General features: G+C 45.9%; 4 protein-coding genes and 1 non-coding gene across 12 annotated transcripts; 2 read left to right on the top strand and 3 right to left on the bottom strand.

The window, feature by feature from the left end:
- Positions 1-547: 547 nt before the first annotated feature.
- LOC119952863 (actin-like) lies at positions 548-28,858 on the top strand. Of its 3 annotated transcripts, XM_038776433.1 has the most exons (9): positions 548-983; positions 4,824-5,075; positions 7,286-7,533; positions 8,195-8,353; positions 10,243-10,345; positions 18,292-18,438; positions 22,938-23,132; positions 23,469-23,644; positions 27,179-28,855. In XM_038776433.1, the coding sequence occupies exons 1-9, from the start codon at positions 737-739 to the stop codon at positions 27,326-27,328; spliced, it is 1,677 nt and encodes a 558-aa protein (XP_038632361.1). In that variant the 5' UTR covers positions 548-736; the 3' UTR covers positions 27,329-28,855. The 3 variants fall into 3 exon arrangements, with proteins under 3 accessions (XP_038632361.1, XP_038632362.1, XP_038632363.1); XM_038776434.1 differs by lacking the exon at positions 22,938-23,132 and having other exon boundaries at positions 27,179-28,858; XM_038776435.1 differs by lacking the exon at positions 4,824-5,075 and having other exon boundaries at positions 27,179-28,857.
- Positions 17,538-74,704, bottom strand: med16 (mediator complex subunit 16). Of its 4 annotated transcripts, none has more exons than XM_038776432.1 (15): positions 74,569-74,704; positions 70,251-70,358; positions 68,488-68,657; positions 67,158-67,589; positions 65,231-65,336; positions 63,204-63,356; positions 60,983-61,194; positions 53,549-53,755; positions 47,008-47,218; positions 40,973-41,106; positions 34,395-34,587; positions 31,583-31,799; positions 31,331-31,414; positions 29,847-29,952; positions 17,538-17,561 (listed from the first exon to the last, which is right to left on the bottom strand). In XM_038776432.1, the coding sequence occupies exons 1-15, from the start codon at positions 74,702-74,704 to the stop codon at positions 17,553-17,555; spliced, it is 2,478 nt and encodes an 825-aa protein (XP_038632360.1). In that variant the 3' UTR covers positions 17,538-17,552. The 4 variants fall into 4 exon arrangements, with proteins under 4 accessions (XP_038632360.1, XP_038632359.1, XP_038632358.1 ...); XM_038776431.1 differs by lacking the exon at positions 17,538-17,561 and adding an exon at positions 17,998-18,024; XM_038776430.1 differs by lacking the exon at positions 17,538-17,561 and adding an exon at positions 21,677-21,703.
- An 11,544-nt stretch (positions 74,705-86,248) lies between these two features.
- On the bottom strand, positions 86,249-86,412 carry LOC119953811. Its single transcript, XR_005458123.1, has one exon. It is a non-coding gene; the product is annotated as a U1 spliceosomal RNA (small nuclear RNA).
- A 12,424-nt stretch (positions 86,413-98,836) lies between these two features.
- Positions 98,837-109,611, top strand: LOC119952841 (iron-sulfur cluster assembly 1 homolog, mitochondrial-like). Of its 2 annotated transcripts, XM_038776367.1 has the most exons (4): positions 98,837-98,982; positions 101,875-101,928; positions 107,027-107,132; positions 109,160-109,611. In XM_038776367.1, exons 1-4 carry the CDS (start codon positions 98,860-98,862, stop codon positions 109,306-109,308), a joined length of 432 nt encoding a protein of 143 aa, XP_038632295.1. In that variant the 5' UTR covers positions 98,837-98,859; the 3' UTR covers positions 109,309-109,611. The 2 variants fall into 2 exon arrangements, with proteins under 2 accessions (XP_038632295.1, XP_038632296.1); XM_038776368.1 differs by lacking the exon at positions 101,875-101,928 and having other exon boundaries at positions 98,838-98,982.
- Positions 109,612-111,715: 2,104 nt separating this feature from the next.
- Positions 111,716-151,911, bottom strand: r3hdm4 (R3H domain containing 4). 2 transcript variants are annotated; one of them, XM_038776365.1, is made up of 8 exons: positions 151,731-151,911; positions 139,195-139,349; positions 125,818-125,936; positions 117,611-117,734; positions 116,219-116,304; positions 114,541-114,626; positions 112,973-113,028; positions 111,716-112,887 (listed from the first exon to the last, which is right to left on the bottom strand). In XM_038776365.1, exons 1-8 carry the CDS (start codon positions 151,784-151,786, stop codon positions 112,784-112,786), a joined length of 786 nt encoding a protein of 261 aa, XP_038632293.1. In that variant the 5' UTR covers positions 151,787-151,911; the 3' UTR covers positions 111,716-112,783. The 2 variants fall into 2 exon arrangements, with proteins under 2 accessions (XP_038632293.1, XP_038632294.1); XM_038776366.1 differs by lacking the exon at positions 112,973-113,028.
- Positions 151,912-235,989: the final 84,078 nt, after the last annotated feature.

Here is a 235,989-nt window from a genome sequence, read left to right as displayed (position 1 = left end):
TGAGTGGGAGGAGAGATATTGGATGAGATATAAATAAGCATAAAGGAGGTGCTAAAAGGGTTGGCTTCATTTGCAAGTCAACAAGTGGACCAGTCCAGATGGGATTGGAGAGATGCTGAACTGGAGATAACAGAAGTTCTGACCACAATATTTCATTCCTCCTCCTATTTTGGAATGGTGTGAGAAGACGGGAGCATTTCAAATGCTTCACATCCACATATGCGATAACTACAGTCTAATGTAATGGGAGGAAAGCCTACTGGACATAATTGTCGAAGACTAAATTTATCTTTCCATGCAGAAGCACAGTTTAATAAGAGGACAGCCAGCATGGAGAAATAGTTACAGCAGTGCCAATTTAATATTTGGAGTTTAAAATCCAGTTTGTTGCTAAAAAATAAATAAATGTAGCACCATAATTATTTCGCTACACTATTTTCCTCCGTGAATGTGGTCCTTCTGCAAAATGGCACAGCTACAAACTATTAATGAGTACTGTCCCTTTAAATGGTTCTTGGCTTGAATATAATGCTCCAACAAACGTGTAGCTTAGCAACGCCGAGGCCTCCCCTCCTGCCGTACAAACTGAAACTCTTTTCACCTTGTTGGAGATGTGCGTTTGTGGAATTGGCAGCGCATTCATGCTTCAACTCAGGGCCCCGGGATTGGGAAACTAAAACTTTTGATCGGACAAACGCGCGTGAATCCCGGGAAAGGGCGGAGGCGCGCGGTCGCCATGGGCTGTGCCTCCAGTGTAAAGACAACTCAACCAGCTTCGTCCGTGGGAGTCATTCAGCCCCAGTCATTCATCCAGGAAACGTTCACTGTTACCGACCGCTTGGGTCCTTCCGACCACAGCCGTCCCCCGAAAGGAGACCTCAGCTTGGTCGCAGACTGCGAGAAAGCAGACCAGGAGACCGGAGAACTGTTGTGCCAATCCAGGGCACACTTCTACCAGAGAGTTGCTGATCCTAGTCCTCCTGGCAAGTACCTGCAGTTAAAAAAATACCGTTTATTTAGGATGTGAAGTCGTTCTGTAAAAAAAAGTTCCAGAGTTTGTGAAACAACTGATTTATAATCAAGGCAAAAAGGCGTTTTATCCACCGAGAGAACCCCAATCTGAAAATAGCAAACGTGCTACTATGAGTAGTTAGAATTCAGGAGTCCTGCATAGTTTTTAGATTTTTTGAACTGTTGTGGAATGAATACATCAGGAAATCCGTTTTTAAAAATGACTATAACCTCTTCTGTTCGGAGGGGGACCCCCCCGTTGGGTTTGTCCCAGTCCACTGTTTGAGACTGGCTACCAAGGTTGGGGATGGAACTCAGGATCTTCCTATTATGTAGGACTCCGTCTCAGACGAGATGGCCATTCACTCACAAAATCTAATTAACTGAAGCACTCAGGCGCTGTGTTCTGGGACATGGGATAGATTCAGCCATTCTAAAAAACACCTAACTTTTCGAGATAGAACTGAGGAAATGTTGCATTATTCAGAGTACCATCTTTTAGATGAAACAGCAAAGGCACTATTCAAATAGCATTCTTCCTGCAATCCATACCACCCAAAATAGGCTCTTGAATCATTTGCACTTTGTGGGACCTAACCTTTTGCATACTAACAAGTGACTTCACTTTAAATCACAGTATCCCTACAGTGCAGAAGGAGGCCATTTGGCCCATCAACTCTGCACTGACCCCCGAAAGAGCACCCCACCCACTTCCCCCGTAACCCGACCTAACCTTTGGACACTTAAGGGGCAATTTTGCATGGCTAATCCACCTAACCTGCACATCTTTGGTCCGTGGGAGGAAACCGGAGTATCCGAAGGAAACACATGCAGACAAGGGGAGAATATGCAAACTCCACACACTCACACAAGTTGAACCTGGGTCCCTGGCGCTGTGAGGCAGTAGTGCTAACCACTGTGCTTTTGTTGTTCTGAAATGTTGTGGGAACACGATAAGGCACCATTTAAATACTAGTACTGACTTTGGGAAAGCAATGTGGCGATAACCTAACTGGAGTTTTCAATTTTATGAAATAAATTATTAATGTCCAACTTATTTTAAACTGATCACTAACCCCAAGCATATCAAAAGGTCTTGGGATAAAAATTGGGAAACTAGATGAAAGATGAGGTAAAGTGAAACATATTCCCCCAGTGGAAATAGAGTTTCAACCAAGTGGTAATAGTTGTCACCCAAGTTACCAGTCATAAGCATTTTTAGAAGGGATCTGAGGGGCATGTTATAAATGTGCATTTATATCACATTTTACAAAGTGTTTCAAAACACAAGATTTACTTTGAAGTACTCATTTTTGAAGGCAAAGGGGTAAGATGAAAAGGAATAGATCAATATTTAGGCTTATTTGTCAATTACTGCAAATACTGCTCTCAAAGAAACACAATTTTAAAAATGGAAACAATGGCGATACTGAAGAATAAATATGATTTAAGTAATTTCTTCCTATGAATCATTCTGTTTCTACGGTATGAATGAGGTATAAAATTTAACACTTTTGATAATGATGCACATTGGGTCCAATCACTGATTATATAGTCTGTAATTCTGTGTTTGAAGTACTTTGATTTGCTTTTTTTATATCCATCTTGTTGGTGTTAATGTTAATCTCCAAAGTAATCTGCATCCATAATCTCAAAAGTCAAAGGTTACATCTGCAGCAAAGTGGCAAAATCAAGTGACAACTAAAGTCGAGGATATCGAGTCAGGTAGAAGGAAATTAGCTGGGACTGTCAAAGCTAAATATGGATGTGACCTTATTCATGGGCAATAATGGGATCCACTGTATTCATGTATCTTGAATGATGTAGATCAGTGCATCTCAAACTATCTGATGTGGAGTACCGGCAGTTTTTTTTTTCAATGTGCCAGGGACCGGTAAGCGAAACAAGCCAATCCAGGATTACTGTCTCTTTCTTTTCTGGAAACACTCCAAGTACCGGCAGACGATGGCTCAAGTACCGGCACCGGTACGCGTACCACACTTTGAGAAGCACTGATGTAGATTATCCATTACTATCCATACAAGACCAGAGAATTCTACTACACAGGAAGGTTTAGAAGTCAAGTTGGACGTCAGTTTAAAATAAATCCCTTTTCCACTTCATTTTTATGATGTTGATTCATCACTTATTAACGTTCCAATGAATATTCATCACCTGCAGTGACGAAAACATTGGAATTGAAGCACATGATCAAACATCACACATCCCTTCTCTCCTTTCAGTTTTGGTCCTGACAAAAGCTATTTATCTATTTAAATCCAACTGCCTTGTCGTGCTGCAGAATTGCAGACACAATTCTTTCGTTAGGAAAATGAAGCTGGATTTAGTAGCGTAATTATAGATTTGGCTCACAGACTTTGGTTTCTAAGAATCTGAACAAAACAAGAATTGATGCAATGGTGCTCAGAGGACTATTTGTGACTGTTAGATTGAAATGCAAAGTATAGAAAAAGGTAAAATTTACATTAAAATGTCACAATTTTATTTTTCATTTGCCTCCTCTTTCTGGTATAGATGTCAACCCAACAATTGCCAAGTAGCCATCTTCATGTATGAACCAGCACAATATGTGTTCACAAGATATTCTTGAAAAGTTGAGTTTGATACTGTGCACACCTGATGTTCACATGTACACTTCAGAAGGGGTCACCAGATGGTGATTCAGAGGGAAAGCCCTGACAGCACTGGTAAATAATTCAACAGCTTGTCCAAACTGAAAATGCATTGTAGATAATTTGGAAAAAATTGTTAGTGAAAGAAAGTGTGCACCTGTGGTTCCCCCCACGCTCCGCCCCCACACAAGACTAATAAAATGACAATGGGCAACCAGAACAACTACAAATAATCCCAAGAAGGAGAGCACTATTTCATGAAAAAAAAGAGACAGTCTGTTCAAATTAAAACATGTAATTATCTGGAAAACAATATATCTGATATCACTCCACATTGTATGCTGATGTACTGGCATCTCAGGATCTACACAGGAATGGTGACAGAGAAATCTGGGACTGTGGTTAATATGTATGATTTTGTGAGTATGGTCATGTCAAGCTGCTGTTTGACTAACCTTTACGAATATTCTCCCAATATTGGCATAGGTTCCCACATGTAAATGAAAAGTTAGGTCAAGAGTTATTGGGTTAAAGGTAGAGTTGAGACCATAACTTGATCAGCCATGATCTTACCGAATGACGGAGCAGGCTCGGATGGCTGAATAGCCAACTCCTACTCCTAATTCCAATATTTCAATGTTCCTATCCTGTGATACTCACCACTTACATAAATACAACAGTATCTTTTTATCCTCTTAGCATGTAGCATGCATTGGCCGAACCAAAATAACTGCAACTGTTCATTTGAGAATTTGGGAGAGGCACAATTGAATGTCAGAATTTATTTTCAATCTAAATATGTAGTTCCAAGCTATTTCTTTAACAATCAATTAAGTGAAATCTGAGGAATGTCCCGAAGTGTGGTTGTGACCATGAGTCCCAGACTTTAGAGCCCATCACATCAATCTGCACCTCAAGAGGCTGTTGGAAGGATAGACAAACTAGAATCTCGTTATAAGCTATGCCTATTATAAGAATTACTATGTGGCAATGCATCAATTTAAGCAACCGAGTTGAGGTAGAAAACTCTGTCCAGGGAACGCTGAAAATGAGACTTCAGTTGGCATAGGTTGAGCTTCTGATCCATTTTGGGTCACAAAGAATCTGAATCAAGGGGTCTGCTATTTGCATCTCTCGGGTTCCTTTTGTTGACAGTCATGTAAAATTCTTTAATTTTAGATTTGAACGGTTCTATTACTGTGGAGAGAATCAGCAAGAGTAATGAAAGGAATCTAGGACAGCAGCAGTGTGATTTGAAAGATGTTATCAATTCAGTTTCTGAGGATCAGGGCCAGACTGTGAGCAAGGTCAGTGTGTGTATTCAGGGTGATGTAAATGACCCAACACAATCAGAAACTGCCAAGACCCCAGGTGTTGGTTTCCATAACCTGATGCTACAATGCGATGGGGACCTGCTGATGAGACATGATGGTAAGGAACATGTTCATTATTTTGTCACATCATAGACATGCCAAGTACCACTGTCTGTAGTTTCCTTTTTCCAATTTCCTTCATCCTCTGCTGAAAGTGCTAACTCCTGCTGGATTCTGTTTCAGTTAACTGGTGTACTCCAGTACCTCACTTAAGTGGCTAATATTTCCACATGAGCACAATGTGTGTTGCTAGAATATTCATGGGAACAACATAATCAAGTCTAATGTGGTTCTCAGTTGCTGTCCACAAAAACCTGCGTTACAATTGTGAGGTATATAAGATTATTATATTTTGGGATTGTAGCTTTAAATTTAGGGTAAAATAAGGTGATCATGTGACCTGTTCTGCAGTCTGCCAGACCATAAGCCTGGGTCATTTAATTGTTACATATCAAAGGAAGGCTTGAATTGTTTTATTGAAGAGAGTGCAACATATTTCTGCTGACATGCAATGGCCACGGTCTCTGAATATACTATGAACAGACCCTGAGTCTCCCAATTCCCAAAAAGGCTTATAGGTATTGGGTTGTACGGTCTTGCTATACTTTTAACACAAAAGTTGGGATCAAAGATAGCTAATTAGCAGCTCTACCTAGATACAATGCTAGACTTTCATGTTCCCATGGGGAAGAGAGCAGAGGAAGCCATTTTTGACATCAGGTTGCAGGCTTCCCTTTAATTCATCAATATCATGGACCGGAAACATTTTTCTGATGTGGTCTGCAGCCGTCTGAGAGTTAGAAAGCAAGTCCTGCACCGGAAGCAGAGAAAATGTTGGTCCTATTATGTTCACCACAGAGAATGTGAGTGGAAGATTGCACTCAGATAGAGGTGCCTGCGTTTGTGAGGATTAAAAGGTAGAAGATTTGCCTCGCTTGGTTTGAGGGAAAGAATCTACAGTGTAACTCTCACAGTGAAAGTCACTTCTGAGATTAAGAGTTTCCTGGTTGGGGGAAGTAAAAAGGAAGCAGGCCATCAGGAGCTGAGAATAATTTTAGACTGATTCCTGGACGATGAAGTTTCCACTTAAGGGGCTGAGTAATGTATTACTGCAGTGGGAAATTAATAGGGAATCTCTTTTTGATAGTTTCAAGTAAAGTTGCCAACAAAAAGATAATATTTAGTCATTTTTTTTACTCAGTTGTCCAGTGTAAGTTTTAAAATGTGAAATCTTGATGTGTCATTCTTTCAGCTGTTAACCGGAAGTTCAAAGGCGGGATTCTCTCAGGCCACGCCGAGCCGGAGAATCGCCTGGCTGGACCGGATTCGTGCGACACTGCCCCAACACCGGTCCACCAATGGAGAATCGGCATTGGTGCTGGCGCAGTCGGTGAGGCGCGGTTGGGGGCCACTCTACGCGGCCCCCCCCCGGCGATTCTCCGCCCGACATGGGCCGAGTGGCTGCAAGAAAAATCAGAGTCCCGCCGGCGCCTTCCACGTGTGGTCTTACCCGACGGGACCTCGGTGTGCATCCTTTTGTGGGCGGCCTGGTAGGGGGAAGGGGGGTCCAATCCCAGGGGGGGCTCCATTGTGCCCTGGCCCACGATTGGGGCCTACCAATCGGCGGGCCAGCCTCTCGGGCTGGGGGCCTCCTTTGTTCCGCGCTGGCCCCAGTAGCTCTACGCCACGTTGCGTCGGGGCCGGTGTGGAGAAGGAAGCCACTGCGCATGCGCGCAATCGCAGTGCGCATTCGCGCCGGTCGCACCGCACATGCACAGACCCGCGGCGCCCATTTGACGCCGGTATTGGCAGCTGGAGTGGCATGGGTCGCTCCAGTACCGTGCTGGCCTCCTGAAGGGCTCAGAATCGCTGCTTCTGGTGGCCTGTTGACGCAATCGTAAAACGCAACTGCGTTTACGACGGCGTCAACACTTGGCCTCAGGATCAGAGAATCCCGCCCCAAATGTTACGAAGTTAGCAGTTTCTCAGGAGATCGTAACACTTGCCGATATGGTAACCTGAAACTTGCTGCTTATTTTTTCCCCTATTTAGCCAAAGGCAATCACTTTTACATATGTCTTTTTATTTGGAAATATCTTTCTATTATCTAGGCCTATTGGAATTAGCTTATTGGAATGTTAAACTTTAGATGAGTTCTGGTTGGATTAAGTCTGCGGTTATCCAGATCTTCCTCTTTTTTTTTTCAATGAACAGTCATAACTACTTTTTACTTCAATTATTCTTTCATCAATCTAATCTCTTTGCCAGATAGCTCATTTTCCAGGGTGACCGACTCTTCTTCCAGCTTACCCAGTGACCTGTGTCCTCCAGTTATAATTGATAACGGCAGCGGACTAATAAAGGCCGGACTCTCAGGAAATCATTCTCCAACATACGTTTTTCCAAGTGTGGTTGGAAGACCAAAGAACTCAACATTGAATGTTTTTGGATTATCAGAAAGTTGCACTTATGTTGGAGAGGAAGCCCAAAGGAAACGCAGCATTCTTCACTTGATTGTAAGTAAAATGCAAATGTACCAAAATTAACATAACGCTTTTAACCATTTGGCATCAATCTGCCCATTTCCATGCTGCGGAGTGTGCTGTATCCTCAAACAACTCTCCTGCCATCTTAATTTGGCACATTTGTAGTTTCACTCAACCAGGATACTTTGACTGGGAAACAAAAGTGTGATATGAGGGCAGCGTGGGTGCAGACTTATGGTGAGGTTTCCATAAAACATGGAGAAAGATTAGGGGCTGGATTCTACCGTCCCCCAGCCCCGTGTTTCTGGGTGGCGCGCCATTCCCTGGTGGTGGGATTCACTACTCCCGCTGTTTGTCAATGGGATTTCACATCGAAGCCACCCCATGCCACCAGGAAACCCACAGACGGGGATGCTCTGCTGTAACAGTGAATCGCGATGGCTGGAGAATTAGAAATAACTATTTTATCCATGGTGATGGGAAAATTTGTTGCTGGATGAAATTATTAAGAAGGTTTGATTTCCCAGACCTGATATTTACTTACCAAACATTCAGCAAAAATGTTGAGATCTCACTTCAAAAAAAATCAAGTTAATGCAAGGACTGACTTCAGCTGCTCTGGGGAATTGTGTCCCTGTGCTGATTAGCAAGTACCTATTCGGATATTTGATTGAGTTGTGTTTGATCACAGTATCCAATTCAACATGGACTGATTGCAAACTGGACGGAAATGGAAGTGCTCTGGAGACATACATTTGAAAATGAATTACGTGTTGACATTCAGGACCACCCAATTGTTCTCACGGAACCGCCAAACAACCCCCAGCAGAACAGGGAGAAAACAACTGAGGTAACAAACTAGGAACCATTCATAAGAGCAGATTCTCTCTAAACCAAACACATTTAAATTACTGTCCCCTGTTTATGCCAAAGTAATTAATTGGTTGAATATTAGAGGAGAATTTGTTTCACCAAGTGCATGGTGGGGATGTGGAACTCATTGCCTGAGTGATAGAAGCTGAAACCCTCGTCACGACTAAAAAGTATTTGGATATACGTTTGAAATGTCGTAACCTAGAGGGCTATGGACCAAGAGCTAGAAAATGTGATAAGGGTGGCAACATTTTTTAGCCTGCCCAAAGAGGATGCCATGTGCCATAAATTTCCATGATTTTTCTGCATTCACCATTTTAAAAAAAAGTCAAAAATAGATGATCTCATATTCCCTCATTTCAAATATTATCTATCATATTTTTTTCCCACTCATTTAGTCAATGTTCCTTTGCATCTTCTTGCTCTGATCCTCATATCCCACTGTGTCTCCTTAATTAATTTTTATCCACTCCTGGGATGTGGGCATCACTGTTACGGCCAGCATTTATTACCTATCTTTAATTTTAATTGAGGTGATGATGAGCCTGGTAGGCCATTTCAGAGGTCAACCATATTGCTAAGGACTGCTGTAACATATAGGCCAGACTGGGTAAGGATGGCAAATTCCATTCTGTCAAACGCAAATGTGAACAACATGGGCTGGATTCTCCCAAATAGCAGGGACCCGGTGTGCTTCACACAACTTTAGCTGCAGATACGGGCCCCCGCACTTCCGGTTCTGAGGCCGCGCATGGAGGCCATGCCATGTTAGTTCCACGCTGTCGGGAACTTGGCTGGTCGGGAGCAGAGGATCGGTGGGCGGGCCTATGGCAATGGCCCCCAGCCGCACAACGTAATTCGCGAACACGCGGATATTCGGGGCCCGGAGAATCGCTGGAGTGGCGCAAGGTCCGATTCCGTCGGGAAATTTGATTCTCCTCCACCGACAAACGCAATTTTGGCGCGGGGTTGCGGAGAATCCAGCCCCATGTATTTTGCAAAAATATGATAGCTGCATAATCATCATTACTGATACAAACTTCTTATTTTGGATTTATTTATTTAACTGAGTTTAAATTTCCCACACTGCTGAAGTGGAATTTGAACTTGTGTCTCTGATCACTAGTTCAGTTCCTTCTCTGTTATGCTGCCATACCCTATCTGCAAGCTTCATATGTAATTTTCTATTTCTGCAAACAACATTACTGAATGTGGAGATGCCGGCGTTGGACTGGGGTGAGCACAGTAAGAAGTCTTACAACACCAGGTTAAAGTCCAACAGGTTTGTTTCAAACACGAGCTTTCGGAGCACGGCTCCTTCTTCAGGTGAATGGAAAGGCTTGTTCCAGAAATGTTTATATAGACACAGTCAGAGATGCCCCGGAATGCGAGCACCTGCAGGCAATCAAATCATCAAAGATGCAGAGAGAGAGGTAACTCCAGGTTAAAGAGGTGTGAATTGTCCCAAGCCAGTTCCGTCGGTAAGCCTCTGCAAGTCCAGGCTTGTTGGTGGGGGCCGAATGTAATGCGACATGAATCCCAGATCCCGGTTGAGTCCGCATTCATGCGTGCGGAACTTAGCTATAAGTAACATTACTGAATATATATCAGAAAATAGCAACAGAAAGGGACTTGTTGGTTCTTGGCTTTGTGCATGAAGGTTTGCCTCTCCTCCCCAAAGCCACAGGCAAGATTATCCACCTATTCCAGGGCTATTTCACATCTGAACCCAAATCCTATTTCAGATAGACTTGATAATATATCCATATGAAAATCCTAAACTGATAAGTTATAAACACTGCAGTCATTTTGTGTTCATTTCATCCAAATTTTGTAACATACACCCATTTGCTTTGTCCAATGTAGATTCTTTTTGAAACATTCCAAGTTCCTTCTCTATTTCTGGGGATACAGGCAGTGCTGGCACTACATTCCACTGGTAAAGTTACAGGAACTGTCATTGATTCAGGTAACATCATTTTCTCCACAAATGATCTCAGAACCATTTGAGTAAATGCACATTACATTCAAAGATTGGTGGACTAGGTACTACAGGTGACGGTATTTCAATATTTTGTAGAAATTATTTTGAATTGAACACAAAATTGAACTGATCAAAATTTAAAAGCTCACATTTCATCAATGCGTTTAGAACAAAGAAAAGTACAGCACAGGACCAGGTCCTTTGGTCCTCCAAGCCTGTGCTGATCGTGATGCCCAAACTAAAAAAAAACCTTCTGCCTTACTCGTTTAATTCTCCTGTTGCTGATTCACTCCTAGATTTCATCATAAACCATCAATACAATATAAAGATACTTTGCATTGAGAGCGGATTACTTGAAACAATGCAGCTGGTCAGTAAACTGTTACCATCTGTGTGGTATTTTTAAAGGATAGGCTTTCAGACCATGAAGGTACAAACAAAAGCTTTATTGGAAAGGTGTTTACTCAACAGACTGTAAAGACCGTATTTGCCTGCGCATACGCCCAAAGACGTCATCAAGACATTACGTGATCAGTCTCTTGGTGACCTTGTTCCAACTAGGAACAAACGTGAATTCACAACACTTTCCTCACCCTTTATATTAGAAGTTAGGGCAGCACGGTAGCATTGTGGATAGCACAAATGCTTCACAGCTCCAGTGTCCCAGGTTCGATTCCGGCTTGGGTCACTGTCTGTGCGGAGTCTGCACATCCTCCCCGTATGGGCGTGGGTTTCCCCCGGGTGCTCCGGTTTCCTCCCACAGTCCAAAGATGTGCAGGTTAGGTGGATTGGCCATGATAAATTGCCCTTAGTATCCAAAATTGCCATCAGTGTTGGGTGGCGTTACTGGGTTATGGGGATAGGATGGAGGTGTTGACCTTGGGTAGGGTGCTCTTTCCAAGAGCCGGTGCAGACTCGATGGGCCGAATGGCCTTCTGCACTGTAAATTGTGTGTGTAATTGTGTGTGTAAGTTCCTGAAATGAAATACAATATAATGTTAACAATCAAAATTTATAATATGAACAATTAATAAACACAAGTCAATAAGTTAGATGTTTCAGAAGACGTTGATTTCTGTGTGGTTGTCAGCGAATCTCCGGCATCTGCGTTTTCGTGTAATTTGGACATTGCCTGCAGTTGTTTCAACCGAAGACAACGTCATGTTTTCAGGTTGACTCAGTGTTGAAGTGTCCTCAACTGGGGTACTGTATTCCACAGTTGTTTCTGGTATTGTCAGGTTCTCAGAATGTCTAGGTCTTCACTTGGCACAGTTTGGTGTGGACCCTCGGGTGATTCTGTCTCTGGCAAACTAGTTCTGGTTGCTAAAAGTTGATCAGCATGTCTCCTACACATTACATCATCCCGGGTTTGAACAGTGTAGGAAACTAGTCATGTCTCTGCTAAGATGTCTGGCAAGTTTCCACTTCTTACTGGTGGTATGATTCCTTGCCAATACGTTCTGACCTTTCTGAAAAACATGGCGTTTAGCCCTGTTCTCACATTGCAAAATCTGACTTTGTTGTTTCCTGTCAACAATTTCTCGTCTTAAGCAGCTTCAGCAAATCAAACACTGTGTGCAACAAACATTTTGCCATGAGTAATGCTAGAGAACTTTAAGTTGTTGAATGTGTGTCATCAGCAATTGTCATAGTCGTTTTGACAATGATACCTTCAATGAATGTTTAATTGTCTGAACAAACCTTCCAGCCAGCGCATTTGTGGTAGGATAATCGGGTGCCTTAGTTTCCGTTCACCTTTAGATAATTTGTGAATTCTCGCGAAATCAACTGTGGCCCGTTGTCACTAACAAATTTTTCAGGGTAACTGAATCTTGCAAAAATCTTAACCCAGTCTTTCCATTGTCCTCTCTGAAGATGTAGTCTTCAATATGGCGACTTAAGGCCTTTTCAAGAGCAGGTCTACCACTATGATAACCATTCGTACTTTGAATGGTCTGGCATAATCTATATGCACTCTTTGCCATGGCCCTTCTGGTCATTTCCATGGATATAATAACACTAGAGGCGGCAAGTTTCATACCTTTGCACAAGCCTAACACATGCCCTCCTTCTCTTCAATTTCGCTATTGAGCATTGGCCACCAAAAGTAGCTACAGGCTATCTCCTTCATCCTTACTATCCCATAATGACATTCATGAAGTTGGTTAAGGACTTGTTCCCTTAATAATGGTGGAATGATGACCCTCATTCCCCAGAGGAGACAACCAGTTTGTACGGATAGTTTGAGTCTTGTGATAACATGTGGCTTCAATGCTGGGCTTGCCCCTGTAGTCTTGCCACAAAGTACCGTGTCCATAACTTCTGACAGTAGTGGATTACTTCTGGTATACATCTTAACTTGCCCTATGGTTACATTAGTATTATCAACTTTTTCAAAATAGAAAATATTACCACTTGAATGACTTGTTAGGTAAAGGTAATCTAGAGTCCACCATTGTTTCCATGGAGTTTAGATTTTTAGCGTATGAGTTGACAACAATAACACCCATTTCTGCATCTAACCCGCTACTAGAGATGGCATACCGGTGTGCTGCTCAAGTATTGTTGTCAGTGGCTGATAATCTGTTGGTAAAGTAAATTTCCATCCATATAGGTATTGATAAAAATGTTTGATTCCAAAATTATGCCTAGAGCTTCCTTCTCCATCTGTGCATAGCTCATTTCTGTTTTGTTCAAGGCTCTTGATGCAAATGCTATTGGCTTCTCTTCACCATTGGGCATTGTGATAAACCACTGCTCTCATCCCATACAGCGATGTATCACAAGCCAGTTGCAAGGGAAATTTTGGATCAGTGTGTACCAGGACTTCTGACTTTAATTGTGCCTCCTTCGCTTGCACAAAGGCCTTCTCGCATTGATCCACCCATTTCCATTTCCTGTTAATAAATTGTGTAAAGGCTTAAGAATAGTTGCTAGATTAGGGACAAGCCTTCCATAATAGTTAAATCAATTTCATTAGTTTTTGAGTTTATTAATGTTTTGAGATGCAGGTGCCTCACTTATGGCTTTTAATTTTAGAAGGCAATTTGTGCACTCCCTTTGCATCTATGACGTGCCCCAATATGCATATTTGATGTGCCCCTTTTACCCACCACTCCTGCATTTTGCATCTTTCTACCACCGGTCTGCTATTGGGTGACCAGCTTTTGCACATGGGTGGCAATTCCGAACCTGTGTCTGTATTCAGATCACAGCTGACATTTTATGGATTTTAATGCTTAACTTAAATTGTTGGGCTTTCTTAGCTGCTAATTCCATAGAAATTGTGATTTCTAAAGTCTTCTTTAGGTTTAAGTTGCTTTCTGTTAATAGCCTTTTTTTTTTGTTTAGCTTCACTTCTTAACCCATACTCTATCTCTAATGGTGTCATTCAAAACATCTCCAAATTCACAGTATTCAGCTACTTTCATCAAAGTAGCTATGAACTGTGTGATTGATTCACCATCCTGCAGGGGAAGCACGGTAGCACTGTGGTTAGCACAGTTGCTTCACAGCTCCAGGTTCAATTCCTGGCTTGGGTCACTGTCTGAGCGGAGTCTGCACGTTTCCTCCCACAGTCCAAAGATGTGCAGGTTAGGTGGATTGGCCATACTACATTGCCCCTTAGTGTCCAAAAATGGTTAGGTGGGGTTACGGGGATGGGGTGGAGGTGTGGGCTTAAGTAGGGTGCTCTTTCCAAGGGCCGGTGTAGACTCGATGGGCCGATTGGCCTCCTACTGCACTGTAAATTATATGATCCCTGTTGGTTACATTCATGGAACCTGATCCTCTTGGCAATGACCAAAGGTTTATTTTTATAGAAAATAAACCTTTGGTTTATTTGATAAGTGGCCCTGCAAATCTCCATAATCTCATCATAGGTTTTCAAGTCTGTTTTTTCTGGCTGCACCAGACTTCCCAGGAGGTTGAAGGTCGACCCCCACCCCCCCTGAAACCCCCCCCCCATTTTACTCAGGAAAGTTGGGACTACAATATCGGAATTTGGTTAGCTTAGACAATATAATTGAATCTTTCAGTGTTCTCAATCTTCGGTCTCATGGCACCAAACATTCCCACCATTATGGTGGAAGGGGCTTGCATAAGCACAATGTGCCACAAGATCTTTAGCACGACCTCACTTATTTCTTTTCAAACAAAGTATCCCCGAGTTCAGCCGGTTTCCTTCTGAGTTATGGAACATCCCACCTCTGAACTAATATTGCAGAGCCGATATTAGTCCTGATCATGCCTTGCTCACACAAACAGTTTCCCAGCTTCATGTTGCAGAGTTGTGACCAACAGGACATTTTCACCGGGTCTATTGGTTGACATGAGTGATGGTGGGAACACATTGCTCTCTGCTCCGTCAGGAATATTGCTTCTCCAGGTAAGGAGAATCGGAATGGACCCACCACATATCAGAAAAGCTGATTCCCTCCCTTGTTTCATTGGGCTCCTGGGATCAGTTATCAAATATTTCACTTTGCTCAACAGAATGATGTTTCTGTGAAGAAAACAAGAATCCTGGATTTTATGCTGTTCCAACAACACCATTCTCTCAGACAGGGCGCTGGAGGGATACAAGATAGCCAGGAGGGAACTGAAGAAAGGGATTAGGAGAACTAAGAGAGGTCATGAAAAATCTTTGGCAGGTAGAATCAAGGAAAACCCCAAGGCCTTTTACACCAATGTGAGAAATATGAGAATGACTAGAGCGAGGGTGGGTCCGATCAAGGACAGTAGCGGGAGATTGTGTATTGCGTCTGAAGAGATAGGAGAGGTCTTGAACGAGTACTTTTCTTCAGTATTTCCAAATGAGAGGGGCCATATTGTTGGAGATGACAGTGTGAAACAGACTGGTAAGCTTGAGGAGATACTTGTTAGGAAGGATGATGTGTTGGGCATTTTGAAAAATGTGAGGATAGACAAGTCCCCCGGGCCTGACGGGATATATCCAAGGATTCTATGGGAAGCAAGAGATGAAATTGCAAAGCCGTTGGTAATGATCTTCTCGTCCTCACTGTCAACAGGGGTGGTACCAGGGGATTGGAGAGTGGTGAATGTCGTGCCCCTGTTCAAAAAAGGGAATAGGGATAACCCTGGGAATTACAGGCCAGTTAATCTTACTTCGGTGGTAGGCAAAGTAATGGAAAGGGTACTGAGGGATAGGATTTCTCAGCATCTGGAAAGACACTGCTTGATTAGGGATAGTCAGCACGTATTTGTGAGGGGTAGGTCTTGCCTCATAAGTCTTATTAAATTCTTTGAGGAGGTGACCAAGCACGTGAATGAAGGTAAAGCAGTGGATGTGGTGTACATGGATTTTAGTAAGGCATTTGATAAGGTTCCCCATGGTCGGCTTATGCAGAAAATAAGGAGGCATGGGATAGTGGGAAATTTGGCCAGTTGGATAACGAGCTGGCTAACCGATAGAGAGCTGGCTAACCGATAGAAGTCAGAGTGGTGGTGGATGGCAAATATTCAGCCTGGAGCCCAGTTACCAGTGGCGTACCACAGGGATTCGTTCTGGGTCCTCTGCTGTTTGTGATTTTCATTAATGACTTGGATGAGGGGGTTGAAGGGTGGGTCAGTAAATTTGCAGACAATACGAAGATTGGTGGAGTTGCGGAGAGTGAGGAGGGCTGTTGTCAGCTGCAAAGAGACATAGATAGGATGCAGAGCTGGGCTGAGAAGTGGCAGATGGAGTTTAACCCTGAAAAGTGTGAGGTTGTCCATTTTGGAAGGACAAATATGAATGCGGAATACAGTGTGAACGGTAGGATTCTTGGCAATGTGGAGGAGCAGAGAGATCTTGGGGTCTATGTTCATAGATCTTTGAAAGTTGCCACTCAAGTGGATAGAGCTGTGAAGAAGGCCTATGGTGTGCTAGCGTTCATTAGCAGAGGGATTGAATTTAAGTGCCGTGAGGTGATGATGCAGCTGTACAAAATCTTGGTCAGGCCACATTTGGAGTACTGTGTGCAGTTCTGGTCACCTCATTTTAGGAAGGATGTGGAAGCTTTGGAAAAGGTGCAAAGGAGATTTACTAGGATGTTGCCTGGAATGGAGAGTAGGTCATACGAGGAAAGGTTGAGGGTGCTAGGCCTTTTCTCATTAGAACGGAGAAGGATGAGGGGCGACTTGATAGAGGTTTATAAGATGATCAGGGGAATAGATAGAGTAGACAGTCAGAGACTTTTCCCCCGGGTGGAACAAACCATTACAAGGGGACATAAATTTAAGGTAAATGGTGGAAGATATAGGGGGGATGTCAGAGGTAGGTTCTTTACCCAGAGAGTAGTGGGGGCATGGAATGCACTGCCTGTGGAAGTAGTTGAGTCGGAAACGTTAGGGACCTTCAAGCGGCTATTGGATAGGTACATGGATTAGTGTAGAATAATGGAGTGTAGATTAATTTCTTCTTAAGGGCAGCACGGTAGCATTGTGGATAGCACAATTGCTTCACAGCTCCAGGGTCCTAGGTTCGATTTCGACTTGGGTCACTGTCTGTGTGGAGTCTGCACATCCTCCCCGTGTGTGCGTGTACTCCGGTTTCCTCCCACAGTCCAAAGATGTGCAGGTTGGGTGGATTGGCCATGATAAATTGCCCTTAGTGTCCAAAATTCTATGATAAACCTAGGACAAAAGTTCGGCACAACATTGTGGGCCGAAGGGCCTGTTCTGTGCTGTAGTTCTATGTTCTAGTACTTACTGCTTACAGTGTTCTTGATAGGATACCAGACCAGACCACAACTTTTGTTAGGATACTGGATGAGAGACCGCAAACAATTTTCAATTTGTAAAACTGAGAGGAAAGGATACTTCACCCCAAGGAGAGATGAAGCTGGCCAATATGTATCTTTCCTGTTAAAACAATCTTTAATTTGAACACAATTAACCACATTAACATCAAAGAAATAGCTTTACCATTATCAGTTAGACAGTTCTTAAATAAAAGGAAAAACTTAAACTTACTATCTACTCCTGCCACGATATTCCAATTAAGCAACCCAATACAGTTCAAACGCCACTTAAGAGTGACTTGCTTATCTGCGCTGACCTTTGGAGAGGCCCTTTCAGAAACATCCTGAAAATCCGTCTGTCTTGTCAGTCTCAAATCCTCGGACAAACTGCTGTTCAACTTAAAATCTTCTAGCAGACTGCAAAACTACTTCCATTCATTTTGCTCCATTCACCATCTCTATTTAAACAAGTAAATGGTTAAAAATCATTGATTACTTCACCTTTTACGGCACCTTAATTACAGGTTTAGGAGACATGGTGCCTGAATGTTTTTTCTAAACCCAGGGTTTTTAATAACAATACTGCCACAAATATGAAACATCATATATATCAATTTCTACATTCATCACAGCACCTTGTACTGTTACAGATCTTTCCAGGCAGAGCACGTGCTGAGCTACTTTTCCATGTTGTTTCCTCTGAAATCTATAGTTAAATTTTGGTTCCTCCAAAGGTGGCTACCAATATTTGGCACCCCTCTGACGCCAGCTTTAGTGTAGGGATGTTTTTAGCTTCTTAATTCTTTTTGGATGTCTGCTCACGGATTGATGATTTTTCTATATATTTTCAGCCGTGAGTCTGCATATGTAGTTCCGACATCCTTGTCGTCAGTGTTCTTTCTGGTATTTTTAAAGTATAGGCTTGAAGACCACAAAGGTACAAACAAACAAGAGCTTTATTGGAAAGGTGTTTACTCAACAGACTGTAAAGATAGACAGCCCATTAGCCCGTGCAAAAAGCCAATGACATCGTCCATACATCACGGGATCATACTCTTAAAGTGACCTTGTTCTAACTAAGAACAAACTTGAATATACATTTCCTAGCTTATGCAAGTACCTGCTCCTACACCAAAGTAATCAATTATTTTATAAAATAATTTATTTCCTTCATCTTGCTGCTTGCAGGATCAGCTGTGACACATGTGGTTCCCGTTTTTGAAGGACATGCTTTGGAGAATATTACCCAGCGTGTGTACCTGGGAGGACAGGACCTGACAGAGTACATGATGAGATCTTTGACTGAAAACAATAGCTGGTCCTTCACTTCTAAAGGTAATATTCATAATACACCACCATGTAACACAACCTATCCACTTAAGGCATCACTCTGCGGGACCTTAAACTATGGAAATACTGGGCTGGTGCCAATGTTAAAATCGTGAAACACGATTGGGCAGAGAATAGCTTCCGACGAAGAAATTGCGGTAGATGCCAGTTTGACACCAAATCGGGGTGCTCCGGCACCCCCAAAATGGTGTAAATGTGGCACTCGCTGCGCGAGTACAGTACAGTAGGCACATCATTAGCAGGCCTGACGCCCGATGCTCTGGGGCCTCCGGGATTTGCCGCCTCCGATGGGCCGAGTTCCCGAAGGCGTGGTTCACTTGTGGTTATAAAAATCCTGGCGTCCTGGCTGCTGAGCGAGAAAGAGGAGGTATGAAATGGCAGAATGTGCATGACGTATTCATGTTGCCACACTCAGTGATCCCCGACAGGTTTGAGGGGCACCCTATCACCCCGGCTGCGGGGCCGGCTGCGGGGCAATAGAGGGTTACCCACTGATGGGTCGTGGCTGATAACACCTATCCGGAGGCCACAGACTGATGCGGAGACCTGCTTTAAGTGCCTGAACCACGCAGGAGGGGCCGTCCAGTACGAGGCTAGGAGGGTCACCCGCATTGTGGTGGCCTGCTGCGTCCTCCACAGCATCGCGCAGCAGAGGGGTAATGTGCTTGAGGATGAGCAGCAAGGGCAGGTCTCGTTGGACGAGGAGGATGAGGGGGAGGGGGACAATGAGCGGGACATGGAGCCTGGGCAGGCATTGGAGGCCACAACGCCTTCACCAGGGCCACAGCGCATGGGACGTCCTCATCTCTCACATTTCACCGATTGGGGGGAGGGTTACTGACCAGGGGCACGGACCCCACCAACCCAGACCCACACACCCTCACCTCCCACATCACCAAACCACCCCATGCACACCCCCTCCACGACAACTTGCAGCGCGACAAGCTGGGGGCACTGGGTTGGCAGTGACAGGGGGGTCTGGTCCATGGGATGGAGGATGATGACAACCCGCTCTGTGATGAGCTCCGTGCTCCGCATCGTATGACAATGTCTGACTCATGCCCACTGTATGACCTTCCACCTGGGTGATCCCTGCATGCGAGCTGGTGAGTCCATCATACGGTCCTGTCCGGGGGGGGGGCGTCTGAGGTGCTGCGCTGTCCTGGCACCTCCCTTGCGGGAATCACCGGCACAGGCCCTGGCACCTCCTCCCTGGGGGTGCCCGATGGCCCCCAGGCTACTCCATGGGACAGGGGTGCGGGCGAGACCCCCTCCTGAGGACCCCACCACCTGGCATTGCCAGTCCTGGAGGCCTGCTCTGATCTTGACCAGGGTCTGCAGATTCACAGCCACGGAGCACAGGGATTGGCCCATTTCCGTCTGGGACTGTGCCACCACACTAAGGGTCCGTGCCACATCAGCCAGTGACTGCGCCGCGTCCCTCTGGGTGTGGGCCACATCCCTCTGTGTCTGCATCACATCCCCGCCTGCACATAATGCCCCAGGCCTTGCACACGCTGACCCATATGCAACACCGTCGCCCCCATTGCTTCCACCGTGGATACCACCATGTGGTATCGGCCTGAGTGGCATGCATGACCAGCACCACCCCCTGATCCTGCACATGGATGGACTCCTCCACTTGTACCTTCAGCTGCTGGAGGCTGGCCGTCATCCCCTTTTTTAGTACCTGGTTCTGACTGCACCTCCACTGTGAGTGGGACTGGATGTTCCAGGAGCCCATGACCCGTCTGAGCAGCAGCTGGTTCCTGGGGCAGGCCCGCCCTCTGACCAGCCAGCCCCTCGGCTGCTCCTACCTCCACCTGCTATACCGGACCGACTATGTGGTGCACACCAGATAATGACCCAGGACCTCTTCACTAAAGTGCCCAACCGAGGTGATAGTCTCTGAGATGGTGGAGGGTGTAGGAGACAGCTGTGACGGAAAGACCGTGTCTTCCTCCGACCTGGAATCTCTCCTGAGTCTCCAGAAGAGGGCTGATGTTCAGGCTGCTCACCCGTCAGTGTTCGGCCGCCTGGGGGGCAATGGCTCTGGCAGGGGTGTCCGGATGGACCGTATCCCATCTCTGGCAGGTCCTTTAAGACGCAAGACAACGTGTATGGTTAGACAGCAGGACAGGGGTGTGGGAGGGAGAGGGGTGTGGGAGGGAGAGGGGTGTGGGAGGGAGAGGGGTGTGGGAGGGAGAGGGGTGTGGGAGGGTGAGTGTTGGCCACATATGTGTCATGGGGATGTGCAACTATGCAGGGTCTCACTTGCCCGCCCGCCCTCCCTTTCCTCCGGGCCGCTGAACATGTCCAGTGCCTCTGTTCAGGCATGGTGAGGGGCCGCAGGTCTGGCGGTCCCCCTCCGATCTTCTCCCACTCCCGGCAGTTGTGCGCGTCAGCACTTCATCTCAAAATTGGAGAATCCAGCCCACTTATTCGGTTTTCTTATTCTTGGGATGTGAGCTTTATTGTTAAGGTCAGCATTAATTCTACAACCCTAATTTGCCATGAGTAGATAGTGATGAACCATTTTCCCCAGTCATAGTCCATGTAGTGTAAGTACATCCAACATGTTTGACTTTTCTGGTTTAGTACCACTGAGTGGCTTGTTAGACCATTTCAGAGTGAAGTTGAGTCAACCACATTGTTTTGGGTCTGGAGTCACATATAGGCCAGATCAGGGAGGTGTAGCAGATTTCCTTTCCCGAAGGACATTAATAATTAGATAAGTTTTTATAATGACCCAATAGTTTTATCATTATGAATTAGTTGGACTTGTATTTCCCCAACTGCCATGGTAACATTTGAACTCGCGCCTCCAGAGTATTAGTCTAAGCCTGTACATTTCTAGAGTGCTAACATGACCGTTATGCTAATATTCCTCCATCCTACAAACTTTAGAATGGAGGGCAGAGGATATCTAGGTAAACTTAAAAGAAGCAAAAGAGAAAGTAGTAACATAGGGTTTTAAAAAAACGTAAGATCAATCTAGCTACATTTTTCATTGTCCTTCTACATTACATAAGGATTAATTGTCTATTCTTTAGACTGCCACAATATTTATATATACAACTGTTGACCAGTTAAGGCCAAATATCACTGAAGCATTGGTCAATTTGTATGCCAAGTCTGTTCAAACATCAAGCCAAAAAATGACAGCCATACTGTAATGTACAAATATTTATGTAATAGTATTTCATGATATAATAGATGTTCTCCTCATGTTCAATTGTTATTCTGCCTCCTAAAACACAAACAGAAACAGAAATAAGAGATATAACAAATAATTAATTGATGAGGCATGGGCAGCACTGTTGCTTCAGAGCACCAGGGACCCAGGTTCGATTCCTGGCTTGGGTCACTGTCTGTGCGGAGTTTGCACGTTCTTCCTGTCTTGGGTCACTGTCTGTAAGAAGTCTGCACGTTCTCCCCATGTCTGTGTGGGTTTCCTCCCATAAGTCCCGAAAGATGTGTTGTTAGGTGAATTGGACATGCTGGATTCTCCCTCCGTGTACCCGAACAGGTGCCATAGTGTGGCGATTAGGGGAGTTTCACAGTAACCTCATTGCAGTGTTAATGTAAGCCTACTTGTGACACTAAGATTATATATGGTAAATAAGTTCATTCAGCACAGGACAGCTTGTTCTATTTGGAGTTTCTTGCATTGTAATATTTTATTTCATTTGTAAATTTGGGCCGCACAGTGGTTAGCACAGTTGCTTCACAGCTCCAGGGTCCCAGGTTCAATTCCCACCTTGGGTCACTGTGCAGAGTCTGCACGTTGTCCCTGTGTCTGCGTGGGTTTCCTCCCACAGTCCAAAGACGTGCGGGTTAGATAGATTGGCTATGCTAAATTGCCCTCAAGTGTCTTAAAAGGGGTGGAGTCACTGGGTTAGAGATAGGGTGGAGGTGTCAGCTTAGGTACAGTTCTCTTTCCAGGGGCTGGTGCAAACTCAATGGGCCAAATGGCCACCTTCTGCACTGTAGATTATGATAACCAATCTGTGCTTGAGATTTTTCCTGACAAGCCTCCTCCCACTACTTTATCTAGTCCTATTGGCTATTAACTAATAGGGATCAATTGCTGACTGTACACCTAAACTCAACTACTAAGACTCACAAAGAGCACTGTCCCAACAACTAAAATGTAAATGTCGCCACGGCCTCAGAGGACCCATGGGCTGCTTTCCACTTTGAGCTGACTGGTGGTGATTTAACCTGAAGGTCACCACACCTCAGGCGAAGGGCATGGTTGAGAATGTGGGGCCTTCATGAATAACCTCAGTCAGTACACAGATTGAACTCGTACTGTTGGTGTTGAACCAGCCATCCAGGCAACTGAGCTAACTGACCCCCACCCCCATCAACCAGACTCCAAATGTAACTTAAAGAATCTGGGAAACCTCAAAATGCACTTTTTATGGTGTCTAAATAACCTACTCCTCACATTTTGAATAGTATTTTATGTAATTTTCTAGCTGGGCTAGATATCATCAGAAACATCAAGGAGAAATTTTGCTACATTGCCCTTAATTTTGAAGCAGAACTTGAGAACTTCAAGAACAACCCAGAAGAAATAAAGGAAGAGTATGAGCTTCCAGATGGACAAAAAATGATCATCACAAACCAGAAATTCATCTGCCCTGAAGTCATCTTTAAGCCATTTATATTAGGTAACTAGTCAAGAAATGTTTTGACCACAATTTATCCTCTTTCCCTGCTCATGGATTATTGACAGTAGAACAATGTTTCAGTGCAAGATGTCTCCTTCATGATATGTCTCCTGACTGTATCCTTGTTCAGTTGATACATAGCTTTCTTGTTGTACATGTTGCTCATGTGTTTCATTTCCAGTTGTATTTCATCACTAAACATCATTCTTCAGAATCATCTTATCTACTCACAACAGTCATCACAATGGATGTGCAGGGGAGGAGTAGCACTTTTCAAAAGCATTTTGCATCGGCACATGAACTGCATGTTGTTGAACCAGATCACTTGTATTTCAGGCAAAGACATACAGAACCTGCCTGCCTTGGGACATTCAGTGATTGAGAGATGCAGTGAGGAAACTCGCAATGACATGTACGCCAACATTGTACTGGCTGGTGGTAATAGTATGTTTAGAAACATGGAAGAACGATTACAGCAGGAGATGACAAACCTTGCAAAGCCAGGGACAAAGGTATTTTCCCTATACTTCTAACTTCCTCACTGGAAGGCGTGTTCTCTTTTTGGCACATGATTCTTTGGTTGAAAATGCCCCTCTATAATCTTATCTACATTATCATTTGTTCAGTGTGTGCCAGGACAGCAAGTGACTGCAGGCTACTTGGTTACAGCCTAGCCATTTCCTATCATCATCTGATATTCAGTGGAAGTCACTTGCTTTTAAAATTTATATTATGGAGTTAGAAGAGATGTTAACATAAAAAAGGCCACATGACTTGAACAAACCCTTTCTTTTATATTTGTTGTAGCGCTGGCAAGATGGCAGCCTCACCAACTGAGGTTTCCACATGCTCCCCATCCTTTCTCTCTCCAGGCATGCATTAAACTATTTCCTGATTTCTTGGCTCAACATAAATGGTATGGGCCTTTAATTTAATTGAATTGAATGTGTTTTTTGATTACTCAATTACAAATGGTATGGGCCAGTTGTTACAAGCTAGTGTCTTTGTGTAAATTGGAACTGTCAATTCCTGCTTGGAAAATTCCAGCCAATCCTGGTTTAGGGACTATAGCTGAGCAAAGTGAGCTTAAAACAGAGCATGAGAAAAGGCCATCCACATTCTATTGAGCTAGTGCCTTCTACAAAGCAGGCATAATCTATTCTCTGATAACTCTTAGATAATGTTCATTATGACACCGAAGGATTGGATTCTTTTGAAGCTAAGTAGAGCAATTTAGTCAGGCCAATTGCTCAATCTATTCCATGTATGTTTATTTACCTCAAGGGTTTGTCCAATTTCCTTTTGAAACCATTGATGATCCATGCTTCCATTATCCTGATTTTTCACTACATAGAAAAAGTTCATCCTCACATCTACCTTGCAGATCTTGTCCAAAAACTTACATTTGCATTCCCTAGTTTCTACTGAGCAGCCAACACCATCAACATAGCAATGGGGCCTCACGGTAGCATGGTGGTTAGCATCAATGCTTCACAGCTCCAGGGTCCCAGGTTCGATTCCTGGCTGGGTCACTGTCTGTGTGGAGTCTGCACGTCCTCCCCGTGTGTGCGTGGGTTTCCTCCGGGTGCTCCGGTTTCCTCCCACAGTCCAAAGATGTGCGGGTTAGGTGGATTGGCCATGCTAAATTGCCCGTAGTGTAAGGTTAATGGGGGGATTGTTGGGTTACGGGGTTACGTGGGTTTAAGTGGGGTGATCATGGCTCGGCACAACATTGAGGGCCGAAGGGCCTGTTCTGTGCTGTACTGTTCTATGTTCTAAGCTGTGACCCTGCATGTCTATGGTGGTACCAACTGCAATCTGTGCCAGCAAGATAGGGAGACAACGGTGTCACATAAATTGGGCATCTTTTATCAATATTACCTACATAAGATCCAGGGCAACATATGAAACGACAACACCACCAGTGAAGAACTGCAGCAGATAAGTGGTTACAAATACATGCAGGATATCATGATGAAGAGCGGACTGAGATTGACAGGACACATATTAAGCCTCCCAGCTTTACGTCCTGTCAGAGTTGCAGTAGAATTTATGCCATCTAATGGAAAAAGACTGAAGTACGTTTAAGGAGAACAGGATATCACCGGACTGCAGCAAAAGATACTGTGGTGCATCAGGGCCAAGGAGGAGTCTTGCTGTCCATAGTTCTTCTGGTCCCATGCAGGACAAAGTCTAAGTCCTTGTATATTAGCTAAATGGAACAGTTTCTTTGGTGTGCCTTATCTAAACCCGATAATCTTGCACAATTATCAAATCTTCCCTCCAACTCCTTTCCTTCCAGGAGCACAACCTTGACTTCTCTAACCTAACTTTATAGCTAAAATTCTTCATTACTGGAACCATTCCAGTAAATATTTACTGCACTCTTACTGCCTTTTTAAAGCATACCCCTGTATTTGTATTCAATATCTCTATTCATAAAGCCCAAGATCCCATATGCTTTAAGTGCCCTCATAATATGTGCTGCAGCCTTCAAAGATCTATGCACATGAGCCAATATCCCTTTGTCCCTGAACAATCTCTATATCAGAAGCTATTAAGTCTATATTACCTCTCCCCAACCCTTCTGCTAAAATGCATCACCTCATGTCTCTGTAATTAAAGTTCATCTGCCAATTGTGTTAACTTGTCAATGCCCTTTTGCAGTCAATTGTGTCATCCTTGCTATATGCTGTGCCTCCAAGATTGGTATCATCAGACAATTTTGAAATTTCACTTTATTCCAATACACAAATTTAAAAAGTACTCATCCTAGCCAGTTATTCTTTTAAATCTAAGCTGACACTGACTCTGCCATTCAGTGAACCTAAATTTTGTTTACCAGCTTTTAAATTTTTTTTAGTGGATCCAATTATTTTTTTCAATTAAGGGGCAATTTAGCTGCCCAATCCACCTACCTTGCACATCTTTGGGTTGTGAGGACAATACACTCGCAGACACAGGGAGAATGTGCAAACTCTACACTGACAGTGACCCAGGGCCAGGATTGAATCTGGGACCTTGGTGCATGAGGCAGCAGTGCTAACCACTGCAACACCGGGCCACCTGTTAACCAGCTTTTATGTGGTCCCTTGTCCTTCTTAAAATCCATACAGACAACATCTATTGTTTATCCTTCAATGTTACTTCATTAACAAGTTAAATTAGTCAAGACTCTATCTGTCTTACACAAAAGCCTGCTAGTTCGGCTTAATTAACTGAAACCTCAGCAAAAGCCCGTTTATTTTTTCCAAGAATATTAAAATGACTGACTGGTAGTTACCAGGAATGCCCTTGCACCCTTTCTTGAATAGGACAGTCTCCAATCTCTGGCATCTCTCTTGTATCTAGGAAGATTGGAAAATTATGATAAGCCCTTCCACTATTGCCACTCCTACTTTCTTTAGTAAACTTGGAACCAAGCCATTCAGACTAGCGACTTATCCACTCTAAGCATAGCCGGCCTTTCCAGCACATCCCACCAATCAATTTTGCCATCATCTCTTAGTGTTTGTTCCTACCAATATTTTGTCAGCTTCCTCTTTGTTAGTAAATGAATCGCCACACAGCATTTTATCATCTCTAATTGTATTTCCAATACTAATTCTAACCAGAAAACACATTTAGCAAAACAAGTTAAAAACTATCTAATTAACCCTGAAATAACTGTTTATGCTGGCAGCTCATTCCACATATGACTCCCTTGAAGTTTCTAACCTTAATAAGACAACAAAACTAGGCTGTTGTTATTTGCACACTTGTCAGATTCCTTTGCATTCTAGTGGTTCCAAGCCTGCTAAAGTGAACTTTCGAGACACCTTACAAAAGAATATTCCCTCATGTAGTCCTGAGAGCCCACTGCTAGTCACGGGGACAGATGGTACTCATTTAGAAAAATTTGCACAAGTCAGATTAAAATATGGGCGCAAAGAGACAAAATCGGGAAGTTATTTTTAAAGTCAATGATTCAGTCAAACTCCTTTCTGGTTCAATGAGATAAAAGGAATTATTTTCCTTTTATCTGATTTTTTTTTCTCATTCAATAGGTGAAGGTTCATGCACCTCCCAACAGGAACTACCTTTCATGGAAAGGAGCAGCCATTTTGTCTGGACTTTCTAACTTCCACCAGATGTGTGTGACTCGCCAAGACTTTGAAGAATTCGGAACCACAGTTTTACACAGAAAACTAATTTAGTGAGAAAGAAAAACAAATCCAGAAATCCATAGAAAAATGAATGAATATAACAGAGCAAACACAAACAGAATCAATGTTTGTTATAAGCCATTTGTTCATTGCTAAAGATATTGCTCTTACTCAACATCACAGAAACAATGGGCTGATCGGACTACAACTTTATAGAGTGTGTGCGGTGAGCAGATAGGTGATGTGTAGACAGGTCACTAGCTGCGACTGAGCTGACAACTAGGTCTGGACTGTGTATCATTTTAGCTTACACAAGTAAACTTCATTGGTAACACCTCAACAACTTTTAACACTTAAGCCCGAAAGCCATGGTGCCAGACTACGGCTAGGTTTTCAATCTTGCCAGTAGGCAAATTGTTTATCCCATTATACCCTTTAGACATTTACATCTTCACAATAAAAATGGTTTCAAACAGCTTGTTTACTGTCAAGAATGTATTCCTGAGGCCACAAATGATAACATTCACACTGAAATGATGGTAGAAAATTCCCACCATACATTTGAAGATTGTTGAGCGACGAGACAGATAGAAAATTTGAGTTTATTTATAGCTGTTTTGAAGCAGTTTCTCAGTCTTTGAAACAACTGGAGTTTTGAAGCCTCTGCAAAATGCAAATCCAAAACACCTGTAAATTTCTGAATGTAAACTGAAAACACATCGAATTTGTGGTTTTGTATAACTTTTTGGTAGGAGAAAGAACTGGGTTTGAAAATAAAATTCTTGTATAACTGCATTGAACAATGGAACACTGCAATGTGTAGGTTTTCTATGTGTGCAGAAATGCTATCTAAAACTCGCTTTAAATGTTTACTGCCAAATATTATTCTCAAGCGCTTATTTTGTCCTTTAACAAAAGAGATGTTTCATGAATAGATAGGAGTGAGAGAAACAGAACTGGTGGTGCAATTGCCAGTTGATTCTCAGAGGAAAAAACTGCACATGACTGGACATAAATATCAAATCAATCAAGACTTGTTGCTGTGATTTTTTAAAAAATGTGTTGGACAGATTGGTGCAAAATCATGGAAATTAACTGAATGATTTTATCATTGCAAGGCTGTATCATGGCTTAAAAAAGGCATCTTATAAGAAGAATTTTTATCCTTTCCTAATAACAGGTACCAATTAGCATTCAATGAATGGCCCGTTGTCCAACTGGAAACTAATGATGCGACAGTTCTGTGTCAGTTCAGGGCCAGGTTGCTGGGAATAGCAGCTCAGCTGCGGGACCGTAAACCAGCACAGATCAACAAAACACAGTGATAGCAATCATTAACCTGGGTTCCCATATCAGACACGTGGCATCTGCAAAATTGGGGCGTGGAAACAGATTATAATCCTTATGCTTTCCAAGAATAACTAAAATAAATTACAGAAATGCCAGGGATTTTTCTCCAAAGATTCGTTGAGAGGTACGAGGGAATTTTAATTCCTTTGAGACTTTAAAGTTTTACAAACAAAGTTGGAGCCCCAACTTCAAAATCTCAAATGTTTTATCACCTAGTTGGAATCTACTTTTCTTTAAAAATGGTCCCAAGATGTAATGCTGCGCTTTCACATACTTCATTAGAAACACAAAGGTATTTACTATTAAGAGCTGTACAACAGCCAGCATGGCTGCACTTAGTCCCCTACACGTCTCCTGCCAAAGAGGGAACTCCACCGCCTGGGGTGATTACCCACCGAGTATCATTTGGTCATCCAAGCCATGTGACCCTTACTCTTCTGTGTTGCCCTTAAAGGGACAATCACCACACACACCACATTAGAAAAGGAAAAGCGGGCAGCACGGTGGTGCAGTGGGTTAGCCCTGTAACCTCACGGCGCCGAGGTCCCAGGTTCGATCCCGGCTCTGGGTCACTGTCCATGTGGAGTTTGCACATTCTCCCCGTGTTTGCGTGGGTTTCACCCCCACAACCCAAAGATGTGCAGAGTAGGTGGATTGGCCACACTATAAATTGCCCCTTAATTGGAAAAAATTAATTGGGTATTCTAAATTTTTAAAAAAAAGAAAAGAAAAGGAAAAGCTGCCTGTATGGCAATCACGATTTGTCCCCTTACAGCGCTCCCCAACCTGGAAGTATGAGTGCAGGCGACCTGACTGCAATGTCACCACAAGAAAATTAGGCATCATCAGGCATTTATCAATAATGGAGACCTAGGCGTAATACCAAAAGCAACTTTAAACCAGTCAGGTTGGCAATCTCGTTGGGGGTGGGGGGGGGGGGGGGGGTGTTGGAGGAAAAGAAAAGTTAAGCAGAAACCAGAATAATAGCCAACAAAAAGTCTAAGTCCTCAATGAATTCAATGAAAAAAAGTCAATTTATTATAATAGAAATCCTATTAAAATTCTTACAAAATGTTCGACCGAGAGAATTACAGCAATGTACAAAACTGGTCTTTTGATTCCTTGACCGTTGATAATTTTCCAAAAGATAGCTCCAAATGAGTATTTCTTCTTTATTTATCCCAGTAACAAAAATTATTTAGAATAGACTAATGGGTACCTTGCGCCATAGGCCCCCACACAGACAGTTCTTAATCCATCGCTGCTCCCATTGTTTAACTGCAGTTGACTTGTTTGGTGATTTCAGCATGGTGTTGCACCCACATCTGTTTAAAAGGAAGTAAGTTTAAATTTTCACAATCTAACCCTGAGACACCAAAATCCAGGATAAGCATTCATGGTTAGAGCAATGTGATGAATAAATAACTGGCTGGGCAACAGGATACAGAGAGTAGTAGTGGAAGGGAGTTTCTCAAAATGGAGAACTGTGACCAGTGGTGTTCCACAGGGATCCGTGCTGGGACCACTGTTGTTTGTGATATACATAAATGATCCGGAGGTGGTCTAATTAGCAAGTTTGCAGATGACACTAAGATTGGTGGAGTAGCAGATAATGAAGGGGACTGTCAGAGAATACAGCAGAATATAGATAGATTGAAGAGTTGGGCGGAGAAATGGCAGATGGAGTTCAATCCGGGCAAATGCAAGGTGATGCATTTTGGAAGATGCAATTCAAGACCGAACTATACGGTAAATGAAAAAGCCCTGGGGAAAATTGATGTATAGAGAGATCTGGGTGTTCAGATCCATTGTACCCTGAAGGTGGCTGCGCAGGTCGATAGAGTGGTCAAGAAGGCATACGGCATGCTTTCCTTCATTGGAAGGGGTATTGAATACAAGAGTTGGCAGGTCATGTTACAGTTGTGTAAGACTTTGGTTCGGCCACATTTGGAATACTGCGTACAGGTCTGGTCGCCACATTACCAAAAGGATGTGAATGCTTTGGAGAAGGTGCAGAGGAGGTTCACCAGGATGTTGCCTGGTATGGAGGGCACTAGCTATGAAGAGAGGTTGAGTAGATTAGGATTATTTTCATTAGAAAGACAGAGGTTGAAGGGGGGACCTCATTGAGGGTAACAAAATCATGCGAGGTATAGACAGGGTTGATAGCAAGAAGTTTTTTCCCCCAGAGTGGAGGACTCAATTACTAGGGGTCACGAGTTCAAGGTGAGAGGGGAAAAGTTTAAGGGAGATATGCGTGGAAAGCTCTTTACGCAATGCCGGCGGAGGTGGTAGAAGCGGTCACGATAGCGTCTTTTAAGATGTATCTAGACAGATACATGAATGGGAAGGGAGCAGAGGGATACAGATCCTTAGAAAATAGGCGACAGTTTTAGATAGAGAATCTGGATTGGTGTAGGCGTGGAGGGCCGAAGGGCCTGTTCCTGTGCTGTAATTTTTCTGTTCTCTTTGTTCTATTGGGCTATGCAACATGAGATAATTCTACTTCATTACAATGTTCATTACAGAGTGACATGTCACAAAAGGATGACTGAATCTACCATCCTGTAGCAATAAAAGTGCATCAAGCACAGTGATGTACCCATTAAAGGGTGCTCAGTTGTACAGGTACCTCACAATTGGATGGATGATCAAATTGAATTCTTACATAAATTGTTATTTCCACATTTATTTGTTGCTTACCTGGTACATGATTTTGTTTCTTCTGTTGGGCATACTCCTAAATTAAGTCTCCTTAAGTTGTCCATTTTCTGGTAACCTGGCGATCTGCACATAATGTGATGTTGAGAGTATAATAAAGTAGTCACACAAAGTACTTATGGCGCTTATTAAGGCTTATAAACATGCATCATAATATAGTTCCATTGTGAAGGACAGTAAAATAAATGGTCAGAAGAACTAGGAATACTTTAACAAGCAAGACACGATAATTACCTTGCAAAAATATCAAGCTGAGATGTTGCAAAGTGACTGGGTACACTAACTGGCTTTCCAAACTGCAGTTTTAGTAGCTGTTTGCTCTGTAACTTGCCAATAATTCCATCATTCACTGGTAGCCAGTCCATGCTGGGAACAAGCAGTTGGCTGGGAAGCAGACAACATTCATCAATCAGATTGTCATCAGGTTCAGTTATATGGTTTTCATCTCTACCTGGAAAAAAGTGTTAATGAGAAGTGTTAAACTTTGCAAAACTTGGCAACTTTGTATGAATTTCTTAAGCCACAAATGGAGTCCTTCTGACTGGTGAAAATACAAATCTCTGTAGTAAACAAAGGTGCAAGAACTAGGATTATTGATCACCATTTCTACTCCACGTGTCAGATCAGAGAGTGTATCCTTGACACCTTTGTTCACTCCAGAGATTCGTATTTTCACTAGTTAAAAGGTCAATTATCTTGCCTGGTAGCTTATGTTGCCTTCCAGCCAGTTGGCTACAGCTTTGAATCCCAGTATTGTATATCAATCAGACCTAAATGTCACTGTTTATAGATTCTTGGAGAATTTTTCACATAACTGGTTAATGTTCAATCTTTTGCAAAGGAAGGTCAGGAGGGGTTTGCATGCCATTCACATGTATCCAATTGAGAAGTTAAAATTATCACAAAGTTCCAAAATAGCTAACCTGTGTGTGTTTAAAGGAATACTTCAAACTTCACTATATCATGGCGAGAGGCTTCTTATTGTACCCAATCGGCCCTCCAAGCCTTTGTCGACCATGCTGCCCAACTAAATTAAAATCTTCTACACTTCCGAGGTCCGTATCCCTCTATTCCCATCCTATTCATGTTTTTGTCAAGATGTCCCTTAAACGTCACCATCGTCCCTGTCTCCACCACCTCTTCCGGCAGCGGGTTTCAGGCACCCACTACCCTGTGTGTAAAATACTTGCCTCGTACATAGAACAATACAGCGCAGCACAGGCCCTTCGGCCCACGATGTTGCACCGACATGGGAAGTCAAAAACTAAAGGCCATCTAACCTACACTATGCCATTATCATCCATATGCTTATCCAATAAACTTTTAAATGCCCTCAATGTTGGCGAGTTCACTACTGTTGCAGGTAGGGCATTCCACGGCCTCACCACTCTTTGCGTAAAAAACCTACCTCTGACATCTGTCCTATATCTATTACCCCTCAATTTAAGGCTATGTCCCCTCGTGCTAGCCACCTCCATCCGCGGGAGAAGGCTCCTCTAAACCTCTAAATGTCCTCTAAACCTTGCCCCTCGCACCTTAAACCTATGCCCCCTAGTAATTGACCCCTCTACCCTGGGAAAAAGTCTCTGACTATCCACTCTGTCTATGCCCCTCATAATTTTGTAGACGTCTATCAGGTCACCCCTCAACTTTTTTTGTTCCAGTGAGAACAAACCAAGTTTACTCAACCTCTCCTCATAGCTAATGCCCTCCATACCAGGCAACATCCTGGTAAATCTCTTCTGCACCCTCTCTAAAGCCTCCACATCCTTCTGGTAGTGTGGCAGCAAGATTTGAACACTATCCTCCAAGTGTGGCCTAACTAAGGTTCTATACGGTTGCAACATGACTTGCCAATTTTTATACAATGCCCCAGCCAATGAAGGCAAGCATGCCGTATGCCTTCTTGACTACCTTCTCCACCTGTGTTGCCCCTTTCAGTGACCTGTGGACCTGTACACCTAGATCTCTCTGACTGTCAATACTCTTGAGGGTTCTACCATTCACTGTATATTCCCTACCTGTATTAGGCCTTCCAAAATGCATTACCTCACATTTGTCCGGATTAAACTCCATCTGCCATCTCTCCGCCCAAGTCTCCAAACAATCTAAATCCTGCTGTATCCTCTGACAGTCCTCATCGCTATCCGCAATTCCACCAACCTTTGTGTCGTCCGCAAACTTACTAATCAGACCAGTTACATTTTCCTCCAAATCATTTATATACACTACGACCAGCAAAGGTCCCAGCACTGAACCCTGCGGAACACCACTAGTCACAGCCCTCCAATCAGAAAAGCACCCTTTCATTGCTATTCTCTGCCTTCTATGACCTAGCCAGTGCTGTATCCATCTTGCCCATCCATTTGGCCCATACCAACTTTCTTTCTGCTGTCTCTTGAGCTGTCATGAAAGGTACTGATCCAGCTCACATTGCACCCTTACAGCTTTTCATCACATCAGTCTGATGCCAAATTACGGATGTACAATCGATAACCCCAAACTACAACACCAAATCGCTCCAAATTCACTGTGGTGTAGCACTCAAACTTCAGAACTGTACTTTTTTTTAGCTGCAGGTCATATTTCACAAAACACTCAATTGGTAAAGCCATTGTAAGACATTAAGATGAAGCAGTCCTTTATTCTTGAATGAGATCTTATTTCAGCATTAAGTTACATTCTCAATTATTTCAATAGACAGGACTGCAAATTAATATCCACTTGAGGAAACACAATATACCACAATTGAGTTTATGGTTTTCCATGAGGCAAGTGGGAGAGCATTCAGATTGTAATTAGAACTAATATTCCGGTTTTTTAAATTTGGCTAACTCTGTTGTAATTGATTGGATTCCCTTCCTTTAGTCCAATACTAATTTTTATCTAACATAAGATATCCCACTCCATCTAATATTTACACATGATCACCCTCTAACCCCAGCACAAACTCCTACTAATACCTACATATAACTTGGTTCTACCGCAGTCAGAAACAGATTGAATAAAGTTGGAAGAGCTTGCCAGTCAAAGGATTTGAACTTACAGCAGAGCCAGAGCTTGGTGAGCAGTCGGAAGAGCAAGGACATGCTATCCTGGGTGTCTGATGTAGCGGTGTATATTGGCAGGCAGCCAGGTTTAAGGAGACCCCATATTCGGATCACCACCATTAGCTCTCTGAGCATGCCAAGTGAGGTACCATCTCTGAGGAAACTAAAGCCTGGGCGAACTGGAGAACCCTGAAAATACAGATTCAGACATCAGTAACACGCTAACCCACATGTGTTAAAAGGCATTGCACGGATATAGATTTTGTTTGTTCAAAATATATTCTTGCCAGGTATCTTGTTGCTACAGTATATTTCTGTTGAGTAAATTTAATGTTGCTTTGGTGATCGTTGAGTATTTATTTAATTCTTCCCTGCTGGACTGCTATGATGACATTGTACGGGAAACAACCAATGCAACCCCAGATTCCCAGTGATTCCACTGGAAATAGGGAATTGTGACTTCAGACAACCTCAAAAATTGCTCCAGAGCCACTTGACCTCAGGATGCTATCATCTTGAAAATCTTAATTCTCAATTCTCAGGGTTTCTGGAAGGTTGCATGTGTCCTCTATAACTGAAGTCACTGTAACAGTTCAAAGGGAACACTTAACTCAAAAGCCTCCAGGCGATTGCTAAAATTGATGGTCAACGAATAAGGGAAGGAAGAAATATTCAGTAAGTGTATAATTTTCCATGTATAACAAGTGGGAGTGGTTTGAACAAAATGTACATGCATTTAAAAATGGGAACGATGGGAAAAAGCTATTTGGTCAATCAAATCCATCCTATTTAGACATGGTCAGCGACATACACCTTCAAGAAAGAGTAGTTGAGGCAAATCTGATAGATGCATTTAAGGGGAAGCGAGATAACTCCAAGGGAGAAAGGAATCGTGCATTACACATAAGATTAGGAGACAGCTCGTGTGCAGAGTAAAAAGCAGCATGGATCAGCTGGGCCGAATGGTTTCTTTGATGCACATTCCATGCAAGTCTGTGTAACCGGCTCTCCCCAGTCATGGGAACTCCTGGACTGAGGGATAAATGTAGGAAAAACGGACAAATTTGTTCCTAAGTATCCAGGGAAATGTAGTAAAGCTGAAGCAGACTACAATAATTTACCAATGTAACTTACTCCAGATATCCATCTACTTGCTTTCCATATACTTTCCTTTCCATTAAAAGTATGTATATCAAACCATAATATAAATGTTATACAATTCCAAATGTCCAAGAAGTATTTGTTCACAGATCAATATTTTTCAAGTTTAATGCTTTGGACGTAATGGTTAAATAAGACCATAAGACATAGGAGCAGAATTAGGCCACTTGGCCCATTGAGTCTGCTCCGCCATTCAATCATGGCTGATATTTTCTCATCCCCATTCTCCTGCCTTCTCCCCATAACCCCTGATCGCCTTATTAATCAAGAACCTATCTATCTCTGTCTTAAAGACACTCTGTGAATTGGTGTCCACAGCCTTCTGTGGCAAAGAGTTCCAGATTCACCACTCTCTGGCTGAAGAAATTCCTCCACATCTCTGTTTTAAAGGATCATCCCTTTAATCTGAGATGGTGTCCTCTGGTTCCAGTTTTTTCTACAAGTGGAAACATACTCTCCACATCCTCTCTATCCAGGCCTCGCAGTATCCTGTACGTTTCAATAAGATCACCTCTCATCCTTCTAAACTCCAACGAGTACAGACCCAAAGTTCTCACACGTTCCTCATACGACAAGTTCTTCATGCTAGGGATCATTCTTGCAAATTTCCTCTGGACCCTTCCTTAGATATGGGGCCCAAAACTGCCTACAATACTTCAAATGGGGTCTGACCAGAGCCTTATACAGCCTCAGAAGTACATCCCTGGTCTTGTATTCTAATCCTCTTGACATGAATGCTAACATTGCATTTGCCTTCTTAACTGCCAACTGAACCTGCACATTAACCTCAAGAAAATCATGAATAAGGACTCCCAAGTCTCTTTGTGCTTCTGCTTTCCGAAGTGTTTCCCCATTTAGAAAAATGAAATGAAATGAAAATTGCTTATTGTCACAAGTAGGCTTCAAATTAAGTTACTGTGAAACACCCCTAGTCGCCACATTCCGGTGTCTGTTCAGGAAGGCTGGTACGGGAATTGAACCATGCTGCTGGCCTGCCTTGGTCTGCTTTCAAAGCCAGCGATTTAGCCCTGTGCTAAACCAGCACATAGAAAATAGTCTATGTCTAAATTCCTCCTTCGAAAGTGTGAAAATCTCACACTTTTCCACATTGTATTTCATTTGCCACTTCATTGCCCACTCTCCTAGCTAGTCCAAGTCCTTCTGCAGCCCCCTTACTTCCTCTACAGGTCTTTGTATCATCTGCAAACTTAGCAACAGTGCCTTCAGTACCGTCTTCCAGATCATTAATGTATATTGTAAAATGTTGTGGTCCCAGCACAGACCCGAGGCACCGACTGCCATCCTGAAAAAGACCCCTTTATCCTCACTCTCTGCCTTCTGCAAATCCAGCCTGACTAGATATATGTGCATGCCACACAACCATCAGCCATTATTTTCAGGCACATTCTGATTGGAGGTAATGTATTCTGTTTTGTGTACATTTTTGGCACTCAAATATTCGATGAGGTTTTGGGTAAGAATTCAAGAAGTACAGGAGCTATCGATCCAGGTCTAGGACGGGTAGGAGGCTAAGGTGTTGAGGGGGTTTATGGATCAGATGGGAGGGGTGGATCCTTGGAGGTTTGCGAGGGTGAGGGCCAGGGAGTTTTCATTCTTCTCCCATGTGCATAAGGCCTATTCCCGGATCGACTTTTTAAATTATGAGCAGGGGGCTGATTTCGAGGGTGGAGGATGCCGAATATTCGGCGATAGTCATTTCGGATCATGCCCTACAGTGGGTGGACCTCGAGCTGGGGGAGGAGAGAGACCAGTGGCCGCTCTGGCGCTTGGAGGTGGAGCTGCTGGCAGACGAGGAGGTGGGTGTGCGGCTCCGAGGCTGTATCGAGAGGTACCTGGAGGCCAATGATAATGGGGAGGTCCGAGTGGGGACGGTCTGGGAGGCATTGAAGGTGGTGATTAGAGGGGAGTTGATCTCCATCAGAGCCCATAGGGAGAGGAAAGAGCAGAGAGAGAGGGAGAGGCTGGTGGGGGAGTTGGTGAGGGTGGATAGGAGATACGCGGAGGCTCCGGAGGAGGGATTGCTGGGGGAGCGGCGTAGTCTTCAGGCCAAGTTCGACTTACTGACCACCAGAAAGGCGGAAGCTCAGTGGAGGAAGGCACAGGGAACAGTCTATGAATATGGGGAGAAGGCGAGTAGGATGCTGGCGCATCAGCTCCGTAAGCGGGATGCGGCCAGGGAGATTGGTGGAGTTAAGGATAGGGGAGGGAATGTGGTGCGAAGGGAGGTAGATATCAATGGGGTCTTCAGGGACTTCAATGGGGAATTGTATCGGTCTGAACCCCCAGCGGAGGGGGGAGGAATGGGGCGCTTCTTGGACCGGCTGAGATTCCCGAAGGTGGAGGAGGGGCAGGGGGCGCCGATTGAGCTGGAGGAGATGGTCAAGGGGATAGGGAGCATGCAGTCAGGGAAGGCGCCGGGACCGGATAGGTTCCCGGTCGAATTCTATAAAATGTATGCAGACCTGCTGGGCCCCCTTTTGGTTAGGACCTTTAACGAGGCAAGGGAGGGGGGGGGGGGGGGGGGGGGGGGGCTTTGCCCCCGACTTTGTCCCGGGCGCTAATTTCCTTGATCCTTAAGCGGGACAAGGACCCCCTGCAGTGTGGGTCATACAGGCCGATCTCGCTGTTAAATGTAGACGCCAAGCTGTTGGCGAAGATCTTGGCCACAGGAATAGAGGACTGTGTGCCGTGGGTCATCCACGAGGACCAGACGGGGTTTGTGAAGGGAAGGCAGCTGAACACCAACATACGGAGGCTCTTGAACGTTATAATGATGCCGGCGGTAGCGGGGGAAGCGAAGATAGTGGTGGCGGAGAAGGTTTGGGTTTGGGGAGGGGTTTGTCAGATGGGTGAGGTTATATGAGGCCCCGATGGCGAGTGTGGCCACGAATAGGAGAAAATCGGAGTACTTTTGGTTATACCGTGGGACGAGACAGGGGTGTCCCGTGTCCCCCTTGCTCTTTGCGTTGGCAATCGAACCCCTGGCCATGGCGTTGAGGAACTGGAGGGGACTGGTGCCGGGGGGGGGGGGGGGGGGGGAGAGGAGCACCGAGTGTTGCTTTATGCGGATGATTTATTGCTTTATGTGGCGGACCCAGTGGGGGGGAATGCCGGAGGTGATGAAGGTTCTCAGGGAATTTGGGGACTTCTCGTGCACCCGGGGGATCAGGAAGAGGGGATTGGTAGGCTCCCACTAAAAAGGGCGGAGAGGAGCTTTAGGTACCTGGGAGTCCAGGTGGCCAGGAGCTGGGGGCCCCTATACAAACTTAACCTTACTAGGCTGGTGGAGCAAATGGAGGAGGAGTTTAAAAGATGGGACATGTTGTCGCTGGCGGGCAGGGTGCAGTCAGTCAAGATGACGGTGCTCCCGAGGTTTTTGTTCCTGTTCCAGTGCCTCTCCATCCTTATCCCGAAGGCCTTTTTTAGGAGGGTCAACAGGAGTATTACGAGATTTGTATGGGCGCATGGGACTCCGAGGGTGAGAAGGGTGTTTTTGGAGCGGGGTAGTGATGGGGGGGGGGGGGGGGGGGGGGGGGGGGGGGGCTGGCGCTGCCCAACCTCTGTGGGTACTATTGGGCTGCCAACGCAGCGATTGTGCGTAAGTGGGTACTGGACGGGGTAGGGGCAGTATGGAAGAGGATGGAGGTGGCGTCCTGTGTGGACACGAGCCTGGAGGCACTGGTAACGGCGGCGTTGCCGCTCCCTCCAACGAGCTATACCATGAGCCCGGTGGTGGCGGCTACCCTCAAAATTGAGGGGCAATGGAGAGGGCACAGGGGGGAGGTGGGGGCCTCGATGGGGTCCCCGATACGGGGGAACCACCAGTTTGTTCCAGGGAGAATCGATGGCGGGTTCCTGAGTTGGCACAGGGCGGGTGGTAGGAGGTTGAGGGACCTGTTTGTAGACGGGAAGTTTGCGAGCCTGGGTGAGTTAGAGGGGAAATACGGGCTCCCCCCGGGGAACATTTTTAGGTATATGCAGGTAAGGGCATTTGCCAGGCAGCAGGTGACGGGGTTCCATCTGTTGCTCCCACGTGGGGTCCAGGACAGGCTACTCTCGGGGGTGTGGGTTGGAGGGGGAAGGATTTCGGACATATACCAAGTGATGCAGGAGGTAGACGAGGCCTCGGTGGAGGAGCTGAAGGGTAAATGGGAAGAGGAGCTGGGTGAGGAGATTGAGGAGGGGATGTGGGCAGATGCTCTGGAAAGAGTGAACTCCTCCTCCTCTTGTGCGAGACTTAGCCTCATACAGTTCAAGGTGCTACATAGGGCTCATATGACCGGGACGAGGATGAGTAGGTTCTTTGGGGGTGAAGACAGGTGTACTAGGTGCTCGGGGAGCCCAGCGAACCATGCCCATATGTTCTGGGCATGCCCAGCGCTGGGGGAATTTTGGAAGGGCGTAGCAAGGACGGTGTCGAGGGTGGTAGGATCCAGAGTCAAGCCAGGCTGGGGACCCGTAATTTTTGGAGTTGCGGTGGAGCTGGGAGTGCAGGAGGCGAAAGAGGCCGGTGTTCTGGCCTTTGCATCCCTAGTAGCCCAGCGGAGGATTCTTCTTCAGTGGAAGGATGCGAGGCCCCCAAGTGTGGAGGCCTGGATCAATGATATGGCGGGGTTCATCAAATTGGAGAGGGTGAAATTTGCCCTGAGGGGATCAGTACAGGGGTTTTTCAGACGGTGGCAACCTTTCCTAGATTTCCTGGCAGAACGGTAGGGAAAAAGGCCAGCAGCAGCAGCTGCTGTACAGGGGCGGGGGGGGGGGGTTGTTTTGGTGGGTTGGTTTGAAGGGACGTGTACATGTGTACCTTGTCTATGATGGGTGTTAATCTATTTCTTATTTTTTTGTATTTACCGGGGGGGGGGGGGGTTTGTTCTTTCTTGTTTTTATTAGCTGTTCATATTATTCTCTGTTAATATTTTCTGTTATTGATATTTTGTGAAAATCTGAATAAAAATTATTTTTTTTTAAAAAGCACAGGAGCTAAAAATGTGCTGTAAACAGTTAAAACTGCAGAAGAGTATAAAGTGAATAAAAGTAATGCTGCATCCATTATAGAATAATCTTTATCCAATGTAGCAAAATAAATCATTTGTTTGCCCCTGTCATGACTTTGATTGGTGTTTAATTTGGTTACTGCTCATTGTTGACAGTGCTATACTGAGGGAATGTCCATTTAGAACAAAACATTTTCAAACATGTAGAAAAAGATAATAAAATTTAAAGGCTGAAGATTGTGTTTCATGAAATGAAATAATTCTGCAAAATTGTCGGCAATTGATTGAATGTACCTGTTCATCTTTAAAAAGGAAGACTGCTGAAAAATGTGGATAACATTTCTCTTGACACAAATTTTGATTAAAAAACATTTTGAGATGCACAGCTGTATACTCACCTGATTGGGCAAACTAGCCAGAAGGTATAGCACAAAGTCTCCAACCCATTGTATGAGTTGCTGAAGTGACTGTAACACCCAAGCATCTAGGACAAACTCTTCAGTTTTCAGATTTATCATAACTTTATCAATATCTGAAAAAAACGCATCAGTTAGGCCCTTGAAACAACTGGTCCCTTACAGAACAGAATTATTAAGTATTGGCATGGGAGTGTCCCTTTAAGAAATGTTTTTGTCTTATCACATGGCTTCAGTGTTGTCATTGTGTGGGTGGAGCTGGACTGTGGGAGTTAGTTTAACTTTCCCTTTGGTTTTGAACTGTTTTGTTCTGCACAGGTTGAAAAAAGAAGTGTCTATCTATCTTTATTTTAAAAGCTGATTCCAGACTGCTTGATAACTTGAAAATAAATAACTGTTTTCTGGAAGGAATTCAAACCTACTGTTTTGGAAAGGAAACAGGGTATCCATACCAGATTTTGAGTGCTATGTGCTGGGCCACCCCTTTGAAAAGAGATTTCTGGTTTATGGGATCTTGCTCTTAAATTGGAACAGCTAAAGGGGGAAATGTATTAAGGGTGATACATAGATTACTGTAGCTGTGTGGGGCATTTATGTTTGTAGTTAATAAAAATGCTTACTGTGTGTTTATAAAAATGTTAACTAAACTCATAGAATAAAGATTGTTTTTGATTAAAAGAGCTTAAGGCCTCTGTTGAATAACATCTGAAAACCAGGCCCTTGTGTTCACCGTAACCAAAATTGATAAACAGTTGTCCATCAGGTGAACATGATATACTTTGGAGTTTTCTAAACCCTGGCCCACAACACTATATTTATTATTTATGTATACAATGTAGACGTCGCTGGCAAGGCCAATATGTATTGCCCATCTCCAATAGCGCTGAAGTAGTATATGCCCGCTGGACTTGTTCTTCTAGGTAAAGGGCACAGGTTTGGAGGGTGCTATCAGAAAAGCCTTAGTGAGTTGCTACATTGAGTCCAGTAGATGATACACACTGCCACCAGTGGAGGAAGGAGCAAATGCTTGAATATAATTGCATGAATAAGCCATTCGGCTCGTCAAACCTGATCAGTTAGATCATGGTTGATCATTTACCTCAACGGTACTTTCCCGCACTAACTCCAGATCCCTTCATGTTACGAGTATCCAGAAATCTATCAATTTCTGTCTTGAACATGCTGAAGTAGGTGATAGATGGGCTATGAATCAAGTAAGTTGCTTTGCTCCTTAACCATCTAAATTCCAAGGAATACAACCCCAGTTTGTATAATCTCACCTTCTAATTTAACCTTTGGAGTCCAGATATCATCTGATAAAGCTATATACGCCATTCTCTCCAAGGTCAATATATCCTTCTTAAGATGTGATGCCCAGAACTGCTGATAGTACTCGAGGTGTGATACATACAATCAAGGCTTTTTTATAGCTGGAGCATGACTTCTAAGCCTTTGTATTCTGTCCTCTAGATAAGACCACCAGCATTGGGGCTGGTTTAGCACTGGGCTAAATAGCTGGCTTTTAAAGCAGTCCGAGGAAGGCCAGCAGTGTAGTTTCAATTCCCTTACCAGCCTCCCCAAACAGGCGCTGGAATGTGGCAACTAGGGATTTTCATAGTCACTTCATTTGAAGCCTACTTGTGACAATAAGCAATTTTCATTTTCATTGCACTAGATTATTTTTTGTAGTTCATGAAACTTTTAACGATCTACAGACGTGGACCGCCCTACACATTCCAGACAGTTGCTTTAGATTGCCGCTGTTTCTAGATTTTGTCCAATTAGAAAGTGTTCTGTTTTATCTTTTTGTTTTAAAATTTAGAGTGCCCAATTAATTTTTTCCAATTAAGGGCAATTTAGTGTGGTCAATTACCTAGCCTGCACATCTTTGGGTTGTGAGGGCGAAACCCATGCAAACATGGGGAGAATGTGCAAACTCCACACGGACAGTAACCCAGAGCCGGGATCAAACCTGGGACCTTGGCGCCGTGAGGCACCAGTGCGAACCACTGCGCCACCATGCTGCCTCTGTTTTATCTTTCTCAAGTCCAAAATGGATGACTTCACATGTCCCCATCGAAGTTTATTTGCTAGTTTTGCTCAATTAATTTATCAATACACTTCCATCGATATTGCTTACAGTGCTGCCTACCTTTGTGTTATCAGCAAATTTGGATATGTGACTTTCTAGTCCATCATCTAAGTTGTTAAGTTGGTTTCTGCCAATTATCATAGAATCAGAGAATTTACAGATTACAATTTACCATTCGGTCCATCGTGTCTGCACCAGCCCTTTGAAAGAGCACTCCACTTAAGGCCACACCTCCACCCTATTCCCGTAATCCAGTACATAGTGCACAGGTACATAGAACATACAGTGCAGAAGGAGGCCATTCGGCCCATCGAGTCTGCACCGAACCACTTAAGCCCTCATTTCCACCCTATCCCCGTAACCCAATAACCCCTCATAACCTTTTTGGTCACAAAGGGCAATTTAATATTGGCCAATCCACCTAACCTGCACGTCTTTGGACTGTGGGAGGAAACCGGAGCACCCGGAGGAAACCCACGCAGACACGGGGAGAACGTGCAGACTCCGCACAGACAGTGATCTAGCAGGTAATCGAACCTGGGACCCTGGCGCTGTGAAGCCACAGTGTTATCCACTTGTGCTAACGTGCAGCACACAACCTATGCCAAAACCCTCAGCACTTCCTTGTTCCATATGCCTCTATACCCATCTTATCCACATGTTTGTTGAGATGCCTTTTGAACACCGTTAATGTATCTGCTTCCCACAACCTCACCTGGCAACGTGTTCCACGCACTCACTACGCTCTGTAAAAAAACCTGCCTCGCACATCTCCTCTAAACTTCGCCCCACGGATCTTAAACCTATGCCCCCTTGTGACTGACCCCTTCACCCTGGGAAAGAGTGCCTGCCCATCCACTCTATCCATGCCCCTCATAATCTTGTAGACATCTATCAGGTCACCCCTCAACCTCCGTCTTTCTAATGATAATAGTCCGAGTCTATACAGCCTCCCCACAGAGTTAACATCCTCCATACCAGGCAACATCCTGGTAAACCTCCTCTGCACCCTCTCCAAAGCCTCCACATCCTTCTGGTAGTGTGGCGACCAGAATTGTGCACAATATTCCAAGTGCGGCCTTACCAAGGTTCGATATAACTGTAGAATGGCTTGCCAGTTTTTATACTCTATGCCCAGTCCAATGAAGGCCCTATGCTTTCTTGACTACCTTGTCCACTTGTGTCGCCACCTTCAAAGATCTGTAGACTTTCACGCCTAGATCTCTCTGACTTTCTATATTACCAAGTTTTGCCATTTACGGTACATTTCCCCTCTATGTTAGACCTACCAAAATATATTACCTCACATTTGTCCAGATTAAACTCCATTTGCCATTTCTCTGCCCAAGTCTTCAACCTATCTATGTCTGCTGTATCTTCTGACAATCCTCAACACTATCTGCCACTCCACCAGCCTTGGTGTCATCCGCAAACTTACTAATCAGACCGGCTACATTTTCCTCCAAGTCCTTTATGTACACTACAAACAACAGAGGGTCAAGCACAGATCTCTGTGGAACACCACGAGTCACAACCTTCCATTCAGAAAAAACCTTCTACTGTTACCCTTTGCCTTCTGTGACTGAGCCAGTTCTGTAGCCATCTTACCACCTCACCTCTGATCCCATGTGACTTCACCTTTTGTATTAGTCTGCCATGAGGCACCTTGTCAAAGGCTTTACTGAAGTCCATGTAAACAACATCCACCTTCCTCCCCTCATCAATCATCTTTGTCACCTCCTCAAAAAACTCGATCAAGTTAGTAAGGCACGACTTCCCCTTCACAAAACCATTTTGTTTATCGCTTAATGAGTCCATTTGTTTCCAAATGGGTACAAATCCTGTCCCTGAGAAATCTCTCCAATAATTTACTTACTACCGACGTGAGGCTCACCGGCCTATAGTTTCCAGGATTACCCCTGCTACCTTTCTTAAGATTATTAAAAAGCGGTACCACATTAGCTATTCTCCAGTCCTCTGGGATTTCACCTGTAGCCAATGAAGATACAAAGATGTCTGTCAAGGCCCCAGCAATGTCTTCCTTTGCTTCTCTCAGTATTCGGGGGTAAATCCCATCCGGCGCAGGAGACTTCATGTCTTTTAAAAGACTCAATACCTCCTCCTTTTCGATGTCAACATGATGTTATTTTGACAGTGACCTCAAAACTTGTGTCCCAAAAAGAAAATGCTGGAAAAGGGTCATCTGGACTCAAAACGTTAGCTGTTTCCTCTCCCTACAGATGCTGCCAGACCCGCTCAGATTTTCCACTCCCTACAGATGCTGCCAGACCCGCTCAGATTTTCCAGCATTTGGTTTCAGATTCCAGCATCCTCTGTAATTCATTTTTATCAAAATTTGTGTCCTCCGATTATCAACCCTGATGCCACTGGAATTTATTGGTTCTAGCTAAACTTCATGAATTTCAACGTTTTTTTCAAATCTCATTGCTCTAGAACAACAATTCCAGCTTTTGCAATCCCTCCACATATCTGAAGTCCCTCACTCTTAGTAAAATCCTAGCATTAAGTTGCGTGCTCTTTCCAAGGGCCGGTGCAGACTCAATAGGCCGAATGGCCTCCTGTACTGTAAATTCTATGATTCTGTTCTGGTTAATGGTAATCCTCCCCAGGATGTTGATAGTGAAGGATTCAACAATGATAAATACTAATGAATGTCAAGGAGAGATGGTTAGATTCTCTCTTGTTGAAGATGATCATTGCCTGCCACTTGGAATCATGAATGTCATTTGCCACCTATCACCTCAAGCCTGAAAGTCTTGCCACATGGGCTGTTTCAGTATCTGAGGAGTTGTGAATGGTACTGAACATCCCCATTTCTAACCATTTGATGACAGGAGGTTCACTGATAAAACTGGTGAAGATAACTAGGCCTAGGACACTACCTGATGAACTCCTGCAGTAATGGGAATGCAACAATACCACTCTAACTTGTCTACAAACTGTTCAGTGCTATCTTATGATCGGGAAATTAGTTAAGATATTCAGCAGCAATGAAGAATAAACAGGATTTAAGCAATGATTCCTGTTCTGCCTTATCTGGATTTTACATAGACATGGTAATTTGGGATTTGGGAAATAAAAGATGACATTTGCACTTTGAAAATAGCTGGAACAATGAAAGTCAGAATTTGAGAACTATTCTTGCATTTAAAAACATCTGCAATCTATAGTTGAAACTTGAACACATTTGCAGCAATGAAGAATTCTGTTAGCGGAAGAAATTGCTATACGTGTGTCAGAATTGATATAAGTAATAATAAAGATGCCTCAAGTATTATAACAGCACAGGTCAAGGGAAAAATCAGCAGGCAAGGGGTTAAATTGTTGGACCTTAAAGAAAAGTCACCTGAACTGGAGATAATTCAATCATCTCACAGGGCATTAGGATAAGAAAGAGGACCCATGTCACCGAAATCATGGCTCCAGCCTGTCTGTAGGAGATTCATTGTCCAGCCCAGTGCAGGGGATAAAAACACATCAACACCCCATCAGAAGTTCAGGGTAAAGGAAATATGTTGAACAGAATCGAGGAGATTGTAAAGAAGGATTGTATTAGCTGATGGTTTTCCCATTAAAGGGACCCGAAAATATGCATACGGATCACTTTGTATTGTTCCAACTGAATTAAGACCTCAATGCCTACTTGCAAATCTGAAAGGACCTTAAATATATATGCATGTAATTCTGATTATGATCAGAGTTGACTTTTGCGAGCTAAGGCTAACAGCAGAACTTGCCTCTCCTGTGTGCACACATCAATTCCGAATAAATGCAACTTTTGCAACTCTACACGGTCGAGAACAGACTCGGGTATTTCTTCCCTCCAACAAATCCGAAGGCTTTAATACGAGCTATTTTATTGTGTTTTCGTTACTAGGACCACATACACAAATCAGTCACATACCAGTGTCGGTGTTTTTACAACAGATCTCAGTTAGTCGCTCTCCAGGGCTCTTGTCTGGTGTGTTGAGCAGGTGTGGTCGAAGGAGGGATTTAAGTGTAGAACCAATTGCTATCAACAGCAGTTTTGCATGGAAATCACAAGCTCTTGCCAATGTGTTGGTTGACAGCTTACACAAAGATGCTTTCATGGCAACAATTCGTGTAGACAGAACCTTAAATCAATGGAAACAAAGTAATTTAAATTTGCACTGAAAGAATACCTTCAAGTCGTCAAGAAAGGAAACAGGGTAATAAATCGGGCAAAACTAACTGCTCTCCCAAGACATAATTTAAGGAAAGTTGGATGACAAAGGTCTATGAACAGAATGTTGCAGAAAATCGTGCAAAACAATTGATCTTCAGCAACCAGGGTGCAGCTGTACTCTCTAACAATGCCACTACTTAGTGTATGATGTGCAAAAAAGCATTTGGCATATACAAAGAATTTCAGGCATTCATTTCTCAGCTCAACCAGAAAACCTGCAGCAGCTAAGTATTTTGATACGCTCTGAACCCCAAACCGAAATGACTGAACAACTTGTAATATACACACGCACACACACATAGTCCCTTCCACAAACTAATCCCAAAATGCTTTATAGCCAATGAAGTATTTTTGAAATATAGTAATTGCTGTAATGGAGGAAACATGACAGCCAATTTGTAAAGGGAGACAGTGACGTAGTGGTATTGTCACTGAACTAGCCAAGAGATCAGGGTTAATGCTCTGGGGTCATGGGTTCTAATCCCACCGAGGTAGCAGTGGAATTTAAATTCAGCTACTAAAATCTGAAATTGAAAGCTGTAAAACTGTAAAAACCCATCTGGTTCCCTCCTTCGACCACACCTTCAGGGAAAGAAATCTGCCATCTTTACCTGGTCTGGCGTCTGGCCTCTATGTGATTCCATACCCTCAATAATGTGATTGACTCTTAACTGTCCTCTGAAATGGCCGAGGGAACCACTCAGATCAAGGACAATTAGGGACAGGCAACAAATTTAAACTTTGCCAGTAATGCCAAAAAAGAATAAATTTAAAAATAACTTCTGAGTAGCAATGAAATAAATTACCAGAAAATCAATTTAAATATAAAAGTGGAAAATGCTGGAAATGTTCCAGCATCTGTGGAGAAATAAATTAGTTCACGTTTCAGAACAAGATTTTATCAGGACTGGGAAGAGTTAGAGATGCCATTGGTTTTGAGCAAATGACAAGGGATTACATAGAACATACAGTGCAGAAGGAGGCCATTCGGCCCATCGAGTCTGCACTGACCCACTTAAGCCTTCACTTCCACCCTATCCCCATAACCCAATAACCCCTCCTAAACGTTTTGGATACTAAGGGCAATTTACCATGGCCAAACCACCTAACCTGCACGTCTTTGGACTGTGGGAGGAAACCGGAGCACCCGGAGGAAACCGACGCAGACACGGGGAGAACATGCAGACTCCGCACAGACAGTGACCCAGCGGGGAATTGAACCTGGGACTCTGGCGCTGTGAAGTCACAATGCTATCCACTGTGCTACCGTGCTGCCCATGGGGTAGGAAAAACAACAAAAAGGTCTGCGAGATGGTGGAGGGCAGAAGTGATTAAATGACAAAATGGTTCAAGAGAACAAAATACAAACCAGCAAGGAGAATGACAACAGCATGGCGGCAAAGGTTATGACCTAAAATTGCTGAACTCAATGTTGAGTCCAGAAAAGTGTAAATTATGTAAGCTTATGTTGAGCTTCACTGGAAAACTGCAAGAGCCCAAGGGCAGAGTGGGAGGTAAGATGGAGAATTAAATTGACAGATGACCAGAAATTTCGGTTACATTTTCAGGCTGAACAGAGATTTTCCACAAAGTGGTATTTTAGATTGAAAAAAGTACACCCAATTCATTTCAGTAAGGAGATAAAAGGGCAATGTTGCATTTCCTGCATTTGTATGGAGAGCATGTTAGGGGCATGGTGTGCACCAGGGTGTCACGGAGGGAATGATCGCTTTGTAAAACTGAAAGAGGGATAGGAAGATGCATTTTGTGGTGACATCACACTGGTGACGAAAAAAAGAATGATTTAGAGGCTGGTGGGGTGGAAGTGGAGCCCTTCGAATGAAGGGTAGCCCCCACATTAGCTGTCAAGGCCCTGGGTCATGCCTGTTCCATTTCACATACATACTGTCACAGCCCTTTCCCTGCCTCCCTGAACCATGATACGGTTCACTTTGTTCAAGGCCCCATGCACTCCTTCCAGGTGAAACAGTGGTTTACTGGTCCTTCAATTTTGTATACAGTATTAATCTCCTCTACACTGGGATGAGCAAACACAGGTGAGTAATTGCTTTGTGCAACACTGGCGTTGCAAAGAAGGATTCGAGACAAGGAAGAGATCAGCCGTGATCTGACTGAACGGCAGAGCAGGCTCGAGGCGCTGAATTGCCTACTTCTGCTCTTTATTCTTATGTTCCTATGTTTCAGTCTGCAAACATGGCTCAGTTTTTGGTTGCCTGTCATTTTAATTCTCCACCTTGTATCCTATTCTCGTCTCCGTCAACATTCCAAGAGAGTGCAATTTAAGCTCAGGGAACAGCACCCGAGCAGTCGATCAGGTACTTAGATCATAGAATATACAGTGCAGAAGGAGGCCATTCGGTCTATCGAGTCTGCACCAGACCTTAGAAAGAGCATCCCTCTTAAACAAACACCTCCACCCTATCCCCATAACCCACCTAACCTTTTTGGACACTAAGGGCAATTTATCATGGCCAATCCAACTAACCTGCACAACTTTGGACAGTGGGAGGAAACCAGAGCACCCTGACGAAATCCACGCAGACACAGGGAGAACATGCAGACTCCACACAGACAGTGACCTAAGCCTTCACCGCCTGTTGGGCTCAACATAATATTTAATAATTATAGATGAGTATTTAATAATTATAGATGGTAACCTCCACCCAAATTTGTTTATTTTCTATTTGCTAATTTTGGTTTTCCCTTTCTTTTGGCTTTTGGGTGACTATTTTTTGTGATTCTGCCATTAACACATCTTTTATTTCTTGACTTGTCCCATTACCACTCCTTTTGTCATTTAATCTCACTTGCCTTCCAACTATTCACAGACCTGTTCTTTTTCTTACCTTTCCCCATTGACTTGCTTAAAAATTGATGATATAGTTAAACTTTTCCTCATTCTGAAGAAAGGTCATAGGCCTGAAATATTACCTCTTTCTCTCCCCATGGATGCTGCTAGATCTGCTGATAATTGAACATTTCCTGCTTTATGTTCAGGTTTCTGACATCCACAGTATTTAGCTTCCGAAACCTATTTTAGGTGTTAGGTGGGGATACCAGGAGTACTCTCCTCCTTTTTACTAAGTAGTGTCATGGAAACGTTATGTCCGTGTGTGGAGGCAGATGGGGGAGCTTGCTTTAACTCTTTCATTCCAAAGACATCACCTCTGACAGTGTATCACTCTCTCTGTATTGCACAGAAGTTCCAGCCGAGATTGTTCCCGCAAACCTTAAGTGGAACTTGAGCTCGCAATTTCAGACTCAGAGGCACATGCGCTATCACAGCGCCAAGTGCTGCTTTTGAAACAAGTTACTCAAATGGAGATTTAAATATTTAAGGAAAATTAATTAAAATTTTGTATCCAATGCCTGAAGTTCAAAAATTCGGGACAGACAAATTTATCACTACATATATTTATATATCACGTACACATCAATATGTTGTCAAAAATAGAACAATCCCTACCATGTAGCCTGGATAACACTGTAGTCATTTTTAAATTAGGAAAATGGACAAATATCAGAAAAGAAAAATTTACGGATATGATCTTAAGTGGATAACGTTAAGCTGTCACAGGCACATTCAGCCAGATGGTTTCTATTTTCCAGTTGTAAAATTTTATGATTCTACATTTAATAATTAAGTTAAATTTAAGTGCCTAGCTATGAAAATACAATGGTCACCAATTATAACAAGCATGGTTTTAAATATCTGAATCCATAGTGAGGATTTTCTCGATTAAATCTCTTCTAATCGTTCCCTTCTAATTAAGACGTTTAAATATTAACTAGCACCACGGAGAAGATTAGTGAACACATACAAGATTTGAAACTGTCAAAACCAACTGATTTGCTAGGAAGTTGCAGAACTGCTAAACCATTCTTAATTCTGTCCTTTAGCCACACTCCATGTTGAGCAAAGTTTTCCATGACCTCACACTTTGTCACTAAAGTAGGGCAGAATTCTCCCACTGAGACTAAATTCAGTGGCGACGGCTCCTGTCTCTCCAACCAGAATAACGATTCTGAGCTTGGAACTTCATTGATTATGCACAAGCGTGTTCTCCTCCGAGTCATCTGGTGGTCCGGCAGCTTATTTGTCCTCCCGCCATCAGCTGGCAGGTTCGAAGTTCCCAGCATATTTATATACCAGTCCAGCACACATGTATCAATCTCTCCAGTCCACCTGACGTGACCAGACCCAGCAGGATGTCAGCAACCCAGAGGAAAGAGGCTGGCAGCCTCAAGAAAAAGTCTGTTCACCGATTCAAACACCCTCCACCTGAACCCATCACCTGGAAGGCTCCTGTGCCTCGCTTGGACCTCTACCCAACTTGAATATTCATGCATCCTCTTCCAGTAAAGGATGTGGTATCCCTTTGACCCCTTTGTTTGTGAGCTTTTCATGCAGCCGTATCAGGGTCCAGCTTCCCTCCCCATAGTCTTCCCTCTGCCTTCCATTGTTTGTTGTCCTCATCCACCTCCTTTGCCTTCTGCATGTTGTTCTGTTAAAGTTGTTGCACTCACCTTGAAGTCTCTGGCGAACTGAGAACAAAGATGATTGATGCAGGTAGGGCAGTGGATGTTGTCTATCTGGACTTCAGTAAGGCCTTTGACAAGGTCCTCATGGTAGACTGGTACAAAAGGTGAAGTCACACGGGGGTGAGCTGGCAAGGTGGATACAGAACTGGCTAGGTCATAGAAGGCAGAGAGTAGCAATGGAAGGGTGCTTTTCTAATTGGAGGGCTGTGACGAGTGGTGTTCTGCAGGGATCAGTGCTGGGATCTTTGTTGTTCGTAGTATATATATATATATATATATATATATATATATGACTTGGAGGAAAATGTAGCTGGTCTGATTAGTAAGTTTGCAGACGCCACAAAAGGTTGGTGGAATTGCGGATAGCGATGAGAACTGTCAGAGGATACAGCAGGACTTAGATCGTTTGGAGACTTGGGCGGCGAGATGGCAGATGGAGTTTAATCCGGACAAATGTGAGGTAATGCATTTTGGAAGGTCTAATAAAGGTAGGGAATATACAGTGAATGGTAGAACTCTAAAGAGTATTGAAAGTCAGAGAGATCTAGGTGTACAGGTCCACAGGTCATTGAAAGGGGCAACACAGGTGGAGAAGGTAGTCAAGAAGGCATACGGCATACTTGCCTTCATTGGCCGGGGCATTGAGTTTAAGAATTGGCAAGTCATGTTGCAGCTGTATAGAACCTTAGTTAGGCCACACTTGGAGTATAGTGTTCAATTCTGGTCGCCACACTACCAGAAGGATGTGGAGGATTTGGAGAGGGTGCAGAAGAGATTTACCAGTATGTTGCCTGGTATGGAGGGCATTAGCTACGAGGAGCGATTGAATAAACTCGGTTTGTTCTCACTGGAACGACGGAGGTTGAGGGGCGACCTGATAGAGGTCTACAAAATTAAAAGGGGCATAGACAGAGTGGATCGTCAGAGGCTTTTCCCCAGGGTAGAGGGGTCAATTACTAAGGGGCATAGGTTTAAGGTGCGTCGGGCAAGGTTTAGAGTAGATGTACGAGGCAAATTTTTTTTAAATTTTTACACAGAGGGTAGTGGGTGCCTGGAACTCGCTGCCGGAGGAGGTGGTGGAAGCAGGGACGATAGTGACATTTAATGGGCATTCTTGATAAATACATGAATAGGATGGGAATAGAGGAATACGGACCCAGGAAGTGTAGAAGATTGTAGTTTAGTCGGGCAGCATGGTCGGCACGGGCTTGGAGGGCCGATGGGCCTGTTCCTGTGCTGTACATTTATTTGTTCATTGTGCACGCCACTCATTAGCAATTGGGTTTGATGTTGATGTAATTTCCGGCTGTCATGACTGAAAATTGAAAGGCCTGATGGGATGCCGGCTGCTTTAATGAGCATTCATGAGATGCAAATCAGTGCAAATGGCATTCACGCCACCTGCCTTTGGGAAGGCCAGTCAACTTTTGGGAGAAATGCAACATGGTTGACACCAGTGGATTTCCAACTTTTTGGCTTCTGCCAAATTCTGTGTCCGCCCGCCCACCACAAACCCGCCAGGGAAGATTAGAAGAATTCTGTCCATTGAGTCAATCTAAGCCTGTGTTTGTACTTCCGGGTTTAATAACTAGCAAAAACCAAATCATAATCAATCCAGAAGCAAGTGGGTATTACAAAGACCACGGCACACACTGATATTCCATTAATCCTTTACCTGTTGCAAAGCCTGATTCTGGCGTGTATATTCCTCATGTAGTTTCTCCACTAGGTTTTGCACCATGTTAGGCTGCACATGCAAGAGGATGTCCCACCAATCGTAACCAGTCACCATGCAGTACTCCAGTAGGAAAAGCAGGTGGCGCAGGGATGTGTTCATATCTAATGTGTGACCCATCGAGGGGGATATCCTCAGCATACTCAACTGTGAGGAAACAAGATAACAAGGCATTGCACCACGAGTAACTACCAATTCATTAAAAAAAGCAGACATATTGTATAAGAGCTGAATGTCCTCTTTCGGTATTCATTTCCATAATTTTATGAACAAGAATCAACTTTGAAAACAATGAAGAACGGTTCAGAAGCAACTGCTAAAGATGTTCTTGGTATATTGTGCAGTGAAGGTTAACAAGAGGCTGCCAAAAAGGACCTGCAAAGATGGAACACACTCCCGCTCTCCCTCGCGGGGAGAGTTCAGACGATCAAAATGAACGTACTGCCCAGGTTCCTCTTCCTGTTTAGATCCATTCCGATCTACATCCCCAAGGCCTTTTTCAAAGCGCTGGACAAACTTATCATGGCGTTCGTATGGGGGGGTAAAAATGCTAGGATCCCAAAGAAGGTCTTACAAAAAACAAAAACCAGGGGAGGGTTAGCCCTCCCGAATCTACAACTCTACCACTGGGCAGCAACAGCCGAGCGAGTAAGGGGATGGATCCAGGAGCCAGAAGCTGAGTGGGTGCGTGCGGAGGAGGCCTCCTGCATGGGAACCTCCCTCCGGGCCCTCGCCACGGCAGCACTCCCATCCCCACCCAAAAAACACTCCAGCAGCCCAGTGGTGACAGCCACCCTCCAATCCTGGAACCAACTGCGGCAGCAACTTGGCCTGACCAAAATGTCGAACAGGGCTCCCATCTGCAACAACCATAGGTTCAAACCAGCACTGACCGACGCCACCTTCAAAAGGTGGAGGCAGGACGGGGGGACACTGACAGTCAGGGACCTGTACACGGACGACAGGATCGCAACACTGGACGAACTGACAGAGAAATTTCAGCTAGCTGGGGGGAACGAGCTACGGTACCTGCAGCTCAAAAACTTCCTACGAAAGGAGACAAGGACGTACCCACAACCGCCACGACAGACACTACTGGAAGACCTACTGGACGCAAGTATCCTAGAGAAAGGGAACTGTAGTGACATGTATGACCGACTGGTAGATAGGGACGACACCGTACTGGACGCAACAAGGAGGAAATGGGAGGACGACCTGGGGATGGAGATCGGGTGGGGACTCTGGAGCGAAGCACTGCATAGGGTCAACTCCACCTCCACGTGCGCAAGGCTCAGCCTGACGCAACTAAAAGTGGTACATAGAGCCCACTTAACAAGAACCCGTATGAGTAGGTTCTTCCCGGAGGTGGAAGACAGATGTGAACGGTGCCAAAGAGGCCCGGCCAACCACGCCCACATGTTCTGGTCCTGCCCCAGACTCGTGGAGTACTGGACAGCCTTCTTCGAGGTAATGTCCAAAGTGGTGGGAGTGAGGGTGGAGCCATGCCCGATAGTGGCGGTCTTCGGGGTTTCAGAACAGCCAGATCTATTCCTGGGGAGGAGGGCGGATGCCCTTGCCTTTGCCTCCCTGATCGCCCGCCGTAGAATCCTGTTTGGCTGGCGGTCAGCAGCACCGCCCAGAGCTGCGGACTGGCTGTCCGACCTCTCGGAATCTCTCCAAATGGAGAAAATCAAATTTGCCATCCGAGGGTCGGACGACGGCTTCCACAGAACGTGGGAGCCATTCATGCAACTGTTCCGGGACCTATTTGTGGCCAATGTACAAGAGGAAGAATAGTCGGGGGAAGGTAGCGGGAGGGGGGGGGGGGGGGGGCTACAGGTTCGTTACGGGGGTTCGATGGCTAGCTAAGGCCCAAAACCAAGCTAAATAAACATGTTGAGGGGGGGGGGGGGGGGGCGCAGTTACTACTACGAAGATGCTTACCTGTAAATATGTGTGTTAATTTTTGCGTGTTTGTTTTTGTTTGTTTTTTTTTCTCTCTCCTAACAATTTGTAATTTGTTCAATATAAAATACGAAAACTGAATAAAAACATTTATAAAAAAAAAACAAGAGGCTGCCCCATCCACTCACATAACTGGGTGGCAGTTAGGTGTCAGTCACCTAAAGCTTCTTTGATATAAAAGCAGGTGTGGGGGGGGGGAAGAGAAGAAATGGTCCCTGGTAAGTGACTGGTAAGTAGTTTTTCTTTTCATTTGTCTATTTGTTTAATTTTTCTTTCGTTTTTTGGAATTGTAGTTGTATATGTTAACCTAAGGGTTAAGAAATGGCAGGAGATCCCAGACACGTGTCATGCTCATTGTGTGCGATGTGGGAGCTCAGGGACACATCCACTGACCCTGGCTCCTTCACGTGCAAGACGTGTGTCCAGTTGCAGCTCCGCTTGACGGCTCTGGAGCTGCTGATGGACTCATTTTGGAGCATCTGCCGTGCTGAGGACGTCGTGGATAGCATGTTTAGCGAGCTGGTCACACCACAGGTGAAAGTTACTGAGGGGGATATAAAATTGGTGACCAAAAGACAGAGCAAGAGTAGGAAGGCAGTGCAGGTGTTCCCTGTGGTCATCTCTCGGCAAAACAGATATACCACTTTGGATACTGTTGAGGGAGATGGCTCACCAGGGAAGGCAGCAGCAGCCAGGTTCATGGCTGGCTCTGCTGCGCCGCACGGCAGGTAGATGAATGGCAGGGCAGTGATAGGGGCCTCAATCGTAAGGGGAATAGACAGACGGTTCTGCGGATGCAATCGAGACTCCAGGTTGGTATGTTGCCTCCCTGGTGCAAGGGTCAAGGATGTCTCAGAGCGGCTGCAGGACATTGGGGGGGGGGGGGTGAACAGCCAGTTGTTGTGGTGCACATAGGCATATAGAAGTAAAAAACGGGATGAGGACCTACAAGATGAATTCAGGGAGTTAGGAGTTAAACTCAAAAGTAGGACCTCAAAAGGTAGTAATCTCAGGATTGCTACCAGTGCCACGTGCTAGCCAGAGTAGGAATGTCAGGATAGATAGGATGAATGCGTGGCTCGAGAGATGGTGCAAGAGGGAGGGATTCAAATTCCTGGGGTATTGGAACTGGTTCTGGGAGAGGTGGGACCAGTACAAATCGGACGGTGTGCACCTGGGCAGGACTGGAACCAAAGTCCGAGGGGGAATTTTTGCTGGAGCTGTTGCGGAGGGTTTAAACTAATGTGGCAGGGGTATGGGATCCAATGTAGGAAGTTGGGGGGGAAGTAAAACGGGGCCAGAAACAAAAAGCAGTAAGGAGGAAAGTGTAAGGCAGAGAAGCCATAGTCAAAAATAAAAAAGAGCCATAGTACAGGGTAGAGTGACTGAGGAGAGTGTGGAAAGGGAGGTCGCCAATGCAGGATTGAGGGTGTTGTAGCTAAATACGCGCAGTATACGGAACAAGGTAAATGAGCTTGTTGTGCAAATTGAAATTTACCGGAACGATGTTGTGGGCATCACAGAGACGTGGCTGCAAGGGGATCAGGACTGGAATCTAAACATCCAAGGATATATGTCCTATCGAAAGGACAGGCAGATGGGCAAAGGGGGCGGGGTTGCATTGTTAGTAAGGAATGAAGTTAAATTGATAGCAAGTAGCAATATAGGATCAGAAGGCAGAGAATCTCTGTGGGTAGAGTTGAGGAATCGCAAAGGTAAAAAGACCCTGATGGGAGTTTTGTACAGGCCCCCTAGCAGTAGTCAGGATGTGGGGCAGAAAATAAATCAGGAGATAGAAAAGGCATGTAAAAAAGGCAATATTACAATAATCATGGGGGACTTCAATATGCAGGTGGACTGGGAAAATCAGGTTGGTAGTTGATTACAAGAAATTGAATTTCTAAGAAATGTTTTTTGGAGTAGCTTGTGACAGAACCTACTAGGGAACAGGCAATTCTGGATTTGGTGATGTGTTATGAGGCAGACTTTATTAGAGAAATTAATGTGAAGGAACCCTGAGGGAGCAGTGACCACAATATGATCAAATTTACCCTGCAGTTTGAGGGGGAGAAGCTGCAATCAGATCTAACAGTACAATTAAATAAGGGTAACCACAAAGACATGAGGGAGGAGCTGGCCAGAGTTGATTGGAGAAGCTGGTTTAGCTCACTCAGCTAAATCGCTGGCTTTTAAAGCAGACCAAACAGGCCAGCAGCACGGTTCGATTCCCGTACCAGCCTCCCCGGACAGGCGCCGGAATGTGGCGACTAGGGGCTTTTCACAGTAACTTCATTGAAGCCTACTCGTGACAATAACCGATTTTCATTTTCATTTCAGGAGCCGAGCAGGGAAGACAGTGGAACAGCAATGGCAGGGGTTTTTGGGGGTTATTAGGGAGGCACAACAGAAATTCATCCCAAGGAGGAGGAAACATGCTAAGGGGAGGACAATGCATCCATGGCTGACAAGGGATGTCAAGGACAGCATAAAGGCGAAGGAAAAAGCATACAAAGTGCCGAGGATTAGTGGGAAACCAGAGGATTGGGAAGCCGTTAAAAGTGAGCAGAGGACAACTAAAAAAGCAATAAGGGGGGAGAAGATGAAGTACAAGTGCAAGCTAGCTAGTAATATAAAGGAATATAGGAAGAGATTTTTTTCAATATATAAAAGATAAGAGAGGCAAAAATAGACATTGGACCACTAGAAAATAGACATTGGACCACTAGAAAATGTGGCTGGAGAAGTAATAATAGGAGACAAAGAAATGGGAGATGAACTGAATAGTTACTTTGCATCAGTTTTCACGGTGGAAGACACCAGTGAAGACGCCAGAGCTCCAGGAGAACTAGGGGGCAGAGGTGAGTGCAGTGACCATTACTAAGGAGAAGGTTCTGGGGAAACTGAAAGGTCTGAAGGTGGATAAGTCACCTGGACGGATGGACTACACCCCAGGGTTCTAAAAGAGATAGCTGAGGAAATTGTGGAGGCATTAGTGATGATCTTTCAGGAATCACTGGAGGCAGGAAGGGTCCCAGAGGACTGGAAGGTGGCTAATGTAACACCACTGTTTAAGAAGGGTGGGAGGCAGAAGACAGGAAATTAAAGGCCGGTTAGCCTGACTTTGGTCATTGGTAAGATTTTAGAGTCTGTTATGAACGATGAGATCGCGAAGCACTTGGAAGTGCCTGGTAAAATAGGACTGAGTTAGCACGGCTTTGTCAAAGGGAGGTCGTGTCCAACAAATCTGTTAGAGTTCTTTGAGGTAACAAGCAAGTTAGACAAAGGAGAATCAGTGGATGTGATTTATTTAGATTTCCAGAAGTCCTTTGACAAGGTGTGCATAGGAGACTGTTAAATAAGATAAAAGCCCAAGGGTATTATGGGTAAGATCCTGGCATGCATAGAGGATTGGCTGACTGGCAGAAGGCAAAGAATGGGGAAAAAGGGGTCTTTTTCAGGATAGCAGCCTGTGACCAGTGGTGTGCCTCAGGGGTCTGTGTTGGGACCACACCTTTTTACAATATACATTAATGATCTGGAAGAAGGTACTGAAGGCACTGCTGATAAGTTTTCAGATGATACAAAGATCTGTAGAGGGACAGGTAGTATTGAGGAAGTAAGAGGGCTGCAGAAGGACTTGGGACAAGCTAGGAGAGTGGGCAATGAAGTGGCAAATGAAATACAATGTGGAAAAGTATGAGGTTATGCACTTTCGAAGGAGGAATTTAGGCATAGACTATTTTCTATGGGCTGGTTTAGCACAGGGCTAAATCGCTGGCTTTGAAAGCAGACCAGGGCAGGCCAGCAGCATGGTTCCATTCCCGTACCAGCCTCCCTGAACAGATGCCGGAATGTGGCGACTAGGGGCTTTTAACAGTAACTTCATTTGAAGCCTACTTGTGACAATAAGCAATTTCCATTTCATTTCATTTTTCTAAATGGGGAAATGCTTCGGAAAGCAGAAGCACAAAGAGACTTGGGGAGTCCTTGTTCACAAATCTCTTAAGGTTAATGTACAGGTTCAGTTGGCAGTTAAGAAGGCAAATGCAATGTTAGCATTCATGTCAAGAGGGCTAGAATACAAGACCAGGGATATACTTCTGAGGCTGTGTAAGGCTCTGGTCAGACCCCATATGGAGTATTGTGAGCAGTTTTGGGCCCCATATCTAAGGAAGGATGTGCTGGCCTTGGAAAGGGTCCAGAGGAGGTTCACAAGAATGATTCCTGGAATTAAGAACTTGTCGTATGAGGAACGTTTGAGGACTCTGGGTCTGTACTCATTGGAGTTTAGAAGGATGAGAGGGGATCTTATTGAAACGTACTAGGTACTGTGAGGCCTGGATAAAGTGGATGTGGAGAGGATGTTTCCACTTGTAGGAAAAAGTAAAACCAGAGGACACCATCTCAGATTAAAGGGATGATCCTTTAAAACAGAGATGAGGAGCAATTGTTTCAGCCAGAGGGTGGTGAATCTGTGGAACTCTTTGCCACAGAAGGCTGTGGAGGCCAATTCACGTAGTGTGTTTAAGGCAGAGATAGATAGGTTATGATTAATAAGGGGATCAGGGGTTATGGGGAGAAGGCAGGAGAATGGGGATGAGAAAATATCAGCCATGATTGAATGGCGGAGCAGACTCGATGGGCCAAGTGGCCTAATTCTGCAGACTCCTATGTCTTATGGTCTTATATATTTTTAGTTTGCCTATACAATCGGTGGCATGGTGGCAGTGGTTAGCACTGCTGCTTCACAGCGCCATGGGCATGGGTTCAATTCCAGCCTTGTGGACTGCGTGGAGTTTGTACATTCTTCCCGTTCCTGCGTGGGTTTCCTCCGGGTGCTTCGGTTTCCTTCCACAGTCCAAAGATTTACAGGTTAAGTGGATTGACTATGATAAATTACCCCTTATTGTCCAAAAGGTTAGGTCGGATAACTAGGATAGGGTGTTGGCGTGTGTCTAGATAGGGTGCTCTTTACCGGGGTCTGTTCAGACTCGATGGGTTGAATGGCCTCCTTCTGCACTGTAGGGGTTGTATGATTCTATGATCACCAGAGGGGGGGGGGGGGGGGGGGGGGGGGGGGGGGCAGGGCAGAGGTCACAAAGATGCACAATGGCATGCAGTGACACTGGAAGGGAATCAAGATTCATCTAACTAGTCCAGCTCTATAAAGGGGATCCCAAGTCATTATATTTTCAACCTTTGTGAATACAACAGTTTAAACACAGTAGTGAAATAAGCTACAAATTCAGTTAGGTTCATGCAAATGGTGCCTTGAAGGGGGAAATATTTCTGCAATATACTGCATCTTTCTGGAAGAGTGAGCGTCAAAATTTGAAGTGACCGCCTAATTTTGTTAATACGTTTGACATTGTTGCATGTACTCACTAATTACTCTAACTTAGTTCTTACCTTTCCATGGTTGTCTATTCCAACAAGTGCCAGTGAAGTCCAGGACAACTGTAATGCTTTGAAGTGCACAGAACATGCAGTTGTACGCTGTCGTTTAATAGCTTGATCATCTGTTGGTCGCTGGGAAGGAGTGCTGTAGAAAACTCCCATAGTTTGTAGTGAAAGCCTGTGAACAATGTGAATAGTTCCATCATGGAATGCTAATGCAAGGCCTAGACGGAGGAAGAAAGGTTAGAGTTTAGTACAAGAATATCGGACGCAAATACACTCCTGAAGCAGCTTGTTTTTTGAATTATTCATAGGATCTGGGAGTCGCTGGCTAGGCCAGCATTTGTTGCCCATCCCTAATTGCCCTTGAACTGTGTGGCTTTTTAGGCCATTTCAGAGGGCATTTTTTAAGAGTCAACCACATTGCTGTACATCTGGAGTCATATTTAGGTCAGACTGGGTAAGAATGGTAGATTTCCCTCCCTAAAGGACATTAGTGAAACCAATTCTTAATTTGGATCAATGCATGGACTAAAAAGCCGTCATGTCATTAGTTCAACAAAGAATCACCTAATCAAAATACCATTGGTACAAAAGTACAATAAAAAGTAAACCCATTTTAAAATATGTCTTTTAATAATTTGTCATGTATAGTTAGTCTAAAAACCAGATATAACAGGGCACCCAAGTCCCATGGAGTGCGCATCCAGTTCCATGTGGGAATTTCAGGACAGACTTGTGTACTGGTCAAACACACATACAGTGCGTGTCATCAGTTGTAGGAGCTTGAGAAATAGATACTAAATGGGGTCAAACCAACAGTTAATGGAATCAGGGGTAAATTATGCTAACAGTGCATATATGTAAACGCACAACGCAAAGCAAATATGGTTGGTGAGCTACAGGTGCAAATAGGCATAAGATGTTTTAATGACAATGAAGATTTGGCTCAAAAATGGTCAGAACTGAGTACTAAATACAAAGTTTTCAGGGATGGAAAAGAAATGAGTGGATATGACATTTAAGGAGAATATTAATGCTGGAGGGAAGGGATGTATTCCGAAGGGATCAAGGACAGAATCTATTTTTTTGGAGATACACTACTGAGTGTATCCACCAAATAATTGGAAAGATATAGAAGAGCAACTCTGCAAAGAAATTACAGAAAGGTGCAGAAACTAGAGTAGAGTAATGATACTGCAGAACATAATTTTGCCGACTATAGACTGGGATTGTAGTAGTGTAAAAGACAGAGAGGAGGAAGGGTTTTTGAAGTATATTCTGGAGAATTTCCCAATTAGTATATTTCCAGCCAAGTGAAGGAAAGTCAAGTCAAACAGGCCTGAAAACGATGCCGATATGATTTCAGCAAACAGAAGACAAACAGACACAGACTTCAGCTGTGATCCTGGCTAATGCACTCCAAACACAGGTATTGTTCATTTGTTATGGGCCAGGGTTTAGAGAACCCCAAAGTGTATCATGGAGTTCACCTGACCCACAACTTTTACTAGATTGTGGTATGTGGAGCACACGGCCCACTCTACAGGTGTGGTACAGCAAAAATGGAAAAGTATTTTGTAAAGCAAAACAATGTTCATTCTATGAACTCAAGTTAACCTTTTTAAAACATACAGTGAACATCTTAGCAACCATTAATTAAAATACAACCCCCAAAGGATACAACACTAACTAATCCTTTAAGCTTTCCTTTTAACATCCCTAAGACTTAAAACACCTCTTACCAGAAGCACATCAGGTTAAAGTCACTACTGTTATTAGTTTTAAATCACCAGGATCGATTTACAGTCTTTAGATTACAGAGAGAGACTAATACACCTTCTGGCTATGACTGCAGCTATCCAGCTCTAAAAATGAAACTAAAATACACCCTGCAGCAAACAGCCTAAAACAAAAGTAAAAAGCTGACAGACAGCTCAGCTCCACCTACTCTCAGACATCACTGCAGTAATAAACACCCATTTCTTAAAGGTACTCTCACTACAGATATTTATATACTCACCCATTTATAAACACCCATTTCTTAAAGGTACTCTCACATGACACAGGAGCCAGTTTATTTAACCAATGTGTAAATTTCGGCATGACATAACTAAACAGAAAATTAAGTTCTCCAGGAGTTCAGACTTAATGATTTATAAAGCCACCTGTCACTGAACAAGGGGGAAACATTAACAATAATTTTTGACTCGATATGAAAGCTAATACTAACCAAGCCCTGGGAAGAATTTGGTGTCTGTTGCCACCTTCAGGTCAGTGCTGGTCAGTGAAATTGGAAGTTTGGGTAAACCCACAGCTGTTACACGATCCATATCATTGGTTGCAGATAGAATCCTCCACTTCAGAATGCTTGGCTGTTTATCACCTTGCAAAATCAGATCAGGAATCAAAGTAGCAGTGAGTGAAACACCATCACTGAAAGGCCCATTACATTTCAATAGGATATAGGCAGCAGAATGCATCAGAGACATCCAGTTCATGGACCACTTTACATAGCAATGTACAGGACTAGAGAAAAATACTTCAGTTAATGTAGCCATGAATGAGGAATATTAGCTCAGCACTTAGAAAACCTTTTAGTTGTTGCTAACATTAGGTCAGCTGGTGAGAGATGGAGTTTGAGTAAACTCTCAGCTTTCAGCACCAAATGAGATTTCTATTCCCAGTACAAAACAATTAAAAATTACTTCAAAAATTTTAAATCACTCTTCAGTAATCCAATATATGATACAAATGGCTCTTAAAACTGTGCCTTATTGGCGTAACAAACCTTTTTTTAAAAATAAATTTAGAGTGCCCAATTTTTTCCAATTAAGGGGCAATTTAGCATGGCCAATCCACCTACTCTGCACATCTTTTGGGTTGTGGGGGTGAAACCCACACAAACACGGGGAGAATGTGCAAACTCCACACAGACAGTGACCCAGGGCCGGGATTCGAACCTGGGTCCTCAGCGCCGTAGGCAGCAATGCTAACCACTGTGCCACCGTGCTGCCCTTGGCGTAACAAACCTGATAATTTTCCTCAGGCACAGACCAAGGGACATACCAATTTTAATAATTCAGATATTTTCAAAGAATCACATATACCAACTGGCCGTTTTGGTGAGTGAATTAAGCATTTATACTTAAGTCGCGCCCTGTGGAATAGTGAGGCTAGAATTAACTGTGCACTCCCCCCGTTCCAGTCCCATAACACAACACAAAAGGGCTAGAAAACTTCACTCATCAACAAAGCCTACACAATCTAGTTCTTTCATAAACAAGCACAGACAGAATAGGATTAGTGGTCTATTTCTGTGGTGAATGATTCTATTCTATGATAACTATTTTACCAGAGCTGAAAAGCAAAAGATAATGCAAATTATCAACTGCTTTGAACCACAGAACAGTGCACTTGGTCTGCCCGAGTCTGCACCGACCCTCTAAAAGAGCACATTCAGGCTCACACCCCCGTCCAATCCCCACAACCCCACCTAATCTGCAAATCTTTGGACTGTGGGAGGGAACCACAGCACCCGGAGGAAACCCACATAGAGATGGGGAGAAAATGCAAACTCCACAGTTACCCAAGGCTGGCGCTGTGAGGCAGCAGTGCTAACCACTGTTCACTGTGCTGCCCTACCTTGATAATGCTTTTTAAAAAAAATCCGACTCCTGTCAAAATTTGGCTGTATTTCTTCAGAATAGGCTTCTCAGCTTGTTTCAGCTTACGTTTCCAGTCACACTGCTCTTCTGCAATCCTTCATTAATCTTCAATATATTGAACTCTCTCTCCTTACTTTACTGTCAAACTCGTTTCCAAGGCCAAGATTTGACTCAATTTTAACAAAACGTTAAGTACTTTTGATGGGGTGAAGAACAACATTCATATTTGTGCCTGTCCAATAGGAGCAGCACCAAACATTTAGTTAACAGATACATTTACAATAAAATAGGAACATGCAGAGGAATGGTACAGCTGCTGCGCAGTTAGTTTATCAAATGAAGAATTGACCCCAGCTTTGCATTGAGAATCCGTTTTGAAAGACACACCAAATTTAGTGCATCAGGGAGGATCAAACAGTAGTGGAAGCAGACCTAGCCTGAATCACTGAAGACAACCAGGTTACAAAAAAAATGTACATTCTGTAATTCACTGTTTGCAGCCTCTCTGAAACAAGGTTAAGTTCCAAGCTGTGATATCTGTAGTTTATACATAATCAAGAATCCCGTTCAGAGCAGAAATCTCCATACTTACCCACAGGAGAAATTGGTTGAAAAATATTATTCACTGGTAACCCTTCCTTCCGTAATGACCAACACTCTACAATGCTGCCAGTCAGGCTGGAAGCACATAGCAACACCTACAAGAGACAAAAACAGTTACATTATCCTGACACCTCAGATTTTGTGTTAATATCCACAAACCTGACTCTAAATATCTATTCTCCTCATCTGAAATGTTTACTTTTCTCCCAATACTCCATTTAACGCTGCCCATTCCATGTGCGATGCCTCGAAGTAGAATAAATACTTCCAGCTCTTTGCCCCTCACTGTGGCCTGGCTGCAAGACCCTTTTTTTAATTTTAAATTTAAAAATGTTGGATAAACTGTGCCTCTGTTTGAGGAGCCCTCATTCTCACTTATTTGCCATCACAGCCTGTCACTGTTTTCAAGCTGACAGAATTCTGATTGGTCCTCCAGCTTTGAAAGTCCTTCCACCATCCTTAATTAGATGGCAAGTCCAGCTTTTGACCATTACTTGGCCACCCCAGGGAAAATCGCAGTGATTAACTGCTTCCTATAGAGTGCAGTCGTTTGACCCACATTTAAGGCGGACGACAGGATTCAGAAACAAGCAGTGGAATTCCTGCTCTTAGCTTTATTACTGTCTTCCTAATGAATAATTAAGACTGAAAATCTAAAAGCCGACCAGAGGCTTCTGTAACACAAACTACCACAAGCAGCTTCTCGGCATACATATGGGCCCAAATTTAACTCCCCTCAAAACTCATTCACTAACAGAGTTAAAACCAGGCCCTTTAAAAACCATATAAGTAGTTACACAATAAGACTAAATTATGGTCATGCAGTGGCAGTCGTCTAGTGTTATTTAGATTTTCCTATACATGTGATTCCTTGGGAATGTCAGCCCACCTCCTACTCTAAAACAAATTTCCATTTGTTACACTGCAAATCATGACCATTTGCACATTCAACCTCAACTGAAGTATTGTATCATAACTTCCTCAAAAGTGGCGATCTCTGTCAGATTGCCACTCTGAATGGATTTGCCCATGTTGAAATTCCAAAGCCCCCTTTCACCCAACCTTCTTCACTCAGGCTGGGTGAGACAGGAGCAGTGAAGTAGCTGCATTGGCGCAACTGGGGAGCAGGGAATAACGGAATGCTCCCTTTTTAATGATGCTATCATGGGAGCCGTGGGGGAGTGGGGGGGGGGGGGGGGGGGGGGGGGGTGTAACTTCATTGGGGCATTGTGGTGTCACATGGCTCAATCTGGGTGTTTAAATAGTTACTCTGGAGTTGGAAGTGATTTTTCTTTTCTAACTCTCAGAATAATTATCAGGAAACGTTGAATGTGTTCAGAAGTTCAGTCAGCATCTGTGGAGAAACAGTTTAGCAATTCAGGTCAGTCCTGAAACATTAACTTGGTTTCTTTCTCTATAAATGCTGTTCAAACTGCTGAGCATTTCCAGTCTCCATTGGTTTTCAGTATTAAACTGGTCATCATATTTACGTGGTTATAATACAGCTGGTGTTAATCAGATTGGCTTCAGAAAATGGCATTTTCATATTATCACCTCACTGAACCTTTTTTTTGATAAATCAACATAAACAGAGTCACATTTTAGCTTCTATCCCAGCAATCATGACAGCATTTATGCAATGCAGAAACTAATATCAATCCTCATTTTGAGGCTCTTGAAACCACGCAGGAACGTAAGGTGTAGCTGAAAGGGCAACCAAGCCACAAGTCAAAATGCTGACATTAAAATGAAATTGGTTGCACTTTTATATATTTACATTAGAAGTAACAAAATTTTGTCAACTCTGAATTATTACATGTTGACCAGAAGATACCTCAATTCAAATCCAAAACCATCTTTGCATAGTGGGTGGCAGCAGAACTATGAAGTAGGGGATAAAGAAAGAATTATGTTACCTGTTCAGATGTCTCTCTTGTTAAAAACTTCAGGTGAGTGACAGCAGGATACTTCTCCTTTCGAGCAGTGTCTGTTGTACAGCGCATGAACAGTGATGGAAGGAGCTCAGTGTCAATTTTGCACTTCTCATTTACAACACTCACGCAGACTTTATAAAACTGAACAGGAGAGGAGCTGCTGCCATCCGACGTGGTCACCACAATGTTCCCACCTCCAGTGAATGCAATGTCTGCCAGGGCAACTCTGCTTCTCAACCGTGATAAACTCTCTGTAGCAGTGAGGACCTGTCCGCTGGGTTTCAGTAATGACACAGTCACTAGGCCACTGATGGTTACAGCAATCCAACCTTCCATCGGCTTCCCGCCAAACAGAGTCAAGGAAGGGCTGAATTTCACACGAGAAAACTTCTCACCAAAATTGGATGCACCAGACTGATGGGCAGTGAAATGAAAAATAAAAAGAGACATTTTAAAACTCAAACTACTTAAAAAATAAATTACTTTAAAAACATTCTGTAGCATAATGCAGATATGTCACACCTCACAGATTCAATAGAAAATACAGTTTAGTGCTGTATTCAGCCGTGTGACCATATCAATCAGGCAGTGGATTTTGTTCCAGGCACAAAAGCACTAGAATTACTGCAGAACAGGTTGAGCACACAAAATTAAGTTTCCTTGGGCCATCACACAACATCTGACATTTTCACCTGGTTAATAATGTTGGGAAATATTGTCAATAAAGTTGTCTAGTTACATTTTTGCACAATCATGGATTATTGATATTTACACAAATGAATGAAATCAGAAATAAGTATCAGATTTGTACTCCTCGTTAACATTGATTCCCAATATGACAGTCTTTTTAAACAGTAATGCCATGTGCGAGATTGGCCCTGCATCAATATTTATGAATATCTAGTCCCAAATACAAGTATACCCACTTGTTAACAGCATAAACAAAACCATAATGTGCTAATTTGTTGCTGATCAGCTTTCTGGACCATTATTACACTTGAATTTGATTTGTCACGTGCATTGAGATACAGTGAAAAGTATTGTTTTGCGTACAATCCAGACAGATCGTTCCATACATGAAAAAAATTAAGAGGCAAGCAAGCATGACATCGATTTGACTTCAATTTGTGAACTAACTTAGGGCCAAAATAATTGAGACCGGATATGTCACCGGTAAATGCATTTTCTATTCAGTAAGAGGTTATTATTGCTGTGGTCCCATCAGTTGAATAGAGTTATCAGATTCAACCAACAACTTTGGATGTTAACAGATAATTAAAATAATACTCAAGATTTTGACTACAGCACAAACCTTTTCTACATGCAAGGCCAACTTGACACCATTGTGGAGCCATGACAAGGCTACAATGGGGTCCCCATCCACTGAACTCCCGACTATGTTATCCCAGCTGTTTACCAGGTGATCAGACATACTCCAGCATTTCACTCGACCGTCAGCATCAGCAGATAATAGGCGGGAACCTTTCAAACAGACAGACGTGGAGCAAAGTTACAGTTTCACAAGACATCTTAATTCTAAAAGATACATTTAAGCAGTTGTGGAAATTCAGTTCTGAGCGAGTGCTTTATTCCTAATTATATTAAACGTGAAACCAGAAGATAAATCAGTCAATATATTTGTGGCTATCCAAAACAAGAAATATAATAACAATCATCTTTATTAATGTCACAAGCAGGCTTATATTAACACTGCAATCAAGTTACTGTGAAATTCCCTAGTCGCCACACTCCGGCACCTGTTCGGTAACACTGAGGGAGACTTTAGAATGTCCAATTCACCTCACAGCATGGCCGGGATTCTTCGAACCCCCCGTCGGGTCGGGGAATCCCCAGGGGGAGAGCGAATCCCACCTCGCCGCCGGCTGCCCTATTCGCCGCCGCCGTTTTTCGGGCGGCGGCAGGATTCCTGTCACGCCGGTCAAGGGCCGTTGACAGCGGCCCACCCCGGCAATTCTCCGGCCCCCGATGGGCCGTCCAGTTTTGCCCAGTCCGCCGGCGTGAATTACTCACCTCACGCCCGGCGGGACCTGCCAGCTGAGAATGTGGGGCCGGTTTTGGGGCGGGGGGGGGGAACGCCACGGTGGCCTGGCCCGCGATCGTGGCCTACCGATCCTGCGGGCGGGCTGCTTCAGTGAGCACCTTCTTTCCTCTGCGCCGAGCCCCTGTAGGGCTCCGCCATATTGCCCGGGGGCCGCGGGGAGAAGAGAACCTCCACGCATGCGCGGAAATACTCTGGCTGGTCTGCGCATGTTCGAACTCGCGTCGGCCGTTCCGCGCATGCGTGAACTCATGCCGGCCCTTCAGCGCCAGTTGAAGCAGCAGGGACGACTCCGGCAGCAACCTAACCCCCTAGAAAGGTGGGAATTCCTCCCTTGGGGGGGCCGTTGACACCGGAGTCGTTGGCACTGGTTTTCCCGCCGGCACAGGGACATAGCCCCATTTTCAGAGAATCCCACCCCATGTCTTTCGGAACTTGTGGGACGAAATCGGAGCGCCCAGAGGAAACCTACGCAAACATGGGGAGAATGTGCAGACTCCGCATAGACAGTGACCCAAGCTGGGAATCAAACCGGGTCCCTGATGCTGTGAAGCAACAGTGCTAACCACTGAGCTACAGTGCCGCCCATATATACATCATCTGCTGCTTCACAAAGCATCATAGTGTGCAAACTCATTGGGAAAAATTCCTCTGTGCATTGTGCAGTAAAATCAAGAATATACTTCATATAGAGTTTTATGGCTTTAAGGCATTCAGCACAAAGCATTCCCTCAGTCATCTCCCAGCAAACCTTTAAGTGAATGAATATGTAACAGAGGAGAAGCATTTACCGGTTCAGATCTTAAGCTCGAAGCCTTCAGTGCATTTGGGTACCGCCAGGTGCAGGGAGGATAACTGATCTGCATAATATTATAATTTAATTATGTGTAACGTATTATGCATAGTCATTGGTCATATTTATGGCGCACTGGCATACCTAGACTGGCCTAATAATTTTATGTTCAACACTGGGGCAGCAGTCAGGCTTACAGGTCAACCAAAAAAAAAAGGCTCACCAGATTGGTCCCATTCCAGAGATGTAATCACTTCATGGTGTCCTGAGTTGATGGAATAAACATCCCAGGGATGCTCAGTATCCAAAATGTGAATCATGTAAGTAAGTTCTGTAAGAAAGAGGGATTATTGGGGAACACTGTCAAACAATTTTAAAAATCTAATATAAATCAATACTGGGAATACAGAGTAGGTTCATTGGGTCTAGGGAGGCGGTGGCTGAATGGAATTGTCATTAAACAAGTAATCCAGAGACCCAGGGTAATGCTCTGGGGTCCTTGGTTCGAAACGCACCACTGCAGATGGTGAAATTTGAATTCAATAAAATTTGTAATTAAATGTAGAATGATGACCATGAAACCATTGCCGATTGTCGTAAAATTTAGAGTACCCAATTTTTTTTTTCCCAATTAAGGGGCAATTTAGCGTGGCCAATCCACCTACCCTGCACATCTTTTGGATTGTAGGGGTGGCAGGTGGAGTGCATTCCATTACACCCCCGACTTGTACCTTGTAGATGGTAGATAGGTTTTTTGTTTTTTTGTTGGGGGGGGGGGGGGGATCGTGGGGATTCAGCAATGGTAATGCCATTGAATGTCAAGGGGTGATGTTTAGATCCTCTCTTATTGGAGATGGTCATTGCTTCGCACTTGAGACACCCAAATACAACTTGTCACTGGTCAGCACAAGCCTGGACATTGTGCAGGTCTTACTGTATTTGGACATGAAGTGCTTCAGTATCTCAGGAGTCGCGAATGATACTGAACATACAGTCATCAGAGAACATCAAAGAACAAAGAACAAAGAAAAGTACAGCACAGGAACAGGCCATTCGGCCCTCGAAGCCTGTGCCGACCATGCTGCCCGTCTAAACTAAAGTCTTCCACACTTCCTGGGTTCGTATCCCTCTATTCCCATCCTATTCATGTATTTGTCAAGATGCCCCTTAAATGTCACTATTGTCCCTGCTTCCACCACCTCTTCCGGCAGCGGGTTCCAGCTACCCACTAGCCTCTGTGTAAAAAAAAACCATTTGCCTCGTACATCTCTCTAAACCTTGCACCTCGTACCTTAAACCTATGCCCCCTAGTAATTGACCCCTCTACCCTGGGAAAAAGCCTGACTATCCACTCTGTCTATGCCCCTCATAATTTTGTAGACCTCTATCAGGTCACCCCTCAACCTCCATCATTCCAGTGAGAACAAACCGAGTTTATTCAACCGCTCCTCATAGCTAATGCCCTCCATACCAGGCAACATCCTGGTAAATCTCTTCTGCACCCTCTCTAAAGCCTCCAGATCCTTCTGGTAGTGTGGCAGCAAGATTTGAACACTATCCTCCAAGTGTGGCCTAACTAAGGATCTATACGGTTGCAACATGACTTGCCAATTTTTATACAATGCCCCAGCCAATGAAGGCAAGCATGCCGTATGCCTTCTTGACTACCTTCTCCACCTGTGTTGCCCCTTTCAGTGACCTGTGGTTCTGTACACCTATATCTCTCTGACTGTCAATACTCCTAAGAGTTCTACCATTCACTGTATATTCCCTACCTGTATTAGGCCTTCCAAAATGCGTTACTTCACATTTGTCCGGGTTAAACTCCATCTGCCATCTCTCCGCCCAAGTCTCCAAACGATCTAAACCCTGCTGTATCCTCTGACAGTCCTCATCGCTATCCGCAATTCCACCAAACTTTGTGTCGTCTGCAAACTTACTAATCAGACCAGCTACATTTTCCTCCAAATCATTTATATATACTACCAACAGCAAAGATCCCAGCACTGATCCCTGCAGAACACCACTAGTCACAGCCCTCCAATCAGAAAAGCCTCCTTCCATTGCTACTCTCTGCCTTCTATGACCTAGCCAGTTCTGTATCCATCTTGCCAGCTCACAGCTGATCCCGTGTGACTTCACCTTTTGTACCAGTCTACCATGAGGGACCTTGTCAAAGGCCTTACTGAAGTCCATATAAGACAACATCCACTGCCATACCTGCATCAATCATCTTTGTGACCTCTTCGAAAAACTCTATCAAGTTAGTGAGACACGACCTCCCCTTCCCAAAACCATGCTGCCTCTCACTAATACGTCCATTTGCTTCAAATGGGAGTAGATCATGTCTCGAAGAATTCTCTCCAGTAATTTCCCTACCACGGACGTAAGGCTCACCGGCCTGTATTTCCCTAGATTATCCTTGCTACCCTTGTTAAACAAAGTAACATCGCCACTTCTGACTTTATGATGGAAGGACGATTATTGGTGAAGCAGGTGAAGATGATTGGGCCATGAGAACTCCTGCAGTGATGTCCTGGAATTGAGTTAATTGACCTCCAATCGCCACAGCCAGGTGCGATTCCAACTAGCAGAGGGTTTCCCCCCTAATTCCCATTGATTCAAGTTTTCCTCGGGCTCCTTGATACTGCACTCAGTCAAATGTTGCCTTGATGTCAAGGGCAGTCACTCTTACCTCTGGAGTACTTTTGTCCATGTTTGAACCACGGCTGTAGTGAGGTCAAGAGCTGAATGACCCTGGCGAAACCCAAAATGAGTGTCTATGACGAAGTGCCACTTGATAGTGCTGTTGATGACCCTTTCCATCACTTTACTGATGGTTGAGAGTAGACTGATGAAGCAATCATTGGCTGGGTTGGATTTGTCCTGTTCCTGTGTACAGGACATACTGGGCAATTTTCCACATTGCTGGGTCAATGCCAGTGTTGCATCCGTGAAGAGTTTGGCTAGGGGCATGGAAAGTTCTGGAGCACAAGTCTTTAGTACTATTGCTGGAACACTGTTAGGGGCCCAAAGCCCTTGATGTATCCAGGGCCTTCATACATTTCTTGATATCACAGAGTGAAGTGAATTGGCTGAAGACTGTCATCTGCAATGCTGGGGACCTCCAGAGGAGGCAGAGATGGATCATCCACTCAGCACTTCTGGCTGAAGATTGATGTAAATGCTTCAGCCTCATCTTTTGCACTCATGTGCTGGGGTCCCATAATTGAGCATTGGGATATTTGCTTGCCGTTACTCCTGGCATGCCTGCCTGCACTCTTCATTGAACCAGGGTTGATGCCTTGTCTTGGTAGTATTGGTAGATTGGAGGATATGCCGGACCATGAGGTTGTGGATTGAGTACAATTCTGCTGCTGATGATGGCCCACAGCACGTCATGGATGCCCAGTCTTGAGTTGCTAGATCTGTTCTGTATCTATCCCACTTAGCACAATGGTAGTGCCACACAACACGATGGATGGTATCCTCAATGTCGAGATGGAACTTCATCTCCACAAGGACTATGCGGTGATCACTTCTACCAATACTGTCATGGCAGATACACCTGCAGCAGACAGGTTGGTGAGGATGAGGTCAAGTATGTTTTTCCCTCACCGCCTCCCACAGTCCCTGTTTAGCAGCTATGTCCTTTAGAACCCAGCCACCTTGGTGGTGATGGTACCACCAAGCCACTCTTGGTGGAGGACATTGAAGTTCTCCACCCAGAGTACATTCTGCACCATTGCCTCCCTCAGTGCGTCCTGCAAGTGGTGTTCCACATGGAAGAGTGTTGAATCATCAGCTGGGGGGGGGGGGGGGGAGGTGATATGTGGTAATCAGCAGGAGGTTTCCTTGCCCAAGTTTGACCATACCAAACGTCAATATAGTTATTTTCTTAATTCTAGGATATCACAACACACTTTACAGCCAATGTAAATTTTGCAGTACAGTCAACATTCTAATGTGGGAAACACTGCAGCATCCAACTTGTGCAGAAGTCCCACAAATGACAACGCATTCGTTGAGGGATCAATATTCGCCAGCATGAATTCCCATGCTCTTCTTTAAAACAGTGCCTGGTCATCTTTAGAATCCACTTCAGACAGTCTTGATTTAACTCATCTGAAGGCAGAACCTTCGACAATGTTGCATTCCCTCAATAAAGTGTCAGCCTAGATTTGTGCTCAAGTCCTTAAGTGAGGCTTGAAGCCACAACCCACCTGAGTTAGAGGTAATAATACTGCCCATTGTACAACATTGTGTATATTCAACTTATTATTTAACCAACATCACCAAAATAAGTTTGCAATTTTGATTCATTGTTATGAGAGCTTGTTCTGTGCAAATAGGTTGGCATTTCTGTCCACATAGTCACACATTGCATGTGAAGCTCTTCTAGATATTTCTGAAAGCTGAACTAAAGTATTAGAGGGTGCCATGACCCTTTTACAATAAATTGCAGTTAAGAATTTTAAACTTCCAGAACTTTCCCATCACTCAACAATGGAATGAGAGACAGGCCAAGCCTAAAACCTCACCTTGCTCCTCCTCGTTCTTCAGGTCCGTGCTGAAGGCAACCAGGTTTCTGCAAGACCAGGCGCACACCAGCGGTACAGACGGGCAGTAATTACTCTTCGGCCGCTTCTCCCACTCACAGACATACGCAACATCCATGTTTGTCGCTCCCAGCGACTGTCCGCCCGGTCCTCCTCACACACCCAGGACGGAGGCGCACTTGTCTGTCGGGCGCCGAGCGCGCCCTGGGCCCCTCAACCCCAAAGCGCAGGCGCGCCCTGGGCCCCTCAACCCCAAAGCGCAGGCGCGCCCTGGGCCCCCTCAACCCCAAAGCGCAGGCGCGCCCTGGGCCCCTCAACCCCAAAACGCAGGCGCGCCCTGGGCCCCCTCAACCCCAAAGCGCAGGCGCGCCCTGGGCCGCTCAACCCCAAAGCGCAGGCGCGCCCTAGGCCCCTCAACCCCAAAGCGCAGGCGCGCCCTGGGCCCCTCAACCCCAAAGCGCAGGCGCGCCCTGGGCCCCTCAACCCCAAAGCGCAGGCGCGCCCTGGGCCCCTCAACCCCAAAGCGCAGGCGCGCCCTGGGCCCCTCAACCCCAAAGCGCAGGCGCGCCTAGGGCCCCTCAACCCCAAAGCGCAAGCGCGCCCTGGGCTCCTCACACCCAGAGCGCAGGCGCGCCTCCCGTTCTCACCGGGCAACTCAACACTGCGCATGTGTTGCATACAGTGCATTCGGATTAAATAATAAATGTTCCGCAAATTCACGGGCTCTCTGTTTTTAAAAATTATTGTTAAAGCAGTTTTGAATTATAAAATATCGACAGTTACAGTTTCAATCTTAACGTGAATGTTATTTTTATAGATGCTGCCATATTTCCGTTTTTATTTCACATTTGCTGCTGTCCTTTTTTCAGAGACATTCCACCTCTCAATTACTGAGGAAATATTTATTATAATATTTTCAATTCTCCTTTTTCACATTTTCTCCCAAATTTACACCCACCAACAATAATCAGTAACAAATATGTCAATCCCCATATCAATAACAACGATCCCATCCTCCCACCAACCCCCAAACATTAGCCTGCATGTTCCCACAAACAAATGACAAAGGAATCAGGGATTACCCATAGTCGCCATTAACACACATAGCCCCCCTCCCCCCAAACCTCCCACCCACCCGCCCCAACTAATGTTTGATGTTATCCAGTTCTTGAAAGTACATAATGAATAATGCCCATGAATTGTAGAACCCCTCCATCCTTCCCCTCTGTTCAAACTTAACCTTCTCAAGAGTCACGAATTCCAACAGGTCCCCCTGCCACGCCAATGCACAGGGTGGAGACAGTAAGAAGTCTTACAACACTTACAACATGGGGCCTCATGTTAGCATCAATGCTTCACAGCTCCAGGGTCCCAGGTTCGACTCCCGGCTGGGTCACTGTCTGTGTGGAGTCTGCACGTCCTCCCCGTGTGTGCGTGGGTTTCCCCCGGGTGCTCCGGTTTCCTCCCACAGTCCAAAGATGTGCGGGTTAGGTGGATTGGCCATGTTAAATTGCCCGTAGTGTAAGGTTAATGGGGGGATTGTTGGGTTACGGGTATATGGGTTACGTGGGTTTAAGTAGGGTGATCATTGCTCGGCACAACATCGAGGGCCGAAGGGCCTGTTCTGTGCTATACTGTTCTATGTAACACCAGGTTAAAGTCCAGCATGTTTGTTTCAAACACTAGCTTTCAGAGCACGGCTCCTTCCTCAAGTTAATGAAGAGGTATGTTCCAGAAACATATATATAGACAAATTCAAAGATGCCAGACAATGCTTCGAATGCGAGTATTTGCAGGTAATTGAGTCCTTACAGATCCAGAGATAGGGGTAACCTCAGGTTAAAGAGGTGTGAATTGTCTCAAGCCAGGACAGTTGGTAGGATTTTGCAAGCCCAGGCCAGATGGTGGGGGATAAATGTAATGCGGCATGAATCCCAGGTCCCAGTTGAGGCCGTACTCATGTGTGCGAAACTTGGCGATAAGTTTCTGCTCGGCGATTCTGCGTTGTTGCGCGTCCTGAAGGTCGCCTTGGAGAACACTTACCCGGAGATCAGAGGCTGAATGCCCTTGACTGCTGAAGTGTTCCCCAACTGGAAGGGAACATTCCTGCCTGGTGATTATCGCGCGATGTCCGTTCATTCGTTGTTGCAGCGTCCGCATGGTCTCGCCAATGTACCAAGCTTCGAGACATCCTTTCCTGCAGCGTATGAGCAGTAGCGTGCAGAGGGGGGGGGCGACGGTGCGTTGGCCCCGGGCATCCACTGGATGGGGGCATTCAATCATGCCCCGGGCATCACCAGACCTCTGCACGCCACTGACCGTATCTAAAACAAAACGCCCAAGTTTGCTGCGCGCGATCACAAGATTTAAAGACAAATGAAATGACCGAATCCAATAAATCATTGCAAATGGGATCACCCTTCAAAAAGAATGCAATAAATCATTTCCAAAATGACCATTTTGGAGCGGTGTTGCCAGTTTGTCGCTGGGGAAACAATCCCGAGCCCAAATATGGCAAGAAGCAGCCTTGATGTGCAGTTTCATTGCCCCGACTGAATCAATATGCAGATTACCCAGAGACAGAGCCCAACGACATTTATATAATTGCTCACCCTTCTTGCCTGCCACGTCAGACTGCTGCTATATATTTCACCCTCGCGCATCTTCAAAGCCCTCAGTCTGTGAGCGAGCAGAGAGGGCTCTGCTGCTGCAAAGAGATCTGGATGTCACCAAGACAATCAGCTGGAAATAAAGAAACTTTTACCCCAGGGGGAGGAGGAGGAAGAGGGGGAGGGGGGAACAGATGGCATCCTTCAAAGATGTTTCAGTGGGGGACTGTCTGCATCAGCCCCCTATCCCCCAGCTGTTGCTGTTTTATCCATCCTTCCGATCCTCCAGACTTGGGAATATGCTGCTGGCTCTGGGACTGCGCGGCGCATTGCCTCTGAGGCTGGAGTCTTCCCTCCGGGAGCAGCAGCAAGTCCCCGCTCACATCTGGCCAGAATTTGCGGAGTCCCAGGCTCTGAGTGGCACCGGTAGAATGTTCCTCTTGGACAGTCCCAGGTAGACCTTCCAGATCCCAGCGGCTTGTTCACACTTGTCAACTCGGCTCAGCAGCACCCACCCACATCCCCAGCACAAGGGACAACTTCAGAGGAAGCCTATCTGGCCGAGTGAGTGGGCAGGAGGAGTCTGAGCTGGTGGACTGGGATAGAGATAGGGGGACTCTGGATGCAGTCTGCTCGCTGGCCAAATGCTCTGGGCAGTCTCCGACCTGATTATGGACATTAACGGCAGCTACATAAGCAATATCCGTTGGCACACCAGAGAGGGAGCACTGCAGGAACTGCACACCCCTATGATGAGACCTGGCTCTGTGGACAGCCAACTCCTTCACATTGTCCACTACCCCACCGCAGGCAGCTCGCTGCAACACAACAGCACCGACTGCAGGGAGCAGATCCTGCCCTATGGCGACACCGAGAAAGTGATCATCGGGGTCATCCTCGCCATGATCACCCTGCTCACCGTCTCCGGCAACTGCCTGGTCATGATCTCGGTGTGTTTCATCAAGAAGCTGCGGCAGCCCTCCAACTACCTGATCGTGTCTCTCGCCCTGGCTGACCTGTCCGTGGCTCTGGCCATCATGCCCTTTGATTTATATTAAAATCGAATAAAGCGTTTATTTCATGTTTCATCTGTGTTTATATATTCAAAATGTTTTCCTCATAATATTTCTCAGTATATTAGGCCTTATACTTGAGTCTTTGGGGCATACAATCAAGATTTGCCCCGGGCATCACCAGATCTCTGCACGCCACTGCGTATGAGGTAGACAACATTGGCCGAGTCGCACAAATATGTACCTGGTGGGTGGTGTTCTCACGTGTAATGGTGGTATCCATGTCGATGATCTGGCTTGGCTCCTTATATAGTAGCTTTACCCAGTTCACAAATCTTGGTCCAACCCCAAACCGCTCCAGAACTGCCATCAGGTACCCCATTCTACCCGGTCAAACACCTTCTCAGCGCCCAATGTCACAACCACCTGTTTCCTTCCCCTCTGCCGGTGCCATAGCGACATTCAATTCCCTTCTAATGTTTGAAAAGAGTTGCCTCCCTCTCACGAACCCCGTCTGATCTTCACCTATCACCTCCGGGAGGCACTTTTCCAGCCTACCCGCCAGTACCTTCGCCAGTACTTTTGCTTTCACATTCAGAAGTGATATGGGCCTATTCGACCCACACACTGATGGATCCTTATCTTTTTTTACTGAGGAAATATTAATAGAATATCTGACAAGTTATTGGCATTAGAAATAACACTATGGCTTTTTAAACACAGGGCTTCATTTGTTTAAATGACTTTGTGATTTTGGGTCACTTGCTGAACTCTTGCCGGTGCCAACTCCCCTTTAAAAGTGGGGTTTCAATCAACAAATTTTGCACAGATTGCCGACTGATTTAAAACAGAGGGAAGCCATGTTTCGTTTTCGATATGATGTAAATTTTAGAATGTCTCTCTTTAAATCAAAATAAGAGATTGTTGTCCAATTAGTAACATTTGCCAGCATGAATGTTGCTATTTTTAGTGCTCTGTAAGGGCTGATAAAATACACCATATAACCAGCGAATTGTTACTATTTGCTTGTAAAGAGGTCAACTTATTTTTGTTAGGAGTTCTGAGTTGCAGGATATGGGTCATGAGTATCATCTTAGGTGAGCAATGGACAGATAACAGGCAATATGATCGTATTGCTTACTCTACGTCCTTAGCAACAAATCCAAACCATTTTGCTGTCTGGGCCATATGTCCATTTCACAATGCTGACCAAGAATTAACAAGTAGCTTGCTGATTATATGTTCCTGGGCCACCCAAAGAAACCCCAACAAAAACTTTTATAGGTGGATCAATATTTGGAATTCAGTGGTTATCTTCAGCTCTATGATTTTGGGAACACTGCCACTTGTTCCGCTGACAAAAACCGTGAAAATCGGCCATTATGGATTCAAAGCTCACTTCTAGACTAACGTATTCTAGCTGTCCCTCCAGTGGAATGCTAAGAGAGGGCTGCCCTGTCAATGGTGCAGTTGATGAATGTTAGAGTCTGCTCCTATGTATGTACTACCTCCTTCTCTAGTACTACCCAACTCTGACATTATGCACCTTGTTCTTCTTTTCGACTTCTTTACGCTGGTGTCCATCCATCTGCCAATTTAATTTAAACCCACCCCATAAGACCATAAGACATCGGAGTAGAATTAGGCCACTCGGCCCATCGAGTCTGCTCCGCCATTCAATCATGGCTGATATTTTTCTCATCCCCATTCTCCTGCCTTCTCCCCATAACACCTGTTCCCCTTATTGATCAAAAACCTATCTATCCCTGTCTTAAAGACACTGTGATTTGGTCTCCACAGCCTTCTGCGGCAAAGAGTTCCACAGATTCACCACCCTCTGCCTAATGAAATTCCTCCTAATCTCTGTTTTAAAGGATCGTCCCTTTAGTCTGACATTGTGTCCTCTGCTTCTAGTTTTTCATACAAGTGGAAACATCCTCTCCACATCCACTCTATCCAGGCCTCGCAATGTCCTGTAAGTTTCAATAAGATCCCCTCTCATCCTTTTAAACTCTGAGTAGAGACAAGAGTCCTCAACCGTTCCTCATACGACAAGCTCTTAATTCCAGGCATCATTCTTGTGAACCTCCTCTGGACCCTTTCCAAGGCCAGCACATCCTTCCTTGGATACGGGGCCCAGAACTGCTCTCAATACTCCAAATGGGGTCTGATCAGTGCCTTATATAGCCTCTGAAGTACATCTCTGGTCTTGTAATCTAGCCCACTTGACATGAATGCGAACATTGCATTTGCTTTCCTAACTGCTGACTGAACCTGCACGTAAACCTTAAGAGAATCGTGAACAAGGACTCCCAAGTCCCTTTGTGCTTCTGATTTCCTAAGCATCTCCCCATTTAGAAAATAGTCTATGCCTCCATTTCTCCTTCCGAAGTGCATAACCTCACATTTTTCCACATTGTGTTCCATCTGCCACTTCTTTGCCCACTCTCCTAGCCTGTCCAAGTCCTTCTGCAGCCCACCGGCTTCCTCAATACTACCTGTCCTCTACAGGTCTTTATATCATCTGCAAACTTATCAACAGTGCCTTCAGTTCCTTCTTCCAGATCATGAATGTATATTGTGAAAAGTTGTGGACCCAGCACAGACCCCTGAGGCCCACCACTAGTCACCAGTTGCCATCCTGAAAAAGACCCCTTTATCCCCACTCTCTGCCTTCTGCCAGTCAGCCAATCCTCTATCCATGCCAGGATCTTACCATGAACACCATGGGGTCTTAACTTATTTAACAGTCTCCTAAGCGGCACCTTGTCAAAGGCCTTCTGGAAATCTAAATAAATCACATACACTGGTTCTCCTTTGTCTAAATTCCTTGTTACTTTCTCAAAGAACTCTAACAGATTTGTCAGACATGACCTCCCCTTGACGAAGCCGTGCTGACTCAGTCCTATTTTATCATGTGCTACCAAGTACTCCACGATCTCATCTTTAATAATGGACTCTAAAATCTTACCAATGACCGAAGTCAGGCTAACCGTCCTATAATGTCCCATCTTCTCTCCCTTCTTAAACAGTGGTGTTACATTTGCCACTTTCCAGTCCTTTGTACCCTTCCTGCCTCCAGCGATTCCTGAAAGATCACCACCAATGCCTTCACAATCTCCTCCACAATGCACTAGTGAGCTTCCCTGTGAGGATGTTGACCCCTGTCCTATTAAGATACAACCCATCCCTTTGGAATAGGTGCCTCCTTCCCCAGAACTGGTTCCAATGCCCCAAGAATCTAAAGCCCTCTCTCCTGCAGCATGCCTCATAAAATGGATTAAGATTACATAGTGCTATACAAAGAAGAGCCACGTACAGATCCAGTAGGTTGTCTGTATTGTTAACTGATCTCAGCTGGTGAAAAGTAAAAGTTAACCTTTTCACCTTCACTGTCATCCATCGATCCCAGATGAATATTGAGAGTGCTGGATGTCCCCAGTGGCCAGGTATCCTGCCAACATTCAGTGTGGAGATTTGCAAATGAAGAATGGATCACAGTCACCATCTGTGGACTCCTACATAATTTTCTTCCTTCAGCAGTGAAAGACTGAAAACTGGAAAAACCATGCTCTCTTTAAGATAGCTTTGAAATTTGTTATATAGCACAAATAATGCAGTGTGTTTAGAACATAGAACATAGAACAGTACAGCACAGAACAGGCCCTTCGGCCCTCAATGTTGTGCCGAGCCATGATCACCCTACTCAAACCCACGTATCCACCCTATACCCGTAACCCAACAACCCCCCCCTTAACCTTACTTTTATTAGGACACTACGGGCAATTTAGCATGGCCAATCCGCCTAACCCGCACATCTTTGGACTGTGGGAGGAAACCGGAGCACCCGGAGGAAACCCACGCACACAGGGGGAGGACGTGCAGACTCCACACAGACAGTGACCCAGCCAGGAATCGAACCTGGGACCCTGGAGCTGTGAAGCATTTATGCTAACCACCATGCTACCCTGCTGCCCGATCCTCTTTGTACTTTGTACTTTCTCATCTGTGAGGAGATCCTTCATGGGAAACATTTCTTCCACTATGCCAGGTACCTGTATCATGCATAGTATAAATAGAGACTCGTTAAGTGCAGATACTTCAAACAAAGGAAATAAATTGAAGCAAAAATAAAATACTGCAGATACTGGAAATCTAAAATAAAAACAGAAAACGCTGGGAATACTCAGCAGGTCATCGGCTCGGGCGGCAGGAGGGTGTGGGACAGATGTTTTAGCCTTCACCTCGCTGATTGCCCGGAGGTGGGTCCTGTTGGGGTGAGGTCAGCTTCTCCATCCTGTGACATGGCTTGGCAGGGAGGCCAACTTGAATTTCTTTCGACTTGAATTGACTCTCGGGAAAGTCTCAGTTGAAGTGGATTAAGGAAGGGTTTCACAATTCATGGGGCCTGTTTATTATGCACTCCCGAGAATTGGTTGCCATTGATCATTAGGAGAGTGGGGGTTGGTGGGGGGGGGGGGGGGGGGGGTATTGTTGTCTTTGGTTACACTGTTTACGGATTGATTGTTAATTTTTGTTTTTTTACCTGGAATGTACGGGTTGATGTTTTGATCTGTATATTGAGCGGAGTGCGGTTTGTGTGGGGGGGATTGTTATTCTATTTGTTTATTTCTTTTTAGTTGTTTATTGATGAAAATGTTGAAAATGACGAGAAAAGAGATTTAACAAAAAATTACTCAGCAGGTCAGGCAGCATCTGCAGAGAAAGAAACAGAGCTAATGTTGCAGGTCAATAATCTTTTGACAGAACTGAAAGGAATTATTTAACATTTCCGCAGCAAACACAGAGACAGGGAAAGAAAAGCTCAAGAGAAAGGGAATGAAACAAAAGGAAAGTTCTGCGATAGGGTGAAAGGCAGGAATGATCAAGTGACAAAAGGGACAAAAGAAACAGAAGGATCTATCGTGGGGTATCTGAATTAGAAACATTTTTGCTGTGTGGGAAGAATATGACGGATGTACTAATTGTACAATGAAATTCTACGCTTTCAAAGGTACACCTACTCCCCATCAACTACACAAATGTTTATAGCGTGGTAAGCGGAATGGCCACAAGGTGGTGGAGTGATCAGCGATTAAAACAACAACTTATACTTTTGTATATATTAGCACCTTTAATATAATAAAATATCGAAAGATGCTTCACAGAAGCATTATAAAACAAAGTATGACATTGAGCCAGATAAGGAGATACTGGGCTAGATCACTAAGAGCTTGGTCAAAGATGCAGATTGTAAGGAGCGCCGAAAGCGAGTAGAGGCTGAGAGGTGTAGGGATGGCATTCCCGGGGCCTAGGCAATTGATTGTATGGCTACCCGGAGTGATTAAAGTCAGGGATGCACAAGAGGCCAGAATCAGTGGAGTGCAGATATCTTGGAGGATGTGAGGCTGGAGGAGATTACAGAGATGGGGAGGGGTGAGGCAATGGAGGGACTTGAAGAATCAGAATTTTGAAACCAAGATTTTAATTCACTGGGAGATAACGTAGGTCAGGGAGCACATTATGTTCAACTACACAGAATGTTACAGCACAAGAACTGACCATTTAACAGCTGCACTTCTTACTTTAATACATTTAATTCTATTAGATATCCTTCTATTCCTTTGTTCCTCATGTACTTAGCTATTTTCCCCTTTGAATGCTAGTGTATAATGATTTTGTTGATTTAATTCTATCAGAGGTATGCCCATTTCAGATGAAACAGGCTCACTGAATATTTCCAGTGTATTGGAATCTGATGCACATTTTTGTTACATAAAAATACACACCATTTTAATTCCTTGCGTTTTCCTTTTGAGATTCTCATTTTTGTTCCTTCTCCTGGTACAGCTCTGACCTCTCCTGTGCAGGTTGTTCGTTTGCCTCCTTCACAATCTAGATCAGGGGTGGGCAAACTTTTCCGTGCAAGGGCCACATTCAGAAATTCACAATTTTAAAGGGCCGCATAGTATATTAAGTAAAATAATTAATATTTAAAATAGCCAAAATAAAAGGTTTTTAAAGGAAAAAAAAGCAATTAATTTTTATTAATTAATATTTTAAAGTAGAAACTTCACATGAAACACATGTTGTGCCGAGCAATGATCACCCTACTCAAGTCAACGTATCCACCCTATACCAGTAACCCAACAGCGCCCCCCCCCATTAACCTTAACATTTAAAAAAAAATATGACTTGATCTTGGTGGGCCGCATAAAGACCTTTGGCGGGCCGCATGCGGCCCGCGGGCCGTAGTTTGCCCACCCCTGATCTAGATCATGCAGGACAATGCAGTATGCAGAGTGACCAAGGGGCATCTAGTCAGCATAGTTAGCAGGATTGTATGATGATCACAATGTATACAGGTTGATGTAACGAGCACAGGAAGCAGAGTAAGCATAAGACAATGCAGGTTTAGTGAGCAGATAGCAAGATGTAGTGAATGTGCTTTTCATATGCTTGGAGTGTCTCAAAGCAATTTATAGCAAAATGTTTCCATTTGTTGTTACTTCAATGGTAAAAGAGATACTTAAGGGTTCAAATATATTTGAAATGAAATGAAATGAAAATCGCTTATTGTCACGAGTAGGCTTCAATGAAGTTACTGTGAAAAGCCCCTAGTCGCCACATTCCGGCGCCTGTCCGGGGAGGCTGGTACGGGAATCGAACCGTGCTGCTGGCCTGCTTGGTCTGCTTTAAAAGCCAGCGATTTAGCTGAGTGAGCTAAACCAGCCCATATTTGGTTATGGGCAGCACAGTGGTGCAGTGGTTAGTACCGCTGTCTCACAGCGCCGAGGACCCGGGTTCGATCCCAGCCCCAGGTCACAGTCCGTTTGAAATTTGCACATTCGTCCCTGTCTGCGTGGGTCTCACCCCCACAAACACAAAAATGTGCAGGGTTGGTAGATTGGCCACGCTAAATTGCCCCTTAATTGGGAGAAAAAGAATTGGGCACTCTAAATTTATAAAAAAGACATTGGCTATGCGGATACCAAAATAGGCTGAAGGACAGAAAGCAGAGTATTGGTGTTTGAGACTGGAGGGAAGTATATAGTGGTGTTCTTCAAGTGTCAGTATTAGGACCACTGCACTGCTCTGAGGGCTGGTTTAGCACAGTGGGCTAAACATCTGGCTTGTAATGCAGAACAAGGCCAGCAGCACAGGTTCAATTCCCATACCGGCCTTCCCGAACAGGCGCCGGAATGTGGCGACAGGGGGCTTTTCACACTAGCTTCATTGAAGCCTACTTGTGACAATAAGCGATTATTATTCTGAATATATATCATTGACTTGGACCTGAATATGCAGTGCCTAATTTCAAAGTTTGCAAATTACACAAAACTTGGAAATATAACAAACAGTAGGGATTGCAACAGAGTTCAAGAGGACATGATGTCAGGCCAGTGATGTCAGGGCAGTGAGGATGTAGGAGGAGGGAGAGGAAATAGGACTGTTTCACAAACAATTGCAGAAGTGCTGTTGTTTTCAGTCTTGTGATATTTACTGAGTATTTCTGGGTCTTTCACATTCATGATGACAAAATAGCAACAAGTACCTACACTCTGCAATGTACCAGCCTCCCGTACCAGCCTCCCCGGACAGGCCAGAATGTGGCGACTAGGGGCTTTTCACAGTAACTGCATTGAAGCCTACTCGTGACAATAAAGCAATTTTCATTTTCATGTACATTTCTGTGCAGTTTTACTCCAGCAAGCATTGTAATGACAGGCTTTAGAGTCAGCAAAATGATGAAGAAAAGTTAATAAAATGATTTCCAAAATGTATTAATTCCAGTTGACTTTATTTCTCCCACAATGTTTTGAGTTGTTAATTTTCTGTGGTGTTTCGATTAGAAATAGAATTGTTTTGTATCGAGGGGAATTTTCTCTTTGTGGTGTTGCTAGTGATCTATGCGTTGGTAAATGCTTCAAATGCTGACCTTCAGGTGGGATCATCAAAGGGCAATATTCTCAGTAAATAAACTACAAAGTGAGTACTTCTTTAAAGCTGTTTTGTCTTCACTGGGTGTTTTTTTTTTATCAAGGGAGAGCGCGAACGCAGTCCCCCACTACCACAAATTTTGCAGTCGAGTATCCCGCATTTGGGGACATCGCAGGCGTCAGCACACCCGAAGTGCGATGGGCTAGCCTCGTCCTGGGCGAACCACCTTCTTGATCATGGTTTCACCCCTGCCAGGTAAGTATCTTCACTGGGTGTTTTAAACGGACAATGTGATTGGATTGGATTTGTTTTATTGTCACGTGTAGCGAGGTGCAGTGAAAAGTATTGTTTTATGTACAGTCCAGACAGATCATTCCATACATGAAAAAAACAAAAGGCATACATAAATACTATCACAGATCATAGAATTTACAGTGCAGAAGGAGACCAGTCTGCACCAGCTCTTGGAAAGAGCACCCTACCTCACCCACACCCAAGCCCACACCTCCACCCTATCCCCATAACCCAGTAACCCCACCCGACACAAAGGGCAATTTTGGACACTAAGGGCAATTTAGCATGGCCAATCCACCTAACCTGCGCATCTTTGGACTGTGGCAGGAAACCGGAGCACCCGGAGGAAACCGACGCACACATGGGGAGAACGTGCAGACTCCACATAAAGTGATCCGAGCCGGGAATCGAATCTGGGACCCTGGAGCTGTGAAGCAATTGTGCTAACCACTATGCTACCGTACTGCCAAACACAATGTCAATACTTAGACACAGGCATCGGGTGAACCTTACAGGTGTGCAGTTCTACTCAGTAGAGAAGATGTTTGAAGAGATCAGATCAGTCCATACGAGGGTCATTCAGGAATCTGGTAACAGCGGGGAAGAAGCTGTTTTTGAATCTTTTAGTGCATGTGCTCAGACTTTGTATCTCTTGCCCGATGGAAGAAGTTGGAAGAGTGAATATCCCAGGTGGGAGGGGTCTTTGATTATGCTTTCTAAAGGCAGCAGGAGATGTAGACAGAGTCAATGGATAGGAGGCGGGTTCACGTAATGGACTGAGCTGTATTCATGGCTCTCTGTAGTTTCTTATGGTCTTGGGCCGAGCAGTTGCCATACCAGGCTGTAATGCAGCCCGATAGGATGCTTCCTATGGTGCATCTTTGAAAATTGCTAAGAGTCAATGTGGACATGCCGAATTTTCTTAATTTCTTGAGAAATTATAGGCGCTGTTGTGCTTTCTTGGTAGGAGCGTTGACGTGGGTGGACCAGGACAGATTGTTGGTGATTGTTGGAATTTGAAGCTGTCAACCATCTGCACCTCGGCTCCATTGATGCAGACAGGGGTGTGTATGTGTAATGAACTCCAATTGGCTTTATTGGTTGGCCAATTGGAGTATGAGCTCCCTCAATGATAGCACATTGAGGGGGCCTATATAATCACCTGTGAAGGCTTTGTGAGGAGTCTTAAGTTGACTGGACTGCTAGCAGCACTGTTTGTAGCTGCTCCTGTAATATTGTTATTGTAAATAAATATTGGTGTGGTGACGGAACTCCTGCCTCCCGTGGATTACTACAGTGGCGACGAGGTAAACTACAAATTTTGCGGAGACCAGCTGCCGCACTCGGAGGGTAAGCCTTGCCATTTTTAAATGCCGTGTTTTGGGAGGTTAGAGGCATTCGACCCGGCTATTGAGGACTGGTCCCAGTATGTGGAGAGAATGTGTTACTTCTTCCGGGCAAATGATATACTGACGGACGAAAGGAGACGGCTTATCCTGCTGTCGGCGTGCGGACCCTCCGCTTTCGCCATTATACGTCGTCTGACTTATCCCGATGTGCTGGACATGAAAACTTTCCAAGAAGTAACGGAATTGGTGAAAGAGCACTACGACCCAAAACCACCTCTCATTTTGCGAAGGTACAGATTCTACACAGCGAAGCGGGAAGACAGGGCGTCAGTCACGAATTTCTTGACCCGCCTGAGAAGGCTGGCAGAAAAATGTGAGTTCGGCCTGACGCTAAATGAAATGCTTCGGGACCGGTTAGTGTGTGGTATAAACAACCTCACAATACAGAAACGCCTGTTGGCGGAAACGGAGCTAGACTGCAGGCAGGCGTTACAGCTCGCACTGTCCCTAGAAAAGGCAGCAAGTGGGGCGCAGGAACTACAGGGCACGCCAATGGAGGTAGATACCTGTGAGAGGGACTACCACAACGGGTCCTGCTACCAGATAGCCGCTCTCAGGAAAAACCTGAGGAATAGAGGGGAAAAGGAAAACCCCAGAACTGCCACAAAGTCTGCCAGGACTAACTGGAGAGAGAGGGAAGTACCGGCTGAGGCTCCCCCAACAGAGAAGGACCGTTTCTGGCACCAGACAGAGTGGGGTAACAACGACAGAAACCCTAGGAGGTGGCAAAAGAGGAATAGCAGGTGGGGACGCAGGGAAGTACACAACCTAGACGCCCCATCCTCCTCCGAAGGGGAACAATTACATAATATTACAACGAAGAAAGCAGAACACATTAGGATTACCCCACGGGTGAACGGGCGGCCGGCAATAATGGAAATAGACACGGGTGCGGCCGTATCAGTAATGGGAGTGGCAGCATTTAGAAAAGTCAAAGATGGACTCCAGCCACTAACCCTAACAAAAACATCGACGAAACTTAAAACCTACACAGGGGAACCCCTGGAAGTTCTAGGCATGACTCATGTACCTGTGGAATATGAGAAACAATTGCTCAGATTACCAGTGACGATAGTAGAGGGCTCCGGACCGAGCTTAATTGGACGGAATTGGCTGAAAGACCTAAAATTAGATTGGATGAAAATTTTCCAGAGTGGAAGCGGCCAGTTGAGTGGAGTACTCCAAAAATACCCGGAGGTCTTCCAGGAAGGTTTGGGGGAAATCATAGGCGCCAAAGCAATTTTGCATGTGGACCCAGAAGCCCTTCCGAAATTTTGTAAGGCCAGGCCGGTACCTTTTGCATTAAGGAAGAAAGTAGATGATGAAATAGAAAGATTACGGCGCGACGGCATTATCAGACCAGTACAGTTTTCGGAATGGGCAGCGCCGGTGGTACCAATTTTGAAGCCAGACGGTTCGATACGTCTCTGGAGATTTCAAACAGACAGTAAACAAATACGCACTGCTGGACAAATACCCAATCCCGAAAATAGACGACCTATATGCCAAATTGGCAGGTGGGCTTTTGTTCACGAAACTAGACATGAGCCACGCCTACCTGCAGTTAAAACTGGACAAGGGCTCCCAGAGGTTCGCTACGATCAACTCCCTGAAGGGCCTTTTTCGTTATACTAGGCTACCTTTTGGAGTGTCATCAGCCTGCGCTATATTCCAGCGTATGATGGAAAATATTCTGCAGGGACTACCGCAGGTGGCGATTTATTTGGACGATGTCTTAATCACGGGTAGGACAAACAGGGAACACTTAAGGAACCTGGAGGAAGTGCTCAGGCGTTTCACAAAGGCAGGCGTATGGCTAAAAAGGGAAAAATGTGTTTTTCTGGCCCCACAAGTGACGTACCTGGGATATAAAGTAGACGAGTCAGGCTTACATCCATTAGAAGACAGAGTAAGGGCAATAAAAGAAGCCCCAGCGCCCACCACGGTCCAGGAGTTACGTTCATTTCTAGGGTTGGTAACCTATTATGGAAAATTTATTGAAAATAGGGCATCCATCCTAGAACCCCTCCACCAGCTACTAAAAAGGGGCAAGAATGGAAATGGTCCACCCGCCAAAACCGAGCATTTAGGGACATTAAGGAACCGCAGTCATCCGAAAATGTCCTAGAGCATTATGACCCAAGGAAGGAGTTGGTGGTCACTTGTGATGCATCCCCCTACGGGGTAGGAGCCGTCTTAGCCCATAGAGGAAGGAATGGGGAAGAACGGCCAATAGCCTATGCTTCGAGGACCTTGGCGATGGCTGAGAGGAAGTACGCCCAAATTGAGGAAGGAAGGACTGGCGGTGATATTCGCAGTAAAAAAATTTCACCAGTATCTGTACGGGCAGAAATTCACCATAGTGATGGACCATAAGCCGTTATTAGGATTATTAAAAGAGGACAAAGTCAATACCCCCGATTGCATCAGCTAGAATCCAACGCTGGGCGTCGCTACTGGCGGCATATAGATACGTTCTGGAGCACAGACCGGGAACGCAAATAGCACATGCAGATGCTTTGAGCAGACTTCCCCTCCCGGACACTCCGCCGCAAATACCAAAAGTAGAGGAGACAGTAATGACTCTAAATTTGTTGACACCCTACCAGTAGACGCACAACATATTCGGTTGTGGACGCAAAAAGACCCAGTTTTAGCCAAGATGAAACATTTACTGCTAACAGGGGAACTGGAAAGACCAGTGGAGCCCCAGATGCACCCATACTGGAGCAGAAGGGACCAAATAACCGTAGAAGACGGTATCCTATTATGGGGAGCCCGGGTAATCGTATCAGCTCAGGGCCGTCAGGCAAACCTTAACTGAGTTACATCACGGACACCCAGGGGTGTCTGAAATGAAGATGCTAGCTCGAAGCTACGTTTGGTGGCCAGGTTTGGACACAGACATAGCAGCCTTGGTACGTCGGTTCCAGGAGTGCCAACAGGGGCAAAGAGTGCCACCAGCGGTGCCATTGCACCCGTGGGAATGGCCAGGCAGACCGTGGACCCGCCTGCATATTGACCACGCCGGCCCTTTCATGGGCTCAATGTTTTTGGTGATAGTGGACGCCCACTCCAAATGGTTGGACGTCCACCGGGTAAACACAGCAAGCACAGCATCGACAATTGAAAAGCTCAGGGCCTCGTTTGCAACACATGGACTTCCGGAGGTATTGGTGTCGGACAACGGAACGGCATTCACAAGTGGGGAATTTGGAAAATTCCTGAAGGAAAACGGAGTCCGTCACATCAAAACGGCCCCTTACCATCCAGCGACCAACGGCCTGGCAGAGAGAGCAGTCCAGACACTTAAAGCGGGACTCAAGAAGCAGCCGGCAGCGTCAATAGACACAAAGCTCTCCCGCTGGCTGCTTGATTACAGGACCACACCGCATTCCACAATGGGCATACCGTCAGCTGAACTCTTAATGGGAAGGCAGCTGCGAACAAGGCTGAGTCTCCTTTTCCCAAATTTAACGGGGAAAGTGGAGAAACAACAGGAGGCCCAATGCAGGGGGCATGATAATAGTCGGCAGCAGAGACATTTCCAGGTGGGGGCACCAGTTTGGGTCAAGAATTATGGGAATGGACCAACGTGGGTCAAAGGCACGGTAGATTCCCAAACAGGGCCCATATCCTATGAGGTTTCAATAGGAGGTAAGGTGCTGAAGAAACACCTAGACCAAATAAGGGCAGCAGAACCACACCTGGAGGCAGGCGAAGCAGGACCGCCTCAAGCTGGGATAGCCCAGACGGAAAGGATACCCACACCCCAGCCCCGAGCAATTTCTCCAGGCCTCGTCATCCAGTCATCAGAGTCGGAGATGGACACACTCGACGAGGCCGCCGCAACACCTCTCCCCGAGGAGGAGGAAGAACAACTTCCAAGGAGGTCGTCAAGGAAAAGACGGGCACCTATGAGGTACACCCCGCCCACTTCGGAGAATGACCCGGCGGACGATACAGAGGTGACAGACCCGGACATGAGGAGCAGGAAGAAGCTCAGAGGAATGCCAGCTGGCAGGAATTCCTCAGACCTTGGGGGGGGGGAGGGGTGTAATGAACTCCAATTGGCTTTATTGGTTGGCCAATTGGAGTATGAGCTCCCTCAATGATAGCTCATTGAGGGGCCCATATAATCACCTGTGTAGGCTTTGTGAGGCGTCTTAAGTTGACTGGACTGCTAGCAGCACTGTTTGTAGCTGCTCCTGTAATATTGTTATTGTAAATAAATATTGGTGTGGTGACGGAACTCCTGCCTCCCGTGGATTACTACAGTATGATACTTTGATTCCTGAAGTCAATGACCAGCTCTTTAGTTTTGCTGACATTGAGGGAGGGATTGTTGTTGTTACACCATTCCACTAGGTTCTCTATCACCCTCCTGTACTCTGTCTCATCTTTGTTTGAGATCCAACCCACTACGGTCGTGCCATCAGCAAACTTGTAGATGGAGTTGGAGCCAAATCTTGCCATATAGTCGTGTGTGTATAGGGAGTATAGCAGAGGGCTAAGTACGCAGCCTTGCTGTATTGAGGACTATCTTGGAGGAGGTGTTGTTGTTTATCCTTACTGATTGTGGTCTATGGGTCAGAAAATCAAGGATCCAGTTGCAGAGGGAGGAACCAAGTTCTAGGTTTTGGACTTTTGATACGAGCTTAGCTGGGATTATGGTGTTGAAGTCGGAACTGTAGCCAATGAATAGGAGTCTGATGTAGGAGTCCTTGTTGTCGAGATGCTCCAGGGATGATTGTAAGGCCAGGGAGATGGCGTCTGCTGTGGACCGGGTTGTGGTGATATGCGAATTGCAGTGGATCAAGGCATTCTGGGAGTATGGAGTTATAAAGTGTGAAGTATACATGTGTCTGATCTCATGACCTGCTGTAAATGGAAATGAAGTATAAAAAGGGGCATCAATGTTGTAGTATAAAGGTCTGGCACATAAAGGTTAACATGGAACTGAGTACAGTATCACTCATCCAATAACGTAAAAAAACACATGACCCACATCTAGGGGTCAGTGTAGTCTTGGACAGAGTCTTGCGTAGAAGCAAACATAGAGATCTTTATTGCACCAATGTATATAGTTTTTAGTAGTTAATAAATGCTTATTATTGAACTCCTAAGACTATAAATACTTTATAACACCTACCCCATTACACTCAACACCCCACAACCAACATCCAATGGATATTGGGCAGTCCTCTATATTCCAGTATGGGAACATCCCACCAGGCACTGTACTGAACGTTAAGTTGAGTATCAATCACCAGAAAAGATGATCTAACTGGATGACATCTTAAACTGTAAATGCTTATATTGTGCATTTATGTTTTCCTCTGTTAACTACTGCTGGTGCATGGGTTTCATGTGTAACAGGTGACACCTTATACTTTGCCCAAGTGGCCGTAACTTATCTGAGACTGGACAGTGAATCCTCTGTATGCATTGATTTATTTTGCTTCATTGACTTTGGCCAAACCGCTTTCCTTGTGCTTCTAGATATCCCAACTGACGATTGCTGATGGGTTGAGTATGAAATATATTAACAAAGTAGAATATGGCAGGAAATATAAAGAAATAGTTTGTGTGGGTTCCCTAGATTGATTTAAAAAGTAAAACATCACTAGTGTACTTGGAGATATCCAATGAAGCAAATATGTGGATGTTGGACAAGGACTGGATGGTGACTCCTTTCATGTTGGCTCACAAATGAAGGACAAACAGTTATCCTTCACTCTCAAGTAAATTGTCTGAGTTGGGAAGACAGGAAAAGAAGCAGCATGGAGGTGCTTTTCAATTTCTGCTGATCTGTTTCTCATCTGAAAAGAGATTAAATCCCCAGCACACCAATTTACCGATGATCAAACCGGCCTGGTGTTAATGGAATAAAGCCTTTCATGTTCATCTTGGCGGCACTTTGTCAAATAGCAGCTTAAAGGGCTCTATGGATGTCATCTAAAACTCCTCGTACTCTAGGAATTCCCACTCTACTGTACAATCAGGGAGCTCTAGCCCAAACAGCCTTGTATGAGAAAGGATGCCTCTATTAATTACTTTAAATGGATGCACCTATTTCAGGAGCTTCTAATTACAGGTGAAGCAGAGGCAGGGAGGAGGTTGCTTCCTTTGGAGCCGCACAAAATTTTACAGAGCTATGAGTCAGTATTCAAATTATCTGTCCTTTGTATTTCCATACAAGGAACATTTGATGTAAGAGGTCCAGCAAACATGGCCCTTATGTGTCTTCCATTTTCAAAAACTGAAAAAACCACCAGAAAAAACACCGGTGAGAGCTATAATTGAGTTATTCTTAGGGTATTGCTATGAATCAACGTTTATTGCAGTTTTATAATACACAAACACAAACATTCTGATGTGCCACTTGCAAATTACTGCCAAAATTGCTGTAATTTACAAAACTGAATTTTTTAATTCTTCCTGTGATTCTTCTATAGTCACTTCAATTTTAGAGCTTGATAAATGGCATGTTTACCAGTACTTTCACAGAATAAAAACACAATTTCAAAAAATAAACTTAAAATTACTCTGTCAGGCAGTACAACTGGATGAGGAAAAAAGGAATTTAGACTAAAGTGGGTTCACTCTTATTCCATGATCATCTGCAATGTGACTTATCTGTGCTAAAATTAGAGAAACTCCAACTCCATGGGCGAAATCCTCCGTTTGGGAGACTATGGGTTGGATTCTCCGATTCTGCAGCAATCTCCGCAGGATTCGTCTGGTCTTATGACCAGAAAGTCGGCATTGTTCCCCCCTCCTGTCCTCCACCTGGTGGGGGCTAGCAGCTGCGCAGCATAAAGCCCCCAGCTTTATCTGCGGATACGGCTGCAGAATGGCCAGGTTTGTGGTTGCGCATGCGCACGGTGACGGCCGTGAAACATGGAGCCAGTCGCGTGGGGACCTGGCCTGCCAAAAACTGCCCCTTGTGACCCCTCTCGCTACCCGTGCACCACCACCCCCCCACCCCCCACCCCCCACCCGCCGCTGAAGCCCCCTCCTGCCAGTGGAACAGCTCCCTTCCAACTGTGGGGGCATTGGACACAGTCTGCAGCCGCCACGCATGGTCCCTGAACATTTTGAGGACACGCAGGGCCACCCTGGCACCTGTGCACCCTTGAACTGCCACCCTGGCACCCTTGAAATGCTCCTGCCAGCTTGGCAGTTCCACCCAGGCACCTTGGCAGGGACCTCCGATGGCCTGGGAGACCCCCTGGGTGTTGTTCCACCTGGTCCATATTTGTGTTGTCCAATGCTGAATGGCGCGCAGCTGCAGCCTTGCTGAGAAGGCTGGTAGATCCTGAGTAAGTGCGCTCAAGTATGTTTAAAGCCTACTTTGGTCACACCCCTTTTGGGCGTGACTCCGATTCTGACCCCTCGCAGGACTTGGGTATATCCCATGAGGGGTGAAGGCTGTCGGGAAGCCCGCAGGAGGCCTCTCCCGTGATCTATTGGCTGCATTGCGCTCAAACGAGAGCGCAACGTGGCAGGTAGATCTTGCCCACTGTTTTCTTTCCACATTAACAAAAGAAATAAAGGGTAATATAGGAAATGAATTAAGGCCTCATGAATATCAACAGGATCAACGGTTTAAAAAGCTTGTTCCTTGGATGAGCAGAATTGACTGATTACTCAAGGTCTCTCAACGGCCATTTATTTCTTCTCTGACAGTGTGGACAAAATATCAAATTTACATAACACAATAAATAGTGAACCGATGTAGTATGTTTAAAAAGCTTTATGTTTAAAAAATATGCAAAATATATCATGATTGACAGTATCACCTTACATCAGAGAACCTAATATTGACTTAATTGTGCACACCACATAAAATATTAATATTAATCTCTCGTACTCTGCAATAGTTTAGAATCAAAGCTACAATATTCATGGCCGGAGTTACGACTATTATATTGCATTTGTAAAAGTATTATTCTTGAGTTATTGAAATTCAAAAAGTAAATGGAGTTCTAATTGAACTTCCACTGAAGTCACAGTGGCAGAATGAGTGATTCTCCCAGGAAACTCATCCCCATCATAAATTCCTAAAACTATTTAAAGTTCAAAATGTGACAAGAGTAAGAACCCTGGATGATTTCCTTCTACTCCTGAGATCTATTAACTAAACACAGACCACTCCTTCATGGTTCAGCTATGGCTGCCATGAGCCTTTCATTTGTCTAGCAGGTTTTTGAGGTTGCTGACAACTAGAGGTTGCTAAATAGGCTTGCCACCCCTGTGCTCAGCGGGGTGTGGGGGCCCTCAGCCATGGCTGTCACCGACTGAGGGATGCCTTGGACACTTTCACTCAAGGTGCACCAGGCTCTCCACTGCCTTCACCACCGTAGCAGTGTTGGCCTCGATGCCATTCATTACCAGTGCCATCTCCTGTGCTCGTAGCCTCTGCCACTCCTCCAAGCGGCTATGGACCTGCTGGAGTGATGCTGACATCTCCCTCTGAATGCCCCAGCCACTCCCTGTCGTCTCTTGGGGGTTCCTACCTCCACCTGATGTACATCAGCAGCAGGGTGATGCTCACTAGATTGTGCCCAGGTGCCTGACCTCTAACATGTCCCACCGAAATGTGTGTATCTCCGCTGGTGGAGGGTGAGGATGATAGCTGTGCCGTAACCACGGTGGCATCCTCGGAGCTCGCCTTCAAGATGTTCTCCTCAGAGACAGGAGACGGGGGCCACCTATAATGTGCCGGCACCATCAGTCCGGTCAGTGGGAGGGATGGTTTAGTCAGTAAGGCAATCGCTACTCACATTTGACCGGTCGCCCGGGTGGAGTCTAGTGGTTCCTCACCTCTGCAGCATCCGCCAGCCTCTGCATGGGTGACAGATCTGTCCTCGGCTACACAAGTCACTTCCAGGACCCGCTCCTCAAAGGAGTTGAGGATATTTAAGTCTGGGTTCTCTCCAGCCGATTGTTGGAGAGCTTTTCCAGAGGAGACACAGAGAGGGCATTGTTACTCACATGCGTGGTTTAGTAGTGGGGGAGGGTGGCTGGTGGTTGCTTGTAGAGTTGGGGTGGATGCTCCCATGGGGGGAGGGGGGTGTCATTGGTGCATATTCACTCGTACTGCCCGGTGTAGGTCTTTGAACTTCTTCCTACACTGCTGGCCAGCCCTCTTGGTCACACTGCTGGAGCTAACGGCTGCCATCACCTCATTCCAGGCAGCACAGCTGCCTTGTAACTCACCCTCCGGGGCACATAGGGAACAGAACATACCTCACCGCTTCCAGGAACCTCCCCAAGTAAGCGTCCTCGAATCTTGGGTCTGGTGTCCTCGGCACCACTCGACCTTGTTCGCAGTGTGGCTGACGAGTGCGGTCCTGGCGAATCGGCTGGCGAGGCGTTATGTACGGCGAGAAGCCCGTGAGGCCTCATTAAGTGGACCAATTAACGTTGAATTGCATTGCTGGTTTTGCTCGACCAAGTGCCGGGAAACGCGCAGCAAATCCCGCTCGCTACAACACTTGGAAATTTTTCCAGAGAATCACGCCCATCATTTCCACATCCACCCTGTCAAGACCCCTCAGGATCTTACATGTTTCAATCAAATTGTCTCTTACTCTTCTAAACTCCAGCCGATAAAGGTGTAGCCTGTCCAATCTTTCTTCATAAGGCAACCTATCCATTCCTGGTATTAATCTAGTAAACCTTCTCCAAACTGCTTATAACACTTTTACAACTTTCCTTAAATAAGACAATACAGTACATAGTACTTCAGATATGGTCTACCCAGTGTCCTGTACAACTGAAGCGCACCCTCCCTACTTTCATACTTTCTCCTTTTCTGAGGAAGGATGTTCTTGCTCTCGAGGAAGTGCAGCGAAAGTTTACCAGACTGATTCCAGGTATGGCGGGACAGTCATATGAGGAGAGATTGACTAGGTTAGGATTGTTCTCGCTGGAGTTCAGAAGAATGAGGGGGGATCTCATAGAGACTTATAAAATTCTAACAGGACTAGACAAGGAAGATGCAGGGAGAATGTTCCCAATGGTGGCTATGTCCAGAACCAGGAGTCATAGTCTGAAGATTCAGGGTAAATCATTTTGGACAGAGATGAGGAGACATGCTTCACCCAAAGAGTGGGTGGAATTCATTACCACAGGAAGTAGTTGATGCTAAAACATTGAATATATTCAAGAGGTGGCTAGATATAGCACTTGAGGTGAATGGGATCAAAGGTTATGGGAAGAAAGCAGGAATAGGCTATTGAGTTGGATGATCAGCCATGATCGTGATAAATGGTGGAGCAGGCTCGAAGGACCCCTCCTGCTCCTATCTTCTATGTATCTATATTCAATTCCCCTCACAGTAAACAATATCTGAGGCAAGAGATTTAATACATCTGTATCTGTACAAGGTGCTTATTTTTCCTACTCGAGAGATTAGTAACACATCTTCCAATATCAGGACAAATTTGAAGACTTTCATGGTGATTGTGGATTTGTTTCATGTTTATTGTCTTTGTACAGAACAGTTAAAAAAAGAACACGGTTGGGTGAGAGAAGGGGAGAGGAAGGTTGGTGCAGGGAGGGTGATAGAAAATTAGTTCTGAAAATTGGTTCACCATTCACTGGTTTAACATTTGAGAAATGTGTGAATCCACCATCGCAAACACCTCTCCGCCTTTAAAATCCTCCGCCAAAATGTAATTCGCCAGTCAGGTTTTTGGTTACTGTACCTCTCTTTAACTCTTGCGTCATCCATAACTCCTTGCCCAATGACCCCGTTAGCTACCTCGGAATGTTTTCTGAGCTAAAGGTGCCATACATCTGCAGGCCGAATAAAATCCGGCTCATAAATTAGGGCATTTCGGCAGCAACTCCGCCCCACACACAGTTGACAGAAAGGAGAGAAGCGCCCGCCCCAGCTTTGGCTCGCTTCACCTGCCGGTTACTATGGGCGCCCCCCGCCGCCGCCTCGTTGCCATAACACAACACGGCCCTCTGTGATTGGTCAGGAGAGGGCCAATGAGAGGCCGTGTTGCTGAAAGTGTCCACGGGAACAAGATGGCGACGGCAGTGGTGAGGGCGAGTGTCCGAGCGGCGAGAGATCGGAGGCTGAGGGTGCCGGCTAGAGCCGCCCTGCTGCTGGTAAGGGAGTGGGGTGCGGTCGGTCAGGAATCTGTGCTGAATTCTGAAAGATTCCAATGTTCGTGCGGCCTATCGAAGGCTGTTCTTGGGAGGAGGAAGAGGAGATGTGAGAGAGGTGTTTGAGATAATCTTTATTATTGTCACAAGTAGGCTTACATTAACACTGCAATGAAGTTACTGTGAAAATCCCCTAGTCGCCCCATTCTGGCGCCTGTTTGGGTACAAAGGGCGAATTCAGAATGTTCAAATTACCTAACAGCAGGTCTTTGGGACTTGTGGGAGGAAATCGGAGCACCCGGAGGAAACCCACACAGACGCAGGGAGAATGTGCAGACTCTGCAGAGTGACCCAAGCGGGAATCGAACCTGGGACCCTGGTGCTGTGAAGCAACAGTGGTAACCACTGCTACCAAACTGCCTATGTGGACAGAGTTGGTAGGGAGAGAGAAACTGTCCTTTGGCAAAAGGATCCAGACAGAACCAGTGGACACTCATTTAAAGTGGTTGGTGAAGAAACAATGAGAGAAATGGACTTTTTTAAACACAGCAAATGGTTGGGATCTGGATCCCACTGCCTGAAAACAGTGGCGACAGATTCAAATGCAGCCTTCGGAGGACTGCAGAGATAAATTGTACTTGAGCATAGAAATGAAAATACAGAAAATGCTAATAATTATGTCAGGTGATATCTTTGGAAAGAGAAATAAGTTAACCAATCGGAGATTTTAATTCACTCATCCACTTACTTACATAGTTAAAATTAGGCCCAATGTTTCATACCAGTGACCTTCTGAAAGGTCATTGAGCTGAATACTTCATTTTCTGTTTTTATTTCAGATTTCTAACATCTTTAGTATTTTGTTTTAATACGTGATTTGTACCTACCTGTTCCATAATTAATTGGTTTGAGAGGATTGGCTGAGAGACTCATTTATTTAACAAGCTGCCTAATTGATTGTGTTAGTATAGAATGATACAATATTTGTACATGTTGTCAACATCAGATTAATCTTCTCTAATGTTAAGGTCCAGTTATTGGTTCTGTGACTGCCCTCCGTCTTGTAACATTACCATGACCCTAATATGAAGTCAGTAATTCTTAAACAATATGTACTTTTAGCCCTGTCTGCCATTTCAACTCTCACGCCTCCAACATTTCTGAAGATTTAAAAAAAAATAATCTTGTCAATCTATATATAGTATATTAGAAAATATTGTACCGCAGTGATCTTAACAATTTTGCATTTGGTTCAGATGATTTAGCTGGAACTAATTCAACGGGTCTGCTACTTAACAAATGCTCTGCCTCCACCAATGTTGTCAGATCCCTGCAATCCCCAAGACTTCAAAGGACCTATTGGAACCCAGGATCTCTCTCATTAGACTTCTTCTGCTATAATCCATGCCATGACCCCTTCTTAGTGATCACAAACCCATAGATCACATATCCATTATTTCCTGATCCTATAACTGTCTCCAATGCTCTCAGATCCTGAACTCCCAACAGTGCCTCTTCACGAAAATATAAGAAATGGGAGTAGGACATATAATTCATCAGACTTGGTCTGCCATTTATTATAGTCAGTCTGAACTTCTATATCAGCTTCACTTTCCTGTATTACCCCTATTTAATTTGGGTCCCTTAGTGCCCAAAAATATATCTTCCTTTTTGTGACTATAATGACGATCTTTATTGTCACAAGCAGGCTTAAATTAGCACTGCAGTGAAGTTACTGTGAAAAGCACCAAGTCGCCATGTTCCGGTGACTGCTCGGGTGCACAGGGGAGAATTCCGAACGTCCAATTCACCTAACAAGCACGGCTTTCTGTACTTGTGGGAGGAAACGGGAGCACCTGGAGGAAACCCATGCAGACACGGGGGAAAATGTGCAGACTCCACTCGGACAGTGACCCAAGCCGGGAGTCAAACCTGGGACCCTGGCGCTGTGAAGCAACAGTGCTAATCACTGTGCTACTGTGCCGCCCTCGCCCAATGAGTGAACATCCACAGCCCACTGGGTTGGAGCAACACTGCAATTCACAAATCACTGAGTGGAGCAATTTCTCCAGGTCTCAGTCCTGAATTGCTGATTCTTGCCCTGAGTCTTAGAATTCTAAGTCTTAGAGTTCTAGAATTTTTAGCCTCTCACCATCCCAGCACCCCAATCCTGTTGCTTCCCCAACATTCCCATGTCAGTGGTAATATTTTGGATAACACCATGTGATGAAAAATCCTCTTGACCTGCCATGAGCAACATCACAAGATATCTGCTAGTCATAAGATACGCACAGATCTGTCGTACTACTGGAGATGGAAAACCAATATCTTTAAAATCAGAGCGTAATATAATTGTTTCATGCTGGCAACCTGTGACATACAGCCAGACATTTACAAGCTGCTGACTTGTATCCTCTGATACGTTGGGTCTACATCCATAGTTAAAAGTCACAACCTTGCTTCAAATTACCCACAATGGCTGGGAGATTAGTTGGTACCATAATACTTCTCATCCAGCTCCTTTTGAGTTAAATAATATTGCATAAATATAATGCTTATATATAATGCTATCAAATTGAAAATATTTTGAGCAATTCATACAAAAGATCAGTTTACAATGCAGTCACTGTTTCAATTTTTGTAAACATAGTAGCTGTTTTAAGTCACTATGACCCCCAAACAGAAAATTAGACGAATAACCAAAATCTTTAACGTTCTTCCAGAACAGGCAAAGGAGACGTTGGTTTAACCATTCTTCTGAACTATGGCATTTCTGACAATTCAACTGTTCCTTAAATCATAACCATCAACCAGTCTGTCCTCAAATCGACTGTTATATTTGTTATTTATGGCAGCTCTTTTATCATAATAATGTACATTATTTTTTATTTTCAGACTTCATCTGCTGTTAACAGAATTAAAAATCTTCTGGAACGCCGACCAGAATGTGTATGTAATATTTTGCAGTTTAAAAAAAAAAGATTGTAAGCCTTGAATCAGAAGACTGATCTAGTTTGTTAACTAAGTGCTGACTGACAATCATAATGGTAACTGACGGCAGGCTCAGAAAGTAACTTTTTGTGGGGAAGGGGTGAATTTTGTGCTTATTTAAGGGTGACTACCAGTGATAAGAATTTAACCCTTTTGTGGCACCCAAGATCCGATGGTATTCAACATTTTCTAGTCTGGCATGGTGTGGATCATATGGGCAATGGTTTTTGCCCAGCTATGGAGGTGCACCCTCATTTATAGCAGTGTTTCTCATGCCAGGTGTTCCTACCATCTTCGAGTAAGACTACAACTTTACTGATGATTTTGGTCCATTGTCTCCAGTCCATCAGAGACTGGATTTAAACTGACTTTTTTTCCCATTTGCTTTTGGAGGAAGCTCACCTTAAGTTGTTTTAAACTCGTGTCCCAGAAGTGAAAGGACAGTATCTAACACACCGCAATACACATTTCCTCTCATTTTATTTATTAATCTGAGCCACATTACTTAGAATCCGTTATCTGCCTTTTTATTATTAGGAGTTATCAATCAAGGCTATGCAAATTTATAGTTGTATAGGTATCAGTATAGTTGTACAGGTATCGGTATAGTTGTACAGGTATCAGTAATGTGTTGGGTTTGCTTCATCCATTGTTGGACAGAGTGACTCTTGAGCTGCTTCCACTAATGTTGTTTTATTACCTGAACAAAAAATAGTGTCAGAATCTATTACTCCTTTTATAACTGATTAAGAGTTGAAGCAAATCAAAATTTAATTGGAGTCATAGGGTCCTGTAGCCCTGGTATATTAACAAGGAACTTCCTCAATGCTCTGGTTATTGTCATGACGGTCCCTACTGTTGACCATGTTCATATAGACCGAATATGCCTGCAATTTGCAACGGCTAACACGCAAAGGCATAACATGCTAACACTAGTACAATACTCCACAAAATAACGAGAATATTCCTTTTGCCCAGATGTTTCCAGCTCCACTCCACTTGCCATTTTATTTAAACTACAGTCAGACTTAGTACAAGCTATAACCTCATACTGCTTAGAGAGAATTAGAAGGACTAGCACACAAAAGGTTAACAAGGTATTATTTATATAAAAATAAAAGAACTCGGCAGGTCTGGCAGCATTTGTGATGAGAGATGCAAAGTTAACATGCTGAATAATACCGTCACGCGCTGACAGCAGGATCCGTACCCAGAAGTGGACACCATTCCGACCTCTGGGCCTGCCTTCAGTGTACGCCCAATAATATGGTAATTGTCACAAATTAGCGGCAAAGGTGGGTTACAGACTCATTCCACCCAATCAATGTTGGAAGGCAAAATAACAGTGACACAAGGGTCAGATAGTAGAATGTGTTAATAGCAGAACGAGGGTCAGCACTCTCTGAAAGCCAGCACAAACTGGAGGAACAACATCTCATCTTCCAATTAAGTACTTTACAACCGTCTGGACATAACATTAATTTCAACAACTTCAGACCATGAATTCTCTCCTTCATTTTGATATTTTCTCCCAGCCCTCCCCTCCCAGAAGGTCAGTCTTTTACTTGTCTTTATATTTTACTTTTATAGAATTTACAGCGCAGAAGGCCCTTCAAGTCTGCACTGGCCCTTGGAAAGAGAAACCCACTTGAGCTCCACCCTATCCCGGTAACCAGTAACCCCACATAACCTTTTCGGACACTAAGGGCAATTTAGCATGGCCAATCCACCTAACATGCACATCTTTAGGCTGTGGGAGGAAACCGGAGCGTCCGGAGGAAACCCACGGAGACACAGGGTGAACGTGCAGACTCCACACAGACAGTGACCCTGTGAATCGAATCTGGGACCCTGCTGCTGTGAAGCAACCGTGCAAACCACTGTGCTACCGTGCTGCTTTTGGAGCAGTGAATCGAACCTCTGACAGTTTCTGGGCCTAGTCCAAGAACTCTAAAAGACAGTTGCTGGGCATTGATATGGGCCTCAGCCTAAGCCAGCCTAGTAAATGAGGCAAAGTTAAATCACTTGCTGACTTGTCATCTAGACTTACATGAAGAATGGGTCACTGGGTTCAAGTACCAGAGGTAAGTCAGCATCTAGGGAACCCAAATCCCAGCAGGTTAGAGGTTCTGTAGCATGAGATTGCAGGGGTGAGGGTTACCTCCTAGGATTCTACTAGGAGGACTTGGGCACCTAAAAGTGATGAAAGCTGTAATTCTAAACTATGACACTGTTCTGTTTTTTGATCTTTATTCCACTATTAACATCAGCCTTGGTCCTTAACTCTATCATTAACATTCACTTGTCTAGTGTTCATGACATCTTTGTCAAATCTCTCTTGCGCTCCCCCTATCCCTGGCCTTCTATTTTGCTCCATCCCCTCTCTTCAACATTATATTTCTATCTTTCCTGATCTCTGAAGAAGTCATACCAACTCAACGTTGACTCTGTTTCACTCTCTTCACAGATGCTGCCAGACCTGCTGAATCTTTCCAATATTTTCTGTTTCTTTAATTAAAATTTTAGCAAATCATGGCAACCATGTCAATCCTCATAGGCCGAAGTTTTAAAAATCAAGTCTCTTATCTTTCGGCATTGAAAAAATGTACATTAATTGCATAGTGGTCTGCATCATTAGAATGAAGAGATGATCTAGGAGGGCAAAGCTGCCCCCAGGTTCAGTGCAGTCCATGATAGACATGACTAGCTGATTCTGAGATCTGAGAAGAGGAGGAATCCCAGGCAAAACTGTGGTGTGTGATGCTGATGTGGTAAGGAGGATTGGATCCCAGAGCCACAAAAAAGGCTCAGTGAGATCATGAGGTCTGTTCGGGTAACAAAATCTTTTTGTGTATGCCCTTGGGGCAGTATAGAATAGTATTCAACTCCGCTGAGGGTTTCTGGGTTCCTCCTGATCCTTTGGGTCCGTCCTTTTCCTGAGAAACCACTAAGTCCTGAGCCTTCGTGTTCCCTTCTTCCTCTCGCCCTTCTCCTAATCTTTCTCTCTTCACTGGAGGCTGTGTCTTCAACGGAACCAACAATCCCATCTGTCAGAAACATTACCCCCCCCCCCCCCCCCCCCCCTCTCTCTCTCGGGGTCATGGACAGGAAAACATACCATCGTAAAGGTCCTCCAAATCAGCGGAGAGGCTTCTTCATGGAAGAAATTCTCTGCACACTCAAATGAACAGTTCCTGCAGTCAATTTAGCTTGAACTCAGCTGCAGTTTTAAAACACGCCCAAACAAGCTTGCCCTTAAAATTCGGATTCCCCACTTGTCATGAATATCGCCCTGAAGGTGTATTATTCATTGCCTTCTGACTTATTGCAATCAACACAAGTTACCTGTTAAATTAATATTTAAATAAGATGGACAGATTCCTGACTTTTTGACCCACCGATTTGCTGTATTATTGGAAGTTGGCGTGACAATATCGTAAACGCCGCCCAACATCAACATTCCCCATAATCTCCATAACTGGAAAATGTTCCTGATCTTAGGAGTGTAAAATTCAGCCCAATGCTTAAAGTCCAGTATGACTCTTTCTTCATATTCTGAAGAAGTCATATTAGATTCAACGTTAACTGTTTCTTTCTTCACAGATGCTGCCAGACCTGCTGAGCTCTCCCAGTGCTTTGTTTTGTTTTCAGATCTCCAGCATCAACATTATTTTTCAATATTTACTTGTTTGCTCTTGAGGGTGGCACAACAGCACAGTGGTTAGCACTGCTGTCTCATGGCATTGAGGACCCGGGTCCGATCCCGGTCCCAGGTCACTGTCCATGTGGAGTTTGCACATTCCCCTTCCCCATGTTTGCGTGGGTCTCACCCCACAACCCAAAGACTTGCAGGGTAGGTGAATTGGCCATGCTAAATTGCCCCTTAATTGGGAAAAAATGTTATTGGGTACTCTTTTTATAAAAAAAAAAAAAAATGTTTGCTTTTGTATTCAGTGCAATCGTAATGATATGTAGCTTTTGGGGACAAAAGGAATCAATATTATGGAAAGGTGGGAACAGACTATTGAGTTGGATGTTCAGCCATGATCATATGATTGGTGGAGCATGCTCCAAGGGCCGAATGGCCTCCTATTTCCTATGATTCTGTGAGATGCACACTAGGGAGTTATGACCTCCCATTGCATCTAAAATAAATGGAGCACTTAATGTACTGTAACCATATAACTCTGAAACTACTATTAATGCAAACAGATAATGGATATTGCTTTCTGGCCAGTATGAGACTGCTGATTTAAAGGTGGATGTTTTAAGTAGTGAGCATTGTATGTGAGCTGAAACACTTGAATGGAAATCAAAATTCAGAAGTTAAACTTTTAAATTTAATCTAAAATTGCAATGATTTCCATGATTTTAAGTGCAACTTAAATTTTTTCCTATGATCTTGGTGAAAAAAGGGTGGGTCGTCATATTAAGATTTCAAGGTTCTAAAGGTATTGACTAACTGAATCCTAATAAATTGTTTGTCCATCCATGACTCTAGTGACTTGAAAGGGAAAATAATCAGACAGATTTAACATCTTCACACAGACGGTAGTGAAGTGTTGAGTCGATTTGTCTATGGCAGCCGTCAAGACTGATACTATAAACAGGTTGATGAAGGGGCATAATCATAGGATCGCTACAGTGCAGGAGGCCATTTGGCCCATCAAGTCTGCACCGACCCTCCGAAAGAGCACTCTACCTAGGCCCACTCCCCGTAGCTCCACTTACAAATTTTTGGACAGTTAAGGGGCAATTTAGCATGGCCAATCCACCGAACCAAATATTTTGAAGACAGTAAGAGGGAAGGTACACTGGTACTACTTAAATATTGGGACTGACCAGATAGTCTTTACCAATCTGTACACACTTGAGCCCCATCTCATTGTCTTTCCAGGGAGAATGAGCACAATCCAGGTTCATGACTTTTGTTCACTATTGATCTATGTGTACAGTTAAGGTCATGTCTTCCAATTTTATTCCAAGAGTTATTCTGGTATGTATATACTAAAGCTGCATTGACACTGTTTAGAGAGTTTTCCTTTTTCTTCTTCAGGTTGGTTTGAAAGTTGGAGTACGCACTCGTGGTTGCAGTGGTCTCTCGTATGTGATAGAGTACGCAACGGAGAAGGGGAAATTTGATGAAGAAGTTAATCAGGATGGTATGGAATGTTGGCAATCATGGTGAAATGTTAAACATTCCATTTGTTTAGTCTAAACTTTAAAATTCCCAGTGTCACTTCAGAGCCTCGTTTGGTCATCATTCCCAGGCCAAAAGTGTGGGACAAGTGATTACTGCCAGGGCTCGCTTGTGATAATGAATTGGCTTCAGCGAGTAAGAGAGCTGACTGTATGTTTGTGATGAGGACCTCTTTGTTTACGAACACTTCATACAAGAAACTCCAAAATAAGATGGTGAAACAAAGAAAAGTCCTGCATTTATTTAATGGCATTCAGGATGTCCCAAAATACATTACAGCAATTTAAATGTAGTCACTATGGTTGTGCGGGAAATACAGCAGCCGATTTTTCCATATATGCTCCTGCAAGTAGCAATGTGATAACCAGATAGTCTTTTTTTTGTGAAGGATTATGATTGAGAGAAATATTTGTCAAGACACTGGAGAAAATGTCCCACCTCTTCTACAAAATAGTGCCATGGGATCCTTTACATATGATGGAGCTTTGGTGAATGTCTCTTTCAAAGGATGACCACCAACAGCACAGCTCTCCTTCGGTAGTGCACTGGAGTGCTAGGATAGATTTTTGTTCAAGTCTGTGGCGTGGGACTTGAAACCAGAACCTATTGATTTAACAACAACTTATATTTATATTTTTAAAGTAATTAACACTTCATTCTAGAGCTATAAAGTAAAATTTGGCATTGAACTACAATAAGCGATAATAGGATAAATGGCCAGAAACTTGGCCAGAGGGGTTTTAAGGAATGTTGTGTCTTACAGGAAAGAAAAGTAGATTTGCAGGATGTTCAGAGGAGGAATACCAGGATGTAGAGCAGTGGTGGGCAACCTGTCGGCCGGAGACCACATGCAGCCAATCTTGGTCCTGAATGCAGCCCACTAGACATTCTGCTGACCGTTGCCCATGCATAGGGTTGCCACATTCCGCTGATTTCCGTCCATATATTTTTTCTCTATCAGTATTACTGGTGATATGCATGCAAGGGCAACAAAAGTGAGGAGCTTGCTGATTGCCTACAACATTGAGAGCTGTGCCCACACTCCCTCTGCGTCCAAAGTGTAAACATTCATTTTGCTTTCACCATTTAAAGTTGATGACAGTTCCATTAATATGTAAATGATTAAGTATTTTCTATAGCTTATGAAATATTTGGTATACATTAAATGCATTTAATCTTGAGGCTATGCTAGGAGAATAAATTTGATTTTAATTTTGCGGCCCATCGCGATGAAGAAGGGCCACTCAGTAGCCTACCTTGTCCATTAGTGGTGTAGAGCCTACTTGACTGAAGGAACAGCCCTAATGGTGAAGCAATTAAAATCAGATTCTCAGGAGGCCATCATTAGATGAGCATTGATATCTTGGAAGGTTGTGATTCTGTAGGGGATTAGAGTTAGGAGTCCAGGTCATGAAAAATTTTTTAATTTTCTAATCCTAAAATCAATGTTGCTTGACTGGGGGCCACTGTCGGCCAGCGAGCACAGGAGTGATGTGTGAATAGGATTTGATGCAAGCCAGGGCAGGGGCAGCAGAATTTTAGATGACCTCACGTATGCCAACTGAGCCACAGCTGACCTCAAGATCTTTTTATTTTGATCCAGGCATATGCTCACTGTGCAATAATCAGCTATGTGGGTAGCACAATGGTTAGCAATGTAGCTTCACAGCTCCAGCATCCCAGGTTTGATTCCCGGCTTGGGTCACTGTGGCGTCTACATGGGTTTCCTCTGGGTGCTCTGGTTTCCTCCCAAAAGACGTGCTGTTAGGTGAATTGGACATTCTGAATTCTCCCTCGGTGTACCCGAACAGGCGCCGGAATGTGCCAGCTAGGAGCTTTTCACAGTAACTTCATTGCGGTGTTAATGTAAGCCTACTTGTAACAATAAAGATTATTATTATAAACTTTTGACAATTGAGTTAATGAATATTTAAACCATTTTATCCCTCACTATTATCCAATCCATTCATTGTTTTATTTCCATTTCAGGTGTACGTGTGTTCATTGATCAGAAAGCACAGTTAACCCTGCTAGGAACAGAGATGGATTTTATTGAAACAAAACTTTCTAGTGAATTTGTTTTCAATAATCCAAATATTAAAGGAACATGTGGATGTGGTGAAAGCTTTACTTTGTAAATATTTAGAAAAAATAGAAATATTTATCATGTATATAAAAATAAAGGTGTAAGTATTATGTAACCACATAGATGAGCTTTGTGATTTTCTCAGACTCTTAAGTACATTGCCACCTGAGAATCCATATACAAACAAGTCTGTTGAGAATACCAAAGGGATCTTAACCTGTGATATTTACATCCGTCACTCAGTTGCCGCTTTTCACCTATGTCTGCTGTATATTGATGTAACTACAAGTTTCAATCTTATACTGTGGGTGCTGGATATGTATACCTGCAGTAAAAAAAAAGTTATCAACTCAAATTTTCCCCAATTCTGTCTTTTTGTATAAAAAATGTTTAATACTGTCACCTTGCTAAATCATGCACAGTTCTTTTGTGGTGGTAATGTGTACAAGAACTCTGACTTCCAGGATTTGAGATTCTTACAGATAGTAGGAAGGAGATCCTAGGGTGTTAAAGGAAGTTGCAGCGGAGATAGTGGGTCCATTGTTATAATCCAAAATTCCCTGAACATGGGGAAGGTTTCAGTGGATTGGAAACATGCTAATGTAACACCATTTTTCAAAAAGAGAGAGAGAGAGACAGAATTACAGACCAGTTGTTGGGAAATTTAAATTCATTATGAAAGAAATATCAGGACATTTGGAAAGTCAAAACTCAATCCATCAGAGTCAGCATGGTTTTATGAAAAATAAATCAGGTTTGACTAATATGGTAGAGTTCTTCGAAGATGCAAGAAGCCAAGTGGATAATGGGGATTCTGTAGATGTAGTATATCTGGACTTCCGGAAGAGGTTTGGTAAGGTGCCACACAGAAGGTTAATACACAAGGTGAGATCACATGGAGTGAGAGGTAATTTATTAGCTAGGATAGAAGACAGGCTGACTGACAGTAGACCAAGTTGGGAGAAATGGGTCTTTTTCTAGATGGCAGGATGTAATTAGTGGGGTGCCACAGGGTTCGGTCCTTGGTCTCCAACAATTTGCAATCTATATTAACAACTTGGTACAGAGATAGAAGGTTCTATAGCCAAATTTGCCGATTACATTAAAATAGGTAGAACAGTAAGTTGCAATGAGGAAATAAGAACCGTACAAATTGATGGATAAGGGCAATGCAGTGGTTAGTACTGCTGCCTCACAGTGCTGAGGACCTGGGTCCGATCCCAACCCCGGGTCACTGTCCGTGTGGAGTTTGCATGTTCTGTGTTTGCGTGGGTCTCGCCCTCACAACCCAAAGATGTGCAGGGTACGTGGATTGGCCACACTAAATTGCTGCTTATTGGAAAAAGAACCCAAATGGATAGATAGGTTAGGTGAGTGAGCCAAAATGTGGCAGATGGAGTTTAACGTGGATAAGTGTGTGGTCATCCATTTTGGTTGAAAAAATGGAAAGGCAATCTAAATGGGGAGACTTCGGGGTGCTCTGGTGCAGAGGGACCTGGGTGTCCTCATCCACGAGTCACATAAAACTAGCATGGTACAGCAGGTAATGGAAGTTGGCATTTATAGCTAAAGGAATAGAGTATAAAGGTAAGAAGTGTTGCAACTGTACATGGCATTGGTGAGACCACACCTGAAATATTGTGCACAGTTTTGGTCCCCTTGTTTGCGGAAAGATGTGGCATTGCAAGCAGTTCAGAGGGCGTTCACTAGATTGATTCCAGAGATGAGGGGTTTGTTTTATGAAGAGTGATTGAGTAGTTTGGGCCTATACTCTAGAGTTTAGAACAATGAAGGGAAATCAAATTGAGGTATACAAGATGATAAACGGTTTGGATAAAGTAAATGTGGAGCAGATGCTTCCCCTTTTTGGGTATTCTAGAATGAGAGGTCATAGTCTCAGGATAAGGGGTAGCAAATTTAAAACCGTGATGAGGAGAAACTACTTCTAAAGGGTTGTGAATCTATGGAATTCACTAGCCCAGACTGCAGCGGATGCTGGGACTGAGTCATTTAAGGAGCAGTTAGACAGATTTTTAATTAGTAATGGGATGGGAAGGATTACAGAGAACGGGCAGGATGGTGGTGTTGAAGCCATGATGAGATGGGCCATGATCATATTGAACAGTGGAGCATATTGAACAGTGGAGCAGGCTCGAGGGGCTAAATTGCCTACTGCTCTTAGTTCTTATGTTCTAAGAAAGAACTATTCTGTTGAATTCCAGCTCTTGGTCTGTAGCCCTATAGGTAACAGCACCTCAAGCACAAATCTGGTGTTCTTAATTAATATGGGGATCGGGGTTTACAAGGAGAAGGCAGGGGAAGGGGTTGAGGAACGTATCAGCCATGATCAAATGGCTGACTCAAGGGGACATTTGGCCTAAATCTGCTCCTATATCTTATGATCAATGATGAGGAAAGAGGGAAATTCTTTAGTATCTAATATCCAATCAAAGCTTTGATATCATTTTGACAAACTTTTATTAAACAGCACACACTTCCAAGAAACAAGACATGACACTTGCAAAGAAAAAAATATCTTAAATCCCTGGTGACTAAAGTTCACCACACGTGTAAATATACCAAAGGAGTCACCATACCACACCATCCATATAATGCAGTCCAAATCCAAGTTTGTATTTTTCTTCCTTATTGACGATATACACACCAAAAACCAATCAACTCAACTTGAGTAAGTAATTCTTGAAGTAAAACTTAAAACGCATGCAGAAAGTGCTGCAACATCAAATGTATGTATATTCATAATACCTAATGTTACCTACAGATATGCATAGCCAAATACAATTTACAATATTTTAAAGTATGTTTTTCAGCAATCCACTGTCTTGGGGATGAAATGTACCACATGGCTTGTTCCTTAGCTGCACATAGAAGGGTTTCAATTTACTGCACTGGTCCATCCAAATTTAACTTACTCCCAAATGGGAAGTCCTTCTGAAGTACATGTTGGGTGAGAGGTGTGGACAGACTATCACACTGCCATTATTAATTCCAGACTCTCATGAAGAGCCAGATGAGATAAATCCAGAGATTGTCAAGAGCTCTGGAACCACCACACCATCAGCTATGCTTCCCCAACTCCCTCCACTACTGGGCAACTCCAACAGGACAGGGATGGTGAAAAACAGATGGAAAATAATTTAACACTGGAGCATTTCATAAATAAGTCTTATCAGAATAGCCATAACCCTACAATATCACATGCACCAAGCTGCAGAAAACATTTAATTTCGTATTGATATCAAATGTATCACAAAGCATTAGAAAATTTAAAAAGTGAGGCACCATATATTTTTGGTGGATGTTCAAAAATTGAATACATTCAAAGTGTAAATCTATGGTTTAAGTACATCAACAAATTAAATGCAGAAATCATGGCCTTTTTTAGTTCCTTATGTGGGACTGAGTAACACAGGGAACATTTTACATCAAGATATTTTGGCTGCTGATGATTAGATACATACAACATTTGCAGATCTGATGGAATTATGAAGGGGAAAATGTCACAATCAACTCTTCTGTTCAAGGTAGGCAGATAATAGGGGTACTGGAGGCAGAAAGTCTGTGCCTTTGTTGCTTACTTCCGTCTGCCTTTTTCCATTGTGGTTAGAACCTGTAAAAATTATAAGTGGTATGTCAGGCTCAATTATATGCAAATTACAGAGCTAAATTAACAAAACGTTGTAAAACTTGCTTACTTTGCGAGACAAGATCCAGATACTGACAAAGGGCATGAAGTAACAACCTCTCATAGCTGAAACAGGAGCACAAACGAGTAGTCAGCAATTCATGACTGTAACTTCCTCGGAAATGGAAAGCGCCGTCTCGTCTGACTTAGGCCGGGTGAGTGAAGAAGCGAAGCGCAACCCCGGCTCCACTGGTGAAGTGCAAAAAGAGCGGAGCGAAGGAGGGCATACCTCCTTTTTACGGCACTAACCACTGTAAAGCAGGTGAGTGTATAGGTTCCACTGAAAGGGAGGCGGTAAGTTCTAAGTTAAGTGGGGGTTGGGGATATCAGAAAGGCGGTGGGGAGGGGCAGAGGTTGGTCATGTCGCTCAGTTCAGAGGAATCCCTTGCGTGTGTTTGGGGTTTTCTTGGGAGGTGAGGGGTGTGGTGGGTGTATGTATGGGACTTGGACTGTTTGAAAATAGTTACTCTGAAGTACTTTTTTTTTCCTTCTGACTCAGAGTGACTCAGTGTAAAACAGGCAGAACCATCTGAAGTTAACAATTCAAATAGTTTTGTCAGATGGTTCCCAGCCCAGCGCAATTGTCCAGGGAGTTAGCCCTTCTAGACAATTGTCGGGTAAACCCTTACCTGGGAACTTCCAATAGGGAGTCCACAGCACATCTTTGTGGTACCAGGAAGCTATGGACCTGTATCTCCAAAGTCAGAAAAATAAAATCAACCCAGCTTGACAATGCTGAGATCATCAAGGTGCAGTTTTGTTTTCCAATAGAATCACAGCTGAATTCTCAACCACTCAATGGTCTTGGTTGCCTGCTCCTCACAAGGTAGAATTCCATTATTCATAGAATCCCTAAAGTTCAGAAGGAGGCCATTTGGTCCATTGAGGCTGCACCCACCCTCCAAAAGAGTACCCTATCTTATCCCCATAACCCAGTAACCCATATCCAACCGTTGGGGTTCTAAGGGGGAACTTGGCATGGCCAATCTACCTAACCTGCACATCTATGGACTTTTGGAGGAAAGCTGAGCACCCAGAGAAAACCCGTGCAGACATGGGGAGAAAGTGCAAATGCTTCACAGACAGTCATCCGCGGTTGGAATTGGACCCAGATCCCTGGCACTGTGTGGCAACAGTGCTAACCTGAAATAATTCAGGTCATGTTTGACATTTAAACATTTCTGGCATATAAGCATAACAACATGAAATTAAAAATAAGATGGTGTAAATACAAATGATCACAACAGTTCAGACAATCTTTATCTTTCTCCATTGGTGAATGCATGGTAGGACAGTGGTTAGCACTGTTGCTTCATAGCACCAGGGTCCTGGGTTCGATTCCTGGCTTGGGTCACTGTGCGGATCTGCACGTTCTCCGTGTGTCTGCGTGGGTTTCCTCTGGGTGCTCCGCTTTCACTAACTTCATTGCAGTGTTAATGTTGCCTACTTATGACACTAATAAAGATTATTATTATTATTTCACCATTTGGAGCACAGGGTAAAACCTTTTTTCCTTGTTGCATTACAAGAAGGCATTAAAACATTTGTAACATATTGCTTTGAAGAAATTGATGTTACCTGTTTTCCAGCATTGCTTTGTACACAGACTGTGGCTTTATGGCGAAGAATCTAGTCAGCTCCTCTTCCAAAAACTCCAGAGTACCCTGAATGAAGTAATGTCCACAACTATGCTCATCACAGAATAAATATTAGATCATCCTGGCCAATATCTGTCCGTCACCCACAACTGGTTATTACCTCACTGCTCTATGATCAGTCTTTCTATGTACACATTGGCTACCACATTTTCTGCATTACAACAGGAACTTCACTTAAAGTATTTAATTAGCTATAAAGCACTTTGAGGTACCACAGCTGTGAAAACGATTTTGTAAACAAGTTTTTTTTTTCCATTTGTAATTTAGTCATCCATTGGTGACTTCTAATAATCTAGCTTGCTCTTAATGCAATTAATGCGTAAGCATAGTTATTAGTATTACAACAATTATGTGCACAGGTGTTCATTTCTCTATCTGCAGTGGGTGAGGAGCATGCATTTATTTATCTGACTAAGGTAACTAAGGAACAGATTTAATAGAATCATAGAATTTACAGTGCAGAAGGAGGCCATTTGGCCCACCGAGTCTGCACCGGCTCTTTGAAAGAGCACCCTACCCAAACCCACACCTGCACCCCATCCTCATAACCCAGTAACCCCACCCAACACTAAGGGCAATTTTGGACACTAAGGGCAATTTAGCACGGCCAATCCACCTAACCTGCACATCTTTGGACTCTGGGAGGAAACCGGAGCACCCGGAGAAAACCAACGCACACACTTGTTGAACGTGCAGACCGGGATCCTGTGGATCGCACAGACAGTGACCCGAGCCGGGAATCGAACCTGGGACCCTGGAACTGTGAAGCAATTGTACTAACCACCATGCTACCGTATAATAGGCTGCCCTATAATCAACAAGTAGTGAGTGAGAAGCACAGTATTCATGTATTCTATTCACTTTTAGGTTATATCTGTGAACTATACCACAGGATATCCAACAGCAATTTAATGAATACATGGAGGTTTTTATGTTACATTCTCGACTATTAATGACCAATACCATAACACCTGCCTCATCAGGACCCACTGTCTCGAGCATCTTTAGAAAAAAAATTTCCCAATCAATTGATGAAGCTTATCACTGCCACTTTATACACCATTGAAAAAGGTGTCTACACCATTAGGGTGACTTCTATTCTGTTAGTTCATGCCTCTGTAAACAGGTTTAAAGTAGCGCAAACTACAGCCAGCTCAAAATTTTGTCCCATCAGTCTAAGAAATGAGAGGTCAATGTGCTAATCAATTGCCATGCAAATTCAGAATGCTGCTATTTTCAGTAACCATTCTTTGGCAATTACTATAATCTCCAAAATACTATTCAGAGACATTCCGCTTGTGATGACAGAACAGAAATAGAAAACTGTGGAATCAGGGAACATTATCGTCTAATAATGTTAACCATTGCTTGTGTTGATGTGCATGTTTGAAAATTAGGCTCAAGATTACAGGTTTACTACTTTCACAAAAAAACAGATGGAACCACTGTGTTATCCTAAAAACAATGGCAAAAATCGCAGTCTTCCTTGAAGATAGTTTGACTTGTTGAGTTACATAAAAAGTGGTGCCTTGCAAATAGTGCTATGGCAGTTACACAAGAGCTCTAATCGGATTACACAAAGCCACAGCAATGCTAACCATGGGGATCTGACGGCGCCTTAAAGTAATGCGGAGTCTTCGGTCAATTCGCTGAAAACATTCCTTTCCTGTGTAGCCTGACTGCTCTGCAAGAAAAAGATGAAATATGAAATAAAAGCCTTCTTTTACTCAGATTCTTGTGATATCCTGTGCTTGATACATACTGTCAGGAAACAGCCTTCTAAACAGGTCAGCAGGGCAAACATTTCAACAATCTTTAGCGCTCAATGCCCGCAAATGTTGTCTATTATAATGGACAAATAGTCCTGTGTGCGCTGAGAATTACACTGACATCCAATTTCAGATCATCAGTCACATTCACAATATGGCTGATTTGTATGTACTGGAGCTACATATAGTATACACAGGGCCCTGTTCTTTGCAGACAGAAAGAACGTGTATACACATTGTACCTGTTTCAGCTAAACACAGTTAAGTGACAGCTATTCATTGGTTCATTCCTTCAGGCAATGTCTTGACCAGATTCAAGCTGCCTGGTCTGAATTTCAAACAACAGTATAAGCTGGTGCATTCTCCATGGCAACGCCTTTACCAATCAAAGCCCACTTACCAACAATTCGGCACTCTTCTCACACAGTATCAATTTGTTGATTTCCCTTGCATTGTATTCTTGCAAATATCCCGATGAATGCATGACAGAAAGCTTTGACAAAAAATCTCTTTTTTTCAGCAATACTCAAGGCACACAGACTCGTGGAGTTGAATGGCACACCCAAATTCTTATTTTCCAAATGATTATTCCTTACCTCCTCTTTTGTCCTGCGAATTCAAATGTACTAACAAACAATAAAAAAATAAGGAAGTTAAGTTTCAGTTGAATAGCCTTGTAGAGGCTCCCAGAGTCCTGCTTTCCATTCAGAGGACTGCATCTCAGGAAGATATATTGGACTCGAATGAGATCCAGCACAAATTTAGCAGGATAATTTTGGATCTGAAAGGTTAAATTATGAGGACAGTTTGAATAAACTTGGCTTGTATTCCCAAGAGTAATGAAGCATGATTTCATGAAGGTGTTTAAAATAATAAAGGAATCGATAGGGTAGGGAAAAATAAACTATTTTCTAATGGAGGAATCCAGAAAAAAGGGGCATCTTCTTAAAATTAGAAACAGGTGATTCAGGAGTAGATTCAAAGGATATAAGAAACATAGAACTTTGTCCCCCACCAAAAAGCTGTGGATTCTAGATCAATTGAAATCTTTCAGACTAAGATTTGATACATTTTCTTCAATAAGGGTACCAAGAGATATGGAGCAAAGACGTGTCAATGGAGTTGAGGTAAAGATCAGCCGCGATCTAAAAGAATAGCATACAGACTTGTGGGGTTGAATGGCACACTCAAATTCTTATTTTCCAAAATTTTATTCCTTACCTCCACTTTTGTCCTGTGAATTCAAATGTGCTTTTCCTTTGCTCGTCTTCTTTGCTTCTTCCTCTAGATAACGTAGGAACTTCTCTTGCTCCTCACCAGATCGGTTCATGAAATCATTCCAGACCTGAAAAATAGAATTTAGTCACCATGCATTGGGTGCACCAATAACGATCCTTTGGGTGTCATTTCTGGTATCAATTTGGTATACTCATTATCTATAAAATGAGCATTTAACTCATAGCTAATAGTTGAATAAATCTGTACTCACAGGTGATGATCCCATCAGATTCATCCTCCCCGTGTGTGCGTGGGTTTCCTCCGGGTGCTCCGGTTTCCTCCCACGGTCTAAAGATGTGCAGGTTAGGTGGATTGGCCATGATAAATTGCCCTTAGTGTCCAAAATTGCCCTTAGTGTTGGGTGGGGTTACTGGGTTATGGGGATAGGGTGGAGTTGTTGACCTTGGGTAGGGTGCTCTTTCCAAGAGCTGGTGCAGACTCGATGGGCTGAATGGCCTCCTTCTGCACTGTAAATTCTATGATTACAAGATCCTGGGCGGGATTCTCTGATTCTGCAGCTAAGTGTTGACGCCGTCATAAACACCATTGCATTTTACGACGGCATCAACAAGCCCCCAGGAGCAGCGATCCTGAGCACGACAGGGGGCCAGCACGGCACTGGAGCGACCCACGCCGCTCCAGCTGCTAATACCAGTGTCAAATGGGCACCACAGGTCTGCGTGCTGCGGCCGGCGTAAATGTGCGCATGCAAATTGCGAATGCGCGATAGGTCCTTTCTCCGCACCGGCCGTGACGCAACATGGCGTAGGGCTACAGGGGCCGGCGCGGAGCAAGAGAGGCCCCCACCATGAAAGTCCGGCCCGCCGATCAGTAGACCCTAATTGCGGGCCAGACCACGGTGGAGGCCCACCCGGGGGTCGGAACCCCCCGCCCCTCATACCAGGCCGACCCCCGCAGGATGGATGCTGATGTCCTGCCGGGTAAGACCAGATGTGAACGGCGCTGGCGGGACTCGAGCTTTTTTGGGCGGCCACTCGGCTCATCCCAGGCGGAGAATCGCCGGGGGGGGACCGCTCGCTGCACCGATGCCAATGGTGCCGATTTTCCAGCATTGGGGCAGCGTTGCACGATTCACTTCCGGCCTGGCGATTCTCCAACCCGGCGCTGGCTGAGAGAATCCCGCCCCTTGTCTCTGAATATTTCTTCAAGCATGATATTTTACTTTTTACTCCAGCATTAGAGCACTACTTCACAATCAAAGAACAATTTAAATATTCAGGAGCAGAATGGAAAATGAGAGAACACCAAAAATGTATTTTTTCATTACCAGAACCGACATTGGTCCACGGGCTAGCCCATCATCTCCTCAGCCCTATGCTCACAGGGCAAGTGTAAACAGGCTGCGATGCACGGTAGCACAGTGGTTAGCACTGTTGTTTCACAGTGCCAGGGTCCCAGGTTCGATTCCAGGCTTGGGTCACTGTCTGTGCGGAGTCTACACATTCTCTCTGTATCTGCGTGGGTTTCCTCCGGGTACTCTGGTTTCCTCCCAAAAGTCCCAAAAGACATGTGGTTAGATGAATTGGACATTCTGAATTCTCCCTCAGTGTACCCGAGCAGGCGCCACAGTGTGGCGAAGGGGATTTTCACAGTAACTTCATTACATTGGTCATGAAAGCCTACTTGTGACAATAATAAAGATTATCATGACTCACTGTAGTTAACTAAAACACATTGAATGGCAATGACCTCCAAATCTGGTAAAGAGTGAAGGGGCACAGAAACAATTGCTAATTAGATTTGAGGACAAGTGTAACAGGTGCAGATGGAAGAGGCAATTTCAATAATATAAGGGACAAGCCAGCGCTCAAATACTACTGCCTAAAGTGCACCGAAGAGTAAATGAATAAATAAACACAGCTTTCCAAGTTGCACAGTTAAACAGATTACAAATTCAAAATAAAACAAATCAAAAATTGTGAATTTAAGACAAGCTGCAGCAACCTGGACCATGTAACAATTGACACTGTCTGGAATTATCACTTCACTATTTTACTAGAATTCCCATGTCCAATCGTTGCTCTTCTTGCATCTATGAAATTACAAATCTCTCAACAAATTAAAACTGTGCTTAGAATTTTGTGAAAGAAATGTGACACAAATTGCTGAGCACAATAAGCTTTGATTGTATATCTAATCAAGATGTTATCACTGTTTGGTAGGTCCCATTGAAGGTGATATTTTTCAGTCCTTTCCCTATCTAAAGGTTGACGCTTTTGGATGGGAAAAGGTGTAGGAGTGCCAAGAGAAGGTTCAACTCCTCTGGTGTGCCTGATGGATGGATCCACAAATTAGGAATGGGTCAAGAAGAAGGGTGCTTTTGTGGCAGGAGAGTCTTCGTGGTGTGTCACAGGTTAAGATGATGGAGGGCAAATGGCCTGTTCTGTCCACCCATTGATCAACGGAGCAGCTGGTGGACTTTTTAAATGCCAAGTTCAGTCAGCAGAGGAGGGAGGCCTGGAGGACCTGGCAAAGGTGGTGGAGTTAATCAAAGCAGGTATTGTGAGGGTGGAGCAGAGGCTGGAGTCCCAGGGCCAGGCGATCCAGAAAGTGGAGGAGGCGGTGGGGGAGCACAAGGAGCAGCTGGCCTTGTTGGTGGCTGAGGTGGGGGTGATGCAGGAGACACAAAAGAGGCTGAAGGAGAAGGTGGAGCATCTGGAGAACCGCTCCAGAAGGCAAAATTTGAGGATGCCCAAAGGCATCGAAAGAGCGGCAGCCAGCACGTATGTGGCCAAAATGTTGCAGAAATTGAGGGGGAAGGGGCCTTCAACTGGCCTCTGGAGGTCAACCGGGTGTACAGGGCGCTGATGAGGAGGCCGCAGGCAGGCAAGCTGCCAAGGGTGATGGTGGTGCAATTGCACCTCTTCTTAGATAAAGAAAAGATTCTTCAATGGGTGAGGCAGACGAGGAAGTGCATCTGGGAGGGGAACGAGTTGTGGGTGTACCAAGACCTGGACGCAGAACCGGCGAAGAAGAGGGCCTGGTTTAACTGGGTCAAGGCTGTCCTCTTCAAGAGGGTGAAGTTTGGAGTGGCGTGCTGTTCCCAGCCCGCCTCTGGGCGACTTTCCAGAATCGAGAATATTATTTTGGTACACCAGAGGAGGCGATGGAGTTCTGTTGGGTTTGGCGGTGGGTGTTTGGGTAGCATCAAGGGGGAAGTGTACCTTTTTCTGTTTCTTTGGTTTTTGGCGGAGTGTGGACATGAGGTTTGGAATCCTTGGGCTGGGGCTGCCATGCTAGCTGGGTCGGCTAGTTGACGGGTGTGCAGTGGGGGGTGGTCAGGAGGCAGTGGGGGGTGGTCAGGAGGTGGTGCAAGAGAGGCAGATGGGGTTGTTTTGTTTGGGAGAAGGGGAGGGGGAGCTGTGGTTGTTGTGGTGCAGTTGGAAAATTAGTGATGACGATGAACATCCGAGGGTGGGTCTGGAGGGTCGCCTGACACGGGTCGGGAGCTAGCCCAAAAAGGGATATGGTTGATCGCCAGTTGGGGGAAGGGGGTATACGCCACGTTGGGAGACATTCAAGGCGGTAGTTTGGGGGTGGATTTATTTCGATTTGGGTACATAGGGAGAAGGAGGAATGGGCAAAGATGGCAAGGCTAGTGAAAGAGATTCTGAGGTTGGATAGGAGGTATTCGAAGGCCCTGGAGGCAGGATTGTTGAGGGAGAGCCAGATGCTGGTGTCCTCAGGGAAGGCAGTAGGGCAGTTGCGGGGTTCAGGGGGGAAATATATGAGTATAGGGAGATGTTGGCCCCCCCAGCTGAGGAAGCAGGAGGTGGTGAGGGAGATTGGCAGAGTACAGAAGGGGATGGGAAGAGTGGTTCTGGACTCGGTGGGGGTGAATGGGGTGTTAGAGGCTTTTATAGGAAGTTGTGAGTCGGAGCCCCCAGTCGGGCGTGGGAGGGGAGGGAATGCGGCAGTTCTTCGATGGGTTGTAGAGTTTCCCAGGATGGACAAGGAGGTGGTGCAGGGATTGGGTTGAGAGAGGTGATGGAGAGTATGGGGGCGATGCAGGTAGGGAAGGGCCCAGGTGGGTTCTCGGTTGAGTTTTATGAAAGGTTTGGGGGACCTGGGGCCGTTGCAGATGAGGGCATACAAAGAGGCTAGGGAGAGGGAGGAATCCTCCACCCCCCCCCCCCCCCCCCCCCTCCCACACTGTCGCAGGCATCCATCGCCCTGATATTTAAAAAGGACAAGGACCTGGAGCAGTGTGGATCGTACTGTCTGATATCGTTGTTGAATGTGAAAGCTAAGCTGTTGGTGAAGGTTTTGGTTTTGCGATTGAGAGCTGTGACCCAAGGGTGATAGGCGAGGACCAAACGGTTTGCGCAAGGGAGACAGTTGTCGGCAAAGGTGAGGAGGCTGCTTAATGTGATTATGATACCCCCAAATGGGCAGGAAGTGGAGGGGGCAGTGGTGATGGATGTGGAGAAGGCATTCGACTGGGTGGTGTAAGAGAATCTGGGGGAGGTGCTGGGGCGGTTAGGGCAGGGGTTTGTGGACTGGATCCGGTTGCGGTGTAGGGTGCCAGTCAGAAGTGTGCTGCTGAATCAGGTGAGCTCAGGATATTTTGGGCTGCATCGCGGGACGAGGCAGGGGTGCCCACTCTCCCCATTGCTCTTTGCCTTGGCTATAGAGCCATTGACAGTGGCACTTAGGAAGTTGAGCATAGGGTTTTGCTACATGCTGATGACCTGTTGTTATATACTTCTGATCAACTGGATGGCATTGTGGGCATTATGGTTATCCTGGAGGACTTTGACCGGTTCTCCAGATACAAGTTGAACATGGGAAAGAGCGAGGTGTTCTGGTTGAGACCAGAGGGCAGCAGAGGAGATTGGGGGTGCTGCCATTTAAGGTTGTGGGTGCGGCTTTTAGGTACCTGGGCATTCAGGTGACGTGGGGTCGGGCACGGTTGCAGAAGTTAAATTTGACTCGGCTGGTGGAGCAGATGAAGGGGGATTTGAGAAGTGGGATGTGTTGTCACTGTCGTTGACGGGACGAGTGCAGTAAAGATGACGGTGCTGCCAAGGTTCCTGTTCATATTTCAGAACCTCCTAATCATTGCCCCAAAGTCGTTCTTTAAAAAGGTTAACACGCTTTGTATGGGTGGGGAAGACCCCCCGGGTCAAAGGGTTTTTTTTGGAGTGGGGCGAGGGGGTTGGCGTTCCTGAATATAATGAACTACTACTGGGCAGCAAATATTTCTATGGTGAGGAAATGGGTAGTAGGGGAGGGGTTGGTATGTGGGCAATGGAGGCGGCTTCTTTTAGACGAATAAGCTTGAGGAAATAGTTAATGGTATCTCTGCCATTCTCGCCGGTCAGGTACTCAGTGAGCCCAGTGGTGGTATTGGCCTCGAGGGTGTGTGGGTAGTGGAGGCAGCATTTGAGACTGTAGGGTGCCTCGGTGTGGACACCGATCTGTGATCTTAGGTTTGCACGGGTTCTGGATGCAAGGTTTCAAGGGCGGCGGCAGGCAGGGATTGAGCAATTTGGGGACCTGTTTGAAGGGGGCAGATTTGCGAAATGCAGGAGGAATATGAGCTGCCAGGGGGAATGACCTCAGGTACTCACAGGACTGGGGTTTCGTGAAGGAGGTGCCATCCTTCCCCGGATTGCCGCCCTTGGGGCTGCGGGACAAGGTATTGTCGAAGGAGGAGTTAGGGTAGGGGAAGGTGACTGAGGTCTACAAGGAGCTGATGGATTGGAAGGGGGCCCCGGTGGAGTCCGGGACTTGGAAGGAGGCTCTGCGGAGGGTGAATGTGTTCTCATCACATGCGAGGTAAGTCTTATCCAATTTAAATTAATCCACAGGGCGCATTTGGCTGCTGCGCGGATGAGCATGTTCTTTGAGGGAGTAGAGGACATGTGTAGACGGTGCGGGGGAAGACCTGCAAATCATCTACACATGTTTTATCATAGAATTTACAGTTCAGCAGGAGGCCATTCGGGCCATCGAGTCTGCACCGGCAGTGAGCAACCTGGCAGGATTTCTGAGGCTGGAGAAGGTCAAGTTCATCCTGAGGGGGTCAGGTGATGGGTTCGCTCGGAGGTGGAAACCGTTCATTTAATTTTTTACGGAGGATTGAGATGTCAGCAGAAGTGGAACTGCGGCCAACACCACATCACCTGAATGCCCAGGTACATGAAACCCGCCCCCACTAATAATCTGGAAGAAGGAACTGAAGGTGCTGTTGCTAAGTTTGCAGATGATACACAGATCTGCAGAGGGACAGATAGTATTGAGTAAGCAGGGGGGCTGCAGAAGGATTTGGACAGGCTAGGAGAGTGGGCAATGAAGTGGCAATTGGACTACAATGTGGAAAAGTGTGAGCTTATGCACTTTGGAAAGAGGATGGAGGCATAGACTAATTTCTACATGGGGAAATGTTTAGGAAATCAGAAGCACAAAGGGGCTTGGGCGTCCTTGTTGACGATTCTCTTAAGGTTAATGTGCAGGTTCAGTCTGCATTTAGGAGGGCAAATGCAATGTTAGCATTCATATTAAGAGGGCTAGAATACAAGATCAGGGATGTACTTTGAGGCTGTATCAGGCTCTTGTCAGTCCTCATTTGGAGTACTGTGAGCAGTTTTGGGCCCCGTATCCAAGGAAGGATGTGCTGGCCTTGGAAAGGGTCCAGAGGAGGTTCACAAGAATGATCCCTGGAATGAAGATCTTGTCGTATGAGGAACGGTTGAGGACTCTGGGTCTGTACTCATTGGAATTTAGAAGGATGAGAGGGGATCTTATTGAAACTTACAGGATACTGCGAGGCCTGGATAGAGTGGATGTGGAGAGGATGTTTCCACTTGTAGGAAAAACTAGAACCAGAGGTCACAATCTCAGACTAAAGGGACAATCCTTTACAACAGAGATGAGGAGGAATTTCTTCAGCCAGAGGGTGATGAATCTGTGGAACTCTGCCGCAGAAGGCTGTGGAGGCCAAATCACTGAGTGTCTTTAAGACAGAGATAAATAGGTTCTTGATTAATAAGGGGATCAGGGTTATGGGGAGAAGGTAAGAGAATGGGGATGAGAAAAATATCAGACATGATTGAATGGCAGAGCAGACTCGATGAGCCAAGTGGCCTAATTCTGCTCCTATGTCTTATGGTTTTATAATAACAATAATCTTTACTGTCACAAGCAGGCTTACATTAACACTGCAATGAAGTTACTGTGAAAAGCCCCTAGTTGCCACACTCCGGTGCCTGTTCGGGTACACAGAAGAAGAATTCAGAATGTCCAAATTACCTAACAGCACATCTTTTGGGACTTGGAGGAAACAGGGAAACGGGAGCACCGGGAGGAAACTCATGCAGACACAAGGAAAACGTGCAGTTCCGCACCGACAGTGACCCATGATAGAAATCGAACCCGGGACCCTGGTGCTGTGAAGCAGCAGTGCTAACCACTGTGGCACACTACCATGGGGGGGAAGAATGAATAAGGGGATTAAAATGGGGAAGGCGGGGGAGCATGGCCGGGGGGGGGGGGTTTGTGGTTGTGGATTATTTATTGCATTGTATAATTTTTACTTTTGCTGTTTGTTTCGTTTTGTTGTTTGTTTACGCAAATTCATGAATAAAATATATATAAAAAAAGATGTATTCACTGTTTGATGCATATCCACCTTCACCCAGTAGGCTAATAGAAATTTAAAGCAGCCTACATATTTGTTACCATCCCTCCGAAGTAGCAATTTCACACTACACTGCCATGCGACACCAGAGTTCATGGTTTCCAGGAATTTTGCTGGGAGTTATGACGATGAAACATTTTGTGCACAATACCTGTTTACATAAGGTAAGTTAAGGGACAAGATCACTGGTTTGCTGTTTTCATAGAAGGATGAACAGAACTGATTAAGTGAAATCAAATCAAGCAGGTTAAAATTCCCAGAATTCATTATGAGATTTAACTTGGTGATCATAAACCATTGGCCCTAGTCATAAACAAAAGAATTACAGAACATGAGCTCCAGAAGAATGGTCACAAGAAAAACTCAGAATCCCTTGCAACAAACAGAATCCAATTACTTCATTCACTGTAAATTTGTGATTTTGTCTATAGATCATTTTAATCAGGGTACAAATTAGTAAAGTTCGAACTTCAATAAACTAGAATACCTCAATATAGTCATCATTACTACAAGCTTCTGTGAAAATCGTAGGGGAGGCAGGATCTGTCTGGTCTCCTTCATCTTTAGTGCAGTCATCTTTCTCCACAAGGTTCATCAAGTAGTGAGCTGAATTAAAAAATTAATCAAAGTGCAGTTTAGTTCTCGCATGCTGCAGATAGTGATACGAGGGCTAAGCAAATTTTTTTAATATATATATATAAACATTTTATTGAGGTATTTATGATTTTACAACAACAAAATAAACTATGTACATGAATTTATAAACATAGTGCAAAAGCCGTCTCCCTCCCTTACAGGTCCCACCTTTACTAACTCCCTACTCTAAATTAATCTAACCCCCAGCCCGCCTCACCACCCCCCCCCCCCCCCCCCCTCTTCTGCTGATAGTTATTTTTCCGCAAAGAAGTCGACGAACAGCTGCCACCTCCAGGTGAACCCAAACATTGACCCTCTCAAGGCAAACTTGATTTTCGCCAGACAGAGAAAGCTAGCCATGTCAGTTAGCCAGGTCTTCATCGTCGTCGTCGGGGGCTTTGGGTCTCTCAAAGCTAATAGCATCCGTCTCCGGGCTACCAGGGAAGCAAAGGCTAGAACGTCTGCCTCTTTGATAAAGTTTCCCATGGCAGGTTGATGGAAAAAGTGAAGTCGTATGGGGTCCAGGGTGTACTAGCTAGATGGATAAAGAACTGGCTGGGCAACAGGAGACAGAGAGTAGTGGTGGAAGGGAGTGTCTCAAAATGGAGAAAGGTAACTAGTGGTGTTCCACAGGGATCCGTGCTCGGACCACTGTTGTTTGTGATCTACATAAATGATCTGGACGAAGGTATCGGTGGTCTGATTAGCAGGTTTGCAGATGATACTAAAATTGGTGGAATTGCAGATAGCGAGGAGGACTGTCAGAGAATACAGCAAAATATAGGTAGATTGGAGAGTTGGGCAGAGAAATGGCAGATGGAGTTCAATCCAGGCAAATGCGAGGTGATGCATTTTGGAAGATCTGGTCAATGGAAGAGTCCTGGGGAAAATTGATGTACAGAGAGATCTGGGAATTCAGGTCCATTGTACCCTGAAGGTGGCAACGCAGGTTGATAGAGTGGTCAAGAAGGCATACAGCATGCTTGCCTTCATCGGCCGGGGTATTGAGTACAAGAGTCGGCAGGTCATGTTACAGTTGTATAGGACTTTGGTTAGGCCACGGTTGGAATACTGCGTGCAGTTCTGGTCGCCACATTACCAGAAGGATGTGGATGCTTTAGAGAGGGTGCAGAGGAGGTTCACCAGGATGTTGCCTGGTATGGAGGGTGCTAGCTATGAAGAAAGGTTGAGTAGATTAGGATTGTTTTCGTTGGAAAGACAGAGGTTGAGGGGGGACCTGATTGAGGTCTACGAAATTATGAGAGGTATGGACAGGTGGATAGCAACAAGCTTTTTCCAAGAGTGGGGGTGTCAATTACAAGGGGTCACGATCTCAAGGTGAGAGGGGGAAAGTTTAAGGGAGATGTTCGTGGAAAGTTTTTTTACGCAGACGGTGGTGGGTGCCTGGAACGCTTTGCCAGCGGAGGTGGTAGAGGTGGGCACAATAGCATCATTTAAGATGCATCTAGACAGATATATGAATGGGCGGGGAACAGAGGGAAGTAGATCCTTGTAAAATAGGCGACAGGTTTAGAGAAAGGATCTGGATCGGCGCAGGCTAGGAGGGCCGAAGGGCCTGTTCCTGTGCTGTAATTTTCTTTGTTCTTTGTTGTTTCTCCTCCTGGATTCCCGGGTCTTCCGACACCCCGAAAATCGCCACCTCTGGACTCGGTGCCACCCTTGTTTTTAACATCTTGGGCATGACCTCCACTAACCGCTGCCAGAATCCCCTAAGCGTCGGGCATGCCCAGAACATATGGACATGGTTCGCTGACCCTCCCCACACCTTGCGTGAATCATAAACCCGTGGCCCTATCTTCTACCCCAAAGAACCTGCTTTTCTAAAAAGGTAGGGGAGTGTAAAACTAGAGGGCATGGGTTTAAGGTGAGAGGGGAGAGATACAAAAGGGTCCAGAGGGGCAATTTTTTCACACAGAGGGTGGTGAGTGTCTGGAACCAGCTGCCAAAGGTAGTAGTAGAAGCAGGTACAATTTTGTTTTTTAAAAAGCATTTAGACAGTTATATGGGAAAGATGGGTATAGAGCCAAATGCGGGCAATTGGGACGAGCTTAGTGGTAAAAACTGGTCGGCATGGACAAGTTGGGCTGAAGGGCCTGTTTCCATGCTGTAAACCGCTATGACTCTATCCGGGCCGCTGTCATGTGGGCCCAGTGAACGACCTTAAATTGTATCAGGCTGAGCCTGGCACATGTTGTGGATGCGTTGACTCTACTCAACGTGTCCACCCAGAGACCATCCTCTATCTCTCCTCCTAACTCCACTTCCCACTTGCGTTTCAACTCCTCAGTCTGCGTCTCCTCTGACCCCATGCGTTCCTTGTAAATGTCAGAAACCCTCCCTTCTCCCACCCACACTCTAGAAACTACCCTATCCTATATCCCCCTTGGTGGTAGGAGCGGGAAGGTTGAGGCCTGCCTGCGTAGGAAGTCCCGCACCTGCAGGTACCTAAATTCATTTCCCCTCGCCAATCCAAATTTCTCCTCCAGCTCCCTCAGGCTGGAAAAGCTCCCCTCTATAAATATATCTCCCATCCTCTCAATCTCTGCCATCTGCCATCTCCAAAACCCTCCATCCATCCTTCCCGGGGTGAACCGGTGATAATTACAGATTGGAGACCACACTGATGCTCCCTCTGCCCCCACATGCCTCCTCCATTGCCCCCCCCCAGACCCTCAGGGCCGCCACCACCACAGGGCTGGTGGGAGTACCGTGCCAGCGGGAACAGCAGAGGTACCGTTACCAACGCCCCCAAACTAGTGCCCTTGCATGTAGCCGTCTCAACACGCTCCCATACCGACCCTCCCCCCACTTCCTGATCATGGCTATATTCACCACTCAATAATAATTACTAAAGTTCGGCAGTGCCAGCACCCCCCCCCCCCCCGCCCCCCCCCCCAACTCAAGCATCCCCTTTTTTACTCGCTGGGTCTTTCACGCCCATACAAAGCCAGTGATTACCTTACTGACCCGTTTAAAAAAGGACCGCGGAATAAAGATGGGGAGACACTGAAACACAAACAAGAATCTCGGGAGGACCGTCATTTTCACCGCCTGCACCCTCCCAGCTAGTGACAACTGGAGCGCGTCCCACCTCCGAAAATCGTCCTTCATTTGGTCTACTAATCGGGCCAAATTTAACTTGTGTAGCCGTTCCCATTCCTGTGCCACCTGATACCTAGGTGCCAAAAGCTCCACCACCCGACCACCCTAAACAGCAGTTCCCCCAATCGCCTCTCCTGCCCCCTTGCCAGGACCGCGAACATCTCACTTTTCCCCATATTTAGTTTATATCCCGAAAACAGGCCAAATTCCCCCCAAATCCTCAGAATTTCTTCCATCCCCTCCAGTGGGTCCGATACATACAGGAGCAGGTCATCTGCGTAAAGTGAGACTCTGTGTTCCACTCCCACCCCCCGGATCAGCCCCTTGAGGCTCTCGGCGCAATTGCCAGCGGCTCTGTGGCTAACGCGAACAGCAGTGGGGAGAGGGGGCATCCCTGTCTCATCCCCCGGTGCAGCCTGAAATAGTCCGATGTTATCCGATTCGTCCGTACGCTCACGACAGGAGGCTGATACAGCAACCTGACCCAGTCAATAAAGCCCCACCCAAATCTGAACCGTCCCTATACCTCCCACAGATATTCCCATTCTACCCGATCAAAAGCCTTCTCTGCGTCCATTGCAACCACTCCCTCCACATCCCTACCTTCTGGGGGCATCATGATCACATTTAACAACCTTCTTACATTGGCCACCAACTGCCTACCCTTAACGAACCTCGTCTGGTCCTCCCCAATTATGTCCAGAACACCGCCTTCAATCCCAGAGGACAGGATTTTGGCCAGCAGTTTGGCGTCCACATTCAAAAGGGATATCGACCTATAGGACCCACATAGCTCTGGGACCTTGTCCCACTTCAGGATCAATGGAATTGTGGCCTGTGACATCGTCGGGAGAAGCACCCCATGCTCCCTTGCCTCATTGAATGTCCTCATCAACAGCGGCCCCAATATCCCAGAGAACATTTTATAAAACTCCACTGGGTATCCATCCGGTCTCGGGGCTTTACCCGACTGCATGGCCTTCAGACCTTCTGCTATCTCTTCGAACCCGATCGGGGCCCTCAGCCCTTCTACCAACCCCCCGTCCACCTTCGGGAAATTCAGCCCCCCTAAAAAGTGCCTCATCCCCTCCAGCCCAGCTGGGGGTTCCGACCCATACAGCCTACTGTAAAACTCTTTTGACGCCTTTTTCACCCCTGCTGAGTCTCCAACCAGGTCCCCGTCCCCATCCTTTACTTTCCCAATCTCCCTCCCTGGCTGCCTCCTTCTTTCTAAGCTGCTGTGCAAGCATTCTGCTGGCCCCCCTCGCCTTCCTCAGCTGCTCTACCGCCCTCCCTGTAGTTAACAAACCAAACCCCATCTGTAGCCTCCGTTGTTCCCTTAAACGCCCTGTCTCTGGGGTCTCCGCCTACCTCCTGTCGACCTGCAATATCTCCTTTATCAGTCGGTCAGTCTCTGCTCTGTCTGCCTTCTCCCTATGGGCCCGTATCGAGATTAGCTCTCCTCTAACCACTGCCTTCAATGCCTCCCAGACCGCCGCCGCCGAAACTTCACCCGTGTCGTTGACTTCCAGGTAGTTCTGAATACATTTCCTCAGCCGCCCGCACACCTCTTCGTCAGCTAAAAGTCCCACGTCCAGCCTCCAGTGCGGGTGCTGGCTAGTCTCCCTCCTAACCTGTAGGTCAACCCAGTGTGGGGCATGATCTGAGATTGTGATCGCCAAATACCCCATGTCCACTACCCCTGTCAGTAGAGCCCTATTCAAAAAAAAAATCAATCCGGGAGTACACTTTATGTACGTGTGAGTAGAAGGAGAGCTCCTTCACTCTCGGCTGCCCAAATCTCCATAGGTCCACCCCCCCCCCCCCCCCCCCCCCCCCCCCCACCTGCTCCATAAACCCCTTTAACTCCTTTGCCATTGCTGGCACCCTGCCTGTCCTCGAGCTCGACCGGTCTAACCCAGGGTCAATAACGTGTTAAAGCCCCCTCCCATGACCAACTTATGCGAATCCAGGTCCGGGATCTTCCCCAGCATCCTCTTTATAAACTCCACATCATCCCAATTTGGCTTGTACACATTTACTAGTACCACCTGCAACCCCTCCAGTTTCCCACTGACCATAATGTACTGGCCTCCCACATCTGCAACTATTCTTCCCGCCTCAAATACCACTCGCTTATCGACCCCCTAGTCTTCGAGTCCAGCCCCTAGTGAAAAACCTGTCCGACCCATCCCTTCCTTAATCTCATCTGATCAGTCACTCTAAGGTTTGTCTCCTGTAGCACTGTAGCATTACCATGTCCGCCTTCAGTCCTCTCAAATGCGCAAACACGCGTGCCCTCTTAAGCGGCCCATTTAGCCCTCTCACATTCCATGTGATCAGCCTAGTTGGGGGGCTCATCGCCCCCCCCCCCCCCCTCACCGATCAGCCATCACCTTTCTTGGGCCAGTCTCCAACCCGCGCCCCATGCATCCACCGGCCCGCCCCCAGGCAGCCTCCACCCCTGACCTTCTTTCTGTCCCACAGCAAAAGTCCCTCCGCCATCAGCAGAACATTCTCCGCTCTCCCCCCCCCCCCAGTAACAGCACTATGTAAATCGACCCATTTGACAACCATAACATCTGCTCACCCCCCCACTGCGCTTCCATGAGCTAGCCCGCCCAGCTAGCTTGGTGCCCCCGCCCATGGCACCAGACATTCTCCCACCTATTGTTCCCTCCTCAACCCCCACCCCCCCACTCGAACACACATATTCAAGAGAAAAGCAGTCCCAACACAATTACCTTAAAAAAAATACAAAAACATGATAAACAAAAAGATCAAACAGAAGAAGATCCAGCATCTAACAAACATACCTCCATCCCCCATCAGTGCAAATGTAAACTTTAACTCACTTAGCTCTGCAACAAGCCCCAAATCAATACAGAAGGCATTACAAATAACGTCCCAAAACTGAGCGCTGCAGCAAAGTTCCAAATCCTCAGTCCGCCACCAGTCATTTCCTTCTCGAAATCCATCGCTTCCTCAGGCGACTCAAAATAAAAATGTTGCTCCTCACACGTGACCCAGAGACGGACCAGATACAGCAGTCCAAACTTCACCTTTTTCTTCAAAAGGGTCGCCTTTATCTGATTGAACCCCGCTCTTCTCCTGGCCACCTCCGTACTCAGATCCTGATAGATCCGCAGGATACTGTTCTCCCATTTGCAACTCCGTGTCTGCCTGGCTCACCGTAAAATATGATCCTTGTCCAAGTATCTGTGGAATCTCACCACCATTGCTGTCGGGGGGGGGGGGGTCCCCCACTCGCAGCTTCCTCCCGAGCGCTCCGTGAGTCCTGTCCACCTCAAAGGGTCGGGAGAACATCCCATCCCCCAGCAACTTCTCGAACATGTCCGCTATGTATCCCCAGCCTCCGCTCCTTCAGACCCCTCCGGGAAACCAAAGACTCTCAGGTTCTGCCGGCATGACCTGCTCTCTAGGTCTTCCACCTTCTCTAGGAGCCTTTTCTGCAGGTCTCTCAGCATCCCCACCTCCAACTCCACCGCAGTTTGATGTTCCTCCTGCTCAGCCAGCGCCTTCTCTACTTTCTGGATCGCCCAATCTTGGGCATCCAATCTAAGTTCCAGCCGCGCAATCAATTCTTTAATTGGGTCCAAGCATTCCTGCTTCTGCTTGGCGAAGCCCTCCTGAATAAACTGCATCAGCTGTTCCATTAACCGTTGGGTCAACAAGCCAGGACTCCGGTCATCCGCCATGCTTTCTCCCGCTGCAGCTTCAGCCCAAGCCTTCTCTGTACGTCTATTTCATCCTTTGCGAGCACTTCTAGTCCGCCTCTCCATGCACCGATGTAGGAATCCACTCCACAATTGCCTCTACCATCAATTTGCCAAATCAAGTCCGATACGAAATCGGGGGAAAAGGTCCAACGGTCCGACCCGAGCAGGAGCCACCAAATGTGCGACCTACTCCCTCATAGCCGCCATCGAAATTTAAGCAAAATTTATTAATTTACGATCATGAGGTAATTATACTGAGACATGACAATGGACCTGACAATGTTCAATTTTGCTTCACAGAATTTTAATTGACCATAACTAATCATGGACACCCTGACATTGTCAGCTTTCTTTCATCCAAAGATCAGACATGGCAAGCTCGAACCAGGGACTGGGTCTTATACAAAAAGATTACTACAATAAAGAATAAGACAAAGCATATGTACATTATAAATTTGAGTCTACATTAGTTAATCTCATGGATTCAGTGCTACCAGCCTCTGCCATAAGTACACCCATGTTCTCTACTTTTTGCAGTTTCCCTGGGCTAAACTGAATCCAGTTGCCACTAGACTCAAAGAAAGAGATTTCTCAATCTGGGTCTGACTTCTTTACCAATTCTGCCAGTTGGACCAATTGCAGACCATATTTCATTTTTTTGATATAAATTTAGAGTACCCAATTATTTTTTTCCAATTAAGGGGCAATTTATCTTGGCCAATCCACCTACTCTGCACATCTTTGGGTTGTGGGGGCGAAACCCACACAGACACGGGAGAATGTGCAAATTCCACATGGACAGTGACCCAGAGCTGGGATAGAACCTGGGACCTCGGTACCGTGAGGCAGCAGGGCTAACCCACTGCACCACCGTGCTGCCCCTGCAGACCATACTTCTGAATTTGATACCAACCCACTGGACTGTCATCTCTGCAGTACCTATTATCGACAAGATGCACTGCAGCATCTTGTCAAGCTTTCTCCCCTCGGAGGTCTCATACTGAGATGGACGGCAGTAACCATGACATGCGATTCCCAGCACCTCCAAATTCCCCATAATCTCACACAATCTCAACTCAAATGAGCAGTGGCAGGTTTTACCACTAGGGTGTACAGTTTTCAACAACAAAGCTGCAATTTCCACTCTCACCTCCCTCCATAACCTTCAACGCATCTCATCTGTTCCTGAAACCTTGGGCGGAATTCTCTGCTCCCGGGAAAAATCGTGAGGGCCGTCGTGAACTCGGTCGAGTTTCACAACGGCCTCGGAGGCCGCTCCTCGCCCCCTATTCTCCCCTCCTGGTGGGGCTAGCAGCAGCGCTCCGTAACTCTCAGCCGCGGGGGCGTCGCGCCAAGAATGATGCGGCCGGAGTGCCTAATGACATCAGCCGCGCATGCGCAGGTTGGCCGGCTCCAACCCGCGCATGCGCGGCTGACGTCATGACGCTGACGGCACGAACCCGCGCATGCGCGGTGGGCGTCTTTCCCCTCAGGTGCCCCGCAAGACAAGGCGGCTTGATCTTGCGGGGCGGCGGAGGGCAAATAGTGCATCCGATTTGAACGCCGGCCCGACGATCGGTGGGCACCGATCGCGGGCCTGTCCCCTCCCGAGCACAGTCGTGGTGCTCTTTCCTATCTAGGCCACCTACAAGCCCCAAACGGGCTTCTCACTCCCGTTTCACAACGGCAGCAACCAGGTGTGTTTGCCGCCATCGTGAAACGGCTGCGAATGGCAGGCCGCTCGGCCCATCCGGGTTGGAGAATCGCCATTCGCCGTGAAAAATGGCGAGCGGCGATTCTTCCGAGCCCCCGGGGGGGGGGGGGGGGGGGGGGGGGAATCCCGGAGGGGGGGGGGGGGGGGGGGGGGAAATCCCGGGGGGGGGATGAAATTTGTCGGGGGGCCCTCCCGCGGTTCTCCCACCCGGCGTGGGGAGCGGAGAATTGCGCCCCTTATCTATTTTAGGTAAGATAGCCTTCTAACACCACCTCCTTACTGTCCGTGTACAGAGCTCATTGAAGATGGCAGGACATGTTGAGCGAGCAGCTAATGAAACAGATAGCATCTTAGGCCTTATTTTTTTTTTATTTAGAGTACCCGATTCTTTTTTTCCAATTAAAGAGCAATTTAGTGTGGCCAATCCACCTACCCTGCACATCTTTGGGTTGTGGGGTGATACCCACAAAACCACGGGGAGAAATGCAAACTCCATACGGACAGTGACCCAGGGCCAGGATCGAAACCGCGTCCTCGGTGCCATGAGGCAGCAGTGCTAATCGCTGCACTACCATGCCGCCCATTCTTAGGCTTTATTATTGGATTGTATTTGTTTATTGTCATTTGTGCTGAGGTACACTGAAAAGTATTGTTTGCATGTAGCTCAGACAGATCATTCCGTACATGAAACGAAAATACCTAACAGAGCAAACATAAAATACACAATGCAAATACATAGGCATCAGGGGAAGTACTACTCATTAGAGAATATGTGTGAAGTAATCAGATCAGTCCATAAGGAGGAGTCTGGTAACAACGGGGAAGAAGCTGTTTTTGAACCTGTTGGTGTGTGTTCTCAGACTTCTGTATCTCCTGTCCGATGGAAGAAGTTGGAAGAGTGAATAACCCGGGTGGTGTAGACAGAGTCAATGGATGGGAGGCGGGTTTGTGAGATGGGCGGGCGGTGTTCACGACTCTGTAGTTTCTTACGGTCTTGGGCCAAGCAGTTGCCATACTAGGCTGTGAACCAGCCAGATAAGATGCTTTCTATGGTGCACCTGAGGAATTGAACGAACAAATGTGATATAAAATGGGATAATTAGTTAGAATAATGTAGAGGATAGAGCCGGTCTGATGGTAGTGAGTTAGCAGGCAATGAACAAAGGAATTAAGCAAAGCATGACCTGGAAGGGGGGAGGGGAGCCTCGTGCAGAAATGGTGACAAGAATGCTGGGTAACAAGAGGCCCCATGGTTGAGGAATGCGAAGTGAGCCAATCAGGATATACGGTAAGGTCAGGAGGTGTATAGGATGACCTATGGGAATCTTGTATGTGAAACTTGATGCCATTTGAATGATATGCATAGAAGATCTCTTTGTCCTCTGTCTCACTCTTCTCTGGAAGTTTCAGGAGACTGCATGTGGCCTGAGTCTCTATAGAGCGGGTCAGCCTTGCAAGTTGTTTAAAAATAAATAATACCATATCTACAGAGCCCTCTCGAATTTTATTGAGACCAGACTGACAGCAAAAGAATCAGGATTATCACACCTGTAAAAGTTGCTAAGAGTCAATGTGGAAATGCCGAATTTCCTTAGTTTCCTGGGGAAGTATAGCATCCGTCGTGCTTTCTTCGTCATAGCGTCAAAGTGGGTGGACCAGGACAGATGTTGGTGATGTGCACATCTAGGAATTTGAAGCTGTCAACCATCTCCACCTCAGCCATGTTGATTCAGGCAAGGGTATGTACAATACTTTGGTTCCTGAAGTCAATGACCAGCACTTTAGTTTTGCTGACATTGAGGAAGAGATTGTTGTTGTTACACCACTCCACTAGGTTCCCTATCCCCCTCCTGTATTCTGACTCATTGTTATTCGAGATCTGACCCACTACAGTCGTATCGTCAGCAAACTTGTAGATGGAGTTGGAGCCAAATTTTGCCATGCATTTGTGTGTGTGTATAGGGAGTATAGTAGTGGCCCCAGTATTGAGGACTGTTTATCCTTACTGATTGTGGTCTATGGGACAGAAAGTCAAGGATCCAGTTGCAGAGCGAGGAGACAAGGCCTGGGTTTTGGAGCTTTGATATGAGCTTGGCTGGGATTATGGTGTTGAAGGTGGAACTGTAGTCAATAAATAGGAGTCTGACGTGGGAGTCCTTAATGTCGAGATGCTCTAGGGATGAGTGTATGGCCAGGGAGATGGCGTCTACTGAAATGAAATGAAATGAAAATCGCTTATTGTCACAAGTAGGCTTCAATGAAGCTACTGTGAAAAGCCCCTAGTCGCCACATTCCGGCGCCTGTCCGGGGAGGCTGGTACGGGAACCCTGTGGGCCAGTTGCGGCGGTATGTGAATTGCAGTGGATCTAGGCATCTGAGAGTTAGTTGATGTGGACATTATTAATAGGGACATTGAGTACAAGAGTAAGGAGGCCATGTTGAACTTGTATAAGGCATTTGTCTGGAGACTGCAACCAGTTCTGGGCGCCATGCTTGAGGAAGGATGTGAAGGTATTGGAGAGAGTACAGAGGAGATTCACAAGAATTATTCCAGGGATAAATGAACGGTAACTATGAGGATAGATCAGAGAAGTTGGGGCTGTTTTCCTTGGAGAAAAGAAGAGGCTGAGAGGAGACTTGATAGAGATATTCAAGATCCTGAAAAGTATGGACAGGGTCATTCAGGGTACTCTGGAGTTTTTGGAAGAGGAGCTGACTGGACTCTTCGCCAGAAAGCCACAGTCTGTGTACAAAGCAATGCTGGAAAACAGCTAACATCAATTTCTTCAAAGAAATAAGGTACAAATGTTTTAATGCCTTCTTGTAACGCAACAAAGAAAAAAGGTTTAACCCTGTGCTCCAATTGGTGAAATATTCACCGATGGAGAAAGATAAAGATCGTCTGAACTGTTGTGTTTACACCATCTTATTTTTTGTTTCATGTTGTTCTGCTCATATGCCAAAAATGTTTAATTGTCAAACATGAACTGAATCAATAATGATTCAGGTGGCACGGTGACACTGCTACCTCACAGCGCCAGAGACCAGGGTTCAATTCCTGCCTCGGGTGACTGTGTGGAGTTTGCAATTTCTCCCCGTGTCTGCATGGGTCTCTTCTGTTTCCACTCAAGAACCAGAGAGCACAGATTCAAAATAATTGGCAGAAAGAGTAAAAGTGAAATGAGGAAAATATTTTTCACCCAGAGGGTGGTTGGAATCTCAAACGAACATCCTGAGAGGGTGGAGGCAAGTTCGATTGCGGTTTTTAAAAGGGAATTGGATTGCTATCTGAAAAGTAAGGATGTGCAAGGTTCTGCAAATATCTGCTGACCTGTTTGCCAACACATGTGACTATGTTTCAAAACTAATTGATTGATTGTAAAATGCTTTTCAGAATCCGGTGATTGAGAAAGAGGCTAAATGACTGTGAGTTCTCTTTTTATTTCCACATTAGGAGGTGAATTTGATCAACAAACAGAAGGTTGGGTGAGTAAATTTGCAGACGACACTAAAGTCGGTGGAGTTGTAGACAGTGTGGAAGGATGTTGCAGGTTACAGAGGGACATAGATAAGCTGCAGAGCTGGGCTGAGAGATGGCAAATGGAATTTAATGTAGAGAAGTGTGAGGTGATTCACTTTGGAAAGAATAACAGGAATGCGGAATATTTGGCTAATGGTAAAATTCTTAGCAGTGTGGATGAGCAGAGGGATCTCGGTGTCCATGTACATAGATCCCTGAAAGTTGCCACCCAGGTTGATAGGGTTGTGAAGAAGGCCTATGGTGTGTTGGCCTTTATTGGTAGAGGGATTGAGTTCCGGAGCCATGAGGTCATGTTGCAGCTGTACAAAACTCTGGTACGGCCGCATTTGGAGTATTGCGTACAGTTCTGGTCGCCTCATTATAGGAAGGACGTGGAAGCTTTGGAACGGGTGCAGAGGAGATTTACCAGGATGTTGCCTGGTATGGAGGGAAAATCTTATGAGGAAAGGCTGATGGACTTGAGGTTGTTTTCGTTAGAGAGAAGAAGGTTAAGAGGTGACTTAATAGAGGCACACAAAATGATCAGAGGGTTAGATAGGGTGGACAGTGAGAGCCTTCTCCCGCGGATGGAGGTGGCTAGCACGAGGGGACATAGCCTTAAATTGAGGGGTAATAGATATAGGACAGAGGTCAGAGGTGGGTTTTTTACGCAGAGTGGTGAGGCCGTGGAATGCCCTACCTGCAACAGTAGTGAACTCGCCAACATTGAGGGCATTTAAAAGTTTATTGGATAAGCATATGGATGATAATGGCATAGTGTAGGTTAGATGGCCTTTAGTTTTTGACTTCCCATGTCGGTGCAACATCGTGGGCCGAAGGGCCTGTACTGCGCTGTATCGTTCTATGTTCTATTAAACCATAAGGGAAGTTAAGTTGTTTCTCCGCTGACAGCAAGCACTGGAAACTAGCTACCTTCCAAAAGAGCCCAAAATCCCATACTATCTATATTTTTTCTGAATACATGGGTAAATTCGATTTAGCCCAGCACAAACTGATGCCACATCAACCATTAACCCCTACATGGTAATGAACTGTATTCAAAGTGTCAGTCTTGCTTGTAACAGAAAATGAGCACCGTGAAAATTCTGCATTCTTAATATGCAGACTTACTGTTCTCAAGTCTCCTCAGACTTTTTTTTCCTTTTGCCTTGGGAACGAGATCAGAATTCCGAATTGCTTGGTTGATGTAATATTGCTTGCGTTTTGCAGGTGATATACGTTTTGATGGAGAATAGTGTAGAGGAGGGAGGCAATCTTCAATCAAGCTAAGGATATATTAAAAAGAGATTAATTAGACAGGTGCAGAACTAAAATCAGCTTCACAATCTGCTATTATAAACAATGCAAGCAGTTTTGCAAGCACTGGATTCTATGAAACTGTTATAACCTGCCTGCTACCACTGGCTGGGGACTAATGGCAATCCCACAATCCATTGGGAGTATGAGCTTCCCCAATGAGGGGTACGGAGAAATCATTAGCAGATTCCCTGCATGAATAAAGCTGGCCGGTTTGGAACCGGCTGGAGGAGAGTGAGCAGCAAAGGAGTAGCTGCTGCTGCCGCCGCGTATATATATATATATATATATATATATATATATGTTATTGTAAATAAATGTTATTTCCTTCTATTCATGCTGGATTCTTCGTGGCACTCACAAAACTGGCGATGAGGGTTAAAGTGAATAGCTGTCTACACTGCTGAAGCCACCTCCCTGGATTTTTGTTGGATACAGGTTGGAAGTTGTTTTCTATTACACCATGCCTCTGTATGGACGTTTGGATGTTTTTGACCCTGTGCTGGAAAGCTGGAACCAGTACGCACAAAGGATGCATTACTATTTCCGGGCAAACAACATCACCGAAAACGAGCGGCAGGTGGTCATATTGCTCACCGCCTGCGGTCCGCATACGTTTGAGGTAATTCGGAGCCTTACGTACCCAGCTGCGCCGGACCCCAAAACGTTTAATGAACTTGTGAACTTAGTGGTGCAACATTTTAACCCAACCCCATTCACGATAGTCCAGCGTTACCGGTTTAATACCGATGAGAGGACCCCAGGAGAATCCCTTGCCGAGTTTCTATCCAGGCTACGCAGGATTGCGGAGTACTGTGACTATGATGAGACCTTGTCAGAAATGTTACGTGACAGTTATTAACAATGCGGCCACCCAGAGAAAGTTGTTAGCTCAGCCAACATTGACTTTTCAACAGGCCATTCAAATAGTATTGTCCCGAGAGAGCGCAGAATGGGGAGCGCAGGAGCTACAGGGAATGGAGATGCATGCCTTGGGGCGCAACCGCTTCCGTCCGAAAACATCCCCCCCGCCCCCCCCTGCGGTACCTTGGGCGAGGCGGCATCCGGATCAACACCAGTGGCCGTCGGACATTCCTCCCCGAAGGGAGCCTTCTCCAGAACCAATGGATGAGGAGCCATGTCCGTGTCAGACTTGTGGGAGCCGACCCCATCGCGGACGCCGGTCCGCCGTCGTTCCGACCGAAACGGGGGCCGTTTGGGTGAACCTGCGGCGACTACTCCCGAGGACATGGAGACCGAGGACGACTGCCTGCAGCTGCATCGTGTGGCAGCTCCCCGTGTGGCCCCCATGAAGGTGACAGTACGGGTCAATGGTTACCCGCTTGAGATGGATTTGGTCACTGGCACAGCGGTCTCCGTGATCGCCCAGAGGACATTCGACCTCATCAAGCAAGGTATACAGACCCTTACATTAACCGACACACAGGCCAGGTTGGCCACCTACACGGGGGAACCATTGGACATTGCAGGAACTACGATGACCCCTGTTGTTTATGGATGCCAGGAGGGGCGTTTCCCACTTATCGTGGTGCGCGGCCATGGGCCCAGCTTGTTGGGTCGGGATTGGTTGCGCCATTTGTGGCTGCGGTGACAGCACATTCTCCAAACAGTTTCTGGAGGATTGACTGAGGTGCTAGGACGGTACCCAGATGTATTCCAGCCCGGTTTGGGGAAAATAAAAGGGGCCGTAACCCGTATCCAAGTCGAACCAGGAGCCACGCCGCGCTATTTCCGAGCAGCCCGGTGCCTTACGCCTTGCTTGAGACGGTAGAAGGGGAGCTCACTCGTTTGGAGACTTTGGGTATTATAAGGCCCGTCCATTTCGCTGACTGGACAGCACCAATTGTACCAGTAATGAAGCCAGATGCCACAGTTCGCTTGTGCGGCGACTATAAACTTACAGTGAATACAGCTTCCTGGCTCGACCGATGTCCAACGCCTCGCATAGAGGATCTCAACGCAAAGCTTGCAGGCGGACTCTCGTTCACAAAATTAGATATGAGTCACGCCTACCTACAGTTGGAGCTGGACCCTGCCTCCCGGACATATGTAACGATTAATACACACTGGGGTCTGTATGAATATAGACGGTTGCCCTTTGGGGTATCCTCTGCCTGCGCTATTTTTCAATGCGGCATGGAGGGCATTTTGAGAGGTTTACCGCGTGACACTGTCTACTTGGACGACGTTTTGATTACAGGGACGTCGGAGCAGGAACGTTTGGAGGCTGTCCTTAGATGCTTTTCAGAGGCCGGAGTCTGTCTACGTCGCATAAAGTGCGTCTTTCAGGCGAAGGAAGTAGTCTACCTGGGTTATCGGGTGGACCACGAAGGTTGGCACCCCATCGCAGAGAAGCCGATTGCCTTTATCAACCGGCCCCATGTCGAACCCCACGACCGGTGATATGGTTGCAACCCTAAATTTTATAGACACCTTGCCTGTCACGGCATTATAGATACCATGAGTGGACCCAGACGGAGCCAGTCCTGTCAAAGGTTTGGCACATCATCTTGTTTGGTGGGCAGCATAGACAGCTCCCAGGCGAGTTGCGGGCATTTTCCTCCAAGCTGTCAGAATTTAGCGTGGAAGATGGTATCCTCTTTGGGACGCGTGTGATTGTCCCAGAAAAAGGACAGGAGCTGATAGTAAGAGACTTGCACAATGGGCATCCAGGTGTGACCAAAATGAAAATGTTGGCCCGGAGTTATGTCTGGTGGCCAGGCCTCGACACCGACATTGAGAAGGTGGCCCAAAACTGCTCTATTTCCCAGGAGCATCAGACACTTCCGCCGGCCGCGCCCCTACATCACAGGGAATGGCCAGGGCGGCCTTGGGCGCGCTTGCATGCGGATTTTGCCGGCCCTTTTCAAGGATCCTTCTATTAATCGATGCCCAGTCTAAATGGTTAGAGGTGCATAAGATGGTAGGCACAACGTCCTGCGCAACAATCGAGAAGATGCGTTTGTCTTTCAGTAGGCATGGCCTCCCCGAGGTGCTGGTCACGGACAACGGCACTCCGTTCACAAGTGAGGAGTTTGCGAGGTTCACGAAGATGAACGGCATATGCCATATCCGCACCGCCCCATACCACTCGGCTTCAAATGGGTTGGCGGAGCGTGCAGTGCAGACATTCAAACAAGGCCTAAAGAAGCAGTCTTCCGGGTCTATGAACACGAGACTGGCTCGTTTTTTGTTTTCATATAGGACCACCCCACATGCGGTGACTGGGGTAGCTCCCGCGGAACTCCCAATAGGCCGGAGACTTCGCACCCGCCTTAGCATGGTTTTCCCGGACAGTGGCGCAAAAGCACGCCGCACAGGGACATGGTTTTTCTCGGCATTGTCCGATTCGGCAGACTGCGCCCGGTGATCTAGTGTTTGTTCGGAATTTTGCTGGTGGTGCCCAGTGGGTCCCTGGTGCAATCTTTCACCAAACGGGCCCTATCTCTTGCTAGGTGCAAGTCCAGGGTCGTCTCCAGCGTAAGCATGAAGACCACGTTCGGTCCCGAAGACCATCCCTTCCAAAATAAAACTCGCCCCGGGAGCTCATTTCTAAAGCCACAGAGACCAGACACAGTGGAAAGTATTCCTCACAATCTTCCTCTGGTGCCGCACTCAAAGCCTGCGCAGGTCGTTGCAGAACCGAGTGGATATAGAGACGCCGAGATGACGGAGGCAGCGGACTCCGAGATGGAGACACAGGACGCCTCAGAGGGGGAATCGTCGGGCCCACGGGCCGTGGATGTACAACCTTTACGCCGTTCATTACGGAAGCGCCATTCGCCATCTCGTTACATGCCGCCCAATCCAGCGCCTCGTACAATTGGTGTCCGGCCTGCGGCAAAACGAGTCCGACGCCCTCCTTCGCCAGGGCCTTCGGTGGATTCCTTGGACTTTGAGGGGGGGAGGGATGTTATAACCTGCCTGCTTACCACTGGCTGGGAACTAATGGCAATCCCACCATCCTTTGGGAGTATGAACGTCCCCAATGGGGAGGGGGCGGAGAAATCATTAGCAGATTCCCTGCATAAATAAAGCTGGCCAGTTTGGAACCGGCTAGAGAGTGAGCAACAAATGAGTTAACCGGCTAGAGTGAGCAGCAAATGAGTTGCTGCTGCTGTATATATATGTTATTGTAAATAAATATTATTTCTTTCTATCCTTCAACTCGTGGTTGATTCTTCGTGGCCCTCAGAAAGAAACGTAATGTGCAAAGAAATTATGCTAATCCTTTAAAAAGTGTTGGTTAAGGACAAAAAACAGAATGTAATGTATTCCACTGCTGTTTTTTAATGTAAGTTAACAACCTGTAATTGCATGTATAGGATATGATTTCAAAGTTTGCAGATGGCAAGAAATTCAGAAACACAGAGCGGCACGGTGGCAGTGGTTAACGGGTTAAATTCCAGCCTTACGTGACTGTGTGGAGTTTGCACTTTCTTCCCTGAGTCTCCGTGGGTTTCCTCCGGGTGCTCCGGTTTCCTCCCACAGTCCAAAGATGGTTAGGTGGGGTTACGGGGGATAGGATGGAGGGGTGGGCTTAAGTAGGGTGCTCCTTCCAGGGGCCAGTGCGACTTGATGGGCCGAATGGCCTACTTCTGTACTGTAAATTCTATGATTCTATCTATGGAGGATGATCATAGATTTCTGGAGGCATGACAGGTTGATGAAATGGACAGACATGTGGCAGAGAAGTGTGAAGTGGTACATTGTGGTGAGAAGAGTCAATATAAACTAATTGGTATAATTTTAAAGCAGGCACAGGAACAGAGACACCAGGGATGTATATGCAGAAATCTTGGAAGGGACAGTAAAAGTTGAGATGGATGTTAAGAAAAACATATTGCAGGATGTGGGAGGTGTCGGGGTAGCCCGGCAAATCATGTACACATGTTTTGGGCATGTCCAAAATTGAGGGGATTCTGGCAGGGATTTTCGGACCTTATGGTTTAGCTCCGTAGGCTAGACAGCTGGTTTGTCATGCAGAACAAGACCAGCAGCACGGGTTCAACTCCCATATCAGCTGAGAATGCTGAGGGAGGGAGGCCGATGTTCTGGCCTTCTCCTCCCTGGTGGCCTGGAGACGGATTTTGCTGGGATGGAGGGACTCGGAGCCTCCAAAGTCAGGAGTGTGTGTCAGCGATATGGTGGGGTTTCACAGTATGGAAAAATTAAATTTGCTTTGAGAGGGTCAATGGCAGCCGTTCAAAGACTACTTCAAGTTAAATTGAACGTCAGCAGTAAGGGGGTGGAGAGGAGAATAGGAGGCATGGCAATGTTACAACGGGACAGAGAATAAAGTTTATGGGCAGCTAGAGAATAGAGCGGGGGGAGTAGGGGTGTTCTGTTGGTTGTTTTGTTTTGTTTTTCTTTTTCTTTGCGTGTGTCAGCCCGCGCGGTTGTTTAAGAGATGTTTGAAGTGTTGGGCAGTGTAGACTTGTGAAGCTAACATATGCCACCAACACTGAAGAAGGTTCTATTCTATTAACTACTTATAAAATAGTAGACATACGAGAACTGTGGGTTTAAATGATGCTAGTTTAACTAGAGACCTGTGCCTGTCCGAACCAGTTGAATCTCTCAGCACGTGGTGTGAGTCTGTACTAAACTTGATGAGCTCTTGTGCTTCTGAGAGGCAGCATCCAGAATGAGCGGGAAAAGTGATGCCCTCTGCCTTTATAGTGTGTGTTCTAACTGGTGATTGGCTGCGGTGTTTGTGCATGTTGATTGGTCCTAGTGTATGTCCATCAGTATGTGTCTGCACCATGATATACTGGTGTATATTATGACGATGTTAATGTGTTAAACTGTGAAAATTAGATGCTTCAATAAAATATTTTCTTAAAAAAAAAGAAAAGCATATCGCTTCTACAGGTGTGCGAAAGAGAGCATCCTATCTGGCTGCATCACAGCTTGGTATGGCAACTGCTCGGTCCAAGATCGCAAGAAGCTGCAGACTGTGGTGAACTCAGCCCAACGCATCACGCAAACTTGCCACCCTCACATTGATTCTTTATACACCTCCCGCTACCTCAGGAAGGCAGACAGCATTATCAGAGCCCCTCCCACCCAGGCATTGCCTTCTTGCAGACCCTTCCATCAGGCAGAAGGTACAGAAGTCTGAAGACACACACATCAAGCCATAGGAACAGTTTCTTCTTCACAGCTGCAAGACTCCTCAACGACTCCCCCTGGGACTGATCTGTTCCCTGTAAAAACACTATTCACGACGTCCTATGCTGCTCTTGCTCATATATTTAGTTTGTTTGGCCCCTTGTTCCGCACTGTAACCAACACTGTTTTGTCAATGTACCAATTATCAATGTTCTGTTGATTATTCTTGTGTCTACGATGTATGTACGTTCCTCGGCCGTAGAAAAATACTTTTCACTGTACTTCGGTACATGTGACAATAAATCAAATCAAATCAAAATTCATTAATGGAGGCATTGGGTACAAGAGCAAGGACAAAAGCTGGACTATTAAAATCACTGGTTAGGTTCTGTGATCTCAATGCAAGCCTTCAGCCTTTGCAGATTGGAGGTTGCTGTCTGTCCTGAACAGAATGTGTACTCCTATGTCGTGACAGAAAGAGATTGCAAATGGATTTTGAGTTGTATAAGTCAGAGCCTCCGGAGGAAAGTTTATCAATGAGGCAATTTTTGGATGGGTTGATCTATCTGGACGTGGAGCGGGAGAGAAAGCAGAGGTTGGAGATGCCGATAGTGCAGGAGTAGATCATGATCTGCATGCGGTTAATGCAATCGGGTAAAGCACCGGGTCTGGATAGGTTCCCTATTGATCTCTACAAACAGTTTTTTGGGCACTTGGTTTCACTTCTGCTGATATGTTTAATGATTCTGTGTCCCAGGGGGTGCTGCTGGCCACATCGGCGCAGGTATCAATTTCCTTGATCCTGAAGAAGGCAAGAATTCCATGGAATGTGGATCATATCAGCTTATTTTGTTGATAAATGCTGAGACAAAGATATTGGCAATGCTTTTAGAGCCCTGCCTTCTTGGGTGACTTTGGAGGAACAGAGTGGATTTGTTAAGGCCAGGCAGTTGTCGGTCAATATTAGGAGATGTTGTATTTTCGCCCTCCTCAGGGACTGAACCAGAAGTGATTATTTTGATGGATGGGGAGTAAGCGGGGGTACCTCTGAGATTCTGGGGCGGTGTGGCTTCAGGCCAAAATGTATTTAATGGATTAGACCAGTGTTCTTCATAGTCGGGGGCGCGACCCGCGGGCGGGTGTCGGGAGGTTCGCGGAGCCGTTGTCCGCAGCGCTCCCGATAGCACAAATCCCCGCGCAGCAGCCGGCTTTTCATAATGTTAAAAAGAATTTGGCTGCATTGCGCATGCGCGCCGATAATCGGGCATGTATGTGCAGTACGGCCGCTATTTTTTAAAAACGGTTTTTGTTTTACAAGTTCTGTAGCGGTTTTTATTCAATTATTTTATTAATTTAATTTTTTTTACAAGTTCGGGGGGGGTTTATTCATTTTTTTTTAAACAAGTTGGGAGTTTTATTCAATTTTTCATTTATTTTACTAATTTTTTTTTACAAGTTCGGGTGGGGGGTTTATTTAATAAAATTTTACAGGAAAAAAGTTCCGAACTTTGGACAGATGGAGACTCCATACTTTCCGACAAAGGAAGGCTTCATCTTCATCCAACAGGTTCCATTAGAGGAGCGTGTACGAGGGCCAAAGGGACCCAAAACCATTTCCTCCATTTTGTCAGCAGCAAACAAAGTAAGGAAAAATGGTGGGTCGCGCAGATCGGCCAGCGTGGGTCGCAAAGGTCGGCTGGCGTGGGTCCCGAAGGTTGGCCGGTTGGTAAAAATGGGTCCCCGAAAAAAAGTTTGAAGAACACTGGATTAGACATTTGTACAGGGCCCCCAACGCAATTGTACGTATTAATGCCCTGAGTTTGGGTTGCATCCATCTGAACAGGGGTACAAGGCGGACGTGTCCATTGTCTCCGCTTTTGATTGCCTTAGCAATTGAGCCGCTGGGCATTGTTTTGAGGTTGTTTACCAGTGGAAGGGGTTAGACCATGGGGGGAGGGTGTCATTGTATGGGTACGATTTGTTGCTATACATCACGGACCCACTCTCCAATGTGGAGGAGATAATGGAGTTGCTCAGGAAGTTTGGCTCCTTTTCGGGGTATAAGTTGAATCTGGGCAAGAGTAAATATTTTCCGGTGAATCCCTCTGGGAGGGGAGCTGATCTGGGAAGGCTGCCATTTCATCTGGCCAGGAATAGCTTCCGGTATCTGGGATTCCAGGTGGCCAATGACTGGGTCACACTCCATAAACTTAACTTTACTAGTCTGGTGAATTGGGTGAAGGCCGATTTGAAAAGCTGGGATGCCTTCCCTCTGAACTTAGTAGGAAGGGTACAGAAGGTGAAGATGAATATTCTCCTGGGGTTTTTGTTTTGGTTCCAGTGTCTCCCATCTTTCTTGCCAAGGCTTTCTTTAACAGGGTCAATAAACTGATATCTACTTTTGTTTGGGCTGGTGAGGCTCCTCGGGCTAGGACGCAAAGCGATAGGCAGTCAGGGGGTTGACACTACCTAATCCGTTATCTTACAACTGAGTGGCAAATATTGATACGGTGCGGGGGTGGTGCAAGGATCCAGACTCTATGGGGGTGGATGGAAGAGGTTTTGTGCATAGGGTCAAGCCTGAGGGCCCTGGTTACTGCACCATTCCCGTTTTCCCCTGCCAGATTCTCTTTGAATCCGGTAGTGATAGCCACTTTGAGGATTTGTAATCTGTTTAGGCTGCTTTTTAAACTGGGTTTCATGTCACAACGGGCTCTGATTTGCAGGAACCATAGGTTTGTGCCATCTGGCTTGATTTATCGTTCAGGGCTTGGAAGAACGGTTTGGAGAGGTTCTGGGACATGTTTCTGGGAGGTAGGTTTGCCGGTCCGGACAGGTTGATAGAGAAGTTCCAGCTCCCAAGAGGGAATGTAAGGTACTTGCAGGTCTGCAATTTTTATACGCCAGCAGCTGCCTTAATTTCCTCGGGTGCTGTCACCCTCGCTTATGGACAGAGTCGTGTCCATCGCCGAGTTAGGGGAGGGTAAGATTTTGGATGTTTATGGGCAGATGTTGGTGACGGAGCAGGCATCGTTGGAGGAGGTAAAGAGGAAGTGGGAGGGTGAGCTGGGTTTGGACTTTGAAGGCAGAGTGTGGAGTGAGGGTCAACGTCACATTTTCGTGTGCGATGTTAAGCCTACTCTAGGTCAAGGTGGTGCAGAAGGTGCACCTGATCAGGGCGCATATGAGTGGGTTCTTATCGGTGCTGGATAGGTGTCAGCGGTGCTCTTGGGGCCGGTGAATCGCACACACATGTGTCTTGCCCCAAGCTTGTTAGTTTCTGGGTCTCCTTTTATGTTACAATGTCAGGGATTTGGGGCGTTCAGCTAGAGCCGTGCCTGTTAGTGGCTATTTTTGGAGTATTGGACTTGCCGGTACTGAAAACGGAGACGAGGGCAGATGTCCTAGCCTTCGCCTCGCTAATAGCCCGGAGGCAAGTTCTGCTTGAGTGGAGGTCCCCAGTGCTGCATAAGGCCTTGGCTTGGTTGGGGGATGTGATGGAATTTTTGCAACTTGAGAAGATCAAGTACACCATGAGGGGATCGATGGAAGGTTCTACTCGAGGTGGCAGCCTTTCATCTCCTATTTCAGGGAACTGATTAGCGTCAGCTGTTGGTTGGGGGGGGGGGGGGGGCAATTTGTCTTTTTATTTTGATTAAGGTTGTGTTATGGGAGTGAGGGGGATTGGGTGGGTGCACTTAGGCTATAATATGGAGTTGGGAGTTGCTGCATTGTTGTTTTTGTTATAATGAAAATCTTGTTTGAATAAAAATATATTTTTTCAAGTAATTGTATTAACCTTTTATTCCCACATCACTGAAGAAGTTGGTGTTGTTCCCCTTACAGCAGATGTGAAGGAGAAGACTTGATAGAGATTTCAAAATCATTAAGTATGTTGAAAGCAAATAAGTAGAAACTGTTTCCATTAGCAGATGCACCAGTAGCTAAAGGATACATAGAACAGTACAGCACAGAACAGGCCCTTCGGCCCTCGATGTTGTGCCGAGCAATGATCACCCTACTCAAACCCACGTATCCACCCTATACCCGTAACCCAACAACCCCTCCCTTAACCTTACTTTTTAGGACACTACGGGCAATTTAGCATGGCCAATCCACCTAACCCGCACATCTTTGGACTGTGGGAGGAAACCGGAGCACCCGGAGGAAACCCACGCACACACGGGGAGGACGTGCAGACTCCACACAGACAGTGACCCAGCTGGGAATCGAACCTGGGACCCTGGAGCTGTGAAACATTTATGCTAACCACCATGCTACCGTGCTGCCCTAATGCAAGGTGATTGGCAAAAGAACCAGGAACAACAGAAGTAATGGGCAGCATGGTAGCACAGTGGTTAGCATGGTTACTTCACAGCTCTAGGGTCCCAGGTTCGATTCCCGGCATGGGTCGCTGTCTGTGCGGAGTCTGCACGTTCTCCCCGTGTCTGTGAGTTTCCTCCGGGTGCTCCAGTTTCCTCCCACAGTCCAAAGTCGGCAGGTTAGGTGATTGGCCATGATAAATTGCCCTTAGTGTCCAAAAAGGTTACATAGTAGGAGCAGGATGATGCCTTTTGGGTTATGGGGCTTACTGGGTTACGGGGATAGGATGGGCTTAGGTAGGGTGCTCTTTCCAGGGGCCAGTGCAAACTTGATGGGTCGAATGGCCTCCTTCTGCCTGTAAATTCTATGATTCTATGAAACTTTTTTATTGCGAGTTATTATGAATGCATTGCCTGAAAGGGTGGCAGAAGTAGACTCAATAGTAACTTACAAAAGTGAATTAGAAAAACAGTATGGGGAAAGAGCAGTGGAACTAATAACCCTACCAAAAGAGCTGGCACATGCACGTTGGACTGAATGGCCTCCTTCTGCACTGTATCAGATAGAAGCACTGACCACAAAAGAGAAAAAAAAATGCAGTATATATGATTCCATCCCTTTTTAACATGTCTTATTTAATGTTATACGGCTAACAACTCTGAATGCATAAACAGAAGTGTCTGAAACGTCTCCAAATTATTTTACACACATGATGGACAATTATTCCTTTATTTCTATATTGGAAGGCCTGATTATTCCTTGTCTTAACGAGGTACAGTTTCATCTTTCCACCTTTTCAGTATTCGGTCCTATTCTCATTTGCCTGGATGTGTTATTGAATAAAGAGGAAAGACATAATGGATGCGTTATGACATCATGATCTTCAGGGACTTGTTCAAATCTATCCAGCTGTTATTCCTGGAGCAGCTCAGCTTGAGAAATGTTCAGGAATAATAAATAGCTGGAATGGAAAACAAGCTGACCTGGAAACTCATTCAGGTTTGGCTCACAACAAGCACTTCAGCACAAGAATCTACAAGATCCTAGATTCAGAGATTAAAACACAATGTATAGAATACCTACAGTGCAAAAGGAGGCAATTTGTCCAAATCGAGTCTGCACCCACGCTCTGAAAGATCACCCTACTCATCTCCACCCCATCCCCGTAACCCCACCCAACCTTTGTGGACACAAAGGGCAAATTAGCATGGGCAATCCACCTAACCTGCACATCATAGATTATCATAGAATTTACAGTGCAGAAGGAGGCCATTTGGCCCATCGAGTCTGCACCGGCTCTTGGAAAGAGCACCCAACCCAAGGTCAACACCTCCACCCTATCCCCATAATCCAGTAACCCCACCCAACACTAAGAGCAATTTTGGACGCTAAGGGCAATTTATCATGGCCAATCCACCTAACCTGCACATCTTTGGACTGTGGGAGGAAATCCACTGAGACACAGGGAGAATATGAAGGAGCCACAATAACCGATGACCTGAAACGTCTAACTGCTTCTCTCTCTGTAGATGCTTCTGACCTGGAGGTTTCCAGAAAAATTTCCAGCATGTGCAGTGTTTCGCTTGTTTTAGATGAAATTAATCTACTGATCATCAACAGAATCCCCATATCAGTGCTAACTGGCAGACGAATAACCTTGCAGAAGCCATGTACAAACACTGACAGGGAGACCAGGGACGTTCTTCTCCCAGGAGACCAGCCCAACAACCAAAACGACTCTGATTGGTGCAGCCGTAACCGGGGAAACCGTATCACGCTGCAATTGGTCATCCGGCCTGCCAATCAGACAACTGGCCACCCGCCCCGATATTTCAGATACCCCGGCGAAAGGTGGCGCCCCTACTAACCCCCCCGACCCGCCCGGTACTCACATGCAGTCGTCCGGGTGCATCCGCTCCGACACATCGTTCCGGTTGGCTATCACCATCGCGAGCTGCGGAGAGACCGAAACAACCGCACACAAACAATCGGGCTGATCAGCCCCCGCCCGTTTGCGTCTACGGGGCACGCGCTTCCGGCCGTACCGGCGTGCGCGCCGGAAGTGGCGTCAGGCTGCACCGTGAGGGGGCGGGGCCCTAGCTGTGTTGTGGAATTCAGTCAGTCAGCCCTTCCAAATGGTAAATGGAGCCAGTGCGCATTCCCAACAAACTGCAGACACTTTTACATTTTCACAGTAACTTGCAGTGTTAGTGTAAGCCTACTTGTGACAATAATAAAGATGATTATTATCCCAATCATTCATTTTAATCAAAAATTGTTACCAACCACACCTTAATGGGCCTTATCTCCCCCCATTTTTAAGAAAATAATTGTGGTGATCAAAGCGGGATTTGTTGAGGAGCAGGCTGCTCGAGAGCTTTAAAAAGGTGAAATCCCACAAATGTTGGCAATGAACAAAGAACAAAGAAAAGTACAGCACAGGAACAGGCCCATCAGCCTTCCAAGCCTGCGCCGACCGTGCTGCCCGACTACACTACAATCTTCCACACTTCCTGGGTCCGTATCCCTCTATTCCCATCCTATTCATGTATTTGTCACGATGCCCCTTAAATGTCACTATAGTCCCTGCTTCCACCACCTCCTCCGGCAGCGAGTTCCAGGCACCCACTACCCTCTATGTAAGGCAGGCCATCAGCACGGTTCAATTCCCGTACCAGCCTCCCCGAACAGGCGCCGGAATGTGGGGACTAGGGGCTTTTCACAGTAACTTCATTTGAAGCCTAGTTGTGACAAGCGATTTTCATTAAATTTTTTCATTTAAAACACTTGCCTCATACACCTCCTCTAAACCTTGCCCCTCGCACCTTAAACCTATGCCCCCCTAGTAATTGACCCTTCTATCCTGGGGAGAAGCCTCTGACTATGAAATTTTTAAAAAATGATGGAAAACCTCAGCAGGTCAGGAGAGAAAAAGTTAACATTTCAGGTCGATCTTGCGTCAGGAGTGGTAAAGGTTGAAAATGGTGACAGGTTTAAAGCAATTATGGAGACAGGGAAATAAATTGGGGGAGAGGGATAGAATGGCACCAGAGCACTGGGGTGAATGGAAGCGAGTCCTGACCCGAAGTTGGCTGGGGGGGAAATGTAGTCAGGATAACTGAGTTGGTGCGCTTAAAGCAGGTAGGTTAAAAGTTTAAAGTAATCTTTATTGTCACAAGTAGGCTTACATGAAAATCGCTTATTGTCACGAGTAGGCTTCAATGAAGTTACTGTGAAAAGCCTCTAGTCACCACATTCCGGCACCTGTCCGGGGAGGCTGGTACGGGAATTGAACCGTGCTGCTGGCCTGCTTTCAAAGCCAGCGATTTAGCCCAGTTAGCTAAACCAGCCCCTTTTAGCACTGCAATGAAGTTACTGTGAAAAGCCCCTAGTCACCACATTGCGCGCCTGTTTGGGTACACGGAGAATTCAGAATGTTCAAATTACCTAACATCATGTCTTTCGGGACTTGTGGGAGGAATTCAGAGCGTCCGGAGGAAACCCATGCAGACACGGGGAGAACGTGCAGACTCCACACAGACAGTGACCCAAGCCGGGAATTGAACCTGGGACCCTGGGGCCATGAAGCAACAGTGTTAACCACTATGCTACCGTGCTGCCCCGTTCAACACCCCCTTGTTCTCAGACAAGTTAGCCCTACTTTCAGAAATGGTGGTAAAGAAGTCAAGGGAAGGAAGTAAAGAAAAGGAAAATACTGGATGCTGAAAATCTGAAATAAAAACAGAAAATGATGCATAAACTCTGCAGGTCTGGCAACATGTGTGGAGAAAGAAACAGTTAACATTTTGAGTGTATGACTTCAGACTGAAGAGGGTAGAAATGTAATCGATCATATAGTTGGAGAGGGGAGGTGGGACAGATTAGAACCTTACATCAAAACTGCTGAAGAGTTATATGGACTTGAAACGTAAACTCTATTGCTCTCCACATATGCTGCCAGAACTGCTGAGTTCTTCCAGCACCTTATTTTAATTTCAGATTGGCAGCATCCGCAATATTTTGCTTTTGTTAATTGAGTTCAACAATTTCAGACCACAAACTTTGCCCTATATTTTTTTGGTGGTGAAGCGACAGTACTAACCATTGTGCTACCATGCCGCCATGTGATGATGAAGATTGAGACAGATTAGGAACTCAGTTATGTGAATGTGTTATACAAAGATGTGATACAAATCATTCATATTTTAAAACCAGAATAAGTTAATAAAATTAGCCATGCTGATTCGTATGTGGGGTCTGGGTGGGGTTTGTGCGGTTTTGGTATCAATGTTGTGGTTAGTAATTTCCTGATGGTAGCCAGCCACCAGGAGCAGGACCTGTGCCAACACCCTCAGGAAAAATCAGACCATGGTTCAAAAGGGAACATTTAAAGTCTCATTTGAATGCTGCGATTTATTTTGTTTTGCCTACCCAGATATGCCTTTGTTAATATTGTAACTCAACTTCACACTGTTCAAACTTCCAGTATGAGCTAGTTGGGCTTAGAATTCTTACGGTTTGGTAATAACCTTACTCAGCTGCCAGTGTCTATAATGATTCACAGTGTGCAAGTAAATATCACGTTACATCAGTTACACTGGATGAACCTATTACAAAATACAAAAGAAAGAAACGTTAAAGTGCCTGAAATATCTATTAGACCAGTTCTTGCCTCTGTTCAAACTTCACTTGTCACTATCCATTCCTTGTGAGTGCTATGTGCTGTGCGTTATTTCAGGCATCAGTTACCATCTTATTACATTGCCAGGTGTTTGTACAACCATCTTAAATTATGCTGTTTCTAAATTTTTAGCGGCACTATATATTAACCTCTGGTGACTGTGAGCCGAGGTTCCTCTGTGGGGACAGTCATTTTGTATCACTGTATTGTACTGCTTGTTTTGTGGCTGCAGTAAAACTCAACATTTCTAGCTCAACACTGTTGGTATTGTGAGTCTGTATATGTGCCAGTCTGAAAATAACAGCCTACTGGCATGGTGGCAGCATCAGAACATTTTCACACAAAACCCCCCCTTGAAATTGGCACATCTATTTGCCATTTATACATGGGTATTGACCTCCATTTAGTCCATAGTATTACAGTTTTGCCAGAGTATGCCTGGTGAAATCGAAACTCTCTAACTCCCCCGCAGTCCAGAGCACTTGCCCCCCCAACTCGCAGGCCCGCAGACCCCGTAATGTTGCAGCATGTCTGCTGGCTCCGCCTCTGCCCAACATGTGCGACTCATGAGGGCCGCCATCTTGGCAATCCTCCCCCACGCGGCCGACCATGTGCGAGTCATGGGGGCCGCCATCTTGGACGCCATCTTCCTCACCGCCCACCACGTGCGATCCACAGGGCAGCCATCCTGGATGCCATCATCTTCATCACCCGCCATGTGCGATCAACCGGGGCCGCCATCTTGGCCATCAACCCTCGACGACTACGACCTCAGCGGACAGTCATCACGGGGCCACTCCAGCACTGCTGATCGAGCTGCCAACTACCCGCAACTCAACGCTGTCACGTTGGACCAGTCGCGTCCGAAGCACCTCCAGAGCTCGATGATATCCGTTCAAATCAACGGGTACAGGACACCGTGCCTCTTCGACTCTGGGAGCACCGAGAGCTTCGTACATCCTGACCTGGTAAGACGCTGTTCGCTCCCTATGTTTCCTGCACGGCAAACTATCTCCCTCGCCTCAGGCTCGCACTCGGTCCACATACAAGGGCGCACCGTCATGACCCTAACGATTCAGGGCGCCAGCTACTCTAATTTCCAGCTGTACGTACTCCCCGACCTCTGCGCCCCACTCTTACTCGAGCTCGATTTCCAATGTAATCTCAAGAGCCTCACACTCAGCTTCAGCAGACCCCTACCTCCACTCACTATATGCAGCTTAGCGACTCTAAAAATCGACCCCCGTCCACTCTTCGCTAACCTGACGGCTAACAGTAAACCAGTAGCCACTCGCAGCAGGCGGTACAGCCTGCAGGATAGAGTATTCATCAGAGCCGAAGTCCAGCTGCTCCTACGTGAGGGAGTCATAGAGGCCAGTAACAGCTCCTGTAGAGCTCAGGTGGTGGTCGTCAAGACCAGGGAAAAGTTCCGAATGGTGGTTGATTATAGCCAAACCATTAACCGGTTCACCCACCTCGATGCGTACCCCCTCCCCAGAATTGCAGACATGGTCAACCAGATTGGCCAGTACCGCATATTCTCCACAGTGGATCTGAAGTCTGCTTACCACCAGCTCCCAATCCGCCCGGAGTACCGCCACTACACTGCGTTCGAGGCCGATGGCCGCCTCTTCCATTTCCTCTGGGTCCCCTTTGGCGTCACGAATGGGGTCTCGGTGTTCCAACGAACAATGGACGGAATGGTGGACCAATACGGGCTGCGGGCCACGTTTCCGTACTTGGACAATGTCACCATTGCGGCCATGACCAGCAGGACCACAACGCCAACCTCCACCGATTTTTCCAAACCGCCCAGAAACTCAATCTCACCTACAATAAGGAGAAATGCGTTTTCCGCACTACCAGACTAGCCATCCTCGGCTATGTCATGGAAAACGGAGTCTTGGGCCCCGACCCGGACTCTCCCTCATTGTCCCAGGGCCCTCAAGAGGTGCCTGGGATTCTTCTCTTATTACGCCCAGTGGGTCCCTCAGTATGTGGACAAAGCCCGGCCACTATTTAAGATCACACTCTTCCCACTGTCAGCTGAGGACCGCCAGGCCTTCAACTGCATCAAGGAGGACATCGCCAAAGCCGCCATGCGGGCGGCGGATGAATCCATCCTCTTTCAGGTGGAAAGCGATGCCTCAGAGGTCGCTCTCGCCACCACTCTGAATCAGGCAGGAAGACTCTTCTTCTCCCGGACCCTCTCCGCTTCGGAACTTCAACACTCCTCAGTCGAAAAAGGAGCTCAAGCCATTGTGGAAGCCATACGGCACTGGAGGCACTACCCTCATCACTGACCAAAGATCGTTTGCCTTCATGTTTGACAACTCGCAAAGGGGCAAAATAAAAAACGATAAAATCTTGCGGTGGAGGATCGAACTCTCCACCTATAATTATGATATCATATATCGACCGGGGAAGCTCAATGAGCCCCCAGATGCCCTGTCCCACGGCACATGCGCCAGCGCGCAAGACGACCGCCTGAAGGCTATCCACAACGACCTCTGTCACCCGGCTCGCCCACTACGTCAAAGCCCGAAATCTGCCTTTCTCCACCGAGGAGGTAAAAGCCATCACCAGGGATTGCCCGATCTGCGCGGAGTGCAAACCGCACTTCTATAGACCAGACAAGGCCTACCTGGTAAAGGCTTCTCGCCCCTTTGAACGCCTGAGCATCGATTTCAAAGGGCCACTCCCCTCGACCAATCGAAATGTGTACTTCCTCAACGTCATAGACAAATTCTCCCGCTTCCCCTTTGCCATCCCGTGCCCTGATATGGCCTCCCACACAGTCAACAGAGCCCTGCACAGTGTCTTCACCCTGTTCGGGCTCCCCAGCTACGTACCCAACGACAGGGGTTCGTCCTTCATGAGCGACAAGCTGCGTCAGTACCTGCTCGACAAGGGCATCGCCTCAAGCAGGACTACCAGCTATAGCCCCGGGGGAACGGGCAGGTGGAGAGGGAGAACACGATGGTTTGGAAGACCGTCCTACTGACCCTCCGGTCCAGGAATCTCCCGACATCCCACTGGCAGGAGGTCCTCCCCGACGCGCTCCATGCAATTAGGCCCCTCCTATGCACCGCCACCAACCAGACCCCTCACGAATGATTATTTGTTTTCCCTAGGGGCACTACCACTGGGGCTTCGCTCCCATCTTGGTTGAGGACACTGGGCCCGGTTCAACTCCGGAAGCACGTCCGGGCACACAAAATGGACCCGCTAGTAGAGAGGGTGCTACTGCTTCACTCGAACCCCCACTACACCTTTATTGAATACCCCGACGGCCGTCAGGAGACCGTTTCCCTCCGGGACATGGTGCCTGCAGGATCCACCATTACCACCACGACTGCAGAGGTACCCCTCACACTACACCCCACCCAACCCTCCATGCCCTGCGCCCCCGCGCCTATAGGTTTCCTGCCCACGCCCCGCGCCTATAGGTTTCCTGCGTTGCCCGTCGCACCAGTCAGGAACAGAGCTTGGACCGAAACACCCCCGGAGTCCACCCCCATACCCACACCGACCGTCACCACCCAGCCACCCGAAGAGGCTGCAACCTCGGTGCTCTGCCGATCCCAAAGGACGACTCGGCCACCGGACCGGCTCAACCTGTAGACCCGTCACCCCCGCCGGACTTGTTTTTTTTTTTTACACAGGGGGTGAATGTGGTGAATATAATTCACACTGTATTGTATGGTATTGTGTCCTTGTGGGCTCTGTCTGTGAGCCATTGCACGGCTCTGCCCATAGGGGGAGAGGAGGAGCTTGTACAGGGCTCCACCCTTGGCTCCGCCCATGGCTCCACCCATGGCCCCTCCCACTACCAGAAGTATAAAGTGCTGCAGCCTTGTAAGCCTGCTCTCAGTTCCTCTGGTCGTAGGCAGGCTCAGTTGTAAGACTATTAAAACCACAGTTTACTTCCAATCGTGCACCGAGTGAATCGATGGTCTCATCAAGTAATAAAGTTTATTTTGATATATCATATCCCTATTTGCATGAAATAACCCCTGGAGTGAGGTATCCTTTCTTCACAGTCTTACGAAATAAAAATAAAATATTGTGTTTTTTGTCCTGTTGGAGTGAGTGTATTTGTGGAAGGGCCTGGGGCGGTTTGGGTTTGGGCAGGGCTTTGTAGACTGGGTCCGGTTGCTGTACCAGGCGCCAGTGGCGAGTGTGCGGACTAACCGGGTGAGTTTGGACTTCTTTAGAGTACACAGGGGGACAAGACAGGGATGTCCACTCTCCCCACTGTTGTTTGCCTTGGCAATAGGTGCCGGGGGGGGAGGGGGGAGGAGCACAGGGTATCGCGGTAGACGACCTACTCTTGTATATTTCTGATCCGTTAGGAGGAATGGGAGACATTATGCGGAACTTCAGGGAATTTAGCCGGTGTTCAGGATATAAATTGAACATGGGGGAAAGTGAGGTTTTTGTGATCCTGGCGATAGGGGAGGAGAGGAGCCGGGGGGAGTTGCCGTTCAAAGTAATGGGAGGGAGTTTGATACTTGGGAATCCAGGTGGCACGGGGATGGGAGCAGTTACATAAATTAGATCTGGCCCAGTTAGTTGAGCAACTGAAGGAGGACTTTTGGAGGTGGAACATGCTCCCATTGTCACTGGCAGGGAGGGTACAGACTGTAAAGATGACGGTTCTCCTGAGATTTTTGTTTGTTTTCCAGTGTCTCCCTATTTTTATACCAAAGGCCTTTTTTAAGCGGGTTAATGCGGTGATTTCTGGGTTTGTATGGGCAGGTAAAACCCTGCGAGTAAGGAAAGTTCTGTTGGAGCAGAGCCGAGGTGGGGGGGGGGGGGGGGGGGGGGGGGGGGGGAGGGTTGGCCCTACCAAACTTTAGGAATTACTACTGAACGGCAAATATAGCTATGATCAGTAAGTGGGTAGTGGGGGAGAGGTCGGTATGGGAGCAGGTAGAGGTGGCATCATGTAGGGACAAAAGTTTAGATGCACTGGTAAAGGCAACTCTGACATTTTTGCTGGCTTGGTACTCCACGGTGGTGGCGGCGGCTGAGAGTTTGGGGACAGTGGCGGAAGCATATGGGAGTGGAGGGAGCGTCGGTGTGGGCTCCAATTTGTGGCAATAACCTGTTTGTCCCGGGAAGGCTGGATGGGGGGTTTCGGAAGTGGCAGAGTGCATGTATGGAGAAACTGGGAGATTTGTTTATTGATGGGAGCTTTCCTTGTTTTTTTGAGGATCTGGAGGAGTAGTTCGAATTGCCGGGTGGGAATGGATTTTTCTATTTGCAGGTGAGGGACTTTGTGCGAAGGCAGGTTTTGACCTTTCCGCTTCTACAGCAACAGGGGATACAGGACAAGGTAGTTTCAAAAACAGGAGTGGGGGAAGGTACGGTCTCGGAAATTTATAAAGAGCTCATGGAGTGGGAGGGAACCCAGATAGGTAAGGTAAAGCGTAAGTGGGGAGATGAGCTAAGTAAGGAGCTAGAGGCAGGTCTGTGGGAGGATGCACTAAGTCGAATCAACACATCCTCATCATGTGCCAGGCTCAGCCTGAAACAATTCAAAGTGGTCCACCGTGCACACATGATTGTGGCCCGGATGAGCAGGTTTTTTGGGGTAGAGGACAGATGTGTGAGGTGTGCAGGAGGGCCCGCAAATATTGTCCACATGTTTTGGGCATGCCGAAACCTAGGGGATTCTGACAGGGATTTGCCGATGTCATATTCACGTTGCTAAAAACGAGGGTGGCGCCAAGTCCAGAGGTGGCGATCTTTGGAATGTCGGAAGACCCGGGTGTCCAGGGGACAAGAGAGGCTGATGTTTTGGCCTTTGCCTCCTTGGTAGCCCGGAGATGGATCCTATTAGCATGGAGGAACTCGGAGCGCCTGAAATTGGGGGCATGGGTTATCGACATGGCTGGGTTTCGCAGGCTTGCGAAAATTATGTTCGCCCTGAGAGGATCAATGTTTGGGTTCGTCCGGAGGTGGCAGCCGTTTATCGACTTCTTTGTGGAAAACTAAAGTGTTAGCAGATACAATAAGGGAGGGGCTTAGGGAATAAGGGGGGCAGGGGGAGTTAGTTTAGTTTAATTTAGGCAAGATCAGCGAGAGGAGATGGAGAGTCTTGGGGATCGTGTATATAAGCGATGTTGGGGGGTGTGGTTGTTGGCTGGGGGAGGGGTTACGCAAATAATTATGTTTACATTTGTATTTGTATCTTTAGTTGTTATAAAACCATAAATGCCTTAATAAAATGTTTGTTATAAAAAAATGCCAAAAGCCTATCAGGCTGTCAGCATTTTGGAATAGCATCTCCCAGGAGTATCCAGTACTGAGTAAATTTTCATGATGTTGCATTCTGTTCTAACCTGCACGAGACCTATGGGGTTGGGGCAATCCGTCTCCCCATGAGTCTCGCCAAATACCAGCTTCCCCGCTTGGGGTGGGGGTGGAGGAACCCGAGTGATGCACGATCAATTACACAAAGACGAGAGTTGGATGCAATCAAGGCTTTATTACACTAAGATGTGTGGCCTCCTACACAGCTGGCAAAATGGCTGCTGTATGGGGAGCACACCTATTTATACTCCGCCTACTGGGCGGAGCCAGCAGGCAGGGAACTATCCCCATACCTGTAGTACAGGGCCTTACCACAAAACACCTACACCGACATCCTCTATATACAATATATACAGCAGTGGTGACTACCACACCGAGAACATTCATGATTGAGTCTACATAAAGTCGGCCAGGTATGGAACTGACAGAGCAGACCCGGATGGGATCTGATGTATATTGTAAATATAATTGCTTTGCAATAAACCTAGTTTTCCTTTTACCAACTTGATTCAGACTCGTTTAGCACAGTGGGCAGCTGGCTTGTAATACAGAACAATGCCAGCAGCGTGGGTTCAATTCCTGTACCGGCCTCCCCGAACAGGGGCCGGAATGTGGTAACCACGGCTTTCCACAGTAACTTCATTGAAGCCTACTTGTGACAATAAGCTATTATTATTATTGTGGCCTACAAACATTCTTTGACCAGATATTTTCACTTCTGAGTGCACCTTGATGCAGGGAAGCTATTTGCATGTATTCATTTTGATTGTGTTTTTGGGCAACGTTAGTTAGCACAAGATGGGAAGAGATGGACAGTTGAAAGAGAAAGAAAAAGGTCACACCATTGTGTGTTATCTTGGTGTCTGGGTTCCCTTACAGCCCATATGTAAACATTAATTGGCAACTTCATTTAAGAATGCCACAAGAATACTTGATATGGGAATCGAAAATGCTCCAATGAAAAAATTGGGTGCTCTGCTGACCTTTAGTCTGGCATGTTTGCTATTGAAATTAGAACAAAAATATTTTGCCTGGAGCATATCACTCCAGGGCAATGTTCCCTCTAACCTCCACAACAACCTGAAAGCTCCTACACAGACTGCGTACAAGTTGGCTCCTTTATTTAACCGCCTATGCACGGCCACATTAAAAAAAATTTAAACTTGCACATATTGCTCCTGCTCTACAAAAGTAATTAGACGGTATGTTGGAAATCAGAAGCGAAGAGATCATGCTTTGTTTAAAAGGGTTAGTCAGACCCCACCTGGAGTCCTGCAATAGATTTGAGCATTGGTCCTCAGTAATGGTATATTGGCCTTGAAGTCATCCGAATGATACCAAGAATATAAGAGTTAATAAGAGGATGGGTTGTGTTAAATTGACGTGTACTCTCTTGAGTTTAGAAGGTTCATTAGAAGGTTGAGAGTTGCTTTAATTGGGGTGTTTAAAATGATGAAGTGAATCCAAAGGGTAGATCTAAATAAATTATTTATTCTACTGGGGGAATTCAGAACAAGAAATTAGAACAATGAACTTTTAGGAGCGAATTTTGGAAATAACTCATGTGATGAATGTAGGAATTTCAGATATACTGTAGTATACATATAGTTGATGCAGTGAGGGTTAAAAGTCTGGGTACGTATGTGACTGCTGCAGTCATGTTTTTAAAAATCCTTGTTTGATAGGCAGTAAACCTTCTGGAAACCGATGCAATTAAAGCATCGTAAAAGTTTGGACGAATGGACATTTATTTAAATGAAGCGAGTTCCCTGGGGAGTAGATAATTAGAGACATTGTGTTCATCTTAGTAGGATGATGTAGTTAATGGGATAATGGGAGGAGTCAGGGGCTGAAGCAGTCAGATGTTGAGGTTGCAGTTTAAAGATGTTTAGTTTTAGAGTGGGATGTGAACAGACAAGAAGCTGTGCTCTAAATACAGTTCAGTTAAAGGTCTGTCTATGAGGAGTTTCTGGATAAACATGATTTGACTGTGGACAGACCAGCAGCTGGTGAGATAAAGATTTGCCTGTGAACAGGATAGAATCTGGTATGAAGCTTACATGGTTGCTTTCCCGCAACCATCTTCTGCATTGTGTGGAGTTTGCACATTCTCCCCATGTCAGCATGGGTCTCACCCCCACATCCCAAAGATGTGCAGGCAGGTGGATTGGCCCGGCTAAATTGCCCCTTAAATGGAAGAAAAAAAATTGGGCACTATAAATGTTTTTTAAAACTGTCTTCTGCATTTATGCTTTTGGATACCCAAGAACTATTGCCTAGTCAAATGATGTGGCTTGACAAAGCAGGGCTAGAAGAAGAACAGATGCCTGAAAAAGAAGCACAGTCACGATCTGACAAAGCTGTTAACTCAGATACTGGTGCTGCACATACTTTACAGTTGGGATCGGCACATGTTGAGTCATTGGGCGTGAGTGTGCTGCAACTAGCCAAGATGGAAAGGATAGGGTGTGTGCTAGTTTCCCAGAGGGCAAACTCACAAACCAGCTCTGCTACAGAAGACTCAGATGAGGACTTTGATGGGACCGTATACAGGAAAAGGTTGATTGTAATGCAGACAGAAATGCTGACCTATTGATAGGCCTGCCAGAGAACCTGTTGCCACAGCAAAGGAACGTGAAGGAGTTTAGCTCCAACTTGGCAGGGAGCTTCGCACAGAGCTTGAAGCTCATCATTTCTAATGTGGAAATAGTGGCTAACTCCACAATCTCACCTGTACACCAGCCATGATGCAACACCTGGTGATTAATTTCTCAGCTTCCATTGCAGTGCAGGCAGAAGCCATCCAAAGTCACAGTGGCGCAGTTCAGCAATCTGTGCTCCAGTAAATTACTAGGAGTACTGAGGAGCTGCCCTAGGGAAGTGATGGTGGCTCTGTGGCTCCCACCATAGCCAGTCCCCCTACAGTTGCCACTCCGGAGGGAAGTTCTGAGCCATGTATAGAGGGGATCCTCTTTGTCACTAAGCAGTCACCCTCTCGTTCATCCTGGAGCTTGAAAATGATGGGGACAGATGATCGTCAGAGGATAACAGCATCGCGGCTGCTACCAGTGTGGTGGGCATTCATCAATATGCGAGCTCCCGCAATAACATGATACACGATACTTCCACTAAAAAGCCTAATGCACCTCACTTGAAAGTCCTGTGTTAATTCCCATAAATAATGCCAGGAGAGATGACTCATGCACCACTACACACGTTAGACACAAGTGACATTACAATCTACCCACTCAACATGTTTCCAGCACTGCGTGGCACACTGCTGTCATTGCCTTTGTAAGGGGAGATTGGCATGATGATTGGCATGTGCGTAACTGGAAGTGGAAAGAAACTGATAAAACCAACATCCCAGAAATAGCTGTCAATCAGGAAATGGAAGGGAAGGAAGAGCTCAGGAAAATTACAATCATCAGAGAAGTGGTTCTGAAAACATTGTTGGAGAAGCGGGCCAACATGTTCCCGGGTCCTGATGGACTTCATCTTAGGTGCTTAAAAGAAATGGCTCGTGAGATAGCTAATGGGGTTGTTTTAATTTTCCATGATTCCCTAGATTCAGGGAAGGTGCCATTTGACTGGAAAATAAGAAATGTAACTCCTTTATTTAAAAAGAGAGGGAGACAGCAGGAAACCAAAGGTCATTTAGATTAAAAGCTGTCAAAGGGAAAATGTTAGAAACTATTATTAAAGACGTTATCACAAGGCACTTGGAAACATTCAAGGCAAGAAGACAGAGTATACATGATTTTGTGAAAGGCAAATCATGTTTAAACAATTTGTTAGAGTTATTTGAAGAAGTAACATGTGCTGCGAATAGAGGGGAACTGGTGGATGAACTGCAGGTAGATGTCCAGAAGGCATATGATAAGGTGCCACCTCAAAGATTATTGTGAAAAATAAAAACTCATAGTTTGGGGGTAACATATTGGCATAGATAGAATATTCTCTAGCTAACAGAAAACAGGATAAACATAAGTGGGTCTTTTTCTGCTTAGCAAGGTGTAATGAGTGGTGTGCCACAGAGATCAGTGCTACAGAGATCAGATCAACTCTTGACTGCTGTCAGTGATTCATATTGGAAAGTGATAATGCAAGAAAAGAGAAGTAAAAACAGAAAATTCTCAGCAAGTCTGACAGAATCTTTGGAGGGAGAGATGGAAGTAATGTGTAGAACATTTTACATTTCTATTAATGACTTGGATGAAGGGACCACAGGTACAGTTGCTAAATTTGCTGATGACACAAAGATAGTAGGATAATAAGATGTGAAGAGGACACAAGGAGACTAAGAAGGGATAAAGATAGGTTAAGTGAATGGGCAAAGATTTGGCAAATTGAGTATAATAATGGGAAAGTTTGAAATTGCCCACTTTGGCAGGAATAATAAAAAAGAAGCATATTTTCTAAATGATAAGAGATTGCAGACTCTGAGTTGCAGTAGGATCTGGGTATCCCAGTGCATTAATTGCAGAAGGCAAAAGGCATTATTGCAGGTACAACAAGTGATTTAGATTTAGATTTATTGTCACGTGTACCGAGGTACAGTGAAAAGTATTGTTCTGCTATTAGGAATTAGGAAATTAGGAATTTAATTAGGAAAATTTACTGATAGGGAAATTGAATACAAAAGTAGGGCGGTTTTGCTTCAGTTATACAGGGCATTGGTGAGACCACATCCAGAGTACTATGCACAGTATTAGTCTCCTTATTTAAAGAAGGATGTGAATATATTGATGCAGTTAAGAGCAATGTTACTAAACTAATACCTGGATTGGATTGGTTACCTTATGCCAAAAGTCTGGACACGTTAGGCTTGTATCCACTGGAGTTTGGAGTGTAAGAGGTGACTTGATTGAAACCGGTAAGATCTTGTGGGGTCTTGACAGGGTTGACTTGGAGAGGATGTTTCCTCTTGTGGGAACGTCTAGTACTCGGGGCCACAGTTTAAAATTAAGGAGATGCCCATTTAGGACAGAGATGGGGAGAATTATTTTCTCTGAGGGTTGTGAGTCTTTGGAACTCTCGGTCAAAAGGTTGTAGAAGCAGTCTTTGAATATTTTAAGGCGGAGGTTGTTGATTCTTGATAAGCAAGGGAGTGAAAGGCTATCGGGGACAGGCTATCAGGGACTGGCAGAAATGTTGCAATCTGCCAGTCCAGTCAACTTAAGACTGGCTCACAAAGCCTACACAGGTGCTTATATGGGCCCCCTCAATGAGCTATCATTGAGGGAGCTCATACTCCAATTGGCCAACCAATAAAGCCAATTGGAGTTCATTACAGCCAGCTATATCAAAGGCTGCAGATAGGTAGAGAAGGACAAGGAGAGATAGTTTACATCTAATTTATATTTAGAACTTGTTTATTATCTAGACTAGGTCACATCAAACTATGTAACATTTTTACTCAAAATGGCTGAGACAGCTTTCTGTGCCCTACGACCCTAATCTCATTTTCAGATCCTGCTGCAGCCTCACTCCTTCCTATCTGAGTCATATCTCACTGCCTGAACTCTCTGTTCCTTAACTCGGTTCATAACTCGATTCTCATCCCCTTTGCACCACTTTTGAAGGCCAACCTTTCAACTATTGCTTCGAGAGCTCACTCCTAAAATCCCGTTGTCCTACTCCTGCTCTCTCTGACTTCAAAAGCCCTCCAAAAACTCAACTTTCCAACCATGCCTTTGCTCTCCTTCCCATTGATCTTTCGTGAGTGCAATCTAAGATCTTTTTGCATCAGCTAGCAGTACTGCAGGGATAAAATAGTAAATAACGTACCAAAGAATCTCACTGTATCTGCCTCCCACTTTGCTCATTTCAGAGCACTCATTTTGCATTATATTAAATTTAACAATGAATCTATTTTGGAAAGGGGTTCCATGCACAAGGTTTATTTCAGGCGAGTCATAAAGAAACTGCATCAAACATTGAATAGGTCAAAAATGCCTTTAACTTGTTTGCTTTAAAGGTCAAACTTGCAGATTTAATTAAGACTGAATACATTTGAACCATGTGGCTTCATAGGCCTTTAATTCTATATACAGTGCAGTGCTCTCACCCTTCGTATTTTATTGGCCCCTGTAGTTTGCATTTCTCTATTAGGAATAAATATACAATATACTGTAAATTGAATGGAGAGAAATAACAGCCTAAAGAACCAGGGCCCATATTGCAAGACACAAGTATAAGTTTAAAAAAAGAAATTTAGAGTACCCAATTCTTTTTTTCCAATTAAGGGCCAATTTAGCATGGCCAATCCACCTAACCTGCACATCTTTGGATTGTGGGGGCGAAATCCATGCAAACACGGGGAGAATGTACAAACTCCACATGGACAGTGACCCAGAGCTGGGATTGAACCTGGGACCTCGACACTGTGAGGTGCTAACCATTGCGCCACCGTGCTGCACTGGAGCGTATAAATAAAGGAGGGTAGATGAGGTAAATCAAAAATTAGGTGGCTCCAATCTCAGGTTTCAGGAGAAAATTCAAAGTGGGATGTCACAGGGAAACAGGAGTTGATTGTATGGTGAGTATTTTTCTCATTTGTCATTCAAAACTTGGCCGTATTCGGGGTGTCAGACTTTCTGGAGTTGCAGACGAGAGTGGGGGCAGATGTTTTAGCCTTCCATTGTTGATCGCTCGCAGGTGGGTTCTGTTGAGGTGGAGGTTAGCTTATCCACCCTGTGCCGCAGTGTGGCTGGAGAATCTAATGGAGTACTTGAGGTGAAATTTGCCCTAAGGATGCCAAATGGGGGTTCCACAAGAGATGGGGTTTGTTTATTTCACATATCGGAGAGCTAGTTACCGTCAACTGTTTGGGGGGGGGTGTAATGTTTTTGTTTTGTTTTGCAAAAATGGTAAAATGTTATAAATTTGAATAAAAATACTTTTAAAACATAATTTAAAATTTGAGTGATTTAGTAATTGTAAGGTTTAATTAGTATTAAGGTATTCAATAGCAGTAAAGCGCATTAGGTTGTCTGGTGAAAATTTTCTCTTTATCTTAACGAGGGAATTTCAATCGGGGTAAGTAGAACATTTATTGAAATAATAAAAATAGAAGCACATGCAGGACTAAAGGCATATATTAAAATGTAATCAGTAAAATAGTTATTTAATTAATTAACCATGATAAAGATGGCAGGGCAGATGTGGGAATGTAGACACTGTGATCCAAGGCAAACACATCTGCAGTAAGTTTCTGTGGCTGGAGGAACTTCAGCTCAATATCTCTGAGCTGGAGGCCAAACTGCAGACATGACAACGCATCATGGAGGGGAAAGGTTACCTGGACACTGTTCCAGGTGGTAGTCACACCCCTTCGGATAGGGTTGTCTGATTTGGTCCATGGTCAGAGACAGGAGAATGTGATTACGAATGAGGTCATAATAGGGTTTGAGAAGATGGAAGTGGAGGAGCCTCATCCCTGGCAATTGTCCAACATGTTCAAGCTTCTTGCAGCCTCCATGTACGAACGCAGGGGCTGCAGGTTGGATAAGCAAACTGACCATTGCACCATAGTACAGGAAGCCTTCAAGTGAGGGAAGTTAATAGAAATGTAGTGGAAGTAGGGGACAGTATAGTCACAGGTTAGACACAGTTCTCTGCAGCCGAGAGCATAAGTCCAGAAGGCTGCATTGCCTCCATGTTGCCAGGGCTCAGGACGTCTTCTCTGGGTTGGAAAGGAACTTGTAGGTGAAGGGGGAGGATCCAGTTGTGGTGTCCACGTAGGTACCACAACATAGATAGGACTAGAAAAGAGGTTCTTCTTCAAGCATATGAGAAACTACGGGGTAAATTAAAAAGTCGAACCTCAAATAATAATTATTACCTCGTGGATTATTACCTGAACCACAAGCAAATTGGAGGAGGGTAAATAAGAATAGCGAGTTAAATGCGCGGCTCAAAGATTGGTGTGGGAGAAATAGGTTTTGATTCATGGGACACTGGCACCAGTACTGATTAAAGTAAGAGCTATACCAATGATACGGTTTTCACTTGAACTATGCTGGGACCAGTATTCTGGTGAGTCATGGTAGGGCATTAGAGAATGTTTTAACTTAAATAGTAGAAGTGAGGGATTGGGTGAGGAAAGATGTGATAAATTAAAGAGAGAAAATAAGGCAAGACAGCAAAGTAGCAACAAGGGAATTTGTAATCTGAGTGTGGCAGGAACGGACAGAACATACAATCTTAGTACAAAAGAGTACACCAGCAGATAAGGCTAGAGATTGCAAAAATAAAAAGTTAAAATTAAAGGCACTTCTGAATGCCCACAGCATTTGCAGCAATGTGGATGAATTAACAGCATACTGGAAGTAAACAGGTATGATCTAATTGCCATTATGGAGATGTTGCTGCAGAGTGACTAAGGCTCTTTGACATTTAGAAAAGATAGGCAAAAAGTAAAAAAAGGAGGTGGGGTAGCGTTGTTAATAAAAGATGAGATCAGTACATTGGTGGGAGAGGATCATGAAACAGAAGATCAAGATATGGAATCAGTTTGGGTGGAACTAAGAAACAGCAAGGAGTGGCAAATATTGGTAGGAATTGTTTATAGGCCACAAAACAATAGTGATAATGTGGGGCACGGTATAAATCAGGAAATTAGAGGCAAATGTAACAAGGATAATACACTAATCATGGTTGACCAATCAACATATAGACTGGATAAACCTAGTTAACACTAATGCTGTGGAGGATGAATATCTGGAATGTATGCAAGATGGTTTCTCGAATAGTATGTTGAAGAACCAATGAGAAAACATGCAAACATACGAAAAAAGGAGCAGAGGTAAACCATTCGGCCCCTTGAGCCTGTTCCGCCATTGAATAAGATCATGGTCTGTTTGCATTGAGTTCCACATTCTTGTCTACCCCTGATAATCTTTGATTCCCTTGCCCAGCAAGAACCTTTCTACCTCTGCTTTAAGAATATTCAATGATCCCATCTCCACCACCCTCTGAGGCAAAGAATTCCAAAGTTGCACAAACCTGAGAGAAATAATTTCTCCGCATCTGTCACTAAAGGGTGACCCCTGATTTAAAAAAGAGCGCCCCTAGTTCTGAACTCACTCACAAGAGGGAACATAATTATGTGTCAATTTATTTGACAAAGAGTCATCGGACTTGAAACGTAACTCTTTTCTCTCCCTACAGATGCTGCCAGACCTGCTGAGATTTTCCAGCATTTTCTCTTTGGTTTCAGATTCCAGCATCCAGTAATTATGTGTCCACCTGTCCATACCATTCATGATCTTGGACACTTCAATCAAGTAATCCCTCACTCATGTAAACCCCAGTGGAAACAAGCCCGCCTTTCCAACCTAACCTATAAGACAACCCGCTCATTCCAGGATCAATCTACTAAATCTCCTCTGAACCACTTCCAATGCATTTATATCCTTCATTAAATAAGGAAACCAAAACTGCATACAGTATTCAAAATACAGCCTCATCAATGTCCTGTATAACTGAAGCACAACATCATTGCATAAGCAAAATACTGCAGATGCTGGAATCTGAAACAAATGGAGAATGCTGGAGTAACTCAGCAGGTCTGGCAGCATATTTAGTGAGAGAGAACAGAGTTAACATTTTGAGTCCGTTTCGCTCCTCGTCAGAACTGAGAGGGAAAATCTGTTCCATACTATACTGTAGCTGGAAGAGATTGCAACAAAAGTGTAGCAAATTTAAGAATAAGATATAGATGACTAAGCACAGGGGGCAGGGGAGGGGAAGGAGTGTTTTTGCATTGAGACCAAAATGCATAGGATATACAAAAGGGATTAAGATGGAGGAAAAAAGGTCACAGTCTAAAGTTGTTAAACTCAATGTTAATTCCCGAGGGCTGCAACGTGCCGAACTGGAAGATGAAATGCTGCTCCTCCATCTCGTGCTGGGCTTCACTGGAGCATTGCAGCAGGCCAAGGATGGACATGTGGGCATGAAAGCAAGGAGCTGAGTTAAAATGGAAAGCAACAGGAAGGTTGGGGTCATGCTGGTGGACTGCAAAGCAGTCACCCAGTTTGTGTTTAATCTCTTCAATGTAGATGAGACCGCATTTGGAGCAACGAATGCAATCAACCAAATTGAAGGAGGTGCAAGTGAAATGCTCTTAACCTGAAAGGAGTGTTTGAGGCCTTGATGATGAGGAAGGACAAGGTAAAGGGTCAGGTGCTTTGCCTTCTCCGATTGCAAGGGAAAATGACGTAGGAAAGGGATGGGGAGTTGGGTGTGATGGAGGAGTGCTTTTGCCATGGCCTCCTGCACCTTCATTGCATTATAGTGTGAAATTCTTTACATTAAGTTTGAAAGTAATATAGTTCAATCCAAAACTAGGGTCTTAAATCTAAACAATGGAAGCTACAAAGGTATGAGCACTTAGAAAATAATGGCAGGATTGGGCAGGGTAAACATGGATTTATGAAGGGGAAATCACGTTCGACAAACCTGTTAAGAGTTTTTTGAGGCTATAACTAGCAGAATCGAAAAGGGGGAAACCACTGGATGTGGTGTATTTGGATTATCAGAAGACTTTAGATAAGGTTCCACACAACAAAATTAGTACACTTGGAATGGGGGGTGATATACTGGCATGATTGAGAATTGTTTAATGGATAGAACATAGGAATAAACGGGTCATTGTCAGGTTAACAGGATGTGACTGGTGAGGTACCCCAAGGATCAGCGTTTGGGCACCAACTATTTATAATCTTTATAAATGATTTAGATACGGGATCCATCAGGTTTGCTGATGACACAGCATCAGAAGAGATGAAGCTGAGGACAATCTGCTCACAGTGGGAGTTGGGGTAGAGGGGAGCAAGAGCTCTCAGCAGAAGGCTTTATCACCCTCGGGCCTTGAGGGAGCACATGTTCTGCCTGCATCTAAGCTATAATAAGTGTGCTCGATGACTGCTCTTCAAGAAGGAGGTGGTCACAGAAATGTGCTGACAGATGTCTCAGCCTACCTTCTCTGCATATTCCCAGCTTTGAAATCGGACTGTAGCCTCAAGGTAAGGATGGCACTGCCAATGGTCATGAAGGTGAACATTGTCCTTCGTACTGTTGTAAGAGAATCCTTTCAGGCTAGAACTGGCAGAATAAATATTTTGCTATCTGCCATCCATCTTTGCATGCTGCAGCTGACAGAGGCCCTACACACCAGGAGAGGGGACATCTTGCCTTTCCACTGAACAAAGAGGCAGATGAAGCACACATGGCTTTGCCAAGATATCAGGATTTCCCATGGTGCAGGGTGCTGACAATTGCACACACTTGGCTTTGCAGACACCACATCTCAATGGTGAACTGTAACAAAACCACAATGGGTACCATTTATTTGACGTATATGTAATCATATCCAGTATATTATGCTGGTGAACACCTGGTATCCTAGCAGCAGTTATGTATCCTAGCAACAGTCACAATACCTTTGTCCTACATCAGCCTGTTGTTCCAGTATTCTTTCAGCTACCATGTTAAATTAAAGGTGGCTTTTTAAAAATAAATTTAGTGTACCCAATTCATTTTTCCAATTAAGGGGCAATTTAGCGTGGCCAATCCACCTAGCCTGCACATCTTTGGGTTGTGGGGGCGAAACCCACACAAACACAGGGAGAATGTGCAAACTCCACACGGACAGTGACCCAGAGCCGGGATCGAACCTGGGACCTCGGCGCCGTGAAGCAGCAGGGCTAACCCACTGCGCCACCATGCTGCCCAAATTAAAGGTGGCTTGAGGATCAGCACAATCTGTTCTAATCTTGGCTGATGACTCTCATCCACAACCCCATCACATTTTGCCGCCATTCACATGATGAGACCCCTACTGCCTGGAAAACATCATTGATCAGAGAATAAGGATGCTAAATCCATGATTCCATTGCCTTGACTTCTCCAGGGAGCCTTCAACTTTCAGGAGGAGGAAGGGAGGAAGCAAGTGGCATATCAAGCCTTTGGATGGGCTCACTGTGAGGGCATCACTTGATCCTGGATCCCTACATATTAGTTTCATGCTACAAACTTCGGCAGGAACACAAAGGATATTTATTAACAAGGAAAAACCACAGAGGCTAGCAGGCTGGAGCAGCTCCCTGGCTGCCCCCAGTCCCTACATGGCTTCTAGATGTCTTCTGCCTAAGAGAAGACTCCACCCTCTGGGGTGATCACCTGCCTTGGTTCCCATTGGTCCCTCAAGCCAGGTGACCCTCTTCCATGTGCTATCTTAAAGAGACAGACACAACAATCAATACATCCTTCCCCCTTTAACTTTTTTACACAATCTTCAAAATTAATCTACTCAAATCCCAAATTCTAAATAAACATTAAACATTCCAGTTTTCACTCCAGCGTCGGCACTTAGTCTCCTGTTGGGAGAATTGCGCCCTGGAAGTTTTACTTAGTCCATTTGTTACATGTAAACATTGCTCCATCATAATAATAATAATCCTTATCATTGTCATAAGTAGGCTTACATTAACATTGAAATGAAGTTACTGTGATAATCCCCTAGTCACCACATTCCGGCGCCTGTTCGGGTACACTGAGGGAGAGTGTCCAAATTACCTAACCAACACGCCTTTGAGGACTTGTGGGAGGAAACTAGAGTACCCGGAGGAAGCTCATGCAGATGCAGACACGGGGAGAACATGCAGACTCCACACAGACAGTGACCCAAGCCGGGAATCGAACCTGGGACGCTGGCCCTGTGAAGCCTTAACTTCCAGCTCTTTGCAAGATATTCCCAATCTACTGACACTTTTTGCCAGCTTAATCAATTATTATTTTTTTTTAATTTAGAGTGCCCAATTATTATTTTTCCAATTAAGGGGCAATTTAGCCTGGCCAATTCACCTAATCTACACATCTTTGGGTTGTGGGGGTGAAACCCACGCAGACACGAGGAGAATGCGCAAACTCCACACGGACAGTGACCCAGGGCCGGGATTCGAACCCGGGTCCTCAGCGCCGTAGGCAGCAATGCTAACCACTGTGCTACGTGCCACCCTTTGTCAGCTTAATACTCTGTTACTGAACACATCAGAGTTCTTCCTCAATCACAGTAGCTTTTTCTCTGCCATATTAACTTTCTCTTGCCAAAAAGAATCTCATTCATTCATTTTGTTCAATACTTCCTAGTTTCCTTTGAGCTCTTTAATTTCTGTGTTCTTTCTGAGGTAAATCCATCATGTTCTTACTGGACATGTACATTTCACAAATAGAATCTGCATTTCTACTTGTCTTAACTTTAGCCAAGCATCTTAACTTCAGTGAAACCCTTTTTTTTCATTTTGGGTCAGGTTGTTCTCTGACAATGTGTTGACTTCCTCCATTCTGCAATTCTCTTGTTGCTTTTTATTTGGTCCTTTAGTGTCTTTTGTTGTTCTTCTTCTGGGGTTTTTTTTCATTGCCCTCCTTCCCAGGTCTTTCAGTGTCCTCCTTCCAGGGTCTTCCGTTGCCTCTTCCTTGAAGTCTTTGTTGCTTATGGACCTTTTTGAGAGTTGCCCTCTCTCTGGGGTCTTCTCCAATTTTCCTGTCGATTGTTGCCCTGTTTCTTCTTGTGATTGCTGCTTTAAATGCATTGCTACATTAAATGTATTACCACTTTAAATGCAATACCTCTTTAAATGCACGACCGCTTTAAGACTGTCAAAAACAAAACAAAAACTACTGGACAATTGCAGCAGGCCTGACAGCATCTGTGGAGAGAGAAGGGAGCTAAGACTGTCAACATTAAAAAAAAACTATAAGCAACTGTCAGTTCTCTCTACGGGCTTTTCCTGAGCGTTTGAAGTTTTCGGCGGGAATCCTGGTTACTCCTTTTTGAATCATTCTTAAACTTTTAAAACTTCTCATCTACTGGTAGAAAACCTTTCTAGCGATCTCTGCAGATTTTCTTCTCCTTCTGCTTTCTTTCACTGGGAGAAACTGCAGAGTTTTGTCTCAAGTAGCTATGGGTCTGGCAGGTCCCACTTTGAATTTCACCACCTTGACTTGGATGGGAGCGATCTGAGTTGACTGGGGAAAGCAAGGGCACTGGCAGAGTGGCAGGGGTGGGAGCATGAACTTGCTGACACCCTGAAGGTGGAGAGCAGATTCATGCTCTTTGGAGCCATTGCCACTGCCCCAGGAAGGCGTTGCTAGTAATCATTTGGAGGAGATTGCAGCACCACTGTGAGATCCTGCGAGACCCTTTGAACACTGCCATCCATAGCCATGATAGCAGCAGTTTGAGCCTGCATGACATCAAGCTAGTCTCTGATGGTGACAAGTTGAGGTTTCATGGCCTCTGTCAGAGCTTATTGCAGCACATACATGTTGCGTGGCTTCTGCTTGTGCTGCAATGGAATCGGAAGCATCGACCATGAAACAATGCATCATGGTTGGGTCTGCCAGTGTTCTCATAGGTGCCGGAATGTGGCGACTAGGGGCTTTTCACAGTAATTTCATTTGAAGCGTACTTGTGACAATAAGTGATTTTCATTTCATTTCATGCCTCCTACATTCTCATCCAAATCATTAATATATATAACAAATAACAGTGGCCCCATCTCCGATCCCTGAGGCACAGCACCGATCCCTGGGGCACACCGCTGGTCACAGGCCTCCAGTTTGAAAAACAATCCTCCACAACCACCTTTTGGCTTCAATCACCAAGCCAATTTTATATCCAATTGGCTTCTTCACCCTGGATTTCATGAGATTTAACCTTTTGCAACAACCTACCATGCTGTTAAGCCTAGCATAGGGGCTGGTTTAGCTCACTCAGCTAAATTGCTGGCTTTTAAAGCAGACCAAGTAAGCCAGCAGCACGGTTTGATTCCCGTACCAGCCTCCCCGGACAGGTGCTGGAATGTGGCGACTAGGGGCTTTTCACAGTAACTTCATTGAAGCCTACTCGTGACAATAAGCGATTTTCATTTCATTTTCATTTTGCATGCTGCCTGCATCCACTTTGATTGGGTATGGGCAGCATGGTAGCACAAGTGAATAGCACTGTGGCTTCACAGCGCCAGGGTCCCAGGTTTGATTCCCCGCTGGGTCACTGTCTGTGCGGAGTCTGCACGTTCTCCCCGTGTCTGTGTGGGTTTCCTTCGGGTGCTCCGGTTTCCTCCCACAGTCCAAAGACGTGCAGGTTGGGTGGGTTGGCCATGATAAATTGCTCTTAGCGACCAAAAAGGTTAGGAAGGGTTATTGGGTTACGGGGATGGGGGGATGGGGGGGGGGGGGGGGGGGGAGTGAGGGCTTAAGTGGGTCGGTGCAGACTCGATGGGCGGAATGGCCTCCTTCTGCACTGTATGTTCTATGTTCTATATGTTCAATTGCACATCTTAATTCCCCACTTCCGGGGTTACCCAATTTAACCCCAAGCATCTCAACATCCGATGCACTGAGAAAGTTTTATGAGCTATCACAACCTATATGATGTGGGAAGCCATCAACATCCATCAGACTCAAGTATCCCATTAGATGTCAACCCAGAATTCTAACTTCTACTTGCTGGGAATACGTGAAGTTTCTGACTCAGAGACAGGAATGCTACCAATAAACCAAAAGCAAGCTCTTGTATCATAATAATTCATTGTATGTGAATCTTTTTTGATGTTTCAGCTAAAGGACTTTTTAAGCATTTAAAAATATTTGATATAACTGTGCAGGTGGGGGGCACATCAATGAAGTGATGCTTCACATCAGAAGAAAATTTTCTTTTATATATGCCTAAAAGAGAACTTTATTATAAACAGGGTTCACAGAATGGCATGATTTTAAGATTACTTAATCTGCGTTATTGTTAAGTTCTTTTGTTTAAAGAGTGGGAAAGACTACATTTTGTGAAGGAGGTATCTAAGGGCGAGTTAACAGCAGTTCTTGGTTCACACTGCCTAGCCATTGTCACAGCTTGTTTATTTGTCCTCCAGGTGATGTATAGCAGCTCTTAGCTAACACCCTCATTGAAGTCAAATGCATCTTTCATTTAATGATTTTAATATTTTAACTGGCCTATTTCAGAAGACAGTGACTTTTGCTGCAGCACTGATTCCACCTCATTTCCCAACGCAAGAAGATCTCAAACCCACAAGGCTGCTAATGACATCCAGCAATCACTTCACGTTGTTCTCCCGCCTGAGAAACATCAAGAAGCACCACAGGAATAGGTTGGAGTGGCTTCACGTGGCACACTGTTATCAAAGGGAAGCATTGGGGTAAAACACAGTTGACACCATACTGAACATTTATCGTGTAATTAATTGATCCCAACTTTGATACCACTGTACTCAAGAGTTTATTTTTGATAAATAGAGGAGTTTAGGAATATTGGCTTCTAAATATTAGGACAATTTTAAGAGTTAAAAGCCTGCGGTTATAGTATGTTTGATTGCAGTGGTCATGTTTTGAAAAAGGATTTTGCTTTGTAAAAGCCTGGTAGGTGAAATTGACAAAAGGAATATGGAGTTGGATTCTCCACATCCCCACGCCAAAATTGCGGCCAGCGCAGAGGCGGGGAATCCATTTTCCTGCAAGGAATCGGGACCGGCTTCGGTTCCCCGATTCTGCGGCCCCAAAAAATGGCATACTCAGGGAGTACGCCGCACTACCTAGGACCTATCAAGGGCCATTCGCAGACACCCGCTCTGCCATTTTCCCGATGGCGTGAATCTAATATGGTCCAGCCGGTCAGGATACTCGTGTGGCAATTGTGGGCTCAGTCCACGTCCGCCCTGGTCGGGGGCGGGCCGATCGGAGGGCAGGGGGGCCATATAGGCAGCTGTGAAATGCTTATGTGGCCGTTGAGGGTTGGCTGCATGGCCGATCAGGGAGTTTTCTTTTTTGGGTCCAGCTCCGTGGTCTGAGTCCGCCTTGGAGCACGGCACGGCTGCTGGAGGCCGCCGCTGTGCGGATGTGCGGCCGCCGACCTGGATGTGTGGGGGCCCGCATCTGCTGAAAAAGCTGCTAGATCTAAGCCGGGTCCTGCTAGCCTCCTACAGGGCTGGGAATTTGTGGTCCTTTCATGCCAGTTTTTCTGGTGTGAAACTCCATCGTTCTGACGCTGGCGTTGGGACATCGTCCGAATAATGGAGAATCCAGCCCATAGTTTTTCAGTCTGAGCTATTGTACTGTGGTTTGACTGGGGAAAGTCCCTGGGGAGTTAATGCACTTTCAGTCTGCAGAGGTAATTTGTATTTTAGCTTGGGGAGATGACATCATTGCTGGGTGGAGCCAAGTAATGCAGAGAGTCAGTTTTTGTAGAAAGAGGAGGTGAAGTCTGATTTGTCTGACACTGAGTCCACCATTCTGTCACAGTAATAATATTTAAAACAGAACAGTTTTGTCTGGGAACAAGGGAGAAGCTGAAACACGCCAGGTGAAACAGCTTTTTGAAGACATTCAGCCAGTCGGAAGGGGTTCTAACAGAAACCAAATCTGTTTTGTAAAGCAAGTGTTACTCTATACAATGCTGATTTTAAGATAAATTGAGAGCTGTGTTTCTTTTCTTGTTTAATGGAAAATTGACCAGTATATATTTAAGGATTAACTGGAAGCTATACTTTTTGGGTTTGAACGTAAAGAGTTAAAGTTAAATATTGTATTCAGAATAAAGTTTTGTTTTAAAACATACCTGACCCCTTTTCTTCATGCAATCACTCCTTCAGTGAATCATTCCTTCCGCACAGTTTTACAAATAAACTAAAATATTTGGATTTCTGTCCACTATTGGGGTCTGGTGAATCGCCCAAGATTTGGCGGGGGCGGGAATCGCACCGTGCTGGTTGGCGCGGATAGACGTGGGTAGCTGCGGCAATTCTCCGGCCCGCAATGGGCCGAAGTCCCGCCGCTGACAGGCCTTTCCCACCGGTGTGGTTTAAACCTCCTCTGGTGCTGGTGGGATTGGCAGTGCGGGTGGACTCCGGGGTCCTGGGGGGGGGGGGGGGGGGGGGGGGCATGGGGTGATCTGACTCTGGGGGGTGCCCCCACGGTGGCCTTGACCGCGATCGGGGCCCACCGATTGGCAGGGGGGCCTATGCCGTGGGGGCACTCTATTTCTTCCGACCCCGCCATGGCCTTCACCATGGCGGGGCAGAAGAGACCCCCTCCCCTCCGCATGCGCCGGTATGACGTTAGCAGCCGCTGATGCTCCGCGCATAGCCGGCAAAGGGCTTTCGGCCCTGGCTGGCGGGGCGCCAAAGGCCGTTCGCGCCGGCCGGCGGAGCGGAAACCACTCTGACGCAGGCCTAGCCCATAAAGGTGCGGAGAATTCCGCACCTTTGGCAAGGCCTGACGCCGGAGTGGTTCACGCCACTCCATCCCGCCGGGACCCCCCCCCCCCCCCCCCCCTCCACCCCGCCGGGTAGGGGAGAATCCCGGCCATGGTATGAAATTAAACATTGCTCATGGCAGTACAGAGGCCAGTATTGTGTAGGTGGCCCATTACATTGTGCACATACAACTGGTACCATTGATTCTGTGGGTAGCTCAAGCAAAAAGGTCAGATTTGTTCTGAGCACATCTGCTATTACAAGCAACAAAGATGTTTCCATGGTAACATCCTATGGGTCTTTTATCTGTGTCATGATTTAGCCTCACCTAGGATGGTTCTTCTCCCACATCCATTCATTATGATAATTTAGTCTGAGAAAACAGTGGCATGGAATTTAATGCCCTCTTCCTGAGGTGAGTCTGGAGGTGAGGAGGGCACTTAATGAGTTAGGGGTGACAGGTATGTACCCCGCTGCCTTTCTCTCTCTACATCAGATATAAAACTCATGAATGGCCATCATGCCCTGCCCCCAAATGAGGCCTTGAGTGAGCACTTACTGCTGCAAATGGGCATACACCATGCTGGAGGCGAGGAACAATTCTTGGTTTTGCTCTCAGCATTGTTCCTGGATCTGCTTAGCCACACAACCTATGTCTGCAGTACCCCAGGATGGTGAGAAGTCCCAAGGGGCTGGTTTAGCACAGTGAGCTAAGCAGCTGGCTTGTAATGCAGAACAAGGCAGCAGCGCGGGTTCAATTCCTGGACCGGCCTCTCCGAACAGGCGCCGTAATGTGGTGACTAGGGGCTTTTCACAGTAACTTCATTGAGGCCTACTTGTTACAACAAGCGTTTATTATTATTATGTGAATGTCCCTTTAAGAAAGGTTTTGTTTTACCACATGGCTTGCAGCACAGCTTCGGTGATGTCATTTGTGAATGGAGCTGGGCTGTGGCTGTCAGGTGAGAGGAGGTTTAGTGGTTTGTTCATTTGGACTGCAGAAGAACAAAGAACAAAGAAAAGTACAGCACTGGAACAGGCCCTTCGGCCCTCCAAGCCTGCACCGACCATGCTGCCCATCTCAACTAAAATCTTCTACACTTCCAGGGTACGTATCCCTCTGTTCCCATCCTATTCATGTATTTGTCAAGATGCCCCTTAAACGTCACTATCGTCCCTTCTTCCACCACCTCCTCCGGCAGTGAGTTCCAGGCACCCATTACCCTCTGTGTAAAAAACTTACCTCGTACATCTCCTCTAAATCTTGCCCCTCGCACCTTAAACCTATGCCCCCTAGTAATTGACCCCTCTACCCTGGGAACAAGTCTCTGACTATCCACTCTGTCTATGCCCCTCATAATTTTGTAGACGTCTATCAGGTCGCCCCTCAACCTCCTTCGTTTCAGTGAGAACAAACCAAGTTTATTCAACCTCTCTTCATAGCTAATGCCCTCCAGACCAGGCAACATCCTGGTAAATCTCTTCTGCACCCTCTCTAATGCCTCCACATTCTTCTGGTAGTGTGGCGACCAGAATTGAACACTATATTCCAAGTGTGGCCTAACTAAGGTTCTATACAACTGCAACATGATTTGCCAATTTTTATACTCAATGCCCTGGCCAATGAAGGCAAGCATGCCGTATGCCTTCTTGACTACCTTCCCCACCTATGTTGCCCCTTTCAGTGACCTGTGGACCTGTACACCAAGATCTCTCTGACTGTCAATACTCTTGAGGGTTCTACAATTCACTGTATAATCCTGACCTGTATTAGACCTTCCAAAATGCAATACCTCACATTTGTCCGGATTAAATTCCATCTGCCATCTTGCCACCCAAGCCTCCAAACAATCTAAATCCTGCTGTATCCTCTGACAGTCCTCATTGCTATCCGCAATTCCACCAACTTTTGGGGGTGGAGAAGGTCATGCAAAGTGCTTTACAAATGGTGATGAAAGGAAGGCTTTTAGAATTGGCAAAAATAGCAACCTTGGGGGGGGGGTTTCAGGGGGGCATTGTTTATGTTAATTTAATTTATTGTTAATTTATTTTGTTGTTTATTGGGTTTGGGGGGGTTTGGGGTTCGTTCTATGCGTTGTTATGGGTGCCGAGGGGTGTTTATTATTGTTATTGTTATTATTATTGTTCTGTTGTTATACATTTTTCAAAAATCTCAATAAAAATTTTTTTTTTGAAAAAGAATTGGCAAAAATATTACAGTTAACATTGCCTGAAGGAGTATGGAAAGGAGAAGTAATTGCAGCGGTAGCTGAACATTTAAAATTGCCTGAGACACAGTCAGATCTTTGGAAATGGCAAGAATTCAATTATGGATGAAACAGCTTAAACATGAAAAATAATTAAAACAGCTTGAAGTCGAAATGAAGGAAAAGGAAAGAATAGCCCGAGCAGAACAAAAAGCGAGAGAAAGGGAGGAACAAAAAGCACAAAAAATTAAACTACTTGAATTACAATCAGGAACAAAGAAATGGAGAGAGAGGAAAGGAAAAAAGAGAGAGACTTTGATCTTCAAAAACTGGCCATGAAAAATGAACGTCAGTTAAAATGGGCGGAGGTAAAGTGAAAAGTACAGTCTGAGGATTGTGATGAGGATAGTGAGAAAGATCAATAGCTTTGTAGTCGAAGGTTTGCTGGGGATCTATTTAAATATGTCCAAGCATTGCCAAGGTTTGATGAGAAGGATGTAGAAGCCTTCTTCACTTCATTTGAGAAGGTGGCTAAACAAATTAAATGGCCACAGGACATGTGGATATTTCTGATTCAAACAAAGTTGGTAGGTAGAGCGAGTGAAATGTTTGCATCACTACCAGAGGAGGTATCTGGGAAGTATGAGGAGGTGAAAAAAAATTAATTTTAGGTGCACATGAACTAGTGCCTGAAGCCGACAGACAAAGGTTTAGAAATTTAAGGAAAGAGCCTGGTCAAACATACATAGAGTTTGAAAGGATCAAAGTAATTTTAATAGGTAGATAAGGGCTTTGAAAATAGACCAAAAGTATGAAGCTCTTCGAGAAATTATAATTTTGGAGGAGTTTAAAAATTCAATCCCTGATGTAGTGAGAACTCATGTGGAAGAGCAGAGGGTTAAAACTGCGAGATTAGCAACAGAAATGGCAGATGATTATGAATTAGTTCATAAATCAATGTTTGGTTTCCGACATCAGTTTCAACCTGTGAGGGATAGAAATTGTGTAAAAGAGAAATACTCAGGTGGTAAGGGTAAAGGATATCTAAAAGGAGATAGTAAGGATAGTATACCTCAGATTAAAAAATAGAGAAACTATCTTGTCCAGGAATACAGTTTATCTTGGGTAATGATATAGCTGGATCGCAGGTGGGAGTAATGCCTACTGTGGTTGATAAGCCACTGGAAAATCAAACAACTGAGCTGTTGAAGGACGAATATCCTGGGATCTTTCCTGATTGTGTAGTAACATGGTTGCAAAGTCACAAGTTAAGACAAGAGGAGAAATCAAAGAGTGAAGATAAAGTTGAAGTTCAATTATCAGAAACGATTTTTGATCAGATGGTTGAAAAAGAACGAGAACAGATGGAGGATGAGGTGGATGTTTTTAGTTCAGGAGATTGGCATATTAACAACAGGATATAGAAATAAAATGGATGTATCAGAAAGCATACACAGAAGAGGAATCTGAGTGTATACCAGGATGTTATTACCTTAAAAATGATGTCTTAATTGAGAAAGTGGAGACCTTTACATATGCAGGCGGATGAAAAGTGGACAGAAATTCATCAAGTGGTATTGCCTAGGGTATAGAAAGGAGGTGTTATGAGTAGCACAAGAGATGCCAGTCAGAGGTCATTTGGGAGTAAGGAAAACTCAAGCTAAAATACAAAAACATTTTTATTGGCCTGGACTACTTAAAGATGTAGTTACATTTTGTCGATCATGTCACACATGTTAAGTGATAGGGAAACCTCAAGTGGTGATAAACCCAGCACCCTTAACACCCATTCCAGCATTTGAGGAACCTTTAACAAAGGTTTTAATTGCTTGCATAGGACTGCTATATCATTACCCAAGATAAACTGTATTCCTGGACAAGATAGTTTCTCTACTACTCCTACCACCACTTCACCACTTTTCACTGGATTCTCCAACCTCACCTTATATAACAGAACACTACTCTTCTCACCCTGGATTCCACATATTACCACCTTTTCTGGCAAGTAAATTCTTTAAAGAGATCTGGCTCCTTCTTATCAATCACCTCTTGATCAGACTAAATTATTTTGCACCTCCTTCGCTTCAATTGGGCTTTCCTTTACCACTTTAACAAACCACTCTGGCTTATCCTGTTTTACCACATCAGCCTTACCAGTGCTTTTCTTCAACCCCCAACACTGGGACTTTACATGGCCTAATTTATTACTGTAAAAACATCGGAAACTTTTGTTTCTCTTCCATCCTCTTGGATTTCTTTTTTAACCTGAGGTACACTATCCTTATTATCTCTTATTAGATCTCCTTTACCTTTATCACCTGAGTATTTCTCTTTTCCCCAGTAGATTTACCAGTGGAGATAAAGGTTTAGTATTGTTACCAGTGGTAGGTGAACCTTTAAAAGCAAGGTTTTATGGACCTTATCAGATTGAAAGGAAATTGAGTGAGGTGAGTATACCGTCTAGCCCCCATGTTTTGTTGGCTTTCACCTGTTGGATGGCCTGCTGAAGCTCATCAAGGATTGGTGGATTACCGAGGGAATCCTCCACAAGGTGTTGAAGGGCTTGGATGGTCCCCTCGGATACGGTGGACCATGAATGATTCCTTGTCTTCATTGACCTGACCAAGGTGTTTGAATCTTTAAATTGTGAAATTCTTTGGATTGTCCTCCAAAGCGTTGGTTGCCGATTGAAGTTTGTCACCATGCTGAGACTCCTACAGGACAATATGACCATCACCGTCCTAAGTGGAGGATCTGAAACTGACACTTTTCACATCCGGACTGGGGTTAAACAAGGTTGTGTGATCGTTCCCACCTTGTTCACCACTTGCCTGACAATCATTGTCCATCTCATCTGAGATGACCTACCACCTGGTGTCAGCATTCATCCTTGGTCACTTCTGGGCAAATGGAAAATTGATCACTCTAGACATCCATGGCCTACAGTTTGCGGATGACTGCTGCGTGATGGCTCACTCTGCACACGTCATGCAAGGGATGTTTAGCCTCTTCAACACCTCCTCTAAAAGGCTTGGCCTATTTTTAAACATTGGTGGAATGAAGATCCTTCATCAACTTTCCCCAGGCCAGATGAGCATCCACCATGCCAATCATGTGGATGGGGTGGCTCTGGAGTGTATGGAGCACTTCCCATATCTCAGCAGCTACCTCTCCCTCGGGACAGCCATCAATGGGGAAGTTCAGCACCAGATCAACTGCGCCAGCGCCGTTTCTTCAACCTACTCCAACGTGTCTTTTACAACAAGGACCATTAGAAGTCAACAAGGATCCAGGTTTATAAGGTCATTGTGTTGACCACTTTTGTACTAAAGCGGAACCTGGACTGTCTATCAATGCCATATTAGGATCCTTGAGGGCTTTCGTAGGTGGTGCTTGCATTGAATCCTGGGGATCAACTGGGACACCAACTAGACCAATGGTAACCAATTTCCATGAAGTTGTGTCTGTCAAAATTGAAGCCCTGCTCCTGTGGAATCAACTTCAATGGGTGGGCCAGGGAGTCCGGATGCCCAGAAATCACCTTGCTCAGCAGGTTCTCTCTCCTAACTATCTGTAGACCAATACTTTAAGGAAAGCTAAAAGAAAAGGTATAAGGTTATACTTAAGGTCACCTTAAAGCAAGGAGGCATTAATACCACTGACTGGGAGGAGAAAGCTGAAGACCATTCAGCATGGCTCCACTGGTTCCATCAAGGTGCAAGTTGCTTTGGGGCTCAGAGATTTGACAGCGAGGTAGAACGACAGTAGCAGAGGATGGAGAGCGAAGCCAACCCAGGGTTGTGAATTCCACTCCCCCAGGTACAGCATACCCCCACTGCGGAAGAACTTGTGGCTCCAGAATTGAGCTCCAGAATTGGGTCCCTCAGTCATCCCTGAGGCCAGACTCAACAAGCCATGCAGATGTCATTCACAATTTCAAGGGACCACCAATGATGCTGGAAGCCTGAAAATCAAACCCTGTTGGCATTCCTCGTGGACATCCAGGAGAAGTGGCATGCTGAGAGTCACTTCCTGACTCTCCCCTTCTCCCTGTGACCATTCCGTTACCCCCATTCTTTTTTTTTTAATAAACAATTTTATTGAGGTAGTTTTTGGCTTTATAAACAGTTACAGACATCATCAGAAAGAAAGCAAAAAAGGCAAAAATGTGCAAACAACCACGTACTTTCATTACTTCCATCGTAACATATTGCACAAGCCCGCTCCTCTCCCACCGGTACTACCCGCCATATTTTCCCTCCTACTCTACCCCCCCCCCCCCCCCCCCCCCCCCACCCCCCGCTGACGCTCACTCTCCCGCAAAGAAGTCAATAAATGGTTGCCACCTCCGGGCGAACCCCTGCACAGATCCCCTCAAGGCGAACTTAATTTTTTCCATACCCAGGAAACTCGACATGTCCGCAAGCCATCACTCAGTCTTCGGGGGCTTTGAGTCCCTCCACGCCAATAGTATTCGTCGCCGGGCTATCAGGGAAGCAAAGGCCAAAACATCGGCCTCTTTCTCCCCCTGGACCCCCGGGTCTTCCGAAACCCCAAAAATTGCCACCCCTGGACTCATCACCACCCTTGTTTTTAGCACCCGGGACATGACCCCCGCAAAACCCTCCCAGTACCCCCTCAGCTTAGGGCATGCCCAAAACATGTGAACATGGTTCACTGGTCCTCCCGCGCACCTAGCGCATTTGTCCTCTGTCCCGAAGAATTTGCTCATCCGAGCCACCGTCATATGGGCCCGGTGAACGACCTTAAATTGAATCAGCCTGAGCCTAGCACTGGTCGCGGTCGAATTTACCCTACTCAGGGCCTCTGCCCACAGCCCATCCTCCATTTCCCCGCCTATCTCCTTCTCCCATTTAAGTTTCAGTTCCTCTGTCTGGGACCCTTCCTCCCTCATGAGCACCTTATATATACCCGAGACTCTGCCCTCCCCTTCTTCCCTCCTAGAGACTATTCTGTCGAGGATCCCCATTGGCGGGAGGCATGGGAAAGATGGGACCTGTCTACGAACAAAGTCCCGCAACTGTAGGTATCTAAAATCATTTCCCCTTACCAACCCAAATTTCTCCTCCAAGCTCCTCAAACTCGCAAAGCTCCCTTCCAGGAACATATCACCCACCCTTCCCGCCCCCGCCCGCCGCCATACTCGGAATCCCCCATCCATAATCTCAGGGGCAAACCGATGGTTGTCGCAGATTGGGGTCCAGACAGACGCCCCCATCTCCCCTACATGCCTCCTCCACTGGCCCCATATCCGCAGGGTCGCCACCACTACCGGGCTGGTGGTGTACTTGGCCGGCGGCAGCGGTAGAGGAGCCGTGACCAGGGCTGCCAAGCTGGAGCCCCTGCATAAAGCCGCCTCCACCCACTCCCAAATAGACCCCGTACCCACCATCCACTTCCTTATCATAGCGATGTTGGCCGCCCAGTAATAATTAATCAGACTTGGCAAAGCCAGCCCTCCCTCGCTGCGGTTCCTCTCCAACATCGCCTTCTTCACCCGCGGGGATTTTCCCGCCCAGACAAAGCTCATGATCATCCCATTAACTCTTTTGAAGAAGGACTGTGGGATAAAGATCGGGAGGCACTGAAAAATAAACAGAAATCGAGGGAGGATTGTCATCTTTACAGTCTGCACCCTCCCTGCCAACGGCAGCGGGAGTACATCCCATCTCCGAAACTCTCCCTTCATTTGCTCCACCACCCTGGCCAAATTTAACTTATGCAGCCTGCCCCAGTCTCGTGCCAACTGGATTCCCAAATACCGGAAATTTTCCTCAATCAGCCTAAACAGTAGCCCTCTCAATCTGTTCTCATGGCCCCTTGCCTGGACCACAAGCATTTCACTCTTGACCGTATTTAATTTGTATCCTGAGAACTGGCCGAACTTCCTCAGCATTCCCAGTATACTTCCCATCCCGGCCACTGGGTCCGACACGTACAGGAGCAGGTCGTCTGCATAAAGAGAGACCCTATGTTCAACCCCGCCCCTCACTATTCCCTTCCATCCCTCTGCGGCTCTCAGCGCAATCGCCAGCGGCTCTATGGCCAGCGCAAACAGCAGCGGGGAGAGCGGACAGCCCTGTCTGGTCCCTCGGTACAACCTAAAGTACTACGATACTTCTCTGTTGGTCCTGATGCTGGCCCTCGGGGCCTGATATAATAATTTGATCCAATCCACCAATCCCTCCCCGAACCCAAACCGTCCAAGCACCTCCCATAGATAGTCCCACTCCACCCGGTCAAAGGCCTTCTCGGTGTCCATTGCCACCACTACCTCCACCTCCCTACCCACTGGGTGCATCATTATCACATTAAGTAATCTTCTCAGGTTGGCTGCCAGCTGCCTACCTTTCACGAACCCAGTTTGATCCTCCCCAATCACCTCCGGTACGCAGTCCTCCATTCTAACTGCCAGTACCTTTGCCAGGAGCTTGGCGTCTACATTAATCAGGGAGATTGGCCTGTAGGATCCGCACGCCTCCGGGTCTTTACCCCGCTTCAATATCAGTGATATAGTGGCTTGTGACATTGTCGGTGGCAGGGTCCCTCTGTCCCTTGCCTCATTGAAAACCCTCGCCAAGACCGGGCCCACCAGCTCAGAGAACTTCCTATAGAACTCTACTGGGTATCCATCCGGCCCCGGGGACTTCCCCGACTGCATGGCCTTTAGGCCCCCCAATACCTCCTCTACTCTAATCGGGGCCCCCAGCTCTTCCACTCGCCCCCCCACCTACTGTTGGGAAGGTTAACCCGTCCAGAAACCTTTTCATCCCCTCCGGTTCGTCCGGAGGCTCCGAAGTATACAGCTTACGATAGAAGTCCCGAAATACCTTATTCAATTCTGCCAGGTCCTCCACTTTGTGCCCCCCCCCCGTCCCTCACTCTACCTATTTCTCTGGCCGCCTCCCTCCTCCTGAGTTGCTGCGCTAACAGCCTGCTAGCCTTTTCCCCATGCTCGTACACCACTCCCCTCGCCTTCCTAAGCTGTTCCACGGCCCTACTCGTGGATAGTGCCCCCAGTTCCGCCTGTAGTCTCTGCCTCTCCCTGAGTAAAACATCCCCCGGGGACTCCACGTGCTCTTCATCTATCCGACCCATTTCCCTGACCAACCTATCCATCTCTGCCCGGTCTGCCGTGGCTCTGTGGGCCCCAATTGAAATCAGCTCCCCCCGCACTACTGCCTTTAGCGCCTCCCACAGGGTCGCCGCTGAGACCTCCCCCGTGTCATTCACCTGCAGGTAATTTTGCATACATCTCCGAAGCCTCTCGCAGATCCCCTCCTCCGACAGCAGTCCCACGTCTAGCCTCCATTGCGGGCGTTGGTAGCTCGCTCCCCCGATCTGCAGGTCCACCCAATGCGGGGCATGGTCTGAGATAGTAATTGCCGAATATTCCGTGTTCTTTACCTCCCCCCTACAGTCCCTGCTTAGTACAAAGAAATCTATCCTAGAATATACTTTATGGACGTGCGAGTAAAACGAGTAGCCCCTTCCTGTTGGCTGTCTATCTCTCCAGGGGTCCACTGCCCCCATTTGCTCCATAAACCCTTTCAGCTCCCTCGCCATTGCTGAGAGTCTACCCGTTCTGGGACACGACCGATCCAAAGTCGGGTCAAGGACCATGTTAAAGTCCCCTCCCATTATTAGCCTGCGAGAATCCAGGTCCGGAATCTTCCCCAGCACTCTTTTAATGAAGTCCACGTCATCCCAGTTCGGGGCATATATATTCACCAGCACCACTCTTCTCCCCTCCAGTCTGCCCCGTACCATCAGGTATCTGCCCCCCCTGTCTGCGGATATGCCCTCTGCCTCAAATTGCACGCGCTTGTTGATCATGATTGCCACCCCACTGGACTTCGAGTCCAAGTCCGAGTGGAAGACCTGGCTAATCCAGCCCTTCCTTAGCCTGGTCTGGTTAGACACTTTCAGATGTGTCTCCTGCAACATAATTACGTCCGCCCTCAGAGCCCGCAAGTGCGCGAACACCCGCGCCCTCTTAACCGGCCCATTCAGTCCCTTGACGTTCCAGGTGATCAGCCTGGTCGGGGGGCACAACCCACCACCCCCACCCCCCCACCCCGCCGGTCAGCCATAGCCTTTCTCGGGCCGGCCCCCGGCCCGTGCGTCGCGCCATTCCTGGCCCGCCCTTTGGCTGCCTCCACCCTCGACCTCCTCTCCAGTGCCTATTTCAAGTCCCTCCCACGTCAGCAGAACAACCCCCCCCCCCCCCCCCCCCTAACCACATCCCCCGATACCCCCACCCCTGCCATCTACTGGCTGTGACCTCCCCCCGCACCTGACTCCCTTGACTAGCCAATCTGCTAGCCCGGTGACTCAACACTCCGGCGCCTTCCTGTCTCATTCTCATTGTTTCCCCGTCATCCTCCCCACTTCATTGTTTCCCCGTCATCCTCCCCACTGCGTTACCCTCATTCTGTCCTCACTCACCTGTGGCATGGATCCCTTGGCAATCTTAAACTTCTCTCTGGGTGCATTGCTGGCAACTATCACTGCTCCCCTGGTTGGGCTACCTGAACTACTCAGGGAGCTTCTGACCAAATCTCAGAGTGTTGGATTCCAGAGTAGTCCTTCCACTGGCCATTTAAGAGCCTGAAAGGCACTTAAGGAACTTAATACTGGCGGGCCTTCCAAAATGGTGACATGGGGCTTTCAACAGCTTTTCCGTGAGTGGATAAGGCCCCCATCGCCTAAATTAAATACCACCTCTTAGATATGAATCAGAGCGACTAATAATTTGTACTGTTAGCATCCTGATAGATGCATATATCGTCAATTAGATTCTGTTCATGACTCCCACCAAAACGAAATAGTCTAGGTCAAAATCTTATTATCTTTAAGAAAAACTTTTAAAAAAAGGCAATTAGACAATACAACAGAGGGAGTGTCGTGTCTTTCTGGTGAATGGACTATGTTACCACTCCCTACAGGGATAGAACTTGTACTGCATCTGATTCCCCTCCTACACCTCAGAGTAGGAGCTACCCAGGTGACTCGGGGGTAGAACTTTCTCTCAATTGGAGGAACTCCCGAAAGGATACAAACCCCGAATTGGGAGCAGGTCGGGGAAGGTGACCCTGCGGGGCGTGGAGAAGAATGATTGTTGTATCTAGTGTGAGAATAAAGAAAATTGCACCCTGTCAGCTTGGCTTCTTATGGAGTTCTTGCCTCTGTCCACAACAGACCATGACCCTCAGCTGCCGAATTTTACATTCCAAAGTTTACAAACAGAACCTCGATAAGCACAAAAGTTGAAAAAAATGTTTTAAAATATCAACATAGGGGGCAGCGTGGTAGCATTGTGGATAGCACAATCGCTTCACAGCTCCAGGGTCCCAGGTTCGATTCCGGCTTGGGTCGCTGTCTGTGCGGAGTCTGCACATCCTCCCCATGTGTGCGTGGGTTTCCTCCAGGTGCTCCGGTTTCCTCCCACAGTCCAAAGATGTGCGGGTTAGGTGGATTGGCCATGCTAAATTGCCCGTAGTGTCCAAAATTGCCCTTAGTGTTGGGTGGGGTTACTGGGTTATGGGGATAGGGGGGAGGTGTTAACCTTGGGTAGGGTGCTCTTTCCAGGAGCCGGTGCAGACTCGATGGGCCGAATGGCCTCCTTCTGCACTGTAAATTCTATGTAAATCACATTAAGTCTGCCATATTTTTGATACTGGATTCCATCTCTCCCACGTGCTATTTTAGATTGTTGAATATGAATTGCATGAAACAAAATGAGCTTCCAGCCCCAGAATTGCATTAATGGTTTTTGAAAATAGCTCACATGAATGCACAAATGTTTTGAATCACTCAAGGAACAAGGGATAATATAGACAGACATGCTGAACTTATCTCCCTCCTCTGATGCAATGACACAGTTGATTGTGGCCCTGCTGATTTACTGAAAACTACTTATTGTCAAATTTCTCAGCATGAAAATGCACTAATGAAAACAAATGCAGCCACTGTTTCAACACTGCAAAGTATAATAAATATAATAGTATTTTCTTGTTTTATCGCAAATGATCTACATATAAAACGCATTATTGAGGAACTAAGGGTGAATAGAACATAACACATTAGTATTAATGAATGTTAGGCAAAATGCATCAGCAGGCTTCTACTGTAGTTGTAAATGATCAGAATTACTCATGCACATACACATATTTAATGTTTAAATTAAACATTGTAATTACAGCTAAATAAGATTAAATTATCAACAGCAACCATAAGCCAGTCGATCTATTATTGGTGGTGGAGAAACGTCTAGGAACCACAAACCAGGACAAAATCAAGTGCCATTTGAAAGATCATAAGTTAATAAATGACAGCCAACATGGATTTGTCAGTGGCAATAAAAATAGAAAGTGCTGGAAATATGTCTTGACTTGAGTACATAGAACAGTACAGCACAGAACAGGCCCTTCGGCCCTCGATGTTGTGCCAAGCAATGATCACCCTACTTAAACCCACGTAACCCGTAACCCAACAATCCCCCCATTAACCTTACACTACGGGCAATTTAGCATGGCCAATCCACCTAACCCGCACATCTTTGGACTGTGGGAGGAAACCGGAGCACCCGGAGGAAACCCACGCACACACGGGGAGGACGTGCAGACTCCACACAGACAGTGACCCAGCCAGGAATCGAACCTGGGACCCTGGAGCTGTGAAGCATTGATGCTAACCACCATGCTACCGTGAGGCCCCTTTTTTTTTTAATTTCCAACACTTCCAACACTTCCAACACTTTCTGTTTTTATTTCAAATTTCCAGCATCTGCAGTATTTTTCTTTTACTTTGTTTGAGGCTTTGGTTTTGAGAAATATGGTGAGAAACATGAGGAGTTCTTCTATTGAATACAGAGTGGGTTCATGAAGTTAGTACAGTTGATGCTGTGTATAAAGGGTTTCAAAATTGTTCAATAAAGTGCCACATAATCAACTTTTTAGCAAATTGAAGCTGCCAGGTAGATGTGAAGATACCTATGTGACAGAAAGCAGAGAGTAATGGTGAAGAGTTGTCTGTATTTCTGGAGAGCAATGACTGCCGTAGGTCATTGTCAGGGAAACAGATCTTTTTCTACATACTTTTGACATGGACTTGGATATGGGATGGGGAGCTGGTTAGCTTAGTTAGGTAGATGGCGAGCATTTGGTTCAGAATAATGTCAACAAAGTTGGTTTGTTTCCTGTACTGGCTGAGGCAGTGTGGGACCTGCAATGATACGTAGAGTATTATTTGTGTATATAACATGATAACCAAACTGTATATAAGCATTAGGGCCTGCACGCAGAGATTACAACAGGTGGCGTGGCTACAGGAGAACGTTACTGGAAGACAACTACATGGGAGACAGGAAGTATTCTAGCATCCGACCACAGGTAGCGTGGCGACAGGAGAAGGTCACTGGAAGACACGCCACATGGGAGACACAGAACCTGGCCAGCACAGAGACACAAGCTGGACAAGAGGCACAGACTGCAGTCACAGATTGAGCAGCGCCTGAGTCAACAGTAATTAATATTAGTTAATCATAGTTGTTTGTATTTAGCCGTCGTATCCAACTGTAACCTTTGTAGACGTTATAGAAACCCTTTTGCATTTTAGTTAATTAATAAACAGTTTTGTTCATTTATAAAGCCGTATGTTCTCTGATCACTTCAATTACAAAGACCTCGCCATCCATGCATACAGTGCCATGCCTCCTCACCCTGACCCTGAGAGTAGAAAACAATAGCAAACTGCCACTGATAAAAGCTGCCCAAGAAAAATAGCTCAGGATGAAATATCAAAGCCAAGCACCTACCTGTGGGAAGAGTACACAAACTTTACTCCACTTTCCCAAAAAAGCATGGCTCCGCTGGAAGCTAGTTCCTGATTCCTTACTTCCTGGAAAGAGTGTCGACTACTTCACTTACCCAAATTAAACACTTTACCACACTTAGGCACATATAGAGCATACTTTCAAAGTTTGTAAATAACATAAAACTTGGAGATCCGCCAGAACTGTGAGGAGGATAGTAGCAAATGTTTGGAGGACATATGCCAGCTGAAATTTAATGCAGTAAAGTGATGCGTTTTTGAAGGTAGAATGAACTTCAATGTAAATTAAATGGTGCAATTTTAAAGAATGTGCATAAACAAAGAACTGGGGGTTCATTTATGCAGATCATTGAAGGTGGCAGGACAAGTAGACAAAGCTATTCAAAACATATTGGATATAATGTCTTTATGAATAGATAAAGTACAAAAATAAGGATGTTATGCTGAACATTTCTAACTCAGTGGTTGGGCCCAGGTGGATTATTGTGGCTAATTCGGGGCAGTCCACATTCAGAAGGATGTCAAGACCTCAGAGATGATGAAAGGAGGTTAACTAGAACTTTTGTTAAGTAGAGGGACTGGGGAAGCTAGGATAGTTCGTACATCAGAGGTGGTCAAGGGAAGATTTAAAAAGGTGTTTGCATTTAGGTTGGGGGGGGGGGTTGTTGGGTTACGGGTATAGGGTGGATACGTGGGTTTGTGTAGGGTGATCATTTGCTCGGCACAACATCGAGGGCCGAAGGGCCTGTTCTGTGCTGTACTGTTCTATGTTCTATTTGTAGGGTGAAATTTTCCCAAAATTCTTGGATCAAGTGAGAAAAGCTTTGTGAAACTGGCTGGCTTCACAAATGCCTTTTCTCACCTGATTAGACAGCACTGTGGTGAATATATTATATCAATAATCCACCATTGTATTTGTATCTGTGCTGTTGCCCTTGTGTTTGTATCTGTGCTATGCTGTTGCTCTTGTGGGCTTCTCCTATGGGCCATTGTATGGCATTATCCATAGAGAAACATGTTGGGGCATGTATGGGCTCCGCCCATGGCTCCTCCCCTTGAAGGGAGGTATAAAGAGCAGTTGACCTGTAGGCGGTTCTCAGTATTGGATCAGTCGCAGGCAGGCACTGTTCTAAGTTGATTAAAGCCACGGTGTGGTAGTATGACTAGAGGTATTACGATAACTAGCAATGCTGAGAGACCATTGGTGGAGAAGGCTCGCTGCTCATTGGCCCAATGGTACACAACACTAGTCACCCATTGGTTAGAGCTGTAAGGTAGCTCCGCCCTATAAGGCAGGGTATAAGAGCCTGTGTGTTCCCCACAGCTTCCTTTCTGTACCTGAGCTGCTGGGGAAACCTCTTGTCTGTTAAAGCCTTCAGTTTTGGACTACAACTTCGCTTCTGTGGTCAATTGATAGTGCATCACACGGTTTACTTCTACACATGTCTCAAGTGAATTGATGGTCGCATCAAGCACTCTGTACAATTTCAGAGTGCTGGTGAAGTACTTCAATCCCAGACTAGACCCCAGCAGTGGTGAGGATAGGTGACAGAAATCCCAATATTTAATTTTAATTTTGTAAGACTGTGAGGAAAGGATTATTTGCTCCAGGAGTAATTGCATGAAGAAATAGGGGGGCGATATATTAAAACAAACTTTATTCCTGACACAGTATTAAAATCTTTAACATCATATCAGAAAATAGCTTACAATTACCAATTAAACAATGCTACTCAATAAAGTGAATACAATTGCTATCTTCATTCCCGCTTTAACAGCAAGAAAATAAACTATCTCAGCTCTCAATCCACTTTAGATACCAGTGACACAGAGGAATAATAATAATCTTTATTGTCACAAGTAGGCTTATATTAACACTGCAATGACGTTTCTGTGAAAAGCCCCTTTACAGAGTTATTCGTTGAGAAAGAGATCTTTTGACACTGCTTTATAGAAAAGATCCGGCTCCTGACAGAAATTCTGGCTGTATGTCTTCAAAAGCCTTTTCAACTGCCTTGTTTTAATAATAATCTTTATTACTGTCGCAAATAGAATCATAGAATTTACAGTGCCGAAGCAGGCCATTCGGCCCATTGAGCCTGTTTCGGCCCTTCGAAAGAGCACCCCACTCAAGCACACACCTCCTCTACCCTATCCTCTTAACCCAGTAATCCCAATTAACCTTTTTGGACACTAAGGGCAATTTATCATGGCCATCCACCTAACCCGCACACCTTTGGACTATGGGAGGAAACCGGAGCAGCCGGAGGAAACCCACACACACAGGGAGAACAAGCAGACTCCACACTGGATCCGAACTGTGGCTTTAATCAGCTAGTTGTTAGCCCAGTGGTCGACTACAGAGAATGGCTGACCGCCGAGAACTCTGGGTACTTATACTCCGCCTCGGAGGTGGGGCCTCTCGACCAATTGGGGAGCAGTCACATGACTAGTCCCAACCAATCGGACGAGAGGCACATGACCAGCCAGAGCCAATGGGAAGCCAGTGCTCTGCACCAATGGCAGTGCTCATATCCATACCACCACATTCACCCCTTGTGGAGAAAGAAGGCGGGGGGGGGGGTGTAAGTGGGAGAGAGAGAGGGAGGGGGGGGGGGGTCCGAGGACTTGTGGTACGAGCAGCGAAAATTGATAAAGCTGGGCTGCCCACTGGCTCGTGGCAAAACAATACTACTACTACTAACGACAGAGTAACACAAAATGTCCAAAAGAAAGTCCCATGGCCGCATCAGATGGACACGATCAGCCTGTCGGGTGCCCGTGGTGTTCTGGAGGACCGTCACAGTGGAGCCGGTGACGTCGGGCCGATGGTCGTCCTTGCCTCCGGGAGCGTCGATCGTAGATGTGTCTCCGTACCCCGGGCCGGTGGTGGAGACGCTGTAATCGGGGAAGAGGGGGAATGTGCGCTGGGTCGTGGGGGCGCGGGGGGGAATTTGGATCGGGGGGGAGGTGTTGATGTAGTGGGAGAAGGCCGCACGCCGGCAGTTGCCAGGTCCCGAAGCGAGACCATATCCTGCCGACCGTCGGGATACTCCACGTACGCATACTGCGGGTTGGCGTGGAGTAACTGGACTTGCTCAACCAATGGGTCGGACTTGTGCACCCGCACATGCTTCCGGAGCAAGATGGGCCCGGGGGTGGCCAGCCAGGTCGGGAGAGGGGATCCTGAGGATGACTTCCTGGGGAAAACAAGAAGACGTTCATGGGGTGTTTGATTGGTGGTAGTGCAGAGGAGAGACCGGATTGAATGCAGGGGGTCGGGGATGATCTCTGGACCATAGGGCCAGCAGGATGGTCTTCCAAATGGTGCCATTCTCCCGTTCGACCTGACCGTTACCCCGGGGGTTATAACTGGTCGTCCTGCTAGAGGCTATGCCCTTGCTGAGCAGGAACTGACACAGTTCGTCACTCATAAAAGAGGACCCCCGGTCGCTGTGGATGTACGCGGGGTAACCGAACAGGGAGAAGATGGATAGGAGGGCCTTTATGACGGTTGTTGTGGTCATGTGATAGGGAATGGCGAAAGGGAAGTGAGAGTGTTCGTCGATAACACTCAAGAAATAAGTGTTACAGTTGTTGGAGGGGAGGGGACCCTTGAAGTCTATACTGAGACGTTCAAAGGTGCGGGATGCCTTGATCAGATGCACTCGTTCAGGGCGGTAGAAGTGCGGTTTGCACTCGGCGCAGACGTGGCAGTCCCTAGTGACGGTCCTGACTTCCTCGACGGAGTAGGGCAGGTTGTGGGTCTTAATAAAATGGTAGAAACAGGTGACCCCTGGATGGCAGAGGTCCGTGTGGAGGGAGCGGAGGCGGTCAGTCTGCACGCTGGCACAGGTACTGTGGGATAGGGCATCGGAAGGCTCATTGAGCTTCCCACGACGATACAAGATATAGTAGTTGTACGTGGACAACTCGATCCGCCACCGCAAGATCTTGTCGTTCTTGATCTTGCCCCTCTGTGCATTATCGAACATGAAAGCTACTCGTCGATAGCACGCATCGTGGCCTTTGCGATATCCACATTGATGCGGCTAAAGGCCTGGCGGGCCTCCATCGACAGGGGAAAGGAGATGGACTGGATGAGGGGGCGGGCTTTGTCTGCGTAGTTGGGGACCCACTGGGCGTAATAGGAGAAGAAGCCCAGGCAGTGTTTGAGGGATTTGAGGGAGTTGGAGAGAGGAAGTTCCATCAGGGGGCGCATGCGTTCTGGATCGGGGCCTATCACTCCGTTACGCACTACGTAGCCAAGGATGGCAAGACAGTCGGTGCTAAACACGCACTTATCCTTATTGTATGTTAAATTAAGGAGTTTTGCGGTTTGGAGGAATTTTTGGAGGTTGATGGTCATGGTCCTGCTGGTCGTGGCCGCAGATGGTGACGTTATCAAGATACGGGAAGGTGGCCCGTAAACCGTGCTTGTCGACCATTCGGTCCATCTCCCGTTGGAAGACCGAGACTCCATTTGTGACACCGAATGGAACCCTGAGGAAGTGGTAGAGGCGCCCATCTGCCTCAAACGCGGTGTACTTTCGGTCACTCTTGGGGATGGGGAGCTGGTGGTAGGCGGACTTAAGGTCCACCGTGGAGAAGACTTTGTACTTCGCGATCCTGTTAACCAGGTCGGAAATACGGGGGAGAGGGTACGCGTCCAGCTGCGTAAACCTGTTGATGGTCTGACTGTAATCGATGACCATCCGGTTTTTCTCCCCAGTCCGAACTACCAGCACTTGGGCTCGCCAGGGACTGTTGCTGGCCTCGATACCGCCTTCCTTAAGGAGCCTCTGGACTTTGGACCCAATGAAGGTCCGGTCCTGGGCACTGTATCGTCTGCTCCGAGTGGCGACAGGTTTACAATCTGGGGTGAGATTAGCAAACAAGGAAGGGGGGTCCACTTTGAGGGACGCGAGGCTGCAAACAGTAAGAGGAGGAATAGGGCCGCCGAATTGAAAGGTCAAGCTCTGCAGGTTGCACTGGAAATCCAGGCCTAAGCGTGCCAGAGTGCATAGACGGGGGAGAATGAGAGTTTGAAGTTTTTGAAAACCCTCCCCTGGACCGTGAGGTCCGCTATGCAGCACCCGGTGATTTGGACAGAGTGCGAACCTGAGGCCAATTCAATTTTATGTTTAACTGGATGGATGGGGAACGCGCAGCGTCTTACCGTGTCGGGGTGGACGGAACTTTCCGTGCTCCCGGAGTCCAGCAGGCACCTCGTCTTGTGTCCGTTGAGTTGAACCGTTGTCGTAGTCTTGGCGAGCGTGCGTGGTCGCGACTGATCGGGTTTGATGGAAGCAAGTCGTGGCGAGAGTTCCAGATCCTCCTCGGTGGCAGAGTAATCGCTGGCACGGCCTTCCGTGTTGGCCCAAGATGGCGCTGCCCAGGACCCGTACGTGGAGACGGGGTCCCAAGATGGCGGTGCCCAGGACCCGCACGTGGAGACGGGTTCCCAAGATGGCGGCGGCCAGGTCCCGCACGTGGAGCCGGAGCCCCAAAATGGCGGCACCCATGGCCCGCACATGGCGTCCGGGACCCAAGATGGTGGCGCCCGTGGGAGCCTCGTGGCGGCTGGGGGCAGTGTCGGCGGCGTCTGCGGGCTGGTCGGGGTGGCTGGGAGCGAGGGTTGGGAGGTCGTTGGGCCAAACTCGACCGTGGGGCCGTTGCGGGGGCCGGAGAGGTCAGTGCGCGGTGCGGGGCCCTGGGGGAGCCCGGGAGGGGGGATCCGCGGTCGCTGCGCAGAACAGCAGCGACCGACTTGGTCTGGCAGACCACCGCGTAGTGGCCCTTCTTCCTGCAGCTCTTACACAGAGTGGAGCGGGCCGGGCAGCACGGGCGGGGGTGCTTTGAGAGGCCACAGAAATAGCAACGGGGCACCGCTAGTTTGTCGGAGCGACCCGCGGCGCGGGCTTGGGGGGGGTCGGAGCGACCCCGTGGCGCAGGATTGGGGGGGCAGTCGGGGTCCACCGAGGACGGGGGTGGCGCATGCCATAAAGTCCAGGGCGTTGCTGCGCGGCCGGGGGCGTATGCGCGGGCGTTCAGGTCAGCAACCTCCAGGGAGGTTGCAAGGGTCTGTGCCTCAGCTAGGCTGAGGCCGTTCTTCTCCAGCAATCATTGGCGGATAGAAGGGGACTGCATGCCAGCAACGTAAGCGTCTCTGATTAAAAGTTCCATGTGCTCAGTCGCCGAAACTTGGAGACATGCGCACGTTCTCCCTAGAGCTGCGAGGGCCTGGTAAAGCTCGTCGAGGGACTCACCAGGGAACTGTTGTCTGGCCATCAGTAGATGCCGTACGTATACTTAGTTGACCGGCCGGAGAAAGTGTCCTTTGAGAATCTCCATGGCTGCATCAAAGTCGCCTTCGTCCTCGGTCATTGCGTAGACCGATGTGCCCACGCATGAATGGAGGATGTGGAGTTTCTGCTCCTTGGTGGGCTTGCCGGCTGCAGTCGTCAGGTGGCTATTAAAACACGCCTGCCAGTGTTTAAAGATTGCAGACGCATTTGCAGCATGCGGGCTGGTGCGGAGGCAGTCAGGCTTGATGCAAAGCTCTATTCCAAAATTCTAGCTGATTAAATTGATGTACCATCAATTCGACTCGAGACACATTGAGGATCCGAACTGTGGCTTTAATCAGCTAGTTGTTAGCCCGGTGGTCGACTACAGAGAATGACCGACCGCCGGGAACTCTGGGTACTTATACCCCGCCTCGGAGGTGGGGCCTACTTGCCTCTCGACCAATTGGAGAGCAGTCACATGCCTATTCCAAACCAATCGGACGAGAGGCACATGACCAGCCAGAGCCAATGGGGAGCCAGTGCTCTGCACCAATGGCAGTGCTCATATCCATACCACCACATGACCCAAGATGGGAATCGAACCCGGGTTCCTGCCGTTGTGAAGCAACAGTGCTACCCACTGTGCTACTGTGCCACCTCTTTCAGCTCCCCCTTGTTCTCAGACAAGTGTGCACTACTTTAAATTCTGTTAATCTCTTTTAACTAACTTACAGTGAGAGAGAACTGCCTCATTTCTGGACACAGCTTCATTCAGCTCGGAATGAACTGAATGAAATGCCTTCTCAAAAAGCCTGACTTCATCAGTCAAACTCTCTAACCTAGGCTTTTAATCCTTTCTTTACAGGAAAGCAGAAATTCCACATTCATCACAGAAGATCACACAGTCAATTCGGAGGGTGGGGCCTCAACATGCTGGAAATTTCGGGATTGTGAGATTGGGCGTCAGTTTTAAAGGGCGCCCTGATCTCTGTTACAATAAAGGTCCCCCTCTCTCCCCACAACCAAGGAGATCAGGACTCTTTCCCCACATATAGATCAGGACCCCACAGAGAGCGGGACTGCCCGGCGGACAAAGGGAACGCCCCCCAAACTCCACACATGGAAGGGCAACCACCTTTCCACCCAACCACACAAATATCAGGGCATTCTCCCCTGCACCATGCAAGAATTAGGGTCACCCGACCCCACTCCTTCCTGCACCACGGCACACCAGCCCTCACTGGCACCGCCCCCTCCCCCACCATCACTGGCACCGTCCACATCCTCCTCCACAGTCTCTGCCCCCACCACCCCAATGCAACCACAACCCCCTGCAACAAACATTGACCCATCCTCCACACATAAAGGAAACCCCCTCAGGCTCCCCAGAGGCCTCACCCCCTGCAGTTCCAGGTTGGCAGAGCTAGGACACTACGCGGTCGTGTCCCTCCCATCCAGGGCCTCCATGCCCTTGGCATAGTCATCATTACTGGTTCCTGCCTTTGAAAAATAGTAATTTGCTCCGGCATGGTACCATGCCACCCAGGGGTGAGGTGGAGAGGGGGGAGGGGGGGGGGGGGGGGGGGGGGTTGGAATCCAGCAAGGACAGACTTTATGGAATAAAGCTATCTAAGAATATTTAAGTTCATTAAAATGCATAGAAGTCAGGTTCATACCCTTTTGAGTGTGAACCTGAGTATGTCACCGGCAAGGGGCGGAGATGATTTCAAACCAAGACCTCGCTGTCGCGAATCCCGTTATGGCCTTCTTGTGAGATTTAGCAGACATAACGGGATTTGTGCCCGTGACAAATGTGCCCTCTAAATTCCGTCCGTAATGGGCACTGGCAACAGTAGGCAGCAACTAGAGGGAACAGATTTAAGTAAATTTACAGAAGAACTGAGTGAAAATTTTTGACACAGCACATTGTTATCCTCTGAAATTTACTGCGAGAAGGGAGTATGAGCAGATTCAGTAGTAACTTTCGAAAAGGAAATTGGATAAATATTTGAAGAGAAACCATTTGCAGCGCAATGATTCCGGAACATGTGAGTGGGATGAATCTTTCAAAGAGCCATCACAAGCAGGATGGGACAAACGGCCTCCTTTTTGTGTTTTGTTATTCTATATGAAATTCACTGATGAAATTTGCAATGCCATAAGAAAACGGAACCAGAATTCAGTTCTTTTGAAAATTCTAAATAAATAATAAGTTAAATAATTAAACATTTTGAAAATGATATTCTGAAAATGTTTTTGCCTTCTGCTTATAGCCCATCTATCCCAGGTGTCATTGCTTCACTAACAGCAAGACAAAACCCAGCTCCCCCCGTCTGTCACCTCCAACTTTGATTTGCGTGGGGACAGGATATCTAACACTTGCTTTAAAATTCATCTTCATTTTCAGATTTCTTTTTAAACTGGATTCAAATACTCAAATTTGAATTTGAACTTGTCAGTGAGAAATTGGGCTCGATAACACACGTTTTTAGGGGCTATGAGTACCCTTAAACCTGCAACATGATATGTGGGATGCCATCTTCGTGCAAGAGTGAATGCGTGCACTGTGAGTGACTCCTAGCAGCATGTGGAGCAGGTAGATCCTAATGTCAATCAGAATCCTACTTTGATTTGACAGCAGCACTATAATTTTGGAGCTCAGTTCTTCAGCTGACGTCCTTCCTTCAGTTTGCACAGCTGAACGTGTATTACTCAGCAGGAAGTGGAGAGTAAAACGTTAACATCAGAAGCACCTGGTATTGATGTAACTACGGTGCAATGACACATAAAGTAGCAGAGATCTGGAGGAGGAAGAAGTTCAACATTATGCAGAGCTCTTGAGATGCGCACAGAACTTTAAATAAATGATGATAGTTTTAACAAACTACAATCTAGAGCAGGTTACTTAGGGAAAATAAACAACCTCCAAAGAATTCCATCTAGACCCCGAACACATGATGAAACAGAAAGGACCTACCAAATCATCATCAACATTTACATGTTAACTGCTGATTAATTTCTTCCAGCTATTGTTACAATTCTACACATGTTCGGCACTTCCCTTTGTTTCAGATTTCAGGAGTAAAATGGAGTAGTGCAGGTACTGAAATATCTTTTGCTAACATGAATGCTTCTGCACAAGCCAATTGCTCCTGAACATAGCTGCAGGCCTTCCTCTTGTAATAGCGCCCTCTTGTAATAGCGCCCTGTTGCAATAGCGCATGACCTGGAGAATGAACAGAGGTCACACAGAGCAGGACAAGTTGTTAGAAGAGGGAAGGGGAGATGGGGCAGAAAGGGTCTTTCAGGAAGACCATATCTGGGTAGGGTGTTCAAAGAGCAATTCTGTTTCCTGAACCTCAGCGAGAAACAATGTGTGAATATCTGCATTTCGGTAAACTGGTCCACTTTGAATTTATTTATTTGCTATATAAAATCTCAGAGCAAGAATAGGGCTGTATTGTCAATAGTTGTGAAGGTGATTGTAGCTATGTCCTTCTAAGCATTCGGCTTCTACCAGGCTGGAACTGGAGATATTTGCAACATCTTTCTGTTTGCCATCCACTACTGCATTACAGAGGTCATTAAGACTCTCAATTCATGGAGAGCTAACTTCATTTCATTCTGCCTTGCCAGAGTCAGCAGATTGAACGAGCAAGAGTGTTCCCTAGGATCGCAGACTTCCCTATGATGCGGGATGCTGTTGATTTACATTCACTGCCTATCAATTGTGCCATCTACCAGAATCAAATAGGATTCCACTCCCTCAACAGCAGGTCATCAAGCAGGTCAATGCATGGTATCTGGCATGCTATCTGGTAGAAGGTATGATGCCTTCACTTTTTGGGAGTAGTCCATTATGCAGCTGCATTTTAGCCACCACAGGAAACCAAAGGGTAGCTATTAGGTCATATGGGCTATCAACTGACCACATGACTCATGACTCCAGTTTGCAACTCATGTACAAATGCATAGTTTGCATGCAATGAAAACCATGCTGCTATAAGACCAGATAGACTGACCATTGGTGTGTTGAAGTAATGATTCCATTCTGGACTGCTCTGGAAGTGTCCTGAATATCTTCTGCATGTTACCCAACATTGTCACTGAGAGGACAGCCCTTACCTATAGCTATCAGGTAAGAAGTTGAGGACAAGTGCACTTGGAGGAGAAGGAAGAGGAGACGATGGAAGAGGAGGAGGGTAAAGAGAGGTGGCAACGTACAGTGTTCCTTTCTGCTATGCTATACACAAAGAACTCTTGAGGGCAATACCAATTACTGTAACCATAATTCCTCATTCACCAACCATTCCATACTCCTTATCATCCCTTTGCCATTGATTATTACATTGTTCTTTTGACCGCAATGCAAAAATGAAAGCCACCCAAAAAAATAAATATGACTAACAAAGTATTAAAATATCTTTAACATCACACAAAAATAGCTTACAATTATCCCAAAAACAATGCAAATCAATACAATGACACAATAACCCTTAACTGTTATCTTTATTCCAACTCAAACAACAAAACCATCTCTGCCTTGAATTTACTTTTAAATACAATTAGCAGACCCAGGCATACTTGCTTAATGTTCTTTGAGACTGTTTTATGAAATAGACATGAATCCTATCAGCACAATTCAGGATCTCTCGCTGAGAAATTGTCTTCATGGTTTGACCTTTCGGAAAAGTACAAATTTCTGCTTCTCTGCTAAAATACTTGGAACCCTAGCTCCTCCCATTAGTTACATCACCTTACAAACTAAGTCACGATGGGCGGGATTCTCCATTGCCCGATGCCAAAATCGGGAATGCTGATTCAGCAGAGAATGGCTCCCGACGCCAAAATCGGGATATGTGCCGGTTTGACGGTGGGTCGTGATGCTCCGCCCCCTCCAAATCGGCGTCGCGGGACGCATGCCGAACGCAGTCGCAATCCCGTTGGAATGTCCTTGGCCGCCCATCCACAATGCTCCGCCTCGGATCTATCTTTTGAATGAATCCATCTTGTCAATATCAGAATTGGTGACTGCAAATGTGAAAATGCGTGACAGTGATCTCTTCTTGGTGTTTTTCAACTGACTGGCTAGGTTGCACTTGTTGCTATCTGACAGAAAAAAGGCCAAGGATAATGCTGGGTTGAGGGGAGGGGGCGGTGGGATGTGGAGATGGGGTTAAGGGATAAAGATACCGTGATCTTAAATGATTTCAGCCCTGCTCCTAGCACAACATTAGCAATGAAGTTCTGGTCATTTCCAGCACTATCCCCTCCATTGGAGCTTGAGCACCTCTCCTCCTCTAATTAGGTTCTGTTGCCTTTGGTGTGCACCACCTTCTCCTGAAATGAGAGGGCAATGAGTCAGTGAGTATTATGCAAAATGTTTGGGTGATGTAGCTGTCATGTTAGATAGTTGATTGTGCAACTGTGAGATGCACAGTAGCATGGTGGTTAGCACAGTTGCTTCACAGCTCCAGGGTCCCAGGTTCAATTCCAGGCTTGGTTCAATGTCTGCGCATGTTCTCCCCTTGTGTGCATGGGTTTCCTCCGGGTGCTCCGGTTTCCTCCCACAGTCCAAAGATGTGCAGGTTAGGTGGATTGCCTAAAATTGCCCTTAATGTCCAAAATTGCCTTTAGTGTTGGGTCGGGTTACTGGGTTATGGGGATACGATGGAAGTGTGGGATTGGGTAAGGTGCTCTTTCAAAGAGCCGGTGCAGACTAGATGGGCTGAATGGCCTCCTTCTGCACTGTAAATTCTATGATTCTATGTAAATGTGAGGTTTGTGTTAGCATAATAAAGATAGTTTTAAGGTATTACATTTCTAAAGATTAGAAATAGAGTATAGCTTTAGTTGTGTTTAATTTAACGTTTCTGACTTCCGGTGGCGGCGATGACGTAGGAAGCCGCACATTTGGGAGTTCCCGATTCAAACGGACTTTTCGGCTCTTTTTAGAGCCCAAAACGGAAATTTTTTGACGTCTCCCGGTGGGAGAAGGTGTGCTGATTGACTTTCTCCGCATTTCATGACTCAAACTCGGAGTGGAAAGGGGGAAAAAAACGGCAGCAGCTTCCCAGAAAAAACGGGGGAAGGATTCCAAGACGGCGGCCGGCGGAGCACCAGAGGAGTGGAAGCAGTGGGCCCAGGAGCAGCAAGCTGCTCTCCTGCGCTGTTTTGCAGATTTCAAGGCTGAGGTGCTGAGCTCTCTGCAGGAAACGAATAAAAAGCTCTCGGAGATTCAGACGACTCAGGGTGCTGCCATCCAGGCGTTGCAGGCGCAGGCCACTGAACGAGAGGAGGAGGCCGTGGTCCTCGTGAGTAAGGTGGAGGGGCACGAGGCACTCCACAAGAAGTGGCAAGACTGCTTCGAGGAGCTTGATCACCGCATGAGGCAGAAACATCTGAGGATCTTGGGCCTTGCGGAGGGGCTGGAGGGGTTGGACCTGACAACCTACGTGGCCGCGATGCTGAACTCGCTAGTGGGGGCAGGATCTTTCCATCTGCCCCTGGAGCTGGAGGGAGCACACAGAGTACTGGCCAGGAGGCCTAAGGAGGACGAACCCCCACGTGAGGTGCTGGTGAGGTTCCACCGGTTCAGTGATCGGGAGTGTGTGCTGCTCTGGGCCAAGAAGGTGAAGAGCAGCAATTGGGAGAATGGGGTAGTACGGATCTACCAGGATTGGAGTGCGGAGGTGGCTAAGCGGCGGTCCGGGTTTAATCGGACGAAGGAGGTGCTCTATAAGAAGAAGATAAAGTTTGGAATGTTGCAGCCTGCGCGCCTGTGGGTAACTTATTTGGACCGGCATTATTATTTTGATTCCCCGGAGGAGGTGTGGGCCTTCGTGCGGATGGAGAAGCTGGACTCGAACTAGGGGTTGGGGGTTGCTGGGTCGGTTGTAATGCTTTATTGTTGGTTTCTGCTGTAACTGTGTTCTCTTTTTCTGTACTTTTGTAATTTTGATATGGTTATTTATTGGGGTGTTGTTCTGTTTTTTGTTGGGGGGCATTGTTTGAGTTCTGTATCTTGCGGGGAGGGTTGGGGGGGTTGGTTGTATTCTATATCAGGTTGGGGGTATGGAGTGGGGCTGGTATTTGGGAGCTGCGTCAGAAGGGTGTGGTGGGGCAGTGCGAAAGCGCGGGCTTTCCTCTGGTTTCCCGCGTTGCGGGGCTGGAGGGTGGAGACGATGACGGGGGGGGGGGGGGGCCTTAACTGGTTCTTCCCCGCACTGGAGCGGTGCCTGGAGGAGGGATAGGATGGGGGATGATCCCACTTTGGGAGGGGTCGGGTTTTTGTCGGGAGTTTCCGGGGTCAGCAGAAGTTAGCTGACCCACGGAAGTACTATGGAGGACGGTTCGCGGCTAGGAGGGTTCCTAGCCTGGGGGGGAGGGAGGGGGGGGGGGGGGGGGGGAAGGGGAATACCGGGTTGCTGCTGGCAGGGTCAGGAAGGAGCTGGTGTGGGCCGGGGGGACAGAGGTTAGGTGTTGTCACTGTGGGGACTGGGTCGGGGGAGGGGTGCTGGCCTGGGGCGGGCAGTCGACGGGCTATGGCTAGTCGACGGGGGAGGGGGGGGGGGGGGGCGGGACGCCCTCTGATCCAATTGGTCACCTGGAATGCGAGAGGATTGAATGGGCCGGTGAAGCGGTCGAGGGTACTTGCTCATCTGAGGGGGCTAAAAGCAGATGTGGCAATGCTTCAGGAGACCCACCTGAAGGTGGCGTACCAGGTCCGTCTGAGGAAGGGGTGGGTGGGGCAGGTTTTCCACTCTGGGTTGGATGTGAAGAACCGGGGAGTGGCGATTCTGGTGGGGAAAAATGTGTTGTTTGAGGCATCTGAGTTGGTGGCGGATAAGGGGGGTAGGTATGTTATGGTTAGGGGCAGGCTACAGGGCGAGAAGGTGGTACTGGCTAGTGTGCATGCCCCAAATTGGGACGATGCGGGCTTTATGAGGTGTATGCTGGGACGGGTCCCGGATCTAGAGGCGGGAGGTCTGATTATGGGGGGGGACTTCAATACGGTGTTGGATCCTTCACTGGATCGGTCCAGTTCAAGGACGGGTAGGGGGCCGGCGGCGGCCAAGGTACTGAGAGGGTTTATGGACCAGATGGGAGGGGTGGATCCAAGGAGGTTTGTGAGGCCGAGGGCACGGGAGTACTCTTTCTTCTCCCACGTACATAGGGTTTATTCTCGGATAGATTTCTTTGTGGTGAGTAGGGGACTGATTCCGAGAGTGGAGGAGGCCGAATATTCGGCCATTGCAATCTCTGACCACACTCTGCATTGGATGGAGTTGGAGATGGGGGAGGTGCGGGACCAGCGCCGTTGTGGCGGTTGGATGTGGGGTTGTTGGCGGAGGAGGAGGTGTGTGGGAGGGTCCGGGCAAGTATTGAGGGGTACCTCGAGGTGAATGATACGGTGGAGGTCCAGGTGGGGATGGTCTGGGTAGCCCTGAAGGCAGTGATTCGTGGGGAGCTGATATCCATCCGGGCACACAGGGAGAGGAGTGACAGGAGTGAGAGGGATAGACTGGTGGGGAAGATGCTGGAGGTAGATAGGAGGTACGCGGAGGTACCAGAGGAGGGACTGTTGGGGGAGAGGCGCAGCCTACAGGCTAAATTTGATTTGCTGACCACTAGAAAGGCGGAGGTACAGTGGAGGAAGGCACAAGGGGCAGTGTACGAACATGGTGAAAAGGCGAGTAGGATGTTGGCTCATCAGCTCCGCAAGCGGGATGCGGCTAAGGAAATTGCTGGAGTGAGAGACAAGAGTGGGAATGTGGTGCGGAAGGGGGGAGAGGTGAATGAGGTCTTCAAGGACTTTTACGGGGAACTGTACCGGTCGGAGCCAATGGTGGAGAGGAGGGGAATGGAGAGGTTTCTCGACGGGCTATCTTTCCCGAAGGTGCAGGAGGAGCAGGTGGAGGGGTTGGGGGCGCCGATTGAGCTGGAGGAGCTAGTTAAGGGGATCGGGCAGATGCAGTCAGGGAAGGCGCCGGGGCCGGATGGGTTCCCGGTGGAATTTTATAAAAAGTTTGTGGACCTAGTAGGCCCCTTGCTGGTGCGGACACTCAGTGAAGCGTGGGAAGGGGGGACTTTGCCCCCGACGATGTCGCGGGCGCTGATTTAGTTAATCTTAAAGAGGGACAAGGACCCCCAGCAGTGTGGTTCATACAGGCCCATATCTCTCCTTAATGTGGATGCCAAGGTGCTGGCAAAAATCCTGGCCACCAGGATAGAGGACTGTGTGCCAGGGGTTGTACACGAGGACCAGACAGGTTTTGTGAAGGGAAGGCAGCTGAACACGAATGTGCGGAGATTGTTGAATGCCATCATGATGCCGGTGATTGAGGGGGAGGCTGAGATAGAGTGGAGTGGGGGTACTTTTGGGAGGTGTTGGGAAGGTTTGGATTTGGTGAAGGGTTTATTAGATGGGTGAGGCTGCTATATGAGGCCCCGATGGCGTGTGTGGCCACGAATGGGAGGAGGTCGGAGTACTTCCAGCTTTACCGAGGGACCAGGCAGGGTTGCCCCCTGTCCCCCTTGTTGTTTGCATTAGCAATCGAGCCAGCCATTGGCGATGGCGTTGAGGGATTCAGGGAGGTGGAGAGGTTTGGTGCGAGGTGGGGAGGAACATAGGATGTCGTTGTATGCCGATGACCTGTTACTGTATGTGGCGGACCCGGTGGGAGAGATGCCGGGGGTGATGGAGCTGCTAGCTGAGTTTGGGACCTTTTCAGGCTATAAACTAAATCTTGGCAAGAGTGAGGTGTTTGTGGTGCACCCTGGAGACCAGGGGGAAGGAATTGGTAGGCTCCTGCTTAGGAGGGCAGGGGAGAGTTTTAGGTACCTGGGGGTGCAGGTGGCCAGGGACTGGGGGACTCTTCACAAGCATAATTTCACCAGGCTTGTGGATCAGATGGAGGAGGACTTCAAGAGGTGGGACATGTTGCCATTGTCGTTGGCGGGGAGGGTGCAGTCCGTCAAAATGACGGTGCTTCCGAGGTTTTTGTTCCTCTTTCAGTGCCTGCCCATGTTCATCCCCAGGGCCTTCTAGCAGTATTTTGAGCTTTGTGTGGGCACGTGGGACTCCGAGAGTGAAGAGGGTTTTCCTGGAGCGAGGGAGGGATAGAGGCGGGCTGGCGCTGCCCAACCTTTTGGGGTACTATTGGGCGGCCAATGTGTGAATGGTGCGTAAATGGGTGATGGGAGGGGGGGGGGGGGGGCGGCGTGGAAAAGAATGGAGATGGCGACATGTAGAGATACGAGCCTGGGTGCCTTGGCAACGGCGCCGTTGCCGCTCTCTCCTAAGAGGTATACTACGAGCCTGGTGGTGGCGGCGACCCTAAGAATCTGGGGGCACTGGAGACGGCATAGGGGGGAAACAGGGGGCTCGATGGAGGCTCCATTAGGTGGAAATCATCGGTTCATCCCGGGGAACACTGATGGGGGATTTAGGGGGTGGCAAAGGGTGGGCATCAGTAAATTGAGGGACCTGTTTATTGGCGGGAGGTTTGCGAGCCTGGGGGAACTGGAAGATAAATTTGGGCTCCCCCAAAGGAACATGTTCAGATACTTGCAGGTAAAGGCGTTTGCTAGGCGACAGGTAGAGGGATTCCCTTTGCTGCCCTCACTGGGGGCGATGGACAGAGTGCTTTCGGGGGTGTGGGTCGGAGAGGGGAAGGTGTCTGACATTTATAAGGTAATGCAGGAGGTGGAGGAGTCATCAGTGGAGGAGCTGAAGGCTAAATGGGAGGGGGATCTCGGGGAACAGATGGAGGACGGGACTTGGGCGGATGCCTTGGAGAGAGTAAACTCTTCCTCTTCATGTGCGAGGCTTAGTCTCATCCAATTCAAGGTGCTGCACCGGGCCCACATGTCCGGGACTAGGATGAGTAGGTTCTTTGGGGATGAGGACAGGTGCACCAGGTGTTCGGGGAGTCCGGCGAATCATGCCCATATGTTCTGGGCATGCCCGGCACTGGAAGGATTCTGGAAGGGGGTGGCGGGGACGGTGTCGAGGGTGGTTGGATCCAGGGTCAAACCAGGGTGGGAACTCGCAAATTTTGGAGTTGCGGTGGAGCCGGGAGTGCAGGCGGCGAAAGAGGCCGGTGTCCTGGCCTTTGTGTCCCTAGTAGCCCGGCGGAGGACCTTGCTGCAGTGGAAGGATGCGAGGCCCCCAAGCGTGGAGACCTGGATCAATGACATGGCGGGATTTATAAAATTGGAGAGGGTCAAATTTGCCCTGAGAGGATCAATACAAGGGTTCTATAAACGGTGGCAGCCTTTTCTGGACTTCCTGGCTCAAAGATAGGTATCTTGGTCAATAGCAGCAGCAACCCGGGGTGGGTGGGGGGGGGGGGGGGGGGGGGGGGGGTGGTGGTTCCGTATTGTAGTTTCTATTTTTTTTTCCTATGGTTATGTAACTTAACATTGTGTTCATTTAAGTTGTTGTTAATATGTTGGGTTGTTCATTGAGGAGGGGCGAATGTTTATGATTGCTATTATTATTGTTATTGTTGGTATTTTATTATGGTTCGATGTTGTATAAATACAAAATTTTTCAATAAAAATTATTTTTTTTTAAATAAAAATTTTACGTTTCTGTGCCTGGAAGGGTAAAACGTACAGTCAGATTCATGTTGGACAAAAGTGTTTGTATGTGTGGTGGTTGGTTAAGTTCCAGCAGGGTTTCTATTATGCTTAAAGAGGGCTACGGTGTGAAAAATAAATAAAAGGCTTAAGGATCTGGTCGCTGCTTAGCAACTGGAGTTGCTTGTAAGGTAAAAAGCTTCAAGTTTTAGTTTAGGTAATGAGAGAGCACTTGGAGTCAGGTCACTGAGGAGTGAAATGTTCTGAATTCTGCCAGGAGAAGGTAGACAGGCAAGGGAGTTGCAAAGATGAAAACTTCCCAAGGAACAAGATACTGTCGAGATAACCAGGGAATTGGGACAGAGACAAAAGAGAAAATGCTGAAAAATCTCAGCAGGTCTGGCAGCATCTATAGGGAGAGAAAAGGGCTAACGTTTCGAGTCCGATGACTCTTTGTCAAAGCTAACAGACAGAGAAAGTGGGAAATATTCATATTTTGGAATGAGAATGATTGCATAGGAAGGTGCCATGAGTGATGGGAGAGGTACTGGGTATGGTGGAGGAGTAGACTAGATTACCTTGGAGGGAACAGTCTCTGCGGAATGCTGACAGAGGGAGTGAGGGGAAGATGTGTTTGGTGGTGGCATAACGCTGGAGTTGGCGAAAATGGCGAAGGATTATGCTTTGCATACAGAGGCTGTTGGGTTGAAATGTGAGAACGAGGGGGACTCTATCCTTGTTCTAGGAGGGAGGGGAGGGGGTGAGGATAGTGGCAGGAGATGGACCGCACACAGTTGAGGGCCCTGTCAACAACTGTAGGTGGGAAATCATGGTTGAGGAAGAAGGAACAGATTTTCGAAGCACCATTTTGGAAGTCGCATCATTGGAACAAATGCAACGGAGGCAAAGGAGTTGGGAGAAAGGCATGGAGTCCTTACAAGGTGTAGGATGCGAAGAGCTGTAACCAGATAGCTGTTGGAGTCAGTGGGCTTGTAGTGGATATTAGTAGATAGTCTATTGCCAGAAATGGAGACAGAAAAATCAAGGAAGGGAAGGGAAGTGTCTGAGAGAGACCAGGTGAAAGTGATGGAGGGGTGGAAACTGGAAGCAAAGTTGATGAATTTTCCCAGGTCCGGATGAGAGCCTGAATCGGCACCAAAATAGTCATCAATGTATCGGTAAAGGAGTTGTGGGAGGGGACCCAGGTAGGCCTGGAACAAGGAATGCACCCCATAAAAAGGCAAACGTAGCTGAACTCGTTCTATCTCTCAACAACTTCTCCTTTAACTCATCCCACTTTCTTCAAATCAAAGGTGTAGCAATGGGTATCCGCATGGGTTCTAGCTATCCTTGCCTTTTTGATGTCATTTCAGTCAGTGTCTGGGAATCGAGAGTTAAAGCAATTGTGAGCAGTTTGCACAGCAGTCAAGAAATCCTAAAGGGGTTGGTGTGAAATCCTGAACTGGATTCACTGTTAAAAGGGGAGCAGAAGCTTTGTTTAAAAATATAATTTGGAAAATCTGGACTGGATTTCAGAATACAACCCGCTAAGGGAAATCATTATAATGAGAAGATATTAAAATGTGTTTTTGGCAGTGGAGTTTGAAAACTCTCATATGATCATCATCTGCGAGGATTCTTAGAAGAAATACATAGAACACAGACACTAACTTGTGTTCAGAGCCAGGTGCATGTATTTAACCACAGTCACCTTGTGTACTTAAAAGGAACTTTTTGTGTTAATGAGACCATTGTAATTTAATATGTACGTTGTAATCCATGTTAATCTTTAAATCTGTGTATGTTTGTTAAGCTAAGGGGAGAGTAAAGAAGTATTGTATAATAATCCAATGTTTGTTGTTTAAACTAATTAGCAGTCCTGTAACTCTGTTCCTCCACGTCTTATGAAAAAAAGTCAAAGTTACAGCATTTTGAGCCAGGGTTCCATTCTAGGATCTTTCTATCCAATTAATATAACTGGGATCGTAACACTTGCAACAGTGCTAAGTTCTGAAACTGTGGCAAAGAATATGAATGCAAGGATGAATCTTAGATTACTGTTTGGTGAATGATGATGATATGGTGAAGAATGAATTGTGCAATGGTAGGGTATAGCATTTAAAGATGCTTTCACTGACCCTGACCACTTATGTGAGGTCATTAAACATTTGTGACACTGCTTTCAATTTTGATTACTGGTATTAAACACCTCCACGGCAGTGTCAGAACACCTGGGGGTCTGTACTGTCCTGCGTTCAGCCATTCTACTGACTTTTCCAAGTCAACTTCTGCTTCCACAGGATTCCCAGCACCTGCTCCAATCATAAAGCACTTTTTCTTTAAGCAGTGCAGGCTAGCTTTAAGTGATACTTGCAACTATCGGTTTTGGGCTGCCTGCTGATTTGTGCAGTTAATCAACAGTGGGCTGGATTCTCCGCTTTGGACACTAAATGCATCCACCAGAATAGAATAGCTCCTGGTCTCTGCTGGCACTAGGAGTGGTGCCTAGGAGTGAGTCAGTCTCCTTCTGTTTGCAAATTTATGAGCGGAGGGAAGCTTGTGGGATTCTGTTGGAATCCTGGTATCGGGCCGTCATTTGGAACAGGCGGTCCGATACCGAGATCTAGTGGCTGGTCCTGCGCAATGCAAATCCTGCCCCTCCTCACTGACAAGTAGACTTCCCCATCTGAACATTCCGAGGCCCCCTCTCTCCCCCAATCATACACCCCCCATCAGATCCTCCCCATCAGAGACCCTTGTCTGAAAGCTGAAGAGCAGTTCAGGCGGGAGGGTTAAAAACGCCTGTAACAGCTGCTGGTTTGAACACTTATGGCTGAGGCCGCAGATGTTAGGAAAGGTTAAGTGAAAATGCTGTGATCTTCACCCTACGGTCTGGCCTGCTCATCAGCTGGCGGGTTTTGCGAAATCGCGTTAGATCTCATGAGGCGTGGCGAGCCGGGTAGATCCCGGTAGCAGGGTCTCCCGGTATTTGCCAGCCACTCCGCGCCACGGCGCACTGCTTTTCAGGCACTGTATGGCCGGTAGATCGTGCCCGGTCCTTTTTTTATTGCTGCAACTCTGGGATTGACAAAATTCTGACAATCATAAAATCTTGTGAACATGAGAATGTTGATACAACTGAAGAAGGCAGGAAGGAAGCAGGGGGTTAACTACATATTACCACCTTCCCTTGTTTGGACCAGATCAATAAAATAATAATTAGAATGCTAAACAAGTAAAAACACTGTGATGTGTGGGGGTCATTTGCTTTGTTTCTAATCTGTTTTAGGTTGGTTTATTTTAACCCAGTTAGTTGCTACAACTGGCCAGAGTGCCCATGAATGTGAGGGGAAAATGAGGTATGGTTTCTGCTCTGATCATTATCTAAAGATCTTTGATGATAAATTGGTATCACGTGAGGATACAATTTGACTTGCCTGTGATGTGCTGCATGGCAGAATAACCTGTCTGTATTCATTGCTTTGATTCACACATAATTACTTGGATGATGTGGTGCGTGTTTGCCAGTAGTCATTGAATATACCCTCGTACCTTTGGAGAGTAGTAGGTGATAAAATTGGCCAAAGAAAACAAAGCATAATTTTCCATCCTTTGGTTAAGTTGAAGCTGAAAGTACCCATGTACAGAGGTTTTAATGAAGCACAGTGTTTGACTTAATGAAGAGCATCATTCAGCCATAGCTGCAGTAATCACTTTCTAATGATCAAAAACATAAACAGTAAAAGACAAACCAACACAGAACATCAAAAGATATTTTGCTTTATTTTATTTGCGAAGGACTTTTCAGCAAACCATGGCAACAGAGGATTAAATTTTTCAGAGTGAGATTGTCAGGAAACTCATCAAATGTGCTTGTGTTTGGGTGCAAAATAATTAACATCCAAAAGTGTAACTAAAAATTAGCAAGCTCAACTTAATGACATTTGAAGTTTCAACTGGAAATTATAGAGGACATGCATCAATTTTCTACAATGTCACTTCAATTCTACACCTGTTGAAAATGATGAAAATTTCCAAAGAAAATTACAGCTTGAAAATAATTATGAAACAAAAATGTTACTTATGCTTTATTATGTTGCGCTATTAACACAATACAGACTGACTTTGCACGAGGAATCTGCAAGGGTGGAAGGTTGAAAACAATATTTTTTTCTTACGCTGCCTGAAATCCAGAAGCAAAAATATCTTTCAATTCAAAACATATTCAATGGCAATTTTCTATTCTTCTGAATTAGCCATCACTAATTTTAAATTGGATACAGGAGCAAGTGTCACAGACCAATCCAATAAAGAACCATGGTGAACAAATCTAGGCTGAGAACAACTGAAACACTGTTATATGATCCAGGAGGATAAGACTACCAATTAAAAGCATGCTACAAGCACCACCCCAATTCGGGAACAAGCAGATTCTGGGGATGTTATATGTGCTTTGCGATCAGGAATTTTCTCTCCTTAGCCAAAACATCTGTGTTGACCTCAACTTCATCACCATAGCATAAGATGTCAAGGAACAGGCAGCCATCGATTATGCCAAACTGAAGCCCCTCAAACAGTCCAATGGCTCTGATGATCCTAATCGGGATTTCAATGCTGATTTTTCAACACTCTTCACTGAGGCCAACAATCCAGTGGTTTTCCAAGAATATCTTCAGGGGCAGAAAGTAAACTTGTTCCCACTGAAGGGACGACAAACTGTTTGGATCAACGTGTACCTGAGTGTGACCATGGCCCTTCATCACTCGGTGCATCAGCAGGGAGGGTGAAAGACGAAACTAAGGCGATAGGATACACTGTTACAATGCTACATTCATCTCACAAAGGTAACCCCTTAATAAGTGCATCCACACCTATCCATCCACCAGAAGTGGTGACCCTGGGTGAAAACAGTCAAACGGGTCCAGAACCGAGACAGAACTCAACCAGGCGATGTCCATCTCTTCCATATAGGGTGATACTAACCATCCTGCCACTCTGGGTTTATTGGAATTGAAGGGACGGCAAGATACTAATCAAATGCCATCCTCACAACTTCCTGTCTTGCCCACACGATTACCTCTGGAGATGGCAATCCAGGATTCCGTGAAATGTCGCAAACCAGACACTGCAAGAAGTCATTGTTCCAATGATAAAAGAACGATGGACAAAAGCATGAAAAGGAACCAGGTTTAACTCAACAAAATGTACAAGGAACGTAGTCAACGTGAAAAAAGGGATAAACCCACCATGAGAGAGAAACAATGGATCAAGAGAGGTACAACAGCAAGGAGATAAACCAAAAGATAGAGGGCGGGATTTTCCCGTACCTTCAGGGGCTAGGCCGGCGCCGGAGTGGTTTACACCCTGCCGGCTGGCGTAGAAGGCCTTTGGCACCGCGCCAGCTGGGGCCGAAGGGACTCCGCCGGCCGGCGTGTGTCCGCACATGCGCGGGAGAATCAGCGCATGCGCGGGGGGGTGGTTTACCTTCGCACCGGCCATCGCGGAGGCTGACACGGCCGACGCGTAGGAAAAGAGTGCCCCCACGGCAGAGGCCTGCCTGCAGATCGGTGGGCCCCGATCGCGGGCCAGGCCATCATGGGGGGCAGCCCCCGGGGCCAGATCACCCCGTGCACCCCCCCAGGACCCCGGAGCCCGCCCGCGCCACCAGGTCCCGCCGGTAAGGGACCAAGTCTAATCTATACCGGCGGGACTGGCAAAGAACCAGCAGGACTTTGGCCCATTGCGGGCCGGAGAATCGCCGGGGAGGCCGCTGTGAGCGGCCGCCGACTGGCGCCGCACGATTCCCGCCCCTGCCGAATCTCCAGTGCCGGAGAATTCGGCGGACGGTGAGGGCGGGATTCATGCCGCCCCCCGGCGATTCTCCGACCCAGCGGGGGGTCGGAGAATCCCGCCCCAAGTCTAGATCCAGTTAAAAGAACCTTCCACTATATTTGGGAGAACCAGGGTTCTTGCAGTCGAAACAGCACTGCCCCTTTGTGCTGTCGAAATCATGTTGCACGGTGTGTCGTTTATCCTGATGGGTTCAGGACATGGGGAACAAGTGGATGGCTCGCCTCCGAGCACAGTTCCTGTCAAGAGATGGGAAATGAATTCCTGATTGAGTTTGCGAATTGGCTGCCGTGCATTGATAATCTTGATTTGGAGGCTGGATGCATCAGATTCAATGGAGCAAAATGTATCCGTTATGTATCAGGGAATACATTCCTGCTGGTGACATCAGGAGAATGATTGCGCAGGCTTTAGGCAGTTCTCCATTAGATTGTATGAGCAACACCTCTTAGTAAACCTCTCATCATGTTTTGAAAGAATCCAGATTTATAAGTGATTTAACTCTAAAAGCTGCTGTGGACACACATCAACCATAATTCCATTATGTGGTAGACAGACTGCATGAGCTAAATTACTCCTGTTTCTATGTTACAAATCCCATTCCGTCAGATCTTTCTATATTCCTTCTTTTTAAACATTTATCCCATTCCCCTGATAACTGACAGCCTTGTTTACCTTGTTCGCCACTTATAGAGAAGCATTTCATGGTCTAATAGCTCTGAATTGAAGCACCTTTCCTCTCCCTTTCTATTGAATCTTCCAGTGGGACTCATCCATCTCCGACCCTGTGTATTAACGATAATATGCCCAAATTTCACACCCATTTATTGGCTGCTCATTACTTGATGCTGCTCACACTCACTACATCGCTGCTGTTCACAGTTGTGCAGAATATATTTACCCTGACATACAAGGCAGTCAGGCCCCCCCTATCAAGATCCAATCTTCCAGCCCCCAGTCTTCCTTACACCTCATGTCCCAAATCTCATTCCACCTCTCTCAAATCTCAAAGCCTGTGACTCCAGAACACCACCCCCACTCTCAAAGAACCCACCCCCCCAACTCTACCCTCCCCCTCACTCCCAATTCCTGACCTTCAATTGTTGCCAAGACATCGGTCCTGAATCTCCACCAATAGCCTGAACTGAAAAACTTAAAAGGCAAAAATCTTCTGCGCTACAAGCCATTAAATCTGGAGACTTGGCAGCCTTATTGACCACCCAAGCAGATGGCACTGGCAGGGGCACTGCCAGGCTGGAAGTGCCCAGGTCGCACTTGCCCATGCTGTGGACCGGGCCCTGGGATACCCTTATGAGGTGGGGTGCGGGGACTCAATGACCTCTTAGTTGGTGAGATGAACAAGGATGGTCAGCAATTGTAATGCCACTGAGTGTCAAGGGGCGATGGTTAGATTCTTTCTTTTGGAGATAGTCACTGGCTGTCACTTGTGTGGAGCAAATGTTATTTGCCACTTGTCAGCCCAAACCTGAATATTGTCCAGGTCTTGCTGCATTTGGGCTGCTTCAGTGTCTGAGGAGTTGAAAATGGTGCTAACCATCGTGCAGTCATCAGTGAACATCTCAGCTTCTTATTATGGAAGGGCAGTCATTGATGAAGCAGCTGAAGATGGTTGGGCCTAGGACACTACTCTGAGGAACTCCTGCGGCAATGTCCTGGAAATAAAATGATTGAACTCCAGTAACCACATCTACCTTTGTGCTAAATCTGACTCCAATCAGGGGGGTTTCCCCCCTGATTACCACTGACTCCAGTTTTGCTAGGGCTCTTTGATTCCATATTCAGTCAAATGCTGCCTTGATGTCAAGGACAGTCATTCTCCTATCACCTCTGGAGTATAGCTCTTTTGTCCATGTTTGAACCCAGGCTGTAATGAGGTCAGGAGCTGAGTCACCCTGGTGGAACACAAACTGAGCATCAGTGAGCAGGTTATTGTGAATAAGTGCCACTTGATAGCGCTGTTGATGACCCTTTCCATCACTTTGCTGATGATTGAGAGTAGACTGCTAATTGGCTGGGTTCGATTTGTCCGGTTTCTTGTGCGCAGGATATACCTGGGCAATTTTCTGAAAACTGACATCTGTAATGCAGGGGACCACCAGAGAGGCCGAGATGGATTAGCAAAGCTATTTAATTAACAAATCAAGTCAAAATTAATATCAGCAAACCTATTTAATTAATCAACTTGAGTGAGTGTGATTTAGCAAATAGGGTCTATTGCAGGAAAGCATTGTAAGATGTCACTGAAAATTATTGTTTCAGATAATCAGACCTTTCATTTATGTGGAAAAGCGAATACAAATTGCATAATTTCTGTTGTAACTCTCTCCTGGCTCTAGTCCTGTCAAATGCGAAAGCGAACAACATTAAAAATCAGAACAGCTGTATTAAAAGTATTAATCACATTATTACCATGGTAACTGGTTTAGAATTCTGAACTAGATGTTTAATCTGATATCATAATCGGAGAATTTCTCCACCCACAGAGTTTTATTAAGCAGGCAACTCCTCATCTTTTTATCTTACCCTGCTTCCCACATAGTTTCATATTTCCTCCTTCCCTTTCAGCTTTCTTAATGCTCTGGTGTGAGAAACCATCCTCAACCAGGAGGGCTATCAGGTTTGCTATCTTCCATCACTGACACTCATAAGGAAAGTCTTTAGATGATGCATATGTGCTCCCTCACAACATTTTGCAAAGAAACAGAAGTGCAGTGTAAACATCAGTTGCTGAACCATGGTTGATATTGGTTTAGATTGAGAGAACTATGGACATGCCTTTGCAGTGCACCTGCACAATCTACCAGATCTTTCCCCTTGTCCAGCAACCACCTGAGTACAATTAATAATGTCCTTGTCCTTATTACAGTAGGTAAGTTGCCTGACCCTGTCACAGTTGATAATATATGTTCTTGTTACAGTTGGTAATACCTGTTTTTTTTTTGAACTAATAATATATTCGTTCTTGTCACATTTGGTATCATACCTGTCCCTATTATAGGTGGTAAAACACTTGACCTTGTTGTAGTTGATTATGTACATGTTTTTGTCATGTTTTTTTTTCTAAATTTAGAGTACCCAATTATTTTTTTTCCAATTAAGGGGCAATTTAGCATGGCCAATCCACCTAACCTGTACATCTTTGGGATGTTGGGCCGAACTCCACGCAGACACGAGGAGAATATTCACCAGCTATTAAAAGAAAGTACCCAGTATGGCTTCTTTAACTACCTTATCTACTTGTCCTGCTACTTCCAGGGATCTGTACACATCACTCGGAAGTCCCTCTGTTCCTCGACACTTCTCGGTATCCTACCATTTATTCTATATCTTCTTGCCTCATTTTCCTTTCCCAAATGCAATACCTCACACAGCTTTCATAGAATTTACAGTGCAGAAGGAAGACATTCGACCCATCGAGTCTGCACCGAAACTTTTTTTTGTTTACTTGATTAATCCATTCATATCTTCCTGTAGTCTACTGCTTCCTTCCTCATTATCAGTTACATGTCCAATCTTGTATTATCTGGAATCATCCCTATCATATCCCTACATTTAAATGTAATTCATTGATATATAGCACAAAAGGGAAGGGGCCCAATATTGAGGGCTGTGTACCACTAGAAACAGCCTTCCAATCACAAACAAAATTTCACCTTTGCTTCCTGCCGCTGTTAATTTTGGATCCAACTTGTCATTTTATCGTTTATCCGTGAACTTCTATTTTTCTGACCAGTTTGCTGAGTGGAAACTTGCCAAGAGCCTTCTTAACATCCATGAAAATTACTTAAAATGCACCACCTTCACTAGCCCTTGTTATTGCCTCAAAAATTTCAAATGAGTTAGAAAAACTTTCCCTTAAATCCAATGTGTAGTATACACTGTAACAGGGACAAGTGTTTTACCAACTGTAATAAGGGCAGGCTTGATACCAACTGTAATAAAAGACAATTATATTATCAACTGGAATGAGGGCAAGTATATCACCTACTTACAGGAACATTATTATTAACTCGCAGGGGCAGAAAGATATCAACCGTAACAAGGACAGGAATATTATCAAATCCAAAAGGGAAAGTTATGTTATCGACTGTAGTAAGAACAAGTATATTATTAACTGATAAGTACAAGTAAGTGTAATAAAATAAATACATTATCAGTTGTAACAAGGGCAAGCTTATTATCAACTGTAGCATAGACACATAGTCAAAAGTAACGAGGGCAGTTATGTTAACTTAACAAAAGCGAACAAAAAGATGTACAGGTTAGGTGGATTGGCCCTCAGTGTCCAAAAAGGATAGATGGGGTTACTGGGTTAAGGCGATAGGGTGGAGGTGTGGGCTTAAGTAGGGTGCTGTTTCCGAGGACCGGTGCAGACTTGATGGGCCGAATGGCCTACTTCTGCACTGCAAATTCCATGATTCTATGGTAGGATTCTATAGACTCTGTTGTGCATTCTTGGCTGCAATGTCGACATGGGTGGACCAGGACAGATTATTGGTGATGTGCACCCCCACGAATTTGAAGCTGTCAACCATTTCCACCTCGGCATCATTGATACAGACAGGGGTGTGTACGACGCTTCACTACCTGAAGTCAATGACCAGCTCTTAGTTTTGCTGACATTGAGGGAGAGATTGTTGTCATTACGCAATGCCACTAGGTTCTCTATCTCTTTCCTGTACTCTGACTCATCGTTGTGTGAGATCCGGCCCACTACGGTTGTGTCATCAGCAGACATGTAGATGGAGTTGGAGCCAAATCTTGCCACACAGTCGTGTGTGTGTATAGGGAGTATAGTAGCGGGCGAAGTACGCAGCCTTGAGGGGCCTTGGTATTGAGGACTATTGTGGAGGAGGTTTTGTTGTTTATCCTTACTGATTGTGGTCTATGGGTAAGGAAGCCGAGGATCCAGTTGCAGAGAGAGGAACCAAATCCTAGGTTTTGAAGTTTGGATATGAGTTTGGCTGGGATTATGGTGTTGAAGTCGGAGCTGTAGTCAATGAATAGGAGTCTGACGTAGGAGTCCTTGTTGCCGAGATGCTCCAGGGATGAGTGCAGGGCCAGGGAGATGGCGTCTGCTGTGGACCAGTTGTGGCGATATGCGAATTGCAGTGGATCAAGGCATTCTGGGAGTATGGAGTTGATATATCTCATGACCTCTTCTCGAAGCACTTCATAGTGATAGATGCCAAGGCCATCAGACAGTAGTCATTGAGGCACGTTGCCTGGTTCTTCTTTGGTACCAGGCTGATGTTGGTCTTCTTGAAGCAGATGGGAATCTCGGGACGGAGTAGAGAGAGGTTGAAGGTGCCCACAAACACACTGATGCACTATCAATTACGCAAAGACGAGAGTAGGCTGTAATCGAGGCTTTATTACACTGAGATGTGTGGTCTCCTACAACAGCTGACCAAATGGCTGCTGTATGGGGAGCACACATATTTATACTCCGCCTACTGGGCGGAGCCAGCAGGCAGGGATCTACCCCCTTACCTGTAGTACAGGAGCCTTACCGTAAAGCACCTATATCGACATCCTATATATACAATATATACATCAGTGGTGACTGCCACACACACCCGCCAGTTGGTCTGTGCAGGAGCTGAGTGCACGACCAGGGACTCCGTCAGGACCAGTTGCTTTCCAAGGCTTCACTTTCAAGAAGGCCAATCTGACTTTGGCGGCTGTGACAGTAGGTATGGGTGTGTCCGAGGCTGTTGGGACAGTTGAGAACCGTTTGTTGGTTTCCTGTTCAAAACAAGCATCGAATGCATTGAGTTAATCAGGGAGGGGTGCTCGGCTGTCAGAGATTCTATTCGACTTTGCTTTGCAGCCCATTTTATTATTTGCGTCTTGTCATAACCGAAGGGACTCCGTGTCATTAGTCTGTGACTCTAGCTCAGTCTGGTATTGTCTCTTGGCATCCCTGATGGCACCATTCTATCTTGCTAAACTCCCTTCTGACTTAACTGGTCTACAACTTCTATGCCTTCCGAACTCACTTGCTGTCTCTTCTAATTTTGGCTGTGCATCTCCCCCTGCTGAACCTTCTGTCAGCATCCCGCCCCATGCCAAGTTAGTTTAAACCCTCCCCAATAGCACTAGCAAACCTCCCTGCAAGGACATTGTTCCCATTTTGGTTCAGGTACAACCTGTCCGCCTTCTGTTCTGCAATCTTCTATGATTCTATGCTGTTGTTATAGGTGATAATATACCTGACCTGGATACATTTGATAACATATTTGTTACAGTTGATTACAGAAATCGGCAGATAGATCGAAATTTTAAATACTTCTTACGCTTACTTTCCAGCAGTACCATTAGCACATAAATGAGGCACGTATACTACAAATAATGTAAGAAACATTGTGTAGCAAGAGCATGCAGAATATAGGTTGCAAATAAGGATATCAGCGAACTTCGGAATGAGGTCATTGCTCGCGCATTGAAATTCTGGAGGTTAATCTACCAAACCATTCACTGTAGCATTATTGATTCTTTAACATACCCATTACTCTGTTTATCACGGATTCCATTTGCAACACAGCATCTTATAATCAAGAAAAATCTATTTGTTTGCCATGTGCAAACCAACATGATGCCTCCATCACTTCAGTAAAAAAAATGCTGTAGACATTAGAAATGAATAATAACATAAAAGGAACAAAGGATAGGAATCGGGAACATACATCAGGGAACAAAATCCGTAAGGTTTGTTTTCCGGCATGGGTTCATGATTCACGCTCAGCCTGCACTCATTCCTGGCGGGGAAAGCACCGTGCAGATTTTGGAATACCTATTTCCATGGTTTGTGTGTTCTCCCCATTTTGAGTGCACTGTTTGTTGGCTGGCAGTGTGCACAACAGGGGGCTTACCAGCGCAAAAGGTTAGCAAGCATACGAGCCAGCATCCAGCTCTTAGAAGCAGTCTGTCTGTCGTAGTCAATATTTTCCCTGCTTCTGGACTGTGATAGAAAGATTCAAACAACGTTTATTAGGTAAGCAAAACTAAACTTTATTTACGAATTACAACTGCTACAACTTCGAGACTTGAAGTCGGAAGGCAGTCAAGTAGAAACTGCTGGTTCCCTTCCAAGTCTGCAATATCACAAAAGAATAAGACGATTTTTATACATTATAGGATCAAGATAACATGAATACAGCTTGGTCAGGAATTTGATCAAAAGTAAAACATAAGTAATAATCATTACAAGGGCGTCACCTTGCTGACCTTTAGAGGACTTGGGGTCTCATATCATTATCTTGTCTTTTGGTACATGTTTTAAGAGATGAAGCAATTTTGTTTAAGTACAGAAAGAGACAATTTTTTAGCTTATCGTATGTATTTAGACTGTTCTGGTCTTATGACGAACGCGCCTTATCCGAGTTTAGAGTCAGCCAGTTCTCAGGTCAAGTTGACCTTGGCTGCTTGTATTTGTGCCTTAGGTTATGTGAAGTCAGTTTAAATTTAATTGTACCAAGAAAACTTGACTAGTTTTCCCATCATGCCATTATTTGCTTCGCACAATACCACATGTCCCTCCTTTAAAGGTGAACTGAAAAGAATTAAAGAAGGCTGCTGCAGACTGTCAGTGCTGGAAATGTAGATAAGGGAACTTGAGCAACATGGCAGAGAGGTACAACATTTCTAGTTTGGTGGGGAGAGTGAAAGCTGATCTGGCAAGGTGGGATGGTCTCGCTCTGTCACTGGAGGGTCGGGTACAGGCGGTTAAAATGAATGTGTTGCCGCGATTTCTGCCTATTTTCCAATGCCTTCCGATTTTCCTGCCAAAGGCATTTTTTAGAGAAATTGAAGGAATGATTACCTCGTTCATATGGGGAGGGAAGGTGGCCAGAGTTAGAAAGGTGCTACTACAGAGGGGAAGGCAGGCAGGGGGTTTGGGTCTTCCGAACCTGATCTATTATTACTGGACGGCGAATGTGGAGAAGGTGCGGAGCTGGGTCAGAGGGGTTGATTCCCAGTGGGTCAGAATGGAGGAGAGTTTGTGTAGGGGGTTGGGATTGAAGGCGCCCGCAACAGCACCGCTCCCGATGGCCTCAGGGAAATACTCAGGGAGTCCGGTAATAATAGCTTCATTGAGAATTTGGAGGCAGTTTCGCCAACAATTTGGGTTGGGGGCAGGGTCAAGGGAAATGCCGATTTGGGGGAATCACTGATTTGAGCCAGGGAAGTTGGATGGAAATTTTCGGAAATGGGAGGGGAAGGGGATTAAGACACTAAAAGATTTGTTTCTTGGGGGTCGGTTTGCATGATTGAAGGAGCTGAGAGCAAAGTATGGGCTGGAGCAGGGCGAAATGTTTAGATATATGCAGGTTTGAGATTTTGCCAGGGAGGAGATACAGAGCTTCCCGGTGGAGCCAGCCTCCGCATTGCTGGAGGAGGTGCTGACGACATGAGGACTGGAGAAGGGGTAGTGTCGGCAGTTTACAGGCTTTTTTGGAAGAGGAGAAGGCACCACTGGAATGGATCAAAGCAAAGTGGAAGGAAAAGTTGGAAGAGGGTATTGAGGAGGGGTTCTGGCCCATCTGTCCAGGCATCTCCCCCTCCCCTTGGCACCCACCCACCCGCCGGCCGTGGACATGTCCCCAAAATTGTGTCCCATCCCCTGGGTGTTCAGAAATTAGCTGCTGTGTGTGTGGTGTTGCCTCCCACAGTGTTCAAGCACAGTGCCCAGGGAACAGGGCAATGACTCTCACATGCTACATGGCCCGCCCACCCATGGGAATCCACTTGGGTTCTGTGAAGTGCTCATTTATTTACGCTTGCCAATTCCCTATTAGCAATAGCCTTCAGCCGCATGACCAGAGGCCTCAGTAGTCGGCCGGGATTATGGGTGGCCATGATAAAGACGATCCAGGAGTTGGCATGATGTTGCCAGCCAAATGTCCCCTACCGTCCACCGAGCACTAGGGTGGCAAGCCCAGAACCCCAGGGCTCTTTCCCTGTGTGCAAAGATGGCTACTCATCTCCTCAGCTCTCCACAGAAGCTCTTCCATCTGGTTTGTGTTTTTCAGAAGGAGCTGCCTGCCCGTGTCTGTGTCCTGCTACCAGTTCTGCCTTCCGTGAAGTGTGTCCTCACTTCCTGTCCCTGTGTATTTATAGCTCTCCCATGCTCCCTCTAGTCCTTGCTCAGTTGTATTGCATCTACTCAAATCCACAATCACCACATCCCCCTTTTTTCTTTACATATTTTCTGTACATCGTTAAAGAAAATTGTACAAAACAGTTGGATTACTTACGGTATGTGTATCTATACAAGAGATGGTGCTATTGCATATTTTACAAAGCCAATTTATATTTATGAGTCCAATCGTAATAAAAACATTTATGAGTCCAAACTTGATGAATTTGTTCATTGAGTTTTTTCTTTTTCGTTGTTGACGTGGTGAATGTTGTCGGTGTTCTTGTTATTTTAAGTAACCAATACGTCATCCCTAGGTATTTGTATGGTCGAACCACTGATGTTGACTGACATGGACTTTTTTCTGTGCTTGTGGTATCGATTTAGTATGTCATCTGCCTTGAAAGCTGGTGTGCTTGCTTGTTCTGGAGCAGATGTGAGTTTGTGCGATTCGTTGTCATCCCATGGCATGTTTGTAGTCTTGTCATTGTTTTGCAGTGTGCTGTGGCATTGTCCTTCATATGCAGAGTTGTACCATTTTGTACAAGTTGTTGTTTCATTGCTGTTGTTTCTGTCGTTCCTGTCTTTGTTGTTTTCGTTGCCGTTCTTGTTGCTGTTTTTGCCGTTTCTGTCTTTGTTGTTGTCGCTATTTTTGTTATGCTTCTTGTTGGTTTTGTTGTTCTTCTTGTAGTTTTTGTCGTTGTGCTTGTAGTTTTTGTTGGTACTGTTGTTCTTGTTTCTGCAGTGCTTCTTGCGATTTTTTGTTGTTCTTATCGCGCTTCATGTTGCATTTGTTCTTGCTGTTGTTGTTCTCGTTTCTGCTGTGCTTCTTGTGGCTTTTGTTTTTCTTGTTATGCTCAATGAATGTCCCGTGTGGATAATTTGAGTCATTGTCACAGTTATTGGTGCGAGCGTCCTTTGTGGAATCTGTTACATTGAACGTTTCGTCTCGAGAATGGTGAGAATGATCTGATGTTGCATTGGTGCTGGTGACATCAGTCATTTGTGGTGGATTTGATTAGTTGTCTTTGCTTTCTTGGTGCTCCTCTTCTGGAGTCAAATTCTTCACGATTTCATTTGACGCGGTCTCTCTGGACTCTTGGTGCTCCTCTTCCGGAGTCAAAATCTTCATGATTTCAATTGACGTGGTCTCTCTGGACTCTTGCCGCTCCTCTTCTGGAGTCAAAATCTTCATGGTTTCTGTTGATGTGGTCTCACTGGACTCTTGGTGCTCCTATTCTGGAGTCAAAATCTGCATGGTTTCTATTGGCGTGGTCTCACTGGACTCTTGGGTGGCCCTACTCTGTGCTTCTGTACAGACAAGCTGAGAACTGTCAGTCTCGCTGTGATCCTGTACCTCCTGTATGTCAAGTGTGATCACCTTGTCACTGTTTTCGTATTCAGTGGGTAGATGTACATTGTCTTTTTCTTGATTATGTGAGCTTGGTAGACCTTCATAGTCTGCTTGCGGTTGCTCAGATACGGCAGGTTGACCTTCATGGTCTTGTTCATGCATGGTGTTCGCCAGGGAGTGTTTGCTTGCTTCCCTTTTGGAGTCTTTCATCACTCTCACTGTGGAGCCTGTCATCGCTCTCTCTGTGGAGTCTTTCTGTGCTCTCTGTGTGGCGTCGTCTTTGTCTTGGGTATTGCTGTCATCCAATGTATCGACGATCTGCCATGGCACCATGGTGTTGGATTCATCTACCACGAGTAGATTCGTGTTGAGCTTTGCGACCGTGTCGCTGATGCTGTGATCAGCATATCCGAATAACTCAGCCATGTCTGAGTAGTATTCTTCGAAAACAAAATCATCTTTTTTTGTTTCGGATTTATTTTTGTTCTCTTCACTTTGGTTGGTGCAGACTGCTTTTTCCAGGGTGTTGTGAGAGTTATTTTCAGCTGCTGGTTTAAGTTCAGGCATTTTTCTGTGTTCTGAGGCAAGAAAATTTGGTTTTACAGCTTTAAGTATCTTGTTTCCAATTTTCGGGCATTTCCCTTTTAAGTAGGCGTGGTCCGGATGCTCAGACGTCATGACGCTCGTAACGTCATGCGTAGGAATCAATTGTGCATGCGCAAATCGGCCTTCCTTTACTGTGCGGTTTTGTGTCCACTGCGCATGTGCGACTTGCGCATAACGATCCGCGACCAAAACGTTTTGAGACTGCACATGCGCGGCTTGCGCATGTGCATAACGATCAGCAACAAGAACTTTTCTAAACTGAACGCAAAACGGCTGATTGTAACTGCGCATGCGCGGCTTCTGTTTCCTGCGCATGCGCAGACGCAGATTTTAGTTCTTTGTCTCCCAGAGTCTATAAAATGTGCTCCGACGCCATTTTATTGCGGATGTCAGCGTTTGTTTTCCTGAAAGTTGTAAGTTACCTTTTCCTTTCGATCTGTACTGGATTTCAGCGTTTTGGCTTTGTGAAAAATTCAAGTTATATCTTCTTTTTGATCTGTACTTTTCACTCGCGATTTCTTGACTGAACCCTTTCTGTTTTGATAGTGATTGTTTGAGTTTTGCATCACTCAGTCTCTGTGCAGTTTGGCCTCTGAGCATACCGTGCTGTTCAAATTCCATACAGTACTCTTCAAATTTTTTTAGTATTATTTGTAAGTTGTTGCTGTCTTCAACTTTTGAGTATTTAAATCCATGATATACTTTCCTAGCTTCATGTCCTGCGATGAGCATTGCTATTTTAATTTCGTCTGAGGCTGCTGCTAAATCATTAGCTATGATATAAAAATCGAACATTTGTTTAAATATTTTCCAGACATTTCTTACATTGCCGGTCATGTCCAGCTGAGGTGGGCGTCCAAGCCACGTCCTCGAATAAGCGATGTCTTCCCAAGTCGAATGTCCAGTAGGAGTTTTTCTTGCCATTTTGGTCTTTCTGTGCCTGCAGCTGAGTTGTCTTGTAGTAAGCGTCTGAAGCCACCCCTGGTACCATGTGTTGTTCCTCGTGTCTTAATAAAGCTCGTAGTCTCAAAGGTGGAGAAGATGCTTTATTGTGAATTCGTTCTGTCTTCAGAGCTTAACTTACGGCTACCTCAAATGCTGCCTGCCTGTGTCTGTGTCCTGCTACCAGTTCTGCCTTCCGTAAAGTGTGTCCTCACTTCCTGTCCCTGTGTATTTATAGCTCTCCCGTGCTCCCTCTAGTGCTTGCTCTGTTGTATTGCATCTACTCAGATCTACAATCACCACAGTTCTCATTAACTGTATGGAAATGGGGCTTAAGTGGCGATAATTGGTTTCTCACCACGCTATGGTGAGATCCCGATTTTGTCTACGGGAGCAGGCCGGTTGCATTGCAAGCTGTCATTCTGTCGAGACCATCGCCCATGGCTGTCACCAACTGCACAATGCCTTGGACACCTTCACTAATGGTGCCGATGTCATGGACCAGGCTCTCCACTGCAGTCGCCACCCACACACAGCCGACGACATCTCATGCACCCGGAGCCTCTGGGACTCCTCCAAGCAGACTCCTATGGACCTGCTGGAGTGTAGCTGACATCTCCCTCTGAATGTCCCGGGTGCTCCCTAGCGTCTCCACCAGCTCCGGATAACCCTGTTCCACAGGCTCAGCATCAGGCTGAGACCAATCTGGGTTCTGGGATCCAGCAACCCTCCAACTGCTGTCTTGCCTGGGGGTTCCTGACTCCACCTGATGTGCATCATCAGCAATGTGGTGCTCACCAGACTGAGTCCCAGAAGCCTGACCATTAACATGTCCCACTCAGGTGTGTGTATCTGGTGGGGGTGCCAGCTGTGCCGCAACTATTACGGTGGCATTCTCAGAGCTCTGCTCCGGGGTGATCTCCTGGGACGTTGGAAAGGGTGCCGCCCGGGATGGGCCGGCGTCGTTGGCTGCACGACCTGCGGGAGAATGGACATGTGATCAGTGGGAGGGATGGGTCAGTAAGGCTGTAACAACTCACATTTGATAGGTCCTCCAGGTGGAGCCAGGTGGTTCCTCACCTCTGCCGCATCTGCCAGCCTCCACGTTGATGACCACCCTGTCCTCGGCCACCCGGGTCACCTCCAAGGCATGATCCTCGAAGGTGGTGAGGATTCTTATGTTCGGCATGCCACCGCCAGTCTGGGCCCTCTCCCGAGGGTTGTGGGAGAGATTTTCCTGAGGAGACACAGAGGGCACCATTAGCCACACGTGTGGTTCACAATGGTGGGAGGAAGCGTTGGGGGGATTGAGGAGGGTATACGCTCGCATGGTTGGGGGGTGCTCAGGGATGGGTGGGGGGGGGCTATGATGTCTACTCACTTGTGCTGCCTGGTTTCTTCCTACACTGGAGACCAGCCCTCCTGGTCACGCTCCCGGCTCTCATAGCTGCCGCCATCTTGTCCCAGGCGGCACTGGCTGCCCTATGACTGACTCTCTGGGATCCTAGGGGGAACAGGGCATCACTCCTGGCCTCCACTGCGTCGAGGAGCCTCCCCAAGTCAGTGTCCCCAAATCTTGGGTCTCCTCGGCGCCATTGTTGCGAACTGGCTGGGGTTGGCTGAGCAGCTGCTGGTCAACCTTGTTAGCCGTTGGGGGGGGGGGCCCTATAATTGGATCATTTTCAATTTTGATGATTATGAAGCGGCTACTTTTAAACATGCTACTTGATGTTCTTTTCCATTGCTACAGGGGGCCTTATTACAAACACAAGTTCTTGTTGTTGAATGACTAAAATGCTGTGCAGCAGATTTGTGCCTTCGGCAGTCTCCCAACTCAGTGGGCAAGTTTGCAGTCTTATCTGTGCTGCTGTTGATGTGGGGCATTGGGAGGCAATTAAGTGAAGATTATGTACGTTGTTAAAAGGAGAAAGAATGACTACATTCTTGCATTGAGATACCCTCAATTACGACACAGGAGAGAAGATAGGTAATTCAAAGGCTTTAATCATCAGAGAACTGAACAGCAGCCGAGAAGTGTGCTCACCACATGCTGCCGAGAAGTGAGGCTCACCTTATATACCGTTTCCTGGGGGCGGAGCCAGAGGCAGAGTCCCCCAGGGTTCCAAGCCCGGTCTTAAAGGGCCAATGTATTAAAGGCAAGGTACAGTTACAGCAGTTACTGATACCATTCATCACATGCATTTAACTCCAAGCAAAGCAGGCAGGACCTGGAAGCAACATGAGGAAATAATGAACACCATTAACAAAACTAATGAAAACCTAAAAACGTTTGTCTCTGGTTAGGGCCACTGAATATTCAAAGCAGCTGCACATCTAATTACATATGTGATGTCACAGATCATATACCATGATCTTACCTTTCCTATTTTTATTTATCAATTATTGAAAATTAATTACAACTGCAGTGTTGGCTTTGCTTCATTAATTGTGTATGTCTTTTGCTTTAAGATTGGAATAAAATGATTTGCTTCCAGTCGAATACCAAGAAGCATGAGTTTTAAATTACTTGTTAATATTTCATTGTGAAATGGTTGTTATCCCCTTTAGAATTTGCAGCAGGAGCAATACATGCATAACAACTGTATTCCATTAGTCTTATACCTCACAGTGCTGGTGTAAAATGTACATTTGTAAAGAGTTGCTGGGGAAACAGACTAACAGATGAATTCCATAACTGTCACTTGGAAAAATGTATTGGCAAAGCTAAAAACTGCTTCAAATGCTTTGAGGCATCTTAAATGTTTCAACACTTGAAATGAGATTTGATTCTGGAAGTTATGTTTTATTAAAATGAAATTTTATGACCAATTTTTTAATATAAAATATTTAATATTTTACCCCTAATTTTCTTTCCTCTCAAGACCCTAACTCTTATCGTGTATGCAGTGTCATGAAAATTGACTGCATTAATTTATCTCACCCAAAAAACTATTCTTCATGTGTGAATCCAAATAGTGACTGTCCGTTGGTTATTTGACCATTTGGGACATCAGAGCTGAAACCAACACGACTCTCCCCAAGTCTGCATAATCACTTTCCAGGTGGTTTCCAGTGACAGCCAAAATGCACAATTCAAGGGATACAGAGAATTCAGGTTACACAGGCTACAGATTAGAAGTGGCATGTCCTGATATTGAAAACAATTCCTTCTCCTTTACACCAGATATCTTGAATCAAATGGTTCAAAATTGTGATACATAATATACATTGCAAAATATCACTGGACCAACAGCCCGAGCAAAAACCTAAAGCACTTTGCAAAGCAAGACCTGCAAATCCAACAGATTGTCCTTTTTCAGTGAGTCTCTCTATGCGGGCAGTACCAATCCCTATTCTGACCTAATTTCCACGTGTTCATTGGGTAAAGGTACCTTAATCGATGTGGAGCTCTGCCTTAGTTGCTAACTCTTGGTGCGTGGCTCTCTCTGTCAGTCTGTAACTTTCTCTCTCATAATTCTCTTACTTAGTCTTTAACTCTCAGTTCCCTCATTGAGTCTCCAACTCTGTTTCAGTGTGTGGTTCATTTAAAGTATTTTTTTCTGAAGCTTGGTTATGTGGAACTTTCTTGGCACAGGCTGCTTTTTTCTAACAACACAATTTGCATTGATAAAGCACTTCTAGCCCAAGGTGCTTCACATGAGCAGGATCAGATAAAGGCAATTTTTCTTCTTCCTTACACACCTTAATGTGGGGTAATAATATTTGAACCCGCGCTGCTGGCTTTGTTCTGCATTACAAGTCAGCTGTTTAGCCCACTGTGCTAAAGCAGCCCCTAATTGTAAATATAAACACAATTACTTTTTAGAAATAAGTAAGAACCATAATCAAATAGGCAGTGTTATAACCCACAAGTATATTGCGGGGTGGGAACAGTTAACATCCCTGTGAACGCAGAATACAAGCTCCCCCATTGAGTGGTGGGGGTGCGCTAATCAATGTCTAGTTGTACGATGTATTAAGCCAGCCAGTTAGGCACTGGCAAGGGCAGGCTCAGTTGGGATCGACCGTGTGACGTATATAATAGTTACTGTAAATATACTAAGCTTCTTTGAACTACTCCTTCATGCACTCCTTCATGGACTTATAATAGGCAGCAAAAACAATTGGTTCACTATTACCCAATGCCTAATCCCCCACTTTAACCTTCCCCCATCCTCTATATACACACACAAAATGAACAAACAGAGGGGTACAGAGGGGTGAAAAATAATAAGAATAAAAGGTCTTTGTTTCAGATAGTTGTCTTGAAGCAAACCTTCCTTCAAAGTAAGCTTTAAGGTCGAGGTCTCTGCAGACTGGATTTCACTGTAGTTTCATTCATTTAGGTTCTCTGGAGGTTCAGGAAGACAGCAGTTCATGACATTTCTGGAGAGAGAGAGATACTAAATGAGACTTTAACCAGGCTTTTGTTAACAATTTGCAGGAACTGGTTAACACACAATTGTAATCTGAAAGTATAATTATCAATTTCTTCTCAAAAGTGCCCCAGCACACACAGAGACAAAGTCTCTGCAGCAGTGGGCGGTTAGATAACAACTATAAGACAAGGGTAAAGTTCACAGATGTTCCAACACTGTCAATCTGGAGTTCCATCACGTGAAGATGAGCCACTGGTCCCTCGACAACTGGAGGTTCTCACCAACGGAGCTGTGGCATGGAGGAGAATTTAGAACTGGATCAATTCTTCTCATCTCAGCTTTTCAGATTTCCAAATGCAGAAATGATTATACCCAGATGAGGATTCTCTTCCTGTTGATAACCAGACATGGAATTTCAAACAAGGCAGGAAGGCGAGTTGGACAGCTTTTCCCATTCTCCATTCAGTCCTAACTGAGCTCCAAACCACACTGATTTCAAAAACAACAGGTCCAAAACTTGCAGCGTGTCCCTGTCAGCAGTCGCTAACTGTTGCCACTTATTTCCCCATCAATTAAAGTGATTGCAGTTCAAGTGCCATGCTGATCAGGTGATTCCTGTTGCTCCCAGTCCCAAGGTGAACTTATGACTTTTTTGTAAAACAAAACTCCAGGTCAGCATCCGTGTCCAAATAATGCAATGTCCTCCCAAATTTTAAAAGAAAAATCCAGTTCATGAAGATATACTTTTCCTAACAAGTGCAAAATGAAAAGCTTCAACAACAAGTCTCTTCTTTCAACAATACTTTTTATTAATTCATTGGATGTGACGATCACTGGCCAGGCCAACATTTATCACCCATCCCCAATTATGCTTGAGATCATAGAATCAAAGAATTTACAGTGCAGAAGGAGGGCATTCGGCCCATCGAGTTTGCACCGAACCTTGGAACGAGCACACTACCCAAGCCCACACCTCCACCCCCTATCCCCACACCTCTAACCTATCCCCATAATCCCAACTAACCTTTTTTGGACACTAAGGGCAATTTATCACGGCCAATCCACCTAACCTGCACATCGTTGGACTGTGGGAGGAAACCGGAGCACCCAGAGGAAACCCACGCAGGCACGGGGAGAACGTGCAGACTCCGCACAGTGACCCAAACCGGGAATCAAACCTGGGACCCTGGAGCTGTGAAGCAACTGCTAACCACTGTGCTACCATGCTGCCCGTGATGAGATCGTGATGAGCTGCCATCTTAAACAGCTGTAGACAGTTGAAGGTACTCCCAGAGTGCTATTAGGAAGGAGATTTCAGGCTTTTGACTGAGCAACAGTGAAGGAACGGCTTTGTAGTTCCAAGCCAAGGTTGTGTGTGACTTGGAGACAAACCGGCAGGTTGTGGTGTTCCCATTAATCTACTATCCTTGTCCTTTTAGATGACTGAGGTCATTGGTCTTATTGAAATGAAAAATTATTTGTTCTAGCCATGAGACATATAACTTCCCAATGGTCCAGGTACCTTGAGGATTCAATTGTTTCAGAATCACAATTAGCTTGATTAATAATTTCAGTGTTCAGGACAAAGGCGAGCAGCTCACAGAGAGAATCAGAAGGAATTAAACAGAAAGTAAATGCAAAATGTAAAAATTTTAAATAATAACAACGCAAACCCTTAGGCACAGTGGTTAGCACTACTGCCTCATAACGCCAAGGACCCAGGTTCTGGCCATGGATCACTGTATGTGTGGAGTTTGCACTTTCTGCCCGTGTCAGCGTGGGTTTCCTCCCAATGTCCAAAGATGTGCGTATTAGGTGGATTGACCAAGCTAAATTGCCCCTTAGTGTCCAAAGATGTGTAGGTTAGGTGGGGTTATGGGGAATAGAGTGGGGGATGGGCTTGGTAGGATGGTCTTTCAGAGGTTTGGTGCAGACTTGATGGGCCAAATGGCTTCTTTCTGCATTGTGGGGTTCTATGATTGCAAGGAATACGGGATAGCCTCAGGTTAATGAAGGGTTAGAGGGGAAGCTTGCACCATGAGAATCCTATTTTTTTCTTTTTGGAGATCAAGACAGTACTCTTGCTCCTTTGGCCCCACAAGAAAAGGTCTCTTCTGGTCCACCTGCTCTTCCAGTTAGGTTGGTCTGGTGGGGAACTTTCGATGCGTTTCAATGTAGGCCTCCAATTAAAATTTCAGTAAGGCCCTGATGAAGTTATCGGAACCCTTGGGCTCAATTTAACTAAATGGGAACAAAGGCCCATAGTGAGCGTATTTAGCCATATGTTTCCTGGCACTCGCAATGGCGAGAAACACATTGCTATAAAATGGCACTCGAGTTAAGTAAGGGGTCTCAGCGGGAACATGTGGCCGAGGCGGCACATAGCCCCGTTTACTCCACACAGGAGCTCCGCTCTCTGGAACTTCTCAGTATAACAGGAGATCGGAACTGTAGCCATCGCAGATGGCCACCTGCATAGGACCATGGGAATTCTAGCCAACCCAGGACTCAGACAGACTCAGAGCTTGAGTGTGTACTTGCAACCCAGATACCTAGACGCGATCGAAATCCCCACTCGTTTGCATTCAATGGCCCATATCCCTAGAACAAAAGAACTATACCCAGGTGACTGATACAGATA

The sequence above is a fragment of the Scyliorhinus canicula genome, chromosome 18 (assembly GCF_902713615.1).
Source record: "Scyliorhinus canicula chromosome 18, sScyCan1.1, whole genome shotgun sequence".
Lineage (NCBI taxonomy): Eukaryota > Metazoa > Chordata > Chondrichthyes > Carcharhiniformes > Scyliorhinidae > Scyliorhinus > Scyliorhinus canicula.
Note: the sequence above shows the minus strand (reverse complement) of the source record. Positions and strands in the feature narration are given on the sequence as shown.

Excerpts from the sequence above, each read along its gene's own strand:
- r3hdm4 (XM_038776365.1), bottom strand. The coding sequence starts at position 151,786 with ATGGTGATAGCCAACCGGAACGATGTGTCGGAGCGGATGCACCCGGAC. Across the intron at positions 114,627-116,218 it reads GGCGCCGTCAGATCCCCATG|GGTACTCTGGAGTTTTTGGA; the intron begins GTTAGCATTGCT and ends TACTTCATTCAG. Across the intron at positions 113,029-114,540 it reads AAAGCAATGCTGGAAAACAG|CTATGAGAGGTTGTTACTTC; the intron begins GTAACATCAATT and ends CTCCTGTTTCAG.
- LOC119952841 (XM_038776367.1), top strand. The coding sequence starts at position 98,860 with ATGAGAGGCCGTGTTGCTGAAAGTGTCCACGGGAACAAGATGGCGACG. Across the intron at positions 98,983-101,874 it reads CTAGAGCCGCCCTGCTGCTG|ACTTCATCTGCTGTTAACAG; the intron begins GTAAGGGAGTGG and ends TTTTATTTTCAG. Across the intron at positions 107,133-109,159 it reads TGAAGAAGTTAATCAGGATG|GTGTACGTGTGTTCATTGAT; the intron begins GTATGGAATGTT and ends TTTCCATTTCAG.
- LOC119952863 (XM_038776433.1), top strand. The coding sequence starts at position 737 with ATGGGCTGTGCCTCCAGTGTAAAGACAACTCAACCAGCTTCGTCCGTG. Across the intron at positions 7,534-8,194 it reads GCAGCATTCTTCACTTGATT|TATCCAATTCAACATGGACT; the intron begins GTAAGTAAAATG and ends GTTTGATCACAG. Across the intron at positions 8,354-10,242 it reads ACAGGGAGAAAACAACTGAG|ATTCTTTTTGAAACATTCCA; the intron begins GTAACAAACTAG and ends TGTCCAATGTAG.
- med16 (XM_038776429.1), bottom strand. The coding sequence starts at position 74,704 with ATGGATGTTGCGTATGTCTGTGAGTGGGAGAAGCGGCCGAAGAGTAAT. Across the intron at positions 63,357-65,230 it reads TCAACCAATTTCTCCTGTGG|GTGATAAACAGCCAAGCATT; the intron begins GTAAGTATGGAG and ends TGATTTTGCAAG. Across the intron at positions 53,756-60,982 it reads GAATAGACAACCATGGAAAG|TTGAGTATGCTGAGGATATC; the intron begins GTAAGAACTAAG and ends GTTTCCTCACAG.